This window comes from Hoplias malabaricus, chromosome 3 (assembly GCF_029633855.1).
Source record: "Hoplias malabaricus isolate fHopMal1 chromosome 3, fHopMal1.hap1, whole genome shotgun sequence".
Classification (NCBI taxonomy): Eukaryota; Metazoa; Chordata; class Actinopteri; order Characiformes; family Erythrinidae; genus Hoplias; species Hoplias malabaricus.
Genome location: NC_089802.1, coordinates 35,958,213 through 36,246,570, shown reverse-complemented (window position 1 = coordinate 36,246,570; position 288,358 = coordinate 35,958,213). Strand labels below are relative to the sequence as shown.

At 37.7% G+C, this 288,358-nt stretch overlaps 9 protein-coding genes across 13 annotated transcripts; 5 read left to right on the top strand and 4 right to left on the bottom strand.

The window, feature by feature from the left end:
* Nucleotides 1-3,075: 3,075 nt before the first annotated feature.
* On the top strand, nucleotides 3,076-13,560 carry pde6c (phosphodiesterase 6C, cGMP-specific, cone, alpha prime). Of its 2 annotated transcripts, none has more exons than XM_066666193.1 (22): nucleotides 3,076-3,543; nucleotides 4,358-4,510; nucleotides 4,885-4,974; nucleotides 5,090-5,230; nucleotides 5,321-5,395; nucleotides 6,135-6,199; nucleotides 6,312-6,378; nucleotides 6,557-6,604; nucleotides 7,400-7,549; nucleotides 7,642-7,785; nucleotides 7,880-7,945; nucleotides 8,578-8,724; nucleotides 9,846-9,953; nucleotides 10,891-11,000; nucleotides 11,098-11,185; nucleotides 11,281-11,381; nucleotides 11,459-11,566; nucleotides 11,959-12,022; nucleotides 12,149-12,223; nucleotides 12,962-13,045; nucleotides 13,155-13,305; nucleotides 13,520-13,560. In XM_066666193.1, exons 1-22 carry the CDS (start codon nucleotides 3,076-3,078, stop codon nucleotides 13,558-13,560), a joined length of 2,544 nt encoding a protein of 847 aa, XP_066522290.1. The 2 variants fall into 2 exon arrangements, with proteins under 2 accessions (XP_066522290.1, XP_066522289.1); XM_066666192.1 differs by having other exon boundaries at nucleotides 13,508-13,560.
* Nucleotides 13,561-15,970: 2,410 nt separating this feature from the next.
* fra10ac1 (FRA10A associated CGG repeat 1) lies at nucleotides 15,971-26,195 on the bottom strand. Its single transcript, XM_066666499.1, has 14 exons — nucleotides 26,141-26,195; nucleotides 24,999-25,078; nucleotides 24,783-24,875; nucleotides 24,501-24,546; nucleotides 24,002-24,078; nucleotides 23,809-23,892; nucleotides 23,644-23,728; nucleotides 23,521-23,566; nucleotides 20,904-21,017; nucleotides 20,318-20,360; nucleotides 20,045-20,169; nucleotides 19,529-19,573; nucleotides 16,903-16,987; nucleotides 15,971-16,768 (listed from the first exon to the last, which is right to left on the bottom strand). The coding sequence occupies exons 1-14, from the start codon at nucleotides 26,168-26,170 to the stop codon at nucleotides 16,726-16,728; spliced, it is 996 nt and encodes a 331-aa protein (XP_066522596.1). The 5' UTR covers nucleotides 26,171-26,195; the 3' UTR covers nucleotides 15,971-16,725.
* An 8,147-nt stretch (nucleotides 26,196-34,342) lies between these two features.
* Nucleotides 34,343-44,345, top strand: lgi1b (leucine-rich, glioma inactivated 1b). The gene is made up of 8 exons (XM_066664146.1): nucleotides 34,343-34,718; nucleotides 35,116-35,187; nucleotides 35,912-35,983; nucleotides 38,362-38,433; nucleotides 38,518-38,589; nucleotides 38,680-38,849; nucleotides 40,793-40,957; nucleotides 41,843-44,345. The coding sequence occupies exons 1-8, from the start codon at nucleotides 34,537-34,539 to the stop codon at nucleotides 42,658-42,660; spliced, it is 1,623 nt and encodes a 540-aa protein (XP_066520243.1). The 5' UTR covers nucleotides 34,343-34,536; the 3' UTR covers nucleotides 42,661-44,345.
* Nucleotides 44,346-49,024: 4,679 nt separating this feature from the next.
* Nucleotides 49,025-57,199, top strand: slc35g1 (solute carrier family 35 member G1). Of its 2 annotated transcripts, none has more exons than XM_066662593.1 (3): nucleotides 49,025-49,346; nucleotides 54,802-54,979; nucleotides 55,465-57,199. In XM_066662593.1, exons 1-3 carry the CDS (start codon nucleotides 49,052-49,054, stop codon nucleotides 56,210-56,212), a joined length of 1,221 nt encoding a protein of 406 aa, XP_066518690.1. In that variant the 5' UTR covers nucleotides 49,025-49,051; the 3' UTR covers nucleotides 56,213-57,199. The 2 variants fall into 2 exon arrangements, with proteins under 2 accessions (XP_066518690.1, XP_066518691.1); XM_066662594.1 differs by having other exon boundaries at nucleotides 54,805-54,979; nucleotides 55,465-57,196.
* An 8,737-nt stretch (nucleotides 57,200-65,936) lies between these two features.
* On the top strand, nucleotides 65,937-170,944 carry plce1 (phospholipase C, epsilon 1). 2 transcript variants are annotated; one of them, XM_066664982.1, is made up of 34 exons: nucleotides 65,937-66,121; nucleotides 74,488-75,316; nucleotides 76,705-77,187; nucleotides 95,226-95,460; nucleotides 113,223-113,530; nucleotides 117,798-117,943; nucleotides 118,544-118,802; nucleotides 119,410-119,627; nucleotides 126,667-127,318; nucleotides 127,481-127,669; nucleotides 127,866-127,983; nucleotides 137,188-137,395; nucleotides 137,744-137,866; nucleotides 137,952-138,088; nucleotides 139,586-139,824; nucleotides 141,407-141,468; nucleotides 141,658-141,823; nucleotides 143,188-143,295; nucleotides 143,386-143,502; nucleotides 143,654-143,812; nucleotides 145,357-145,480; nucleotides 148,346-148,455; nucleotides 148,831-148,948; nucleotides 151,294-151,425; nucleotides 152,817-153,110; nucleotides 153,550-153,713; nucleotides 154,656-154,917; nucleotides 156,766-156,884; nucleotides 157,865-157,993; nucleotides 160,077-160,268; nucleotides 160,652-160,813; nucleotides 162,856-163,065; nucleotides 167,223-167,429; nucleotides 169,087-170,944. In XM_066664982.1, the coding sequence occupies exons 2-33, from the start codon at nucleotides 74,651-74,653 to the stop codon at nucleotides 167,376-167,378; spliced, it is 6,765 nt and encodes a 2,254-aa protein (XP_066521079.1). In that variant the 5' UTR covers nucleotides 65,937-66,121; nucleotides 74,488-74,650; the 3' UTR covers nucleotides 167,379-167,429; nucleotides 169,087-170,944. The 2 variants fall into 2 exon arrangements, with proteins under 2 accessions (XP_066521079.1, XP_066521080.1); XM_066664983.1 differs by lacking the exons at nucleotides 74,488-75,316; nucleotides 76,705-77,187.
* A 1,122-nt stretch (nucleotides 170,945-172,066) lies between these two features.
* Nucleotides 172,067-187,652, bottom strand: noc3l (NOC3-like DNA replication regulator). The gene is made up of 21 exons (XM_066664925.1): nucleotides 187,521-187,652; nucleotides 185,262-185,472; nucleotides 184,325-184,451; nucleotides 183,613-183,770; nucleotides 183,445-183,513; nucleotides 183,137-183,267; nucleotides 181,231-181,392; nucleotides 180,981-181,074; nucleotides 180,343-180,518; nucleotides 179,454-179,582; nucleotides 178,259-178,390; nucleotides 177,602-177,682; nucleotides 177,385-177,485; nucleotides 176,709-176,781; nucleotides 176,037-176,100; nucleotides 175,883-175,954; nucleotides 174,666-174,847; nucleotides 173,261-173,389; nucleotides 172,970-173,067; nucleotides 172,730-172,814; nucleotides 172,067-172,359 (listed from the first exon to the last, which is right to left on the bottom strand). Exons 1-21 carry the CDS (start codon nucleotides 187,527-187,529, stop codon nucleotides 172,237-172,239), a joined length of 2,406 nt encoding a protein of 801 aa, XP_066521022.1. The 5' UTR covers nucleotides 187,530-187,652; the 3' UTR covers nucleotides 172,067-172,236.
* Nucleotides 187,653-188,250: 598 nt separating this feature from the next.
* tbc1d12b (TBC1 domain family, member 12b) lies at nucleotides 188,251-212,960 on the bottom strand. Of its 2 annotated transcripts, XM_066665725.1 has the most exons (15): nucleotides 212,636-212,960; nucleotides 210,575-211,437; nucleotides 207,457-207,568; nucleotides 204,364-204,420; nucleotides 200,959-201,071; nucleotides 199,461-199,543; nucleotides 198,364-198,481; nucleotides 196,379-196,485; nucleotides 196,044-196,124; nucleotides 195,362-195,459; nucleotides 194,956-195,027; nucleotides 194,301-194,429; nucleotides 194,099-194,208; nucleotides 192,772-193,030; nucleotides 188,251-190,432 (listed from the first exon to the last, which is right to left on the bottom strand). In XM_066665725.1, exons 2-15 carry the CDS (start codon nucleotides 211,336-211,338, stop codon nucleotides 190,352-190,354), a joined length of 2,184 nt encoding a protein of 727 aa, XP_066521822.1. In that variant the 5' UTR covers nucleotides 211,339-211,437; nucleotides 212,636-212,960; the 3' UTR covers nucleotides 188,251-190,351. The 2 variants fall into 2 exon arrangements, with proteins under 2 accessions (XP_066521822.1, XP_066521823.1); XM_066665726.1 differs by lacking the exon at nucleotides 204,364-204,420.
* A 2,063-nt stretch (nucleotides 212,961-215,023) lies between these two features.
* abi3b (ABI family, member 3b) lies at nucleotides 215,024-225,481 on the bottom strand. The gene is made up of 6 exons (XM_066663978.1): nucleotides 225,436-225,481; nucleotides 225,141-225,282; nucleotides 221,528-221,695; nucleotides 220,306-220,500; nucleotides 216,071-216,144; nucleotides 215,024-215,879 (listed from the first exon to the last, which is right to left on the bottom strand). Exons 2-6 carry the CDS (start codon nucleotides 225,267-225,269, stop codon nucleotides 215,024-215,026), a joined length of 1,422 nt encoding a protein of 473 aa, XP_066520075.1. The 5' UTR covers nucleotides 225,270-225,282; nucleotides 225,436-225,481.
* A 24,266-nt stretch (nucleotides 225,482-249,747) lies between these two features.
* ace (angiotensin I converting enzyme (peptidyl-dipeptidase A) 1) lies at nucleotides 249,748-287,085 on the top strand. Its single transcript, XM_066664129.1, has 25 exons — nucleotides 249,748-250,216; nucleotides 262,461-262,631; nucleotides 263,490-263,577; nucleotides 264,815-264,958; nucleotides 265,762-265,953; nucleotides 267,144-267,241; nucleotides 267,708-267,877; nucleotides 268,001-268,224; nucleotides 269,070-269,214; nucleotides 269,466-269,564; nucleotides 272,134-272,256; nucleotides 272,592-272,803; nucleotides 273,836-273,975; nucleotides 276,346-276,504; nucleotides 276,909-276,996; nucleotides 277,497-277,640; nucleotides 277,945-278,136; nucleotides 280,473-280,570; nucleotides 281,089-281,258; nucleotides 282,212-282,435; nucleotides 283,998-284,142; nucleotides 284,576-284,674; nucleotides 284,810-284,932; nucleotides 285,061-285,254; nucleotides 285,536-287,085. The coding sequence occupies exons 1-25, from the start codon at nucleotides 250,004-250,006 to the stop codon at nucleotides 285,733-285,735; spliced, it is 3,855 nt and encodes a 1,284-aa protein (XP_066520226.1). The 5' UTR covers nucleotides 249,748-250,003; the 3' UTR covers nucleotides 285,736-287,085.
* The last annotated feature ends 1,273 nt before the right edge of the window (nucleotides 287,086-288,358 follow it).

Here is a 288,358-nt window from a genome sequence, read left to right as displayed (position 1 = left end):
CTTCAACTTGTTTTAACTTATTAAGTGGTTGGGTGATAGAGAGCAAGGCAACTGGGCTTCTCCTGTGATATTGAAAGATAATCCTCTCTTAAGTACAAGTAGACATATATTTGTTTAGTTACAGTGGGATTATTAATAATTCCATTACAATCTGGAGACATATGAAAATCCAGCTTAAACTCAAATTTTTTTTTGACCATTGCTAGGAACCCATCTTTCATCCCAAATAAAGAGGATATTTTTAGTTCTCATGAACCATGTCACAGTGGGAGCATGGAACAAGGCATGGAATAAGTGTGGAGATGTGGGACTGTAGCTAAAAAAGGAATCACAGACTAAAGGAACAAACAACAAAAGGAGCTAAACATGATAAAAGAAAGTAACACCACTAAAGCATATACTGAAGAAATAAATGGACAAAACAACATAAACAGACAAAGACTAAGAGCAGTAGAATCAAAGCTTAACATAAACAGATACTATGACATCTAAGGAAACTAAGGCAAATATATTCATGACAGAAATGAAAACAATACAAAGAGCTAAAAACCTAACGAATAAACCACAAGAAAGTTTATGGGTGACTTGAAATTGTGTTTGGGGACCAATAACATGGAAGCATATATTGTGATTTTAGGGAGACGTATGCTAAGACCAAGGCAAAATTACCCAGAATGTCCATGGTTATTTCATCAAGACAATGTTATACATCATTCTGCATGTGCTACTACAGCGTGGCTTTGTAGCAGCATTGTACATGTACTCGACTACATGACTGCTATCACTTTGCTCATTATTGCTTGATACAAGGCTTCAGCTACTGTCCATGATTACATGTACTTGACTGGAATTACTGCCTTGTCATTTATTGATAATGTATGGCATATCATGTAGAGGAGAATCAGGTAATGGTGATCATGGACTGTTAAGAAGCAGGAGCCTCACCTCAAGCAAGAATGAGCAAAGGGAACAGGGTTTGTTATTAGTACAAAAGAGTCTGTGGGGCTCTTATTTTGAGCAACTTCGTTAGAAATGCCATGTCTCTAGAAAACAATTTCCCAGTAAAATTATGGCTCAAATTAGATATTAATGCAGGTCATATTTTTCCTCTGTACACGAAGATCTACGAGCTGCTTGTACCTTTTACTTTCAAAGAATTTAAATGTTCTGATTAAGGATTATTTGAACGTGAAAATATTTTGTGTATTTTGGCTACAATAAAATATATTTATAAATAAAAAAATATTCAAGGACTGAGATTCAGATGGTTAATATAGTGTTTAAACATTACTGCAAATATTTGTCTTACCATGAGTTATGTTGTTTAATCCAGTGGTTTTCAATCTTTTTCTGCAGTGCCCCCATTTTTTAGATGAGCATAATTTTGAGCCCCCAACTTTGACACATATTTTCCTTCCGGATGCCACTGGAACTTGTTTTGAACATTGTAATTTATATAAAACTGCAACTTATATACACTGGTTTTACAGATCATTTCGTAGAGTATAGCAAATAATAATTACCTCAATACTCCAATTGATATGATTATTATTAATGTCCCAAAAATCCCATTACATCTTCCCAACATATTTTTTACCTTTACATTATCTAAAACTCATTATTTGTCATTTCCTTGTACTGCTGATTTTTTATTTGTTGTACTCTCCAGTGTCAGTCAGAAGACGATGTGTTCCGTCGTATGAATCCTGGTTCTTCTCAAGTCACCCTTGGCTTGCTCAAAGGAGGCAGAACTCTATAAAGCTCAGATCTCTGTAAAGCTGCTTTGTGAAAACTCTTATGAAATAGACTTTATAAATAAAGATTTATTGATTGATTGATTGATTGAACAGTGAGAACATAATGCATTGGAATAATTTAATGCAGTTTTGAATATCATATTCAAATGAATAAAATAACACTCATGGCAAAAACTAAGTAAATTAATGTTGATGTAATAGATTTTATAAAAATCTCATCTGAAGGTTTTGCTAAAAATATAATTGTGCCTTTATTTAGAAGTCAGGGCTGTGGTTTACTTTAGTGATCAAACATATTTTTCTGGCTCCGCCCTATAAACACCAACGTGTGATCAATCAGCGGTGCCAAAACCCCGTCACAGAGGACATCCCAGTAATCACTTTTACTTAATCCTGGATTTGTTGAGCCAAGTATAAATGTTGCAAAGCTTTCTGTGGCCAGACAATCAGACTGAATACAGTGAGTGACCAATATATACTCAGTGTCTAAACTCATTGTTGTAAATGGATCCTCATCAACCGCTAAGAGTGAAAAATGGATAATTAAAGAAAGAAATTTTCTGGGAACTTCTCTCTCATCATTTTTACAAAGGTTTTTTTTAAGGATAGCAGTTATCCAAAGCTGACATTTTATTTTAAGTACTGACAGTGCTGCTACCAGTATGTTAATAATCAATACAATAAAAACATTCTAAATTTTTAAAAATGTTTTAAGCCACCACTTCCCACACCTCATTTTCCCTTGTGCGCCAGACTAAACTATGTCCACCTAATACTCATTTGTACAAAAGCAACAGTCCCAAAATCTGTAAAATTCTCTGCGTTCTCAAATGTAGTTCATCACTGCACACTCATTACATGTCATTCTCTATGTGGTTTATTAATGGGGCTAGTTTGTGATGAAATGTTTGTTGAATTAGTTAATAGTTTTATATTTTTTGCCACTTTGAGGCACTTCTTTTCTTCATAAAATAAAAGATTTTGGTTCTGACTAGACTGTCCAATGTAAAATAATCAGCATTGGGGATTTGCAGGTTAAGAAAGCTTAGGTGGGGGTTTAATGTCATGACGTCACTTTAATTAGCGCCACTTTGATCCCTTCAGCCCTGTAAGCCACTGTAGAGTCTGCCAGCAACAGAAGATCAGGAGTCTTTTCTATTCTTTGTGTTAGTGAGGTGGAAGATGCAGTTGACTTACCAACAGGGCCACTGAGTTCCCAGAGCTTGCTTTTTCTCACTTTCTCTTTTTATGTGGGTGATGCATTTCTAATTGGAATACCACCTGAACTCCCTGGAAGAGTACATACCTGTAAATCGTGATGGCAGACAAGGACAGTGTGGAAAAGTATTTGGAAAACAACCCACAATTTGCCAAAGAGTATTTTGACAAAAAGATCCGGGCTGAGGTCATCGCAGCTGCCTTCACAGAAAAGCTTGAAATAAAAGACACTTCCTCATACAAAGATGTGTCTCAGATCCAGGAAGCCAACATTATCTTCGACCTGGTGCAGGAAATGCATGCCGGGCAGCTAATGGAGAAGAGCATGCACAAAGTCTTGCAGAGGATATGCATGCTGATCAATGCTGACCGCTGCAGCTTTTTCATTGTCAGAGCTAGAAACGGAATCACAGAGTTGTCCACCTGTCTTTTTGATGTTACCCCTACATCCAAATTTGAGAGCAACCTGGTGAACCCCTCAGCTGAGATTGTCTTCCCCACTGACATCGGCATTGTTGGACAAATAGCCACCACCAAAAAAGGAGTTAACGTTCCAGATGTGAAGCAGGTGAGATCAAGCTGGTATCCATCAAGTTACACATTCAGCAATGTACATGTCCACATTTGAGTCCACATTTTTGCTGTCATGTTTTAAAAGTCTACTTAAAAATCTAGCACCACACAAGGTGGCAATGTTCCTGTGCAGTGTATTATATTTATTACTTACTCATTTGTAATTTAGAATTAAAACATAAATATAATTTTATCTAAAGATAGCACCACAGAGCTCTGTTCCTAGTTACAGAATTAGCTAAAGTTAATTCTATATATAGGAGGATCCATCAGATTTAAAATGGATTATACCCTTTTTGCCCTGTGACATAATGAAAGTAAAAACTGTTCTGACAGTGAAACAGTAACTCAATTTGATTAAGAACATTTAGAGCTACAACCAACACATAGGACAGATATAGAACTAGATTAGGGTGGATTAGACCAGATTAGCCTTAAATAGAAATAGTTAAAATTAAAAGATTCTCTTAGATGCATGAAAAAGTAATAGAGAAAAAAAAAAAAATATTTTAATGCAGATGGTAAACTATAGTGAGTATATTTACTCACTAGAAAATTGCAGTTTAAGTCTTTAAATATGGAGACATTTAAGTTCATATTAAATAAATGCAGTTCAGTTAAGATATCTTATTGAGTGACATTAAAAAGTTATCTCCCAATAACGAATACTCAATAGTTCAATAGTGAAATACATTTATATTCCCTTAATAACGGTATTATTATAATTGTCTTTTGATAATTACCATGGCATAAACAATTCAATGAATTTGAACTGATGCTCAGTTGATGCTTTTATCTGTTTTTCCAAGAACTCCAAGTTCAGTGACTTTGTGGACAAACAAACAGGATACACCACCAAAAACATGCTAGCTGCTGCCATAGTAAGCGGAAAGGATCCACTGGGAGTTGTCATGGCATTAAACAAAGTTGGAGGCACAGAATTCACTAAAGCTGATGAGAATGTAAGTGTAAACAGGTTGGACCCTCTGTTTCCAGAAACAATGCATTACAAAACCCCTGACCAAGAGCAATGTATTGTTTGCCTTTAGTATAAATTCCTTAATATTAACAAAAAACACAGCCTCCACAACCTCATGAAGTGATTTTAATTCATTAAACAGTCATTGCTTGTAGAACAACTTTCTTTTGTAGAATTAGATTTGTAGAAATCTTAGTTTGGAACAGTGTGGATTTCTAATAGTTATTCTACAACGTGGCAGCTCTTCAAGCACTTATTCCAGTACAAATACCCACTGTTTATTGTTAGAATATTATGTCTTTCATAAAGGCCCAGTGTAGCAAAATTGGAATAACACGAATGTTGTTTTCCTCCAAGCTTTTCAACAAGTACTTGGAGTTTGGCACAGTCATCGCTCTTCAGCATTACACCAATTATATGTGGAATGTGGAATCCAGGAGAAGTCAGGTAATTACAAATAAGATAAAAAAAAGACAAAAGCAAATTAACCCACTGTGAAACTCTTGAGTAAAAAAGTGAGAGGCCACAAAATAACTACTTCCTTGTTCGTCTAACTGCACAGGTGCTTCTGTGGTCTGCTAGCAAAGTGTTTGAAGAACTGACGGACATTGAGAGACAGTTCCACAAAGCTCTGTACACTGTGAGAACCTACCTTCAGTGTGAGAGGTATTCTGTTGGACTACTGGACATGACCAAAGAGAAGGTCAAGTACCATTGACTCTATATACAGATTTTTGAAAAGCATCATCCTACTGAAGATGGAATCTTAACATTTTACATTCTTTTGGTTTAGGAATTCTATGATGAATGGCCTATTAAACTGGGTGATGTGGAACCATATAAAGGTCCTAAGACACCGGATGGCAGAGTGAGTGTCTTTGTTCATTCATTCATTCATTCATTGTCTGTAACCCTTATCCAGTTCAGGGTCAAGGTGGGTCCAGAGCCTACATGGAATCACTGGGCACAAGGCAGGAACACACCTTGGAGGGGGCACATATTCACCCACACACTCACACCTATGGACACTTTTGAGTCACCAATCCAACGTGTACTAACGTGTGTTTTTGGACTGTGGGAGGAAACTGGAGAACCTGGAGGAAACCCATGCAGACACAGGGAGAACACACCACACTCCTCACAGACAGTCACCCGGAGGAAACCCACGCAGACACAGGGAGAACACACCACACTCCTCACAGACAGTCACCCGGAGGAAACCCACGCAGACACAGGGAGAACACACCACAGTCCTCACACACAGTCACCCGGAGGAAACCCACGCAGACACAGGGAGAACACACCACACTCCTCACAGACAGTCACCCGGAGGAAACCCACGCAGACACAGGGAGAACACACCACACTCCTCACAGACAGTCACCCGGAGGAAACCCACGTAGACACAGGGAGAACACACCACACTCCTCATCCGGAGCCAGATTTGAACCCACAACCCCAGATCCCTGGAGCTGTGTGACAGCGACACTACCTGCAGCGCCATCGTGCCGCCCTGTTTTTGATTAGTTTTAATATTATTTTTTCACCCAATTCATGATCTCTGAAAATTTATATGCAACAAACACATATTTGCTTATTTTTCACAGGAGATCAACTTTTACAAAATTATTGATTATCTTCTTGAAGGCAAAGAGGAGATCAAAGTCATACCGTAAGTATTTGTATTAATAATTCCCACCTGCTGCCAGTCTATTGAGTAATCCACGAATCACCTTTAGTTTTATTATGTCACTAAGTTAATTTATGTTTGTGCCTTTTTTCAGAGCACCTCCTGCAGATCACTGGGCAATGGTTAGTGGTCTCCCAACGTATGTGGCTGAAAACGGCTTTGTAAGTTCTTCTCTATTCAGCAACACTGCATCACACACTCTGCTCACACACAATTTTGTTTTTACATAAGAATCTGCATCTCTCAGATTTCATAACCTATTGTACTTTAGTGTATCATGTGAAAAGGAAGGTTCTGTATTTAGCAAACAGTAAACAACCCCTTTTTGATTTTTTGCAGATTTGTAACATGATGAACGTTGCTGCTGATGAGTACTTCACATTCCAGGTGGAGTTTGCCTGAGATCCATATATTTAGATGTATTCCTTCATTCATTGTCTGTAACTACATATCCAGTTCAGGGTCAGGAGCCAACTCAGAACCAGATACTTAAGTTATATTCTTTTGGAACCACTTAACTAAACTTTGTACTAAATCACTACTAATATGTCATTTAGTTTATTAGGTTACACTTAATATACACTGAGTGAACTTGTCATATTTAATTTTTATCCTTCTTCTAATACAACTGAAACATATTTCTCTGAGCTGCCTGCCTCAACTGTAAAACACATTAAAATGAGCTTAAATTATTAATAAAATATAAAATAAAAGTCACTAATATAAACAAACAATAAGACCATGTAAAAATAATCACCAATAAAAATTATGCATTAACACAAAATGCACCAATATACAGTATAACACGTTAAAATACTTGTAAATGATAAGAATTACTAATACAAACGTAAGAATATAAATATATTTAAGCTTTCTTACAGAGTTTCAGAAATAACCTGACATGTACACTTTGTATTTATTAAGTAATTACATATTAGCCATGATTTAGTACAAATTAGTGGTTCCAAAATAGTACACTTAAAGGACACCAAACTCCTCACAGACAATCTCCCAAAATCAGGGTTCAAACCCACAACCCCAGGACCCTGGAGATATTTGACAGTGACATTACATGTTGTGCCACTGTGAGGCACACATTTAGATAGACATTCTCCAAAAAAAGAAAACACTAAAGAATGTGTCATCATCAATTTAATTAATGGCATTTTTTCCCCACTCCAGAAAGAAGCTGTGGATGAGACAGGCTTTGTTATTAAGAATGTTTTGTCTCTTCCCATTGTGAACAAAAAAGAGGAAATTGTGGGCGTTGCCACATTCTTTAATAGAAGAGATGGGAAGCCATTTGAGGAGCAGGATGAGCAGATCACAGAGGTAAGATGTTACTGCTTTTGATGCTGCATTTTATCTGATTCTATACAATTTTATAAAAATGTTTTGTGGATCTGCTGAACTCTTGTTTGCAGGCACTCACACAATTCCTGGGCTGGTCAGTGCTCAACTGTGACACCTATGACAAACTGAACAAAACTGAGTGGAAGAGAGAAATTGCACAGGAGATGGTGATATACCAAACCAGAGCCTCTCTCGCAGAGGTCCAGGAAATTCTGGTGAGATTCTGCTTGGTGAATATTCTGCTCTGAAATAGCTGTGTTTCTGCTTCTACTGCATGTTTTTTTTTTTCTTTTTTTTTGTGCTTTGTAGAACACAAGAGAGAAGTTTGGCAAAGAACCAGATGAATGTGATCAGAAAGAGATGTACAAATTATTGGTAAACCCTTTCTTGTTTCTCACAAAATGTCTAACTCTGTTCTTCTCAAAATGAAACATGGTGTAAATGTATTTATAACCATAAGCTCATAAAAGCTCATTAAATTGTTACACAGTTATGTGTAAAAACTCATTATTTTCTTGTTTGTTTGGAGCTAAATATCTCCAAGACTAGGAACAGTTCCCTCATAGAGCAACGCAGACCAGCCATTTAGGAACACAGTACATAAGAACATAAAACTTTGTAGTGGAGCAAAATTTACAAGAGAGACACAAAGCACATGGCATAGCTGCACACATGTTATATGAATACTTTCAGACATTATCCCAAGAACTTCTTTATTAGCTACAGTGACCATATACATTCAGGGTCTATTATTCTCTTCATACAGGGAGAGCTGAGTCACATACATGCACACGCTACCTGAGGAACTCTTAGAGAAACCGTGCCCATTTTTTAAAGAGACAAACCACAAACATCTGTTAAATAAAATTGTGTGTTTTCACATTAATGCATTATTGTGTTTCAACAATTTCCTCACTGAGCATGTTAGCAGGTATTTGCAGTAACCTTTGATCATATGTGTTATTTGCATAATGTCTGATTTACATAATATATATGTCCATGTTTAGAGAACAAACATACCTGAAGCCAAGGATGTTGATCTGCTAGAATTCCACTTCAGTGACTTTCCTCTTTCCGAATTTGACCTCATCAAATGTGGTATTCGCTGTTTCTTTGAACTCGGAGTAGTGGAGAAGTTCAAAGTGCCAGCAGAGGTCAGATATGTTTATGAATTCTTTTAAATAATGTATTAGGTGTATAAATAAGTTTAATGCTTTTTTTCCCAGATTAAACATTTATCTGTGAGAAATCTATAATACATTTAATCATCAACATATCCTCTATTATCGATCACCTTCCGTCTCCTATCAGGCAGCTTATGAATTCTAGAGATGAAGTTTTGTCTTTTGATGCAATGAATTCCTCATCCATTTTTATATTTCTTCAAATATTTTAAATTGGAAAACTGATGCTTTCGACTGATTTCTTGGTTGAATCACAGCGATTGTTGTTTGTAGAGATGAACATTAACAGTTTCACCTAGATCCAGAAATTCATAAAATAGCTCACCTTTCATATTCTGTTCATATCTCCAGGATCTGCCAGTGTTTTTTTTTTTCGTTTTAACAGGAAAGATTTCTCTGTAGTTTGTTGTATAGATTCAAACACATGGTCATCCTTATTCTTCTGATGCAATTCATGTGACATCCATTTCCTTTCCATCTGAATCTTTGTTGAGTTACTTCAAGTTGTTTACCAAGTCCTGTTTTTGTTTGACATGAACTTTCATCAAGAATTTATTCATTCATTAATTCATTATCTGTAAGCGCTTATCCAGTTCAGGGTCACGGGGAGAACACACCAACTCCTCACAGACAGGAGCTGGAGCTGTGTGACTGCGACACTGCCTGCTGCGCCACCGTACTATGTTCACTATTGCTTACTCTGAGATCACCAACTTTAAATAGATAAAATTTTTGGATACAGTATAATAGTCACATGGTGAATGCAGTGATGAATAAATACTTTCTAACTTGCCATTTTCAAACTTTTCATTTTTAAGTAATTTTTCATTTTTAAGTAGTTTGAACACTATGTAAGAGTTACAAATAATAAAATAAAATAACAAAAAAGCAGTAGAATGTTTGAATTTCAAATTACAATTATACATCACACAAAAACATTTTAAAACTTATTTGTACACCTAACATTCTGCTTGTCATTAATATTCATAATATATCATGCAGCCACATGCCCCCTACCCTCGGGTTTGTTTCTATTTTATGCATCTCATCAATCAGCGAAATGTTGTTCTGTTCCATAAATGTTCCATTAGATTCTGACCAGATGGATGTATACAGTGAGGAAGGGATACAGAGACATCACTTACCACAACTGGAGACATGGCTTCAATGTGGGACAGACCATGTTCTGTTTACTGCAGGTGAGTTAAAGCGGGTCCGTTTTAATATGAAATAGGATCTGCAGTAGTTTCACTGTGGAGTTTATTGGGTTCCATTTTATTTTATTGGGTTTATTGTTTATTTTCAGATTCACATTAGTAAACAGTACTAAAACAGTCCTAAAAAAGCAGCACTGGGGGGCAGCCATGACCTAAAGTTTTGAGAACGGGCTTGGTACCGGAAGGTTATCTGTTTGATCCCCATGACATTCAGGAACATCCATGTCTGAAGTGCCCTTGAGCAAGGCACCTAACCCCCAAAATGTTCTCCTGCTCTGGATGTGTGTGTTTGTGTGTTCATCGGCCCTAATCACTAGTGTGAGTGTGTGTCAACTGCCACGGATGGGTGAAATGCAGTGGACAAATTTTGTTATGCGGTTGTTAAAATGATCATAAACTATGTAACTTTCACTTAAAATCCTACCTTCTGCATAATATATATATATATATCATGTGGATCTCCCCATTAGCTTTCAAAGCTTACTTTGAGACAAAACTGGTAGTTTTTTTGGCAAAATTGATGCTGCTTATGTTGATTATTGGTGTGCTGATGGCCTTTGGCCATCCAGTGAATGTAAGCCATCTGAAATGTGAACAGTTATCATCTCAGGTTTTTTAGCAAGGCTAAGAAAATCAGTAAACATAATATCACAGTGACCTGGTCATTAGTTCAAACATTTGTTTGTACATTCACATGTTTGAGGAGATCAAGCCTTGACCTTCACCTCAAACACATGGTTTTCCCACTGTGTGCAAGTTCAGGCAGGATCAAAATGTGAAGGTATTCCCAGGAAAGATTTGCAAATATATGCTGAAACAACAGCTGGACTTTGCACCCTTTTGTATACAGCGTCGTTATTTTTTCCCCCTAAAAGTGTATTTGCATTAAAATAACTTTCTTTTCTCCCTCCATAAACAGACTGGAAGGCTGAGGAAATATTACTCAGATCTTGATGCGTTTGCAATGGTGGCAGCGGCTTTTTGTCATGATATTGACCACAGAGGAACCAATAATCTCTACCAGACCAAGTGTGTAATTAGTGATTATTCTGCTCATATTACATTAGTTACAAATGTCATGGGTTTTATCCTAGTCTTACTTTTTATATTTCCATTTCCATTGCAGGAGTGCATCACCTTTGGCAAAGCTTCATGGCTCCTCAATCTTAGAAAGACATCATCTGGAGTATAGCAAGAATCTCATGGGAGAAGAGGTTCATAATCTCACAAAATATTTCCTATTTATAAACTGTATTTATTTTTAAAGTATAATCTACTTGACCATTTTGTTTCTTTTGAACCTGTGTAGAACCTAAACATTTTCCAGAGTCTACAAAAACGCCAGTTTGAAACTGTACAGCATTTACACGATGTATGCATCATTGCCACGGACTTAGCCTTGTATTTCAAGTAAGTGCTGATCTACTGACTTTGTCAGTTTGTTTAGAAAATCACTGGGTGATCTAAACACTTTCTTTCTCTCACAGGAAAAGAACAATGTTCCAGAAGATTGTTGATGCTACAGAACCAATGACAGATGAAAAAGAAGCCATCAACTATGTGTCTAACAATCCTATAAGAAAGGAAATCATCATGTAATTAATATGTACTTTGTATTAGAATAGTCACACCTAAAAGAAAAAGGGAAATGAAAACCTGCACTCGTTACTGGCCTTTATTTTTTATTATCTATCAGATATTTGAATAATCTTATGCTTTAATATGAATTATACAACTTCCAAAGAAATAATATATTGTAGTTGATTATCACATTCCCTGGTAGGCTCTGGAACCACCGCGACCCTGAATTGGATAAGCGGTTACAGATAATGAATGAATGAATGAATGATTATCACATTACTGTAAAAGATTAATTACGCATCAGCTCTTCTCTGTTTTTGATTAATCAGATGAGGAACACAACTCCAATCTGCTCGTTTGATTAATTAATAATTAGCAACTACAAATAATTTCCTGCTGTGTCCAGGGCAATGATGATGACCGGCTGTGACCTGTCTGCCATCACAAAACCATGGGAAGTTCAAAGCAAGGTATACATTCCTCTGTCACTAATGCTAATGAAGATGATGATTTGAAATCTACAGCATAGTTTTTCATTAATATAGTAGTCTGTGGAGTGTGGAGCTATAGTGTTTTATTCTCTCTGTCTATTTGAGGTGGCTCTGATGGTAGCAGCTGAATTCTGGGAGCAGGGTGACCTGGAGAGGTCCGTCCTTGAACAAGAGCCTATTGTAAGTGTTTGTAATTAAACAATTATTTTCATCATTATTTATATGACACATTTATATAAAATATATTGTTGTGAAAAACTCTTTTAATTATTAATATATAATATCAGAATATATATAGTGCAGATAAATCAAAAATAGACAAACACATTATATGGTTTAAAAGAACATAGGTAGAGAATATTTCAAAATTAGAGAACAACTTAGATTTTCTGAGGTTTCTGAAGTTATCTTTATATGGATGAAATTTGAAACTGAGCTCTGGTCAAAATCAAAGAACACTTGTTGAAGCCCAAGGTGTGATGCTTTCAGCCATCACAAGAAAAGCATGTCATTCCAAGAGCATGATTTCTAGAATATTAAAGGTTTACAGTGACTGTAATTGCAAAGCCCCCCACAAAATGCTGGACATCCACTTAAGACAAATGCACAAGAGAACTAGATGTTATCTTTAAAATGCTGGTTGAGGTGACTCCCTAATATGCCAAAGGTTGTAGATCACTGTGGGTATCTAGAAAAGAGTTAATTAAGGGTAACAATCATTCAAGCAATCATTCAAAATAGGATAGGCAGTAAAACTAAAATTTGGGAAAATGTTAGTTGATCTTTCAGTTTAATCTCTAATGTAGAATTACAGTTCAATTTTAATTGTGCATTGCAGTATTTCATAATTTAACTTCATATTGGATGGGAACTTCAAAATTAATACATGTGTGATGTTTATAATGAAACTTTTCACAGCCAATGATGGACAGGAACAAGTCAGATGAGCTTCCCAAAATGCAGTGTGGTTTCATCGATTTTGTCTGCTCATTCGTCTATAAGGTAAACTGAAAACCTTCTGCTCGTGAGAGGCCCACTGACTGTTTGTTTGGACTGGAATTGACTTTTCAGTGTTTGCTGTAACTGTGACTTTGACTGTTTTCTTATTCAGGAATTTTCGCGGTTCCACAAGGAAATCACCCCAATGTTTGATGGTCTGAACAATAACAGAGCTCACTGGAAAGAACTGGCCGACGTTTATCAGGCTAAACTAGATGCCATCGCCAACGAGAAGAAAAAACTGGAGGAAGCGGAGAAAAAAGGTCATTAAAACTCAATTTAATCTGATCCACACTCTGCTATATATTACCATGCTAACAGCATACAAATGACCTATAGTTAAATAAGATTATATACATTATTACTGCAAGTAATATTGTACATGCTGAAAGGAAATAAACTGAAACACAACACTAGTACAGCTCTTTTTCTAACATTTTGACCCTTTTCTCTGTCTTTTGGTTTGGGGAACTGAAGATGGAGAAGGAGGAAAGTCGAAAACCTGCACCATATTTTAAAGAAAACCATTGGACTGTTTGATTGGTCAGATGACAGCTACAGATGACAGCAGGTGGAAGGGGCTCCTTTGTGGACCAAGATACTCTCACGAGATTACATTTTTTCCCTTATCTCTTCAAGCTCCATCAGTCTTTGGTGGAATGATTCACTGTGCACGTCTTCTCTTGAGGGAAATTGTGTCATCACAGAACATCATCAAAACAATGCAAAAAAGCATGGATTTCTGCTTTTCAATATATATATATATATATATATATATATATATATATATATATATATATATATATATATATATATATATATATCATTAGTTTTTAGGAACATTGGAAATATTTCATCATGTTCACCTGGTGGGTGAAACAGGAGATGATTAACGCACGATTATTTAGTTGATACGAGTCAGTGTTTGAAGCTAAATATTTCCTATCAATGTGGTTCACATCCATAATACCCGAGACTAGTGTTTAAACTTTCATCTATTCACACTGGGAGCAACACAGTGAAAGCAATTTAGAAGGATCAACTGTATTAACTAATATATTTATTTTCATTTTAAAAATAAGTTAAAAATTAATTTTGACATAATGGCACAACAGTTCCAGACACACAGCTCCAGGATCCTGGGGTTGTGGGTTCAGTCCCCACCTCAGGTCACTGTCTGTAAGGAGTTTACTGTTTTCTGTTCGTGTCTGCAGGGGCTTTCCTCCCACAATACAAAAGTGCACATTGGTTTGGTTTGGATTGGATATACAAAAGTGTCCATAGTTGTGAGTGACTAAATGAGCGTGCAATGCCTGTGAATGACTGGTGCCCTAACCAGGACATGTTCTTGCCCTGTGCCCAGTGATTCCAGTTAGACTCCGGACCCAATGTGTCCCTGAACAGAATGAGGCAGTTACTGGGAATGAATGAATGGTCAAAATGACTTTTAAATATTTTTTTAAATACACTTCTCATTTACATAGAGATACAGATTAGATACCAGCAGTTTTTACCTCATCTAGGTACAATCTATTATCAGAAACATTTATAAAAAGCAAAAATGTTAAGACAACACCATGAATATCGATAATGTGCAGGTGACAGTAATAAGCTCATCTCGAATCATAGACCTAACTTTTTGCACAAAATACATAGAATTATCAAGATTATACATTTTTGAAACAATTACGTATAAACCTTTTTTTTCTTTTTAGATGACATGAAAGAGAAAATGCTAAACCAGAGAAACAGAGTCTAGAATCATTGTTGACCGCATTTGTTTTCGACATTGCAGCACTCATTGAGACTCTCACACTCACTGCAGTGTTTGACGTTCCACTGTTTAACAAGATTTAAATGTATATGGAGAATAGTTTAAAAATTTTTAAATGTTTCATTTAATCATGGCCTACATATTAAATAGAAAGTAAATTTACAGTAGTGTATTATGTGTGGATTTAATGAGAAATTGCAAGAATGTGTGGTGAAATACACCAATTAGCCAAAACATTAAAATCACCTTGTTTCTCCATTTGATCACCCACCAACCCTACACATGCACATTGTAGTTCTAGTTAGAGTTCTTCTTAGATTGTTAGACTTCCTTCACTTCAGTGGTTAGTACCAACACAAGACCAATAGCAGGTATTATTTCAGTGGTGGATAATGGTCAGCACTACCATAACACTGATGTAGTATATGTTTTGTTAGAATGAATGAAGCAGAATCAGCATTGCTGATTGAGATTTTAAACCAACTTGCTGACCACTGTATCAGGCACACCTACAGGAGCTGCTAAAATGAACAATGACTTTATAAACAAGGAGGTAATATTAATGTTTTGCCTGATCAGTGTAAATCAACTTTTAAAACCAAAAACAAAATCAAAATTAACTGAATATGTAAGTGACTGAGTTGTTGACCTTGGTGTTAATCTGAAGCTCCAGATAGTATAAAATTGACCCTGGAGGCACATCAAAACATACCAAGGTTTAAAACTTTTACATAAAATTCCCTTCATTTTATTTAATGTTTTGTTACTACAATAAATCTATCTGCAGTAGAGCTGGAATAATAACAGCCCTTATACAGTAATACTTATTTACAATGTGAAGTTAAAACACTTTCCCTAGAGTGATGCCCTTTTAACTTTCAAAAAAACAAAAAACAAACAAAAAAAAAAAAGACCAAAAAGACAAAAAATAAAAACATCAAACAGTAAGGTCTGTGACCAGAGCAAAGACATCTCATCAAGCTGACAGTTTGTACACATACTTTTATGGTTGTATATTCAAGACACTGTGACATAAACATATATATATATATATATATATATATATATATATATATATATATATATATATATATATATATATCATCCTCATGGAAAACTGTAGAATTCACAACCAATGTCCTATTATGTAACAAATTCTTTTGCTTATATGATGCTGTAAATGATATCTTGAAAACTAATAAATGCATTGTTCAATGCCTCGTGTTATGAAAATTTACTGTTATTTATAGCTGACTTTTCATGCTGAACGTTGCCATTTCTCTCAGGCTCTTTAGAGGACACTGAGAACTAGGTGGACCTTTAAGGGCTGGCCAGCACCATAGCTTCTCGCTCATATGGGGAGGGATTAATTATTCAAGCTGGATCAGCCTATGCTAAAGAGGCTCAGGGAACGGGTTCACAGCCAAGTCGAGAAGCAGATTGTTTCGGTTGAAATCTGGAGCTTCTTCATCCTACAGCTTGATTCATTAAGTAGGGCAATGGCCAGATTGACTTTGAGTTTAGACACAGCTCCTTCAAGAGAGGCACAACAATGCTTTTTAAATTTTTTAATTATTTTAAGATTGCAAAATGAATTGCACATAAACACACTAAACTGTGTTTGTTCTATCCATCCAACCACAGAATTCAGGATTTGTGTTCAGAGTTCAATTTGGTGTTTTTAATTCACTTGAGCAGTCACTGTTTTTTCTTCTACGTGAAATCTTTCTTTCCTATGCAAGTAGAAAGTGATCCAAAATCTGTAGAAACCGAATTCCAAGTTACACAAACACAACATAAGAACATGAAACTGCGAATGATATAGGAAGCGTTTTATTCAAACCATCCCCATCTTCGGACAAGCAATGAATTCCATACAACAAGTACTGTATGTGCTCTACTGGACAAATCAGAGAAACATGTCCTCAAAATATTCATCAAACTCCTCCTCCCTGTAACAAAAACAGAAAACAGCATGCTTGATTATGTTTGCTTTTAAAATGGACCACTCACAGAACACTTTCTTCATATATATGCAAGCTGTATGTGGCACTAAACCATAAAATGTAATTAAGAATAGTCTCACCGTGACTTCTCTGCTGCAGATGGAGCTGGACCTTTCCAGTGCTCAGACTCCAAGGGGCCTTTATCATTACCTTCACACTGTGAGTCTAAAGGACAAGGAGTTGAAAAAAAAGGTTTAACAAGCCTTCCGGCCACCAACCACCCCAAGGAAATATCTAAAACAAAACCTACTGGTGTTGTGAAAAGAATAAAAAGCCTAACCAATTTCAGTTAGTCCAGAAGGCTATTAGTCTGGTAATATAGATTTCTCAGGAATATATAAAAACAATATGGATTTCTATGTAGATTACAGTAATCCCTCGCTACTTTGCGGGTTTTTTCAAGGGGGCTTATGGCCGCTATATCGCAGACTAGGTGCCAAAAAATATCATTTTCTTATGGTGTGTAAATTAAAAGTATATTTTTTTAATTATTTACATGTATTAGACTAGGTCTGTAGGTGACAAAATATATCATTTACAAGTATTTCTTCCGTACAGTACATGTATTGTTCATGTCCACATCCGAGTGAAATTTACTTACGCTAAATCACAGCTTAGGAATTACACTATTAAAGAAACTGGTAGGATATCACATGTAGTTCCAGCTGAAAAACATTATAGAATGACTGTCTAATGCAAAGGGTGGGTTGTTAACAGCACAGGGAGGGGTTTAAAAGTCCAAATACTCTTAATAAATTGTTTTTTACGAGGAATCACTTTACTATATTTTGTTAAGCTATACACAAAAGAAGGGCTGCTGGGGGAAGACCTAGGATAACCCGATTGTTGAAGGAGAATCATGAAAAGACACATCTGGTCTTTGCTCGAACCTATCTAGACAAAACACTGTCCTTCTGGGAAAATGATATTTGACTGATGAAACCAAAATAAGAGCCCTTTGGCACTGCAGAAAAATGAAGCTTATTAGAAAAAGAACAACCTACTGTCATATATGGTGGAGCTAAAGATGCTGAGAAGCTGCTGTGCTACCTCTGATACTGAAGGTGTTGGAACCATTAATGAAATCAAGAAATCAGGCGGTTTTAGGATAAAACGTTCTGTACAGTGTCAGAAGGCTAAGTCTGAGCCTTCAGCAAGACAATGACAAAAACACATATCCAGAAGCACAAAGGAATGCTTAAAAAGAACAAAATGAACAGTTCTGAAATGGACGACAGTGAGTTCTGGTCTAAAATAAAAAGGAAAGTTGTTAATGGTAAAAGAAATTCAAGCATTCAAGAGCTGTAACAAATTTCTCATGATGAGTGGAATAAACTGCCAACAGAAGGGTGCAGGAAGCTTATAGACAGTTACAAAAATATCTGGAGGCTGTTGTTCTTGCCAATGGTTGTGCAACTTAGTATTAGTGCAGGCTCATTATAAAATGGCCAAGCATATTTCTTCTTATGTGGGAAAAAAATCCTATAAAAGAAATAATCCTGTTGTTGCACAAATGCAAAAAAAAGCCATTATATTTAAATAGTTTTACAATTAAAAAAGTTGTTAAATTTATGCTTATTTCTAAAAGTAATATAAATTACACACCTGAAAATGTAAATGAACTTGCCCTCTGTATTTGTGTGAATTGTTTCGTATTATTAACCATCACACCTATTTAGATCTTAGAAGCTGGGAATCAAAATCTGAAGTTTTTTGTAAATAAGGTAATCTGGTTCTTCAGGGCCCAAAATAATCCATTCATTAATTAATTCATTCATTGTCTGTAACCCTAGTAATCTAGTTTAGGGTGGTGGTGGGTCAGGAGCCTACCTGGAATCAGTGGGTGCAAGGTAGGAGCGCCAGTCCTTCACAAGACGACACACATTCACTCACACACTCACACCTACGGACACTTTTGAGTCGCCAATCCACCTACCAACGTGTGCTTTTGGACTGTGGGAGGAAACCGGAGCACTCGGAGGAAACCAAACAGAACATACCAAACAGTCTCCTGGAACAGGGCTTGAACCCACAATCCCAGGACCCAAGAGCTGGGTGGTCCTAAAATGAGTAAAGCCAGCGTAAGCTTTACCCTGAACAGTCATAAGGCTTATATGACTCCGCCCTTCAAGTTCCTGCAATCTCACGCTAGAGCTAGCAATCACTACTAGCCTAACACAAGACACCAGCACCTACTCTGCTGCTCACAAGGCTCGCCCCATGTAAAACCAGCACCTACTCCATTGCTCACACAAGCCTCACGCTATGTAAAACCAAGTACTTCACTGAGCACATGAGGCTTGCACTGACTGAAACCAGCATTTGTTTTGCTGACCATGCTGGCTTTCTCCTGAAGTGCTCTATTTATCTTCTTTATTTATCACTATCTCCTGAAGTGCTCTATTTAGGGAGCAGTAATTGGAATAGAGAGTAACTCAGACTGCTCAGGGTCCACAATATAAATGTACAAATACTTTCTTATGAATAACTTCCCATAATGTAATATATGTCTTCACCCCTCTCAATGTTCAATGTGTGGTGCTCAAATGGGTGAAGCTTATGTAAGCTTTACCCTGAACACTCAACACTCAATAAAATACCCCACAGATGTTTAGTTTAAGAGGGTGGCAGGTTCATGCAATGCATAAAATGCATTAAACAGTGGCTTGAGAAGAAGGGATGGGGGGGGAAATGGTGATTTCAAACCTCTGTCAGACTCCAGAGAATCTTCTGAACTTGAAGACGAGGATTCTGTTGACAGAAGAACAAAAAAGTGTCTCACAATGACTGCTATTGCACAACTGCTTCAAATGTGGACATAATGCACAGATATGTTAGAAGTAGCCAGCTCAAGTGAACTTCATTCCATCAACTGTTCCTTTAATGTTCATAGATAAGTGAAACATATTTTGAGCGATGTGTATGCATGTAGATAATGATCACACAAAATGATGGAAAGCACCACAAGCCCAGACTAGTGCTGGAATGCTTTTTAGATGTTGTTTTTCTGAAACAAGTTTAAGGTTCTTGTATGAATCTGCCTACCATCAAGAGTGCTTTGCCCCAGAGCAAAGTATGTGATGCAACCTGTTCGGTGTAAAATATCGTTCACATCCTTTATAACCCCAATACAACTGCATTTATTCTCTACCGAGAATAAATGTTTAAAAGCTTAGTAGCAAGTGTAGACCATTGAGAAGTGGAAACAAACAACAGTCTTACCTTTATCTTTGGTATTGTATTTGTGTTTATGTTTCTTAGAATGTGATGATGACTTGAACTTCTTTGCTTGTGGCTTATCAGTACTCTTTTTCGATCTGCTTTTTTTGGATTTAACCTCTTTCCTTCTGGAAGACAAAGAGAGTATAAAGCATATGTCAAACTCAAAAATACTACAGTGGCAAATGAAAGGCAAATGGACGAGTGAACAATATTCATTTTACATCACAGAACATGGTGTTAAACTTTTAAAACAACAATAACACATCTCCTTACTTGTGATGATAGTTCAGCTTAAATGAGCATTCTGGACAAAGACCTACAGCACAGAGCAAATGAGTGAGAGTTGAACCAACATTTACACAGGAAAAAAATCAATGTAAAAAATTGGCACACTGGCAAAACACTGGTGAAAGTCTTGCTCAAAATAATGTTTTGTCTCTCCTGGACAATTTAATTTATTTAACACATATTTTTGCACTTTCTATTTTTGTCATATTGTCTGTATCAGTGGAAAATATGATAAAAATTATGTTGTCGGGAAAATTGTACTTCTACCCAAAGGCACTAGATTATATAAACACTTAAGTACTTATCGAGGAACAATAAAAAATATAATCACTGGAAATAAACAAAATAAACATCACTAGAAACTAATGAGCGTAAATTTGTAAAGACAAAATTATGTAAGTTCTGTTCATTATTCATTACTCTCAGTTTTGCCCACAAGTAAGATCTGTATAAGTCAGTGAGCGAATTGTCATTCTTTGAGTCTGCTAATTAGATTAGCTGTGCTCAAGAGGCAATGAGGAGAGAAAGAAGAGATTAACAGGAGTGGAGCTCAGATGAATGTCTGCCTTACGCAGTTTGACCAAAGCGTTCCTCTTCTCGCCCTGCTCCACGTACGCAAAGTTCACTTCCCAACTCTTCAGCCCTTCCAGATTCTCACAGCGTTTATTTCCACATAGGAACTGGCCTGCACATATTACAGTCACCCAATCAATCAATCAATCAATCAATCAATTAATCAATCAAACACCAGAGACAGAGATGGAATTACACCTGATGGAAGAACAAAAACAACTAAGAATAAAACAAACAAAGGAGGATAATGATAGTTTAAATTTGTTTAAAATGTATACAAACAAATAAATAAAAAAGTATAAAGCATGAAAGAAAGAAAGATGGAACCAACAATTTGTCATTGAGATACCAGAACCTAAATATTTATTTCCCGGAAAAGAGCTGTAAAATAAGCCTAGGTATTTTAGCTACAAGACAATGCTAACACTAAGAACGTGGTCTGCTGTATTTGTGTGGATCATGTGATGGTGGAGAGAGAGAGAGAGAGAGAGGTCTCCAATAAGTTCTGCCCTTGCTCGGTCCTTTCCCCCAGGTCCGGCAGCTCGCTGGTGTTATCTTCTGTTGGATTAAAAGGGATCCTCCAGATTGCTGCTGTGGGAATGTGCGTCATCAGAGAGCTACTCTGAAGGCTTTCCTCACCACACGCTGTCTGGGTGAGATTTAGGACTCACCTCACCCGTGTCCGCACAAAACCAGAGAACGGACAATTTCTTTTCAGATAAAGCCTGTCTGCAGAAATTGATTTTGTTTCTTGCTGACTAGCACATGATGCTAACTCTACTTTTATGTGTTTTGTGACCTTTAGATCAAAGGTATACAGGTTTGGGCATGGCTGAACAGAACCTGTGGTTCAGAAAGACCTGTCTGTCAAGTCTGAAAAATGGAAAGTGATTTAACACATGGTTTGTTAAATCCAAGAAGAGTGTTTATTTTAGTTTTCACACTGTATCTAAATTTTGATCTGACTAATTCCAAGCCAACGTGAGATTTGGGCAGGACCTTGATTATCAGTGACACCCCGTGCCATTCTCAGCCGTCAAAGAGCGCTGAGGGAATGAGTGTGACTTAGCCGTTATCCTCAACTTGCCACACGGATTAAAGTGGTGGCCAATTACCTCGTCTCCGCCATGACGTACATCTGACTCGGAGGCTCCTGCGATAAAAGCTCACGTGAGCCACATTCAAACCTTTAAAGAAGCTACTTTGGGGTAATGCAAAACAAGTCAGCATAAATCTTCTGTAAGCCACAACTCTTTTCTTCACATTTTGAGTGTTGTCTCAAGTGCCAAAACTGATCATAAAAAACATATTAGAATGTGTTGTGCTGAGTCATGTCCCCAGTCGTGTCTCCCTGATTTACAGTGGAGCTGAGGGAGCAGCTTTACAAGCAGGAGATAGTTGATGGCAGATGATGTGAAACTGTCAACAGGTTTCTAACAAAGCCACCAGTCAAGTAAGCTAAACAGCCTAAAATTTTGGTTTATTCATTCATTCATTCATTCATTTAAAATACTTTAAGACAAACAGTTACATGGTTGGTTTGTGTAGTTTATAACACCAAGTCTTTATATGCAGACGAAAGTGGTTCAATTCTTATCCTGTTACCAAACCAATGTATCAAATGTAAAACCAATGGGTCCTTTGGAAAAAACTCCTAAATTCCTAATAATACCTTCATCCACCAATGTGGAATGGTTCCATTTTAAGTTTTTAAAGAAATTTAGAAATAATGTAATTTAACATGCTTATGAAAAGCAGATTCTGCAAATGCAAAAAAAATGGTTATATACAAAACAATATATCAAGCCACATAGCTATAATAGCTATAGTACATTTTGTACAAGCGTTTAGCCATAAAAATATTCCCCCATCTCGCATAGACTAGCATAGTCTACCGGCATCTAGTGGCGAAGATTTTCAGTACAATGATGAATGACAATGACAGTAGTATTTATGCTGTTTCTTTCCCCATCTGCTGGCAGGTTTGGGGTGCGCTCACTTATAAAAGCATGATGATTTCTTTGCCCAAAGCAAGTACTATGTAGAGTTGTAGTCAAATGCTGTATGCGAAATAGACATCTTTTTTTTGGAGACACTCGTCAGTGGGGGTAGTTTTACAAAATCTAGAAGGTAAATATAAAAAAGGTAATATAAAAGATAAAGGACAGAAACAGCACCAGAAATTCCTCCACTGCAACCAGAGCAGCCCCAGTACAGAGAGAAGACATTAGGATGTTTACATCTTACATCTTGGGACATCACGTTGTTGATTGTGAATATTGTGAAAATGTGAATATGTCAAAATCTGTATATCATCGGCTATAACAATACAGTTTTGACAGTTATTAGTATTGCCCTAGAATATCTATGTGATTGCATCCTTAATTCTGGAAAACATAAAATTCATTATAATTCAATATAATTCAATAAATTATATTAAATAATTATTTAAAGTTCCTTTCATTTACATATCAATATGAATGGAGACTCCCTGCCATAAAGTTGTTATCCTTCTTGCGCTGCTTTGGGTGACATGAAGAAAAACAAAAATAGAATTAAACTGCAACCATCTGAAAGCTGCTCAGATAAGAACAAACAAACAAATAGGCACTGACCTTTCCCTGAAATTACTTCTTTTTCTATTCGCCATCTGAATCCAAACTACAGAGGAGAAAACCGAAGTGTTATAAAAGCTTTATAAATCAGTGAGAGAAGGCACAACTAAGAAAGGCACAAACCTTGTTTTCTTTGTACCTGCTGAGGTCAGCAATGCAGTACTCCTTAAATAGTTTATCATAATACTTCTTTGCAAGCTCTTTTTCCCTGCAAACAATTCAAACTTAGACCTGTCAAGTGCAGTAAAAAATGACTACCACAAATAATTTTTTAAAATGAATCCTTACAATGTCATATCTTCCTCATCCTCATCTCTCCAGATAAAGTGGTGGTTTTCTTTCACCACGTCCAGATCAGTTCTATCTGAATTCCTGCATGCAGTTCAGGAAAATAATTCAGGAGAATTCAGGAAAAGATTCAATCTGATTCAGAAACATCTCACATCACGTTTCTGTTGGGATGGTTAAAAGATGTGCTCACATGGTTCTTCTGAAGTCTTCAAGCTTTCCTCCATAGTACAGGATGTAGTCACTAACAAACTTCTTATGTCTGTCAAACTGAAGATGTGGAAATCAAGGCTTAAACCTGATCAGCATCGTGGAAGGAAATATACTGTCTAGACAAAATATGAAAACATTCACATAACTGTAAGCAATAATATGTATAAAGCAAAACTGACCCTAAATCTAACCTGGGGTTATTCATTTAAAATTTTAACAGAAATTTTTGTTTTAAATTATGATGTCTGTAAAGCTGATTTGTGATAACATCAGGTTTACTACTTGCTTTAAAAGTGCTATACAAATAAACAAGACAGCACCACATATTTAAAACAGACAATGACGTTTTTTGGAGTTGTGTGAACATATTATGGGTTTTATATGAGGCAAGAGTCTGTGAAAATATATAAATAAACATAACATTAACCTGAGAGATACTAAGAACTTTTTTTAAATCTCACTGCTATTTGCAAGGATACAGCATTCATAGATATGAGATGATGACGTCTGTTCTTGGCCTCTTCTCTGTGAAAGCATATTAAAAAAAATGTAACATTACTTAAATCATGTTCAGCAACAAATATTTAGGATGTGTATGTTTACAATGTGTATTAAAGATTACTTAAACAAAGATCATGTTGTGTGAGGCAAACAAATGATATTTGTGACACCTAATATGTTTTGGGTACTGAGAAGTTGTGGTAATGAGAAACATTGGGAATTCTCTAAATTTATTTACATAGACATTATACTGCCTGTACCTGTCCCATTCTTCAACAGCTACATTTCTGTGTGCAACTTTGGTGTGTTTTCCTTTCTGAAATGCTTTCTGCATTAGCTCGTCTTGATGTTTCCTTTAAAACAAAAAATACGTTTCAGTGTATATTTTTTCCAATGACACATTAATTATTTGTTAGTTATGAGGACAGTCTGGACAGTGTGCACATGAAAAATAAAACCCCCAGAGAGTTTCCTACCTTTTCTGTCCATGTTGTGATGACACCCCTCCAACTTCATCATCACTGAAATCTGAGTCATATCCACCACCTCCATGCACCTACAAATTCATACTATTTAAATATATAAAGACTAGTGCAAGAGCAGTGCAACAAGGCCATTTCTTAAGGACAATGTGTGAACTCCCCCATACACACATTTCAGTATGAAAATATTATGCATAATAATTCATAACATTCATTCATTCATACATTGTCTGTAACCACTTATCCAATTCAGGATCGCAGTGGGTCCGGCTTCACAGGATGACACACACTCACACATTCACTCACACCTACAGATAATTTTGAGTCGCCAATCAACCTACCAACGTGTGATTTTGGACAGTAAGAGGAAACCAGAACAACCGCAGGATACGGAGAGAACATACCAAACTCCTCACAGACAGTCACACAAGCTCAAATTTCCTGAAGCCGTGTGACTGAACAGCACTGAATGTGACACTAAATCAGTTCAACTTGAAGATCTAACCCTAGAGGTGGGAAATGTGGCATGAATATTGTTTGCACCTTTGTTTATAGCTTAGGCTATCTCCATTCATGTCAAATGTTTAATTTAACGTGAAGTCCAGTGTATGCCCTCAGGATCACTTTTTCACATATGAAGAAATACGCACAATTTGTGATTAAAAGTATTGTGTCACTAATACTTTATACACTAACAGTGTTACTGACAATTGGAAAAACAAACAAGCTAATCGGTGCCGATAAAAAGGAAGTCGATTTCACTGCTCAATAAAACCTAGGGAAAACAATGAACACTTACACACTTTAAATTGAAAGCAACCCGAAAGACTTCAGCCGAGGAAAAAAGTTTAAACTGCCAAATACACACAGCGATATTTTATACTATAATTTCGCAACGATGAATGGATTCAGACAGACGTGTTTCTTAAAACGTTCATATTCATTTGTTTTTATTCATTAATTCTAAGGTTAATATAGAATGTTCCCACAGCCACGGCATACAAACTGCAGTTTACTTAAAGGTTAAGAATGTAATCAACGGCACATTCCTGTTGCAAAAAGTTCGCACATAATTTAATTAATTAATAATGTTATTCAGGATAACAATATCAGTTTAAATGATTAACTGCCATCACCTTAACAAGATTCAGTCCACTCGGATCCATAGCTTTGTGTTTACGCGCCGTCGGAGTGACACATTGGCGCGCAGTGATGACGCAACATAAAAACGCTGCAGAAATGCAAGTATATGGATTTTTAAAAATGGCCATAAATGTACAAAAATTAATGCACAAATAAAAGATTCTTGTCATCATAATAAACACTGCATATTTAATTAAGTGTTTTGAATTGATTTCTGCCCCCTGCTGGGCGTGTTCCCGCCTTGCGCCCAGTGTTTTCGGGCAGGTTCCAGACCCACCGCCACACTGAACTGTATAAGCGGTTACATACAATTTCTGAATGTCCATATTTCTGCATGTGTTTATTTCTGTATTTTAACATTTGTTCATTTATTTATTTATTTATTTATTTATTTATTTATTTACTTACTTACTTATGTATTTTCACTGAGCCTATATTTACAGTGGGTGGCTGGTTGTAACCTAACTCGAAAGCAGGGTTGGTCAGCTTATAATAGGTCCCAGTGGCTCCTGTGTCTGGACATCCCATCCAATTACTAGACGCAGTAGAAATTCATACAAACATAGCTACACATATAAATAAATAAATGAAGAATGAAGATAAAAATGTTCTTTGGACCGTTCTCAGAGTATTTAAAATTTACCAACTTATGAGAAAATAACAAAAAGTTCCAAAATACACCCTCCCTCTTCGGGGGAGGCGTGTCCGTTACGGGAGAGTCGCAGACACCAGTCGAGTGAAGTTCAAAGCAAATCAAAGTATTTATTTAACAATACTGGATCCAGGAGAACTAATACATTGAGAACAGTGTGATACCCCTCCCAAGTGAAGCTCTGACCTCCCATGATCTGACTCCAACAGTTATACCCCAGATGACGTATAGCCTGGTGGTGAGGCGTTTTCTGGCTGATTAGCGTATATTAATATGCATAATTTCACGTGTTAGTACTCAGCTCTTCACGTGCAATATTCAGGTGCCTGTTGTGACCCTGAAGACATTCATTATCTGGCCAGGCTGACAATGGGCCTCTCTTCCCAGCCCTCTTTTCCCGAGAAACTAAAATTTAGGGAGTCAGAAATGCACTTCAAGGCCACAAACAGAAGCTACAGATCAGCGCCTCCGTGACCAACACTATCATGTCAGTGTGTTACAATCCTGGAGTGCACATCTGTTCAAGGTTAGACATTAAGAATTAAAAATGTGTAAATATCAAGTTATCATGCCATATAGTGAAGTTAGCTTATAATATGTCTTTAGGAGTAATTATCATAAGAGTTAGTAGTGCAGAATCAAGCAAAAATGTTTAACTACATGTGTAAGTAATATATAATGTAAATGCTGGTTAGTCATTCATATAAATGCATATAAGGTACAGGATTTCACACAATGAGTATGTAGTTATAAATGCTAATTTAACTAATCATCATTTAAGGATATTTGTCAACAAACACAAAGTAATAAAATTGTTTCCCACGACAAGAAACAACTACATTAAGAAATTATTAAATAAATCAATACATGTAGAAACGTGTTAAAACGTGAATAAATGTAGGAATACATACATAGTATAGAAATGAAGAAATAAATGTAAAATTATGGAAATACATAAATTATAAATGTACAGAAATGAAAATGCAGAACTTAGTTCAAGACATTAACTAATTATGCACATCTTTATGACAAATATTTATTGATTGATCCATCCATCCATCCATCCATCCATTATCTGTAACCGCTTATCCAATTCATGGTCGCGGTGAGCCTATGTGGAATCATTTAGCGCAAGGAGGGAATACACCCTGGAGGGGACGGCAGACCTTCACAGTGCAACACACACACTCACACCCGTCACTTTTGAGTCGCCAATCAACCTACCAACGTGTGTTTTTTGGACTGTGGAAGGAAACCGGAGGACCCTGAGGAATCCCACGCTCTCTCTCTCTCTCTCTCTCTCTCTCTCTCTCTCTCTCTCTCTCTCTCTCTCTCTCTCTCTCTTCTCTCTCTCTCTCTCTCTTTCCCCTGAGAGCACAGGAGGGGGCATCTTTGTCTAAATTGACACACGTTTTATGTTTCAGAAAATACACCTGGATATTATTAATATCTGAAAACAGATATAAAGTAACTCTTGCAATGTTTGTTTTATATACAGTAAAGACTTGGTTTCAGTATTGTACCTTCATCTTGTTTGTTTACATGAGGCGGAACCAGTCAAAATATTGCTGGTTTTAACAATGGTGACACAGAGAGAGGAGAGTTTGATCTGGAATACAGATATATTAACATCTTACAGGCATCAAGCATCAATGTTATAAACCAGTGATAAACAGGCAGAGAATTGACAAACAGCTCTGAAATGTTCAGTCTGACCTTAAACAAAGTATTACAGATTAAGTCTAAAATTTAAAGACAGTGTAAAAATAATCACTTTCCAACACCACTTGAACGTTCATTAGCAGACTGATGATAAATATTTCAGTAAACAATATATAACCCTCTATGCTAAGGAGGACTAGAATGCTCAATATTTAATAAATATATATTTATATAACTAGTATTTAACTAATATTCATTCATTTATTCATTCATTCATTGTCTGTAACCGCTTATCCAGTTCAGGGTTGCGGTGGGTCCAGAATCACTGGGCACAAAAGCGGGAATACACCCTGGAGGGGGCGCCAGTCCTTCACAGGGCGACACATACTATTTAACTAATAAATAATATATACAAATATATGTTTTTCTGTACCTACATTATATAAATTTGGGAAATAACTAAATATATTTATATCTAAACTTTAAGGAGGATTTAATTAAACACACCTGAAGCAAGGTTTGAACTCATAATTTAATTAAATGATACAATAATACAATGAAATATTTAAATGGATTATTTAATCTTTTTGATATTTAACTCTTAACTCTTTGCATTTATTTATTGGCTATTACTGTAAAGTGTCACAAAGGACAAAGTTGAGAGGAATATATGCAATATATATAAGAACAAGGCGATGCAGAAATAGATTTTTAAAATGTTAATGCAAATCAAAGTAAAAAAAAAAAAGAAAAAATAAACAGTAAAATACACTCCCTCATAAAGGAAAATTATGCTGGTAGAATAAAAAGCAGGGTGGTGCTGCAGGTAATGTCTCTCTGTCACACAGTTCCAGGTTCCTGAGGTTGTGGGTTTGTGGCTTCTCCTTCACAGATTTAAATTGAGCCATTTTAACACCTGGTTTGAACCAACTTGAAACTTCTATTCTTCTTTATCCCTCTCCACATAACTGAATTACTCTGCCTTCTCTGTGTGTGCTGTTTATGAACAACTTCTCTGAGAGCTGTTTATGAACAACAAACAGCTTGAGTAAGTAGAGATTTGCATCAGTGTATTCAGAAAAGCCATACTTAAAAGTAACATTCAAAACCAACTTTTTATATGATTCTTATGTTTCTTCACCATTTGCTAGTTCTCCAGTCTGCTTGTAATTAGAAACCATTTTAATATGTTTGCAAAGCCCCAGTGGCAGTAAATGGTTTATAAATAACAAAGGATCTTGGCCCAGTGTTTCTTGAGCGGTGGTTCTAGAATAGCTTTTTTTTAGAATAGCTACAAGTACAACATTGCAGCAAAATGCCTTCCGTCTGTCCACTCATATTAACAGGGGTTAGGTGTGGGAAACAGAAGCAACAGCAGCAGGTGCCCGCGCCATCGTACAGCTGGATTACAACACGGAAGTGGTGGTAAAAAAAAAGGTCACAGACTCTGCCTTAAGAAACACAGGGGGGGCAAGATTCAGTCTGTGAGAACATCCGCAGAATGGAGAAGCGATCACTTGTCCTTGAGCCCAGCAGTTCAAGACGGGATGGTGCAGATCTCCATAGCAACCGTTCATCCGGAGGAGTTTGACTATCAGCAGCTCAAAGCCGCTGATAATAGGCAGCCAAAATAGATAAAATTCAGCTTGTTAGAATCAGAGACCTGAAACTGATTTGAGCTAATAGTCCCTCTGATTCACAGTTGCATTTTTGCACTGGTCTTCCAAACGTTCGATCTTGGAGTTCAAAGCCGTTAGTTGCTCCTTGATAGAATCCAAGCTTCTACTCACAGTCCCAGTCTGTGTGCCAATGGCTCTGCCCATCCCATCAATCATGTTGGTCAGTTTCCTTGGACTGTTTACAATGGACTCAACTCTTTTAATTTCCTGATAAACCAGGGCACTGCCTAATCCAATCAGCAGAAAGCCCACGATCATAAATCCAAATAGGTATACATCTTCAATGTCCTCGATGGAAAGAGGCACCAGACACACCACACGCCACCTCTCCCATCCATCCATGGCATATCCAGCCGGTGTCGTTCCATCAGGGCAGGCCTGAGAAGATGGTGTCAGTAGCGTTGAAAGACCAGTTGATCAATTCCATTTCTAATTTTAATTTGAAGAGCAGTGATAAGAGAGTCTCTAAGGGTAGACAAGACAAGATCAGGAGAAGCCAAGCAGGAAAGATAAGGAGTGGAGAGGAAGAAAATGCAACCGCCTCCAATGAGAGCAAGAGAGAAGAAACTGGTCCAGAAGTACCACTGACCTGAACGTTGAAATGTTCTCCCTGCTCAGTCTCTCTCTCTCTCTCTCTCTCTCTCTCTCTCTCTCTCTCTCATTACTGCTCCATTTTCTCTAGGGGTAGGTGTATCTCAATTCTTGTTGGAAAAGAGGGGTGGGGCCAAGGGGAGGGATATATACCCCTTGAAATAGTATCTTGTGATTCACTGGCAAGCAATCAACGAAAGCCAAACTGTCAGTATTTTCACCTTTTAAAAACTATGATACAATGGTCATGATCTTAGTTGAATGTAGTTTCAGTGCAATATGTCCCTTTACTTCATAACAAGCATAAAACGTTGCTAGAAATTTACTGGTGTTTCAACATTTCCAGTTTCACCTCAAATGATGATGCAGCTACATTCTAGTGCCTATGAATACTGGAGCATTTAAGCTGGAACTGGGCATTTCCATCCTAACATCACAGAAAGTTAGGAGTTTGTGATAATGCATGATTGTGAAATGCTTTTCATGTCGTTGTGAAGGGAATTTTTAAATGTGTGTGTTTCTTTAATAAACATGTGCTTATTGAACTCAGTAGTAATCACTAATGATTATTAGTAATCATTGATAATTAGTAAAGGTCTTTGTTTTATATAAAGATGAACTGTTTTATTAAATGTATGTTGCATTATACTGTTTTTCGTAGTGTTTCACCAGCTGAGTTTTTAGTAGAGAAGGAATGTGATGGGCGTGCAGCTTGAAAGATATCAAGGACATTTTTTATTTCAAACACGGGATGTAGCTGGTTCTTAGAAATTTGATTCTTCCTTCCTGATACGTGGCTACAGCTAAGAAAGAAGGTTTTTTGTACTCTGTCTCAGTGCGCTATATTTAAGTCAAGCTCTTGTCTAAATTGCTGCAGACCGAGATCAGAACACCACTGAAGCGTGGCTCTTTTTTGATGACGTATCAGGCTCTTGGAAGATTGTTCCATTTTGTAAGTGAAGATTTTAGCCACTACACCTTGTAACTCAGTTCCAAGGACCAAAACAACACTCAAAAGCCAGGGGTAGGAGTAAAATTAAGAAATCGGATTCTTGCACAGAAATCTTGCACAGGATCTTGCACAGAAAAGAGTGGTCTTACCACATCCATCACTTGTCTTCTCCAACAGCCATCCTATGTAGTATGTGGCATAAACGTCACATTGATATCATATTTCTGTAATCTTAAAATTTGACTATTCTTCATATATAGTCTTCACTATAGTCTTCATAGTTCAGTAGTCCCAAAAGGCTTGTGGTCTCCTCTTTCCTGCCAGATGTGTACTGGTGGAATATCATTCATTCATTCATTATCTGTAACCGCTTATCCAATTTAGGGTCACGGTGGGTCCAGAGCCTACCTGAAATCATTGGGCGCAAGGCGAGAACACACACTGGAGGGGGCGCCAGTCCTTCACAGGGCAACACACACACTCACACACACACATTCACTCACACACTCACACCTATGGACACTTTTGATTCGCCAATCCACCTACCAACATGTGTTTTTGGACTGTGGGAGGAAACCGGAGCACCCGGAGGAAACCCACGCGGACACAGAGAGAACATACCAACTTCTCACAGACAGTCACCCAGAGCGGGAATCGAACCCACAACCTCCAGGTCCCTGTGCCGTGCCGCCCACTGTTTGCCCACGGTGGCACCACCGTGCCGCCCACTGGTGGAATTTATCCAGGCCAAATAGAATGGCCAGGCACTACTTTAGAAACTGTGCATAACCCCTTGAAGATGGTATGAGTTCTTGGATGTGGTCCACCCTGGGTTTATAATATGTACTTCACCAAGTACCATCTGTACTTCAGAAGCAGAAGTTGTCAGATAGCTTATTCTTAACTTGCCAGATGGCTTCTTCACAAACACCATGCTGCTGATCCACTCTGTCCTCTTTCCACTTGTGTTATTATTCCTTCATCATGCAGGCTTGCAAGTTCATGTTTCAAGGTTTTCATCAAGAAAAACTGGAACTCAAAGTTTTGGTAGTTGTACTGATGTCTACTTCAAAAAAGTGATACTTCCCTTCAAAGCAGACACCCACCTTGAAATACGTCAACATTTTACCATTCTGTGTCTCATGTCCCATGATGCGTATGTCATCAAGTCCATCCCCATGCACTGGCCTCCTGCCCAGCATTGGGAGCTGAGGATTTCTCCTCTACCACCATAACGTCTAGGAGACACAGCTGTGTTTGATGAGTTTCTTCATTTTATTCTACATTTGTACAGGGGTTTCAGTAAACTGTTGCTGTACATCAAGCTCAAACTGCACATTTTAATTGTTCATCATGTACAGACAAATCCTGCAATTTATATGCTCACATTGTATGAAAATAGTCATAATGACAGACATGCTGCAATGTGGGCACCTGCACTGCAGGTGAAATGCAGCTCCTAGGTATATCTACATATAAGCACTAAATTCAGCAGAACAGTTACATGATTGACTGATCATTGGATTAGGAACAGCTACCTTGTGTCTACAGTTATTGTCCATTATATCAGCATCACTGACCATACAGGAGAATTTTGCAGTTTTACATTTACAGAGAGTAGTCTACCCATTGCTTTGCATACTTCATCCCCATTTCACTGTGCTCTTCAGCACTCAGGACCCCCACAGTGCAGGTGTGATGTGGTGGTGGATCATTCTCAGCGCTGCAGTGACACTGACGTGGTGGTGGTGTGTTAGTGTGTGTTGTGCTGGTGTAGAGTGGATCAGACACAGCAGTGCTGCTGGAGTTTTTAAACCCTGTGTCCACTCTATGAGACACTCCTCCCTCGTTGGTCCACCTTGTAGATGTAAAGTCAGAGACAGTAGCTCATCTGTCACTGCACAGTGTGTGTTGCTCGTCCTCTAGTCCTTCATCAGTGACACAAGATGTTTTTGTTCGGTGGACTATTCGCAGTCCAACAGTGACTCTGGCAGCCCTGCTAGCAGTGTCTGGTGTCTGATCCATTCAGAACACATTTTAACATATCACCACAAAGTCAGGGTAACTGCAGTGCTGAGAGTAATCTATAACTCCAATCATGCTCTGTGGAGATCCTGACCATTGAGGAAGAAGGTGAAAACAGGTGAAATACAGTCTGTAATCGTGGAACTGCAAAGGTCATCCTGTAATGGTCAGTGGAGCTGACAAAATGCAACGTAGGTCTAATTCAGTTATCGTTTAGTGTAGAAAATATTGGGAAAGTGCAAAGATTTGATAAAATGTGCCATATTGTGCACTGAATTTGCACAAAAATCGTTCCTCTTTGACATGAAATGACTTAAAAAAAATCAGTTCGCGATACAGCTCAAACTTTGAGACCCGTCCGCTCTCTTTATGGTGTAGCAACTTCAAGTAATAAAAAAATAAAAAGGTAGTGGTAGAAACGTACATTTTTTTAACAGTTTGTGTGGATAGCATGTATTTAATAAGGAAGAAAACACACATTATGTAAGAAAATAACACCCGCGTACGTCTGAACAATAGATGAGAGCAGGTGCGTTTCATCCTCATAAATATTCTAATGGATCCTCATTATTTATTCATGAGCTGCCACAGAAACAGAAGCAGTCTGATGTCTGTGTGTGCAGTGTATTGAAACTGTTCTTTAGTGAAAAGAAGATGTGCGTTGGTGATTTTTGCATAAACAAACTGTATCTTAACTCCAAATTATAAAGTCTTTAATTTGTGATTTTGAGCTGATTGCTCTCACGGAGTGTTACCGGATCCAGCCATAGTCCTGACGCTGTTTCTCCGATCGAACCCGACCCGGGCTGCGAGGCTAAGAGGCGCGGGATGGCGCTCCATGTCCGGTTTCTGCCCGCGGTTCTGTGTCTCGCTGTGAGTTTGGTGCTGCTCGCGGAAAGCCGCAGGGGGAAAGCGCGTTGTCCGCAGAGCTGCTCCTGTTCCAAAGACAACGTTCTGTGTGAGAACCTCCGCTCCACGCCTCACAGCTTCCCTCCTGACATCGTCTCTCTGTGAGTCACTTTTACGCAACACAACAATCATAAACAATGTTTATGACATTTATAACATATTAACACGTCATAATATACGCCACAATCATTAAACACAAAATATTCATATCACAATAACAATTATACAACGCATTCATGTGCGTTCATTAGAGTTTTGTTAAAAATAAAAATAATAGAATAATTTTTATTATGTCAAAGAGTTTAGAAATGAATCTTAATCCAGAGTATAATTTGAGTAACCATTTTACATCTAGATGTAGATGATTAAATATCTTGCAAAAAAAGTTAATTCAAAGTGTCGTTTTTTTCAGTTCATTGAAAGTATTTCTGGGGTTGGGGTGATAAATAAATGTGTTACTTTTTCAAATTGTTTTGTATTTTAATGTTATTTTTACAGATCTTTTGTGAAGTCTGGATTCAGTCAAATTGCTGCAGGAAGTTTCATACACACTCCCTCTATTCAGCTGCTGTGAGTGTGTATTCATTATCCCTGTTGTTTGCTAAAAGACTGGGTGTTCTGAGCAATTAATGCCCATTCCCCTCCTTCCAATGTTTGTCCTTCAGTTTGTGGGCCATTCTGCTCCGTGTCCAATTCCCTAAAGTGCTTACGGCAAGTGTGGAAATTATTCAGTGCAGATGCTCAATGGAGAGACTATGGCCTTATCCTGAGGATGACAAAACACTGAAGGGTTTCTTTACACCAGACAACAGAAGCTCAGGATTGGGCCAAGTATTGGGACAAAAAAATATTCAAGCACATTTAGTTCATTACTTAACCACTGGTGCGCACAACAGTGGCTCTCAGGTCTGGAATTGGATCCTGATTTCAAGATCAGTCCCAAATGGAAGATCAATTACATCATAAACCCTGTCACCAGTGTGAGTGCTTATGTGATCTAATTTTGCAATTTTTACTTCTCCTGCATTCCACATTGTAATAATCATACCATATCAGCCAGCGTCTCTTAATGAACAGAAGACTGTTCCTAAATTCTCATGTAAATGATTGTTACTTTGGTATTTGAAATAATACAATTTGCTGTGTTTATCACAGATCAAGAAACACATTTATATTGAGACCAATCAAATACTTTAAACCAGCCATATCATTGACAAAGTGTATTTAAAAAAGCCATATTATAAATTATGACGTACGCATAACTTTTAAATTGAAACTATAACTTTGTTTACAGCTTGTTTACTGCAAACTCATTTGACTCTATTGATGAAGATGCTTTCCAGGGACTTCCACATCTGGAATATCTGTGAGTGGTATTGACCTTTATTCCTCTTCGTGTACAGGAATGGCAGTTCTAGACCATTTGAAATTTGGGTGGTAATGCACTACTTAAATGTGCATTGAGGGCACTTTTTGGAAAATTTTGGAAAACATTGGATGTTCAATACAGTTCAGCAGTTTTCAGTTATATATTTACTATACTCTTACAAACTGATTGGCACATTATCACTGTTCAAGGCTTTTTCATTTTGTCTTTTTTCTGTTACACGTTCAATTTCTACATCAACCGTATTCAATATTTTTGTGCTTGCAAACAGATCAACAAACTCATCCAGGTTTAAGGCATTTGCCATCTTTGATTTAGTACTCAGCACAGACAAACTACTTGGTTTCTCATCTGCCTTTTGGACCCAATGTTTAGGGCAGAGAAGCTCTCCTTGCAAGCAGTTATTTAACTGGGATTTGCACAAGTTAAAAAGCTCAAAACATCTTTGATTGACAGCTCTACAAAGCTAGAGGATCTTGGCCCACCGCTGTGTATTATCTTTGGTAAATTTCTACTGAACTTATGTAGTTCAGGTCTTAAGCCCTTAGTGTTGGACTCATTTGATTTATTTAATGCAAACAGTGCATCCCTTTGAGGAAGTCTCTTTGTGGGTTTTGGGGTTAGGATTAGAGCTGCCGGCTTTTGAGTTGAGCTTGGAGTGAGACACGTAAGTGGGATGAGGGGTGAAGGGGTGCAGAAAATGGACATGATTTGATTAGAAGACCCATTGCTGTTAATGTACAGAGAACATTAAATGATCACATATCAGTCTATTAATGCCCAGTCACACAGACTTAATGTAACATTCACATTGACTTTTAAAAACATTACTTTCTGCATTAGCCTTTGGCAAAGATCACCTTAATTACAAATGAGCTAATAAATGAAAAACATAAAATGTTGTTCTGTTAACTTAAGTTTCTCATTACTTTCATTACTCATTCTCAATTTTGTCAAACGTGGTTGCATAGTTTTCCAAGTTAAATGTGGCTTAGTGAAAAACGTAATAGAACACAAAACCTATGGAAAAATATGTTTAAGGCATTTGAACATCTCCATGTGTTAATCAATCACAGAGACAGTGGATAACCTCCTTAAAGTACTAAGACCCAAAGCAGGAATCAGTCTTCCTCTGGTCCATAACAAGACTCTCCATACAATTCCTCTGCTGGCCGGAGTGTGGAGCGCATTAACTTATTAAAAAAACAAAAAACAAAAACAAACAAACAAAAAACACTTTTGAGCAATATATAATACACCATGCTTGTGTACCAAAAACAGTTTTTTACAACGATTTGAACCCATGTTTTCTAACTGTGTAAAAAGTAAAACCAATTACCCAAGCCATAGTTTATTTGCATTTTAAAAGTAAACCAAGATTTGTAATTGCCATTGAGAACTTCAGTGTCCATGAGTATTTTTCCTCAGTGGATTTGTATTCTTGTCATATAATTTTCATCTCATGCATAGTGGTTTTCTTAACTCACGGTTTTTGAGTGGGCTCTGAAGAAACAGACGGTTTCATTTAAAATGTGTGGGGAATAGCAAGTGTGGCGTGGGAATAGAGCTAATTGGAGACAATACATGAGTGTTGGTAGCCCTGAGTTTCTGTATGAGGACAGCCTGTTCAGCTCAGGGAGTATCTGATCTAAAATAGGGTAGAAAATGTGTTTTACTTTGGTTTGCAACTTTGTTGCTGTGCGTTTACAAAATTGCCATCACTCAAACCTCATTTAATGGGGTTGGGGGATGGGGGGTATGCTTGTTGTAATTTGGGCGCTAGTCTCCCATTGCCAGGCTCAATGGAGAGTCCAGTGCCTTTCATCATTTAACGTGGCTAAGAACCGACTACTACTGCAGAAAAGGAGATTTGACTGACACACAAAAGAACCAATTACAAGTCTGCTATTTCGGCATGACATGTAGAAGGAAGTGATTCACATCGGACCAACGCCAGTACAAAACCGTGTGTTAACTTGGACGTACAGAGAGCCGATCAAAATGCGTCTGGCAGAATCCTGACAGTGTGGCCAGGTTTGTGCACTGAAAGTATCAGACATCTGTGGCTGAGACTGTATGGGAATTGATTCAGGCTACTATTTTTTGACTGTCTTTTTTCCTTCACTCAGACTGGGACTCTATCCAGCTCCACATACTTTCAAACCCAAGATTTTCTCTTTCTTTATTTTATTGGATTACCTTGTTTCTAATCTCTTCATTAACATTTGCTTTATATTTAATAACTAACATTTTTTATGGAAATGAATAAAATGAAATGTGTTCTTTAAATTTACAAAGTGTTGTAGCCACTCAAAATGTTTTTTTTAAGTTAATGTAACCGCAGCACTTGATTTCAGGTTTATTGAAAACAACAAAATTGAATCAATATCACCCCAGGCTTTCAGAGGTTTAAAATCTCTCCTACACCTGTGAGTATGTCCGTTTGTTATTTACAAATTATTGATATTCCTATAACTTTCAATACACTAAGGATCTTGTTTGTACTTTATTAGGAGCCTGGCATATAATAATCTTGAGACGTTGCCCAGAGATGTTTTTAACGGGATGAATGCCTTAACAAAAGTGTAGGTTTTTCATATTTCACAAATTCTGACAACCATTGCAAAGGCAGTACAATGTTCCAAGATCAATGTTTTAACACACTGTTCTAACAGGGATCTCAGAGGGAATATGTTCCACTGTGACTGTAAACTAAAGTGGTTGATTGAATGGATGTATTCCACTAATGCAACAGTGGATCCAATCTACTGCAATGGACCTGCACTACTTAAGGGGAGGAAGATCAATGACCTGATGCCTCAGTCATTTAATTGTATAACGGCAGGTGAGGAGACGTTTTTTTTAATTCCTGGTATTTCTTTTAAAACTTCACACAGATTTTTTTTAGTACAAACTACCTTTTTTACTCAATGAAACTCATTCACATGAAAGTTGCATTGATCACAAAGATCACAATGTGCAAAGCGCACATTGATTGAATATAGTTCTACTGGGAAATTACCTTTACAGAGACATCCCAACCACTTTGCCTTGGACTGGTAGGAAGCAATGGGCTTGTTTGGTACCGTGCTTCAGCAACTTTTACATGAAGAAATAGCAGCATAGCAATGGTACTCTTCAAAACATGAGGCTGTTTAACCTTTTGATGCGTAAGAAGTTGGAGATGTGGACCCTTTTACTCTTTTAAACCAATGGAAATTATGACATGAATGGCAGTAACAAATATATTTGTCAAAATCTGTAACCCATTCTGATTGGCTGAAGATTAATTGAAGTGACATTGCTATGTAAATCTGTGTACTCTGTATACTCTTGTGAGCCATTCTGTGCTCCCACATGGATTTTCATTGCAATGTCACTTCCATAAATCCTAAGCCAATCAGAATGGGTTACAGATTTTGACAAATATATGTGTTACTAGCATATACCTGTCCTCAATTTTATTGGTTTAGAAGAGTGCAGTAAACATGCCCACACCTACAGGCTTTTCATTATCAATAGAATCAACAGCCTCAGGGTTTTTGAGGAGTGTCACACCTTGACACTTTCTGCTTGTTTTCCTCCTTCCATGTGGCTCTGTTTGTTGTTTTCCTTCTCCTCACATGGCTTTGTTTATGTTCACTTTCTCCGCCTTTGTCCCGCCTATGTTCCGCCTTCTTTTCCCCTCGTTATCCGTGTCAGGTGTGTCTAGTTAAGTTCGTTTATTTAAGCCCTCTTCCCTCACTTCCTGGGATCGGTCATTTTGGTTTGTTCATTCTCTTTGTTTGTTTCATGGTTTCATTGTGTTTGTTTCACGCTCACGTTTCTTCATAGTGTTTCTCGTCTGTGGTTTCTCGTTCCTCGTTCATTCTCTTACTCCTTTCGTGACCCTTTAGTTCGTTTGTGTTTTGTAATGTGTGATCTCTAGCTTGCCCTGTTTCCTGCTCGTTAATGTTATTTCGTGTTTCTCGTCTAGTTCGTTTGTTTTGTTATTTCTTTATTAAAAATCCGTGTTATAGCGAGTGTGTCCGCCTCCCTGAATCTACTCTTCACACCACCCTGACAAGGAGTAGCTGTACTATGCTGCGATTTCCCCATGTAGTTAGCAGCTGTTGGAGAACAGTATCAACAACCCATTGCTTCCTACCTGTCCAAAGCAAAGGGGTTGGGATGTGTGAGAACAAGCATCTGAGCATGAATAGCAAATATCTGGGTGTGAAAATATAAAGTCTGTGACTGCTTCATGAATAGTGCTCTCACATTTTGGCACTATAATAAGGCACTTTCAGCCACCAAAACATAGCTGATAGATTATGTTACGGTTCTCTGTTTTGATCTTGCATTTAACCATGTGCTCTTCTTTCCCTGCATGTCTCCCTTAGCCACACTCCGTACCTTGAGCTGCTAAGCAGTCGTGTATCTTATTGCCTCCTATCATTTATGCCCTTCATTCACAGCCCTTTGTATAGTACTTGTGTCAAGTTTTTTTCTCACTCTTTAAACTCTTGGTTTCTAGTGCATATTTTAGTGATCATTGTTTGTGTAATAAATGTTGTCCACCTCAGCATATGTTTCTGGATCTCTCCAACTATTGTGACAGGACACCAAAAACACACTGTGCTTGCCTTTCATAACACCTCAATATAACTGAATTTCCTGCATAAAAGCAGGGTCAGGGTGTGCATTAATAATATGTTAAGATGTCAGTTGTGGTTGGGAAACCCTGCTGTAGGAGATGCAATTAAACTGTTTTCTTTTGGCTTTAGCATGTCCATCTTTTTGTTGCAGAATTTGCTTCCATGAGGACACTAAAGTTTGAGTCAATTTCTGTGGAGGCCTTCACCTTTGTGAATGATCAGTATGCTGTGTTTGCACAGCCCTTTGCAGGAATGTGCAGTTTCATGGAGTGGGATCATGTCAACATGGAGTTTAGAGCCTTTGATAACATAGAAGGTAAGTGTCGCCACATCCACACAGAGCTAAAGTACTGGGTTAGCTGACTGTAGACAGGAAGCCTTTGTGGGCCTGATGTACTTAGACTTTTTATTTTATATATAAAAATGTATAAAATTTTGTATTGTAAATTGTGTAGGTATTTCTTAAAATTGCTACACAGCAAAACAAAATCACATTTATGAACTCTGTTCCTGGAATAATACAGAGCACTGCATATGTTGTCACTGTTGATTTCTCTCCTTTTCAACAGTTAGAAATTCAGCAGGAAGAGTCAGGAAACTGGAGCATAGCACTGACTAGAGTTTATTTACACATACAATTACATGAGTACAGCTGGGTCGCAATCTGTCTGGATGTTATGAGCTGCATTTTGTTTCTGATTTCCACTTGCCTTCGCACACTTCCACTGAACACTCGAAAGTGTGCAGCACTTGTCACACAAGTGGCCACTCACTGTATAAGTGGTGGAGGGAGTCATTAGGAGTGAGTTTTTCGTAACATATATTTGTTGTTCTCTGCAACAAATATAAACAAATATGCATCTCACTGAATTGACTTTGACTCTGTGAAGATTTCAAAGACGGATTACATTAAAGAGTGAAGTTGATCACATTAAAAATGGGAGTCATTTCTATATAAATAATAAAGTAAGAGGGGGGGTAAGGGTGATGATGAAGATGAGAATGCAGGGTTAGAGAAGGGTGGGGTGATTGGTATCACCTTGAGGGCAGGAGATGAAACTATACAAGAGTGTTGTTAAGACCTTAAGATTTGTTTCTCTATATATTTTTTGACCGATTCTTTTCCTGATATGGATTCAAATTATTTTGGTTACTTAATTTAGTTTGGACATTTTGATTCATTTTTGTATTCTTGTTGCAGGCATATCAATAGTAGTCTGCAAGCCAATGGTCATCAACAATCAGCTCTTCATCATCGTTGCTCAGTTGTTCGGAGGCTCACATATCTACAAGTGGGATGTCTCAGCCAACAAATTCATCAAAATCCAGGACATAGATATCCTGAAGATCCGCAAGCCCAATGACATTGAGACATTCCGGATAGGTGGTGAGTCTTTCTTTGTTATTGCTGACAGCTCCAAGGCGGGGTCCACCACAGTGTACAAGTGGAATGGCAATGGCTTCTACTCACACCAATCGCTGCACCCCTGGTATCGGGACACAGATGTGGAGCACCTGGAAATTGGCAGTAGGTCTCATTTGATCCTGTCCAGCAGCTCCCAGCGGCCCGTTGTCTACCAGTGGAGCAAAAGTCAGAAGCAGTTTGACCGGCAGACAGACATCCCTGACATGGAGGACGTTTACGCCGTGAAGCATTTCAAGAACAAAAACGAGCTGTACATCTGCCTCACCCGCTTTATTGGTGACTCAAAGGTGATGAAATGGGATGGTGGCATGTTCATTGAAGTGCAGGCCATGCCTTCTCGAGGCTGCATGGTCTTTCAGCCATTTTCCATTGGCAGCTGGCAGTATGCCATCCTGGGCAGTGACTATTCGCTCACCCAGGTCTATCAGTGGGACTCAAAGCAGAACCACTTTGTTCTTTTCCAAGAGCTAAACATTCAGGCACCTAGAGCTTTTTCTCTGATGTTCATCGACAACAGACAATTCCTGCTGGCCTCCAGCTTCAAAGGGAAGACTCAGATTTATGAACACTTGATGATCGACCTAAGTAATTAATGTGCATGCTGCACAGCCCACCAGTCTGACATGTATTGTTATTGTTGGTTTCAAAAGGGACAAGTCAAAATGCCCACATATGCATAGAAGAGGGCCAGTCATTTTTTGCCAATTGCCATCATAATTGATTTAAAGTATTGTGTATGTAGAATTTGAAGAACACAATTGTACAGAACATGTAATATTAGCTGAAGCACATATTTTCTTTGATATTTGCTTTACTTTCTCAGTCATCTGATTATTTGTTATTGATGTTTATTATTAGTTTACTGTGTAATTTTATCTAATAACAGTAATTAAATATGAGAGACATAAACTGATCAACTATAACATTATGACCACCATTTTTCTACACTCTCAATCCATTCTTCCAGCTCCACTGACCACACAGGAGTACTTTAGCAGTTCTAGTTACAGACTGTAGTCTAGCTGTTGTTCTGCATATTTTCTTTTCTCTCCTTACACCCTTTTCTTCAACTTTTAGAAGCCCCAAAGAACCACGGCAGCAGATATGACATGGCTGGTGAATCATTATCAGCATTGCAGTGACACTGACATGGTGGTGTTGTGTCAGTGTTTGCTGTATTATTATATGTGTATCAGACACAGCGGTGCTATTGGAGTTTTTGATAAACTCACTAGGTGTCACTGCTGGACTGAAATTAATCCACTAATGAAAAATATACAGCAATAAGCATCCTCTGGTCAGACTAATTATTCGAGGAAGACCAACACAAACTTTGCAGCAACACATGAGCCACCGTCTCTGATTTTAAATCGACAATGTAGGTGTGTAGTAGACTGGATACATTGTTTAAAAATTCCAGCAGCAATGTTGTGTGTGTGCGATCTACTTGTACCAACGAAACACACACTAACACACAACATCAGTATCACTGAAGTGCTGAGAATGATCAACCACCCAAATCATACCTGCTCTGTGGTGGTCCTATAGGGGCCTTAACCACTGAAGAAAAGGGTCAAAGGGAACAAACAAATTATGCAGATGAACATATGGAAAATCTCTAAAACACAAAGTGCTCCTGTATCAGTGATGCTGAGAAAATGGATAGTGCGTATAGAACACAGAGACTATTATAATGTTATAGCTGATGGGTGGTACTTGCTGGTGATCTTGCTTTTCCACTTATATATACAACTTATATTCAGGTCTCTTTTTTAAAAAAAAGGTAATGGTGTCATTAATGTGAAGCACTTGTGGAGAATTTTGTGAATTTTGTTCTGTGCCATGTATGGCCCTTTTTAGATTTTTAGTTGGTGGTGCCACTCTGCGGCAGTCTGATTTGTAAAGACAAAGCCGGAATCAAGAAGTCGTTTTGTGTTCACAAATGCAGTGCAACAGTTTATGACGCCTCCAAAACCTTGTTTCATGGCGCATCGTAAGTGGATTTGTTAATTAGCAGTGTATTGATGTAAAATGTGATGTTTTATTTTGTTTTGTGGGTGACATAATTGTAGCTAGGATATATTTGTTAGCTTATTTAGACGTTGTTGCTGTAATACTTGCTACTTTCAGTAAAATATTTTCTGACAACTGCACTGTCAACATGTCAGTTTTTGTTTGTTACAGTTTTACAAGATCACTATACAAGTAAATACCAGAAACAGAATCCTGGACGTATTTAAGTAGATACTTGAGCTGACTGGATAGCCAAGATCACGGACAGAGCAGTAAAAAGACTAACACTAAATGATCATAATGCAGAACATCATCCCACGTCAACCAGCTATTAACGCGCATCTCACCTCATCTTGGCAAGAAGCCACAGCAGTGAAAAGAGTATCATCATTATCAAGAGAGAAAATGAGGACCCTCAGTCTCTATTGACTCGTTCAAGTAGATCTGCCTGTTTTAAAGTCACTCAGATGCCTGAAAAATGGCCAACATATATCTAGCATGTTTGATATCGGTACTGTGGTCTCCACTGGTTCTGTTCTGTATTTAAGTCCTTCATAATCATTTGACTGTACTGGTCATTGTTTCTCAAGTGCCTTCAGACAGAAGAGTATTCAGACAAATTCAACAAGACATTTGTATATTTGGCCATAAGATGTCCACATCATCATCCAGTAAACGAGTGAAACGAAACGATGGTGCTGTTTCACTTCATGTTACATACTGAAGATAAAAAATGTTCTTTGGACCATTCTCAGAGTATTTAAAATTTACCAACTCATGAGAAAATAACAAAAATGTCCAAAATACACCCTCCCTCTTCGGGGGAGGCGTGTCCGTTACGAGAGAGTCGCAGACAAAAAGTAATAAAACAAACAAAAAGTAATAAAAAAAATTTCTACAACAGTACTCAGCTCAGTTCTGCTTTTTTTGCTTTTCCACTAGGCAAATCTGGTATCTGACAATTGGAACCAGTACCTTTTCAAGTGAGCAGAGTACAGACTAATGATGGCAAGTATACACTATAGAGCACTTGGCCAGAGAGGCTTGTCAATCACCACAAAATGCAGACATTCAACTTTGTAAAGTCTCCATGTTTGCATGGTGTTTTTTTGAAATGTGTAATGGCTGATGGACTGACGGAGGCAGACACAAATGCAACACTACAGAATTTATCAAAATCAAATAAAACAGAGGAGAACTAGGCAAAAGTAAACAGTACAAGAGACTAGAATACAAGAACAAAACACAAGAAAACAAACATAACTAAGGCAAGGAAGCTAAGATAAGTACACAGAGAAACAACTAAAACAAGAAACAGGATGATACACAAAGACCTAAAACTGAGGTAAACAAACAATATATACAAAGACCTAGGAACTGGAACAGAATCAGCAAGAACTGACTGAAAAAGAGACAAATGAATACGCATTGAAACTACTAGGCACTTTGAACACATGGCCTAAACAGACAGCTCAGAACACAGATAAGGAATGTCTACCAACTACAACAATGCTGAAACAAGAGGCTTATATACAAAAACACAGACAAGAAACACCTGGGAAGGATAACGAGAGGGCGGGGCAATAAAGGAGACACTGATTACAAGGCAGGGCTAGGGCGGAGCTAAGGGGAAGACTGGGACAAAAACAAAATCAGAGTCATGTGCTACTAGATGAGTAGATAACAAGCAATTTAAAAACACCTTTAGTGGACTCCAGCATGCTCTATCTACATGTTTCACAATCCTTATCCCCTGAAGTGCAGAGGTTTCAGAGCAGGCCCCTGGAAGAACACAAACAATTTCTGAAGGATCAGTCTGTATGCTTCAGATTCTTTTCATTCACTGACAAAAGTGTGAAATTGTCACTGTCACATATAAGCTCTCCATCCAGGACCTGCAACTTGGAGATCTAAGACAAAGCAACCAATCAGAAAGTTACCTCGAGGTGTACAGAGGTGTGTGGAGAGGGAGCCAGTGCAAGACTCATCAGTGTTTAACAGACAGGCACCGTGATGACTCTGAGAGAATCTATGTTATAGTTGATGAGTACAGCGATAGGAGTTCAGCGTCTTCCTCATCCACAAGCAGAGACCCTGAGAGTGCATAAAGCATAAGGAGACAATCGGGCTGCAAAATGCCCTTTTACCCAAAAATTGGACCTTGCCTGGGTCATTGTTGGGAGCGTCTGTCTCAGGGGCTGCAAAAACCTGCAGAGTTGAGCGCTCAACTACTCAAGACTATGGATTTAGAGAATAGATGCCCAAGATATATTCAGTCAAGTACTGATTGAGGAAAGTTTTGGTCGCATTATTGAATTTGAATAATAAATATTTCACTGTCATTGCCAGATATGGAGAACCTAGGTCATGAACTTGCCCTATCCATAAATGATAAGAGGTTCTTCCATATTATGGAAAGTCAATGTCATTAGGACCTGGGTTGCACATTTGCCATTTTTGCCTAGGTGTCTTAAACAACCAGAAACTTATAATTGTTTCATCTCTCTCTCTCTGAGAGACCATAAAGGTGTTTCCACACGTCTTGGAATTCACGGAGAATATTTTCAACAACAAGCATGCAATGTTAGCTCTTCCTTTACAGGAGGGTCAAGAAATCTAGAATCTCCGGAGGAAACCCACGCAGACACAGGGAGAACACACCACACTCCTCACAGACAGTCACCCGGAGGAAACCCACGCAGACACAGGGAGAACACACCACACTCCTCACAGACAATGACCCGGAGCGGGAATTGAACCCACAACCTCCAGGTCCCTGGAGCTGTGTGACTGCGACACTACCTGCTGTGCCACTGTGCCGCCGTGAACAGGACTTGATTACATTGATTATATATGTTCTATGTGGGTCAAAGACATTCAGAATTGGAACATAGAAGCAAATGTATTTGTGTTCCAATTACTGCTGAGCAGAAACCCTTCACCCAGTGAGGAGTTCTGTCCACAGTGAACAGCATTTACAAACCTACACCCCACCTCAGCTTCCTCGCCCCAGTGACACTACAGGGAAGGTCAATGCATAAAAGCTGAAGATTGGGACTCATCTCTTCCAAAAGACAGGAAATTAGAGTGGAGCATATTGAGAGACTCATTTCAGGACCTCCAACAGCTCACAAGGCCAACAGCATACTCGTCTTTCTCAATTACAAATGCACAGCAGCACATGGAGTTCTGCATTTTGCTGATGCATCAGCGAAGGCATTCACATGAGTAATGTATTTGAGTGCAACCCACAAGGCGGGTCACATAGAATTCAGCTTTGATATTTTTTTTTTTTTTTTTTTTATAATATATATTTTTTTATTGAAGGATTAATACAAAACAGAACAAATTATAGAAAAATACAGTGCCCCAGCTTTGACACTGGTAAGGTGAAGTTTGCATGACAGTCAGTTCTCTCTATCCCTCAATGACAACAGTGTGAAGCAGTGCTGGCAAGTGAGATAACTGATGTGATGGAAGAGGTAGACCAAATTTTTTAAATAGTAATATGTACTAAACCCAATAAAGTGGTCATTGAATACATTCATAATCAGACAGTAAGATTTTACATCTTAGAACAACAGGGTGCATCAGTCTTCAGATCCTGATCAGTGGCAGAACGTTTCCATGAGTCTTAACCCAGTCGACTCTGGGTCTACATCTGGACCAGCATCCCTTTGGGGCAGTATGGCATGGCTCACAAAACCAGTCTTTCTCCATAAGCCATCCTTGCTTATATTAGAACCTCTGGAGAGCTATAACCTTGTTGACCCAATGTCATATTAAGAGATATGCCCACTAGTTATGGTTAACACCACTGATCTTTCCAAGGGCATTTTGAGCACTATGGGTGGTGTACGGGAGCGAATAATTGGATTTGCTAACAATTTCGGGCACAGCAACACACACACACACACAAAAACACACACACACAAACGCACACACACACAAACACATAAATACATGCATATAGCAAGAGCTATTCGGTATTATGTCATAACTACATAAATCATCTAGTTAACTTAATATTTCCAGATTATTGAGTCTATAGAAACAACCTTTGTGTCTTTTACTAGTGTCTCCATCCTTTTTCACTTTTAAGTTTCGCTCTTGTTACACCCTCCCCACAAACAAAAGCCATTGTTAATATATAATGGAGCTCAAGGACAGTCCTAAAGAAGTAGAAAAGTGCTAGTCAGGTGTACACAGAAAGTAATTGATGTAGCTGTGGTGACAGATAAAATAAACAGCCTAAAAGGAAAGAATGTTGTATCAAATTACTTATTACCTTTCAGTGATTTTTTTTGTCACGCCACATAATGGAAAATGCAGCTGCTACTTTGGGAGAAATGTTGAATTACCCTTTCTTATCTGCTGAAAACTTATTTTAAAAAACACATCTGACACGTGCTTAACAGTTTGTGTATAGGTCATATCCTCAGAATAACGTTGTGTTATTATGTTGATAACAGATTAATTAATTTTCCTGATGTGATACAGTAACCCCTACTCTGATGTCCTGAATTCCAGCAGCTCAGTATTCAATGTGGAAAAATACTATATATTCATATATATTTTCATCTTATTTTATCAAAATACTCATTTAAAATATATGAATTTATTGAGTGCCATCACCTTTAAAGCTCGCCCCCTTAATTGTAGCGCTACAAAGAGCTCAATGGACAATGGACTAAATGGACAGTGAATGTACATACAAGGTAAGTTCGTTAACTATAAACTTGAACTCACACGAACGTGTGAATCGGTTCGAAATGATCTAGTAACTGACTCGGTTCAAAAGAACGAATTCATTCGCGAGTACGTATTAAGACGGGGATACAGCTTCATTTCTCAGCTGAAGTTAATAATTGAGCTCATTGATGAACGGGTATTTGGTGTCGGTTCAGGGAACGGCGCGACAGAGCGCATTAATGACGGTAGGCGCGCTTGGTGCAACTTTATCCTCTTTTAATGGGTGATCTTAGGACTGGGCCTGTGAGTGAGGCGGCTTCTGGTGCTGACCCAGTTCTGTCGGTTGTCCCTTGTAGAGAAGGAAGAGAGCGGGATGAGCTGGACGAGGCGGCCGTGGTGCTTGGTCATGAAGCCGACGTGGTCTTTCGAGTGTCCGAGGACGGAGAAGGAGACCTCGGGTATCGACCCCGATTGAAACCTAGGCCTGCCGGCTTTTTGAGCGGAAGATTATCGCCGCTGCGTTCCTGTTGCTCTGGAGCCATCGCAGAGGACAAGGAACAAACACCACAGAAAGGTAAAGGACGAATGCAGTGAGCTTTGGTTATAGTCCGAATGTTTGGTCAGTACTGAGAGACACCTGAAACGTGTTAATACAGATTTCGTATTTTGCAATAAACGTCAAATCTCTGGCTGCGTCAACAATACATTGACTTACAAGGTGTTCCCACGACTATAGATAATGACTGTAACCTCGGCGTATCGAATATTGTTAGTTTTTTGTCATTTGCTTTAAAAATGTTACATCATAGGACAGAGTGGTTCGGTGGGTTTCATTTCACTTCTCGGTGTAATTTTCCGTTCTACTTTAACTGTTACTTTCTGACACGCGCACACACACACACACACACACACTGTCCTAATGTAATTACATCACTGTTTAAGACTTAGCTGAAGCTATAAACGCTAATGATTCGCAGTCTCTTGACTCGGCTCTTCCGATACTACGAATGAAGGTAATGTAAAGGGAGTGTTCACATAATCATGCTTCCTGCGCAAATTATAGTTAAACGTCATGGACTAATAGTGAAAATGTAATAGACAAATAAATAGTTAAAAATGATGTTCTCACCTGTAAATACAAAAGATACAATTGAAATGGTTTAAAACACTATTTGTATGAAATATTTTCGTTTATGATTCTTTTAATTTTGCAAAAGGATTTAAAGTGACATTAAAATAAATTTCCAACTATATGGAAAACAGCAGTGTGAAAAATTCTAAAGGGGCATTGAAGAGCCCCTGTTAGGCCAAAACAAATAGACTACACGTCATAAATGGAGACCTATTTAACTTGACCCAAGCTGATTTCATACTTTGTAATGAATGAAAACATGGCATTTTCAGCAATGGTGCACACAGTGAATGAAACTCAAATTCCACAGGGATTATACATGTTGGGCCAGAACAAATACCCATTGTAAATAAAGGTCTGCTCATCCTACTAAGATGTAATTTGATACAATAAAGAATATGACTAGGTAATGGTGACGGCCAAGGGCTGGGTGAGGTTGGGACTTGTGAGGGACTATTCCTTGAACTGTTTTGGGGTTGTTTGGGGTTTATTATTGTGTGGGTGAGAGGTATGGTTGTGTGTGTTGATGTGTGGCGACTGACATGGGCAGAGCATTATCAACCTACAGGAATCTTTCAGTGATAGTGGATAATGTCTCCAAGTTAAATCATACACCAAGCCCAAAATACTGTTCTGTTCACTATGCCCTTGGGATGTAGATAATAAAAGAATGGCTCCCCCCCGGCCTAAGTCAATTTTACCGCACTGTACTGAAATCAGTGGGGAGTGAAAGGGAGGTAAAGTGATTTCCTACCCTCCTCCAAAAGTTACATAGTGCACTTTCTGCAGTGCAGAGACCAGAGCTGCAACTACAGATCAGTGGAGCATCACCATGACTTTGAAGTTGTAATTTTAAGGTAAAAATATTGTGTAGTGTTCTTTTAAGTGTTAAAACAGAGTTAGTGATATTAACTTTGGTTGATAAACCTGTTAAATCATTAACAGTTGAATTCTTTATGTTCAGTGGACCTCAGTGTTTAGGTTCTCCTCCATATTGCTTCCATGTGGCAGAGTGAATGGGGCTGAATCGTGTGACTACATGGGTGGGGAAAACACAGTGAAGATGATGCTAACGGAATTAACAAAATATGAACCGTATAAAAATTTGATATAATCAAATTGGGCAAGATTAGGATTTAAAATTCCCTACAATTGTCTAGTGCTTTGTCCTCAAACTTGGGATGTTTTGCAAGAGAATTCATTGTAATTAAATTCAGGATATGGGCATACAGGTGATGTGGTGCAACGTTGATCTTTAACTTGAGTTTCTTTTGCCTCAAATAGGTGAGCTGTATGTGTTTTCTAGACTAAAGAATATATAGCAACGTAATCATCCATGTTTATGGATGTCCTCTTGCCTTCTGACAGCTAAGGCGTTACCTATTTCAGCTACAGCATACTCTTTGGTAACTTTGTGTATGTTTTATATTTCCAGTGGTCCCAGCGCTTGATAAAGGCATCTAAGCCATCATTTTCCACTAACAGTGGCTGAGAATCCTGAATAATCACATCACAGTAAGGCTTTGTCCAGCTACTTTTGTCTTGGCCCTGTTTAAAAAATAAATAAATAAATGAACAAACCAACAAACAAAAAATCCAATTTTAATTAAAATTAATACATTAAAATAAACAAGCCCTTGAATTTAGATTAAATTTCTCAAAACAATTTACTCTTAATAGTTACATTAAGCAAAATGAACTCCTTTCATAAACATAAAAATATCTTTGATTGCACTAATTCAAATCAAACATTTTGCTGAGTTTGTTTCAATTGAATGGAAAATCGATTAATGCCAATTGGTGAACTCACAAGATTGCCACTGGTGTGTGGTGTGGATGTACTTTTGTTTCACAAGGTGTCTCAGCATTGAGAATGTGTTATTAATAAATGCAAATTATTGAGAACGGTGCTGACACTGCAAGTAGATAACATTTATGCTGAAATGGGTATTAAATTTAATGAACACTCACTCTTGCCCTTTGACCCCCACCACACATTTATCTCCATTCCAAAAGTACAAGGAAGTACTTGGGGGGGGGGGGGGGGGGGGGGTGTTTAACTATTAACTTTGTGATTTAAAGTTTTTTTGATAGACACGATATACGGGGTGGGCCATTTTATATGGATACACCTTAATGAAATGGGAATGATTGGTGATATTAACTTCCTGTTCGGCACATTAGTATATGGGAGGGTGGGGGTTTCAAATGGGTGGTGACCATGGTGGCCATTTTGGATCCAACCTTTTTCCCCAACGGGAAGAGGGTCATGTGACACAACGAACTTATTGGGAATTTCACAAGAAAAACAATGGTGTGCTTGGTTTTAACGAAACTTTATTCTTTCATGAATTATTTACAAGTTTCTGACCACTTAAAATACATTCAAAATGCTGCCCATTGTGTTGGATTGTCAATGCAACCCTCTTCTCCCACTCTTCACACACTGATAGCAACACTGCAAGAGAAATGCTAGCACAGGCTTCCAGTATCTGTAGTTTCAGGTGCTGCACATCTTGATGCTATGGTGTGGTATGGAGTACAAAGATACTGGGGCCATTCTTCATCAATGGAAACCTCAAGGCCACTGGATATGCTGAATTACTACATGATGATGTGTTTCCCTCTTTATGCACTGAAGCTGGCACGTTCCCTGAATTTTTCTAGCAAGATGGTGCACCACCACATTGTGTGTCAGGTCCGAGCATTCCTAGATGAACAGTTTCCTGAAAAGTGGATTGGTCGTTGTGGGCCAGTTGAATGGCCCCCAAGGTCTCACAATCTGACCCTCTTAGACTTTTATCTTTGGGGTCATCTGAAGGCAATTGTCTATGCTGTGAAGATATGAGATGTGCAGCACCTGAAATTACGGATACTGGAAGCCTGTGCTAGCATTTCTCCTGCTGTGTTGCTATCGGTGTGTGAAGAGTGGGAGAAGAGGGTTGAATCGACAATCCAACACAATGGGCAGCACTTTGAACACATTTTATAAGTTGCCAGAAACTAGTAAATAACTCATGAAAGAATAAAGTTGCATTAAACCAAGCACACTATTGTTTTTCTTGTGAAAATCCCAATAGGTTTGTGTCACATGACCCTCTTCCCATTGAAAAAACAAAAGTTGGATCCAAAATATCCGACTTCAAAATGGCCGCCATGGTTACCACCCATCTTAGTTTCCCCCATCCCATATACTAATGTACCACAAACAGGAAGTTAATATCACCAACAATTCCCATTTTATTAATCCATATAAATGGCCCACCCTGTATATTACCATATAAGATACAAATATAATACCATTGATTTGACCTTACACTGAGCTAAAAAAAAAAAAAGTATTCGTTATTTAAAAACTTTATTCTTAAATGATGTTGCATAAAATTGTACAACTTTATTTATTTATTTTAAATCGCTAGCCCTAGTTCCCTAGAGGTTTGTTTATAGGTCGTTTATGATTCAAATGGCAATCAGGATTAAATGGTGATTAAATGTCTCTTAAACAGTGAGTTATGGAATAGCACCAATTTTTAACAAACCCCAGCCATTTACTGTGGTTTAAAGCTCAATGTCATAGTCACATGATCTTAATGACTTAAATAGGAACTCCGGTACACTACGTCGAAACACTAAGTGTTGGCAAAGTGACAAGCTTTGAAGCCTCAGGCTCCTCACGGATCAGATTACTTTTTTATAAAAAGCTTTTGGTCTTCTGTTCCACATGAAAACTACATTTTGAGTCACTGAAAATTGAATTTTCCAAAATGCTCTCCAAGCTGGAGACTTCTGAAAATGTTGTTGTCACAGTTCTCGAAGTGTGTATGCTGGTCTCTGGCTGAAATTCAAATGCCTCCTCACCCTCTCTATAGTGAATTACATCAGTCATAAACTACACTGTACACATACAGACATAAATGATGTGTATTAGAATTATATAAAGCACTGTTAAGATCTAGATTCAGTAATTTCAGGACTTGATGCAATGGGACATTTTAAAAAAATATAGAGGGGAAAATCTCAGTTTTTAAATATAAACTGATCTGTGTGGATGGGGCCTCAGTGTTGAATGTCCCATCACAAGCTTTTGCAAAAGACAGTGTTTGCTGTAGTTTTGTTTTGAAGTAATACAGACATGAAAAGCCATAGCAAATTATCCACTAATTGTTAGTGTTCTGAATGACCCAGCAGTTTGTAAACTAAAACCCTGTCATAGTAATTAAGTTGAATAAAGGGATTTAGGCAATCTGAAGTAGGCCTTTTTGTCTGTCGTGAAAATGAAAAATAGTCGGTTCATTTAAGTATGGAGGAAACTGTAGGTTTTACAATGAAACCCTAGTGATTTCTGATGTTAAGGTGCAAATGAACTGAAAATGATGGAAAAATGTAGCTCCATCTAAGCCCTGATCAGTAAGACCTCTTATTTTTCCAGGCCTCATGTGGTCAGTCCAAGGGATACTGGCACAATTTGGCCCTTGCTCAGTCTTGGCAGGCTCGTGACCTTGGGGTTTTGAGCAAAAATTCCACTCACCAACAGGTAGTAAAATGTCATATGGTACTGAATCAAGGCTTGAATCATTTGCTGTCTTTTGTTTTTATGAGAATCACTTCACTGGAAAAGGCCATTTCACTAAAACACAACAACACTGCATGCTGCCTCCCACCTTTTCTTTCCATTTCATCTGTGATTCAAAATTCACACCCAACAAGGCCAAATCCAGCAGTGTCACATTTTCTGTTTTATTAGAGATGAATGTTAAATGCTACTCTAATGCACAAATAAAACGCGTATATTTTCAGTGTACATTAAACATAATCAAGAAAAGAAATAAGATCAAGTGATACATTAGACTATGAAATCTGAAAAATTGTTTTTATTTATTTACCCCCCCCCTCCCAGCAGAGAAGAAATCACAATGTCCTGGTCAAGGTCTCATGTATGCTCTTCTGGCCTCTGTCTTCTTCTCATTCGCGGCTCTTCTGGTAAAGAAAATCGATGGCATGCATGCTGTGGAAATCAGTGCAATACGATGTTTTTTCCAGATGCTGTTTGTTGTGCCAGCTATGATCTATTACAGGTAAGTATAGTCAGTTCTGGTGAAAATTGACTAGGAACTGTTTACATTCATAATCCTTATTTGTAAAAGGAGATTGTGTGTATTATTTAACCAGGAACAACATTTAAGAACAAATTCTTAGGTACAGTAGCAGATTCCGTCTCACATAAAATATATATATATATAATGTATATGTATGAGAGATCTATCCAGGATAATGTAGCCAGAATTTGTACTGGTCCTGTACCAACTGAATATTTTCATTAAATATTAGAGTCAAAAATATGAATCATATTCTAAACCTAGTCTGACTGTGTAAGAGTCTGAAATATAATTGCACGATGTCTTTTGCTTTGGCCTTGGTCAGGAAAGCATAAACGTTGCCTAAAAATGGCTTCAGTTGATGGCTGACCAGATTTCTGCCCCTAAATAAGTTGTCATGTATTAACTGTTTATTTATTCTTCTTTGTTTTTTTTTTTTGTTTTTTTTAAATGCACATGTTTAGAACAGGGTTCCTTGGGCCACACGGCATGCGACTGTACCTGCTCCTGAGAGGCTTGCTCGGCTCAAACGCGATGATACTTTTGTATTATGCCGTAATCCAAATGCCTCTGGCGGACGCCACTGTGATCACTTTCAGTAACCCAGTGTTCACAGCTCTGCTAGCCTGGGTATTCCTGAACGAGCGGTGTACTGTGTGGGACGTTGTATTCACAATTTTCACACTGACAGGAGTCATCCTCATTGCCAGACCACCGTTCCTGTTTGGAGGTGAGCTGACAGGAATTGAGGGAAACTACTCAAACCACATCAAGGGCACAGTAGCCGCTTTTGCTGGAGCCATCGGAGCAGCATGCACCATGGTCATCCTGAGGAAAATGGGGAAAAACGTTCACTATTGCCTGTCCATTTGGTACTACGCAGTGCTAGGCCTCATTGAGTGCACTGTGGCCCTGTTCATTCTGGATGAGTGGACAGTGCCGTCCTGCAGCTGTGACCGGTGGAGCCTAGTGGCCATTGGACTTCTGGGTATAGCGGGGCAGATGTTCCTCACCAAAGCTCTGCAGATTGAGAACGCTGGACCTGTGGCTCTGATGAGGACCATGGATGTGGTTCTGGCATTCATCCTGCAGTTCTTCTTCCTCAACCTAACTCCAACCTGGTGGAGCCTTGGGGGGGCGCTTTGTGTGATCAGTAGCACTAGTGGAGTGGTGCTCAGGAAGTGGTATAACAGCAGCAGACAGAAAACATAAGCAGAAATGAAAGTTTCTCAAACATCAGAATATTGTAGTTTAATTTTTAAACAGTAGAAATGTATCAGTTAGCTCTTGGTAATAATTTTGCACCAAAGAACTCAGGCCTGTCATAGCCATAGAAAGTTCAAGTTGATATAGATGACATAAATAGATAAAGTTTGCATAATTCATTGTAATGCTTCATTATTTATAAGAACAATAACAATATAATTTTGTAGTGAGTCTCTCATGTGTATGTCTGTGTAGATAATATATAGACACACAGGGTGGGACATTTATATGGATACACCTTAATAAAATGGGAATGGTTGGTGATATTAACTTCCTGTTTTTGGCACATTAGTATATGGGAGGGGGGAAACTTTTCAAGATGGGTGGTGGCCATTTTGAAGTCGGATATTTTGGATCCAACTTCTGTTTTTTCAGTGGGAAGAGGGTCATGTGACACGTCAAACTTGAAGCCGTGGGGGGGGGGGCTAGAAATAATTCCTATTTGGAGAAATGACTTTAAAAAAAAAAAAGTCATAATTAACACCCCTGTATTTAATACTTGAACAATGCACTTTTGCCAACAAAATAGCACTTGGTTATGTATCCTATAAGGTCTTATTAAGCTGGAGAATACGGAACAGGGCATTTCAGACCATTTGCCTTTACAAAAATCTTATATTTTTTTTTAAACTTTTTTTTTTAGTCAATCACTTAAAGCACTTTGAATCTTTTTATATTTGATTTGTTTGAAAATGCTATTTAAATAAAGTTTGATCGTCCTAGTACTTCTCTTGTACACTCTTTTGAGCACCTGTTTTTCTGTGGGGTTTAGATCACAGGGGAATGAGATGGGCATAGCAGAAGCTTGATTCTTGTATTCAATAAATCCATTTTGTGTTGTTCTGGATGTATGTTTTGTATCATTGTCTTTCTGAAAAATCCAGTAGGGACCCTTTTTTTCCTCCCACCTTTTTGAACAGCCAGACATTTTGAGGTAATGTTCTAGTAATTCATGGACTATATGATGCCATAACGAGTTTCCTGGACCCTATAAAGGGGCGAATAAAGCATATATCAAACCAAATATCACATCATTTACAATACCATCTCAGAGAAAATGGTAGTGTAGAGGAATATTGTTGTCAGTAAATGTACATTTTCTAAAGGTACAACAGTGGTTGTGAAGTCCAGTTATGTTCCCCAAAAGACACAGCATTTTCTTTTTCAAGGGGAGAGGTGAATATTTCTAAGATTTCATTATAGAACTGTAAAATAACAGTCCTGGAAATAAAATTATACAATGTTATAGAAAATGGTCAAATTAACCTAAGTTACTACATATTTACCCTTGAAGGTACCACCACAGTGACAGTTTTTCTGAGGGGCACGAGTGATTTTTACACCTGAACGTATGGACCAAGGTTTGCATTGCACTTTATACTATTGGTGGCATAGTAGTGCAGCAGGGAGTGTCGCAGTCACACAGCTGGCATTGTTTGTGATTTGTTTTCTCATGTGTATCTGTAATTTTCTTTAGCCCTAGCTGTTCAAGTTCTCTTCTGGTGTTAGTGTATGTCTTGGTTCTTCTGTGATCTTTACTGTTTTTGTTGTTTTCTGGATAGTGTATATTTCCTTGTTTCTTTCTGTGTTATTCTCTAGTGTAGTTCTTCATGGTTGTCTTCCTTTTGTAGCCTCCTTCTAGTATCTTATTTAGTTATTCCTGTTGAATCCTACACCTCAACACTAAGGTTACTGTGTCCATTTATGAGCTGATCAGCAACCATCTTTCCTTAACAACTACGGCTAATCATTGAGCCCAGCCCATGAGTACCCAAACCTCAGTCCCTCCCAGGGGTCACCAGGTAGGCACCTCCTCTAATTGGAATTTTGCTGAATTAGGCCCACAACACCTCCAGAATGTTCAACAGTGAAGTCTGGCGTCCCAGATCCAACCACCTCCAAGCCAGCTTTACAGTCCTACCTTACCTTTTACCATCAACAACCATAAATCCACACTGGCCTCCATGGTGACTAAGGCTGTACCTAGCCGCATTGACACTGTTAATACATGCTCAGTGCCACCAGATCCATGTTAACTTTGTGCTATGTCACCAACAATCACAACAGCATCTCTACAATGTATTTCCCCAATAAATCTGTGCTCTCATTATCCACAACCTCTGACTAGACCTTTCAACTTTCTGATCACTCCTTCACAGCTGCCCTTAATTTCCAGCCCAATGCGGAACTGCACAAGCAGAGATGTGGCCGACTTGGCTACAAATCCTCTGACATCTATCTCCACCGGTCTTACCTGTGCCTGTCGCCCGCATTCCCTCACCTAAGCCGCCAAGTCTACGTACTTCCTGTCAGCGTCTCCCTTTCGAATGCTTCATCTACTGCATCCTCAAATGGAACCATTAACTCTATTAAATAAATTATTAGTTTACTTTCAGAGTAGAGCACCATGCCTGGCCTCAGTGTGGTTAACACAATGCACTCTGGGACCTGCAGCTTTTTTTCCTACATCCACCAACAATTTCCAGTCTCGTGCTTCACCCTATCTACCAAAATTTGTAGCCTGCACATATTCTTGAAAATATTCCCCCTAACACACAAACCTAACTATTTTATTACTACAGCCACCAGTCAATTCATTAAATGCTAGATATTTACTGTCCAACAAACATGCTTAAAACCCTTAGCGCTTGATTATGTCTCCATGTCTACTGTCCCAGGAACAGGCTAACTACAAGCTGATTTTTACAAATTAATTTTTTTTTTTTTACTTTTAAGATGTTTATCATTTATGTATATGTTTTAAACAGACACATGACAAAATAAGTTGCATATATATTTTTTCCTATTACGTAACTATGCATCCAATTGCCTTTAGAGTGCAAATCCTGACATTTAGTTCCTGTGCCAGTCCCTGTAATAGTGCTTGTTATTAAGGAAATTGGATAATTAACCTAGTATGAAAGAAAAACTGATGAATGCAGCTATAGTTTTTGACTAGGTAAATAAGTGTAATAGTTATTATTATTATTATTATTAATATGTGGTTAGGTGGGGAGATTGTCACCTTGTCACGAGGAGGGCATGGAGAATGAGGAGGCAAAAGCTAATACACATTCACATTGAACGACCAGACAGGATTGAACACACTGAGCTTATATAGGCTTAAGGATCTATGAGCTGGTCACATGACATGATTGATTTTACTCTTGCTGGAAGCACTGTTGCTTAATGAGGAGGTCGATCTCTTCTATTCTCTCTTTGGCAAAATTTGTAATACTGTGGCGAGCAGGTTGTGTTGAAATCACACAGTTCCAGGGACCTGGAGGTTGTGGGTTCGAGTCCCGCTCCGAGTTAACTGTCTGTGAGGAGTGTGGTGTGTTCTTTCTGTGTCTGTGTGGGTTTCCTCCAGGTGCTCTGGTTTCATCACACGATAGGTGGATTGGCGACTCAAAAGTGTCCATATGTGTGAGTGTGTGTCACCCTGTGAAGGACTGGTGCCCCCTCCAGGGTGTATTCCTGCCTTGCCCCCAATGATTCCAGGTAGGCTCTGCACCTACCGCAATCCTGAATTGGAAAAGCGGTTACAGATAATGAATGAAGAAAATTAAGTCTGGTAGTTTAGGGACATTATTCTCAAAATATTATGATTTCAGAATTTCTGACTTTGTTTCTCAAAATATTTTTACTTAATTCCCAACATTTTTAAACTCTAAGAACTGCAAAGAATTACTCAGACTACATAACAGCAAAACACAGAGAAACAGACCGCTGTTATTATGGAGTGAATTTTGTGTCAAAAGGTCTAAAAAAACAAAAATAAATCTGCAAGCAATATTACTAAAATATTCCTAGTTATTTGATACTGATGTTTGTTTGCATTTTGTCAGGGGTCGCCTTAATTATTTTTGTTTTTTTTCCAGTCAGGTCTTTTGCTTCTGGAATCTCTCTTTGCGTCTGCTTAGTTTTTATTTTTTTGCTTCTGAGTTTTGAAAAAAAAAAAATAATCACGTGTGGGAGGGTCTTAGAGGAAGGCGTTAACCTTGACTTTACATTGGTCACTGATTTGGCGCTCTGAAACCGCCCCTGGGACCTAGACACGCCCACCCCGCCAGCTTTGAAGTGTTTTCAAACATGGCGGAATGAGCTATCCCATAGGGCTTAAAGTACTCCGTCACTTAGAGGGACTTCCGTCACAGCCGCCCTCGCTCAGTTTTGTCAGGCTGTTGATAGTGGACGAGTTTCTATCAGTTTAGTGTGTGTTTAAAATCTTTCGCATATCTGAATAACAGATTATTACAATCAGCGGACATTTGCGACACCTGCTGGTAGAAACGAGAATACATCTTTGAAATGCAGGAGAAATCACACGAGTTCATGACGGATAAGAATTATTTCAAGAATTTCGGGATCCTAGTTTATAAAAATGACAATTCTGGGGAAAAGTCATAAAGGGAGGATGTCTAGAATTCTATCCATCGCAAACAGCTGTTTTCTTTGGGTCGCTGCATGACTGGTGCTTGGGGCTTCCAGTGAGACATCGTTGCCCCTACTCGTCCCCCACATCTGGAGTCATAACGACTACACCTGTAGAAACAGCTGTAACATGTATCATATGTAGAAAATCTTCGGACTCATGGATTTCATACAAAAAAGCAAAACAGTTTTTGCAATTATAGCAAGAATTAAAGTGAAGACATTAATGCTGCTGCAGTTAGCATTGTTTAGCAGTATTATATTATTGTCTGATTTTGTAATAAGATGAAATAAAAACATGGACTGAAAATGTATGTGCACAGTTGAATGTTTGTCAAGACACTTTTATTTAATTGATTAAAACATCATCCAAACCACATATAGTCTTAGAAAAACTGTTCAAAAGCATATAATTCCCATAAAAAACTATTGGTAGACAAGAATTTAAATAAAGTGTAGGTCTTTTAACAACTTGAGGGGTGGTTTGGTAAACTGAATTTTAGACAGGACAAGACATTTTTATTTATTTACCACATTTAAAAGACAATAAGTGTGAGCCAAAGTGCTGTACGGTAAAACAACCAACTTAATAACAAATTATAAATTGAGACAAGGTGAGATTTCCTGTTCTAAAATAGAACTAATAAGGCATAATTAAAATAAATAAAACTGATGAAACAAGCAAACAGGACCACACTCTCTCTATGAGGATTCAAATGCCAAGGCAAATGAACAAGTTTTTTTAATTTTGTCTTAAACATTTCTGATGTGAGAGAGGACTTTATGAACAATGGAAGATTGTATAATAGTTTTTGTGCAGCAACAGAAAATGCCCAATCACCCTTAAACCCCAGCTGAGAACGTGGAACAGCTAAAAGCAACTGATTTGAAGAACGCAATGATATGTTGTATGGCCTGGAGACTGTGCCACTGACAAAAACACAGGAGAGGGAGCTTGAGGTGGCAGAGATGAAGATGCTGAGGTTTTCATTACAAATGTCGAGGATGGATAGAATTAGGAACAAGTTGATTAGGGGGACAGTGAGGGTAAGATGTTTTGGGGACAAAGTTAGGGAGGCAAGATTAAGATGGTTTGGGCATGTGCAGAGGAGAGGTGAAAGTTATATTGGAAGAAGAGTACTGATTATGGAAGCAGGAGGAAGAGAGGAAGGCCAAAGAGGAGGTTTATGGATGTGCTGAAGGAGGACATGCAGGTGATGGGTGTGAATGAAGGGGACGTTCGTGACAGGGCAAGATGGAGAAGGATGATACGCTGTGGCGACCCCTAACGGGAACAGCCAAAAGAAAAAAAGAAGAAGAAGAATGACTGAGAAGAGGAGTGAACACAGATCATGTCAAATATATAGCTAGGTGCCACACCACGTGATGTCTTAATGTGTGTGAACATTCACAGACAATGGCTCCAGTGCCATTGGCTCCTTATACAATCTGTGAGGATATCAAGCAAGCCAATATACCCTGGTCTAAATGGAAGATATATTTGCATATCATCAGCATAGCAATGATAGGGGATATTGCATTTCTGACAGATGGACCCAAGTGGGAGCAGGTATAATAAAAACAGAATGGGGCCTAATATGGAACCTTGAGGAACGCCATAGGTAATATTTGCTACAAAGGAGAAGAATTTTCCCATTTTGACACAGAAGGTCCTGTTTTACTAATAAGAAGCAAACCACTTCAATGCAGAACCCTGGATGCCAACACAGTACTTTAAAACGGCCCAACAGGATAGTATGATCAACAGTATCAAAGGCCGCACTAAGATCTAAAAGATGTAAGATGGCACACTTCAGATCATTAAACACTTTAGCATTAAAAAGTAGCAAGACATAGTAGCATTTTTAACGTAGATATTGCAGTTCATATGTTCATATTTCTTCTGTACATCAGTGTCCTCTCTATTCAGTTGGCTAGAAGTTTAAAAACTTGCGTTAGCGAAGTGTGCCCGATATTCCTGGTTGTGCTTAATGTAGCTATTATACCCTCTAGATAAAGGGTTGCCAAATTCCTGTGTTACTGAATCCATACAAGGACACATTTATTAACACACAATATATACTATCAATATATAGTATAGAAGTTTTCTAGGATATTATATTAATTTCATTGGCCAACTGTTTATTTATGGAGGACAAAACATATATCAATAAATAAATGAACAAATAAATAATGAAATAAACAAATAAATAGATATATATCAAGATTTGTACCTTTGTACATGACCATTGTCACTGGATGGAGAGAATTCACTGATTTAATGAATAAATATGAGCATCTGCAATATCTACAAAGTATTTTGCAATTAATTATAACGTATCAACTTTTTCATGCTAAAATTCAGTTTACTTGCTGCTGTGTACTCATTCCGCCATGTTTGAAAACGCTTGAAAGCTGGCAGGGTGGGCGTGGCTAGGTCCCAGAGGCTGTTTCAGAGCGCCCAACCGGTGACCAATGGAGATTCAAGGTTAACGTCTTCCTCTAAGACTGGAATAATAATAATAATAATAATAATAATAATAATAATAATAATAAAACCCCCCACCCAAAAAAATTAATTAATAATAATAATAATAATAATAATGCAAAGACTGGCAAATTTCAAACTAAAATCAGTATCAAATAACTGCAAATAGTAACTTGTAACCAAGTATCTTTTAAAAATACAAATTTGATCTATTATCTCACCGCGGCCCTGAAATGGATAAGCGGGAAAGATGATGAGATGAGATGAGATGAGATATGTTTTCTTCTGTTTTGCATTTACAACATATATTTTCTACTCTTTGCTTGCATATGTATTTTTGCTTTTGTAGAATTATTGACACAAAATTTACTCCATAGTATTACAGCTGTCTTTTGAAGAGCAATCATTTTCTCCAATGATTCTTCCTCACTTCATGAGAAAGAGTGTCATTATACTGACACCTAGTGACTGAATGTGTCAAAGATTTTGAAATAATCTATGCTAAATTTAGCTGACGATGAGCCACCAAAAACAATATATTTCAATACAAACCAATCCCAAATACACAGATCCTAGAGTGTGAGTAAGAGATGCAGTGGTTCATCAGAGAGACAACCAAAAACACGCATAGCCTCTCACTCAACAAACAACCAATACACATAACAAACAGCAACAACAATTATTACAACAAAACAACAACAGATAGCCCCCAAATACCCCATCATTGTTGCACACGGGGAGCTACAGTACAATCTGGGCCCTCTAAAATGAGTCCCAGCCCTACCCAGTGACGGGCAGTCTTCACAATATGTGAATAAATCTGCTGCATTAACCATTTAGCTAAAATATGCTTAAGATATCTGTCATTTATTTGGAGATCTTTTAAAGGACTTTTGACTAGGCATAAATAAAAGATGCTAGTGGACTTCAGAAGATCCAGCCCTTCTCTGCAGCCAATCTTTATTGAGGGGGCTTGATGTGGAAGTGCTCAAGTCCTACAAATATCTCTGCGTTCATCTAGATGACAAGCTGAACTTGTCAGTCAGTACTGACACCCTATACAGGAAGAGACAGAGCAGGCTCTAATTCCTGAGAAGGTTTGGGTTCTTCAGGATTTGCCAGAAACTCCTGCAGATGTTCTAACAGTGTGGTAGCCAGTGTCCTCTTCTGTGCAGTAGTATTTTGGGGAAGCAGTTTTAAGAGGAGGGATGCCAGGCGACTTGACAGACTAGTGAGGAAAGCTGGTTCTGTGCTGGGAACAGAATTGGAGTCCCTACCATCATTGGCAGAGAGAAGGGCCCTCAGTAAACTGCTGACCATCATGGACAATGTTGACCACCCTCTGCACACTGCCATCATCAGGCAGAGGAGCTCATTCAGTGGTAGACTGCTGTTCCAGTCCTGTTCCACAGAGAAATTCAGAAAGCTGTTTGTCCCTTTGGCCATAAGACTGTTCAACTCATCTCAGCACAGCAAATAATAATCCTGTGACTCCGAACACCTAAATAGATATAACCCTGTATATATTTGCTGTTTTTTGCACTTCTGACATTACAACTGCATTACTGTTCTGTACTGTACTGGTTTACACTGTTTACATTGATTAATTGCACTACTTTTATCACATTGTGAGATTTTTCTATATCTATTAATATTTTTTATATTTTATATTGGGCGACACAGTGGTGCAGCAGGTAGTGTCGCAGTCACACAGCTCCAGGGGACCTGGAGGTTGCGGGTTTGAGTCCCTCTCTGGGTGACTGTTTGTGAGGAGTGTGGTGTGTTTTCCCTGTGTCTGCGTGGGTTTCCTCCGGGTGACTGTCTGTGAGGAGTGTGGTGTGTTTTCCCTGTGTCTTCCTGGGTTTCCTCTGGGTGACTGTCTGTGAGGAGTTTGGTATGTTCTCCCTGTGTCTGAAAGGGTTTCCTCTGGGTGAATGTCTGTGAGGAGTGTGGTGTGTTCCCCCTGTGTCTGCATGTGTTTCCTCCCACATGTTGGGAGGTGGATTGGTGACTCAAAAGTGTCCATAGGTGTGAGTTGTTGCCCTGTGAAGGACTGGTCCCCACTCCAAGGTGTGTTCCTGCCTTGTGCCCAAGGATTCCGGGTGGGCTCCTAAATGGATGCCTTGAATTTCCCTCTGGGATCAGCAAAATATTTTTTTCTATCTATCTAAATGCAATTTTAGATATCCCTAACTTTGTTTTATTGCTTGCATTCAAGATATCTACATATTAATCTGCACTAGTTAAATTATAGTTCAAAATATCCAAAAAATAAAATCCCAAATAAAATAACTGTGGGATATCTTTAATTGGAATTATACTGAACTAATGGTAGGTGGCGCTAAAGGCAGTGTAGTTGTCACAGCTCCAGTGTCCTGGGGTTGTAGGTTTGAGCCCGTCTCTGTTGTTTAGGAGTTTGATGTGCTCTCCCGTGTCTGCAGAGTTGCAGATATCTTGAATTATAGCTTCCGTAAAATACAATGGCAAAATGTAATTAGAAATATCTCATATTGGCATCCCACTTAGTTAGAATATGGTTAGAGATATCTTAATTTAATAACATGTTTAGACATAAAAGTATAGTAAATCCAGAATATATGTCTGGTTACACAAATTAATGTTAAAACGGCGTGCCATAGGCTCCACACATTCCAGCATTGTGACGTGTCCCCCCCTCCTCTCTCTCCCCCTCACTCTCACACTCTTTCTTTCTCTCTCTCAGAGAGAGAGAGAGAGAGAGAAAACTCGTCTCTTTCACAGACAAGCACGGACAGATACGGTACAATGGTCCTCTCTCTCCACACCTTTTTTTTTGTTCACTAATCGATACTTCACCAACATTGCGACTGAATGTCGTGTGTTGTGCTGATATCGCAGTTTTTTGGGAAAATCCGTGAGTTGAAGGTGCGATGAGCGGACGGGACCCACTCGTGGTATGTTTTTTTAACGTTTTTATCGTAAAAATATTTTGGTGAAATCCGGCGCTGTGAAGAAATCTAAGTCTAAACAGAACCAAACGCATAAAGTTAGTTGCTGTTAACAGTAGACACAAGTTCGAAAAAAAGCATTAGTCAAAGATGCTTTTTAGAAAGTCGTCTTGTTTTTCCCAACATTTGAGTTGAGGTGAATTAATCAGTTGGGCTTGTCTTATTCCCATTTTGTCTTTGTTTACATGTGAGTTTGTGTTGTTCCCTAAAAAGTAAAGGTGTATGGATTAGAAACAATTATGCAGCCTTTTCAGTTCTAAATACCAAGTCACTCACTACTTAGTGCACTAGATGAATTAACTGATGTTGTTAACTACACCAACATATTGCAAATTTTCCAATAAGGAATTGTGCACACGAGTCTAAACCACATATGACCACCTCTTAAAAAGCAAACCAACAATTACAACAAACGAACATTTTGCACAGCTTGTGTGCAGGGGCCAGTAGTCCACTTCGTAGGGAGTGTGGAACCAACATTGACGGTACCCAGTGAGAAAGCTTGATTTAGAGCTTTTCCGAATATTCAGTGTCTAAGTTAAATGTACACCGTTGTACACCAAACACAATTCTGTAAATGAATGTAAGAAATGCTAGATAGAAAGGTTTAGACTGAAAGGTTATTGTAGAACAATTTGTCTAGAGATTTCAAGTTCAAAATCTACATTGAAAACCCTCTAATAATAAACAAAATACTGAATCCCAATCACATTTTACTCATCAAATGTACTCATATATTTCATGCATAATGAGTTAAAACGTCAGTTTTTCACCCTGATTTCATTCAGAATGTTTTTTGTTGATCTGAGGTAGACACTGTTCTTTTGCTTGTCAAAGTACATTTTTGTACTCACTGGCTGTTGTTTCCACTGTTGAAAGCATTTATATTTGGGTTTTCGTAATATTTAGCGCTTTTTTTTTCGTATTTTATGCAACATAAATATCAACACAGGCAGGACATTGTTGTTGAAGTGCATATAATGTAAGTGAAATGCAGACAAATATTTTATGTTTGGTGACTGTATGTCCATACGTCAAAGATATATCTGTGTGTGTGATTGTTACCTTTGCCATCAAACCACCTTCATGAAAGGGGCACATTGTGTCCTGTGGCCTTATTAAAAATAAAGAGTTGTGAAATTTTGTTCCGTGAAAGAGACACACCTAGCCTTTGTGGACAAACTAGAAACTCTGTATATGCCACACCCACAATCATAAAACCAGAAAACTTTCAGATTTAAAATACATGAATTTATAAACACGTTTTTTTAGATTGGTGACAACATACTGTTTTAAGGTCCCAAATAGTACAAGTCCCTGACTATCAGTTAGGTATTTTTTTTTATTACACTGACCTGGATCAGCCCAATTGCTGACACAGTTTTGTCATGATATATTTCTAAGGTGGCCTCTTCTGGACTTAATGAAGCCCTGCTGCAGTTAATTATCCTTTATTTCTGCTGTTTCCAGTGTGTGTGTGTGTGTGTGTGTGTGTGTGTGTGGGTGGGTGGGTGGGTGGGTGTGTGCGTGCGTGCCTGTGTGTGTGTTATTTCAGTGGGGGGCTCAGAAGCGGGAGAAATTCCCGTAATTCCCAAGCATTACAATGGCCTCCACACACACACATACACCCATTAACCATTACATTATGACCATCTCCTTGTTTTTGCACTCACTTGACATACTTTTATCTCCATAGACCATACAGGAGTGCTTTGTAGTTCTGCATTTACAGAGTAGTGCTTCTGGTGCTCTGTATACTTATGACAAACCTTTTTACCATGTTCTTCGATAGTAAGGACTCCTTCTAGACCATCACAGAGAAGGTTTTGTTTGGGTTGTGGCTCACTGTCTGCACTGACGTGCACTGGATCCACTAACTGTCCAATTGATTAAGCTCACTTACCTTGTTGGTCCACCTCATAGGTGTAAAGTCAGAGACAGTAGCTCATCTGTTGCTGTGTAGTTTATGCTGGTCATCCTTTAGTCTTTCATCAGTGGTCACAGGATGCTGTTAGCAGGATACTTGTGGTTGGGGGACTATTCTCAATAAAGCAGTGACACAGAGGCGTTTAACAATCCAGCAGCACTGTTGTCTGATCCAGTCTTCTGAGCACAACACACACAAACACATCACCACTAGATCAGTGTAGTTCTGAGATTGATCCACCAGCCAAATCACACATGCTCTGTGGTGGCGAAAAGGATTTTAGAGTTGTTTTCCCCCAAAATCTGAGTATCTCCAGTCACAGTACTTGACTTGTTTATGCAAGGGCAAAAAATGCGGTTAAATGGACACAACCAGCGCAGAGAAATGAGAGTAATGGACGAAACAATTATGAAGAATATACAGCTGAACAAAAAAAAAACTTCTTCTGTTGATTCTTCTTGCTGTTCCCTTGCATTGGGTTGAACAGTGGCTCATCACAGTCCTTGCTGTCTGTCTACTTAGCAGCACATTAAAATACACTAGGAAAATAACAGCTTGGATATAAGAACAACACCTTAGAAACTCCATTGTATACCATAACAACAATGTGGCAACCACCTGAGATACCATAGCAATAGCTTAGAATCTAGAATTTAGCAATACCTTACCAACCACTTGGGATACCATAGAAATCACTTATCGTTACCTTACCTAGAGTTGGAATACCATAGCAACCACTTAGTGAAACCATAGCAATTGTCTAGCAACCCCTACGCGACAACAAGGAAGCAACAATAGCAACAACCTGGTGAAACCATGGGCACAACAGGTAGTGTTGCTGTCACACAGCTCTAGGGATCTGGGGTTATGGGTTCGAGTCCCGCTCCAGGTGACTATCTGTGAGGAGTTCTCCCCGTGTCCACGTGGGTTTCCTCAGGGTGCTCTGGTTTCCTCCCACGGTACAAAAACACATGTTGGTAGGTGGATTGTTTACTCAAAATAAGGACACAGTAAGGACTGGTGTTTCTGCCTTGTGCCCAGTGATTCCGGGTGGTCTCCGGACATACCACACCGCTGAACTGGATAAGGTTACAGACAATGAATGACCATTTTAATCACATAACTACTTATCTGTACCTTAGCAACCACTTTTTATACCATAGCAGCTGCCCAGCAACAGCTCAACAACAACCTGGAATAACAGAGCAACAGCCTAGTGACACTATAGCAACTGCTTATCCACACCTTAACAACCACTTGGAATACCATAGAAATCACCTAGCAATCACCTAACAGCCACAAAACGTAGCAAGCATCTGGGATACAATATCATTTGCCTAACGACACTTTAGCAATCACCTGGTTTACCATAGCAACTAGCTAGCAACAACTTACTAACACCTTAACACCTTAGCAACTCTACCTGGAATAATCTTACAAATTTCTGGCAGCACCATAGCAACCACATTTACACACATTAGGAACCACCTGAAGTACCATAGCAGCCACTTTATAAACACATGGGATACTATAGCAACTGCCTACCATCCACTTAGATACACCTTAGCAACCATTTGGGCTACCATAGGAACTGCCTAGCAACCATAATCAATCAGATGTATTTTTCTGTTTTGCTTTGCAAGAACTGGTATTTCCTTCCAAAAGATATTTATGCCTCTCAAATTGGTCTTTTTAAACAGAAACCTGGACCTTTTTGTCATTTAAATGCTGCAACAGAATAAAGGCACACTTTGCCAGACAATAACATACAAATGCATAGAAAAGAAATTTGACTGTCATGCAAAAGGACATCACGTGTCTGCTATTTTGGCGTTATGTGTGGAAGGAGTCAATCTTTGTTTGTCTGACCAGTGCCAGAACAATTACAAAACAATACATGGAAGTGCGTATAGTGTGGACAGATATCCAATCAGAATGCAACCGGCAGAATCCTGACATTGATGGCAGCTTAACGCACTGAAGGTATCAGATTCAGACGAGGCTGAGACTAAAGCCAGCTTAACTAGTTTAATAGAGTGTGTTTGTGAGAGGATTTGATAGTGTGTGTGCTTATGAGGAAGAGAGAGAGAGAGAGACTACATTAAAATTTTGGCCTGAAGGGTGCCACATAAATGCCATTCATTCATTCACATTCTGTAACTGCTTTATCCTATTGCTGTTTTGGTGGGTCCAGAGCTTACTTATAATTACTTGGCACAAGGCAGCAACACACCCTGTATGGGGCACCAGTCCATCACAGGGCATCACACACTATCACATTCACTCACAACCACCAGTATACCTACCAACATGTTTTCTGTGCACTATGTGAGGAAACACATGAAGACACTGGGAGAACACACAAATTCCTCACAGACAGTTACCTGAGGCGAGGATCAAACCCACAGCCTCAGGACCTTGGAGCTGTGTGATAGTGGCACTAACAGTTGCACCTGTTTCACTACCTGTGCCTCCCTCGTACTCAGCAGTAATAATAAATAAACATTATATTCATATAGCACTTTTCAAGAACTCAATGATGCTTACAACTGTCAATACATAGAACACTGCAAGATATACAAAACATATGACATTATAATCAGTGTAGTATTAGTGGAGTTGTGATGCAATAAACAAGGACAAAAGAAATTAATGTTATGGATTTTGGGTCTTTGAATAGTTATGCTGTATAACAGTGGATAACTTTTTTTACCCAATTTTAAACAACTGAAGATGCTTGCAAGCTTCCAAACACTGCATATTTATTTCAAATGTAGTAATGTTTTCGTTTTAGTTTAGTTTGTAGTGTTTAGCCTTTACTGGTTATTGTTATTGTTCCTCAAAACATTCTCACATACTTTTTTGATCATGTGCAGCCTTCTACATTATGGTAGATTTAGCTGTCAGATCAGTTGTGTTTGTCAATAACGTTATGTAACTCTCAGCTGATGTGTCTGTGAGTTAATGTGTCACAGGCACAATGAACTGTTATCATAATTGTGGGAGTGTAAGTTCAGTGTGTTCATGCAGCTGTGGGAGTGTTGAAGGGAAACACAAGAATTGCTTCATTGGTTCTTTGCTGAAAAGGAGCCGAAGAGGATTCTTCCATAAAAGCATGAGGAAGAATAATACAGGTTAAATTAAATGTTTGTTTACTTTTGTTGACAGAAGTATCAGATATATTCCATTTAGTCTCATCTGAGTTCTAAAGCTTTCCAAAGTGTCTTATGTACTATTTTAATATAAACTTTTTTTGTCTTTAGTTATTGTGTCATGCTTAGGGTAAACAACACAAGAATCAAACCAAACAGCCCTGTTCAGGATAACTGGTTTAAGCACTTTTTCTTTAAATGAGTATGAGCCACAGCTCAGTTCAGCACTTAGTTCTCAGTCTTATCTGTTCATGTTATCACCACAATTAATCAGTACACATATTCTTCGCTGCTAATTGTGTTTGTTTTGCTTGCTTTAACCTCATCTTTGTGCTATCATAAAAATGTCTGGTGCTGTGATAGAAGACAATCATATCATGACAAGTGTCTGCACTGTATATAAGATGTCGCACAAAACTCATGTTTGCGGACTACAAAATACCATCTGGGTTATTTTATTTCACTGATAGTCTGTTGGTAGGATCTACAGATTGGCAAGTTAATTTATATAGCACCCTTCATACACTGTGGGCTGTTAAAGTACTTTACAAATGTGACAATACAGATGTAATGTGGGAGAAAAGATAAGAAGGATATGATTAAAACAAACTGAAAGAAACATTTTAAAAGCACATTTTAGCACCTCGGAATTGCTTGCATACAGATTGTTAGGTTACAATTATAGTACAAAAAAAGAAAAGACTTCACTGAGTGATCACTGGATTAGGAACACTCTTGCATCTACTCTTGTTAGTTTTATCAGTTCCACTGACCATACAGGAGCACTTTGTAGTTATACAATTACAGATTGCAGTTATTCTGTTTTTCCGCTTACTTTATGCCTTATATTTCACATTGCATAGGTGGAATATGATGCATGATTAGGACTCCACATGACTAAAACAGATTTGATTAGGTGACACAGATTTTTTAGTGCATAATTTGAGCTGGATTATGCCAGAATTTGGTCCAGCACAGTCTCTCAAATTTGAAGCGCATGCGTTCCAGAACCTATTTATGTGGTATTGGCGAGTGAACTGGAGAGTCAAACTCCATAGCAGAACCAATCGCAATCTCAATTTCAGCTAGGGGAGGGACAACAGGGGATCAAACTCAAAGGCAGAACCAACCAGAATCTTCATTTCAGGTAGGGCGGAACTTCTCCATACAGTTGTTCAGCTCCCAGTATGAGTTCTGATTCAGTGAGAACTGATGCAGCTCTTTAATCCGGTAAAAGCTCTTACTGAGACTAACGAACAAATATGAATAAACTTGTACACAGTTGTTCCACACTGTGTGGACTTTACCAAATGTCAGTCAGTGGGTTTACTTTTTTTCTTCCAATGCGTTCCGTCTCCTTCACACATTGCACTTGATAAATCACACCAGTCTCTGTGTTCTCTTACCTCATGATTTACATATCAAGCACTGGTTGTGGTGGTGTTAGTGTTTGTTATGCTGGTACAAGTGGATCAGACCCAGCAGTGCTGCTAGAAATTTTAAACTGCTCAGTGTCACTGCTGGATAGTCCACCAACCAAAAGTATCCAGCCAACAGTCTTGTGGGCTGTGTCCTGTGTCCTCTGATGAAGGACTAGGTAACGACCAACAAAACTCTGCAGCAATAGATGTGTGTCTAACAGACACTGACATACAACCACCACATCAATGTCACTGCAGCGCTGAGAATGATCCACCACCCATCTCATACCTGCTCTATTGTGGTGCTGTGGCGGATCTGAAGATTGAAGAACATGGTGAGATAGGGATAAGAAAGTATGCATTGAAACTGATGGACTACATTCTGTAATTGTAGAACTACATGTTGCTCCTCTATGGTCAGTGAAGCTGATAAAATGGACAAGGTCCAGTTAGGAGACCATTACAGTAATCAATCCTGCTGGAGATAAAGGAGTGGATTAATTTCTCCAGGTCTACATTTAGCGAATAAACCTGTAATCTTGTCGATGTTCTTATGATGATAAAATGCTGATCTAGTAACTGGACTACTTAAACCGAGTGCATTCGTACCCCAAGGTTACAAGCTAGTCTTAGACTTCGGACTCTTGAATCCAGATACACATAATCTGTGCCTTTCATGGCTTTTCCCTAAAAGAATAAACTGCATTTGATATAACCATCATTGAAATCTTTATTCATCTGCTGAAAATTGTGTCATATACAGTTAGTTATTTGCTCAAGGCATTGACACAGTGAATTAATGGGACCATCATCTGCATAGCTATGGTAGGACAGCCCATATGGTTGTAGAATCTCATATTAAGTATAAGTTAATTAGGAGTGGACCAAGAATCGAACCCTGGGGGATACCACACGTCACTGGCATGTTATTATTTGCTGGTTCACCAAAGTTGTTCCTGCCTTGTTGGTATGAACTGAAACACTTTCTGACTTGAGAGTTTGCATGTCCAACACCTCCTGCACTGTTTGCATGTCTGTCTATAAGAATTCTTTGGTCAGTGGTGTCTAAGGTTTAAACGAATGTCATAACCTTGAATAGCGCTGTCTCAGTACTATGATTTGGCCTCGAAACCTGGGTGGAATGTGTCTAGGCAGCAGTGTATGTGGAAAAAGCTGGTGTTTAGTGTAAATATAATTTTCCTCAATGATTTTTTATAAAATATAGAAGTTTTTATGAGGCGTCACATCTGCAGTTTCTGATGAGTTAGAAAAAACTAATTAAAATTAACTAATTAAAAAATAATTATATTTTACATAACGTTTTCTAGGTTAGAGAATTATGGCTGTATATGTGTGAGAAATGTTAGTTTATATAAACCTGGCTGAATAAAACCAAATTCAAATTATGAAGCTCTCACATTTCCAAAACACATACATTTTGTAATGTGATGTTGTGTTTGTTTTATTTATTTTTTTAATGCTGTGTATTCGAATGTTGATGTTCTTGACTGACTGTGATGTCTTTGGATTGAACTATAACTCTGATATAGTTATTCTCATTAGATAGTTATATAGAATCTATATCTAACTCTGATACAGATTCTATATAACTATTATATATAACAAAACTCTTTGTCTATCTTCAGAGATGTAGTGATACTTAGATTAAATGTGTCACAACTTTCCTAAATACAAAATGGGTCTAATAAATCGAGTATAAAACAAGTCACAACAAAGTTCATGTTGAATGTTCATTCCTTAAATTTAGTATAATAAATAATGTTTGTGTTTCTTTTTCCCCCACTCTCCTAGATTTTTGAGGTGTTGATGTGAGAAGTTTGAGTAGAGACAGCTGGCAGTACACAAGCAGGGACATCTGCTTACCATTCGACCATCACTGTTCGTCATCCCTCTTTATTTTGGACAGTTTGGTTAAGACACTCCTCCAAGCTTTTTTTGTCAAGAGCTGTTGGATATGAGGGTCTGTGTTGAAGGACAGGCAGATAATGACCTTCTTAGCATCACCATGACCACAGATAATGTCAATGCGTTTCTAGGTGTTAAAGCAGTGTCATCATTATCTGTAAAATACAGAAGCAAGCTGCTCTCTGGTTCTGAGTTGCCTGAAAGAAGCAGCTCGGAGCCGCAGCTTGCCTGTTTGTGTTCTTGTTGTTCATTACCAGTTAAGGATCATCAGGCCTTTAATGATAATAAAAAGTTTCACACAGACTTGAACACACGCTCCAAGAGTTTGGACTGTCTGGGATGTGTGTACGGGGACATGAGTGAGGAGTACTCTCAGTTGTATGTAAAATGTAGGGCAGCGGAAACAAAGGGAATCTGCAAGGAGACTGAACCTCTAGCTAGGGTTTGGGGAACTGTGTTTCAGCAGTGCCAGGACAGAGGTGGGAGAACAGAGGGGTTTTCTTCTGAAGTGACTCACCTTGTGGAATGGGATCAAAGCTCGAGCTGCTCGGCTGGCACTCTGTCCAAGCTCGAAGCTGACGTGATGGACTTTCGGGAGGAGGACCGTCTTGGCTGTGGCCTCAGCTCCAGGAGGAGCAGCCTGCCCAATTCAAGTCGAGCACATCTCCCCTGGGACAAAACTGCCAAAGCAGTAACAACAGTGATGGAAAGAATGGTAGGACTGCAATATATTATTTTGTTTTCTGTGAATGCTGAAGTTGATATAAGAAGTGAGCTTTATGGCTTTGGGTTGCTGAGTGCTACTGAGTTAATCCCAAATATTCAGTGTGAAGAAAATCAGTGCATTCATTAGGTGCATCATAAACCCCGTTTGGATTGGATTAGTTTTTCAGGGGATGTCTGTAATAAAAATTATACGTGCCTCCTCTGTGACAAAAGTCTCAGATCTGGTTGGAAATTAGAAACTATATAAGCAGTCAGTTTCGATTTAGGGAAAGGATCTGGTTACGATGGAGTTCTAGTTAGACGTTAGAAGAAGACTGTCCTGAAAATCTTTGGCTGGTACAATGTCAATTTCAAATGAAATCAGTGAAATACATTTAGATCAACCGTATTTATAGCCCTTTATTGTCCATGGAGTCCTGGGGGAATTTCTTTTATAGGGAGTCCTATCTTGTATTGTTTTTGTCCGAATGGACCATGTCTATGTTTTTCCCCCAATGCTCTCAGCGAATATTAGAGGTTGAGCCTCTGAGCAGGCATTTCCATAGATACACCCAGGAAATATTTTCAGAGCAGCGAAAACAACATGAAAATAGAAGATCCACAGAACCAGTTTCTTGGTGTAGGTGTTAAAAGTTCTCCAGACTTCCCACAGGGGAACATTATCAGAAGAAGAAAAAAAAATCTAATCAAATCTGTAAGATGGCTGATAAAAGGAGCAATTATAATGGCAGATGCATATGACATATTACTATATGCCTCACTCATGATTAGGGTTGGAAAGGGGTGGAAAATTTCCAGTAAATTACCAGTAACTTTTAATGGGAAATGTTCAGTGCTATTACTGTCAATAAAAATATGAACCTCGTCAAAACTTACCTGTCTTCACGTAGTCCTTTGGTCCAAATATTTGCTTGCAGTAGTGGTGAGTGTCAGGTTTCTAGAAATTATCTGGACATATGCTGTACATGTGATGGGGGAATGAACAGTGCAGGAGGTGTGGTCTTAGTAACCCTTCAGTTTGTAATGTTCCATGTACATGGGATTGATTAGCAGCTGTGCTATTCAACTGTTTTGGTATCATATCTAATTATTTTGGCCTAGACTATACTTCAGTATATTTTTTACTAACTATATGTAGGTTTCTCACCTTTACCTTAGAATATTCCCATTTTATTCCCATTAATTCCCATTATTGCCCCTTAATTCCCATGGTAAATTTCCCAACATTGTAAATTCCCGTTGTGAGCCCTACTCGTGATCACATGGCAGTGCAAAATAAATTTAACCCATGATAGAGTAAAAATATGGGAATGGTTTGCAACTGAACTGAAAATCTCAAATAATGCATGGTTGTTTTTTCACCCCAATATCATTTAGGACCATCAGCTGCATCTGAGGTGTGACCGCTGCCACAGATGTGGCTTCTCCAGCCTGGAAAGGTTAAACCTGAGATCCAGGACGAAATGCCCTCTGGAATGTTGCTCACATGCACTTTGTCAGAACACTGGAACTTCCAGAGCCTCCAGACTTCATCGTACCCAACAGCAGAACAGCAATAGTGAAGGATCTGTGTCTGACAGTGAATTTCTGCAGAAGAAAAAGGAGCGATCCACCATGCTTGTTCGGAGGTTCCTGAAGAACAATCAGAAAGTCACCAAGATTGTGTGTCCCGGCACCAGAGCATTTGGCAGATTGTTGCTGAGTGGACAGATCTCAGACAGATGGCAGACTGTTAACAGGAGGATGTCTCACCTGAGAAAGATGACTTCCTTTACAGATCAGTATAGTAGAACACTTCACACTGTCCAGCTGCAGGTCTCCAGGGCTCTCCTTATTTATCCAGGCATCAGACTGGCACAGGTAAGATTGTTTCTGCTTTTAGTAAAGCTGCTTGCCATATGATTTGTCCTGTGTGGTCAGAGGGTTATCTGGATGATTTATTATGAATGGGCCCCTCATTTAGCCTGCTGAAAATTCCAGCACTTAGTACTGGATTACCTTGGAATGTTTGTGTTTGGGAATATTGCACTTTCAATATTTGTTGTCATTCAAAATCGAGTTTTCAAGGTAAAATCATTCAATTTTAAGAACAATGAAGCACTCTGCTCTTTCATCAGAGAGACTTCAGCCATTTTCTTTAGCTTTCATGACAGAATAAACTGTTTGACCATAAAATTAAAACCACATCTTTGTTTCTACACATATTGTGCATTATGTATCCTACAAATAGGATCCTTCATCTAACAACTAGTTTGCTGTGGCCATTTATGATCATATCAGCCATCAGCTACACCTTACATTTAAGGTTAGTCATTTAAGGTTGCTCAACACACCCACTGCATCGCTAGCTCTTCTTAGGGGTCATCAGGTAGGCACGACCCCTCATCAGAGTTTTGCTGAATTAAGCCCATAACACCTCCAGAAGGCTCAATAGTGAAGTTTGGCATCCCAGACCCATCCTCCAAGCTAGCTGTATGGCCCTTTACCATACGCTTAATTGTAAATCCATACCAACCTCCCTGTAGTACCAATTTCTGTGTGAGCTTTGTGATATATCACCAGTAACCACAATAAAACAAAATGGCACCCCACTCACTTGTCCACGTCCATGTCACATCCATGTCCTCCACATACCTAAAACACACCTCAACCATTCAACATTTACTGTGTATTTTTTCCAAACCGGTCTGTGCTGTTATTTGTCTTGACTTTTTGATGAAAAAAAAAAAACAACTAAAACAGCTCACTTGGCTTATAAAACATAGGTCAGTGATGTTAAATGGCTTTGTCTGACACATCATTAAGAGAAGATCCAACCGATTAGAGTTATGTCAGTAGAAATGATCTCTTTTTGCATTATATATGCAAAAGTGCAGTTGCCATTTTAACGCAGATTAACTTCAGTTTTGAACTTAATAATTTCATGCATTATTCTAATGATAAATGTTCTCTGAAAAATGGTCACTGTAAGAAAGCCAATGTGTGTGGAATAGTTGGAGGCCAACATTACATCATGGATGTCTGTTTTCAATTGATTTTTTTTTTTTTTGCCTCAATGCCTTCAGCTTGAACATGAAGCATTTTAGAAACTTGGCCGTGTTATTTAAGGAGCTGCAGTTCCAATGCCTCTACCCTTAAAGCAGTGGAAAAATTTCTCCCTAATTTGACAAACTGCCACAGTTGGTTTGTTTTTGACCTGAATGGTAGATCACAGGTTTTAGTGCAGTGGAACTTATGAGGAGAAAGCTGTCCAGTTTTGCAGTAGTTTTCTAGATGTGTCCTTGTCCCAACGGCCTTGCAAAATGCCCTGCTTGTTGTACATTGTTTGGATTGTTCCAGTGCTGTCTGTGGGTCGAGACAATGGGGCTTTCTGTGAAAGTGCTATGGCACTGTTCTAGTTAAACACATTAACCTTTTATTGCTCACTTATAGTAAATATGGAATTATTTTTCTATGTTCCACTGAAATTAATGTGGAGTTTTTAGATCAATACTAAGCCAGGTTGGATCTGCTGAATTGGTAATTGTCACAGCTGGTTAAACATCTGCTTTCTGTGATTTTGTTTTTGTTTTTTTTGTTTGTTTTTTTTGAGTGGAGTTCTGATGCAGAGAGAAAGAGCAGCTCTGTTCCTTCAGGCTGATCTAAAACCCTTTGAGATTTGAAGTCCAGTAGTAAAGGTGCACACAAGCCAGCATACTTTCCATGTGAGCCCCCTTGTTTCCAGTCCACAGTCAGTTTAATGGCTGTTGAATTGCACAGGCTGCTATTCCATAATGCTGCTCTTTGTGTGTTCCCCTTGCAACAATACAGCATCTGCTTTTTCTTATGGTTCATGTTTATTATGTGAATAAGTCTACAGTTAATTAACCCAGTCAGAAAATCCATATGACACATTATTGCTGTCCAATGAGTTATGTGTATCCCAATTACGTATTGTGGATTTTTTGGTTTACTACATCATTTGAACAAAGCAGCTGTCCATGATGAATTAACTAGCAGAAATGCTCCAAAATTATTTAGAATAAAATCATTTTACATTTGATTCCATTGAAAGTTAAAAAGGCTGTTTCCTTCTTCTGTAAAGTTGCTATTTTTGTAGATACATATTTGTTATTGGACAGTAATGATATTTAACTGTTCATCAACGATTATTTCAAGTTGCTCCTTGGAAAAACATAATCCCCAGGTAGCTCTTATCTTACATTTTATTAAACCACCAAATTTGCAAATACCCTTCAGATTCTCTGTCTCTGTCTGTTTGTGAATTTTTTTATAGTACTACTTACAAGCTGATGGTGTTAAAAAGCAGCTTTAAAGACCTTCCAAATTAAACAAAAAACGAAACAAATAACTCCATGTATGGAAACCTAAAGTGATAGTGGCAAGGAAACCTCCTTGAAAGCTGGAGGAAGAAACCTTGGGAAGAACCAAGACCCAAAGGGCTGGTAAAGACCCACTCCCCTCTGGTCAAATAATACTAAACAAAGGAATAACTGAAAGTTGCATAGGTAGAAGCAACCTTGGAGTCTTCATGAGTTCTGGAAGCCTTTAAAACAATTCTATGCTAAATTAATTCCCTCATATATCCAAATATTCATGCATTGGGATGACATGCTGCAGATATGAAGCTGCAAGTGTGGAATTGAGTGGAGGTGTGGAATAGTCAGAAAAATTCTCAGAAAAATCAGTATAATTCTGAGAATAAAGTCAGAATATTTCACTACGCGTATAATGGTACAGAAACAACCATAGTGTAATTGAGGAATGCAATGTGTTGTTGACGTCCTAATATGGTATTGATTTCAGGAATAAATACTCAGTCCTCTGGCACATCAGGACCAGATTAGTTATTAGAATTTGAATTTGAATGCTAAATCTGTGCCAGAACCCGTTTATTAGGCATGTGGTTTCACAGGATACAATTAATGGTCACAAATATGATCGATCCAGAGGGAGTGGAACTCCAGCTTGCCCACTGATGGGGTGGATGTGTTTAATAATTAATTCTGTTTGCTTCATTCACTGATCCTTTCACAACTCACTCTATCACACACAGACTGGGAGTATGTCTGTCTAAATATTATAATAGATGATAATCCAAGTATTTCTCTAAATATTCTGACTTTAATCTCGTACTCTATGCCCCTTAAAACAGAGATTTTTCAGGGGCACACAGACAATAAAGCCACAAATGTCAGTATGTTCTCCTTTTAAAAACTACAACATCCGTTGTATTATCTTAGTTTAATGTAGTTTTAAATTATGAAAAAATGTCTCAGAACATCCACAATGTGAGGATTTGGCAAATGTTTCATGGGCACAACCCATTTACTCAGCTCTACTGCTCATTCCACAAATGCATGTTCCTTACAAATGTGGCACCATTTAAAAGGGAAATTAAAATGCTTTCCAATGGTATAATATTTATTGCCAAGAATCATTGTTACAACAAAGAAATAATCTACCAAACACAAATTCCCTTACTTTTTGTGCTATGTTTACATTACAGTCCAGAAGGGGAAGATTTTAACCACTACACATTGTAACTCGCCCTGTGAAGGTTTGGTGCCCCCTCGAGGGTGTGTTCCTGCCTTACGCCCAATGATTCCGGGTAGGCCCTGGACCCACTGCAACCCTGAACTGGATAAGCGCTTACAGATAATGAATGAATGAATGAACGTTGTAACTCAGTTACCATTTGACTTGACTTGACTTGATTTGAAGATAAAGAAAAGCTACCTATATGTCCAAAAATACTACCTGTATATTTGTCCAATGATAGATCTGAATCAACTGTGATGCCAAGACTTTTAGCTGCTGACCCAGGTGCTACTGAGGAATGTTGTATTTAACTTTGTCTGACAGTTTGCTTCTTGTAATGTTTGGACCCAGAAGGTGAACCTCTGTTTTGTCAAAGTTCAGGAGTTTGCCAGTTTTTTTTCCCCTCTTCATCTAATGACTAACCTACACCTGGTTCTTTAATGTAGTGCCACTCCATCTCCTAATTATTCTGAGCTTATTTCTGTAATACATGCCAGAGCTGTGGCCTGTACTAAATTCTGCATTCGGTTTTAAATATGGTATATTCCTCTACGCTGAATGTTCACTGGATTAGGAACACCTACCTTATGTGTACAGGGATGGGGATATGGAGAGGGATAGTAAGAGTAAAAAAAAAAACAGAAGGAGTAAGAGGGTAACCCACATTCTTTGAAAAACACTGGGGCATTGAGAACAAATCTTTCATATACACTGAACGATCACTGGATTAGGAACATACTGTGTATCAACCCTCTTTGTCCATTTTATTAGCACTACTGACCATACAGGAGCACTTTGCCCATTTCACCCTGCCCCTCAATGGTCAGCACCGTCACAGAGCAGCTAAGATTTGGTTGGTGGATCATTCTCAGAGCTACAGTGACACTGATTTGGTGGTGGTGTGTTAGTGTATGTTGCTCTGGTATGAGTGGATCACACACAGCAGTGCTGCTTGAGTTTTTAAACACTTAATCAATGGACACAGGATGCTGGTTGCTGGTTATTTTTGATTGGTGGACTATTCTCAGTTCAGCAGTGACACAGATGGCTTTTAAAAAATTAACAGCACTGCTGTGTCTGATCCACTCGTACTGCAACACCTGCCCTGTGGTGGTCATGAGCTGTGAGTTTTGCTATTAATGCTTAAAGATCCAGATTCAATAGAGCATTAATTAAAGAAATGAAAAAAAAAGCAATGGAAGGGTCAAAAATAAAGCAGGTGCTTAAGATACATTCTTAGAAATGGCCTTGTGTAGGGATCACCAACTCAAACAACCAGTTTCCGTTCCGTTATTTCAGCTTTCATCAAAAGTGTTCGGGGATTAATTCATATTGTTTACAATTTGTAGGAATTTAACGATGAGCGGGGTTAAGGTTTTCATGATTTGAAAATTTAGCTTAATTTATATAGTATATTGCAGTGTGTTTGAGACAATCATGGAGCATCCAAATGTTCATTGGCGATACTAAACTAGACTGCTACAGCATCAACTTTGTGCTGAATCTGTCAGTGGTTTAACAAGATTTGATAAATGTGCAGGGCACAGGCTTCTAACAACTGTATTATTGTTAAAACAATAATGAGTGAGTGGCTTTTTGGTGTAATGCAGGAGCCAATGGAATTTTGAAGAATGTGAATAGCAAGAAAAGTTCAGCCATGGCTGACCATAAATTCCTTCTCTACTGAGGAAATTTCAGAAATGAGAATCACCTAAAAGTCTTTAACAAAACCTGATAGTCACCGTGAACCTTTAACAAAACTCACCCCTCCATATTGAAATATTCACTGATTACAGTGTGTTTAAAATCTCACTCCGGTCATTGGTTAAACCCCTAAAAACTCATCTCTGTTCATCAAAAGAACTTATATGTATAAGTCAATCCATGGACAAAAAAATCCTTAATGTATTGAAATGTAAAACTACACCTTTGCCTTGATTTAATACATGAGGTAACTGAGTAATATGCAATTAGTCCCTGGCACTTTCTGAACTGCTATCTATTGCAGGGACAGTTTTTTAACTTTTTGTGTGTATAAGCAATGAATGGATATGTTTTTCTTATTTGGTAATCTGACTTTTTTATATATAAAAAAAGGACTGTACTTTTGACATGGAAGAAATATAAAGGCTAAGCATTGCTGTTGAATTCTTATTCCAGGAAAAACATGTGATTTATGGAAAATAGTTTTTGAGGTTCTGGCAGCTCCGTCCTGTATTTACAGCTATGTGAACTGTGTTAAGCTGTCATAAAAGCCTCTTCATACAAAATGTTTTTTTTTTTTTGTACAAATACAAGGCATTTGATTTTTAAAATAGTGGAACCTTAACATTCACACCCTCAAAACTCTGAAGTAGAAGAGTAAGTTGTATTTTTTTTTATGGACACTAAAATTGTAGCATCCTTGGACCAAACAATATTTAATAGACATCATGAACAGAGGTTCCCAATGTAAAATGGCTTAAATGGGAAAACCCCTTTCCACAGTAATTATAATCATACACAAGATGAGATGTAAAATATCCCACCCCACTCTCTTCCTACCGGCAGCCACATAATTTCTATTGTTCCAATCCTACAGCTACACCCTAAGGTTGCTGTGGCATTTACGATCCGATCAGCATCAGCAGCCAGCTACCCTTAACATCTACGGTTACTCATTGAGCCCATCACATGAGTACCCAAACTACCCACTGCATCACTAGATCTTCACAGGGGTCATCAGGTAGGCACCACCCCTCATCAGTGTTTCACTGAATTAAGCCCACAACACCTCCAGAAGGCTCAACAGTGAAGTCTGGCGTTCCAGACCCACCCACCTCCAAGCCAGCTTTACTGTCCTACCTTACCTTTTACCATCAAGAACCATAAATCCACACTGGCCTCCCTGGTGACTAAGGCTGTACCTAGCCCCACTGGCACCGTTAATGCATGCTCAGTGACACCAGTTCCATGTGATCTTTACATGCTACATCACCAACCACCACAACAGCACCTCTACAATGCATTTCCCCAACTAGTCTGTGTTCTCCTTATCCACAACCACTGACCAGACCTTTCAGCTGTTTCTGATAACACCTTCACAGCTGCCCTTAGTTCAGGCCCCCGATGGCAAACTTCACAATCAGGTGTGTGGCAGACTTGGCTACCAATACTCTAACACCCATCTTCACCGATCTAACGTGTCTGCCAACCACTTTCCCTCACCTCAGCCGCCAAGTCCGTGAACAAATTAACACAGAATACAGAATCTTAATGAAATACCTGTTACAAGCTTAGGGCAAAATAACAAAAGGAACAAACACGCCAGCACCATTTTCTTCCTGTCTAAACAGCCCTGACTGGTACCTGTTCCTGTAACTGAGAATGAGTCACCCAAAATTCAGCCAGAGCTCACACACAGCACAAGCAAGGTACACAGAAGCTCTTTTTTTTAAATAGAGTTTTGTGATGTTTTTGGTACAAAATCAAGATGCTGTGTTTTTGAATGTAGGCAAACCACACACAAAAGGTCGCTTACATTTATGATTGTGAATTGTTAAAACTTGTACCACAGGCATTTACCTTTATGTTGAGGATATCCAGTGTACTGAGCTTCTAGCAATTTACTCCACCACCCTTTCCAGTCCTGTAACAGAAGCTCAGTGATAGTCAATGACCTTGTCCTTCAAACAAAAAGGTTTAAAATCCATGCAAACATAATTATGTTAAGAAAAAAACAGCCAAAATAAAAACGTGCTTTTTAATGTAAATGAAAAACCAACAAAACCAAATTTGCAGTATAACCAGTCAAAATATTATCTGTAGAAATTCTTATCTAGACACCTACCTTTGCTTTTATAATTAATTTGGAGGTTTGTATTTATATGCGTCAGTGAATCCAATATTACAAGTGAGTCTTTAAGTGCCAAATTGCACTGCAATTTCACAATGAATCTGAATGCTGTTTTAGCTGTTCTCCTGATACATGATTCACACAGCTAAGTCTCAGGGTAATAAAGTTGGATATTAGTGTTGCATATCATCTGTGTGGTGGCATGGTTCTGTAACTGGTTTGTCGGTGTTATACAGTTCCAGGTTTCCAGGCCTCAGGTCACTGTCTGTGAAGTGAGTTTGGTGTGTTCTGTGATGATTCCAATTTCCTCCCAGAGTCCAAATCATGGTGTTAAATCGGCTGTTCAAAAGTGTCCATAGGCGTGAATGTGTGAGTGTGTGGTGCCCTGTGATGAACTGCTGCACCATCCAGTTTGTTCCTGCCTTGTGCCCTATAACTTGGGGTAGACTCTGAACCCACTTTGACTTTAAGCAAGATGAAGCAGTTACAGAGAATGAATGAATAATAAATATTGTGTGGGGGAATGTGGATTTTTTTTCTTGTTCCTTTTTATACTGTTGCTGAATGACATCATAAACGACTCAATGCCAAGGCTGTCTTTGATGTAGAGCAGACCACTTTTGGGTTTGGGAAACGTTTAGAGATTTTGGGAAGATTCAAAACATGAGGAAATTATCTGAGGACTTACTGTTGAATCTATGTTGAAAAAGAAGTGGTTTTTGTGCTCCACAACCACTGCCACTAGGGGGCAATGTGACAAAACATTACATTTCAGAGAAGAAAGAGGTAGTGCTCTGAGAACATTGAAAATATTTGAAGTTTTGGAAGCATGTTCACTCTAAGAAAGACTTTAGCCAAATTACATTTAAAAAATGTGGTTAAAATATTTGGTAAGATATTTACACCAAATATTAAATAGTTTGAAGGATTTCGGGCGTCAAATTGCCTTGTTTCAGTGTGTTTGTCAAAGTCCGATTATTGGAGCAGATAATATATGGAATGATTAAATGCTCCAAATTACAGCTAAATAAACATTTGTTTTTCCTCTGATTTTTCTGCCATGCCATATTGTGAGAATGATTGTGTTGTTCCAGTGTTAGAACAGACAAGTTTCTTTAGCAGGAGGTTGATATCACAGCAGCAGAGAGAGGAGACTAATGAAGTTTGGACATGAACTGACATCACAAAGCTGTGGCTGAGATGAAGATATCTTGCAATGTGCCTCACTTTTGTCACTGTCATTATGTCTTTGTAAGAGGTTTCATGTTTGAGAAGTATTATTGCTGCTGTGTCCCCATTTAATCCTGGAGTATTGTTTTTTTTTGTCATTCTCTCAACACTCATTTCTTCTCATAGATTTTTGGAATAGGAGCATTGCAAACTCTTTGTTTAACATCCAAATTTCAAGTTGGTTTTGTATGGAATGTTTCTTCCTTTCAAACATTCAGCTGTTGTTGTGTGACACATTCTTAATATTGTATTTTCACTCATTAGTTTTCTGATAAGGATTTTTTGTTGTCATGATGAATGACAAAATTTATATCCTGGTGACGTGTGTAGAGTTATATGATTAATATACAATTTACATTTACATTTATTACTTCTAACCAGTTACAGATTGTTCCTCTGGGAAATGTAATGTTGATTGAATTTAATTCAGATTCTGAACACAATTGAGTAATTTGAATGCCATAAACCTTTAAGTGATGTATAAATGTTGCCTTATTTTCTGTCTGTGTCTTGAAGCTCAAAGCACAGGGTACTTTTTCGTACTTCTTTGTTGTTATAAAGAGGTCTTATAGCATTTTATAAGCTGTTCTGTACTTTGGATGGATATTGAGGTGAAAAGACTGCTTTGAGGCCAGAATTTAGACTGAAGATTAGTCGTGTAAGATTATATCTCTCTTGTGATTGCCTCATTGCCAAATAAGGGGAGACTGCCCAAAAGCTCCTCTAAAAACTTCCTGAAGTCCCTCCTATCGTTACTTTCTTTTTCTCTCTCTCTCGCTCTCTTGCTCTCTCACCCCCCCTCTCTTTCTCTGTCTGTCTCCCCCCTCTCTCGCTCTCTCTCTCTCTCTCTCGCTCTCTCTCTCTCTCTTTCCCCCCCCCCCCCCCCCATTTCCAAGGGGAATAAGGCAAAGACACTGAACATGTTCTCAGTGGTTTACTTGAGTATATTTCATCTCCACGTCAAAGCTCAGCTGCAGTAAGTAGATGTTATTTATTTTCAATTACGAAGAGCTCTTTATTTGAGTGAAGGTGTAGAATTGCTTCAATTACTTAAAACTTTCTTTACCGACATAAAGTGCTTCTTCAATAGTATTACTCACAGATACTGTACTGTTGCTTTGTCATTGAGAATGTTATTTGTGGTGTTTTGACTCAGGTTTGTAGATTGGATTGGTTCCGAATTCTCTTCTTTCTCGTGGATATTCATTGGGCAGAGAATGTAATGTTATGTAATGTTTTGTCATGTTTTGCATTTTTACCCAGTTTTGGCTGACTGATCATGTACTTCTAAGTTTGGAAGCGCACAAAAGCATTCTATTAATGCAACTAACTAGTGTTTGCATTTACTTTATAAAATTGGTCCTGCTGTAGAGTTTGTTGTGAAATGTCATCACAAAAAATGGATAAAACAAAGATATTCTGTAAGGTGCCTCCTTTATTTAAATAATAATAATAATTATAAAAAAATCCCCTCACACTCTCCCCTTAATGGGTTTTAGGTTTGAGTGTTCTCATTACTGCCTTGTCCAAGTTCAACATTTTGTATTCTCTTGTTCATCTTTCTCATTCTCTCATGGTCTTTTTGGAATGAGCATAGCACACACTCCACATGGGTTCAGTGATTTCATTAGATATTTGTTTCAGGTTTTATATCTGAGAGGGCATAACCAAGGTTTATTGTGAGTAAATTAACATGTCATGCTCTGGTTTGAGATTAGAATGACGCAGAGTTATGGAACAGATGTAAAAATTACGTATTGTCATTTCATGGTTACTTAGCATTAGCACTGCTGGTGGAATTTCGAAATAAAAAGGTCTTGCGCTTTGGTTTCTGCACTGTGTTTGGGTCTGTAGTGAACTTCTGGTGTTTGTGCCTTTGGTTAAAAATGGTACCATGTATGCGACATTGTAAGGGCTGTCAGCATCACCAGGTGCCAACTGCCATTGTAGTAAGGTCAGATCACACTGAGGGAAAGGCCAACAAACATGAATACACAAATCACACAGATTTGTTTGTTTTATGTGTTATACCAGTGTTTAATTGTTGTCTTTTAATTTCTACCTTTTCATATATTTTTTTTATATATTTTTTTTTTTTTCTTCTTAATATTCTATGGACAGCTGTATACAATATAATATTCTTATTTGGTTGTTTGTCCTGTCAGTGTACTCACTGAAATATAAAATTTATATTTTGAACACAGGCTGCTCTGACTGACTTTGTCGACTGAAATGGACAACCAAATTAGTTGGCAACTAATTTAATAATAGATTACTTGGTGATATCATTACGCGTATTTCTCACACTAACTCTGAGTTTAGCCCTTGGTGGAAAATCCGGTTTAACTGTAAAAATACTGTACAATGTGTAATTACTATTAAAACTATGGTTGGATTGCTCACGTACAGCGGAGGAGCACTACGTAATGTTTGTTTTGTTTTTGTTGCTCCGGAGCTCCTGAAAACTCAGTGAAAAGAAAACTAAATATGGGCAAGCTAATGCTGCTGCTCTTGTAATCACATGGTTTAGTCATTTTATTTAATTTTTAACAAAAAACAAGCTAGAAGTAAAAACTTGCCTCCCTGTTTAATGTTAAATGGTGCAGTAGATTACATTTCAATGCTTCTGTCCTCCTTAAATGGTTCTGTAATTAACGTATATTCAAATGTTTCCCCGCACATTAAATTGTGAAGAACCTCTAGATGTCTTTTGCCATAAAATTGTGCTCGATATCATTTTGCTGCTCCTAAGTTTCACCTTTAGATGGTTTTGCTTACAACAAATGTTTCCTTATGCTCTAGAACTTATTGGAAATAGTCAAGCCTTTTATTATCTCTTTGTTGCAAATGCATTTCCATGAAAATGACAAGGATTTTAAAGTTCTGATTAAAAATCAAACCTAATAAAAGGATTACTGAGTAAATTTCACATGATGACTTTTACCACTTTGCATAAGGCAAAGAGATCCAGACGTCTGTGTAGAATTTATTGTTTATTTAGGTCTGTTTCAGTTTTATTTAAAATTTATTTTTGACTGATTTATGTGTTATGTGCTTTTACAAGTGTTTAAACATCCAGTGTCTGTGTTAATCTTTGCACTTTAAAGAAAGAATTGCACTTGTCCAGTTTTGTTGTACAACTACAGTGACAATAAAGACATTCAAATTCAACAAATCAAAATGAATGATCATTCAAATATCAAAATAATAGTGATGTTTATCGATTAATTGCATTGTTCGTTCTTAAGGCAAAATCTTTTTGTAATGGACATTTCTATTTGAAAAGAAAGTATCAGTTTAAGATCAACTATAATTTTTTTCCCTCTGCGTCTCTGAGTAATTTACTGTGTAAAAGTTTCAGTGAGAGCTTTAACATCGGACACAGACTTTAACTGAGAAAATTTACAGTTCACACAGTTCAGCTTATGGCTCGTACAGGAGGTGTGTGTGTGTGTGTGCATGAGAGAGTGAAAGGAATGAGGAGCATGAGAGTTAGTTATGATCTTTAATTAATATTTCAGCATAAATAAAATGTAATTGAAGAGCAGGGTGAAATTGGGAAAGAAATTATGCAGTGCAACAGATGGACTTTAGTTTGTAATTGAAGAACAACAAAGTCCTCCTGCATGGTCAACAGAGGTGAGAGAATGGACGGTGAGTGTAGAAATTAGGAGGTGGTCATAATGTTATGGTTGACCGGAGTACATCGCTAGATAAAACCTCTGCGTCACTAGGCTATGAGAAAATGAGTGAATTATGGGTGAAGGTTGAGGCCATTATTAAAATATGAACAGCTGTAAGTGAAAGTATATAATCTCTGGGTCAGTCAATGCATAACTGCAATGTAAAACATTCAAAAACTTTAATCAGTTGTTGTAGAAATCTGTATGGAAAAATACAAATATTAACCTAAAGTGTATACTGAAGGTGACTGGTAAATAGTTCTGCAGTTATTCACATACTTTCTGCAGAAGACCCAGCCACGTGTTTACCAGATACCAGATTACCAGATCTATTTCAAGTACATGCTTCTAAAAGTTACAGGGAACAGTTCTAAAGTGTGTAAAAAATCATCCACATAGGCACAAAATAAGAAGCAAAGACGTTACTGTCAGAGGGCAGGAAAAACGCTTGATGGAGGAATCCCTTAGCCGACTTTAAATTGCAGACAGGCCTGAAGTGAGTGTTGGAATATTTTATTTATCCGGTTAATATTTATTATTTGCCTTTTATGTTTGTGTATCAGTACTCTTTGAACTCTTCAGCACATATATACAGCATTGCTGTGATAATACTGATAGCTGTAATTTATTTAATTTTAATGATATAATTATTAGTACTAAATTTTTTTTATTCATTGATTTTTTTTAATTTATCGTTACACTCATATAGTACCTTTCTAGATACCCAAGGATGCTTTACAATAAACACTACTCAGAACGCCATTCCATTCAACACTCAATCCACACACACACACACACACACACTGGCTATACAATGGTATACACACTATACAATTTCATGTCTGCATTTTACCATAATGTATTTTATTGAAAACAGAAAACTGCATCGAGATACGTAACTAAGTGACATTTCATTGTATGTTTAATGTTTCATATTTATTATTTAAAAATGGCATTGTTCATTACATGTAATTGAACTTCATTTAGTTAATTGATTAAACAAAAATGTAATCATTAGTTGCAGCTCTACATTAAACAAACTGAGTTTGTATTATCAATGTCACCAATAATCACAATTTAAATCAGTTACAATATTGATGAGAAAAATAACAATACGATGAATAATTTATCTGCAGTAGACACCTGAAGTGAAAATTCTAACAGCTCAGCGTTGGTGACCTGGCTCTCTGTGAAATTCAGCAGAAGATTATGAACTGAGCTCTGGCTGCTGTTTGTTTTTAAATCAGAGCTGAGCTGTTCCTTGACTGAAATTTTTCTGCAGCATTTCTGCTCTCAGCTTATTCTCCCCATGTGACTCTTACACAATTAAAGCTGCAAATGACTCATTTTAGAAGGGACCAGTGTTTTCTGGAAAGGAGACCTGACCGGAGTCGGACCAGGGTTTTTATTTTTTTCTTCTTTGTCTTGCTTTATTTTGCTTTTTAGGTGTTGATTTTGCAATTTGTGTGTGTGTGTGTTTAATATAAAATTTGGTTGCAATAATCTGTTATTACACACATGATGTGTCTAATTCTGTGTAAAACAATAGCCTAAATATTCATTAACAAAAGGTTTGTGATGTTCTTTCTTTCTTTATTTCTTTCTTTTAAATATCCACAATGTTGTCTGTTCTTGGCTGGTTATATTATTGGCTGGGCATATTTCTTCTCTTTCAGGTTTTAAACTTTTAAACACTTAATGAAGAAGACAGAAAGAAATACTGAAAGAAATCTCAGCTGTTATTGTTTAGTGTGAGTGGATTTAAAGTTCCCTAGTGATCAGCTGAATTGTGAGAACAGCTCTGAATTGTGGACCTTACATGATGTTTGCTGCTGGCCTCTGTTCACAGTGACAATAGTAGGTCATTTTTTGAACATTTGGTCATTTTCTTTTTGTTCTGAGCTGTTAGATTTGCTCATCATATCATTATAGTGAGATTTTTAACCGTGTATTGTAATATTTATATTTAGGTTATGTGAAGTTTAATATGAGGTTCTTGTGATGTTCCTCTGTGATTATTTGTTGAAGTTTGTGGCAGATGTTTGTTTATTTTTTCTTAAGTTTAAACAGAAAAGAAGTGAACGCTGCTCTCCTTTCTTGAGAAAACATCAAAAGAGACATTTTGCAATTATTTTGTGTAAATAAAACACAAAGGTTTTTGGTGGTCTGCCCCCGAGTTAAGTTTTAAAGATTACAGATTAATTTTTATGATCAGATTAAAGACTGTTGTTTGAACTTGGTTTCCTGATATCCTTTGAAACTCCAGCGACTGTTTGCAGTTTTAAATTTACAGAAAAAAAAAAAAAAAAGAATATGTAGGCCACATGAAGATTTTATTAGTGAGGATTTAGAGTTCTATAGAAGGTCAAATCAATTTCACATCTAATTATTTTCAGTGTATGTGCAGTACCAATAATAAAGACAACAGTTATATCTTTATATGTTGCTGCATCCGACTCTCTGGTTCACCTTAGTGGCTACTGATACTCTGTTTTAGAGTGGATATGGAACTCATATAAATATATAAAAAGATATACAATTAAAATGTACTTACTTATCTTAAATAGTAAATTACAAACACTTTCTTCTTGCAGTAGACTCTTGGAAGCCTCTAGATGCTAACTTCAAAAAGTTGAAAGTTCTGTTAGTAGGCTGTGGATTTTGTGGTTTAATTTATCCTTTGTAGTTTGCATGAAAATGTCTAACAATGACTTTGGGGAAGAGAAGTTATTGAACGCCATATGAGGTCATCAGCCAAGGATAAATTCTGTGACTCAGCTTGGATCCAGTATAAGCTACTGTAAAAGAACTGGTTGGAAGAAAGCGGTGAATGTCTTGTATGCATTTAGACACTGCAGTAATACTCTGATCTCTCTAGGCAAGCCTTTTAAATACAAAGCGTCCAAGAACATGCTTCTATTAATGTGCAAATTGTGAGTAATTGTTATGCAAAATAAGCCTTTAGCCACTGATTAATTACACCTGAGACAGAAAACATTCAGCGTTAGTTAACTGTTATATATATAGTATAAACTATAAACTATATAAAGTATATATATATATATATATATATATATATAATATTGAAATCTTAGGTTATATTTTTAGCTAGAAAGCCTGGTATTTGGAATTAATATAATCAAATCCCATCACATACCCATGGACACATTTGACTAGCCAAGTACACTGAACGATCACAGGATCATGAACCTCACCTACCTTGTATTCATTGTTCATTTTGGCAGCTCCACTGACCATACAGGAGCATTTTGTAGTTCTACAATTACAGACTTTAGTCCATACTCAGTGTTCAAAAACTCTAGCAGCACTCATCTCTCTGATCCACTCATACCAGCACAACACATTAGTGTCACTGTAACAAATCATACTAGATCTGTGGTTGTCCTTTTGGGGTCTTGACCACTGAAGAGCAAGGTAAAATGGGGATAAGAAAGTATGCAGACAAACAAGAGGATTACAATCTTGTTGTAGAACTACAGAGTGCTCAGTAGTAGTGCTGATAAATTGGACAAAGATGGTAGATATGAGGTTTGATCCTTATCCAGTGATCGTTCAGTGTATATGAAAGATTTGTCCTCAATGCTCCACCCTCCCTTCCTAATCCCCATCCCTGTTACTTTATTGACCCCGTTCATCTGCCTATCCCTGTTCCTAACTCTGCCTGTCAGTATCCTCTCTGCTGGTGTGATGATGTTCATCTCTGTCTCCTGATTTTACTGTGTTTATTGTTCTGGTTTACCTCTCCTCTGAGTTTTCTTTGCTTGTGCACATCTGACTGAGAGACTTTGGCCTTTTATCCATGCTCTCAGTACATGTCTATCTCTGTAGAGGATAAATCTGAGGTGTCTGTGAATGTTTGTTCAGAGTTTGGATAGAGTTGGGTGGAGAACGTGCAGTCAGAGGGATCTGGGCCCCCAGGGGCCCACTTGAAAATCTGACATCAGTAAATGAAGCTTAAGGAGCCAAACAGGAAACCCATCCCATTAACCAGAATTTTAGAGAAAAAAAAAAAACACGAGTTTCACATTCTGGTGATGCATACTCTTCAGAGATACTCTTAGAGAGACACATCTCATCAGACATGAATTTATTCCAAAATAAGTAGAGAATGAACACAAATCTGGATTACAACATTAACATACAGATCAGTGGAGTGCTTTAACCCTGGGAGAAGGCTGCAAAAATTCAGAATTGATTATATATAAGACCACAGCAGACAGGATGGAGAATACAGCAAAACTTAACCAGATTGTAGCAAATATAAGAAATCTCTAAAAAATGTGTTCAAATAAGTTCAAAATAACCAACATAGAATACACAGATATCTAGCCAAGGACCACAACTACCAGAAATATTAGGGTTCCCAGAATTTTATTTCAACATTATTTTCAATCATCATCTCTGAGGTCAGATTAAATACACTAACCCACCAAAAATACAACCTATATCCATGGGGAGACCCTGCTGATTATAAAGTAGAACATAAACCTGAGGCAGCTTTGGCTGTTGTTCGGTTTTTTTGTGTTTAAGCCAGTTTCCTAGCTAACATCACCAAACGGACGGTTTGTGGCAAGAAATGCCTGTTGTTTGGTCCGGCATTTTTTTTGTATAATGTTAACTGCAAATATCTAACATTACTGCAGCTTTAGGCCCTGTCCCAATGGATCTGTATATTTTGAAAAATGTATATTTTCCTCCCTCTGCTTTTGAAACTATCTCTGTCCAGGCGAATATAAAAAATACAATTATAATGCCAGTACAATAGGGGGGCATAGAGCAACCTCTTAAAGAGAGACATCAAAACACCATGAAGCATGAGAGAATTAGGGAATTTAACACGTATTTAACACTGTATTAAGATATTTCTGACAGGATAAAGTGCAACCAAGTGTTTTAAATCAGTGTCCCACTGGATGGTGTTTATTTTTTTATTTTATTTCTTTTTTATTTGAATTTTTTTGTAATGTTTTACAGCCCTCTGAGGACTATTGCAAGTTCTGTGACTGGCCGATGGGAATGAATACTGTAATGCTGTTAATTCCAGTAGCATATGCATCTTACAATTTTTCTTTTTCTTTCTTTCTTTCTTCAAGTAAACTAAAGCAATTTCTCCTCACAATTTTGAAAACAGTTGTGAGATATTTTTTTTTATTCTTTGTAATAAAAAGCTGTTTCTCCAGGGTTGTTGTGAAAGAGAGAAATGATCACCTAGTTGTTGACTTTCTAAGGACACTGTTGATAGTACTTCACATTGGTTGCTGTGGCAATAAGCTTTCTAATTCAAGCCACTCTTGGGTAAACCTTGAACAGGAAGCACCGTTCTCTGTAATATTGGAATAGTGGATGTTCCCTCCTGAGTATGCTTTGTCTCTTTGCTCTGCCTTTTTTTGCTTATGTGCCCCTTCATTATATTGTTATTTGTCTGCTATCTGTGATGTCTTCTTTTGATTTTTACTTCTAATTAGAATTTCAATCTGTATGACATTCATGTGGTATACAATGATTATTGTTGTGTATGGTTTACACAAATGTACAGTTTTTAACAGCTTGACTAAAGCCAACACTCTTTGTTTTCTGCCTGTGTTCAGCTCCAGGATGTCTCTGCTCTGAGCTTTGAGGTTTATCCTCTGCACTCCTCCAGGAAGCTGCTGGCGAGGACAGTAGCATGTACCAATTCCTGCTCGCTGTGGGCTGAGTACCGGTCCTCCTCACCAGCCGTGTCCAAGCTGAGTGGAGCACTGTTGGAGGCGACCGCAGCACTCGGGGCACGCAGCAGCCTTCCCAGCATCCCACTGGGCTCCACCAGCAGACCCATGCTGAAAGGTAAGCCCTGAGGTTTTTTGTCTTTCTGTAGTTTCCCAAGGTGTTCATATTAAAATCTTTTTAATGGTGTCAGTTCCAACTTTCAACAGAACTGTCTGGTTAATTTACAGAAATCTATGGCTACATCCACATTTACCAATCTGAGGTGACCCAAATCTGAATTTTTGTGCCATTAACATTAATGTGACACAGATGAGATTTGAGACCACATATAGTCCTTTATCAGATGGGCATGCAACATGAATGGACAGCTAGGATTTTATGCAGCTGTGTGCAAATGCTTAGTACTGTTGTCATCAGCAACTACCAGGCAGGTGCATATAGGCTGTGTCTCAAATGGCTCTGTGATTCCTACATAGAGTACTGAGCAGGTGAAAATAATACTGAATGTTAGAAAAAGGATCCATTCACCTGATTAGTAAAAATAAATGGATCTGTGTGAAAGATAGTGTGGACTTCCCTGGACTACAAGCTGTTATATAAGGACATGCATTGTGCACTACACATAGCTTAGGGAACTATTTGGGACAGAGCAGCATATATGTATCAGTGTGCACATTCATGCCATTTCAGTGATTGATTTGTTCATATTACAGTCAGGTAAATATTATTTATATTATGAATAGGAACAGTCAGGTTAGCCAGATCCAATCAGAGCAATAAACCTAATTGATCATGTTAAATGTCTGCTCCTACAGGTGTCATTCTGGGGTCCAAATATATAATACAAATTGCTGATCTTAATATTATTCTCACATCAGAATATACAAGTTATTACTAATCTTTCTAAAGGGAGATAAGGTGTGTGCCAAGGCCCTCTCCATTCCCCGCCTTTCACACACTTCAAACATCTTGGCCCTTTGATTTGTGCTGAAAAGAAAGAAGGTTGGAGGAAATGTGCTCCTCTTTTATGTTGTGCTTTAATGAGGCTGTATTCATTTGTTGGCAGCTCTGTCTCCTCTTCCTTGCCCTGCTGTCAGGTTTAACATCACACCCACCTGAGCGAGTTCCTGCCCTTGGTATTCTGAAACTCCACACATTTGTCACAGCAATATTCCTTAAATGTGGAGCTGTGGAGAATAAACTAAACTATGTTTTTAATCCTGCAACTAGTATTTTGATGTTCTGTAAATGGCTTTGGTTTGTGTAAAGAGATTTAACAATCTACCTTTGAAATCACCTGCATCTGTTTTTTATATTTATTTAGGAATATATATATATATATATAATTTTTTTTCCTCTCTTAATTTTTCCTAAATTTAGAAGTCACGGAACATCCCAATTTAAACTGTTGCTAAAATAAATGGAAGGGTATTTCACAATTTAAAAGTCTTCCATATAACTATAAGATTTTTTTTTATTTAAACAGAGCTGTGATAAAGATCAGTAATAATCAAAGTAGAAAAAAATCTTACAAAGGAATTTTAATAAATACAGCTTCCAGATTTTAGTAGGAAGTGTGTGTGCCCTTGTTTTTAATTAATTTAGCACATCATCAAATTTTCACACTGCTTTGTTTTTATTTTTTTATGACATTTTTTCCAGCATTGGTAGTGGAATTTTTAGTCATAACGTCTTTTTTTAATAGTCATCTTCCAGAGATTCTCGGTGGGATTCATATCAGGACTGTGGGCTGGCCTTCTCTGTATCAGTGTTCTCAACTTCAGGGAAATGCTTTACACATTTGGCAGTGTGACAAGATTAGATTAGTCATTGTGCAGAGTAAAGGTACAGAGCCTATGAAATGCAGTTAGCATGTATCCAGTGCAATATAGTATTGCACATATAAAGTGCAGGAAAGTACTTGTGGCAGGTAATGCTGTGGTTACAATATGTACAGTTAAGAATAGTGGAGCAGTAGTGTACAGTTGTAATTATACACAGGATAGGATGTAAACTATTCTATGCCAATTTGTTATCGCTTCACATAGGGGCCACCCCTCACTCCTTTTACCTGCAACTACAACATTTCCCATTAAACAGTTAAATCCTACCCCTAACTGCTGTGGTTGCTGTGGCCCTTTATAACAACTAACAATAAAGAAATGATATAGTGTCCCCCACTAAGGTTCCTGGGGACATTTATGATCTTATCAGCAACCAGCTACACCTTACAACTCCCAGTCCACCATTAGCCAAAACACAGACAACACCGCTATCTCTTCATGGGGTCATTGGGTAGGCACCTCCCCTCATCCGTGTTTCATTGATTTTAACCCATGAAAATATATACTAGTCATTCATATATACAGAGCGCTTGGAGAGAGTGCAAACATAGATTGTATGTACTGTAAAAGCAACATATGTAGTAAAAAAATAAGAGTGAAAAATAACTTTAAACAGTAGATTTATTTACACTTTATACAGTAAGTAACTGGGTGAGAACAATGCAATATTAGACTGTGCAAATATAAACTGTGAATTAATAATGAACGTAAATGTTTTAGTGCATAGTGCAACAATACCGTTAAAGCAGTAGGGTGGATTTCAGCAGGTTCACAGCCTCAAGGAAAAAGCTGTTTCTGAGCCTAGTAATGTGGGAGCTTTGTCCAGGCAGCGCTTTTGGTAAATGTTCTCAATGGTGGGTAACAGAGACAGTTTTCTCCACCTACTGAGATCATGAGTAAAAGTACATCAGTATCCTGCAAAACAGATGAACTTAAGTTAGGCTCATAGGAAGTAAAGATTCCCTTTTTCACTGTGACGGAGGTTTAGGGACCAGGTGAAATTGTTTGAGACATGAATGCCTTGGACACATGCTCCACTACTGCATTTTTGATGTAGATAGGGTGTATGCCTGACTCCTGTCAGTCCATAGTCCACAATGGTCTCCTTGGTTGTCTGAGCGTTAAGTACAAGGTTGTTGTCTTTGCACCATGCAACTGGGTTATGCACCTCATTCCTCATTGTCACCCCTGATCCGACCTATCAGCGTGGTGTCATCAGTAACTTGATTGAGTTAGAACCAGTCATGGGTGAACAGAGAATACAGAAGTGGGCTTAGCACACAGCCTTGTGGCATGCCGGTGATCATTGTGATGGTAGAAAAGAAGAATTTGTCTAATTCAACAGACTGAGGTCTGTTAGTGAGGAAGACCATTTGCAGAAAGATGTGCTGATTCTGAGCTGGTTAAGCTTGGAGAGCAACTTGGAGGGGATCACTGTGTTAAATGCTCATCTAAAGTCAATGATCAGCATTCTAACATATGTGTTTTGACAGTCCAAGTGAGTCAGAACAGTGTGAAGTGCTGTGGAAATAGCATCATCTGTTGGCGACAGGCAAATTGATGTGGGTCCAGAATGGCATTCATATAGGATTTCAAATGCGAAAACTTTTGAAGCTTTTAAGGAGGATTAAATGTTTTGACACTGACACAATGGTGGTGGGCTTGAAGAAGCCTCTAAGCACACAGCCAGGTACTCCATCAGGGCCAGGTGCAATTCCTGTATTCACCTTGCTCAGAATGTGACAGACATCTGTGTTGGAGAATCTAAGTGGCTGCTCATCAAGATGGTAAATCTGTCTTGAAGAGGGCTGGCTTATAGACCTTTGTCGAAGCTAGAATAAAAGTGGTTGAGGTTGTCAGGGAGTGAGGCACAGTGTTGGGTGGTTTGAAGTTGAAGTTGTTGAAGTTTAAAGTCAGTGACTGACTGTATGCCTTGCTACATATGGTGGGGTTGCAGCAGTTGCACCTTAATCTGCTGTTTGTAAGTGTTTAGATTTCACAAAATTCTAAAGTTCTGGCTGAGCTGTAAGCCTACTAGTCTCCAGATCTGAAGGCATCATCTCTTGCTTTGAACAGAAGGTGAACCCCTCTGTTCATCCAGGGTTTCTACTGCTGAAGAAAACATCCCCAAAACTATGACTTGTCCTCATCCAAATTTAACTGATTTCTTTACAAACTTTATTTGGTTTTTCCCTGTTCAATGTTGAGCATAGTGTTTACTTTCAGACCCAGGTTAATTGTGTAAAGTGTTCATTGGACTAGTTCTTTATCAGCAGTAGTGGTTCTCAAATATTTTAAACCAAGTACTACCCATTAAACCAAAACCTCCAAGTACCACCTATGAGTCTTACCAAAGAAATGTGTGCCCTGGTTCTTCCTCTGTTCGGGGGCAAAAGGGTCGTGCTGGAATGTTTTTGCATGTTTTTGTTGCTTTTTTTGCATGATTACACAAAATTATAAAAACAAATTTAATAAAAATTATAGCGCAAAACACATAACTAGGCCTAAACTGAATGATTTAATCACAAATAATGAGATCAGTTATGTGCTTTAATAAGCTATAGATGAATAAAGCACAGTGCATGGGGCAGGTACTCACAGCAGCTTTTGGTGCTTGTATCAGTAGGTAAAAGAGGCGTGGCGCTTTGTTTAACAGTGCTTTAGGACTCCGATGATGGAAAGAATGGCCATGTTGTTTTCTTTTATTTTTTCTTCAAATGTACAGAATTCTCTCTATGTTTGCCTCTGGAATTGGGCTCCAGAGTATTTCTCAGGCTTGATCTCGGCTTGTTTTTCTCATTTCTGCTTTGCCCTATTTGTAATAATGTCCAGATTGCTCATGTCTGTCTCTAGATGTTGCCTATACAGAGTAAGCAACTGAAACTGGGCTTTTTTACATGGATTTCTCTAAAAACTGGGCAATCACATTCCCTCCCTGGAAAAAAAATGGAATGCAGTTCCCCCTATTTCCTTACAGACTTAATAATATACATTGTATGTGTAGCACATTGTGTTTTTTTTTTTTATTATTTTTTCCCACACAAACGAATTCCATAGAAGCATAATTATGAAAACTGTGAAACATCATGTAATTTACACATGAAAGCTTTAGATTTGCAGTTCCTTAATTAAGTAGTAATTTTTTTTTATCATTTGGCCTAGTGATCGACCGATATGGGTTTTTTAATGGCCGATGCCGATTTTTAGACAGCAGTAGTGGCCGATGGCCAATATGTAAAGCCGATATTCCCATTCCTCAGGCAGTGAATAAACTAGAGGCATTATCATGATTTATTTTTACAGAAAACCCTTCAAATTTGAAAAAGAAACCATTTAGAGATCCTGAAATATATATGAAGTGGTCCAAAGTTTATGATAACCACAAAAAAATGTAGGAAAAAAAAGTTAGAAAAAAAAATAGTAGTGACTATAAACTGAAGAGTTCATGAGTCCCATTACTTTTTTCTCTATAAACTTGTGTCTCCAGGGGTCTACTTTCATCAGGTAAAATTTGGAGTTGATACCTCCTACTGATCTGAAGTTATTGAAGCTGGAGCAGACAGTGGACAGATGGCCTCTCCAAGTGTCTCTTTAGACCCCAAGCTCTCCATAAGGAAAATGATTACTTTTACTGCAAATATACAGTGTATATATCTTGTCTAGACCTAATGTCAACATCTTAGTGTTTTTCTTTACTTTCTATGAGAAACTAGTCTCCTGTCCCTCACCAAGTGGCCATTTACCCCTCACCAAACTGTAAAAACCCTTAGTTATGGTGTGTTATATTCTGATGTACTGAGTTTATTTCTGATGTACAGTGTTCCTTTAAATGTCTGACAGGTTAAAAGGCGAGAGCTGCACTCTGATTGGCTGTAGAGCAAGGCAACCTCCCCCACACCCCTGCTGCATTTAAATGTCCTCAGTGTGGGAAATGTAACTAGTAAAATACATCTAAGCTTTGAAACATGTTTATTGACTTGATTATTGTTTGTGGAGCTTGTGGCTGTCAAACAGAACCGTTTGAGTTTCTCTCGTGGTGTCTGGGTCTGGGTCTGTTAGACGCTGAAAACATATGCGCTCTGCTGCATGTTTGTCCCACCTCCTTGGGTGCACATTGCCATAACTCTGCTCCTGATTGGTCTACAGACTTGATTGACATGTCGTTGGAAAGCTGAGAGCCAGTAGGTAGAACACAGCAGTGCTCCACGGGGATCATATTTTAATTATTTTTTGAAAATGTGTACTATTTTTTCGAGATTTTTTTTTCGGCTAGTACTCTTGACACAAACAATAGGATTACTCACGACCGGTTTGATGGAGAAGTTTGACTCAGATTTAGTCTCGTTTTGAAGGGGACTGTCTAAGGTAAGCGCTGCTTTGCTAACTTTGTGTGTGAGCCTCTTGTGGGCTCTTCAGGCTTCGAGAAGCAGCGGTTTTGTCATTGATGTGGAAGAAACCTGAAGTTTGGAATATCTTATTTTTTTGGCTTTAATTCCTCAGTCCTACATTTTAGTGTATATCCTCGTGATCCTGAGAGTCTGACTGTTCAATTGGTGTAAGATATGTACACACTGACTCAAATAGGAAAAATCAGAAAATCTGTACTGTCACTAATATTTTTTCATAACAATTTCCAATAACAGCAAAAATACTTATTTATCAAGTGAGATTATAAATAAAATGATTAAATCAATGAAAATCAGTCACTTTAAGCTTTAATTTGGTACATTGACTGTTAACTTTGGACATGTAGTATTTGAGATATACTGATGGAAATAATGAGTGTTTTTTTTTATAGGCACCGCCGACCAGTGAGCGAAGTAAGAGGCTAAATAACGCTGGGTTTCTAGGTTACAACTATCAACTCAGTCGTTTATGATGCAGATTATTGAGTGTATGTTACAAAGAGCAGCCAGTAACAAATAGTGAGAGCTGAAGAAGGATTAAATAAATCATACCGTTTTCTCTGATGAGACAGCATGCAGCTATCGGTTATATCGGCTATAATATCGGCCTCTTGCGCTAATATATCGGCCGATGCCGATTATATAAAAAATGCCAAAAATCAATAATTTGGCCTACCACCTCTGTTTGTCAACATTCTGCTAAATAAGATGGTTCCATTCCTTCAAACATTTTTCCTAGTAATTTTTGGACCAAATTTTCTCTGGTCCTTGAGCTGGTTTTGTTCAGGATTTTGGTGCTATCCAGTGAATCAGCCCACATTTCCTCTCATTTTAATGGGGTCCAAGGTTGCCTCAATCCAGAGCTGCTGTCTGTTTTAAACAGGACAGTGCCAGAGCCAAAGATAAGTGTATATTATCAGGAAGGGGTCATGTCATGTATTCCATTGACCACAGTAATTCCCGGTGGAGTGGACTACACAGAGGATGTGGACATCTTAAATAAGATTTCAAACTGTAGGGAGTGAAGCGATCAGTTTAAATGGAACTTCATGGAAAGTAGTGAGGAATGGTTTATCGCTGAACAGGAAGTTGAAAGTAATTTATCCATTGCATTTTAATTTACTGAAAACAAAACCAAACATGGCAACAAAAGCCTTTCCAGCAATAGTGGCTAACATTACAAAAAATGCAGCTCTCTGCTTTACTCCAGAAAACCCTCCACTCCACCCTTATTCAGGCTCTCAATCATAAAAGTATCTGAATGAATGAAACTAAAACAGTCAAACAATACATTTCTTCTCTTTAATAACTTATGTACTTCCTCTGGAAACTAGACTCGCTGAATATCTTTCTATAAGAAATGCCCATTACGACCCATTTTTATTTTCAAGCTTTCTTGAACTGTGATCATGAGTCGTGTGTTTTGTGTCTGTCTGTTTTAATGCTTTTTTTGGTTGCTATTTTTGTCTTATTGACATATTTTATATGAAGCACTTTATCTTTGAAAAGATTGATTACTTACTTACCACAGAGTGTAGTGATGGCATAGTTAATTTTATCAGCTTTGCACCTCCAGTTGGACTACCTCCAAGAAGCACTGCTTAACCCGTGCATACACTGTGCCCTTAAGAGAGGTTAGCGAGAAAAGCCATGCTGTGAGCCACAATGTTCTGCAAGGACAGCAGCCTGGAGATTTTAAAGCAGATGTGTGTTTGATGTTGATACTGAATGAGTTCCTCAGCAGAACCCTCAACCCACCTACCTTGGGGTGAAGCTCAGAATATTCACAGACTATCACTGCTGAGGTAAAATTTTATTTGGGATGGCCTTATTCAAAGCCCATTATTGTTGGTGAAAATGCACCTACCTGGAACTGAATTGGTTACACACTGGTTGAATTGGGCAATCAGACACTCTCCTGCCCTGCTGTCTTGTAAGTGCAGGTGTCTTTGCTAGGTTACATGTGTATGTGGTGGAGTAATACTTGAATCTTTGGTCTGAGTGTCATTATCGTGAAGGGCCAGAGCTAACTGTGGTATATTTGTTTTCATTTGGCGCATTTAGTAGTGTGTGTACTACTACGAGGCTGTGTATATCTCCACTGGATCTCAGAATGCATTTGTATTGAACAGCTGAATAATGTGAGTGTCGTTAAGGCACAAAATGAGTTTCAATTGCATGTTTTGGTCAGACAAAAACATGGACACACTAAACAAAACTTTTTTGGATGCTTCAAACTTTGAGGCAGTATAAAAGACAGAAATGATATGCTTAGTGTAGTAAACATAAATATAAGCTAAAATTTAAACATATGTGATTCCCACTATGTTTTATCCCTAAGCACACTCTAGCATACTATGTAGGGTATCAGAAAATGGAAAAGCCAGTTCAGTACCTTTGCTCACTCTTGTTTTGAAATGGATTAAGCAGAAAATATAGTGATGAATTACCACAGAAATTCATTTGTAACTTGAGTTGTTTTAGTTTTGCAGCACGTTCTTTCTGTTGTCTAAAAAAACGTAGACACAAAATTCTGTATGACTGCTTTGTAAAAACACCAGTTATAAAAAGCACTCTAAAAATAAAATATAGGATGTTTTTAAATTGTTACATATGCTTCACCTACATCCTTTCCATTCTTCTTAAGATTGGCTTAAAATGGAATGAGCCATGGATATTATATGTAAGGGACAGTTGGAGGTGGGGGTGGGGAGGGTATGGGAGAGAGAGAAATGCATGGTGTGAGGTTGTATTCTCTGATCAGTCAGCAGCTGAGCTGGAGTTTAAGTGACACTTAAAGCATCTGGCTGGGTCCGCGCACCTGCCTCTCACTATGAGACACACACACTCATACACAGTGGAAGACCAGCTCAGCAGTAAGTCACCTTTTTTGTATTATTTATTTTTCTGAGCTGGTGCGGTTTTTGTATTGTGTGGATCTCCAGTGCTGTTGTAGAGTTTTACAGCATTTACCAGATGCTCCTATTCTTATAAATATGGCCTATATTGTCTGTGTAAAGGATATATTATGTATGATAGAATATAATCTTAACCAGCAAAAGGTCACTGCTGTCTAGAAAGTGAGACCGATTTTATTAGATTTGACTTATGTAACTTTCACGTTAGGGTAATGTCTGTCTTTCATATCTGTAATATAAGATTGTTCTTGAATAATTTTATACACGTTTAATGGAAGGTTTGTTGTCCAGCGGAAAATGCTAGAAGAATCCTGTTTAGCTGGAACAAAAACATAAGGTGAGATGTTTTGTCTACTGCTCACTAGCATCTGTTACAAATATGTTTCACAAAGGTACAACTGAAAATCACTGGAGGATTCCATGGTGATTACTGCCTGTTTATTTCTTTGGCCAGTTACACCTGGTTGGTACATAATCTGTCTTTATGTTTATTGCTTGGTGTATATTAGAGATGTTCTTTTCCACAGTGGACACAAACATGTGAAGCATCCAAAGACTGAAGAACAGGAATGGAATGCACTCACTCTCAGGAAAAGATATCCTATTATATTGGAGGCACTGTGGGAAAAGCAAGGCTTAAAATGCTTCTCATTTAATGTCACACATTTGCTTTGGTGCTAATGTCTTTTTCAGACAGTCAGAATGTACTCTTAGAAACTGCGGTGTGTTATGCAATGTTGCATGTGTGTTTTGTAGGTAGTAAATTCTTGCATGGATTGCAAACAGAATTGTAACAGAATCTTATTTTTTTTGTTATATTTATATATTTATTTAAAAAATATGATACAGTGAATAAAGTGGTTATGTGGACATTGCAATGTGTGAATTTATAAAGTGCCAGGGTTGTTGTGACATGTGAGAAATATCTTTATCAAGCAAAGAAGTTCTTTAAATATGTTCTGTGTAATGGCTGATGTGTCATGAAGATGTACAAGCTGGCAATTTAAATGCAGAAACCTTGTAGTAAATATCCATAAAATTGAATTAATTTACCACTGATTACAAAATTATAAATATCCATCTTAGTACCAGATTAAATAAAGTGTTATATAAATCTAAATTTCATACATAGATAGCAGGTAAAAACAATTAGAAAATCAAGCCCATAATGCTGTAACCTCCATGGATAAACAATGAGGCTAGAATGAGATCAAACTGGAGTTCATACTCTTGAAATATGGCTCTGTCAATGGATAAACCTTAAACATATATTAGTTCACTTTACCACAGGAAGTTCACCCAGACAGATTTAAGCAGGTTTATTACAAAAAGCCGGATCTCCACTGAGATGAACAGCAGCATCCCTAACACTAGGACACATGCATAAGAATCAAGTACTGCACATACATAAACATCAGCAGCTCGCTGCTTTAATGAAGCACTCATTTTCAGCCCATTCTTCTAACATCAAAAGCTGCTGTTTGCTGAAGGAGTGGAGCACAGCGCCAACTACATGACATGGCTAACAAATCCCAGCAAACCCAGGGCATCTGCATTATAGAGCAGGGCATGATGCAACATACATTTTCTAATGGTATTAACAGTAAATATTCAGCAGAATATTACAGAAAGGCTTGCTTCCCATAATTAAAACCACCAGTCCAGATTTAAATGTCGTAGGGAATATTTGATATGCTTTAATAAAGTACATTACAAACCCCAATTCCTAGAATTCTCAGCAAATATGTAAATAAAAACAATGCATTGATATGCTAATAATTTAAACCATTTATTTATACTGTTTTATATTTAAAACAGTACAAAGACAATATTTCAATGAATAAAACAAAAAAAAAATGTAGTTTTGAAAAATATGTGCTAGTTTTGAGTCTTGAATCTGTTTATTGAAAAAGCGTGGCGTATCATGATTAGGAGAAACAGATGACAACCAGACTGTTGAACAGCTCGGGAAGTGGGGTCCATGACTTCCCAAGATGACTGGTGGCTAGCCCTTAAACCGTTTTGGGGATTTATGTTTTAGTGACTGACTTGAGCAAAGATTTAATCACGACCTAACAAGGGTGTAGAGAACAGAACATGGTAGTGTTTCAGGCTTGGTGTGTGGTAGATTTGCCAGAGCGCCTATCGACCATCACCCAAATCTTCCTGACAGTGAATTGGCACTCTGGCAAATCTTCCATACAACTAGCCTGAAACACTACCATGTTCTGTTCTGTTCTCTACACCCTTGTTAGGTTGTGAATAAATAAAGAGTTCCCCCTCGTGGGTCGTTGCCCCACATTACCGTTACATTACCGTAACATAAAATCTGTTCCACCAACTGATAGTAGCCTAATGAAGTCCAAGCTGGCTGTAGTGTTCCCCTTGTTTGCTTTTTACAGCTGGTGTTATCACAAAGCCTTGAGCAAGCAAGTGGCAAATAAAAAAACTCTAAAGCATGAAATCATGTCAGGATGTCAAAGACTCAAAAGGGGAACCAATTGTCTTCTGATTGACACCAGAAGAAAAATGTATGAACAAATAAACAAGTAAACGAGGAGCTGTATTTAAACAGTATGAATGAAGACATACAGAGACGCTGAGTGTCAAGTAACCTATATCGCCATGTTTTGAATGTGCTAGTATTCTTAATATAATGGTATTAAACTGCAGTCCCATCTGTCAGTCAGTAGGCATGAAGGGCAGTGGTGGATGCAGATGGCTCAATAAGAGGGAAAAAAGAACCCCAAATCTTGAGGCTTTATTAGCAGACTAAGATTACTACAAGCCTACAATAAAAAAACATTTAGTCAAAGTTTGAAAGATACAGTATACATGTATTTATATTTATAACAGTTAGATGGAGGCCTACTGCAGGATGCACAAATCAGGCAAGTTTTACACCTCCTTTTTCCTGGTGTTCCGGCTGTCTCCATGGCGCTAAGAACCACAGGAGGAGCTGCTGTGTTTCCTGTGACAGTTGACATTGACCAGGCTTCTGAGGCTGGGTATTTATTTTGTTTACTTTCTTCCACTTCATCCGTTGTCCCTTTACAGCAGGGACAAAGAAGCAGAACCTCAGAAGCTACACTAGGGTATACGTCTCTCATAGCAAGGCAGTTAATATTTTAAATGGAAAAGATGGATTTCCCTCTCTCTTTGATCACTGAATAATTGAGGTGATGCAGTGTCTTAAGCCCTGTACGAGGATCAAATGAAAAGTTCTCAATAGAATTTTTTTTTCAGCCTACGCAGATGTTCTTACTTTTATACCAGTTGCAGACGACAACAATGTGATTCTGTTGTAATAGTGTTTCTGTTGTAATAGTGTTTCTGTTGTAATTACTTTGTGATAAAACTGCATTTATTGCTTGCGCTATACACTCAAATAGACCTTAATATAAGCTGACAATAATAATAATTTGGTATTTAAAATAGAAATTGTGGGAGGTAGAGAGAACCAGCAGTCAGTTTCCAAACAGAAACTGACTGGACTCTTCAAAAATCAGGAGTTTGGCTCAGTATGATATGTCACGTTTTGTCATCAAAAATCCTATCTTAATGTAACATATTTTTGGAAGTTCATTGATCTTATAAATAACTGTATTATTAACTGGACATTTCAAACAGATCTCTGTTCTAACTAGAATTTGTTTTATTTTTTTATAATCTGATTCTCTACTCCATTAAGCCATGAGAACCTTTGGGTTCTGTGTTTTACAGAAGGTTCAATGTGTGTGTCTTTTATTTGACATTCTATATCGGTAAGCCCTGAGATCCAGATAAAATTTCATAGAACCAGTAATCTTCAGTAATATAAGAATATACTAAATTCTTATATTACTGAAGATTGCTGGTTCTATGAAGTTTTATCTGATGTGCTAGATCAATGGTTCCTATGGGCCTGGAGCTGTCGCACAGGGAGCATAGCAAAGCATTGTAACGGAGCTCTGGAATGTTCATAGTAAAAATGAACATTACAGAGCTCCGTTATGAAAATGTTACTCGTTCCAAAATGATTATTACTAGTAAAAATGGACTTGTTGCTAGTAATAAATGCATTTGGAGAGCTCTACAACTCAATCCTTAACTGTCAAAGCACATTCAACACATGCTAAGTTCCACCAGCTAGCACACCCACTTCATCCTATCTGGCGCTTTCCTTAGACTACATTTCAGTTCAAAAGTCACTCATGGTGTCTAAAATTATTTATTTTTTAATTTTTTTTGTTTTATATAACTTTGCTTCTGAGCTGCTCTGTGTAGCAGCCTGTTGTTTAGCAGGTCAGAATGTTCCTCACCAGAGATCCTTCTAAACTGATACTCCATTGATACTGATACTGATACTCGCCCAGCACTCCCCTCACACAGACACCACCAGCCTTTTCCCACCTATGTCCCTGACATAAATATGTTTAAGATGCAAATATATAATGAACCCTCCATGAATAGAAAGCTTTAAAAGCTAATGATGACTAGTAAGAATCAGAATTGTAGATCTCTTAATCTATATTTTAGAGCTCCACAAAATAGAGATCTGTAAAACTATAATTGTTGATATCACAATTGAAATTATTACTAGTTTTATTTAAATATTTACTAATGTAAATATATTTACATATATCTACAATTTCATTTTTACTAGTACAAATGTAATTACTAGTAGAATGTAATTATTTCTAGTAAGAGTTGTAGTTTTAAATATCAATAATGTTATTCTTACTAGTCAAAACTGAATTGTAGATATCTAAAATTAAATTTTAGAGCTCTGAAACCTCAAATATTTCTAATGCATATTTTACTAGTAAAAACTTAGAGAGACCTTGAATTAGTATATTTACTAGTCAGAATTACATTGTAGATATCTGAAATTACATTTGTACTAGTAAAAATATAATTATGAATATGAGAGGTTGAAATTCAAATCAATGGAGAATTATGACTAGTCAGAATTTCATTATGGGTATATAGGTCTATATATTTACTAGTAAAAATGTCAGCTTTGAAATGCAGTAGAATATGTTTTATTTTTTTTTTGTGTGTGTTAATATATATATATAGGGTGCTCTGTGCTTCTACGTTGGTCGCCTAGGCAAAGTGCTTCTGGTGAGAATCACAGCCCCTTGCTCCAGCCTCTTTCACCTCACACTCTACTTCTGGAGACATAGTTTGAGTTTGAGGCATTGTTTTATTTACACACTTGATTATTTGTCAAACCAGTTTAATTTCATATATTAAAAACAACGTTATATATAGGCAAAATAAGAGAAGTTGTTCCAAAGCATGTTCTTCCCTTAAAACTCTTTTGGTACACAAGTATTTAAGTAATGTGCAAGTTATAAAATCTTTTTATATCTTGCTGGCTACTTTGGAGAACAGCAGAACTTGTTACATGTGGCATGGTCGGGAAATATCTTAATTTGACATATTTAGGAGGTGTTGAGGACTCGGGGTGTGTACACAATGCCTCTGCAGTTTTTACCTACAAGAATATGTGAAAAAATCAAAAGATCTTTTTTGTTTTGTTTTAATTTGTTTTGTTAAAACACTTATTTACTTTCAAATTAAATTAAAGTCATCATGTATTTCCTTTATAGCTCTTGAAATAAAACACGAAACATGTTTCTGTTCTGTTAACTAACTAATTATAATGTTTTGTTAGTTGCCTGCTCACTTGAGGTCACAGAGCTGGCATGACACGACCAGGAGAGAAATGGGTTTATTGCCTTGGAAATTCAAGCAGTATTTTACATTTAAGCAAGAAAAAGGAGAAACATTGGTCATTGCTTTCAGTGTGCCGAGACGTCTTAAAGTGTTGTTTTGTTTTTTGTTTTTTAAAATGTGTTTGTTTGACACTGGGTGCTTAGTTTTTTGTTGCAATTTTTAACATCAAACAAAACGTCTTTTATAAAAAAGAATGTGTTCTATTCACAGTTCCCAATTGTCCACCCTTTTGTACCTAAATTGTGTAACAGTGTATATTTCACCCTTCAGATCCACTTTAAATGGTGCTATAAATAATAACATAATAACATAAAATAATAACAGTAACTAACAAAACAGAATATTTTAGATGTATCTTAAACTTTTCACTCATAAATAAAAATAGTTATGGGAATAATATTAATATCTTTACCAATAAATTATTTGTATATCGGTTGTGTTTATATACTCTTTAATAATCTTTAATCCTTTACAGCTAATGTTGTATACATCCAAGAAATCTCTAATGCATTCATCTAGTAACCGCTAGTCTAACGGTTAATAAGCCAGCTACAAAGATTTTATGAGGGAGGGTATCACCTGGGACTGTGTACAAGTTGTATGGCTGGAGGCTACTAAGAGTGATGTATTTTATAGTTTTCTACTGAGGCATAAAATCCACAAGACAATTAAATGCTGAATATGAATATATTGTTTAAGTATACAAACAGAAACACCACGTAAAGTAATTCACAATAACCCCCCCCCCACCAATCCACACACAGAGCCACCAAACAGACAACACAGACAACTCCCAAATAACCAGTCAACAAACAACCAAGTTACCTCCCTACTGACCCCAAAAGGATGGGAGGAGGAACTGTATCCAAAATTGTCTAGAGTCTAGATTACTGGTAACCAGATTGGTTACAAGTTGCTACATTAGAAGAACACAACAAAATATTCTTCTTTAATATGCAGGGTGTAATTGCTGCATTCACAGTAATGTAATGGAATATGTTACAAAATACATTTTAGGGCATATATTTTGTATTATATAACAGAATACATTTTGAAAGGGGCAATTGTTGCGATAACTGCTAAGTTGACTTGTTCACTGGACAAATTAAGAACGAGCCATTTAGACTATTGGCACATCGCACTGTGCAAATTAATCAGGAATCTAACTTGACAGTGTCATCTAACGTAGAAGAATTTTATTTCTGTGGTCACCTCATGTAGAAATACCACCAGTAACCACTAAAGCTTTCTCTTTATCTACATACTGTACAGTATTGTGGAGAGCTTTTTCCTGGAGTTCATTATAAAGGTCTTCTTTAATAAACCTTTAAAGAAAAAAATACTTTGCCTCTACAGCGAATCAACAATCAACTGTGGTCATAAACAAATAAACTGTCATTGAGTCGCCCTCACAGATATATTGAAGAGAGACCAGCTTTATCACTATGTATATAAAATTCTATACATTTTTCACTCTTCAGTCTTCAGGTGCAGGAGTTCCAGAATTAAGAGTATTGTGAAGTTTATGGAAATCGTGCTGACTGGATCGCTAGCTGCTGTCTCAACAAGGCTCTGGCTGCTCAGGGTATTCGTACAGGGTGCCCTACTCACTATATACTTCACTCCATAGTGAGCAATATAGGGAATAGTGTAGGGGGCCATTTGGATCCCTCCCGGAACCCACTGAGAATGTACTGAAGGCCCTGCAGCTTAAAAAGGAGCCTAAAAAATGAGATGAGAATTCTTGAAATTGCCCAAAAAAGAGGCAGGACTGTATGGAAGTAAACTTAATGCGGATAGGGCTGTAAGGCAGTGTTAGAGGCAGGACAACACTTCGGACAGAGCTTGGATAATACAGAGCCATGGGTTTTTACTGTAGTAGAATGAAAGAAAAAAAATGTCCTCTCTTTCCATTTTGATGGTGTGTCTCCTTATTGCCCTGGATCATTAACTTATAAACTGCTTAATATAGAAACTTCATTTAAACTTTGTTGCATATGTCTTGTAAATGGCATGATAGCTATGATTTTCTCAACACTTTCATGTGTTCCCATATACATATAAAAAGCCACTGTGGCATCATCAGCAAGTTCAACTGGTTTGAAATAGCTTGAACAAGTTTCTTCTCTCTCTGTCCCACGCAGTAACTGTAATACTTGAGTCTCCAAAACGTCTGTCTGCCTGTCTGTCGGTTGATCTCTCTGTCGCAACCCTTTAGCATCTACTTGGAAAACAACAGCAATGACATAGGAGCCATCTGGGACACCATAGCAACCATATATCAACTCTTTATTAACCACTTGGGATGCCATAGTGATGGCCTAGCAACACATTAGCAACTACCTGGAATTTGGTAGCAACTGCCTACCAACTACTTAGCGCCACCATAGCAAACACCTGGGATACCTTAGCAACTGCCTAGCAATACATTATCCACCATATTGGATACAACAGCAACAGCCTAGTGACATAACAACAACCTTGTAGATTCTGTCTTTTGCTTTATCTGATGTTCTAGAGCAATAAACCTTGAAAAGCCTGGTTCCTTTGTATGTTTTGTCTGATGTTTCTGATTAATCAGCCATGGGAATTGTGTGGCCACTGTAATTAATGATGTTTCTAGGTTCTTTGCATATAGTTTTATTGGATGTCATAGAGCATTAAATCTGTGAACCTAACTGAAGATTTTGGGTTCAGTGGGTTGTTTTATGCAAAGTTCTAGATAAAGAACGTTCTCAGAATCCATGTCTTCGTATCTAGTTATAGCTTGTGGCTTCTGTGTGTTTTTGTCTGATGTTATAGATCAGTATTCCCCGAGAACCTGTGTTTCTTTCTGGTCTTACTGATGCTTGTGTATTCTGTGTTTTCTCTGATGCTTTGGATGAATCTTGAGTACCTGTGTATTCTCAGTTGTAACCGAAGCCTCTGGATTTTCTCTCTCTCTCTCTTTCTCTTTCTCCTTCTCTCACTCTCTCTCTCTCTCTCAGAGATCTGCAGCTCGATGGCAGGTTCTAGCCCTATCTCTCCAGGAGTGATTGTGAGTAAAGATCTCACTGAACTGCGGCATCTGATCCAGTTTCCGGAAGAAATCGCAAGCATCCTGACAGAGCAAGAGCAGCAGCTCTATCGCCAAGTTTTTCCGCTAGACTATCTCTGCTTTCTCACTCAGGACCTGAGTGAATCAGAGAGACAACGACAACACCCCCACCTCCGAGCAACTCTGTCTGCCCCCACCATCTCCAGTCGCAGCCACAAACACAACACAGTGGAGGACCTTGTCACTCGCTTCAACGAGGTCAGGAAAATTTTGATTCTGAACCTGAACTTTTCAGTTTGTGATTAAAGGAATTAATTCATAAATAATGCTGGTGCTTTAAGACATAAATACAGTCCGTTGGAGGCACTTGACCATATAAAATTACTGGCTTCTAAGGCCTATATTTATACAATGTATGTGCTTCCTCTCATAGTAAGTGAATTTCATAAATTGAAATTACGGTCAATGTTTTGCCATTATTTTTATATATGATTGGCAATGTATGAGGATTCATTAAAACACAGCTCTACTCTACCCTTTATAAACATGTGGAGACTCTAGATATTTTTAGTCACTTGTTCATGTATAAATTCATAAATAAATAATTGCTGTGCAAAGAAAAACATGTAATTCTACAAAATTTGTTGAAGGAAAAAACATATCTTTCAGTGAAGGTCAATGAAAACGCTTTTATTCCAAGTAATTATGAAGCAATTCTTTTGGTCCATTCATTATGAAATTTTCACACAGCAGCTGTCCTTCAAATTGTGTGAAAAATTCATGATGATTATGGCGTCAATATAGGTTCTAAAGTTCTAAGAACCAAAAAACAGAATCCATAGCCAATAAATTACATTTTGTAGTTGAGACAACTGTTATTAATATTGAGAGTTATAAAAACAGGGTTGTAAACAGAATATTTCTGTATATAACAGTTTATTTTAAGATTAATATTCTCGAATAATCCGTTTTCGTTTTTATTCCACCGTTTCTCAGTTGCGCTTCTCTCAGTCTCTCAGTCTTCTCTCACTTTCACCTCCAGAAGTTTCTCACTTTTGACTTTTGACGGTGTTGGGATCTAGACAGTCATTGGCTGCTAAAGTTAAGCCCTGCCCACCCAGCAGATTCTGCACACCCTGACCCTGATTGCAAAATGACTCTAAGCTTCTATGAGGAACTGTGCATTACTAAAAGACATAATCGTTAATAAATATTTGATATGTTACCTGTATTTGCCGGTCGGTCTTTTTCCAGTCAAGGTAAGATTGCCGCGCTCTCGCTGACGTAGCGGGGTGTGCAGAATCAGCTGACGTGCAGGTGTGTGACTTTGTGATGAACTGGCATCTTATCCACGGTGTTTTTCCTGCCTTGCACACAGTAGTAGGAGACTACTTATTAGTCCGGCGGGACAAAGGCGGGACTAGAATAATAACAAACATAGCCATGTGCTAAAAGAGCACATGACCGGGGAAAACAGACATGACGAGACGAGGGCGTGACACAAGGAAATAACAGAATGGGCTCAGGAATACTTCTAGAAAGCATTGTCAGTGAACACAATCCACCGTGCCATCCGCCGTTGCCAGCTGAAACTCTACAGTGCAAAGAGGAAGCCATTTCTAAGCAAGCTCCACAAGCTCAAAATGGAAGACTGTTCTGTGGTCAGATGAATCACGATTTGAAGTTCTTTATGTAACACTGGGACGCCATGTCATCCGGACCAGAGAGGACAAGGATAACCCAAGTTGTTATCAACGCTCCGTTCAGAAGCCTGCATCACTGATGGTATGGGGTTGCATGAGTGCTTGTGGCATGGGCAGCTTGCATGTCTGGAAAGGCACCATTAATGCAGAGAACTATGTTCAGGTTCTAGAACAACGTATGCTCCCATCTAGATGTCATCTCTTTTAGGGAAGACCCTGCATTTTTCAACAAGATAATGCCAGACCACATTCTGCAGCAATCACAACATCATAGCTACGTAGGAGAAGGATCCGGGTACTGAAATGGCAGCCTGCAGTCCAGATCTTTCATCTATAGAGAACATTTGGCGCATCATAAAGAGGAAGGTGCGACAAAGAAGGCCCAAGACGATTGAACAGTTAGAGGCCTGTATTAGACATGAACGGGAGAGCATTCCTATTTCTAAACTTGAGAAACTGGTCTCCTCTGTCCCCAGACAGCTGAGTGTTGTAAGAAGAAGGGGGGATGCCACACAGTGGTAAAAAATGGCCTTGTCCCAACTTTTTGTGGATTTGTTGACGCCATGAAATTTTGAATCAACATATTTTTCCCTTAAAATTATACATTCTCTCAGTTTAAACTTTTGATCTGTGAATTGTGTTCTATTCTGAATAAAATATTAGATGTTGGCACCTCATCACATCATTGCATTCAGTTTTTATTCACAATTTGTTTAGTGTCCCAACTTTTTTGGAATCCGGTTTGTAGTTGTAATTCAACCTTATATAACATACTTATAACATACTTGGATTAGGAGAGTGACCTTCACTCGTCACTGGGTGGTACATATTTGACCTTGAACACATTTTGATATATTTAATTTTTAATTGTATTTAATTATTTGTAATATCCTAAATTTGGGTATTATGCATTGCATTTAGCAATGTTTAAATAGAAATCACATGCCAGAAATATGATAAATAATGCCTCATAAAATCACCATGCTCTCATCAGAGCTCCCTAAAAATGTTCTTGGCATGGTCTTTATATTAATATTACGTTTTTTCTACATTACCACGACAACACACACCTTGAGACAGAACGTTTTTTTTATACTTTTTATTTTGAATTATGTTTGTGATTTTACAGATCTTTAGGGCTTCCTGAGGTTTTGATATCTGTAATCAATTTATCAGTCCTCTTCATCGATACCCAACATAATTGTGCATGTACGGAGACTTGAGATTATAGAGCCATATATCTCCAAAAATCCTGATGAGGATCAGAATTTGGGTTTACTCTGTTCGAGCCACAGAATGACTGTGAGCTCTGGAGCCAGCACAGGCAGCGAAATGAGCTCTGGTTTTACTCAGTGTGAGCCTTGTGTGAGCAGCCAAGTAGGCACTGGCTTTACTCAGCAGGAGCCTAGTGTGAGCAGTGGAGTAGGCACAAATTTTACTCATGGTGGGTCTCATGTGAGCCTAGGAATTATTGCCAGTTCAAGCAAGAGATTGCTCAGACTCAGAATATCTGTATGATTCGTATAATGCAAACAAGTGTTTTTTTAGCAGAAATAACAAAAAAACCCATAATAAGTTATTGTATAGGTTCCATATAAGTCAGAGTTATTTCGTGAATGATTATGGGCACATTCATTTAAAAAACACACACATGACATATAATGGATTCCTATAAGCAAACTATAAAACTTGAAGCATAAAAAAATAATGTACGACATCCTTTTCATGCAGGTTTTAAGTAATATTTTACATTACAACATATATGATACTGTACATGTACAACTCAGTGGTCGCCAACCAGTCGATCGCGATTGACAGTTGGATCCCCAAGACCATGCAAGTCGATTGTGATAAATCATGGCCACCTCAGTTATGGCATTTAAGTTACTATAGCTGTCATTCTGTATCCGCTGTGGTTCGTGAGCTACTTAAGCAGAGACATATAAAGCTTTGGTCACACAGGGTTTTTGTCCGCATATACTGACTGCTCTGTCTGTGCCCTCTCCAAGCTGACACTGCAGCATCGCTGACGGTTTCAGTTTCAAAATGTAAAATATTACATACATTTTTCATGATTACAGATTAAAACCCAGCGAGAGTCACACTATACTCCAGTGTTCTGTCGAGTTGTGCTACCCTGTGGAAATGTGCGACTATAGTGTCTTTACTTTTATAGGTACAGCTGCCTGAATAAAAGGTAGGGTATTTGGGTAAGCTTAAAGGAGTATATCAGAAAATGCTGCCAATAGAAAGAGATATGCACAGCCTAAATTCCCTTATGAAGGCAAAGATAAGGTAATTAAAGGCAATTTCAGTGAATACATTGATTATAAATGTATAATTTTTTTAACATTGGTTTCAGCATGTACAGTTTTGGAGCGCTGAAGCAAATAACAGTAAGCTAAGATTATATAATGCACTGGAGTAAAAAAAATGAGAGAATTCCCATGAAAAACACATGAAAACATTAAAAATTGTGGGTCTGAGCATGTGCAGAGCTGCTGTAGGATAGTTATTACTAGGTAGCACAACATGTCAGAGCACATGTAGCTCTTACAGACAGCCTTAGGCACTAAGTATCCCTACAGCCAACACTCAGCTGTACACTAATGAAATAAGTAAACAGTTTAATTTTTATGTTATTGGAGTTTTTTTGTATTGGTATTGGAGTATTGGAGTGCTATTGTCACTTTCCAAAGCAAGTGCACCGAACCATTATTTATACCATTTTTATATAGATTTAAATATTTATCATTTATTATTTATGTATTTTATTTGACCCTTATAAACAGCCTTTTTTTGGTGTGTGTGTGTTTACACAGGTGAGCTCTTGGGTGACTTGGCTGATCCTGGCTGCAGGCTCTATGGATGAAAAGAGGGAGGTGTTCTCATACCTCGTTCATGTGGCCAAGTGCTGCTGGAACATGGGCAACTACAATGCAGTAATGGAGTTCCTGGCAGGTCTGAGGTACAACTAGAGGGTGCTTTGGCTTAGAACAGGCGAAAGAACAATACCATCAATTATTCTTCTCTGCATTCTTTGGTTTGATTATCAAAGTAAATCTGCAATGCAAAATACAAGGTTTCAGCCCTTAGTTTTCTTTCACAGAAAGAAAAAATGAAAGGGCTTACAAATCAGAAACAAGATACATAGATATATTTAGCTTAGATGTTTTCATCATTTAATCCCCATTTAACCAAATAAACCTTCCAAACCCACCTATCCCAGTTTTCAGTTTCACCCAACTCATCTTCCCTCCTCCACCCTGTCAATTGACATTGTCTTACCAGACAAAATTCACAAGTAGGCAATAAAAAAAAAAAAGACTTGGTCTCTTTTAATAACTGTTGTCCTTTTGAAACGTCAGACTGATTGATCTCAGAGAAATCAGAGGGACCATATAAAAAAAAAGAGGCAATGCAGGGCAAAACAGAGCTTGCTGACACATAAGCTGTAAGCAAACAAATGAACATGAGCGAATTATGGAACATTCCATGGGTTCTCAGCTAGGCTTTCACATGGTAACAATGTTGAGAAATAAAATTTGACACATTGTTATCCCCTCAGATCTCGTAAAGTCCTAAAGATGTGGCAGTTCATGGACCAGGCAGACATCGAGACTATGCGGAGTTTAAAGGATGCCATGGCCCAGCATGAGTCCTCCTCAGAGTATAGGAAAGTGGTGAACCGGGCTCTCCACATCCCTGGGTGCAAAGTGGTGCCCTTCTGTGGTGTTTTCCTGAAGGAACTCAGTGAAGCGCTGGACGGTGCGGCCAGTCTTATTGGCCTTCATCCTGCATTCGATTATCAAGAGGACTCCATAGAGGTGAGGCCAGAGTCTGACAGCAGGAGTGTAAACCCCTTTTCACATATGCATCAAGAAATGTTTTAGAGTTTACCCAGAGGAGCTGGATGTATTAATTCAAACACTCACAACATTTGTCCTCGACTTTAGGTGGATTTTATACTCCTATCACCACAGTAAAAGCCCCATGCAAATTCTGAATCAGTGCATGTGTGAACAGCGCTGCTAATGTCCCGGAGAGTTCTCTGTATCTTGCACACACACACAACACAGGCACCACCCCATGCCTAAAGCACGCAGAGCACTTCCCCTTGACACTTGAATCTGATACGCTGCAGATACTCAGCTGGGCTTAATTCACCTATCAGAGTTGTGTGTGTTTACCGGAAGTAGTTTTACCATAGCGGGAGCTCTTGTTTTACTAACTGAAATAAAAGGATAAAAGAAGTCAAAACAGCACATAGAAGGTCTGCCAAAGAGGGACATTAGGAGGTCAGTTCTCCCTGTAAATGTTCTCCTCCCAGTATGTGGTGCTGCAGGTACATTGGAGCTAATTATCTTTATCATGCACTGATGATAATGACTGGAAATCAGATTTAATCTGTATTAATCACTTTTAAAACCACAGTTTGTATCTGACTACAATGGTCAGCAGCACTTCCTGCAGAGGGTGGGACCTGACGGACTACACAGTTCAGAGAAGGAAGCCACTGTCAGCAACATCCTACAGACCATTCGCAGCTGTAATCGCAGCCTGGAGCCTGAGGAACCAGAGGAGAACCCTCGAGAACCCACCATCACCCTCCACAAGGGCTCAAAAAAAGACCAGGAAAAGAACAGGAAACAGTGAGTCTTGTCTTGTCTAAAGCATTTGCGCAAAGAATTAACATCAAGGGGTACTGAGTGTTGTTTCTATCATCTGGAGATCACTTGTAATAAATCACTTGTTAAAACAGGTGTTGTAACTGTTTAGAGGAATCAACCTAACAAAGGGAACCCATCCCCCTCGGGTCAACACCAGAGCAAAAAAAACAAACTAATGGTATAATAAATAATTATGGAGTTATAATGAGAGTACTGTAGTCTATTGCATCATGTTATTAATATGTTATAAGCTGTGTTCAAATTCAGCATGAGGAATGTGAAGAATAAAAATGTGATACAATTAGCTAAACATACATTTATTTCCAATGTCCCCTCGACATTTAACCCATTTGTTGCAGTGCACACACTCACCCACCCAAACACACACACATGTGCACACTCATCCGGAAGGGCAGACAGAAATCTCCAGCGCCCAGAGAGCAGCTGGGATTAGGTGCCATGCTCAAGTAAGTAAGTTAAATGAGCAGTTCTAATAAAAAAAAAAATTCTCAGTCAGTTTGTCGGAAACACCCTGGCAAATGCAGATGGTTCTAATTCATGATGCTAAATCCACACTGCAGTGAAGCAACGCCTTTTTTCGGGCTGCCCCCCATTGTTTTTTGTGGAGACCGGCAACAGTTCCTCACAGAACACTCAAGGAACAATTGAGATGCGAAAGAGGAAAAGTGAGCAGCAAAATGGTTAGTTTTCTCCAAGTTCTTGCAAATGAAATGCAAGTTTCGCTGGTTGCTGGCTAATCATCCACAAGCTGAAGTATGAGAAAACTGAGGAAAGGCTGACAACCAATATTTCAGGCTTCTCTGTCCTCGAAGCAAAAGCAAAGCATGAATGACAGTGGCTGGAAATATTTGTGCTAATAGTGGGCTATTAAAACTTGTTTAATTCTTTTAATGCATGTAAAAAAAAAAATCAGCTATTTGCTGGGTGTTTAAGCTACTCGCATGATGCCTTATGTGTATTCATACAGACCATGTACAAATCACTGTTTGAAGCTTATAAAAAGCCCCATAATTCTCAGAAGGAGTCGGGTTGCTCACATTACTTGAATGCTTAAATACATTCAATGTTAAAGCATGAATTCATCAGGAATTATGTAAATTGCGTGTGGCACAGTGGCTTGGTGATTAGCACACATTCACCTCCCAGCACTGGGACCTTGAGTTCAAGTTATATCTGGGTAGAGTTTCTATGTTATCCCGTGTCTGTGTGGGTTTCCTCTGGGGTCTCCTGTTTCTACCCACAGTCCAAAAACATGGAAGTTAGGTGAATTGGCATTCCTAATATCTGTCCTGGTATGAGTGAATGAGTGTGTAAGTGAATGAATGTCTGTATGTGTGGGAATGAATGAGTGAATGTGTGTGTGCCCAGATATGGATAGGTGCTGTATCCTGGGTGAAGCCCTAGTGCCTAATGCAGTCCTCCAGGTGGATGATTATTCCTGGTTGAGAGTAAACTGTGCGCGTTGACTGCTGCTTCTCACCTGTGTGTGTGTGTGTGTGTGTGTGTGTGGATTGAGTGTTGAATGGAATGGCGTCCTGTGCCTCCAATGAAGACAATTTCCAGTGAGGCCGATGCTGCACTACACCATCACACAGCCTCCACTCTATCTGTGTGGCAATCAGCATAGCGTTCTCTGCGTCTTCTCCACACTTTGACCCTACGATCCAACTGCCATAGGCAGAATCTGGACACGTTCCTCCACATGTTCAGGTTCCAGTGCACCTGTTGCTGACACCTGCACAAATGGGCCTGACGGTGAAGGGCAGTCATGGTAGGCCTCCTGGCAGCCCAATGAGACAGGAGATTGGATGCGTGCAGCCTGTTCAGGATTGTCTGGGCAGAGGGCAGTCGGCCATATCGTCCTGCTGACCTTTACTGCAAATCTGTAGAAGACAGACTACAGTACCTAAGTGCTGCCAGGGTGAGGAAACCTTCTTGGGGTGTTATCTTCTTGGGATGCCCACATCGCGGCCTGTCTATGACATCCTCCGTTATATGGAACTTGGCCTTCAATTTGGAGATGGTACTAGGGCTCACTATAATAATGCTGAAATTTGGTTTTACAGAAATGCTCATCCCACAAATGCATGTTCCTTACAAATGTGGCACCATTTAAAAGGGAAATTAACAGGCCAAGAATCATTGGTACAACAAAGAAATAATCTACCAAACACAAATTTCCTTACTTTTTGTGCTAAGCTTATATATATTGATTTTTAAACTGATTCACACTCTGTGTTGATGAACCCCTATATCTACACCTTTTATCTAATAGGAATCAAACTACTATTTCTAACTTTGTGTGATTTATATGAAAAGGATCTTTCTTGAAAAATTGTTTAATAACTCTAGGCAGCCTGCACCTTGGTATATAATAGGAAAGAAGTTCACTCAGGTAATACTGGGTGAGGCCACAAGATTATCTTACTTTCTCTGCAACTTCTAGATCTCAACTACTGTGAGTGGCATAACCAAAATCACCATTTCTATTGTCTTGCTTAAACACACAGTAAATCGGTATGATACTGGCCCGATATCAGGTCCTATACACCATGGTTTAGCCCTTTTGTATTTTTTTCTCCAAATACCATATTGAAATTGTTATTATGCACATAATACTACAAATGTGAGAGTTCTTTTTCACAGTGTTCACAGAGGCACCATGCTTTTCTTCAGTTTGGAAACATCCCTCTTGCAAGTTTAAAGAAAGTGAATTATTGTTGCTGCATTTTAGTGTTTAATGTTCCTCGAATGGAATGTCAGTTCTAACCTCATGCCACTTGGCTAGGTGTTAGAAGGCTCTCCATACATACGTCAGGTAATGGGTATACCTGTTATAGTGCTCCTCCAATCATGTCAGATAATGCAAGTACGTGTTATAGGGCTCAACCCGTTTTGGCTTGTCGGGCAACAGATGACAAGAAACTGCTGGCTGCTATGGTTGTTTTGCAAGATTATGCACTTAGCTCAGCAGCTGATCGGAGTTAGGAAAGAAGTTAACACCAGACTGCAATCCAGGTTGGCTGCTTTGTAAGCCAAAGTTAGCTGCAGCCCCACCATCGAGGAGAATACTAGGAAAGGGTGAGTACACAATATGAAAACCATGGTTATCAATAAGAATATGTAGGAGTCTGTGTGAGTTGTCCATCTGTACATTTTATTTTTCTAAAAAAAATATATATATATATATATATATATATATATATATATATATATATATATATATATATATATATATATATATATATATATATATACCAGTTTATCACAGTTTATACATATATTTTAGTCACATAATTATGATCAAGGGCACATGTTATTAATGCATATCATTCCTTATTTATTTTTATCATATTTATCATATCATATTTATTATTACATATTGATACCCTCTATTTTCTCAAGGGCTTTCAGTGCTGCGTGCAAGTGTAATTATTTTATTATTAAAGGAAAAAAAGTCTTATGCTTCTGAGAACATAAAAAATTATAAGGTTCTGTTTTTAATTTAATTGTATGAATTAGAAATGGAAAACTAGTTAACAGAATATATAGAGGACATACTAATAAAGAAATAAATGTATTTATTATTTTTATTATTGTATTGTATTATGTATTATTATTTATTATTATATTTATTAAAAATTATAAAAAATGTTTGTTGAGCTTAAAATTATTTAAGTGAAATTTAAATGTCCAGTCAATATGAGTATGAGCAACAGCAGTAGCTAACATTATCGTTTTTATTTTTCTTGGTTACAATAGTTTTTGTCATCATTGTGTTTACAGCTGCTGGATGCCAGTCTGAAAATGCTCAGTCAAGATTAAAGTGAATTCTGGTAAGGCATCACAAGTGATCTGATATCTGAGGAAGAGGACAGCACTGAATGAATGCCTCTGTGAATTGTGTGGCCTCTGAACTGGCATGGCCAGGAGCTCACCAACCTGTGTGCCAAGCTTCAAACAAGCTTTCAAAATTACAGCGACACATCACAGGCGCGTCTGCAGGTTGGACTGTGTTCTGACAGACTGCAGCCGAGTATGTAAGATCCAGAGGTGGCACAAAGACATTTATCATTGTAATATTTATCATTATGTCCTGTAGAGTTTAAATAAAGATTTTACTTATAAACAACATGATTGAAATGTTTTTTTTACCTTCCCAAATATGGTTATTTTTATTCCATGCCATTGATTATTGTCTATCCCCATGAGAATAAAATGACAAAGCTTTTTTTATGTAAGGTATAAGTGTAATGCAAAATTCAAACATTCTCCTGTATTTTTTCTTCTTTTTTTTTTATCTTTGTACTTGTTTAGTATTAAATTTTGATTTTATACAGCAAAATATTACATAAAGTTTTAGGAAAAACAAGTGCATTGATATGTTCTTATCTTGGGGATAATATTGTATCCAGATTACTTGTGATTTTTGGTTTATGCGATTTAAAAATGTAGAATCAGTGTTGGTGATCATGAACGGAATGTATTAGAGGAGCAATATGTAATATTTTTACCTTCAAAATCCATTGTGATGCTTCACTGACCTGTAACAGGGAGAATGTGGCCTCTGTCATTGCTACAGACACTGCAGTATATAACTTTTGGAAGAGAGTAGGTGTTTCGGAGAAGTCAGGAAAGACCATAATGACGCTATTCCCAGCTTATCTCTAGCTGTGAACACCTCAGTCTAACACCCCTGAGCTCATAAATCTAGCAATGACTGGACACATTTATTGTGAGCAGTGGACGAAGCATTAGATTCCGATACTCTTGTTCAATATCCCAGCTAGTAATTACACTGAGCATTTCAGAAACCTATCATGTCCTTCTGCTCTCTCACCTCTGGTATCCTACATCTGTTCTCCATTCAGGTGGGTTAGCTTGAAACTCCCTGTAATTGTCCTTCAGAAAGCCCAATCACCCCTAAACATTAAGCCTTTCCACTAGATCAGAATGTTACCCTTCCATGGATGTGAAAACCTCTCAAATATGTTTTAAATTTTGCAGTTCTCCTGACATGTTTTCAGTATTGAAAAAAATGTGGGCAATATCCTAAGCCATCTGGCTTGTCTTTTCCGGAGGGGAATAGTTAGATTTCTGTTTCTTGCTATTTTGAGCTGAGTCACCTGAACACAAGACCGGTTTTGCCATAGACGGTTGTATTTATCTCTACTGGATATTTCTAGATTATTCTAGGGATGCAGTAACATTCAAACATGCATTCAAAATATAAAAATAAAATGTTTCCTCAAAATTTGCTAGCGCTCTAGTCAGTCCTGTGTGCTGGAAACTGTTCTAATGTGTTAACAAAATCGTAGTAGCATTAAACAAGTAAAAAAAAAAATCATGGCTGAGAAATGGCAAAAAGTAACAGCCCTCTAAAAATTGAAAATCATAAAAAGAGTTGAGGATATTGCTTTGCTCCTGCTCCATAGGTGGGTAATATTGGCTTATTTTTTCTGATTCAAATTAAGCAGGAACCCACTTTAAATTAGGGAGAGTGCAAACTGCAGGAAAGTAAACACAGAACAAAAGTGCTACAAAACTAAACAACTTGAGTTACAAACAGGTTTCTGTGGTAATTCAAACCATGAACAAAAACCTTCAGACAATTTAAAGTTCAACCACGTATAAACAAGAGATTTTTTCTCTCCTCAAATATACCGTTTCACATTAAAAGACACTGAGCTTCTGAATGTAAACAAACCAGAGAGAACTGCAGTTTTCAACAACTGAACTACCGTTGAATTTCTATTCTTAGCTAACAGCGTAGGACACTTTTGCTCCTGATAAACACCTAAATTTAGCTACTGGTGTCCTTAAAGTAGTAGCTAGCTTTAGCTGTCATAACTTGCCCCACTTTGAGGGCTCTACACTCTCCCTGAGACACCCAAGGCTGATGGCATTGAATCCTGCCCTGATTAAACCTCAGATGTGCTAGTCTGAAAATGTTTTACCTTCCACTGGTCCACTGAGGGCAAAATTGGAGGTCCACTGGCATTTTGCACAGCGTTTTTGGGGCGAACCACTGGTGATTAAACAGAACATTTACTAATCTTTCCTTCATTAGGTTCTTTTATTACTCTTTAAAATGTATTAGATTAGTAAATATTATTAATCCAGCACTGTGTTAACACTTTCAGCATAATCATTTTAAATCAGGTATACTCATTATAATCTCTGTCTGGGGAGATTAAAAATTATTTATATCCTGTACAGGACAGTAATCTGAGTGGTCCGATGGTGGACCACTGTTCTCTCTGGTTTGTTTGTATGTGGCTGAAGTTTAAATTGTCTAAGTTTTTATTTACCTTTTGAACTACCACAGAAACTCATTTATAACTAGGATTAGTTTTGTAGCACTTTCGGTATGTGTTTACTTTTCTGCAGTTAGCGCTCTCCTGAATTTAGAGTAGGTTCCTACCTAAATATTTTAAACAATAAGTCAATATTACCACCTATTCAGAACATTTGAAGTTCTCTCTGTTGTCTAAAAAACAGAGCTTTGAGGAAAAAGCCTAGCATACTGGATGTTTTTTTTTTTTTGCCATTTACTGGGTCTTTATAAACACATTAGACTTGTTTTGAGCTTGCAAGGATACACGAGAGCTGGCAAGTGATAAGGAAAAATCATCTGAATTTTATAAAATTTATTTTTTGATTACAGTTATGAATGTCACCTTTAAGTCTTACCACCAGCTTTTATTGAAGGGTTTTGGTTAAAAATATTCTCCAGCATGTGTAGAAAATAATTCTGCGGAACTAAGCTGTAAGAGTAATTTGTGGATGATTAATATGTGATAAGAACAAAGCAGAGAAGATAACAACAGCAGGAAAGAGCACCACCTGGAGTCCAGGAATTTCAGCACAGCAGTCTCCAAACAACAAATTTGAACAATATTAGAATGACAAATATTATATATATATTGACTTGATTAAAAGAATATTCACTTTTTAAGAGAGATATTTAAGTTTTGATTCATCCTCTTCTTCTTTGTAGATTTCTCCTTGGTGACCTGTCAGACTGTGAAGGAGATTTATTGGAGTCGTCTCGTGAGGTGGCTTTCCAGAGTCCAGAAGAATCTCCTGGAGCATTTAGCCATGGCTTGGAGCTGGTCCCCTGGTATGTCCACTCTCTCCCAGCAGATGTTCATCAGTTCCTACTGCAAGGGGCCACAGTCATCCACTTTGAATCAGAGAGCCGCCAAAGTGCCCGTTGTGTCCTGCGTCTGCAACCAGACAACTGCACTCTGACCTGGGCCAAGTCCCCAAGCAGCAGCATCCAACTGGGGGGCCGGGGTAAGGGCTCCCAAGAGCCCAGCCCCCACACCTCTGCAGTGTGCGGACTGACCGAGGGTCTCTTGGACCTGTGGGTCTTGAAGGCTGTGTTCATGGGTCACCCTGCTGTTGATGTCAACTTTGTCTCTCTACAGCACAAACTCTGCAGCATGAATCCAGAACAGAATACTGTTACACTGTTATACGGAACACACACCACAGACAATAGGCTGCTGCACTTTGTCGCTCCCACCCATACGGCCAGTGTTCTGAACCAGGGTCTTCAGGAACTGCTCAGTGCCATCAGGAAGATCAGAATGTTCCCAGACCAGAGACTGCAGTGGCTGCGCAGGCAGTACATCAACCTTTACCAGGTACATGACAAGCATAAGCCATGCTATCCAGTGCTTCTACTACACATAATATCCCAGCCACCTAGTGGTGTGGATTCATCAAAAAAATGTCTACCACATTTTTTAAATATGTCCACCTCTCTCTCTCTCTGTCTATAATATATATTATTATTTTTTTAATAGGAGGATGGTAGATTTGAGGGTCCAACTTTAGCTCAGGTGATTGAGTTATTTGGTGGGCGGAGGTGGGGTATGAGTGCTGGCGGTTCTGGTTCCATGACTAAGAATACAGAGAAGACCTCTGCTCAGAAGAACACACCACTCACCATGAGCTCCACCACCAAGAAGAAGAAGAAAAAAGCACTTGTCAGGGTGAGTAGGAATTTAGCATGCTTCACTCAGACCCTAGTGATGCTCCAGTTGGGGCTCTAGTATGAGTCTCCAGTGGGATTTCACAGGGGGTTTATTTTGAGACTTCATTGATATTCTAGTATATTTTAGTATACTTGTGTATTTGAAGCTTGTAAAATGTGATGTTGAGATGAAATAATATCTTTGTTGTGGACAGGGAGACAGTGGGGATGGTACTGATGATGAGATGATTTTATGCAAATCTAAAAGCTGTAAGGAGACTCTGGGCAGGAGGTCGTCAGATTCTGTAGATTGTGTGGAGCAGGAAGAGAATGGTGAGTCATCTTTATAAATATTGCTCAGTTGTCACATGGATAAACTTTTTCTATATTTACTTGTTAAATCCATTTTTTTCCTTGTGTTTCTCTTTTTTTAAAAATTGGATCATGCTGCAATGGTCATAATTTGGATCTGAACTGATCTCTTAAACCAGTGGTTTCCAAATTTTTCTGCATTCCCCCCATTTATAGATGAGTATATTGTTGAGTGCTCCACTCCAACACAAATGTACATGCATTTTACTTCCCCACTATACAAGCTCTGTTATAAACATTGTAGTTCATACAAAACTTTAACTTTTTAGAATTACAAGCGAAATCCATATTGTATCATTTGCTGTCCTATTTTATGGTTTCTGACCGCCTGAGGGCGGTTAACCTTGTGGATGTTCCCATGGGAATGCCTACTGGACAGTGTAAGAATATCAACAGAGTCACTTTTTCCTCTCGTGCTCTGGACCGTTCACAGCTCACAGAGTTTCAGTTTTTTCCTGCCCTCATGAGCTGTTCTTTTCTACATCTAATTCACCTGCTTCAGCTTTAACTTCGACAGGCCTACGCTTCTGCCCAGGCTGGTGAGTATTGCGGTTCCTTGAGCATTGTGCATTTTACCTGCACTTGTCTCAGTTTCCAGCACTTTTGGATTCACGTTGGACAAGGAACGGTTCTACACTGGCCTGCTCTTCTGCCTCCTGCTCATGCTGTTGCCTCTGTACACATAACGTACTGTCTGCCTGTGGACGCGTCGAAGAAAAGAGCAGGGAAACTTCTTACACGCTTGGAGTATGTGGAGGATTTACTTGCTAAGCTACAGGCACAGCAGCCACAGGCCACGCACCGGCCTCTCGCTGACGTTCCTTCCCTTGGAAGTGGCTCTCCTCCACCCCATAGTATGGGGTTTTTGGATGATGACATGCTTTCCAAGGCTGCTACCAATACTTTGTTCACATCCAAAAGCGGTGTCGGTGAAGCTCTTGCTTCCGCCTCCCCACTGGTTTCGGGCTCTTTCTTTGGCCGTTTCATTCCAGCTCTATTGTGGATTTACGACAGAGCACTGGACAATGGCTTTTCTCTTCCAGCAATGGGAAATGGACTCCTCACCTCAGCTAGAGAATATGCCTCAGATCTGTGGGTTCTTTCAACACTAACTTCAGGGTATCAACTCCAGCTCAGGAATTGACTCCCCTGAATCATGCGCTTGACCCAGACGTGTGTAAAAAGTTCACTTCATTCTGCCACTTTACAGGAGGAAGTATACTCTCTTCTGTTAGGAAGGTCTGCATTGTTTCAGGGCCTATTTTCCAGTGCAGAGAAGCAATGGCAGCCTTCATCCAATTCTGCATTTGTGGGCTTTGAATCGCCTTCTCAAACGACGCCCAATCAAAATGCTCCAAGCAGTGGATGTGATTCAAGTCATTCAGCTGCAAGAATGGTTCACCACTCTTGGATGCATAGTTCCACGTTTCTGCGCATCAGCATTTTCTCAGATTTGTGCTTCTGAATCGTATGTACCAATTCCGAGTCCTCCTGTTCAGCTTATCTCTGGCTGCCTGGGTTTAATCCATGCATGCATGCAGGCGGCTTCGTCCCTCTTAATGTAGACGGAAATCAAAATCTTACCATACCTGGACAATTGGCTGATTTGTTCTCACCCACGGGAGCGTACACTCAGAGATGTCAGCGCGCTATGGCTCCATGACAAGCTTTGGGTCTTTCTGTCAATGTAGAGAAAAATCAATGCATTCACTACATTGGCATGATCTTGAATGCTCAGTCAATGACAGCGGCACTGTCTCCCCAGCGTTTGACAAACATTCTGAGTTTAATCACCCAAGTTTGTGTCAGCTGCTATGTGCACTACAGCCTGCTTTTGCACCTGCTAGGAATGTTTACATTGGCTGCATGCATTCTACCACTCAGCTTGTTAGAATTGCGCCCATTTCTGATTTGGGTAAATCAGCTGGGGCTTGATCCTATTCGTTACAAGGGCACGCTGGTGTTGATAGATCAAATGTGTAAGAAGGCGCTCATTTTGTGGAGGTGCCGTTCTTTTTCTCATAGCATGGCTGCCGCTGGGCACCATAGTCATGCGCCAGGAGGTGATTACCACCGATGCTTCTCTCACAGGCTGGGGTGCAGTATCACGGTGTTCCCTCTGTGCACAGGACCGCATAAACCTCCTTGAGTTACGTGCTGTTTTTCTGACGCTACAGCACTTCCTGCCGCATCTCCGTTGGCGGCATGTTCTTTTTCGTTCAGTTTGTGGTATACAACTTCAATCACCAGGGCAGCACTCGCTCCCTGTCTGCCCTGCATTTGACATGCCGCATTCACACTTGAGGCTGGTGTCACTGCGGGCAGTTCATCTGCCCTGGACTCTCAACCAGGTGCTGGATTCTTTGTCAAGACAGATGCTGGACCTGGACGAGTGGCAGCTGCATCCAGAGGTGGTGCATCAGATCTGGTTGTGCATCAGATTTATGCTGTGGCTGCAGTGGACCTCTTTGCCAGCATAACCACCAATCACAGCCTGAAGTTTTTCTCGCACAGATGGACAAAGAGTGATGTGGACAGATACCCTAGTGCACAATTGGCCCTGCTGCCTTCTGTATGCTATTCCTCAGATTCATCTCCTTTTGAGCATTCTTCTCTGGATCTGCCAGTCCGCACACATGTTATGCTAGTAACTCCACAGTGGCCTGGCAAACCATGGTTTGCTCTGCTTGACTCTCTCCTTTTGTGTGTGGCCGCTGGGTCGACAGATGTTTCAATGACAGAGTTGTCATTTTTTAGTGAGATACATTGTGGAGAGTGAAAGAGCACCGCCTACACATTTTGTGGAGAAATCTCTGGAAACTATTCTCTGAATGGTACAGGGCTTTGTAGGTGTCTCCTGTCACTTGCGATAGCTGGTATTGGATAGTGAGCTCTTCATCTACTCTGAAAGTCTGTGTTGCTGCCATCTCTGCCCACCATGTGGGGATAAATGGGTTATGTCTGGGGGCCCATAGACTGAGGTGCAGTTTTCTTAAATTTGCTCATCGCAACAGACCTTTCAGGGCTTCTCGTAGCCCACAGTGGGATTTGCACTCTGTGTTAAAGTATCTACTCTGACCCCTAGTTGAGCCTTTTTCCCATGGGGATGTTAAGTGGGTTTTCCTTAAGACTGCCTTTTTGTTGCCAATTGTTTCAATGAAATGCATCAGTGAATAACATGCACTTTCCCTTAGTGTTACTTGTTTGCACTTTTTTGTGGCCAAATCCTGTTTATGTTCCTTCCTAAATTCCTGACACCAGTCTTTAGAGTTGTCCACGCTTATGAACGACACCTCTAATAAACCGTCTGTTCTGTGCCCTGTCCATGAACTGCGACAGTACATTTCAGTTACAGAGTCCATTTGTCTGTTTTGGAGGCTGCTTTCTTGGCTTTTACTTCGGCCTATACAGCGTCTGGTATGGTGCTTCCTGGCATGGCTCAATGTCACTCTACTAGAAGTGTCTCCACATACTAAGCTTTGCTTTGTGGGGTCCTTTTTGCTGATGTCTGTTTGGTGCTGACATTGTCATTAACCAGTACCTTTGCAAGGTTTTATAGGCTTAATGTAGCTGCACCTTCAGACTTAAGGTCCTCTGTACTGACAGCCACAGGTCTACCATAGGATGCACTGTCCTAGGTTGGTATGCATAATCCACAAGGTTAACTGCCCTCTGGCAGTCAGGAAACATGAAATAGAATGCTAGTTATGAATGTAACTGTGGTTCTATGAACCAGCTCGCAGTTGGCTGAGGTGTTGTCAGAGGACTATCATACATGTGTGATGGCCCTTATAGGGGCTGGGTCACATGTGACTCTGTTGATATTCTTACTTGGCCGAGTAGGTGTGCCCATTGGAATATACACAAAGTTAACCACCCTCTGGCGGTCATCCAGAATTCATAAAATCACAGTTGCCTTCATAACTAGTGTTTTCTTTACAGATTCACCATAAGTGGGCAATAATTTGGTAATATTTTGTGTTTACCAATAAATTAAATGTAAATAGTCTAATTGTTACTAAATAAAAATTTGTAATATTTGGTTATTATTTAAAACATAGTTCTGAAATAATTAAGCAGTAATACACGAAAGGGAGTGCTATAATATGAGACATTGGCACTGGGGTGCTGCAGGCAGAGTGCAGAAAATCAGTACACCAGTGCCATTATCACATGTTATAGCACAGACTAGTATTATTGTGATTATACCATAATTTGTTATTGGCATTTATTATAAGGTTCGTACAATAATGGTACTCCTGGAACGTCTCTCAGCCTCACAGGGTCGGAATTAACTGTGGTATAATGTGAATTATAAAATGGACTGTTCCGGTCCTAAAATCTAATTGGCTGAGCCACGTTTGAAGCTGTTGTAAAATACACAATATACACACACCTATGAGCGCCTCACAACATCTGAATTCCATATTAATGCACCACTGTAAACCTTGTTAGTGAGCTAGTGTGCAGCATATAAAAATGGAAACTTTCAATATATTGGGAAAGTTAACAGTGGAAAAATGATGTGAAGAAATTTTCTAGATTAATATAAGCAGCAGTCTTACTCATTGAGTGGATTATTTGTTTAGTATGAAACTTTTCAAGTTACACTGTTTACCTACCAGAGATTACATCACTGAAGGAATGGTTATTACTAATACTACTCACATATGTGCTTTATGAATTGAAAACTGAAGTTCACTGTCACTGTTTTATTCAGTTATCCAAGAAAAGCATGAAATCAGGAGACAATACAGTGCTCAATTAAGCCAATGCTACTCAGCCGGTTTCTTGAGCTAAAGGCTAAAAACACAGGCTAGCCCTATACATCCTGCAGCTTTTCCTTATCTGGCCTACGGCTTAGTGTCCGTATCGATGAGTATGCAGAATTATAAATTGGGCTTAAGAGTCCATTCAGAAACAGGACAGAAATGTGGGTATTTCTACTCAACTATAAAACCCCAAATATACATGAAAATATTTTGTTTAATGGAGTGGATATGTATCGGCCTACTTGTATATACATATACAAACAACTATAATAAAATGGAATTAAAAAAATCTCACACTTTAAATTAGCTTGAAGTACCAAATCAATTATCTAAACAGGCAGGAGACAACAGACAAGACATGTACCTAATTAGTATCAAATGTTCAAAATGTTCTGCTCTCCAGGCTGTTTGTGTGCTCAAAACCAGTCTAATGTTTTTACAAAGCCCCAGTGTCTGTAAATTAGTACTAACTGTCTGAAGTTTGTAAACAACAAAGAGAACACTAAACGATGAAGAGCACGAGCCGAAATGAGGATTGCTCTATTCCTGCTTTTAATCACTTAAGATGGAAAGGTCTCCAAACTTGGTAGATGGCTAAATGCATTACCGAAAGGGCTACAGAACAAAACAACTATAGTTACAGTGAATTACAGTAAATTAAAACTTACAAACAAGTTCAACTTCATCATTGTACAAGCACCTGTCATTTTTTCTCCCCTCAAACACACTGTTCCACATTAAAAGATGTTGAGCTTAGATCTGTCTCTCCCCACAGTCGTAAACGTTCCCTTTAAGGACGTACTTACTTTTTTTGTTTCAGGAAATACAGTCCATCTTTTATACAATGTGTATGGGAAGGGAGTTTGTTTTTTCCAGTTCATAAAAATAAGCCATTGTAACAATTGGGGTGTGTTGCAAGGGCCAAAGGACATGGAAGTAATTTCAGAAATGTATTTATTATTAACACTGAGAAATACACAGAGCAGGAATAAAAAATTAAAGAAATTAACAAACCAAGCAAAGACTAATGTTAGATAAAACACTGGCCAAAGGAATTACTAAAGGCAGAGATAAACAAAGACAATAACAATTGACAGCATTAGACTATAAACTAGAACAGACACAGCATAAACTATGTACTAATCCTCGCAGAGATAAATAAACTCATATATAGAACATACACAACAGGAGTTTGGCTACTGGTTAAACAGACAAGTAATAAATACTAAAACTATACACTGAACATGCTAGAGATGGGGTGACAGAGGACTAAAAGGTTAACAGATTTAAGAGAACTTTACTAAGGGACCTAAATACAAAGGAAATATTAACAAAAGTCACAGGGATACTAAGAACTAAGACTCTAGAGACAGAAACAGGCACACTACTAAACACAAAGAAGACTACAGACAAATTTACAAATAGGACTAAGCTAAACAAAGGAAGATACAAGCACTAAAACTCAAAAAAACACAGAATAAACCTAAAACAAGAAAGACTAAGACAAGACTAAGAAAGTACAGCTCTTCAGAATTGCGACAATCTGAAATAGCAGACAATCAGGAAACTAGGGCACTGGCGATAAAATGAAGCACAAAATAAGACACAGCAGGAACCTAATCGAGACACAAGACACAATACGAGGAAAAGATAATTACATGACCAGGGGAACACAAGGGCAGGAAGATCAAGGAAGACAATCGCGAAAATGAACAGAACTAAAAACAGAACTGAGTACATGTTACAGCCGAATATGGAGTTCCAATATGTTTGCACTAAAAGACAGGTCCAGAATATATGACGTAATTTGGCTGGGGCTTGAAGGCATTTGTCACAGTTAGGGTCTACATTACTATAAATTCTAGAAAGTTTAGCTTAGATCCTGTATATTCAATGCATGAGTTTACATTGTATTACCCCATGTAAGGAGATGTACAATCATGTGCTAATATTGCTTGCCAAGTCTCCCCAGATAAATCTTGTCCTAGGCCTTCAGCCCATAGTGTTTAACCATAGAGTGAGATGGCTGAAAAGCAAGAAGACTTGTAAAGATTATAGATACAACACCTTTGAAAGTTGTAGGAAAAGATTAAAAGAATATATTCAAAGGTGACTGATGTGGTAAACATGGAAAGTAAATTTTTTTTTCTTTGTGGACTTGAAGATAAAAAAATGGGATAATAGGGAAGCTTGTATTCAGCAGAGAGTTGCTGTAAAGAGACAAAAGATCCTTCTGCAAATAAATTTGTTACTGATTTGATACCATGGTCATGCCAGATCTTTAAAGACTCAATCTTGTAGAGAAAAAGGAAATTGTGTATTAGCATGAGGTGGTGTAGATAACGGGAGAGACTGTATAACAAAATAATTACTTTTGGTACACAAAATGACTCAATACATACTTTAACTGTAGAGTTTATAATAGCAAGCTAGACTTTTAGTTTAACTGATGCATTCAGGCCTTTTACATTGCAACTTGTAAATGTAGTAGACCCCCAGAACTAAGTGACTGTTTGTGACTAGCCACAGTCCTCAGTCATCTGCTGCCGTCGCGTCTGTTGCGCAGACCTAACCCCAGTCTGGGAGAGTGGACAGACGATAAAATCTTTTCACTGCAATGTTGTACTTGTATAACTTTGTATGTGACAATAAATTGAATCTAATCTAATCTAAGCTAATAGTCACATTTAAACAATATCTAGGTATGTTTTTTTTCCATGGAGTTCCCCCTGTGTAATTCATGTTTGTACTGAAATCAGTGAGGAGGTACTAAGTATAAGTAGATCGACCAAGCCGGCACTTCTAGGAAGATATTAACGTGTTCAAATGACTGGTGATTTGTAACTCGAGTTGTTTAGTTTTGTAGCACTTTCAGTATGTGTTTACTTTCATGCAGTTAACAGACGCCAAAATTTGGAGACATTTCCACCTATAGTAATCTATAACAGCAAAAAGATGTCAATAGTTCCCACCTATGGACCAATAGCAATATCCTCATCTATGTTTGTGCTTTTCAATGTTTGAAGTTTTCTCCGTTGTAAACTCCAGATGGCGTTTATCTGCCATGAACACAGAGAGAATAAGCCTAGCATACTGGATGGAGACACTTTTTTTTAATAGCCATTTACTGACATCAAGGTTCATAAACACATTAGACAGGTTGATGAAACAGGATGGATTAAACATGTTGGTCAAATGGTTAAACTAAGACAAAGGTCAATATCTTGTAAGATCTGAGGTGTAATATTGCAGATTGATTTGGTTCACAATTTGGCAAGTACCAGGTCAATGTTACTCTTTCTATGTGTAACAAATGATTATTAATTATTTTTAATATGCTTTAGTATATTATTAATTGTTAATATACAGATTGCAAAACACTTATAAAGTGTAGTAGTCTTCTAAAGTGGTACCAAGATATGTTAGGTAGTAAAACTGTCAACAAATAATTGCTGTGAACTACTACTGCACAGTGGAGAGCAGAAATCATGTTAAGGTTTTAAAAGATTTTATAATAAGTAAGGAAAAACCACAAATTGGTGCATAATAATACAGCTTTTCTGTGGAGTAGTAGCTCCAGCACAGTTCATGCAGCAGGAGATCAGTAATGTCTTTTTGGATTGGGAAGAAAAGCTCTCCCATGGCACTCTTTGACCCAGTGCAGCTGTTTCAGTCTACTGTTGAATGTGATTTTGTTGTGTGCAGAGTTTGATGCATTATCTATGATAGCAAGCAGCTTATTGAATGTCAGTTATATCTGTCGCAAATTCCAATGTCCAGTTTGACTCTTACAACAGAGCCAGCATTCTTGATCATTGAATTTTAAGTAAGACATCAAAGAATTTTGTCAGTTCAGTGTGTAATATGATGCACACATGAAATATGTGCACCAATTTTCTGGTTACAATAATCAACAATAAAACAATACAAACAATAACATGGCAATTCAAAAGCAATTAACCCCAAATATGTCTATTTTCTAGATAACATTAACTGTTCATCAAGGACAACACAATAATAACGCTCTCATTTACCGTCATAACGATCTGCCAGTATTGCAGCCCATGTTGTAATGGAGAGTTATTGCATTATCCTGGATGAACCGTTAATAATAACTATAGAGTAAATATTTTAAGGTTTGTTGTTTTTGAAGTATTTGAAGTAAAGGAAACAGGAATATGGTGCACATTATGTGTGCGGCTGTTTTAACTACAGGTCTGACTTGCTTTTCATGCGAGGACAGTTCTATATCATGAGTGCAAGGAGGTTTTGTCTTTACACAAATTGGTTTTCCCTGCCCCTATAGTCTGCTAAATCTGTGCCTTTCTGTCTGTGCTTTAATGGTTATATTTTTATTATATCATACAGTCATTTGTGTTTTGTGCATCTGCAGGGGACTTAACTTCCTTTGGAAACTCTGGCTCGCTCTCCTTATCCAGCACCCAATCCCCCGGACCTTCCTCCATCTATGCCTCTGCCTCTTCTTCCTCTGTCTCTTCATCTTTCTCCTCTTCCTCTTGTTCCTCTGCTACAAGCAACACCACCCCAACTCGCCCGCACTCCTCGCCCATCCTTGCCTCCAATTTCAAAAACCAAACTGGGTAAGTGAACTCAGTAACAGATCTGTGCATTTGTTTTAGCCCAGTGTTTGACGTTTAATTTGTATTCACTAGTTATTATACTTTTAATTCTATAGAAATCTCCAAGTACAAAAATGAAGAATAATAAAATATGATTTTAAGGGAAAAGCTGTAATAAATAATAAATACAATAGTATACAATTTTAATAGTAATGTTTAATAATGCTTTGATAATATGAGATTTTGGATTATTTAAAAAAAATTTGGTGATGTTTTAGTGAAATTTTAAGAATGTCAACAAAGTATTTCTTTGTTCAGTTGTAGTAAAAAACTCTCTCCATATATCCTCTCCCCCTTCCCCTCCTCCAGGACATGGAGCAGTAGGAGTTGGCATGGTCGAGGTAAAGGCTGTTTCCAGGGGTTTCAGAACCTCACGCTCTCAGACAGTGTCTTGAGCTTCATTGAGTTTGTGGAGCTTTTCAAGGCTTTCAGGTGCTGATCTGGTTCTTCCGGTACTGAACAAGCCCTTGTCTGACTAGTCCACTTAATGTGTGTTAACACTTCATATCTCCTGCAGTATTCGCAGTCGTAAGGACCTGAAGGAACTATTTGACACCTATGCTGTTCCTTGCAGCCGCTCAGGCCTAGACTCTGTTCCTCTGTACACCACACTGAGGATTGATGACAAGGTTATCGGACTACAGCCTGATCTCGGTCTGTGCTATTTTTCACTTTGTGTTCTTATTGTACATTTCTTTATTAATCTGCTTAATTGTGAACTTGTGTCTTGGGGATGCACAGCAGTACAACAGAACAGTACTGGGATCTTAACCTTATACCCTCTTGTTGCACTAAATGCAACATGCTGCTCTAAATGTAGCTGTGCAGCAGTCTGCAGCGATATCAGAGGATCAATGTACTTTATGTAAATTTAATGTGTCTGTCATACACTGTCGTATATTATCACCCACTCCTAACTCCTTTTGTCATATATTCTGCAGCTTATTTTTGAACCTTCCAGTTCCACCTTAAACAGCACCTGACATTACTGCAACATTTAAGGTGGAACTGGAAATTAACTAGCTACCAACAGAGACATCAGTATACTACTACTACTGATGTTTAATGCTTGTTATAACGAAAAGGGTCATAATACATAAAAACTACATTACACTAAGATAATACAATTGTAATCAATTATAATACAATTACTATTGTAATGAATTGTATTGAAAACAGGCCCCCTATCCCTATGCAAAACAGAGAAATGATTCAGACAAATTCTGAATATTGTTAATAGTGGTGTGTAGAAGCAGATAGGCCAGGATCAGTTAAATTTTGTTTTATAATGTAGTTAATCTTCAGAGTTTGTGTTGCTTAGGTCGGGATATAAATCATTGTACAAAATATGGGTTGCTTGGAGAAAAGTTTGAAAAACACTGCTAGACTTACAATGTATTAAATGTCATTTCAAATAATAAAGAACCCACTGGTGGTGTAATGGATCACAGATTTGTGATGCATGCAAAGCCTCTGTGAAAACAAACTGAGCTGTGAGTGAATAGAGCACATAGATAAAACCGTTATGAATTGTAAATTTGTGCCACGAGCAATGGCGTTATCGAGCACGGCACTCACTCTGGTGTCAGTGGAGAACAGATTTCTATCTGTGTGAGACATGGGGTCTCATAGAGACACAGGCTGAAGGTCAAAAGGAGAAATCTAGCAGTAAATTCACCTCAGAGCACTGAACTCCACTATTTTAATGTGTAACATAATGAAAGAAAATGAAATGGAGCTGTCACTCCTCTGAGCTGCTACTTCACAAATAGACCATGTCAAAATAAAGTCACTAACACAAACGAAGCAGTAACACAAAATACTGCAGTGTCAACCCTGGACTTTGGGGCCCTGGGGGCCAATTGGGACTCAAGGAACTGCTGTACTTGCACGTCTCTGACCCTTTCTCTGATCTGGTTTGTTTGGGACTCTCTTTGGTGTGGTTTGATGCATGTTCACTGTGATGTTGGGGAATATGAACTGAAAATATCACACTCTATGTCAACTTGTTACTGAGAGTACAAGACTCATAACAGTACATTCCCCTATGTCTGTAACATAAATCTATACCAAAGTAAACATTTACAACAAAGTCCATTGTTTGAACTTTATTTATGCTGAATCTGAAAATAAGTTTTTACCCCTCAACAGACCTCCTGACCCGTAATGGCTCGGACCTTGGACTGTTTATCCGAACTCGTCAGCAGATGTCTGAAAACCAGAGGCAGATTTTGGATGCCATTGCTGCGGCTAGCATCATGAGCAACGGTACGGGTGTGGAGAATGCCTCACTCGGGGTCCAGGGCCTTGCCATCCCACAGCTCAATGATTTCCTTGTCAACTGCCAACAAGAATTTCTCACCTACGATGAGATACTCAGCATCATACAGGTCAGACTAACAGCTTTTCTTAGAACTAACTTTTCTTAGAAGGCATCTCAAGACTTTATATCTGTATTGTATCATGCTACAATTTTCTTTAAAATGTTTAAATTTAATATGAACCTTATGAAGAAGTGTCTTGTGTGATCCCTTATGATCCCTTTTATACGAGTATGTACAGCAAAGTTGGTGCATTATTAAAAACGTGATTCTACACCATAGGAATTTAGTATAAAAGTTAACTGGAATAGTCAAGTATAGTCGTGTTTCCACTGTATGCTATCGACTCCGTTTGACTCAACTGGGCTCAGCACGGTTCGACACGCTTTTCTCCCCCACAAAATGTATCTGGTGACATTGTAAAACCCATTCTCTGACAGAAATTACAGGCTTAGAAAACCACAACGGCAGCTGTAACATTAGGCACTGTTTACTTGCCCTTTATTTGCTTGTGGATTTTGTTTTTTTGAAATGAACAGTTTTTCATTGGCCACGAATCCAAGATGCATTTGAAACTCTGCAGTAAAACATGGCATAATTTTACAACCTATCATTGAGTCAGATAAAACAAATGTGGTCACTTCTGTAACTTCAGTAGGTGAGAGGTAGGTGAGCCATAAAGCTATGCTTACAGATCACCAATAAATCGATTCCCCATACCCTCTGTGACTGGGTGAGGAGGTCTGCATTCCTGGAGGAGCTCAGAATCATGTTGGGAGGAGCCCATTGAGGTGGTTCAGGCATCTAATTCATGAGTTACAGTCACATGACTTTTTTATTTATTTTTTTTGTGGGTGAAGTATTAGGGACTGATTGTCACAGAAGCAGACTACGTTTTTGTGTCAGGGCAGTAAAGACGGTAAAGACCGTTACATTTTAATCATAGGATCTAATGGGAAACTGTTAGCACGTTAGATTCCAATTTAGGAGGGGAAGTATGGCGCTATTTAGGATGCAGCCAGAGCTCCTATAAAGACTGACACAGATGAACAGTGTTCTTTTTACAAATGTGATGTGGATAAAATGGGTTAGGGATCCATACTTATATTTATTTTATTTTAGCATCTAAATGATGTCTAAAATTATTGACAGAAAAAATTTAAACATCACAGTTTTTTTTTAGTCATGTGTTTGAATAATGAGTAGGTCCTTAATATGGCAGCTACTCTACATAATGACATCACCATCCCATACTATGGATTGGGTTGCCTTCTGGATGCCTCCTGCTGGAGGTATAATATAAAGGCCCATGGGGTGACCCAGGGCTTACTGGAGGGATTATATATCTCTTGGCAAGCCTTGGAACGCCTGGGATCCGTCAAGAGGAGCTAGAGGAAGCTGCAGGGACAGATACACTTGGGCTTCATTGTTCCCACTGTTGCCTCAGCAACCCTGGAATGGATTAAGCAGCCAAGAATGTCATGATGATGATTATTCATTTTGTGAGGGGTTAATGCTGAAGCGTATGATGCTTAAATTTAAATTCCCTTCTCATGTAACAGCTCACAAAATAAATTACTAAAAAACAACCATCAAGAAAAAAAATGCTCTGATGTATTTACCAATTTAGTTTATTTCCATTTTACTTCAGAAATTCGAGCCCTCCTCCAGTATGCGCCAGATGGGTTGGATGTCCTTTGAAGGCTTCGCCAGGTTGGTTTTTCAGATTTTGAAATGCTGTGCACACAACTGATGATTCCTATACCCAGACATGACAGGCAGAACCTTAAGCTTATGCTTAACATTACATTGATATTATAGGCTTTTAACACAGAAAAAATCAGTTGTAAAATATTTTAAACAATTGTACAAAACATATTTTGCTCAAACTTTCTGTTCCAGGTTTCTGATGGACAAAGAAAATTTTGCCTCCAAGAATGAGGAGTCTCAGGTGAACCTGGATGAGCTGCAGTTTCCTCTGTCTTATTATTATATTGAATCCTCACACAACACATACCTCACTGGCCACCAGCTCAAAGGGGAGTCCTCTGTGGAACTCTACAGTCAGGTATGCACACAAACATACAGAGAGAGTGAGATTGTGTCAGGTGGATCAGATATGCTGCATTCAATTTGTTTAAATTATGTTATACAGTCCTATATTTGACTGTAAATAAACAATAAGACAATATTTCAAATGTTGAAACTGGGAAAGTTTATTGTTTTTAAATTTTATTTTGGCCCATTTTGAATTTGATGCCTGCAACACACTGCAAAATGTTTGGATGGTGAGCCAAAGCTGGGAAGGTTTTATAATGCTACAAAAAAAAAGGAGGTTGGCAGTAGGTCAGAGGCAGTCTTTCAGAAATAAAGATCGACATGAGTAAACATTGAAATAACTCAAGTGTAAAGTTTCTCAACTTAAAAATAGTAAAGAAATTGGATATCTTCTTAGTAAAGAGTCCAGGAGCTAAATTAGTCCAGACCTGTCATCCACTGAAAACCAACTGATGCATTATGAAATACAAAATGAAATGCTGTAACGTAGAACCTGAGCTGTTTGAGCCGCATAAATCCTGTAAGAAGCAAGAATCAAAAAAATTTTACTTTCAAAAATACATCCACTGGTCTCCTCAGTTTCCAAAAGCTTAGATTGTTGTTAAAAGAGATGCAGCACAGTGCCACAACATTTTTTGGAAAGTGTTGCTGACATCAAAATGAAAATGTTCACATTTTTTTTCAAAAAACTATACACTTTCTCAGTTTTGACATTTACTTATTGTCTTTGTACTTTTTAAAGTAAATATAGTCTTTAAATAAGTTTCACATCTTTAATTTTAGTTTTCATTTACATGTTACATGTGATTTGTCATGAAAGTGTTTTGCAGCTGTTAAAAGTGACGTTCATGATTGTAATTAAAAAAAAAAAAAAAAACATATTAGAAGATTCAGACATTTCCTTAACATTTGCTATATCTCCATAGTGTTTGCGGGCTGGAAACCTGTCTACATTATGTTTACAAAGCCGATATCAGTAAATGAGTAAAAAACGAGGTTTGATAAAACATGCTAGGCTTCATCTTTCTCTGTTCATGGAAGAAAAACAGCAAAGAGCCCTCCATACATTGAAAATCCTGAAAAGAGATGAGGAATATTGCTTTATTCAAACTCCAAAACTGCATGAAAGTAAAGATCGAAAGTGCTGCAAGTTTCTGTGGTGATTCAAACAGTGAATAAAAACAAGTTAAATTTCAGCCATGTATGAACATGTCGTTTTTCTCCTCAAAAACTGCACCTTAAAAGATGCTGAGCTTCTGAATGTAAACAAACCAGAGAGAACTGGTACGCCACAAACGTAGATGTTTCCTTTAATGATCTCTTTAAGAAAACACCTACACTAAACTTGTGCTGATCTAATGGCTTGTTTTACAGGTGCTATTGCAGGGCTGTAGGAGTGTGGAGCTTGATTGTTGGGATGGAGATGATGGAATGCCTGTTATTTATCATGGACACACACTTACCACGAAAATACCCTTCCAGGTCAGAAAGTCAAATTGTTAAGCCAAAAAACATCTTTTTTATAGTTCATTTCTTATGGTCTTTCTCATGGACCTCTTTGTACTCCTATAGGACGTAGTGGAGGCAATTAATCGAACAGCATTTGTAAACTCTGAGATGCCTGTGATCCTGTCCATTGAGAATCACTGTTCTCTGATTCAGCAGCGAAAAATGGCTGACATTTTCAAGGTGTGTCCTCTTTGCCTGCTTTGTGGAATTGCGGGAATGCTCTTGCTTTTCTATTTTTATCTTTGTCTCTGTCTTAACTGCTGTGATAAGGACTGTCCAGGGTCAGAAAATTCCTGCAGAATGACCTCAGTTGCTTGTTCTTGGCTCAAAGGCTGTGTTTGGAGAGAAGCTGGTGACCAAGTTCCTGTTCGAGAGTGATTTCTCAGACGATCCGCTGCTGCCATCACCTCTGCAGCTGAGGGGCAAAATCCTCCTCAAAAACAAGAAGCTCAAAGCCCATCAGGCTCCTGTGGATATTCTGAAACAGAAGGTGGGGTGTTTATTCACATACATACATTCCTGTGCAAATAAATATGGGAAAACTTTAATCTTTGATGTTTTTACCACAAATATTTTATAGAATATTGTAAAAAGTTTTGCAGAAAGTTTTTTATTCTTGTTGTTTATTAAAGAGGAACAACCAGATCTTACTACTTCTCCTTTAAAAAAAAATTCTGCAAACATTTTAATTTATAAAGGGATGATCATGAAAGGGACATTCTGACTCAGTTACTTTAACTGATTAATTCTTTATTAAAAGATTAATAGGGCAGCACAGTGGCGCAGCTGGTAGTGTCGCAGTCACACAGCTCCAGGGACCTGGAGGTTGTGAGTTTGAGTCCCCCTCCAGGTGACTGTCTGTGAGGAGTGTGGTGTGTTCTCCCTTTGTCTGCGTGGGTTTCCTCTGGGTGACTGTCTGTGAGGAGTGTGGTGTGTTCTCCCTGTGTCTGCGTGGGTTTCCTCTGGGTGACTGTCTGTGAGGAGTGTGGTGTGTTCTCCCTGTGTCTGCGTGGGTTTCCTCTGGGTGACTGTCTGTGAGGAATGTGGTGTGTTCTCCCTTTGTCTGTGTGGGTTTCCTCTGGATGCTCCCGTTTCCTCGGGAAAATGGGTGAACAAGATATAAATCAAGTCAAATATTTCTGTGGAAGTAGGTTAGCTCAGTTTATTCTGTCGTTTCACGTAATCCCAGACAGACACTGATGTTGGGATCAAGGCTTTGTGGGTGCCATATCAGATGCCTCCCTGATGGTGTGCATGATGGATAAGTTGATGGATAAGATGGCCTGCATTTTTCTGCATTAAGGACACCATAAATCCTGACAAAATCTCCCACTCTATTTGCTGAAAAGCAGCCCCAAAAAGGAAACCTGCTTTCAGAATTTGGCTCCTCAGTCCAGAACACCAGCTGCCATTTTGCTGGACCCCAGTTCCAATTTTTATTTATGCATAGTTAAGTCACTTGGCCTTGCTTTCGCATTGAAGGTATAGCTTTTTCCTGCATTTTTTCCATTAAGGCCATCTGTCTAAGGTCCTTGATGTTGCCTGTTTCTATGCGCTTTTTCAAAAGAACAGCACATCTTGAAACCCCGGTCTGCACTGAAATCTTTTTTCTGGGAGTTGTCCTTGCAGCTTGTTACTGTGCTCAGTTTTGCCATGTTGTATGAGGTTTGTAGCAAAGTTTCTCTGTTCCTCACCCAGATTTAAGCCAACAAATGAAAAACGATGAGTATTATTACCTGTTTGATTATGGTCAAATATACAGCTGAAAATAATCCTACAATATCCCTGACTTTGTGCAAGTTTACATAGACAGATTGATGCTTCGTTGAAGTTAAAGTTTATCTATTAACACATGCATTTTTAAAAAGCTTTCTTACTTTGCAGCATTTTTCCCAACACCTGACAATTTTGTTTTTTGCACAGTACTGTAAACAATGTAGGATTGTAAATCATTTAAATAATGCGAGATATTTTTATGGGGAGCTGTAGTCTTTCTCCTAATTCTTTCTATTTTAATTGTCATTTATTTTAAAGGCACTACAGTTGGCACACATGCAGGCTCAGGCCAGCAGTGGCTCACATGGTTGTCTTGGTAACCATGATGAGGAAGAGGAGGAGGAAGATGAATATGACTATGACTATGAGTCATTGTCTGATGGTAAGTATGATCTTCACTACTGAAAAATAAAGGTGCAAAGCAGCTCATAATCATGTCATGTAAATCTTTTAGTAGCATCTCTATCTCTCTCTCACACACACACACACACACACACACACTTAACAATCACTGGATTGAGAAAACCTACCTTGTATCTATTATCATTGTCCATCATCTCCACTGACCATAAAGGAGCACTTTGTACTACAGACTGTAGTCCATTCTTCATACATTCTTATCTTCATTTCACCCTGCTCTTCAATGGTCAGGACCACTACAGGTGGATCATTCTCAGCATTGCCGTGACACTGATGCTTGCTTTCTTATCCCCATTTCATCCTCCCCTACAGGACCCCCCACAGAGCAGTTATGATTTGGGTGGTAGGTCATTCTCAGTGCTGCAGTGACACAGATGTGGTGGTGATGTGTAACTGTGTGTTGTGCTGGTGAGAGAGGGTCAGACATTGCAGGGCTGCTAAAGTTTTTAAAGCACTCAGTGTCACTGCTGGACTGACAATAGTCCACCAACCAAAAATATATCGCCAACACATGGGGGAATAAGTAAGTATTCAGAGAAACAGGTGGAGAGCAACATGTAATTGTAGAACTACAAAAAGCTCCTGTATGGTCAGTGGTTGATCATATATATATATATATATATATATATATATATATATATATATATATATATAGTGGTGGACAGTAATAAAGTTACTGTACTTGAGTATTTTTTGTGTGCCTATAATTTACTGGAGTATTTTATATTGGGAGACTTTTTACTTTAACTTCACTACATTTCAAAATCAAATCTCTTACTCTTTACTCCACTACATTATGAAAATCTGTCACTACTTTTGTCTCATGCGTGTATAAAAAAATGTAAATTTGAAAAAAACAAAAGGACTGCATAATCACACCATTAAGTTACAGCGCACACTTTGTGGATTGGCCTAGACAGAGCTGTCCAGTTCATTGTCAATGCAGCAGAATCCTAACTTGCCTCAGCACCCTTGTTGTCATGCATCGTTTTGTGAATTTATACAAACTCTTTCTATGTTTTGGCGAGTTTATGAACAAAGGCCTTCAATGCTTAAGTTATTTATTTGTTATTATTAAAATTAAACTTACATTTCACAGCAGTTGGGTTCTACATAATGGACAAATTTGCCTTCGGTGTTTTATGCTTTAATAAATAACAGTGTCAGACTAATTAATGTCATTGTATTAAAATATTGGTGTAACGAGTGCCTTTGAAGTATTATTTCCTAAAAAGTTTTGAATAATCAAGAGTCTTACAAAACTTATCATATGGAATTAGAGCCATAATAAATCATGATACATTTACTTTTGATACTTAAATACATTTGAATCAAATGGAGAACTTATACTGGATTTTACCTTGGTTATCTGTACTTTAACTCAAGTACATGATGATATGTGTGTGTGTGTGTGTATGGCTGTGTAAGAGATAATGTGTTAAATAAAGAACACTGCCTTTTATTTCACTCACCTTTATTGCTATGTACCTCTGCTTTTTTCCCCCTTTGTTCTTCTGTCATAGCTGATCTCCTCAATGCTTACACCACATCTTATTTTCAGGAAGGTAAAACCAGTGTGTTTCTGTAATTGTGTGTGCCTGCGGGCAATGTGTTTGTTGGTACCTGTAGTGTATACTTATGGGGGGTGCGTATGTTTATGAGCAGTGTGGTCTGTATGCTGGAAGCTTGTGTAGTTTAAGTGTTGTTGTATTCACCAAAAGAACATCTGCTATTTATTTATTTATTTTATTTTATTATTATTATTATTATTTTATTTATTTATTTATTTATTTGCAGTATCCTGAATATAGCAGCATTTGTTTTTTGGGGACTATACAGAATTCATTTTTGGAATCACCACAGAACTTTGTAAACTACCTTGTAAACAAAAAAAAAAAAAAAAAAAAAAGCAGATTTGTATTATCATTGCTTCTGTACATTTACACGGTTTGTACCTTTGGTGACCAATAATATATCTCAACATTATCAAAGAGTAAAAGGTAACTAAATATCTTTAAAAAAAAAAAAAAAAAAACTTTTTCATTCACAACATAACTTTTTCGCTTTTAATTCTAAGAATATTGCTTGGAATAAATGGGGACTTAATCATTCCTTTTTTTTTTTGGGACGTTCAAAAAGATAGAAATGAATATATTTGGACATTTTGAAAAGTACTCCCTGTTTTCTTTAAGGCTATAGCCATGTTAGGATAATATAAAGACGGTTTGTGTGGTGTGTAAACATTAAGTTGCCCCCTCCCCTTCGACTCAGTTCACAGTGTTTTCAAAATGATGTGACCTTGCCTGCAGCACTGGCTCATCAGAGGGAAAATACAAAGACATCTGGTTTCTCAGGCCCTGATGTTCCCTTGCTCAAAATGAAAATTGTATTTTTTGCCTTTTTTCATTTAATGCAGCATAAAGAGTAAGAATGAAAGATTAATTGATCTTGTACTGAATTTACAACCTTAAATATGCACAATTTTCAAATCTCGGTTTTGTTTCAAAATTGTGTAGTGATGAACAGCTTGAATACAAATTATTTTCAGCAATGTTGTGCCAACCTGGTGGACTTACTTTGGCTAAAGTTTTAAACATGGAACATGGAAAGTACAACAAAAATGCACAAGATTAGGCATTATTATACACAGGAATTCAAGTTTTCCCTCAGTTCTGAATTTGTTTGTTGAAAATATTGTTGACAACCAACAAAAAACTTCATTATGCATTAAAATCATCTTGGAAAGCAAAGTATCCCCAAGCTTTTGAGTATCAGTGGATGTGTTTGATTTAACTATGCTAACAGGTTGTGTTTTTGCTCCATAAAGATAACATTCTGGATGACAAACCAGAGGGAAGGTTATCGAGTGAGAAACTTCCATACGAGTTTAACGACGAGATGCCGAAGAGGTTTAAGAAAGCAGGGAGCAAAGGAAAGGTAGATATCAGTCTGTCTCTCTCTCTCTCTCTCTCTCCATATCCACATTAGAAACACCATATTTCATACACTGGACACACACAAAAAAGGAAACTGGTAATAAAATATATTTATGTTTTACAAAAATTAGATATACATAACTGGGTTAAAATGCAAATTAAAATAAAATAATGAAACTGAAGTTGGTTTTATGTTAGTCAAATTTTTATAAAAAAAATTATATTCCATCTTAAATTGTGCAGCAGTTATGGAGGGGGAGAAATTCGATTTAAACTGAAAGAGATTTTTGGACCATTTTTTGGACTGAATGTTTTCATTTGCTGAAATTATGGCATATTCTTAATACATTGTAATGTAGAGAATGTGTTTGTGTAGATGTTTGACATGGAGCTGGGCGAGGAGTTCTACCTGCCACAGAATGAGAAGGAGAGCAGACAGATTGCCCAGGAACTGTCCGACCTTGTCATTTACTGCCAGGCTGTCAAATTCCCAGGTGAGATAGAGCTTCCTTACATCTGCATTTCAAAAGAAATACATTCACATTCATGACATTAGGTAGAAGGTGAGTTCCTCTTGGGATATCACAGTGACAGGTAGTGTTGGAATCACACAGCTCCAGGCTCACTGTCTGTGAAGAGTGTGGGTTCAGGTTACTGTCTGTAAGTAATTTGGTGTGTTCTCCCTCCGTGTTGGGGTGGGTTTCCTCTGGGTGCTCCAGTTTCTTTCCACAGTCCAAAAACAGATTTGTTAGTTTGACTGACCATGCTAAATTGTCCATTACTATAAGTGCCTGTTGCACTGCAATGGACTGGTAGGTGTCGTACCCATTGGGACCCTGAACTGGATAAACGGTTAGACAATAAATAAAAGGATGAATGAATACCTGTTAAAATGAATGAAAAGAGGCAGCTGTGGTTGGCTCACATTTGAAGCAAGAATGACACTTGGTTTTTTCGTCTCTAAAATGTGAATTTTAAGTGTTTATATCTCCTGAAAAAATTAATACCCTGTACTTTGACTGTTCAAATGAAAAATGAAATATGTAAAACCTGCTTATTTGTTGTTATGGTGTACTGGTAAACACCCAAAGACAGTATTTAGAATGGACTTAATGGCAGGGGCTGGCTAGCTGCTGTACAACTTTGAACTGTCGCATTTCCCAATTTAGAGAACAGCACGAATAGCAAATGTTGAAATCAGTTTGTAAACTCTGAAATTAGTTTAAAGGGTTTTGTCAGTTTCACTAAACTGAACTAAACTATTTAGTTCCTACTTAACCCTGTAATAGGCTTTATTCGTGAGTTAGTTGGTGTCCCCATGAGGTGATATAGCTGGGCTGAGCTGATTGACATTAGACACATCTATTCCTACAATTCTAATAGCTATTGTGTGATTTTGAAAACTTAGCGAAAGATTCTCAGGGAAAAGTATGTTTATTTCAGTACGTAGCTGATTTTCATTATTGAGTTAGAGCTGCTACATGACATTAGCATTCTAAACATTTGAAATGGAATTAAAAGTCATGAAACTTAATGCTTAAATTAAAGGGGAAATAAGGGTCAAAATTAGATCAAAGGATCAAATTGGATTAGAATTAGATTCTAAATTTTCTAAAATTTCTAACACAACACAGACTCATACTCAGTCTGTCTAAACATCCCTGTACACAATGGATGGTTCCAGTGCCTGTTCTTATGAAAGTGAATAAGCCAGAGCTCACATTCAGCATGACGATCCAGGAATAAACAAGCGAGCACAATAACAGTGATTTTTGCATAATTAAACACATTATACAATGCCTGGGTGCCAGAGCCAGTATTTTAAAACCTGTGTAGTAGGGTAGAAAAAGATAATGGACACAGCCTGAGTTTGAGAAACACAGCTCTATGTATGTTAAATGTTTCTCACAGTCTTAATACAGCAAGATGCATTGATTCCTGGGGATTATATATACAGTAAATGGTGTAAACCAATGAAACAAACAGCAGGTTATGGGATCTATAATTGGAAGTAAATGTCCTTCTCAAAGAGATGAGCATCACTTGATCTTTTTTATTTTAATATACGGAACATTTTAAGTACATATAAAAAATAAATAGCATTGTTTACATAATCAAAAAAAACTAGTATTAATGTGTTATAAAACTGTCTAAAAAGAGTGCTGAAAATTATTTTTGGGATTACTACTCAGGATGAATTTTATATTGAGACTATAATCCAGGTGCCCTGTATTTATTATGAGTCTGATCAACTCATACTTAAATAACCCACTCTTACCTGCATTGTAGTGGCCCTGTGGAAGTCCTGACGATTGGGAAACGGGGAAAAGTGCAAATAAATTATGCAGAACACAAGTCTATTCTTCATGTCCTTGTTTTTGAGAAGCAGCCATTGTATCCCACATACTTTGTTGTCAATGGACTGCCTCTATAAGAGTCTACTGCTAAAGAATTGACTCTTTGGTAGTCAATTCCCTGTCACAGTTTATTAGGTGAGCAGATTTGAAGTTGTGTTGTCATGTTTGAAAAAAATATCCTACTAGTTCAAATTTTTATCTACAGGTTCTCACATTGAAAATAAAATGTTATATTTCACTTCCGGTAACAACAATTGCTTTCCGTAAAGCAGAGAGGGGTTCACATATTTGGTAAGCACACCCCACCTGTAACACTCTCAACAATGCATTTACATTAATCTTTAACATGATTACAAAAGTCATTCTGCATAATATATATCTGCCAAACCCCATAAAAGTAAAAATAAAAAAAAATGTAAATTTGTTTGGCTGGAGGTCCTGACATTGTGAACAACTTATCATTGTCTGTGTGTGTGAACTAGGCCTCTCCACACTCTCTCCGTCGTGTTCTGGGAGGGGAAAAGACAGAAAGAGTCGGAAGTCCATCTTTGGTGCCGGTCCAGGCCGAGGGAGCCCTGGGGAGCCTGTGACGCTGGTCCGTGGCCCAGGGAAAGGTGTGTTTGACCTGAATCACACAGGAAAAAGAACACCCACTTAGAGCACCCCTGGGAAAAGTCTGCTTAAATTTCCACTTTTTTTTTTTTTTAAACTGTCCATTGCAAGCACATAAAAATACCTCTTCTCCATGACATTTTTCCACTCTGTGCCTTTAGGCAGAAGAACCGCACATACAGGAATGTAAACACTGATTTTAAGAATAATTTGACTGCATGTGCCTCAGAAACTGTCATCCAGAACAGAATCCACCACTGACAACTCCAACTATTTTCCTGTTGTGCCTCAATTAATGATTTTACAGGAATAATTTAGCATTACTCAACCTAAATTTTGTGTGCTGCATCAGTATGTTGTTGCTGTTTAGTTTTTTTTCCTGTCTAGACAGTTTTAAACACCCTGTTTAAACACTGAAGGATCACAGGATTTGGAACCACCTAAAAACATTGTCCATTTTATCAGCTCTACTTTGCGCTTGTAGTCCGCAGGTTGTTCAGCTTTCACTCACTGCCCACTCTTAAACACAGCTAACACATTGGTCCACTTTCTAATGTAAAGTCAGAGATGGTAGCTCATCTGTTGGTGAACAGTTTGTGTTAGTCGTCCTCTAGTTCAGTGGGCATAAGACGCTGTATGCAGTGACACTGAAGGCTTTAAAAACTTTTTCAACAAATATATCTGATGTATATTTCAATGTAGCCTACACAGCTTGGAAGATTGGAGTCTATGGTCAGTGGAGCTTATAAAATGGACAGTGAGTGTAGATACAAGGTAGGTGATCCTAATTTTGGGCCAGTTTTGCAAACTCCATTGGTATGCATAATCCTAAGTCTCCCCTTAGGCTTAGCCCAGCATTCATAAATTGCTAGTGATGCCTCTGATTTAGTCTGCTAAATGCTGTAACTGTAATTAGCCAGCAAGCTAACTAGCACTCACTCCAATCTTCCAAGCTATGAAGGCTACTAATGTACATCAGATATATTTGTTTTCCTTAACTCCGAAAATGAGAAAGCTCAAGATGTGCTTTTAGTTTAACATTTAACAAGTGATACAGAGTAGTGACTAATTTAACTACGACAAAATAAATCACAAAAGGACCTCTTAAGAAAAATGTAATGAATATTGTAGAATTTTTATTTGTGTGTTCTAGATTAATGGATAGATAGAATTTTGATCCTGAGGGAATGTGCATACAAAAAATATCAGATTTAGAAAGAACAGATTCAGATTCAATGTTGCCACAGGCTTTAATGCCACAGACATAGACCAGGGTTGAATTTATTCCAGTCCGGTGTAGGCCTGAGAGAATATAACTAATAAAAGAAAGAAAGAAAGGGTATAAGCATTAAAAGGCAATGTCACATACTAATCTGTCTGAATATTCCTGTAGCTGGTGTGGATGGTGTCAAGGTAAATTTGGAGGATCAGATGTCTCCTTCCCCTCCCTTGGTCCCATCACTCAGCACCATCATTCGCACGCCCAAGTGTTACCATGTTTCCTCAGTCAACGAGAATGCTGCCAAACGCCTGTGTCGCAGATACTCAGCCAAACTCATCCAGCACACAGCTGGACAGCTGCTAAGGACCTATCCTGCAGCCACACGCATTGACTCCTCCAACCCCAACCCGCTAACCTTCTGGCTCCATGGCATCCAGCTTGTTGCTCTTAACTACCAAACAGATGGTGAGCTGGCTATGCCATTCCATTAACATATATTCTTATAGCTCTTTTACACTGGTCACGAGGCAAATGTAATGTTTGCTGTGTTAATATAGTTTCTGAGAAACACTAAAATCAATGCCGTTCTGTCTTCTTCCAAATTAAATTAGCTGTCGTATTTTAGGGTAGGTTAGGAATATAAAATTATGCACAGAAGCATCTTTTCTGTTTTTTTTTTTTTGTTTGTTTGTTTTTTACCATAAATGCGCATTAGAAATTCTGTCCATCTGCTGTGACATTTTGTCCATATGACTGTTGTTTACTTTTGAGGTTCTGTGTGTATTCACTGAAAACAGAACTAAAATATAGCATTGGATCTGTATAACTCCTGATTTGGTGTGGACCAAGAGAACTGAACTACAACTATTAACTTGCCGTGTGTGTGTGTGTATGCTGTGTGTAGACCTGCCCATGCAGTTGAACTCTGCGATGTTTGAGGCAAATGGTCACTGTGGCTATGTTCTTAAGCCTCCGGTTTTGTGGGAACGCTCCTGTCCACTTTACCAGCAATTCAGCCCTCTGGACCGTGATCTGGAACATATGACCCCCACTATCTACACACTTACCGTAAGAACACACAAATACGCACAATTACTTTACACCTCCAGGCCAGCAACTGCCAAATTAGTTTTGTAGCTGTGAATGAATATTAGATTTTAAGGAATCATTGAATGGTAAATTTAAAATTTACTGGATGAAATTGATTAGACAAATTAGTCATTCATTGACAAAAACATGGAAGAAATCTTTTTTAAACATTCCATTTAGTATTTAATAAAATTAATTAATTAATTCATTCATTCATTATCTGTAACCGCTTATCCAAGTCAGGGTCGCGGTGGGTCTAGAGCCTACCTGGAATCATTGGGTGCAAGGCGGGAATACACCCTGGAGGGGGCGCCAGTCCTTCACAGGGCAACACAGACACACACACACATTCACTCACACACTCACACCTACGGACATTTTGGAGTCACCAATCCACCTACCAACATGTGTTTTTGGACTGTGGGAGGAAACCGGAGCACCCAGAGGAAACCCACGCGCACACGGGGAGAACACACCAACTCCTCACAGACAGTCACCCAGAGCGGGAATCGAACCCACAACCTCCAGGCCCCTGGAACTGTGTGACTGCGACACTACCTGCTGCGCCACCGTGCCGCCCTTTAATGAAATTATTTCAGAATATTTTGAATTCTATACTTTTCTACCCTTAGAATTTCTTTGCATATTTTAGAGAGCAATGAGCAGTGAGAATTACATATATCAACATAACAAATGCTTTATAATTGTGACAAATAGTTCATTTCTAGTGAACAGACACTATGTTTTATATTTAAATGATCTAGTTTAAGCATATCCTTGACAGTAAACACTTTTCATATTGTTTTTAAGGGAATAAAAAATAAAACACACTGTGTATTTTAGCAATAGTATAGCAGTAGGCTCATCTTTTATCCCCAATACTAACCACCCCTCCCCACACGTCCACCCTTCCTCTTCCAGGTGCTTTCTGGGCAGAACGTGTGTCCAGGAAATAGCAGCAGCAGCCCGTGTGTGGAGCTGGAGATTCTTGGTCTGCCAGTGGATGCTATGCACTTCCGCACCAAACCCATCCACCGCAACACTCTGAACCCGATGTGGAACGAACACTTCTCCTTCTCTATACACCTTGAGGACCTGACCTTCCTTCGGTTTGCTGTGGTGGAAAACAACAGCTCTCAGATTACGGCCCAAAGAATTCTGCCTCTCAGAGCCCTCAAGCTTGGTCAGAATCAACACCGTTCAGCACACTTACCCAGTTTACTATTATTTAGAACTGTCAAAATCTAGAGAAGATTTCTAAATTAGAAGAATACACTTCAGTAAAACACAGACGCTGCACAGGCCCGTCTATCATCTGACCTAAGGCTAGATGATTAATAATTTTCATATTGAAATATTATTTTGAAAGTATATGTAATGGAATGTCCCAAGCCCCTGGTGTTGTATTACAGAACATCAATTTTTGAATGGCATGAACATTTGTTGTGCTAAGTTTAAATATACATTGATGGGTTTGTGGGCTGCAGAATTGTAGAGTTTACAGGCTCTGTACTCACAGCATTTCTGAACTGTAGAAGTGGATACAGGCAATAAATGAATCAATGAAATTTTCTGATTGATTTTTGCCAAGTAACTTGTTTCTGAAAAGTTTCTGATTCAAATTTTTTGTTTGAATTATGCAGTTACATTTGCATATTTTTTCACATTGCATCCATTTTTTTAGCAGCTTTTTCCTTAATTTTCCCCATATTAATTTCAATAGAATAGAACGGGGTACAAATGTTTGTGCAACTTTAATATGTTACGATGATACTAGTAATATTTTAACAACAAAACAACATACTTCATAGTGACCACTTGGGACCATAGCAACTCCTGTGTAGAACCCTCTTCGTTTGTAAGGTGTTAAGTGAAGGAAATGTTCTTGATAGAGTTGAAGCTAAAGTAGGACACAAATAATAAGCATTGCTTATGAGAAATATTATAATAAAATACTTTGTCTTTGTTGGAAAAAGAACCTATGTTATGTAATTCGAATTATGCGTTTTTCTATGTTATGAGTGATGACGCCTGTAATGAGGAAGTGTTTTCGTGTCACTGTCGCATAGTGTTTAGTGTTTGGTAATTACCCATACACTCATAAAATGCGAAAATATGCAACTATGTCATGAACTTCAGTCTCCTATATATGTGACTATATCATGAGTAAATGTGAGACTTGGTTGTAGCAACAGCATTGCAACTATCTGAAATACTTTAGCAACTCCCACAGCAAATACTTCAGAACCAAAGCAACCAACAAACAAATTAGCAACTCCAGAATGCACTTAGCAAAGCAAAGCAACCACCTGGGGCACATTAGCAAACACCTGGTTTACCATAAGAACCAACATAGCAACCACCTGAAATATTATAAGAACTGCTTTAGCAACCACCAGGAACACCTTAGCAACCACCAAAATTACTTTATCTACCATCTAAGCAAACACGATATAACCACATTAGCAACACAATCACACCTAGTTAGCAACATTTTAGCAGCCACCTGGGTCATCTTAGCAACAACTTGAAATTTCATATAAACTATATGCCATAGCAACCTTCATATGTATCACATGGAACACTTTAGCAGCAACTTGGATACAACAGCAAAAGCCTAGGAATACGCTATCAAATATTTGGCATATTATAATAAAAACCCAGTAACACGATCGGTTAAAATCTATCTAGCAACACCTTAGCAGCCACATGGGATACCATATCCACACCTTAGCAATCACCCAAAATACCATAGTAACATGTTATCCTCTGTTTCACCTTTGACTGTGGGCCTGGCGTTGTGATTTGAGATGCTCAGGGGTGGGGGCGTATAATTCTAATGTGCCTGTCCTCTATGCAACAGCAGTGTGAATTCTGAACAGGTTATTTTATCTATTGTTGATTATGACAAACTATTAAAAAAACACAGTACTCCAGAACCCCAAATTAATATGCACATGCACTGAAAAAATAGTTGTTTTTTTGTATAATTTTCTTCTTTACTTTCTTTTTTTTTTGCTTGTTACTCCAGGTTACAGACATCTGCATCTGAGGAACCAGCACAATGAACCTCTGGAGGTGTCCAGTCTGTTGCTGTTCACTCATAGGAAGGAGGAGTATCCAGTTGGAGGACCTCGACCTGCTGCCGTGGTGAGAGATCTCTACTCATCTGATTTTTGTAATATGTAGGTTTCATGAAGCCGTATGAATGAACACCTACAGTAAGGAGTTAACCAGTTTTCTTCTAACCTTAAATTTAGTCATTTGGGTCAGCTGAGGCATGCTTAGTGTTTGGAAGCTTGCTTCTTGAGCTACAAGGCTTAGTTTGAAATGTTCTGCATGAGTAAAGCTCAGTTTAGCTGCAGTGGCAATTGTCCAGGAAACTGGAAGCACTCTTAGAAAAACATGTTGGGAATACTTCTGATGTTTTTACAGCTTAAGAATGCTACACATCCCAAAATCCCCTCCGTTCCAGCACAGCATCTCAATGTAAACAGGAAACCCTAAAGATCTGAAGAACACTACTGGGTTTTCCTTAAAATTAACTAATGGTTTTCTGGTTTAAATATGTATTTTATTTGTTTGTTTTTTATTTTATTTATTTATTTATTTTTTGTAGAATTTGACCAATTATAGAAGTAAATCCATATATCTCCAAAAACAAACAAATTAAAAAATAATAAAAATATCATTTGTAGATCAACTGCATACTTACATGTCTTCTCTGTAAATGATATGTGCCTGAATTTTCACATTAAAAAAACCTTTAGACTTAGAAGGTTTTGCATTGTTTATTGCATTAAAAATAATTTGATATAGTTTTTAATTTTACTCCAAGTTCACATATATAGACATTTTGGATTCTTATGTTCAAATGTAAACTGAAATTCACAGGTATTGTGTGTAATAGCCTATTGTTGAATGTGATTTGTAAGAGCTGTACTATATGTATCCTTATAAGAATTGTAGGTAAGAATGCATGTAAGTATTTTTTTAGGCTATTTTTTAATTTCTTTTAATTGTTCAACAGTCAATTATTAGTACATGTAAACAAACCCTTTACTAAAAAAACTGATCACAAATCCGCTGTAATTTAGTTAGTTATAAATGTGTTTTTGGTATTCTTTCAGTTATTCAGTTCAGTCGAGAGGCGAGCAATGATCCAGCACAAAGTGACTGTTCATGGTGCTCCAGGTCCAGAACCGTTCACTGTGGTCAGCATCAATGAACACACCACGGCAAAACAGCTGCTAGACACAGTGAGTCTCTACCAGATAAGACAAGATAAGTCAATACATGGGTTTGAGTCATTGCAATGCAGTTAAGTTTCAGTTTTATTGTCCTGTGTGCACAGAAATATGGAGTAAGGTTGTATTCTTTCCATTACCCTGCATAAACAAAAAATACCACACAACTTACAGGTATGAAGGTGTTATGAGTAACTGCAATGTGAGTCAGAATTGGAGCTGTGAGTTTTTTAGTCCCATGTCATAAAGTCCCATTTTAGTCCCATGTTATAAGTTCAAACACATATGGACACACACACACACACACCATTTTGTTGAAAAGGTGTTCAACTATATAAATAGAGAAGCAATAGAATGAGATGTTCTGCAGCAGTTGCACATGGTGTCTATAGAAAGTACACATACCCCTTTTTAATAAGTACTTTTTTTTCTTAAAGCCTAACCTCATGACCTCCAAAGCAACAATTTTCCATCTTTATTTATTTATGCTGGCTAACAACATCCAAGTAACTAGAAAAAGCAAACCAAATTTATAAAGCAATTGAAACATGAAAATATTGGAAAAATGATAAGCCTCCTGATTTAATGCTTTGTAGAGGCACCTTTTGCTATAATTACAGCAGGCACTCTTTATAGATATGTCCCTACCACTTAACACACATAGTTTTGGGAATATTTGGCCATTCTTCCTTGCAAGTTTGTTCAAGTTCTGTCAAATTCCTTTGTGACCTGCAACGCTATGCTCTCTTTAAGTCCATCCATAGATTTTCTGTTGAATTTATTTCAAGACTCTATCTTCTAGAATTAAGCCAATGTTTTGTTTGTTTGGCAGTGTGTTTTGTGTGGTGTCATGCTGGAGGGTGAACCTATAAGTATCTACTAGTTGCACTTTTAGTTCTGTGCTGTGTTTGCTTTTTGCCAAACATACTGCTTGGTTCTGTCTTAGTCTCATTTGTCCATAAAACATGTTGCCACATGGCATTAGAGTCTTAGTGCTTTTAGGTGATATAGCATGGCATTTTTCAGAAATTGCTTCTTTCCTTGCTGTCCTGCCATACAGGCCAGCATTGTGTAAAGATTTTGAGATTGTCATGTGCACTAAATGACCAGTCTCTGGCATGCAGACTCAAAGGTGTCATTGGCCTCTTCCCTGATCAGTACCGTTTTGGCTGTTTTATCCAGTTTGGTTAGACAATTTGAACTTGGCAAAGTTTTGGTGGTAATCACAGGGATTGTTAAAGCCAATGAAATCTTTATGTATCTTTCTCCTAACTGTCTACCTTCTCGTGTGTCTTTCTGCTAACTGCCTTTCCACAACTTTATCACAGAGCCCTTTTGAAAGCACCTTTCCAGCTATTGTGACTTTTTGTGTTATGCACTACTAGTAATGGAATCCTCAAAAAGCAGCTGTTTTTACTGAAATAAATAAAACCACTGGTGGGCCCATAAGTCTGTGTTATCTGGAAAATGATGATTGTGTCTGAGCAAGATTATAATGGTTTCTCTAATGGGCTGAATATTTATCTAAACCAGATATAATTGAATTATTGAATAATAAATATTTATTAGAATATTCAAATATTATTTTCATTTTAGTTATGATGTGTCAATACAGTTGGAATACTTAACTTATTTTCATTTTTATGGTATTGTGTGACAAAAGGCAAGGATTTCTTTAGGGCATAACCGTTTTCTATAGGCCCTGTAAGCCTAGGCTGACCATGCCCAGTGTGGTCTACAGTATTGGGCTGTGGAGCTGTGAAACTCTTCTCTGAAGTGGTGATGCTCTGTTCAATAACTTTGGGATGAGTTGGAGTGGTATTTGTGTTCCAAAACTAACAATTTATATCAGTAACTTATCTCAAAGTTCATATGGCTGAATGCCATCAAATACTTAATGCAATGTTTCAATGTCTAGTCCAAATACTTCTCAGAAGATCAGAGACTATTACTGCAGAGCAACAAACTCCTGACTAATATCCTTTATTTCAGAAGAAACACTGGAGAAGTTGTCCACAAAAGTTTGGCCATATAGAGCTGTTTCTGTAGAGGTTTGGACCTGAGGTTCTGGGTTTTTTTTCCTCATTCCCACCAGCTGGTTCCAGAGTCCTCAGACAATTACTTCCTGATGGAGGAGAAGATGTTCCTGTCGAAGGAAAAAAGTGACATAAAGAAAACACATCAGCAGCGCCCCCTAGCGTCTGAGGAGAATATTGTTCAAATACTTCAGAGCTGGCAGCCAGAAGATGGCTACATTGGTAGAATATATTTAAAACCAAAGGAGGAGGTAAACAGCTTAAGTTTCATTTAGTGGAATCTTTAATGATACTCTTTCTAAAACTATTACGTGTACACGATTATTAATGTAGTGTTGAAGTAATTTTTAATGACCATATTCTTTAGGCTAATTATGATACATTGCCATACATTGCTTATATTATCAGGGGAACTTTACAGTGATTGTCATTCAATAAAATAATTAAATGATAACCTTTACATAGCCTAGCACCAGGACTTGGTACAAAGCCATGTTTAAGACATGAATCAGTGTTAACCAAATAAGAAACATCCTGTTTCAAATGACTTTTCGGATGCTTTTTGAGCCCCCTGGTGGATCTTTAAATATTTTAGAAATGTGCATTGGAATAAATAATGTTCTTGTTTTGACAGGACTTGAATAAGGGGAACATATCGATGGAGGGAGCAGAAGAGGTGAACAGTGGGGTAGAGGAGGACATGTTCTTTGTGCAAGTTCATGATGTTTCTCCAGAGCAGCCTCACACAGTTATTAAAGCCCCATGCTACAGCACTGCACAGGACATCATCCAACAGGTCAGATCCCGAGGTATCTGAGGAATGGTACTGAAAATGCAAAAGCGCTTAGCCCTTTGATTTTATTTGAACTGCTTCAGCAGGGTATGTTAAGTAGTCTAACACCATGATCTTCCTGTTAATGCAAACCATGCGAGGTTTAATTGAAACATTCAACAGGACTTGTTTTTTAAATTGTTAGTTATCTTGAAGCTTTATTTTTCTGACAACAGTATAAAGACTATCAAAAAAATTGGGACAAAGGCAGGGGAAAAAGTTACAGGTTATTTACAGAATACTTACACTGTTGAGCGCTTTGTAGTTCTAAAATTAGTAGACTAAACCATAGACATTCCACCCATAAATGGAGATTCTGGAGAGCCTTCAATGTGTTAAGCTGATTGGCTATCTGTACATCCATGTTAAAGCACTTCCATGTGTCATTTTGTACGGGCTCTGGTACAGGTCTGACAATAAAAGTTTGCATCCTTTTAAACATCATGCCAAAATAACAGACTTATGATTAGTCCTTTTGCATGCGAGTCAAATCTCTCTTCATGTCGGCGGTTCATGGCCACATGGCAAAAGGCACAAGCCTCTCCCTAGAGCGTCTGCCAATGCAAGACTATGCAATTACAACCTGTAATCAACCTGTTCCTCTGCATACATGCTTATCCCAATTTTACCATGCTCTTCAGTGGTCAGGACCTCCACAGGACCACCACAGAACCGGTATGATATAGGTGGTAGATCATTCTGATCAGTCACATTCTGTGTTCCCTTCTAGATACAATTCTTGCTTGGATGCTAAGTATTCATTTCCAAGCCATGAAACATGCCAGCAATCCCTGTTCCTCCTGTAGACTAGGATTCTTGCCACTGCTGCTGACCTGTATGATTTTATGCTTCAATATACCTGCAAATTCACACTGTGGTTTTTGCAATCAATATTTTTTTGCCATTCATTAACATCTGCTTTGCGACCCATTTTCCACACAGCATATGAGACATTCACTGCACTCCACTACCTCTTCGCAATCTATGAATCTTGCACACAACCTGCAGCTTTTTATAGTCTGTTAATATTTATGCAACCAAATCTGCAATTTACTACCCCCTTAAACAAGCAAAGTAACACATTTTTGTCTGGGAAGCTTAAATATTTTATTATGTTAAATCAAGTGTGTATTTGTAAAAATCAGGGAAAGAAGAATCAGACGATATTGACCATGGACTGTGTCATACAAGAATGACAAAAATTCCATTTGGATCCCTGTTCCCAAACCAATATAACTAATAATTAACAGGAAAGGCTGTAATAACACATTGGTAAACCTTCCTCTGCCACTTTCTATGAGTTTGTTATATCAGTAACTTATCTCACAGTTCATATGGCTGAATGCCATCAAATACTTAATGCAATGTTCCAAAGTCTAGTCCAAATACTTCTCAGAAGATCAGAGACTATTACTGCAGAGGAACAAACTCCTGACTAATACCCTTTATTTCAGAAGAAACACTGGAGTTGTCCATAAAAGTTTGGCCATATAGAGCTGTTTCTGTAGAAGTTTGGACCGGAGGTTCTGGTTCAGAGTGGCTCCAGTTTGAAATGTTTTTTATTTATTTTTTTTTAATTAACAGGAAAGGCTGTAATAACACATTTGTAAACCTTACTCTGCCACTTTCTATGAGTATGTTGCAAGCATGACATTAAAAATTGATGTAATGTTAAAATAGTATTATTACTAGTTATCATTGATTGTAATTATTAGAAGGCTGTGAAGAGTTTTGTGTGTTCTCACCTTGTCTGTGTGGGTTTCCTCCAGGTGCTCTGGTTCAGTATACAGACAATTGATGAATTAATATTAGGAGTGTATTTTGTAGTTGTTTACAAAAAAATTATCGATTGATTTTTCTTCATATTCTTAATTACAGAAAAATACTGATTAGTCTTTTACTAGTCTTTATTTTTTATGTTGCTTTGTATTCTTTATCGAAATTCATTGTAACCTCAGCCTGAGTGATGAGACGTTGTGTACTCTCTTTCCTTTGTTTGATCACAGACACTGAGTAAGGCCAAGTACTCTCTGAGTATCCTGAGTAATCCCAACCCCAGTGACTACGTCCTTATTGAGGAGGTGAGTCGAGAAGCTGGGAAGAAGGTGTCCTCAGCTAAACACTGCCAGCGTGTGTTGCTAGACCACGAGTGTGTATTCCAGGCAAAGAACAGGTGGAAAGGATCAGGAAAATTCCTCCTCAGACTCAAAGAGCAGGTAAGAAGCAAGTACTCTGCATACTCAGTTGAAACTAAATTTAGCAATGTAACAGGCAGTGTTGCTTTCTCAACATTTCCCTGATAAGCCTTGTCAGGGCAATAACGATGTAGTCTAAGAGACAGTTACTAATGAGCTACCAAATCTATTTCAGGATTGTTACACAGTGGTCTAAGGTGAAGTCACATACCAGCTAGGCATGACTTTTTCATCCTATGTTTGGGAGCTGTAGATCACCATCTGAACATATTCAGTAGTGATGGGTGGTATACCAGTTCATTCAGTAAATTCTCATATAAAGTCAGCCCTCTACATATGAATATGTTCTGTTCCAAGAGTTCTTTGCAAGTTCTGTTTCTTCTTGTCAAATTTAGCTTAGGTATTCAGCTTTGTAGTTTTACATCTGGCATATATCAAGAGGACATGACCTGCTTGACTGCATCCTGACAACTGTAAAATTCAGTGGAAGAGGGATAATGCTATAGGCTTGTTTTTGAGGGGTTGGCCTAGGGCCCTTATTTCCAGTGAACTTCACTATGCCAAGACATTTTGGACAATTGTATATTTCCAACTTGTGGGAACAATTTAGGGAAGGTTCATTTCTGTTCCAGCATGAACGGCAAGTTCCATAACGGCATAGCTTTGTGTAGTTGGGTGTAGAATAATTTAACTGGACTTTACAGAGCTCTGAACTCTACCCCATCACACCTTTAGGACAAACTAGAATGATAATGGTTTGAACGAATGGTTGAAAATTTTTAAAATAATGAAGCTGTTATAGCTGCTAAGGGGGCACCAACTGCATATTAATGCCTTTTGGATTTATGGAATGGGATGTCTTAAAAGCTTCTGTAGGTGTCCAATTACTTTTGTCCATATAGTATATGTGACAGACAGCAGTGAAGTCTATGTGTGTAATGGTACACAAAAGTCACAGTTCTGTGCAGACAAGAGTATGGACCTCACAGATCGGTATGATTTCAATACAACTAAGTAAAAGAAAAGGGGAAAAAAAAAAAAAAAGATGTTCGGGACTGCAACCTTGTCTGCTTCCCAAGTCATGTCTGACCCAAACGGTACCAGACCACACCATCCAGCTAGCGGAGCTTACTGCATGTACATGACAGTGGAGTCAGGGAAGACCAGGGAACGTGGAATGTTATGATGAACAGCAGCTGGTGTGACAGTGTCCATGGTGTTGCCTTTGGTGTGTTCCTCCAAACCTTACTGCCTTTTAAGACTGATTCTATTTTCTGCCAGTAGGGGCCAAAAAAAGTTTGCTCGTTCTAATTTTCTGTTATTCAGACATACATTTAAAGGAGCAATCTGTAATACTGACACCAAGCGTTTAAGACCTCTGCCTCCTCCCCCTCTTCCCCCTCTTCCCCAGACATGAGGCTCACCCAGGTTGCCAGTCTGAGGAAAACTGAACGAACAAGCAAGAGATGAGTTTAATTTTGGATCGTAATAGCTAAGAAGAATGTGCCATAATCAACATATTTACACAGAAAAGTGTTCATAGTTTCACTAAAACATCTACCTATGCAAGAAAAAGACACAAAAGTGAACAAGTATTTCCCTGATTTACAAGCCTTTACTGTCCAAATCCACATTAAATATTTAGACTAAACAAGGCTGGTGTTAGTTATCAATTTTCCTTTCCATCGTAAATGTCATTTAGGAGCCAGAACTTTGCTTCTTATTCACAATTTTCGTAGTCAAACATTTAATCCCACCTTATATACCTGTCCGTTTACAACTCTTATTGGCGTTATTCACCATCTTACTGAATTATTGAATTGAATTTAGCAATTTTAAAATTTTAAAACAACTGTTATACTAGTTTATCAGTTTTAATCACACCAACCAATTGTATGTCACTAAATATTTACCTAAGTTAAAGTCAACAATGGAAATAGCCCCTGCTGTTTTGCCTGCATTTACAAGAATTTACTGTCTAAACCACCTTAAAATTTTAGACTAGTCAAGACTCGTGTTATTTTCCTTTCAGGCAGATCTTTGATTCTTATTAATAATTTTTGTATTTAAGTATTTAGTTTGACATGAAACAGGCCCATTTAAAAGTCTTATTTGCATTATTCTCCAGCTTCTTATTTCTCATTTCCACCTTAAACAGCTATGGGAAGCTAAAGCTAGTGCTATGTTTTATAAAGAAAACTCATTTTGAAACACTTCTTATTTCCCATTTATTATTTCCCACAGTCCTGACACCTTTCAAATGTCGCTATGTCGCCTCATTTTCTTTATATGAAACACACAACCTATGGCTTTTACTCCTTTTAATTTATGTATTGGCATCTGTACTTTTATATTTATTTTCAGAAATGATGTTACCTGTTCAGGATAAAATTGGTCTGTTCTGTAGCGAGTGCTGCTTCTTCTAAACTTCCTCCACCTTTTAAACACAAGGCCAATATTTCCTCTCATTTTACTCCATCTCTGGTCATGGAGATTTTTAGAAGGGAAATGGGGCTTTTTGGGTCTGGTAAAAAATAACGTTAACTCTTTTCACCTGGTCATTTCATGGCTGAAAGACACTATGTTTACAGACCTGGCAGTGGTGGGTTTGAACTGTAAAAAGATTGGACAGAGGGCGGGATCACAGGCAGGACCTCTGAGGGCGAGTTAACAGGAGCTCTGCTCCGGACTGGGCACTTCTCAAAGAAAATATACAGCTTCAGCAATGCTATGAGAAGCAGCAGTGTTTTAGCTTTGACTGTTTCCTTAGTCTATGAGCACACCTTGGACATTTTATGACTATGTACAGTAAATTTCTTACAGATTGCTCTTTTAAGGTTGGTAACAGAACAAAATATATAGCTGGTATAAATATAAATTTGACACATAAATATACAGCATACACACTTGCATCAAAAAATGTAACCTGACAACCTAACCAGTGTAACATGAAAGCTCCTGCAATACATAAACAAAGAACATTTAGACAGGCTATTAATCAAAAATTAAAATGTATAACATTCCAAAATAAAAAAAATATCTAGCAATAATTTAACTTTATTTCAAGATAATTGCTAAATAATATTTTGATACATATTTATTTTGAAATGTTATTTATTTAAATATTTGATTAATAGCCTGTCTAAATGCATTGTTCTTTATTTGAAATTATTTTATTTGAACTTCTTTAATATATATATATATATATATATATATACTAAATATATACTAAATATATATAAAATCTACAGAGGTGCTATAATAAGTATAAATATAAATAAAAATACAGAATTTAAAATAAACACTTAAAACAGCTGTGTTGCAAAGTATCTTTTACCGAAGAATTAATATTCAACAGAAATTGTGAACAACCTTTTAAATTTACCAGCTTTATGTGGAAAATCGTATATCCGTGTGTTTAATTATATCCTACTCCACATTGTAATTGGAAATCACTCCGAATCTAACTAAAAGACTTTTTTTATGTCACAATAAAAGTGATGAGAAAATCAATCTAATGGCTCTGGAATTCAATACAGTGCAAGGATTTATTTTTGTGTGGCTTATGTGCTCAGCGCTTGTAGGTATAATAAGTCAACAAGGTGTGGCGTTTGTATAGTGAAAGTGCAAGTGTGTTATTAATCCTATTTTGAGGGATTCCCCACAGCTAATCAAATGCATTAACCCCTCCTGCATGAGCTAAGTGGTAGAGTCCATTATGAAGCTTTCAATAGAGAAGCAGAGTATGAATACGGAAAAGTAATTTTCCCTTTTTAGCTTAGTTTTTCCACTATTCAATTTGAGAAATTTCAAACACGAATTTCAAAATGATAAGCATTTCAAGGACCGCAATGCCTAACCTCTATATTAATATATCACATGCCCCGCCAGGGACAACACTGGACCATTTGCTACACCCTGTTTAAGGACTGTTTGGAAAATAAAAAAATGGTGGAAAAGGCTCTTTTTCCAACCAAAATATTTGTTTGTGGGGTTAGTTTCTGGTTTTCCTCCAGCCTTTGTTTGCTGGCTATGTGTATATTGCTTATTTTATTGAGCTATTGATGTACACTGTAATGTCAAACAGTGGATGGACAAACAGCACTGTACAAATCAAATTTGAATTGAGCCGAATGGAATTTAGTGTGTATATATAATGTGGGTGTGTTTATTTGCAGATTGCCCGTGATGATAAGCGTAAGGGTGTGTCTTTTGCGAGTGAGCTGCGGAAGCTAACGGGTCGTAGCCGCAGTGTGGCCGTCAACGAGACGAACAGTAAGGATGAACGCAGCATGTGGCCGACTGTGCTGCCTCCATTCGAATCCTTCGACTGAACGCATGCTTGAAACAGTGTGTGTATGTGTGCAGTGCAGATTCCCAGACAGGTACTAACCCTCTCTGAATAAACCTAAACAAATATTCAGGCAAGAGACAGCAGTAAATAGTAAATAACATACATGACAATATTTATTTTACAGCTATCGGTTGTCTTATGATAATCTTACTAGTGTTGTTGTATTAGAACTTTTGTATTTTGTACTTAAAAATGAAAAAAACCTATCTCTTGAACGATGTTAGATTTAAGGTTTTAATTTCAGTGTTAACATCATGCACGGTTTCAGTTTAATATAAAACATGCTGTGAGCAAAACATAACACATTCTCAATTAGAAATGAACAAAAAATGCCAAAAGAGAAGACTATTATTCCAATAATTTCTGCAATTAATGCAATTTATGCAAGATTCTGCAAATTTTGTATCACCAAAAATCCTGGACATGTACTGACATTGTCAGAAAAAAGATATAATGGCAATTTCTGCCTGCAGTGTCTTGCTTTAAAGAATAATGTCATAAAATAATAACAGAGGAACCAAGCCCAAGTTTGTGACACTGGAGACTGATTAACAGCATGAGTAATGTATCCAGCACCAGTGAGGAAATACACTGTCTGCTCAAACAGAATGAAAAAACATTACTGCTGTTGCTTATTTACTTACTTTATAATTACTTTACTTTATTGATCCCACATCGGGGAAATTCACTTGTTACAGCGGCACACGATCTTAAGCATTTCTCAAGTAATGGGAAAAAACAGTAGGCATTCAAATGTAGGCATTCTTTTAGAATTTTCTTTTTCTTCTTTTCACTGGTAAAGACGCGGCTTTCCTCTCAATCATTCCCGCAGTTTCACAGTCCTTTAAACAGTGTGGACGCTAGTCAAGTCCCTGAAAAAAGACGCCTTGTTGGTACGACAGGGTCACAAATCATTTTCTTGAAAAGGAACGGAGGGGAGAATTTATGTATAAATAAACCGACACATTTTATGATGTAGGCCGAAATTGAGCTTCCCCTCCTTGAAAGACCAGCATCCGCCACTGGTCATGAAGCACATTCTGCACTGGCCAATCGTTGTTTAGAACAATCTCCCCGTCATTTTCTCTATTAGCCGTAATGTCGTTAAATTCAGCCGACTGTGATTTCACAGGTTTGTTTATCTGCTAGAATGTGAGATTTGTTCACATGTCAGTTAGTAGATACATTTAAAGTGCATTTTGAATATCGTGGTTAAGTGCTAAGCTTTCTGTTAATGTGAGCTATAAGACAGTAAGAGGACTTTAACAAAGTACATTAGAACACTTAAATCCTCTCTCCTTAAATCTTAAAATTTACATCTGGAGATTCTTAATTACATGCCCGTAGGTGGTGAAATGAGACACAGGCATACTGCCATGTTTACACTTTATTATAAGCCCTAAGGAGGCCACTCATTACGCCCATCTGTTCTCCAGGCTGTAGATAACACATGCTTGGATTAATGTGGTTAAACATGACAGATTTCTAAATTCTTTTTCGTCTGAAACCAATTCTACCCCTCATTAATTTAATTTTGAGAAGAATTTATAAATGTAGAATTAACACCTTTGTTTAGTCTCAGAAATAAAATGTTTGTCAGGGTTTATGCCTCTGCTGCAGCTACAGGAAAATAGTGAAGGGTGCTAATCAGTGCAATAAAATGAGTGAACTAATATTTCTCTCTCTAGGGTCTTTGGGACCTGGCGTCTGAGCGATGGTCAGTACAAAGTCGTCCTTGACAAGAAAGGTGTTGCCTTTACTTGGACCTTTCCCGATGTTAACCTGGAAACTGCACAGATGACCCCCGGATACAGCAGCACAATGCGACATGAATCCCAAAAGCCTCAAAGCTCCACAGATGCTGGACACCATACATTCAATAATTAGCATTTAAATTCAAGCTCAGCTGCCTCAAATTCACCAGTCTACATGCTGGAGTTGTTCAGAGGTGTATGGAGATACAGCTTTTGAATAAAATATAAAACAAGACATTCATTATCCTAAAGGAAACTGCTGGAAAAGTTTGTCTTGGGTTTTGAGGTCAGAGTGACTTACTTTTAGCTGTTCTTATTTTGTAAGTTTGTACTTTTTTCTTTTCAGAGTACTGTAATTAAACAAATTAATGAACTTATTTGTGCTTTACACATTACTGTAGCTATTAATATTATTATTATTGTTGTAAATTAAATGTTTTTCTTTGACTCATACTGTTTACTTGTTTATTTGGTATTTATTTAGTTTTTATTTTTTAAATATTATTCTCTTTGCCATGAAATTTAAAACAAAGCACTAACTTCCTAGTGTTTTTTAAAGGAATACCATAATGTTATGAATTCACAAATGATTAATTTGCTTCTCCAAATTCAATCAGGTTATAAGAAATCAATAAGCCTTAAATTTGCATAATTTACATGTTAATGTACAATATTCCTTCACCACATGGAATTTATTTGCATTTACATTTTTGTGATCAATATTGAAGACTGAGTTAAACCAGGGTTTTTCTTAAGATGTTGACAATTTTCCTTTAACTTGCTTTGTCCCTGAGGTTTAACTGTGTTTTCATGTAATTGGGGCATCTTTAAGGCACTATCCTGTAATGTTTCCCATTTTATTTTGTTTTTTGTAAAATATTTTTGCATGTTGCACAATTGTTTTGACTGAAGCACTCACAATTAAACATTGTTTTGAAATGTGTAAAATATTTTTGATTTAAATATGAAACTTTGACTACCTCTTTTCACCTCCGGAGCCTTTGGGAAATGCTGAAAAGTTCCTTGCTGTATTGACTGCTTATGAGGTTCTACAATAATGTAAATTGGAACCGTTGTAACATGAAGGTTGGACATCTTTTTAACCTTTTAAAAACAAGACATTCTCTTTTCTTTGGTTGTAACAGTGTACTTAGCCACACAACTCTTTATATTATTTATTCAACAAACATAGCCCAGGTTGGCTTTATATGTTTTGTACATAAAACAATGCTTTATATACATCAGTTCACAACTTAAATTATTTTGGAAAATGTAACCCCAGACTCTTCATTCTGTATCTGTGTACATTATTTTTATTTTTTATATCTTAATATTCTCAGAAACACTATATTGGCATTTTAATCACTGACTTGAAAGATTAAAGAAGGTCCCATATTTTTGTTTTGCTCTATCATATTAGTAAATGTTAATTATTCATCTGTACTGTATTTAAAAATGTACCTATATTTGTTTTTAAGTGAATTATTGACCTGATGTGCAAAGTAAGTAGACTGTTGTGCATTTTAGTTTAGTATTTTTTTTTAGCACTTCTTTTGCATTTCTCTGACTTTAAATCTGATGAATGAATGAATGAATGTGATTACTGTGGAAGATTAATGTACTTTTTCAACAATAAAATTCTTTGATTCTTGAAAAAGCTTTATTTGTCTTTTGATTTTCCAAAAAATTTGACTAAAGAGCGCACCCCCTCAGCATGACCTGCTGTGTGAAGATCATGACCTAAGTGAACTATATCAGCTCGGCTCAGGCAGTATAACGATAATACCATATATCGCAGTATTCAAAAATGTGGACGGTATCTTAAAATAAGGGCGGTATTTATGGCATGTGCTGTGTTGAATTAATGTTCTTCGTCTTTAAGAATATGGCCCAACATTTTTGTGCATTTAAGTGAGCCATAGGGAGGGGGCGCTGTGGGAGCTCACTGACTGGAGATATGACCATGAGAAAAGCAGTTGTGAGTGGACCGCTGAGCTTGGGTTAAGAGAACGAAAACTCAGAACTCTACAAGTGTGAATCTTTATCCTCTAATTATGTGTGTTTTGTACAACGGACTTTTAGAGCCACGGTGTTGAAAAAAAGTCAAGAATATAGTCCGAAAATTTAGAGAAACACTGTTTGGGTTATTATTTTCTATAAAATGTAGACAAATAGACTCCCAGTCTGTGCTCCATGAGTGAGTGAAAGAAGCTTTCAGTGAACTGAACACAATTATTTATTAAACACATCCACAGACATGACGACTAACCCATGTCAGTGCAGCCCCTGACTGCGATGCATAAGGCTTTAGTTTATTGTACGAGTCCGAGTCGTAACGCGATGGAGCCTCGTGGGGGCGCCGGAGTTCCATTCGCTCTGGATATATCATTTTCGTGATCATTAATTGTATCATGTGAAACTACATGCCCTCTTTTGAATAAATGGGTTCTTGCAACGATTGAGGGTTTAAATACTAATCACAATATGGTCGTCCGGAGTGTTTTTCCTGAAATCTGTACCATAGTATGACTTAAGCAACACAATTACGGCATGTGTGTGTCCCATTATACGTGCAGCCAATTATTCCGAGATTATTCTCAGAATTTTGACTTTTTTCTTGGAATCTTATTTATTTTTCAATGCCGTGGCCCTCCAACTCCGTCATAGTTTTTAGTGTCCATTAGCTGGCCAGCTCTGCTTCTAAACAACGTAGGACCAGAGTTCACTTATTTTATTTTTCTTCCTCCACATGTGTTATCGTCAACACGTGTGTGTGTGTGTACTGTCGGGCTGTGATATAAACCCCACACACTCCCAACGATACCGTGATAAAATTAAGACTGTATCAATATAAAAAACAATGTGGATACCACCCATCCCTGAGATCAACTCTCATTTTCAGGCTCATGCACGATTTTGATACTAGCCTTTTATTCAGCATGTTTTACTGATCTCAAATCTTATTTACAAGATTTTTTTAATTATCATTAAACACTGTGTCTTTTAAAAGAGCAGACGATGAAAATATGAACATATATTTAACAGATGGATTTAAAAAAAAAAAATAAAAAATCATCTCCCATTTCACTTCTGTTTAAGATGTGCAGTGAAGTCAAGTGAGTCTATGTCATCATTGGACTGAAGAACTGCATCAATCTGTTCTTTCAAACTTGAATCCAAGAAGGCTATCCCAGTTGTGAAATGTTCCTGAAACAGAAAAAAGTTGAGTATTTATTCCCACCATCGCTGCAATCAACATCTTCCCTTTAAGGGATGCTTACAACGCTGTTACAATTACACCAGCAACTGTGTTGACAACTAGGCAACATTTTTGTGTACCAATGTCTGTACTTGACAGACTTGTAAGGGTACTGACCGAATAAACTTTGTTTTCTTCTGCATATGACAATAAAAACTCTTGAATTTTGCTCCTGAAGTCATCACCGCTACTACCACATTCACCATCACCCCCAACATGACCACAATCACAAACAACTTCAAATGTATCCATCAGATTAAACAATTCACACAGCTGAATTTGTCCCTTATTCCAAAATGGGGTATTGGTTACCTTTACCTTTTTTTTGGACCGTGGTCCTTCCACTGGAGGATTAAATGTCATGTCTTTAACACAGTAATCTTCAAACAGCTGTTCAGGTGTTCTGAAAAAAAAACATTGCTTTGAATAATGTTACGTTCAACAAACTCTGATATTATTTAATATTTTCTTTCATGATTTCTGCAAATCCAGCTTTGTACAAGGATCAAACAATGTCTTGCTTAAAAGAAGTAGGCAGGGAGAGTGCTTTTTCTTTACCTTCTGCTCAGCTCTACTGCAAGAGCCCCTGAGCCTTCACTGGGAGCCCCAGCCAGGAGATGAGCACTATACCTCCTAACCATGGGGTGGTAGTGTCTCTGTAAAAGCACGGGCGGTAGGGGAAGTTTATACACAAAATAGTTTTTTAAACAAGAATATGTATTTTACATTAATTTGTGTAACATTTATAAAAAGCTACTTTAGAAAAAGTTACTTTCAGTTCTTTAAAAGTAGGCAAATTTGCTTTTATTTTTTTATATTTTGTCTATAGTTTAAATATGGTTCCCTTACCTTGAGTGTGTGCAGCTCCCACAGACAGGTGTTCTGTGGATTGCAGTATTCTGGCTCATCCAGCTCCGGCAAATACACACCACTTCCCTGCATCTCATTATCCAACAGAATGTCACACTTGGGGAAAGTCTAAAAACATGTCCAAACAGATAAATATGTTCAGAAAAAAACACTGTAAAGTAAAGAAGCAATTTATCATATTCTACACTGAATTAAGAGACAGATAATATACTGACACCTAGTGGCCTGGGTGTTTAAACTTGGCATTAAACCTACTTTAAAAAGGGCTGCCCCCTTGTGGAATACCTGCTTCATGCAGCGTAGACTGGTTCGTTCAGGGACAACAAAGCAAAATGATTCTTCAAATTCTACTGTAAAAAGTGACTGCTCTTTTAAGCTGCACCAAGATAAATCTGTTTTGATAAATTTTGTTGTGATATGAATCAAACAAAGGCAGAACTACTGATCTTCATGTGATATAATAAGTATATTTTAAAAGCAAAATATCATTCAGCACAGCGTGTAAACAGAATGGAATGAATACATGAGACATGCAGGATCCACCACCAATAACTGGTCAGCCACAAACTTTGTCCAATAATCAGCGTGGCGTCAGGCTGTGATTTCAGACAAACTACAATAAGAGTATGTCAGAAACAAAGGCACGGTAACAAACTGCATACCCAATGCCACCCTATCAGTAATAAAACAGGAACTTCCTGTGACACTAGCTGACATAATACTGCCAATAGGATTAGTGTGCATGTGGGTAAACATCATTTTAAGGAGCATTCTGAGCTGTTAAAGAGGGACATTCTAGAATTATTTTAACATACTTTAAGTTGATCTTGTAAATATTCCTCAGTGGGCCACTTCCCATAAATAGAATGGGCACTCTTGCCCACCTCCTATCAAATACCACATGAATTATTAAGGCCTGTGTGCCAGTGAAAACACCTGAAAACACCCAAAGTAGTGGGCAGTCATCCCAGTGCCTGGGGAGCAATTAGGGGTTAGGTGTCTTGCTCAAGGGCAACCTCTACATTGGATGTTAAGGGAGGAGACAGTGCTGTTCCTTCACTCCCCAGCCCACACATTTCCTGTTGGGTGACCTTTCAATTAAAATTCACCTTCTCTAAACTACATTTTTTCACAAATTTTTTCAAGTACATTTTTTTTACTGCCTGTGTTACATTGTTGTTTATATACGTTGTTTATATCTATAAACAGTCGAGCTAAAGAAAGAAAATAGTGGGAGTATTTTCTCTGTATTTTACCTAGCTAAGTATAGGTTTAAGAGACTAAACAAAAAATCACTGATTCTTGTGTTTATTGCATTTAAAAAAAAATAAATACATACAGTAACATAAAACAAATCATGATGTGTTTGAAAGCCATAACTCACATGCATCACTGTCCTGTTTGCTGCCAGAATGCCCACACATGAGTCTGGCATCACATGCATTGAGAGTAAACTCAGCCTCTTAACGAATGCCAGCGCTCTGTGTAGAGTGACCTGCTTCCTCCTTTTGGTCAGCATCACATCCAAACATTTCAACACAATCAGTGTGTCCGCATTCACCGAACCTAACCACAAATAAAAGCACAGAACTGCCATCAACTTCACATTTTTAGTCTTCAGTGAAAATGTAATGAACTGCCTTATTCTACTCTACAGGACTGAATACATGTCTAAAATTAATTGGTGCAATTACTATATAAACGCATCATAAGTGAACACGTTGTTACTTCTGTATTAGGAAGAAATAGAAGCTTATTAAGACAAACATCTAAACTGATCATTTAAGACGGAAATGGTTGTTTATAACTGTAAAAATGTGATATTATATACAGTACAATACACGTTTATAAGCCCTGCATGTTAACCCAGCTTTTCAGTAATACAAGGTAATAAAAATATACAGATCTTATTTCTGGAAAATTCATTTAACTGACAAATGTACAAACAGTAGATCTGCAATGTTTTCACCCAGCAACTTAATTGCATCTTGTAAATACAAATAAATTTACTTTGATTGGAATAGAGGATACTAATCGCTGCATTTTTGGCTCCTCACTGTTACTAGATTTTTTTTTCTTCACAATCCACCATATGAGAAAGATCTGAAGTGCAGACAGACAAGTCACGCACATGAATTCTGTCTATTCTAGTGAGGTCTGGAATATAAGCCTCCTTATTGATGATACCATCACACATTTGCAATTCACATACCCCCAATACCCCATTAGCTTTCTTCTATATGAATGACCCAAAAACTACATTTTTGTTTATATTGCTATTTTTCTGGAAATTGGTTGGCATTAAACTTCAAAAACAACATATATTTTACTGAAAAATGAACACAAAATCAGAACTGATCTGATCTTTCTTTTAATTGAACAGAAAAATACACAACATAATCACAAATAAGGGATTTTTCAAATGATATTCCTCACCACCAAGTGTGGTGATTCACTAATATTCTCCAGGGTAGTATTTTAGGTTGAAATTTGCTGATAATTCTTTCCCCCTTTGTTCTAGCCGATCTAGAGAAAATCCAAGAACTCCATTCCCTGCAAAAACCCTTCAGTTCCTGAAGAATTTTTGTAAATTGAGCTCACCTGCATGCAGAATGAGGAGTGTTTTGTATAAATGTGTGTAGAAGTTGAGCGGGTCGATATTGAGGACATCACCTGTGGGAAACGCAGCAAGGTTAAAGACTAAAAAATAACTGAAAAATAGATGAGGCCAAAAAAAAAAAAAAAGAGCTCTGACCATGTCCAGAAAGAATGTGGAAGGCTGTGAGAACACAGTGGAGAGATTCTCTGTGAGAAAGATCCTACAAACAGGGCAGAGACAGAACAAAAACTATTCATTAATTCATTGTCTGTAACTGCTTTTCCAGTTCAGGGTCACAGTGGGTCCGGAGCCTACCCGGAATCACTGGGCGCAAGGCACAAAAACTAGTTTGTTTCTCATTTATCATATCAGGGCTGTGTACAAATGCCAGATTTTTTACAGCTCTCAAGAAAACTTGCTCAAAATGTTACACAATTGTTTTTGCTAATTCCGCACATTTAAAAGGACCAATATGAAAAAGCATCAAGACACACTGCTTAAACTACACGCTCTTTCTGTTATTAATCAAACTACATATTCCAAGATTTATAGATTTATGTGAGAAACATAACTTTGACATTGTTTACCAAAGTATACTGTGGGGAAAACTGACCTCCTATTATATATATATATATATATAGTGTGTGTATGTATGTGTGTGTGTTATCACTATATATATGTAAATGGTTATGTAACCCTAAACCATTAAAATGGTTTAGGGTTACATAACATTCAAAGCACCAATTTGTGGTCACTATCCACAGGCTGGAAAACATTGTCAGAAAGAAATTAAAGAATAAACTCTTGTATATTTGGGTAAATACTTACACCAGATGTAACAAGGCCATGTAGAACATTCAACAGATCATCAAAGAACTCCAAATTTATCAGATGAGCAAACCTTAGAGGAGTGACAAAAAACATTTTAGAAAACATTTTAAATGGCAAAACTTTATTATGGTAAAGGCATTTCTAAGTAAGGCTAGGGCACTGATCTAACTAACATCAGGAATTACTGAAATACATCTGTTTACATAATGTGCAGCAGTGTGGCTGTAATCTGGCACCAGGGAACTGTGTTAACTTGTGAGAAAGGTGTATAATATATGCCTTTCAAGTTCAGGGAATGTGCTGCTATAAAATATAGTGAACAAAATTAATCTATGTATCACTTTTGAATTTCAGTTCCATTATGTTTCTAATGAGCCCTCTGGCAAATAAGTATTATTATTATTATAGTAACACAGCAGTGAAGCAGTGAATTACACTTTATGCCACTATTATCATTATTTGATTGTGACATGTGTCATTTTATCATGATTAGGCAAAGCAATGTGGGGGACTTGAATTGCTGTATTAATCAAGTAATAAAAATACGTTTTGAATAATCAATAAATTAGTTGTTGGACTAATCAACTATATATTTATTGACAACAAATAGTTTGGGTGAAGCCCTACCATCAGAAAAGAAGAGTTCTGAAAAATAATATCATTATCTTCTTACTTTGCAAGACCTTCTAAAACAGAGGGAAGCAAGACTGACTTCTGGGCTTTCTTCAGTATTCTAAAGTAAATAAGAAACACTATGTTAAGTGTCTCCGTGTTCTAGAGGGAAAAACAAAAACACAAAAGCAGTTCAGCATCATTTTAAAATGAAAAAGAAATGGCAGATATTAGAGCTTAATTTTAATTTGAACTGTTAACTTTGTCTTCGTCTTTACCAGTTTGATTTTCTTATCCTTGTTCTCTGATGCTTCGGCTTCAAGCAGCTCCTTCTGTAGCTTCTCCTCAGCTTTCTTCCACTGTGGAGGAAGTCAAATAATCAAATTTAATATATACAGAACCTATTACACAAGCAACTGACACTTTATAGACACAGTTCACAGTATAGAACAGTTCCCTGTGGTCTTAATGAAACATCTATGAAATGCTTTGATCAAAATACCACAAGGATCAAACAATACAGCACCATTTGCATCCTGTGTACTCTGAGTCTTGTGCAGAAGGACTGCTCCTCCATTCACCTTGTGCTCTCACATAAAGACATGTCCAGCACTATGACTGGAAATACTTAGACAACAATGAGAATTAACCACTGCTCCCAAGTTTATCCCATGTTTTTGGGTAAGGCAGTCAAAAAAAAAAAAAAAAACACTAACTGGGTTGTCTTGTTTCATGGTTTGTGTGTTAGCAGGCACTCCAGATACACAAATGAATGTGCAAACGCACTGACAAAGAGATTTGTTTTTTCATAACGTCCATTTTAAGGCAATAAGATGAAATAAAACAAAGTGAAGAGCAAATCAATTGTTAACAGTTTTTACAAGTGAGAATCACATGTAAAGAAAAAAGAAAAAAGAAAAAAAAATCCCGCTGACCTTGCGCTGCATCCTGGACAGATTTTTCTTTTTGTCTTTGAAGTTCATAAACTGCTGCTTGGGAGCCAGATGTTCTGTGTCTTTCTTCACTTCCACTTCTTTTATTCTCAAATGAAGCAAGGATTTGAGAAGCTGCAGAACACAAACAGAGTTATGTTCCACCAGATTAAGCTATTTAACACAGTTCTGTGTTGGAGAGGATAGAAACCAAAGCTGAGTTTAGAAGCTGCATAACAAAACCAAGGCTCCAACCGAGATAGGAGATGTCTCTCTGAAATCACTTACATTTACAGTGCAGCAAAACAACATATAAAAGATTGTGGGACCATATGTAATGATGTGATAGACACCACTTGCTGTCACATTAAATAAAGACAGCTTAATAAATGTGGCAGTTCAAAGCTATTTTGTATCTTATGTTTATCATTTATGTTTAATATTTTTTTTTAAAAAGGGTGTTGTTCTTTCATTGGAATGCTAGAATTTTATTTTTTATGTTGTGTATTTATAGATGAAGATCCTACCCAGTCACAGGCTGACAACAGTTCTGCACAATAACTGGAGTTTTCCCAAGAAAACTAAGACTTCTGCCAAGAAGACTAAGACTGATCTTGAAATAACAGCTGTAAATCATCCTACTACAAAGAGGAACTGTAAGCATTAGTATCCAATCCACACAAGCAAGAAATGTGTTGAGATCCCAGAGTCCTTCCTCCCTGCCCATCCTCCTTTTCCTACTTCTGTCTCATTGTTCTGCAACTTCCCATATGTAACAATGCCACCCATGCTATTTCACACAGCTGCTCCAGACCTCCTCCTTTTCATCACTTTCAGCATAAACAACTCATTATCAATTGGTCATGTGCCACCCACCTTCAAGTCTGCCAGAGGGTCCCCATTTTGAAAAAGCCAACTGTAGACAGCTTGGACATCAATATATATAGACTGATCGATCATCTATCTATCTAGCTATCTATCTATCCATCTATCTCCCTCTCTCTTTTCTGAATAATCAGTGATGTATTTTGTAAGTCACTCTGGATAAGTGTCTGGTAAATGCCTTAAAATGTAAATTAATACAAATATTATAAATAAAAAGTGCAAGTGTACAGAGGTAATTTAAAAAGGAGCTACAATATAAACAGAATTGTATAAACATCTACATGGGTTATTTACATGACAGCTACAGGCTTACCTCTGGTTTCACATTGTAATTTCTGCTCTTGATGAGCCCAGATATGACCTTGACTGTGGCAAGTGAAGCTTGACCAAATTTGTCCTGTTTCAGCAGCTTCTTGACTGCCTCGCAGCACATCTGCGATACCTGTCCCCACACACAGAATAAACCGATCACGCCTTTAAACAGATGAAGTCTTATTTCGAGATCAGACTACACAAATTTAGCCAGATTTTGGCACGATTTTGTCATATCCGACAAACTTCCAGTGTTCCAGTGAGAGTCAGGGACGAGTAACGGTCCTGTAGTGTGACATGATCAAAGATCAGCAGTGTGGCGTCTGAATCGTGTCAAATGTGTAGTGTTGCCAGTCTCCCGAAGAAGACATGGCACGAATTTATAGCGCTAATCTAACATAGTGAACGTCACGAAAGACCAAAATATTGTGTAGTCTGATCAAGGCATAAGAGACCCCAGCATCGTCCTATCAAATTGCATCAATAACTTAAATCAGACAACATTTGTTAATGAAAGTGTAAGAAAAGACAAGTCATGTTACACATTAGAAGCCTATAGTTATTATCTATATATTATCTTACTAGATCATTTATTTTAATGTAATTACATGCTTTAATAGTTGCCAGACATGTGGATCAGCGAACTACAATTCTCTAGCTATGATATTTTAGCCGAATAATATACACATATTTATAATATTAAAAATTATAATGTATAAAACTCTTAAACATTCAACTATAACAGATCATCTTTGTATTTTCAACAGAATAAAAACAGAGAACATATATTAACCAAAAATCACAATAATACTTCTGTATGTGTTGAAAATAGCAGTGACTTTAAAGTGAATTAAAGTCTTTTAATGATGATGTTCAAATATTCCACTTGCCTTTTTGTCAGGTTCGTTCATCAGAGACACCACCACTACGGTAATGTTGTTATGGAAGTTAAAGTGCGGCAGGGCCACCAAGAGTTCACACAGACACCTGATGGCTACGTCGGCCAAGCCTCTATAACAGCTCAGAGACACTGACTGGCTGCCCTTCTGCTTCTTCTGCTTCCAGTCTAGCACAGAAACAGTGGGTTATTTTTGGTGTTTATGGTTAGTTAGTTAATGCCGGTGATGCAAATATGTAAAAATAAATGAATACGCATGTAAAAATACATAAATGTAATAAACAAATATAACAAATATTAAATGAATAGACATGAGGTTCAACAAATGCTGAAATGCTGATGATGAAAAAGTGTAAACTGAATCATTAGCTTATTTTACCCAGCTAATATACAATCCTTTCACTTCTCAATTTAGACAATGTAGAGACAAAACTACAGAAGGAAAATCAGCCTTCCACACATTTCAAGAACAACTGTTTATCAGTAAACACATTTTTAAATGTTTGACCTCATTTAATTATTTTTTTTGAAAGTGCAAAGTGAGCCACACATTAATTCAAAACTATTCCACAAATGAACCCCTTTGATGTATATACGTCTATTTTTTGTATATGTATAGTAATGATTTACCTCTGACAGTCTGTTCCAAATTCTCCAAGTAGAATTTATACTGACTTACAAGCCCTTCTTCAAACTCCCTTAACTGCTGTGTTTCCTTTTTAACCTGAAGGGGGAAGAGAGGAGGATAGATCAAATGAAAAGTTCTGGACAGAAGTTTATAAATTCATAAAGATAGGAGCCTGGTCTTGTTTGTGTAGAAACAACTACATAATATTGAACAAACCTTAATGTAAAGATAATCATATAAAGTGAAACTTACCTTTACACTCTTCTCTGCTTCAGTGAGAGGACGGATTCTGTAGGAAGGCACAATATCTTTGAAGATCTCCGTCAGCGAGACCATGACCAGCTTGCGAACTGTAACTGCCACGCAGGGGTCCTTCTCCAACAGCATGGTCCGTAGCTCCTTTAGCTTCTTAATCTGACAAAAATATAAGCAATTTTTAGTTACCATATAAAGTAGGATTAGTTTGATTATTAGATTTCTTTCTGAATTCAGCTCTGAAATCAGGTGTGTAGCCATAGTAATTAGGAGGGTATCCAGTTTATCACTGATAACTTAGACAGGAATGACAGATATTTTGGTCAGTATCAATACCCACAATACTGATGACAAAAAATGTGTAGACAAATAGTTTCGGCTGTATTCCCTCTCCTAAAACTTAATAGTTCTTAATAGTGAACAGGCACTTCCCCGGGATTCCAGTCTACTACTTTGTTCCTCATGGTCTCAAGCAATTTTTGACTCATGTCTGAAATGCTTTTTTTTGTCCTTGGAAAATGTATAATTTAAATCCCTTAAAGCTTATTTATGCAGTCTAATTATTTCCTATAAAGCAATTAGCAACAGATTACACAAAATTAACCAACAGATATCACCAATTAGGCTTAATTCTGTTGACCCATCTGCTTTATTGAAGCATCAGCTCAATCTGCACATTGAGTTTGATCTACTTACTACAGCTGATGCAGAGTAACTGTGGTTAAGCATGTACGGTTATTACAACAAGCATGGAGATAAACAAATCTAAACTTCTGGCTCACTGGTTAAAATAAGATATTGCATCCTGGTTAGTTCTTCAAGTTAGGGTTTCTATGGGCATGAATTTTGACTAAAGCTTTGGCAACTGGAGGAAGTTCTCACAAATATAATTTCACCACATCAAAACTTTTTGTTAAAGTATGCCATCTTTAGGCTCAGTATTTGTAAAAATATGTTTCCCCAAATGTATTTTCTCTGCCGTTCATGAGATCCATTTTAATTTAGTTTTTTTTTTAATGCTCCATTGCAATTGCATCTGCATTTTGAGATACTTTCTATCTATCTATCTTTACACTTATATAGCGCCTTTCTAGACACCCAAGGACACCTGACAATCCACACTGCTCAGAACACTCAATCCACACGCACAAACTGGTGAGAAGCACACAGCGTACTCTCGACCAGGAACGACCGTCCACCTGGAGGACTGCATCGGGCACTAGGATTTCACCCAGGACAGAGTGCCAATCCATATCTGGGCACACACATTCACTCACACAAACAGACAGTCTTTCACATACACATTCATTCATTCACACACCAGGACATTTGTTAGAGAAGACAATTCACCTACCCTCCATGTTTTTGGACTGTGGGAGGAAACCAGAGACCCCGGAGGAAACCCACGCAGACAATGGGAGAACATGACACTCCACCCAGATGGGACTTGAACCCAAGATCCCAGTGCTGAGAGGCAAACATGCTAACCACTAAGCCACCGTGCCACCCACTTTGATACAGAGGCCAAGATTATAATTTTTAATGCTTTCATTTTTACCAAATCTTGCTATGAGTCAATCCCTCTTCTGTATGTCTTAGGCAGTGGCATTCTCAAGTTGCAAACCTGCTTCCTTTGGAAAACGTGACCTACAATTTGCATCATCACACTGACACATTTAGGAAACTCTGGAATCCCTTGAAAATCTTAAGATCCACTGTATGTGGCCAATTGTGTGAGACATATAAAAAACAAACAAACATAACTGATTTAAATAAATATATTGTGATTAATAATAATAAAAAAAATAAGCAGGGAGCTTGTACAACTAACCCACATCAATCAGAGCTTTTGGTCTGTTCTTTGCTGCTGTGAATAAAAGAACAAAGTGAACTTGAGTCTTACGTTGGAATTTGGATCTTCCAAAATGGCTGACCCCAAATTAGCAATATGCAGTTTCCTCTCAGCCAGTTTTATAGAACGAAGCTTCATCTGTTCTTCAGGTGTTAAAGAAAGGAATCTCTCAGCTTCCTCTACTGAAAAGACAAACACACAAGGTCAATAAACGCTCTGTAAGACTGTTTATTTAAACACTATACCGTATAACATTAATTTACTGAACAAAATTTGGTGACAAATTGGGTGACTGCCAAATAAGCCATGTTTAAATTCTTTTACCAGAAATTATTTGTTTATTTATGCTAAACACCCACCTTGCCTTGACTCTTCTTCATTGTCATCCTTTGTTTCCTCTTCTTCCTCCTCATCTGCTTTAGCCACAACTATAACAACAGGAACACAAATTAACATTACAGGACGAAATCTTCTACAATCTACAATCACACAAACATAAACACGCACTTATATTTGCACACACACACCTGGCTTTTCCATGGTCTGTGGGATAAGGCCACTCTTGTCTTTGATCGGCAATAAATGAATAAGATCTTTCTCTTCTTCCTGCTTCATTTTTCTAGGCATTTTCTCATATTTTTCCAAAGGTTGATCGCCTTTCCGTTTCTTGGTATGAACAGGAGCACTGGAGAATTAAAAACAAACAAACAAACAAATATAAATACATACAAACTATTAGCTGGTAAATCAATAACAAGAACTCCAGCTTATTCAGCTTTATATAAAACCTGAAGTATTTTGTTTTTAATTTACCTGCTAACGAGTTAATAGTTTTTAAATGAGCAATCAATAATTATCCCAAATGAATCTTTCTCTTTGTGAAACAGACTTTATCCTGACACCTATTGACCAGGATATGAGTCTGTGTACTAAGGCTATTTTAAAATATAGCCAGCCCCATATGGATATCTGTGCTCTGGAGAAATAACTGGTTCAGCCTGCGAGTCGCACTTCATAGCAAATTTAAAAAATAAATAAAAGTAAAACAATAATAATTTTCACAATGTGCATGAGTTTCATGTTTCTTTCATTCATAACAAAATAAATATATATATATTTTCTGATATTCAAACAAACTTTGCTCATTCTTAAAAATAATCTAATCTCATAAAATACTCACTGCTAATCTAATTCTCTCAATACAACACAATCCACATCCCAACAACAGGCCATTCCTACCAAGAGGAGAGATCTCTGGTGATGAAAGAAGCTTTCTGAGCCATTTCTCTCATCTGCATCATGTCATCTTCATCAATCATATCAGTGGGTAGAGACTCCAAAAACTCTTCCTCATCTTCTTCCTCTTCTGCCCAAAACAAAAAAAAATGATACATAGAAGAATCACTAGGAACAAAATTGCACAACCTACTGCTATTGTAGAATTTTTTATTTGATTAAATTCATGCAGCCAATTATACCTGCATATTTTCTATTTAAAATATTTAAATTATGTGGCCTATAGAGCTTTTCTAGGAGGTGGTGCACACAGTGAAACCTTACAAATATTCATGTCTCTAACTACTCAATGTTCCCTACACAGCACACTTAATTACAACTTCTACACGTGCAAATACACATCTATATTCTAATTTCAAATATATAGTTATACAAAATACTACTGAATATGAATAACTTTCTATAAAATGTGTTTGATTGCAGTTGTAGCTTATGTTTGTCCCCTACAAAGTGCACTGTAGAAGGAATAGGGAGAGATACATTATGTTTATAAAGAGACTGTCCTTATTTTTACACAGGGACAAGTTTAAAAACATTTCTCAAACTGAACAGTAGTGCAATCCCGATGTAAAAAATACAAATTTTTAATAAAAATTAACTTAAACAGAATATCTTGATCAGTACGTTTTGAGAAAACCAGGGAAGGCCAAATGTAAACAAGCTGCAAAAGATATTAAAATAATATTAACACAAATCTAACATCTAATAATGTCTAATCGTTGTCAATTATATTTAATATATTATTGTATATAGGTAGATTGCTATTATATTTCTGGTTTCTATATATTTCTCTGTGTAATACCTTACATACTGCTATGTGAAACATGTAAAATCCCTCCAAGGACTAATATAGTTCATCTTGTCTATAAAGGCGCTTTACCAGGCTTCTTCTTGTATCGCTCGAGAGGTTTAAGAGTCTGATGAGACACATCGCTGATGGCCTGCCGGAGTTTCCTTTGCTCTTTTCGTTGTTTCTTTGCACTGCTTTGCTGCTTAAACTGACGATTCTTCAGTTTGTTTTCAAGCTTCACATTGCTGGTTTTCAGCAGCTTGCGGAAGCTGGGCTTCTTCTTTTTGTGCCTTTTTGAAGCCTGGTAAAAACAAAAACAAACAAAAGCATCTTTCACCACTTAACATCGACAAAAAAGTAAAAAAAAAAAATCTATTACTACAGGAAAAAGAATTTCAACTTAAATTGAACACAACCAATCTTAAGACTTTTATTTTGTCATGACGCGAATGAGGTGCTACGCTCAGCCTCAGACCCTCCAATGCTGTTTCTCAATACCAAGCTCACAAAGAATGGACTTGTGTTCTCCAGAGGAACACTCTTGAGAAGTCACTTCAAAAGAGCAAATTCGTGATGCAGCAGTGCATGATGGGATTTTCAGGTAGTTCTATTTAGCAAGTCAGGAAGTGATGCATACTCATTATTTTGGGCTGATCAAGAACAACATCCAGGTACTTTAAACATTCTTTCCATTTGCATTTTTGAGTATGGGAACTAGGCCCATCATGATAGACATTTATGTTTGTGTTTGATATATTGTCCCGGACATGACTGGAACTGAAATACTAAAGTTCACATATCATAAATAAATAAAATAATATAAACACAGCCCCAGAACAGAGGCGCCAGAGAAAGCCAGAGAAAAGAACAAAGCAAAGTGGTTAAAATATTGGTGACGTTAATTCTTATGTAAACAAACACACAAGTAAGCACAATGGGTGATATTGAGGTGAGCAATAATTATTGACAAATGTCCACATATTGTTTGATAAGTTGAAAAAAATGTATTATTTGTGACAGGCCTAACTTTTGCAGTGGAAGAACAACACACAAGAACACACTGAGAAACAGTAGAGTACAAAACATTACATGGAAGTGCACAGGAAAGTTCTGGAAGTCAATCAGAAGGCAACTATCAGAATCCTGAAAGTATGGCCTGGTTTACTCTAAAGAAGTCAGAATATTTGTCAACATTTGAGTATAGAGTCTGTGGCTCGGAATATACAACACACACTGAGATAAATACATACAACCCCTAACTAGAAAAAATATAAGTCACTGCTGGACTAAGAATAGTCCACCAACAGAAAATATCCTGCTGTGTCCTGTGTTCAGTGGAGGAAATCGTGCAGGAACGAATGAGCCACTGTCTCTGACTTTACATCTAGTGGACCAACTAGATAGGTGTGTGTGTGTGTGTGTGTGTGTGTGTAACAGAATGGACAGATACATCCATGATGGTCGTGTGGGGGTCCTTACCTTAAAGGGGCAGGGTGAAATGCAGATAAGGAATCATGCCGAGAAACAGGTGGACTACTGTGGACTAGTCTGTAATTGTAGAACTAAAAGTGCTCCTGTAAGGTCAGTGGAGCTGATAAATGGACCATGAGTGTAGATACAACTCACACCTTGGTCAAGCACTATAAAATGTAGTTACTAAATGACAGCTAAAACTTCAGTGTGCCACAAGGAAGCCTTAAGTTAACAATGTCCTGGAATGCTGTTGACACTTCTGTATTTGGATGCATGAAGGATGGACTACTGCAATAGTGGGAATGTGTACTGTTGTCAGACAATGCCATGCCCTCTGAACAAAATAAGAAAGTAACTATCCAGTCTGTTACAAGCAACAAAGCCAAAAATCAGTGTCTGTTACTGTGTGGGTGTGGGATAATGTCCAACATAACACTTGTGTGATAGTATTATTAAAGAAAAAAGTACAAATCCTGATTAAATAAACAACGAAGAAGCCGTGTGTGCACTCATTAAAACTAAGGAAAGAATCTGTGGTGAATTTTCTAGCAAATTAAAACTACATTTGCACAAATTAAAATATTTGTTTCATCACTTATCTTCTGTCTCAATTTAATGTTGATTTTTTGTGTTGATACTTTTGAGTAAAAGTATCAGGAACTAAATGCAAACTTCAGTAAAATGTACGAATTTACACCGTTGCCCAAACGTGAATAGCTCAAAAAACAAAAGCCCAAAAAACTAGAAATAAAAGCGTTCATTAATAAACATATTTTCAGGCGACATCAGTGTTGTGTTGAAACCAGTGCTAACAGTTAGCTCCGTGGTAGAGAGCTACACAACAAAATAAACACTTGTTTTAAAAGCGTCACTCACCGATTTCATTGTGAAGATCTGATCTGCTCTTTATAGATGTAAACTGGATTTAGCTAAAGCTGTTTTTATAGTTCTGATGAGTTGTTGCGGTACCACTCGTACACACACGTGTTTCACCACAAGCTGCACACTACACACACCTTTAGCACTCCCCCTAGGGGCCTGGAGGTAATACAAAATACACCATATACCAAAACTTACCATAACGTGGATGGAAATGTGAAGCATACTTCAGGCTATGCATTAAATTTTTCTCCTGTTAAAAGCATCACATAGCATTCACTCACAATATTTTTGCGTATGACTGAGACTGAAATTTACATATGGTAGAATAAATAAAATAAAGGTTCCTGTGGCTAAATAAGCCACCAGCTCAGAAACCTGTCTCTCATCAAAATTATTTAAGGGTGTGGTATTTTTTCTTTCATGGTATATGAAATTGTGCAGCACTTTATTATATATACACAATATTTCTCAATTATCCAAGCACTTTTTTTCCTCACTCATTTAAACCATGTTCCAATTTGCTAGTGAAATAATGTGCAGTGTTTCAGAAATTAGTACAGAACATTTAATACCAAATATGACCATCAGTCACCTTGTCACATTAGTTTGCCTTTAAAATAAAATCTATACAGCAGTGTGTATATATATATATATATATATATATATATATAAAACTTACATTTTATCTAATTATACCATAAATAAACAATTTATATAAAAAGGGCAGATGTCCATTTTCTTGTTTATTTACATGTATTCATATTAGTGGTATTTCACACATATTTACAGTTTCTCCTTGCCTCCAGGTATGAAAACTTTACAATAAAAGAAATGGAGTGAGTAGAAAAGAAGTTCAGAATTTCATACAGCCTATATATATATATATATATATATATATATATTTTTTTTTTTAATCATTTCTCAACAATGCAACACTTTCCATTTCCCCCCCGGAGTGAAAGTTCAGTTCCACAAAAAACAAACAAAAAATTTGGTCAAACATTGGACAGAGAACAAATCAAATTAGACAGAATAGTGTGCCACTATTACATTAAAAGTGATTTTTCATTTAACAAATGTGTTTGTCCAATTTAAAGGAACAGAGGTTAAATAAAATAAAACAGAAAAAAAGTATCCATTACCTCATTGAACATGGGAAATGCACTTTTAGTTTCATAAATCAATATTACGTAAACTAACACTGTCATTGTCAGTAGCATAAAATTACTAATATATTATAAAACAACAAACGATAAACAAATGCTCTGTTTGTGACTTACTGTCTATGTCTATTTTTTTTATTCAGATGCCGCAGATAGAGGTTAAAAACACAGGAATATTTATTTACATTTATGGATATTTTACATTTATTTTAATGAAAAATCCACTACTGCAGCATGCAAAAGAAAAAACTCTTAACTCAAATAAAAAGTGAATAATTCTCACTCGAATACAAAGTGTAATACAGACTGCTGTCAGGTTAATTGCACATTAAAGACAAAAATAGGTAAGTTTACAAAAATATTTCTGTACAATAATGCACAATAATATTTTTACCTTCTTTTTTCAGAATCATGCCCTAAGTTAAGACTAAGTTTGAATTAAGAGCTAATATACTTCATGAGCATCACAGTTTCAAGTAAATTAATTAAATTAATTAACATTAAAAGACAAAAGAAAGCTGCTGTGCAGCTGTTGATAACTTCTTTAAGATTTAAATAGCGGCCTAATGCACCAGCTTTAATTATGTAATATTTCTAAACAACTAATGCTCCAAAATGAAAATAACCTGCTGCTGATGTGTACAGTACATTAGAATGCTGGTGAAACATTTGACTCTTCTTTTGCCACAGGTTTGTATGCACTGTGCACCAAGAACCTAAGACGGAGGTATTCAAACATTGGGGTATTGCAGAGAGTGGGGTGTCTGTTTGCATTTGTGCAGAAAATAGAAGCACTTATCATGTGCTGCTTTTAATTTTATTGTGTTTTGTTGGCCAGCTAATAATAGACAATATATATTTTCTGGACAGATGGATTGATTTATCTCAATTTCGTTATACAACTGCTGCTGTAATTGGCATATTGACAGGTTTATTTCAGTTGTGGTTGCCAGGGGCCCAAGATCTCAAAAAACCTTATGATGAGCCTCCAGAGAAAATAAGTTTGAATACCTCTGTTCTAAGATCTGTTTTCACTAACAGTTGAATTGCATTTCTAGAATAATATTGTGTTACTCACTTATACTCTTATACCAATAGAGATAATTACCCTTCACTCAGGAAAACAGTAAAAACACCAGCCCACATTTAAAACACAATTGCAACAGCAGCAACTGGGAAAAGTTTATGTTTTCTTTCTAAACACAGAGAAACGTTTCTACATTTTTTCCCTCTGGTGATCAACCAAATTGCCAAAGTCCAAACAAAAATAGGAATCTCCAGTTTTGTGAATTTTTGGTTTACTTAATCTTTTGAACACAGCAGCTCTCCTACACATTGTGTGGAATAAAATCCTTTTACATTTACTTCTATTGCAAGTTAAGAAGGTATTTTCCTCCTCCTGTAAATTTACTATTTTGGGAGATATATGTTTTTAATTGGAGAGTGACGATATGTTAAAGAGATTAAGCTGAAAAAAAAATGCTGGTGTAAAGGCCATCATTTACCACAGATTTACTTCTGTTTCCTTCTGTAATACTGCCAATAGTTTCAGAGAAAAATGTCAGTTCCCATTTTAAATTCAGTCCACAAAATGACAAATTTCATTCAAAACCCAGCACTAGTCTCATTTAAAATATTTAAAGAAGAAATATAATAAAAAGGTCAGAGAGAACGAGTCGAGCTTTTCAAGCAAGGGCTGCTGCCTTTTTCCATTTCTTTGTCCTTCATTAGTGCACTAAATACCTAAAAAAAAAAAAAAAAAAAAAGACAATTCAGCGAATAAATTAATGACAAAATAATTTTAAAAAGTTGTGTTATACATGTATATAACAAACAGGCATATTTTTAGACAAAATAAATTAACCTCTACATTTATGAAAAAAAAAGTTGTGACATTTTGTAAAACGCAATAAAAATGTGTGAAAATATATATATATATAAAATAATCAAGAAAACCTGTTTCCGAATATTACATAAAAAACAAGGGAATATAAAAGGTGCAAGCAAAGATGTGTCATGGATCACAACATGGTGCCAAACTCTCAAACAGTTCTAAAAGAATATTTCTTTTTTCTCATCTCTATGTGTTAAGATACCACCGATGTAGAGGTGTGTAATGGGATTTTAGAAACACATGCTGACATCACTGTGACTGGCTACATTCACACAGCAGGGAAAAGCGGCTAAAATCTGATTTTGTGATCAAATCTGATTTATTATTTTCTGCTGTTCACATTTTCTATATATTGTGACCTATGTCTGAGAGATCATGCTCAAACTGACCTGCATGCTCAAAAGGACTGTGGAAATGTCTGTCAGTTTCATACAAAGCACTTCTGTTTTTGAAATGAAGGAATCGGACTGGACTGTGCAGCACTGAAAGTGAAACTGGCCCAAATCTGATTTTAAAAGTCAGATTCAATGAGATTTGTGCTGTTCACACAGCCACACAAACGACAAATCTGTGTCAAAAATGTCGTATTTGGGTTAATTTTACCTGCTGTGTCAATGGTTATTTCAGTAAGAAAACCCCAGCCCTATTGTGCACATGCTTCTATAGCATGGCTGCTAAGATTCAGACTGGGTATGCTTGACTCTTCAGCATGCTTTCCAGAACTGTCTTTTATGGCATATTATGAAAAGAAAAGTCAGATATTGGCATCCACACATTGTTGAGCAGCTGGAATCCTGTATCTAGCAAGACTTGGAAAAAATTCCTCTTAAGTAAATGTTCAAGAGAACTGACAAATCACAGATTCTAAATTTATTGCATTTTACAATAAATTCTATTTTGGAAACAGAGTATGTACCAGTCAAAACAAGTCTTAGAAGTAAACATTCAAATATAGTACATGAAAATAAACTATGCATTTCCTGAAGGAAACTCCAGTGTTTGCAAAGCAAAAAATAAAATAAGTAATTGCTAGTGGTTGAAATAGGTTGGTAGACAGTTGCTATGTTATCCCAGGTGATTGCTAAGTTTTAACTTAGCAGTTGCAAAGTGGTTGCTAATGTGATGCTAAGTGGTTGCTATGGTATTCCCGGTGGTTCAAAATGTATTGCTAGGCAGTTCCTATGATACCCCAGGTGGTTCCAAAAGGGTTGCTTGGCAGTTGCTACAGTATACCAGGTAGTTATAAGTGGTTGCTGTAGTTTACCAAGTGGTTGCTGAGTTGTTGCTTAGTGGTCGCTAGGCAGTGGCTATGTTATCCCAGGTGATTGCTACATTCTAACTTAGCAGTTGCTAAGTGGCTGCTAATGTGATGCTAAGTGGCTGCTATGGTATTCCAGGTGGTTCCAATAGGGTCGCTACGCAGTTGCTACAGTATAGCAGGTAGATATAAGCATTTGCTGTAGTTTACCAAGTGGTTGCTGAGTTGTTGCTTCGGCGGTTGCTATAGTATTTCAAGTGTTTTCACTTTATGGCTAAGGTGTTGCTAGGCAGTTGCTGGCTATCCCTGATGGCTGCAAAGTTGTTGCTCTGTGGTTTTTAGGCAGTTGCTATGATGTAGCTTGCCAGTTCTATGTGTTCCCAAGTGCTTGCTAAGGTTGTGATTGCTAGGTGGTTTATATGATGTGGCTGGGTGATTGCTATTGTATTCAAAGTGGTTGCTATTTTATCACTAGGCACTTGCTATGGTATCATGGTTGTTATGTAGTTTCAAGGCAATTGCTATGGTATCTCAAGTGGTTTCTAGGATGTCACTAGGTTTTTTGAGGAGATATCCTGGGATCTCAAATGCTTTCATAGAATCAGAGCCTGAGTTTAGGTGTGATCCCATACAATGGCGCCAGATGTTCATTAGTGTCTCCCCGCTACTGCACTTGGAAATTTGGATCAACACAAACCACAGTTTGCCCCACCAACACCCATTCCAGTAACCATCCAAGCTTTACCTTGGAGGAAGCAGGTAAAAGACCTTAGTATTTCCTGCTGTGAAGCTCTGTGTGACTGAGGACCAGAAAGATCTGTTTCCATGTTTGTGGTAAGAAAGAAAAATTTAGATTTAGAATTTTATATTTTGTTGAGCTACCTGGAATATCCTGGTAATATGCCCTGTGAAGCTGACTGAAGAACAAACCTGTGTCCACTTGCGGTTTCCACTGGTCATCTGTGTGCAGGAGATGCAATTAAAGAGCTTGTCCACAGAGACATCATCGGGAAGGCGAGTGAGGAACTGAGCGATGAGAATGAAGTCCATCCTCAGCAGAACCTCCTCATACAGACGCAAAATTCCCAGCCCGGTCCGGAACAGGAACTCCTCTCCATCCCGACAGAATACATCCCACACACGACACGCAATGTCCAGTGGTAAAGATTTACTGTAAAGTGTGAAGATCCTACACACACACACACACACACACACACAGACACATTTTATTTATTCATTTCCATATGCAGAAAACTTATCTCCCTCATATAACACTGCAGGACAAGGTAAATCCCTATAAAAGTTGCAAAAAGATATTTTTAATACCAAACAAGAAGCAGAAGATATACTCTGATAAGGCCCATCAGCTAACAGGTTTACAGAGATGTTACAGATGAAGAAAAACAGGAAGCAGCAACTTTTTTCAAATTCCTATATAGACTTCCTACAACAGTGAAAATGCAGCTGTATTTTGCCAACATTAAGAGTCTGTGCACATGTGCAAAACGGACTCAAACTACAAATATGATCTTCTGTTTAAATCCTCTCTCTCAATGGCAGTAATTTGTGACTGATTCTTTATAATTTTTACTCTTCTAAAATAAAAAACCCATTTCCAGAGAAGTTACGTTGCTATGCAAAATGTAAATAAGTCAGAATTAAATAATGTGCAAATCATTTAATATGATTATATTTAATTGAAAAATCATACAAAGACGATATTTTAGATTTTGAAACTGAGAATTGTTATGTATTTATTTGTTTGTTTATTTAAATGTACACATCGAAATAAACACACTGGTGAACATATGGAAGATGTTGCACGCATCAAACCCTAAATGGGCAAAAAAAAAAAATTAATTAAAACTTTCTCAGTTTCAACTAAAAGTTGTCTTTTTATTGCGTAGTATTTTCAATGAAACCTATGGTATAAATCATTTGCACAACATTGCATTTTGTTTTAATTTACATTTTGAAAATCAATAATGCACAAAAAGATGCAGCATAAAAGTGAATAACGTTACTTTCTTTACATTTACATTAATACAAACACTTATTACACTGCTAATTCACTCTTATTTCATGGCATTTCCTTTTCTTGCAAAACTTTCACATTGTATATATTTTAAAGCTTATAAATGTTCTCTTCTGAGTGAGGAAATTTAGCAAATTTGAAGTCAACAAACTTCTCACACACACACAAGTTTACAAACAAAACACAACAGACTAAAACCTTCATAAAAAATGTATCACTTACCAGTCAATCAGATACAGGTCTGGGCTGAGGCTGTAGCTCTGGAAGTGACTGAAAAGTTTTGGGAGGTTTTCTTCAAAAAACACCTCAAATGCTGCAAAGTACTTTTGCATCTGTAGAGAAGAATACAATAGTGTACTAAAGAGAAGAACAGCTGTCAAATCCAAAAAGGTAAATAAAAAAAGGGGTGTTCTATAGCTCATACCAGTTCATGGTCCACTCTGAAGAAAGATATCTGGCATGGTTTGTTGAGGAGGTTGGCAAAGGCAATGAAGGCATCAGCTTCCTCCAGATTCAGGATCAACACTGCTGCTATAAAGGACATGCCCTGGACCTAAAATCAGTGGAGTGGATTACATTACAGTGAATTAACCCTAGCGTTTACATTATTTTCCTCATGTAATTCCAAGGTTACTTGGAATAACTTGGGGTTGGAAGTGTCTAAACCTAGAATAGCAATCAGTTGTAGGAGTTGACAGTTGTAGTAGTAACAAAAGTAAAACAGAAGTAAATTTTGTTTTTTGGAGCTCACCCTAGTGTAAATAATTTTTACAGCACTGTAATACAAATCAATGGAGAAGCAGTGGTTTCCTGCACTGCTCCAAAGGTTACATAGTGCAGTTTCTGAGCCTAGAGTAGCAACAGCAGCAGCTCTATTCTCTCTATTACAGGTCAGTGAAGCATCACAATGACTTTGAGGATTTCATTTAAAAGGTAAAAATATCACTTAGTGTTCCTTTAAACAACCATATATACGACTGATACAACTCTTGTCCAGTCAGCAGTGTGTGTGTGTATTACTTTTCCATTGTGTTTATTCTACTATATTTAGGCAAATGACCTAGACAAAGAATACTCACATATCCCACATCTGGCCGATAACAAGTGTAGGCCCCGAGCACGCTATGAAGAAGTTCATGATACGGTCCTCCCTGACACACAACATATAACCACATGGCTTGCAATCATTATATAGACTGATATTTGTGTTAAATGTGTTATCAGTGTAAACTTTGTCTTGTTGTCTTCTAATTAAAATGTTTAAATTAGAAATTAAACTGTTGGAAGTAAGCCAATTTTAGAGAAATTCACCTATTTAAGGCTACTGTATTTCACTCGCAAAGATCAAACAAATGTATTTTTCATTAGTGTGTTTAGAATTTATGATTATCATTTATGATTAGATTATGATATCCTTTAGCAAAGTTAACTGTATTTGGCAAATTTGATATTTCATAGTAGAATACACATGCAAAATGTATGTACCTTCTGAAAAATGAAGAGAGAGGGAAAGGTGCGGGAAATGTCCAGTTTGATCAGGTCCAGGCTAGATTCTCTGTCTGCTATTGATGCTCCACTGTCTCCTGTGGTATTAGAGTTTTTTATTATATATTATTTCACTTTTAGACAGATATTATAGTCCATTTTATCACATTAAAGCCCACGTCTACAATTGTAGAGAACTGTAGTTCTCTCTGGTTTGCTGATGTTCAGAAGCTCAGCGACTTTTAAGGTGGAACGGTATGTTTGAGGAGAAAAGCGACTGTTTGTACATGGCTGAAGTTTACATACATTTTTATTCACCCTTTGAATTACCAATGAAACTCGTTTGTAACTTGAGTTGTTTAGATTTGTAGAATTTTCAATATGCCTTTACTTTGATGAAGTTAGCAGTCTCCCAAATTTAGTGCTGGATCCTACCTAAATAATTTGAAACAGCATATCTGACCGAGTCACTATGTTTTTTGAATATAATCGTTAAATTTGCCTTTAAGGCTTTGTCATTCATTGCACTGATTGACCACTGCATGGCAAAACTCTCTTCTTATATTCATAAAGCTAAGAACAACTCCTGCCACATGTCTCCTCAGATATAAATGAACACTGAAATGAAAATTGTACAGCAATAGCACTGTAAAGCAGCAGTAATAATTGTGTTGACACGCACCCTCGGCCTCAATCTCACAGCCCGTCTCTCTGAAAGTCTTCCAGCGCTCTTTTGCCCGGGAAAGAAAGATCTCATACAACTCTACAGAGAGAAAGAGAGAGAGAGATGTTACAACAGAACAACAGGGAGACAGACAATAAATAATTACAGCTGGTTGGATTTTTCATATTTAAAAAACTGGACTTAAATCTCATTGCAGACTGACAAAATAATGACTGCAATAACTATACAAACTAATGATTTGTTTAATTCCGAACATGTTTGTGGTTTGTCAACTAATAACTTTAAGCTATGAAAACAACATTTTACAAAAACAATAATGAAACAAATAATACCCAAAGTAATGTTGAGCTCGTTTCCTATGGCTAGACTCCACACTTTTCCACGGACATTTGGAGGAAGGCCTTGCCACCACAGATCTCTAACCCTGCGAGTACCACGCCTTGTAAGGGGAAAACAGGAGGGAGATTAACACATTTAAATGAGACAAATAAAATGTTAAACTGCATTACAAAAATCCTTCATGTGCAGGATAAGGCTAATCTAAGGACATCAGTGGATATGAAAACTCTAAATTTGCATAAAACGTATAATTTTTTTAAAATGAAAATTCAATACTATAAATGGACTACGATGTTATGGCATAAACCATATGAAATTATATGATAAGTCAGATATATGATAAAAAAGATGAACCGGTAGCGTTAAAAATACTTGTTTTAAAAAAAATAAAACACCATTTTTAGCCAAGGGCTTAGTTCCCACATTGATTTACCAATGACATTACTTTATGACATTTATGATCATTTATGACATGAGGTAATAACATTTTCATTCATTCATTATCTGTAAGCGCTTATCCAGTTCAGGGTCGCGGTGGGTCCAGAGCCTACCTGGAATCATTGGGCGCAAGGCGGGAATACACCATGGAGGGGGCGCCAGTCCTTCACAGGGCAAAACACACTCACACATTCACATCTACAGACACTTTTGAGTCACCAATCCACCTACCAACGTGTGTTTTTGGACTGTGGGAGGAAACCGGAGCACCCGGAGGAAACCCACGCAGACACGAGGAGAACATACCAACTCCTCACAGACAGTCACCCGGAGGAAACCCACGCAGACACAGGGAGAACGCACCACACTCCTCACAGACAGTTACCCGGAGGAAACCCACGCAGACACAAGGAGAACACACCACACTCTTCACAGACAATCACCCGGTGGAAACCCACGCAGACACAGGGAGAACGCACCGTACTCCTCACAGACAGTCACCCGGAGGAAACCCACGCAGACACAGGGAGAACACACCACACTCCTCACAGACAGTCACCCGGAGCGGGACATGAACCCACAACCTCCAGGTCCCTGGAGCTGTGTGACTGCGTAACTACCTGCTGCGCCACCGTGCCACTAAGGACATTTTGTCAATTGAAAAATTGTTTGTTTTATAGCATATTAAATCAGAAGAACATTTAGCAAAAGCCGAAATTACAGTGAAGTCTATGAGGCCATGTAACACATGGTTCAGTATGATCTTGACTGAGACATCTCTTGGTCCAAACAAAGTAGGTGTGAAAGAACCCAAAGAGCCCCAGAAGGCCTCCAGCATGATTCTGAACTGGCGATCCTTCTCTTCAGTGTGTAAGTAACTTGATGGCTAAATAATGTTTTTACAAGTGAATGACTGGAGTAGGGATGATTTGTTGTGAATATTATGAGCTCCTTTGTGCTCATCTGCTCAGCAAGAGGGAGTGGCATGGCTGAAGAGAAGTGCATGGATGAATACAAAGCATGTTATTCTCCCAGTGGTTCTCACAGTGGTCCTGGTGAACCAATGCTCTGCACATTTTAGAGATTCCTCTGCTCCCAATACACCTGACGCAACTACTGAGCTAGTTAACAACCTCGTTGGTCTGAGATGCTGGTTCTCTTATGTGACATTTATTGGCAGAATATCAGATATAGCATATTGAAACAGGACTAATCCTATTTTAAATCCAGTTAAACAGGATGTATTCTGATTTTGAGAGTGTTGTAGCAGCAACTCTCATCATCTGAGATATCTGTGAGACAGCTTTATCCTGACCACTACCACACAAAACAAACCTGTCTTTTGCCAATGCTAAACAGACCTCATTTGATTTAATGTGAGCAACATAGCAGCAACTTTTTCACAATCTGAGACTCCTGTCTGAGAAATGTTTATCTTGACCACTGCCACACAAAGAACCAGTTTTGTTTGGCAGTATTTTAATTCTCACACTGGTGAGTTCAGATTTCAAAAGTATTTTGGGGAATGAGTGATACTCACACGTTATCCCAGTTGGGCAGGATTTCTGTGTTCCAGATGACCATGGCATTAGAGATACTCTCCTCTTGTTTGAAGCGCTCCTTCATCTGTTGCTTCTTCTTCTGAGCCTCCTTCAGCTCTAGAGGGGGGATTAAAAAAAAAAAACAGCAGGCAGTTACCAGTCTCAAAAATGCTGAAGCACAGTACAATCTAAAACACTTTCCCAAGAAAATAGAAATGCTAACAATAATGTAAATATAGTTATATAATTAAATTATATACAGACTGTCAAGTCAAAATATTATGACTACCCCTTTGTATCTACACTCACTGTCCATTCTCTCAGTTCCACTAACAATACAGAAGAACTGTGTAGTTGTACAATTACAGACTGTAGTCCATCTGCTGCTCTGCATACATTTTTAGCCCCCTTTCACCTTGTTCTTCAATGGTCAGGACCCCCAAAGAGCAGGTATGATGTAGGTGGTGGCTCATTCTCTTCTTTCAACTCTGTTAGACACACCTATCTTGTTGGTTCACTTTGTAGATGTAAAGTCAGAGACAGTAGCTGCACAGTGTGTGTCTGTCGTCCTCTAGTCCTACATCAGTGACACAGGATGCTGCCGTTTTTGGTTGGTGGACTATTCTCAGTTCAGCAGTAACACAGGGGAATTTAAAAACTCCAGCAGCACACACACTAACACACAGAAATCATGTCAGTCTCACTGCAGAGCTGAAAATGAATCACCACCCAAATCTGCTCTGTGGTGGTCCTGTGGGGTCCTGACCATTGAAGAACAGGATAAAAGGGGGTAAACAAAATATTCAGAGAAACAGATAGACTACAGTCTGTAATTGTAAAACTGCACAGTGCTTCTATTTATTTGTTTATTTTAATTGGTTTAATGTTGCATGTAAATGGCAATCTTCTGTGCTTTAAAAATTAAATGATTTATATTGTTTAGATTAAAGATCTAAGAGCATTTTAATTACAGTCCATTAAGTCTTTTAACTGAAAGTTTAGGACATGATGCCAGAGCTTCACAAAAAAAGGTCATGGGGGAAATCTCACAAACCACACAGACATGAGCTTTGAGACATGAGTGTCCAGTCTCTACCTCTCTTCTTGGCCTCAGTTACCATCTCATCATATTCCTGTCTGTGGCGCTGGGCTTCTTCCTCAGGCTTCGCAGGAAGGTTACTGAGAATACAAAGAAAAACACAAGTATTAAAAAGGTAGAAAAGACAATTCATTTTAACTTTGAAAACATGTTAATTTTCAGGGAGACATTAAAAATACTGAGTGAGTGACACACATCTGACAGGAGACAGAACTAGACAGTACATAAACTAATTACGTTTTTAAAAATTAATTAATATAACAAGGTCATTGTCTTTTATTTTGCATTATTTTTGGGTCTGTGTACCTTTAGTCATTCTTTTTTTTTTCAAAACCATTATTTAAAAAAAAAAAAAAAAAAAAAACAGAAAAAAACTGAGCATTCTTCATTGTGTTTTATTATTGTTTGGGGAAAAATAAGAAAGGGCTTTGCCTAAGAGTTTCACTAACTGATCACAAATCAAAAAAACAGAAATGGAATAACGGTGTCATATTTTATTTATCCAAATGTGCAATTTCATGGAAATAAACCTGCAGCATGCATATATGACGACAGAAGCAAAGAACACAGACATTACATGAGCATTGGTGCAAGCAGCCATAGTCCTGTAAGCATTATGGGTAAAATTTTTATGGCTATTTTTTCTTTAAACATTTATCTTGAAAACTATGTTACAAAAAGAGACCAATTGGATTTTTTATTGAATAATTTGCTTAAGAATGGGATGTGCATTTGACTGTTTCTGCTGTATCCACTCATAATGTGATAGCCCTGGAGATATAACCATTAGTAACAGCACGTACAGATATGACGACAACAAAAATGCAAACAAACATTACAACTAAAAAAAATATTCCTGTAGTTCCAGTGGTTTGTGTTTTTTGTTTTCCCCCCAAAGTGAGTAGTGTAAACCATTAACCAGACTTCCAGTGAAGGATTGTAAAAAGTAAAAAAAAAAATAAATAAATAATAAAAAAAAATTCAGCTGAACTTTAAAGTTCAGTTCAATGTTTGATACTACGTTGTGAACAAAAAAAAAAACTATTACACTTTTGAACTGCACTTTTTATAACCATCCAATCAAATCTCGATAGATGAAACAAATATCCCAGCCAGTATTAAATTTTGACAGTTTATACTGGACTTGGAGAAAATAGGTTATTCTGTTAAATAATATATTTTGTACACCCAAGTATATTGTTCACTGGGATGGCTCACCACCCAAACCCTAGTTCCAAATGTCACACATACACATGCTTATTAAATATTAAACATTTATATAAAACCAACAAATAAGTTAGAGAACTACACTGAAATATTCAGGATTAGTATAATAGCCTCCTAGAATGCAAGAATAGAGAATGTTACAACTGTTTTTAGTTTTAAGGATAATTTATTGATTCCAAATGAAATTGCAAAAGTTTGTGTAGCATTAAAAATGTATTACATCATTAGAGGCCAGTGTGTAATATTAGTACTAAAATATAATACTCACGATGGTCTGTCCTCTAATATGAGTGCAGTAGTGGACAGAGGCTCAAACTCCAGGTTTTTCCTTCGTCCTTGAGAAGTCTGTGATGGGCTTTGACCTCTTTTGGTCTCATATTCCTGAAGATAAACAAAGTAATGAAGCCATTTAACGTGTGTAACTTCAACTATATTTTTAGCAATGGAAAAAGCATTGGAAACATGGAACTAATAGTGAGAGGTAAAGTGATTGTAATGGATTTAGGAAGAATATATGGTGAATGCAAGCATATAGGAAAAAAATAAAAGGAAAACAAGTTCAGTTGCCACACCTACAGAAAAAAAACATGGTTCACAAGAGCTGGATGATCACAGAGATGAGTATGTGAGCCAAAATTTTATTTATTTTAATCATTTTCCCCAGTTTTGTCCCTTCTCCTTAGTTATTAGCTAAGACTCCTCAAGTTATGCCTAAAATCTGAAAAAAGTATTTGATTGTGCAAAATTCATTCTAAGAATTATAATTATGTGATTCAAATGCCATTTTTATCTTGAATCTCCAGCATCTCCACATGGCAGCTGTCTGTTATATTCTAGATATTACGTGTGTGCCATTTAATTAAAAATTGTGTAAAACATTAGCCGTAGTCTGAATTATATTACTTTGTGTTAACATGCAATCTTTTATGTTGCATCCTAATGAATCTTTCTCAAATTTAATCAGTTTGTTCTAGGTAATCTTGAAATAACTACACTCGATGTGAAAAACATGTGCATAGGCCAATTATATGATAAACATTACTTGGTCATAATTGACAAGGAATTCAGAGATGTGAAGATTTTGTAATTATTGTCAATTCAGTAAGAATTCCTTTGTCCTGTCAAAATGTTGTAAATAATCTGTGATGTCATCACTTCAGGAAAGTTCGAGGCTGAAAAACCTCTGGAAACCTCCAGTTATGTTTGAGAATGAGGGAGAGATTCTCATCCCTCAGGACCAATCAGGTCTTTAACACTCCTCTAAGCCATTGGTAACCACACCTGGCTTAAACTGCTGGCGCTCAAGCATTTGGCTAAAGAGTGAAGAAGGCAGAAATATGGTAAGAGGATGCAAGGCAAAGAAAAGAAAGATTTCCCTGGGAAAACTTGGACTTCCATCCTGGATGTTCAGCACTTCAGAAATGGAATGAAAATGGAGAATTAGAGATTCAAAAGACGCAGATCCAGCAATGGAGAATGCCACAGGCAACTTGGAAGAAGCCCTGGGAAGAAGAATAGCGGATGATCGCTGCAGCAACAAGACCATGCCAATGGCTCTAGAAAGCTCTACGTTCATTCATGTTCCATTTGTGAAGTCCTCTGCTCACACTGTTCCAACACAATCTCCAGGGAGAACGTAAGGTCACATGGTTCATTTCATCACACAAAGGGTGGTGTTGAGTGCATTTCTGGGATAAAATATAGTTCCCTTTTAGAAATTATGATAGTTATCTTAGACTAATTCTCTCATGTCATTAATCACTCTCCTCCCTCATGTATCGCTGTAGTCCATTTTTAATATAAATATTGAATAATATGAATTATTACATTTAATAAACTAGCTGTGTTGATAAAAACAATTCTTGGATATTTTTCCGTTTCGAGTCCCGCTCCAGGTGACTGTCTGTGAGGAGTGTGGTGTTTTCTCCCTGTGTCTGCGTGGGTTTCCTCCGGGTGACTGTCTGTGAGGAGTGTGTTGTGTTCTCCCTGTGTCTGAGTGGGTTTCCTCCGGGTGACTGTCTATGAGGAGTGTGTTGTGTTCTCCCTGTGTCTGAGTGGGTTTCCTCCAGGTGACTGTCTATGAGGAGTGTGGTGTGTTCTCCCTGTGTCTGCAGGTGTGAGTAAATGTGCGAGTGTGACGCCATGTGAAGGCACGGCGCCCCCTCCAGGGTGTGTTCCCGCCTTGCGCCCAGTGATACCGGGTGGTCTCCGGACCTAACGCGACCCTGAATTGGATAAGCGGTTTCAGACAATAAATGAACGATTGATAATTAGAACTAATTCCACTACAGTCACAAACAAAAGACTTAACTGCTATCTATTTTACATAATCCAGTCAAGGCCAAAAATAGTTGCACCTATGAGCATTTATGAAAATACACCACTTCTCCCAGAAAATTGTTGCAGGTTCAAATGCTTTGGTGTTCACATTGTCTCACATCTACCATGTAAGACATTCTCCTTCTCAGCTCTATGAGAATGTGGCTTTTTTTTTTTTTTACTTATGAATACGGTTCTTTTCAAGGTTAACCAGACCAACAAGTGTTAATGATATAAACATTTTGAGAATAAATACTGGGTTGATTAGTATTTTGTTTGTTTGTCCTAAATAAGTAGATGGATGATAACCCCAGTGAGGAATATCCTGTGGCCATGCAGAACAGCCACTTACCCATACACCATTAGTGAATGAACCAACTGAGCTGGCCATATTGTTTATGAGGTTTTGTTATGTAAGCATGCCATCTCAAAGCAATATTCAGCAAAGTGTGGTGAAGAAACAGCAAAGAGCTGAGGTGGTGATGGACTAAGACAAGCAGATGTGCTAATATGAGATAAAGTCTATTTGATGATCAAAAAACAACACTTACCAAATTATATGTAACAATAATTACATATACACAAAAAATTGTCACTCAAAATGCAGTCAATTTTTGGGTTTGAAGCTCAGAGGCTCCCAAACAATGGAAGATTATACCAATCTTAAATTAATTATCAGTCTGTCTAAATAATCGTATGCTTGACACTACACATACTCTCATTTATAAACTGAAATAGCACAGAAAATATTTGCATAATCTGAATTATGAACCAGATAATTAAGTCTCTTTGAGATCACGATGCAAGTGTGTAATAACTGAAGCATTTAGATTTTATACAGATTCATTCAGTTTCCTCTAAAATAAAAAAGAAAAAAGAAAAGGTACTTTAGATAATGTGCCTCAGCTGATCGACTTCATTTTTAGCCACAGTCAAATTGTCTAAATCGGTAGTTTCGTTTTTATACTTTATATTTGTATTTATAAATTCTTGTCACGGTTAAACAGACATCCTTTTTAACGACCTACTCTTCTGCTTCAGTTTGATGGCTGTGTTCTGTATGCAGAATGTGGTGTATTTAAGTGGAAAAAGTTGTGTTGTATCGACTGTAAAATTTCATTTTCAGTGATATTATAAATCATTTGTATAAGCAGCAAACTATTCAAACAATTTAATCCAATTTAAGCCTTGATATTTTCATTCAAATGTTTTGTCTTTTTTCCAAAACAGAAATTTCTTGTGGCATCACAAAAAAGAAATGATTCATGGAAGGCAATGCTGCAGTGCTCCATGCTTGAACACACATACACGCACACACAACACAAAAGTTAGTGTGAAAGGAACAGAAGCCTACCCCTGCACTTAAGAGATTGGGTGTTGATACAGAGGTGAGATTGCCTGGGTTATTCTCCTGAAGGAAGAAAGAAAACAGAGTGTACTCATTTAAAGCTTAAAAAGAGGAACAAAAGGTTAAAAATAATATAGAGAAACTGTGTCTCTGGAGAAATTCTGGGTAGCATCTGTGTCAAATGTACATGCTTTGAAAACACCGAACAATTCTCTCTCTCTCTCTCTGTGCATGTTTTATCATCAGGTGCAGCCGTACCATGTAGGATATATATATATATATATATATATATATATGTCAAAATAGTGGCAAAATATTCAAAATGAGAAAATGTTGTGATACAGACTTTCCATTAGAACCACCATACATTATTTTACTGCTATCATTACCAGAAGACGAGTAGTTAATAATCAGATACTTTTACTGAGAGTTCTTCTGATTGCTAAGGAAATGATCATAGATTCCTGGCTGAAACCACAGCCCCAATGAAAAAAAACAATTAAGGATGCTTATTACAAGGAAAATATAACTGCAAGTTTAATTGAATAGTCCCCAGTTATTTCACATATGTCAATTGATGGTGTTTAAGTGATAGTTTACTTGAAATAATTATAAATGCTTGGACTGTTTTATAAGATATTTTAATGCGGTTTCTTACTGAATGTATTGTTGTAAATTTGTATTATCCTTTATTTTTGTATGCTTTGTTTACATAACAAAAATCATGGTTTATCAGTTTACTTTACAGATACACTGGAGTGTTTTTATTTTTATTATTATCCCTTCAACTGCACTGCTAAGTGCAGAGAGATGATTACTGGGATATAAAGGTCTTTTTCAGAGAGTGTATAAGGTTAGCTCAGTTTATGGTCATCTAAGTCTTTGTCTACCACTCTCACAGCCAAGATCTGGGCTTGAGGATTACTTAATAGGACTGGAAAACATTTGGCCAGTGCTAATAAAGCTTCTTACCTCTTTATCCTGCAGAGTCCTAATGTCTCTAAGGCCTTGTTCAGACATGGCACACAAATCAGATATTGTGGAATATTTGAACACACTATGTTTATTTTGTCATTGGGAGGCAGAGGTTCTTGTCATCCTGCCACCGACGTAGTAATGCCTACGATGAAATCCAACAAATATAACTAAATTCTGAAGACAAACCAAGTTTGACACTTTTAACTTGGAGCAATGTGGAACTGTGGTCAAAAACCAGATTTAGAACAAACAAATCCTATCTGCTCTGTAGGAACATTGTGGATGTGTAAACACAAAACGCCTGAAGATAAGTGCTAAAGCAAAGATAGTGAGGACTGGCTACAGGTGTTGGCACCGGCACTGGGAAAATATCTATAAAAACAAAACTTATAATTGCTTACACAGGCTGGCACAACCAGCCAAAAAACACAAATGAAAAAAATCTGACGCCTTAAGACACGTTTAGACAGAGGTTCTTAGCTGTTCTCAGCAACTATAGGACTAAACATTCGAGTAAAATTCAAACTCAATAAACATGAATTTCATGCATTAAAGGGAACGGCTACATTTGTGGTGAACTGTAGTTCTGTCCGGTTTGTTTATGTTCAGAAGCTCCATGTCTTTTAAGGTGGAGCAGTATATTTGAGTTGTTTGTACATGGCTGAAATTTAAGTTGCCTGTTAGTTTTTTATTCACTGTTTGAATTACCACAGAAACTTATCTCTTCCATACCACAGTCAACTGAGAGCATTTGCTAACAAAGTCATTTTGATGGCACCCGCGTTCTTCCAAATGGAAAATGCCCTCGTCCTCCAACGGCCATTGCTGGTGCATTCTGAAGAAGCTCCCCTCTATTCTACATCTGACTTACTGGGAAATGTTCAATGTTCAGGGGTGACTGGCCACCCTTAAGTCCTTGTCTGAAGTTCACCAAGTTTCAAGACCCACATTTGTCTTCTAATTTTTCAGAGGAAGTCAGATCCCTCCTGTACAGAGGGCCACAGAGATGTAACATCAGAAGTTCTTAGTTAGCTTATTTTGCTTTTTCAAAAATGAACTGTAGATTGAAGTTGATTTTAGACCACTGGGTGCTCAACCACGACTTAAATGTTCTATCATTACGGATGTTTCACATAGCAGTCACCCTTCGCATGATGTGCAAAGTGGAGTGTTTCACATTGGTGAATGTCATGGATTATGAATTCCATGTTCATTTTGCACTACAACATGGACATTGGTTTTCGACTATTCTCAGTCCAGCAGTGACAGCACTGCTGTGCCCAATCCACTTGTACCAGCACAGCACACATTAACACACTACTACCACATCAGTGTCAATGCAGTGCCAAGGATGATCCACCCAATAAAACCATAAGTGCTCAGTGGTGGTCCTGTAGGGTTGTGACAATTGAAGAATAAGGAGGTAGGGAGCTAACAAATTATGTAGCGCAACAAAGAACTACAAAGTGCTCCTATACAGTCACTGGACAGAAAATGGACAGTGATAAACCATGCAGAAACAAGTAGTACAGGAGCAGTAGTGTACAAACAAGGAGGTGGTCATAATGGTATGGCTGATCTGTGTGTGTCTGTGTGTATTATATTGATAGTGAGAGAGAATATGAGAGTTCAGAATGGAAGAAAAAAAATATTTTGTATTGTATAAATTTTGCATATCACTATAACATAGGCTCTTTAAGTCTACAGAAAGGTCCTAGCCAGGTATTGCTCCATTCTCAGCTGAGATGGACTGCACTTTTTTTTTAAATTGTTATTCTACAGTATTGGTTTAAGTTATTAAAATTTACTTTACAATAAACATTTTTCCAAAGGCACAGTGAAAAAAAAAAAAAAAACAGAACCGAGCTGTTTTCAGAGGCGAAAACCACCAAACAATAATTTTCTGACTTATTCTCATTCCAAATGTGAACTCATTGAAATTGAAAACTAAAGACCAATGTAAAACTGAAACTAAAGACCAATGTATCCAACATGTACAAGATTGGGGAAAAAAAAAAAAAAAAAACATTAATGCATGGTGTGAGTAAGTGTTTTGCATTCCTTCTGGATTACTTCAGTGCTCCAGTTTGGCTGTGGTCTACAATTTGAGTGTGGTCAGACCTGCTGGATAGTCTTGCAGTCTTTTGGAGGACTTTCTCTCAGCGGCACTTTCCCAAAAAGCTTCCAGCCAGGCGCACTCTGGGATTCCTTCTGCCTCCTGGAGAACAGGCCCCTATTAAGCACACAGTTCAAGAGCATCTGTCAAACTCCACATAGCTGTTAATTAAATTGGCATTTTGTCCTGCTGTTAATCTCATTATTGTTTTTCTAAAAGAATCGGTTGGATGAGATAACACCACTATGCCCATGTATAGTGTGCAATCTGCAGGCGGTTTTAGCTATTACTGGTTGAAGATACTACCTGTAGTCTTAAAATAATTAAATGTTTAGCATCTGGCATCCCCCTCAGGAATTGCTCTTTATAAATTGTACAGTTTATTGTCCCCTTAACACTAAAAATAATTTTAAACCCCAGGTTGGAAGAACATATTCAGTGTAGAGGTGCACTTGAGTGCAAGCTCAAAGTATCTGGTCTTGCTGATTAAAAACCTCAAAAACAGGAAAAACAGGCCTAGAATATTATTCTGCATGATCTCAAACCTTAAGAAGGATCAGGCAGGTACTGAACCCCAGATACCAACTATCTACAAAAATTATGATTTTTATGGACTTTTCCATTAATAAATAAATAAATCAAAACAAACAAACAAACAAAAAAACTATTACTTACTCCAACCTGTCTGTTGGCTCATATAAAACAAAACATTTACATAAGAGAGGTTAGGTTCACTTATAAAAGTGAATAAATCCAAAAATAAATATTACACCAGTAAGGAAATCTGATATTCTCTGCCCACAGAAAATGGTTGTAAGAGCACGTAACACAATCCAAAAGTGTCAATTACATTAAATTGACTCTTCAGAGTAAATTTGTTCTTCATTTCTCATCTATGTATTAGAACTTAGTGTGTACCCCAAGTAGTCTAGAGATGCCCCTGCTTTTTTCTAACCTGGCATTTATATCTAAGATTTTAGAAAAAGCTGTGGCTCAACAGCTCTGTTCATATCTACACAGAAATCAAATTAATTCCAGTCTGGATTTAGTCCATATCATAGCACAGAGACAGTACTTGTTTAAATAACAATGATAGTTTTCTTGCTTCTGATCTTTGCTGGTGCTACTAGATCCAAGTTCAGCTTTTGGTACTATAGACCATGCTATCCTCTTAGATAGATAAGAAAGCATGGTTGGGATCACAGGAACAGTCATGAAATCCCCTTCTTTTGAACTCTAACAAAACTGATGTTCTCATTATGGGTTCAAAATCTGCAAGATTTTTGTCAGAATTAGTGTCAAACTTATTTGTGAGAATTATTGTTAAATACAGCAGATTACACTGTAACACCTGGGTCAGCAGCTAAAAATCTAGGCACCATAATCAATCAGTATCTATCATTGGGCTAACACATGGGTAACACTACTAGGACAGCGCTTCTTCATCTACATAGTATTGCTAATTTTAGTAATCCCTAAATAATGCAGTAATATTAGTGCATGCCATTATTACTTCAAGGTATTTAAACACACTGTTGTCAGGATGCTCCAGCTGAAACGAAGTAAACCTCAGCTAGTTCAAATGACTGCAGCTAGGGTCCTGAATTAAACCAAATAATTTGATCATAACAGCCATACACTGGTTTACATTTATATTTCATATTGATTATAGAATTCATCTTATTAGCATATGAAGCCCTTCATAGTCCAACCTACATATAATATATATATATATATATAAAAAGGCCACTATCTCTGAAATAAACTTCCAATTACTGTTCAGGACTCAGACGCAGCCTCAATTGTTAATTCTAGGCTGAAACTTCTTTAATGTAGCTTTAACATTAATTAACCTTGAGATAAAGCTTGTAAATCCAGGTTTCACTGTCACAGAATTGTGGTAAAGTCAGATATTGGTGCTGTTGTCCTACCGCTCCCACTCAATTACTCAGGTTTGAAGAAGGTGTCTCCTAATTAAAGGTAGAGAATATGTGCCCTTGAGGGTAACACCACAGTGACAACAAAATGTACCACCGCACTGATTTTCTCTGACCAACAAAAGACATTTTTATCCAATGCAAACCCATCATAAAATTAGTGACATCCTTTGTAGACTTTGTGCAGATATGTTCGCCGCACAAATTTAAAAAATGCCATTTATATTTGTAATATTCTGACTTTTCTACACTGCTCTTACCTAATACATAAATGTTAAAATGCCTTTTTGCTTATTTATGCTTAAAAACAGCTGCTCATTTGTCTTTGTCAGTTTAAACTCCATGGAAGTCCTGCTCCACCTCACCACCACTTTAAAAGGTTTGTTTTTAAGGTCTGTTAATCCTAGCATTTTCTGAGACAACATAAAAGATTGGAGAAACAAGGTTTTTTCTGAAAATAATATGCCGTACCTTCAATAGCTTCCATCTAACTGCAATAAATATGCATGACTATAACATGAGATCATTTGTTAGAAAACACTAACACATATTGTAGGACTGAGGAAACTATTTACTAATATGAATTGATTTAAACAACTGTTTTAATATCTTTTTAAGTATATTAATTATGGGTTTGTTTCCTCTTTTTTTGCAGTGCACTAGGTAGGATTTTATAGCATTCAACCACATAAATAGTAGTGAGGTCAAGTACTGATGTCAGATGATTAGTTCCAGATCACAAAGATGACTACAACACATCCCAAAGGCATCAAAATCATCCATTACTCTGAAGAATGCAGTTCTCATGCCATAGGGCATTTTATTCCCAAAAGCCTACAAGTATTATTGACAGTAGGCTCAGGTGCACTCCATTCTACTGATCATTAGTTCACTAAAGAGATTTTACATATTCTGTTTGTAAAACACCGATTACAAACTTTAGGACATACAGTGTATGAATAATAATATAAATGTATGAAGTGATTTAATTCCCTTTCCTTGAAGGATGGCCCATTTGGGAGATTTCCATTGTCAAATACATCTGCTAAATACTCAGTTAAATTAGCTGTGTTTAAACTGATATTGTACCAGTGTCTGGCCTTCTAGGACCCAAACTGGAAACCCCAAGGTGTTGCAATATACATGAACTTTCAGAGATGAAAACAAGGGTCAGCTGAGCTCCTACCTGCCAAATATTTCAGAGATGCCTTGTTTCATTTGTCTCATAGACAGATCTGAATCTGCCACAGCCAAGGTTCCAGGCATGTTATCTGGGGCACTCTGACGCCGGCTTATTTCATAGGTGTTTCTAGAGTTCAAGCTCACGTCCATGAAGATCAAGTTGTCATTGGGTTGTTGTTGATCTGGATCAGGACAGGAGTCTGAGTGCTTATTATCTGGAACAATTTCTGAAGTTCCATTTCTGGAAGCCATTTCAAATTCCTGACCTCCACTGCCAGCTTCTCTTTGAACTGGACTGGATGGGGTCTTTTTGGACATTCTAGATTCTCTGTCCTGAACAATGACTCCAGTTTCCGGAGTGTTGTGATCCAACCGAAATTTCGAAGGACGTGAAGGACAGAGCATAATGCTAGGAGCACAATCAGAGCTGGATGACAATTCACCATTAGTGTAGCTGTCATTTTCAGAACTACAAGGTTTAGGCTGATCATCAAATCTGGAGACTGTACAAGATACATATTCTACATTTCCATTTGGAAGCTTTACTGAAGATGGACCTGGACAATCCTCGGACTGTGCACAAGTCTCATAATTGGAAACCTGACTGTGTCTCTTCTCTTCTCCAGTCGGACAGCCCTTTCCTTTCTTTCCATCTGGAGCTGCAACCTGAGGGCCCGGTCCATCCATTTCCTCTCGTTTAATAGGATCATCAGCAGTGTAGGGCTGTCTCCGTTTCTCTCTCTTGCCTCCTACAGTCGACTCCACCATCAGCCTCCTCAAAGAACCAGCAGTCCATCAAAGGAATGTCATAACCTAACACAGGGTCCAGGACCAGGTACAAGTGTACTTCACAGCAAGGTTAGTGACCTAAAAAGAAATCAATCACACGAGTAAACCCACAAATATCACACTGTATCCATGCCTTCCTTGAGGATGAGTGCTGTAATTTCTGGGTGATTAACATACTCTAATTTGAACTCGAATTGTTACCAGAAGTACCAGCATCACAGTTTTAATCTTTATTCCCCAATGACCTGAACCAAGCATTAGATACAGCACCAAAATTAAACTATTTATTCCCCCAAGTACCAGACATAAAAGAAATAAGAACTAATTATTTGATTAAAAAGTCCTTCCTAAATGGTATTCGGTCTGTTATAAAGAAGGACTGAAAGATTAAATATATTACTATCACAATCTGCAAGAATGCACTCTTCAAATCATTCAATCTTTCTGGAAAATACCTACAGATTTTTTCACAGACTACATCTTCAACAATTTTGGAAATTTAAGTAATAAAACATAAATAAAAAAAAAAACAATAAAACAGCTGTTATAATGAGGAGGTGTAATAGAGCAATCAGAAACAATAAAAAAATATTTCACAGCTGAAATATTACTGTTAGATATTATACCCCATGTTGTTTAGTTTTCCACTAATACATTACACAGCAGTGTATCAGTGTAACATCCATGCTCGTTATGCACATTCAGTGCTTGTTCTGATTTAACAGCTTTAACAAAGCCAAAACAAAATTATTAAGTAACCTAGTTGTTAATGAGTTGATTTCTACAAAATAAGAAATTGCTTCTGGTCAAATCACCTCATGACAATACAATTTAGCTCTCTGCCAATGGAATAAGACATTTTGGCTAGAAACAATCTCCTATTTCCTAGGAATCAATTCACGTGATATATTGCATTACACTTTCCACATCAGTGGGGAATAATATATTTAATTTACGGTAACCGTGTTTATGGGCAGTTTAAATATTCTGGGTAGTACTGACGCGTGAAGGTGCATTACAAAATGTGTAAATACTGTATTATCAGTAAATACATACGAGGTAAATGACATTTACATAATGACTACAACTTGGTTTCATAATACCTATTATTATTTTTATTACTAGAAAAAACATTTAAACAAATACAACTATCTATAATAATCATATACTATTCCAAATGTTTCCAAATGAGTAACACTGGCAAAATACTGATTCGATTCTAAACATTTAAATTAATAAGACATCATGTTTCGCCGAGAACAAAAACAGAACTTACCTAATGGCTCCCAGACAGCGGCCGCAGTTTAATTAAATCCACTTTTTCAAAAGATATAGAATAAGGATGACGTCTGGAACATGTAAAAAGACAGAGGACGTAACCAGGCTCCAAAACTCTTCACCATACCCAAACCGTTCCTCTTTCACTTCCACAACGAAAACCGCATAAAACCCATTGAATCGTCGATTATAGCTTATTATCCTGACATATCTTCAGCAAACCGACTAAATAAACCAGGCATTGTATTTGGCGAAAACAATGCCGCTTCAAAAAGCAGTGTTAACGTAAAACCCTTAAAAATTCTAAACACCGGTGCAGCGGCCGCCATCTTAAAACGCCAATGACGTATTTTCGGCTGAATAAGGAAAAGAGCACGCGCCATCTGCTGGACACACGGGGTACCGCAGCTCGCTCGTTTTCTGTTTACGTTCTCTCTCTCTCTGTCTCTCTCTCTCTCTCTCTCTCTCTCTCTCTCTCTCTCTCTCTCTCGGTATGTAATTACCGAAATATAATTTCTTTTACAGTTAATATATACTTATTAAATGATATACGATGGGGCAAGTTTGTCCTGCTGAAAATAGTTTAGCCGATGTTTGTTTTGGAAATGAGTTTCATGCGTGTATTATTATTATTATTGTTGTTGTTGTTGTTGTTGTTGTTTTTGTTAAATTTATTTTTTAATTAATTTGTTGAATGTATAGTTATGGTAATTCTGTACTGTCTTATTTAGAATGGGGCAAAATTGTTTGTGGCATTGCTCTGTAAGATACATAGACTGTATGTGATGTGAACATCGCCGCATACAGGGCATTCTTGGAATTACTGGCTGAAATTACTACCTGTAGTCTTAGAACTACAATACTTTGTCGCCCCCCTCAGGAATTGCTCTCAGAAATGTTAATCTTTATTGTCCCCTAAAACTGAAAGGAAATGTACAACCCTACACACAGATAAACGTGAAATCAAATTAAATTAGCCTTCACATGAATGATTTCCAGAATTAGGGACCCTACGTTACAAATATAACAACTGTGAGAAAAGTAATGAAAGAAGGGCTCTCTGGAAATTGATCCAGTGCAAAGATTGTATTTAATACTTTATAATGAAATTAAGTAAAAACATTGAAAATATATGTACACATTTGATTATTTTTCAAGCCACGTTTATTTCAGAGATTAAAACAGCCTTAAAATCACATAGAGGCAAACAATTAAAAAGCTGCATTTTCTTCCCTTAAAACATCATTGGTAAATGGCTATTTAAATAAAGTGTAAATAAAACCTTTTTACAAGTTCATGCCTGTTTAGGGGTTGCATGTTGTGAAAATATCCTAATGTGACTTGTTCAGCAAGCACTGAGGGCCCAGGGCATGTACACACTGCCTCTGCATCTCTTACCTGAAAACCTATAGGGATCTGTGGAAAAAGTTTCAGTCAGAAGATTAATTTTATTTATTTGTTTGTTTATTTTTGCTTTAAACCCTGGTAAAAGCTGATTACTTTATTAATTATAGTCTAATTCTTCCAAAACAACCATCTTGGCATATTTTTCTACGAATAGCATGTTTCAGTGTATAAGCCAGTGTACCAGTGGTGTACTGTCATCAAGCAGTTCTTCAGTTAAATGGATTTTTCTGAAAATGTTTCCAAATGTTTTGAAATTGTAATATTTATAAATGTAAAATTATATTAGGGTTTAACTTTCATTGGGATTAAATAAATGTGTCCTTGCTTTAAAAATTTACCTAAAATATGTTTACAAGAAATTTTAATATATTTGGCTTGTCCTCCACCCAGACATTTACTAGTGCTTCTAATAATAAACAATACAATGAATCCTTGTATTATCCCAAAACTGTTTATAATATATGACCTTTATGTGTCTTATATTCACATATTAGTGTAACAATGGATTAAGTGGAAAAAAGATGATGATTTTGATATTCTGCAATTTTTCTTAATCACTCCATGTAATCACTCAATGTCTTTTAAAAAGCAATACACATTTTACATTTAAGTAAATCCTTTGCAATTGTCATTGAAACCACATGTCAATACAACGATTCAATTAATTATGATGTAAATACTACTCATCATTGGATCATCCTAGCCATAATAGCATATATGATAGCATAATGTATCCAAGCTCCTGTTGTTGCTGGGTTAAACCAGCTTTATATTACAACTGGTGAATATGAGAAATGGTCTGCATCTTGTTTACTGAACGATTGTCACAATTTCTCATTAGAATGAGTGGAATTTCTAGTTTCTCCTTTGGATAATTACAATTTATTGTTGTCAAACTTGCCATATTTTGCCATAAACAACAGTATTAGTAGAATGGATTTTGTGAGCCTAATATCTTTAAAAAGTCTGCTTTTGACACTCAAAATGGTGGAGGTGGAGGAATATAACCTTTTCCAGGCGGGGGTGGGGGAGGTGGAGGAGGAATCATAGACGTGTTCTGGAGAGGTGGAGGAGGTGGGGGAATCATAGAAGTGTTTAGGGGAGGAGGTGGAGGAATCATAGAAGTGTTTAGGGGAGGTGGTGGAGGTGGAGGAATCATAGAAGTGTTTAGGGGAGGAGGTGGAGGTGGAGGTGGAGGAATCATAGAAGTGTTTAGGGGAGGAGGTGGAGGTGGAGGAATCATAGAAGTGTTTAGGGGAGGAGGTGGAGGTGGAGGAATCATAGAAGTGTTTAGAGGAGGTGGTGGAGGTGGAGGTATTGATGAACCCTTAAATGCAGAGCTGGGTGTAGATGGAGCCGGAGGTGGTGGTGGTCCTCCTACAGAAATATCAGATCTAGGTGGTGGAGGAGGTGGAGGAACATGACCCCTGTTCCCCAGTGGAACTATGTAGGCATCTTGTGGAGATGGAGGAGGTGGAGATGGCAATGATGAGCCTCCAACAGCACAACCTGGAGGTGGAAGACTAGGAGGTGGAGGTGGAGGAGTCATTAACTCAAACTGTGGAGATGGAGGTGGTGGCAAAAATGAGTTTCTGAAAGTAGGACTGGGTGGAGGAGGAGGTACTGAGGTAGGTAGAGAAAGAGGAGTTGGTAGAGAGAAGTTGCTGTCATCGCTTAGGGAAGGTGATGGACATGAAGCTGCTGAGGTGAAACTCAGAGGGCGAGTCGGGGAGGAAACGGGGATAGCTGAAGGTGGAGGCTGCGGAGTAGTACATGTTCTAAAGCTTGTCCAGTTTGGAATTGATGGAGGAGGAACAGCAATACCTGAAGTAGGTCTGAGAGAGATATACACAAATGAGAAAGAGACAGAGAGGAAGTCAGCTTTTTTTTAATCATCAAAATGTTGATCCATGATACATCCCTCACTCAAAAAGGAGAAGACCTTTCATGGAAGCTAAATTTATTCACAAGCTTCAAAACATCACCTTTTATTAATCTCAGTCTGAAATATTTATTTTGAACACACCCGTGCATGTGTCCTCCTTCCTGGGTCTTTGATGATAGGGCAGATCCATCTGCTTGAGGCTGATTCTTCGGTGCCTGAGGATCAGAATCATATTAAAGTTACAGTCTGGTTTCTGAAATTGATTTATGTAACTCACAAGAGTGCTAATGCTTAAGAAGAATTCTGAATGCAGGAAATGCTGTATATTTAAATCATAATCTAAATTGTACTATGGATAGTACAGAATGCACAGAGAATTGCAGAGTTAGAGAATGAATATTTATCCTGCAGATATCTCAGGTATCACTGAAAAACTTAATTATCTATCAATAATTTCTTACTCAGTTCATTGTAACAAAATGATATTCTAATTAGTACTGTCAATGTTAATGCATTAACACTTTAATCTATACATTTTAACACATTCATTTTGTTAATGCAAATTAGTCATATTACCAAATTTGGCCACAACGTCCTCCCGTAATTAATTCATTTTACAGAGTCTAGTGACATATTAGTGGTTTTCTTAGGCAATGCAAACACAGTACTGCTAGTGCTAAAGTCAAAAGGTAGATTATGTTTATGTTGAAGCTAGAATATGATGTTTTATTGTCTGAGCTGTGGGCCTCACAGAGTTTCTTCTCAAGAACAGCTACACTGATCCCTCAATGCAGAAGGGTGGCATCCCTGGAGATCCAGGTTGCTTAGAGCACACTGTTGTAGTCACACAGCTCATCAGAGAAGCCCATGAAAACACACAGATTGGTTGAACTTGCACTACACCGCCACCATGTCCCCAGTGCGATCAAGGACCTGATCCTGGATTATTACAACAACTTCAGGCTAAGGCTCACTTCTGGGGAAGTAACATCAGATTGGTATCAGCTGGAAAAAGGGATAATAACTGGGTGTACTATTTCAGTTATTTTCTTTGCTCTGGCAATGAGCATAGTGGTCAAGTCAGCTGAGGTGCAATACAGAGGCCCTCTTACCAGGTCTGGCGTGTGGTAGCCCCCTATATGAGCATTCATGGATGAACTCACTGTTACAACAACATCAATCCCAGGAGGGCCTTGAAAGATTGCCAGCAGGGCAGGATGAGCTTCAAACCTTCCAAATCGAGATCTTTGGTGCTAAAAAGGGGGAAGGAGTTGATAAATTCCTTTTCTCCTTGGTTAGAACAGCCATCCTCTCCATCAGTGAGTAGCCAGTGAAGAGTCTGAGGAAGCTGTTTGACGCATCTCTGAGTTGGCTCATCAAGGTCGACAAGTCAGGCCTGCTGGGCAGATTCAAGGCATGGATCTACCAGCACTCCATCCTACCACATATACTGTGGCCTCTGCTGGTTTACTCAGTCCCAGTGTCAACAGTGGAGTCCCTGATGAGAAACATCACTAGCTTTCTCCATAAATGGTTGACCTGGCCTAGGCTTTTTCCCGAAGACCCAAGTGGGCAGGGCCAGAGGGAAGAAGAGACACCAGCTAATCCAGGAATAGGTCCGATCAGGAGTGGAGCAAGAGTGAGCGGAACAGTGGGACTCAGGCAGCAGGGCGCATGGACAAAGTGGAAGGGGACCCTACAGAGCAAAGTCACCTGGGCAATTATTACGTAGACAGACTTCCATCACATCTGTTTCCTAGTCCAGGCTGTATATGATGCCCTACCAAACCCAGCCAACCTCCATGTATGGGGCAAGAGTGAGACACCAGCGTGCCAGCTATGCTCTAGAAGGGGATCCCTACAACACCTGCTGAGTAGCTCTCCAAAGGCCCTTGCAGAAGGTCACTACTGCTGGCACCATGACCAAGTGCTGAAGGCGGTGGCAGAAAGCATATGTAATGCCATCATTGCAAACGCCATATTGCCCCAAAGACAAGAATTGCCTTCGTCAAAGCTGGAGAGAAACCCTGTGAACAGCGAAGAACAAAGTGAGGTCTCCTTCACACAGCCTCTGACTGGCAGCTGCAAGCCGACCTGGGGAAGCAGCTGAAGTTTCCCGAGCATATTGCTTTATACCATAACTCCAGCCAGACATAATCATCATCTCTGAGGCAACTAAACAGTTGACTGTGCTCAAACTCACCTGGGAAGAGTGGATGGACGAGGCAAATGAAAGAAAATGCGCAAAGTACTAGGAGCTGGTGGAGAAGTGCCAGGAAGAGGGCTGGAGGACTCTTTATGAGCCAATAGAGGTTGGTTTTAGAGGTTTTGCAGGAAAATCGCTCTGCAAAGCCCTTAACCAACTAACAGGAGAGGCTAGGGAGAGGGCCATTCGATCCGCAGAGAAAGCCACAAGGTGGCTGTGGATAAGGAGGGCTGAACCATGAGGGTTTGCTGCTGGGATGCAAGGTGGGGTCTGATCGACCTCAGCTAGGTCACCTGGTCACATGTGTCTGATAGTGAAAGACCCGGTAACCCCAGGTTACATCACTGATGATGCATCCCAGTGCATCCAGAAGATGTATCTTGCACACACAACCCAGCTCTAAACACACTCATAATGTGGCATTATAAACTACTGTACCTATTTTAACAAATTCTTTATAGAATTATACAAATTCTTTACTAAATTATAGTCTTAAAGACTTTACTGGTCTATGTTTTTACACTGCTTTGTTTTGCTCTAGTGTCAACCAGAAGATTCACCTTTTGAGATTTGCCACCATCCATCAGCTTGCTCACTTGGAGCTACGGCCCTTGACAAAGTCAATCAATGATGCTATAAATAGTTTCAGCCAATTCCCACTGACCCTTTTATAAACCCCATTTCCAGAACTGTTGGGATGCTGGGCAAACTGTAAATAAAAGCAGAATTCAATAATGTGCAAATTATTCAAACCCAATACGTAATAGAAAATATTAAAAACACTATGTTTCAAATGCTGAAACTGAGAAATTTCATTGTTTTTGAAAAATATACGGCCATTTGGGATTTGATGCCAGTAATACTTTCCAAAAGTTGTGATAGGGCAACATAAGGCTGGTAAAGTTGTGTAACACTACGGAAAAAAAAACTGGCAACATGTCAGTGACATGAATAAGTTTGAAAGGTATGTGAAGAGGCGGCACGGTGGCGCAGCAGGTAGTGTCGCAGTCACACAGCTCCAGGGGCCTGGAGGTTGTGGGTTCGATTCCCACTCCGCTGACTGTCTGTGAGGAGTTGGTGTGTTCTCCCTGTGTCCGTGTGGGTTTCCTCCGGGTGCTCCGGTTTCCTCCCACAGTCACACGTTGCAGGTGGATTGGCGACTCGAAAGTGTCCGTAGGTGTGAGTGAATGTGTGTGTGTCTGTGTTGCCCTGTGAAGGACTGGCGTCCCCTCCAGGGTGTATTCCTGCCTTGCACCCGATGATTCCAGGTAGGCTCTGCACACCCCGCGACCCTAAATTGGATAAGCGGTTACAGATAATGGATGGATGGATGGTATGTGAAGAGGTGATGCCACACAGATGTGTTGTCTTTGTGCTATAGTCAGTTAATTTTAGGGCTTAAATGACTTGCACATCATTGTATTTTATAGTTATTTTGTACAGCATCCCAATTTTTTTGTAAATGGAGCTTGATTCTCACCTATCTGCTGGTAGCCTAAGAGAATTAGAAGAAATGTCCAAAGTACCTTTACCAGAGCAAACTTAGCACAGACTGAAATAAACCATTTTACAGTGTAACTGTAACTTTTTTTTTTTTACTTCCGTAACCACAGTTCTTTCCTGATTTTTCTGCCTAAATATTAGTTGTCTCCAATTCACTGAACCTCTCTGGATCGCACACATTTACCCTAAATATGTTAGGCCAGTATACTGCTTTTTTTAAAACTGCCTCTGATGTAACTACACTGAAGAGTTTAATAGGTCAAAGGACAGTGCAAACTTTCCAATACTTTCACATCTGCTGAGAGACCCCTGTGATAGCTAGCCCGTCCAAACCACCCAGAGACAGAGGCCAAATATGCTCTCTAGGACTCCCAGCTTTGGAAATCTGAGGCATCACCTGAATCCTGTTGAACTTTTTTAAGCATAAAAATGTTTCTTGTTGTTTTTGAATTCACAGTATTATTGTGTCATTGTATGACTGCGGTTAAATAATAAAGAAAATCTCTTAAGTACATATATGTTACTAAACGTAACTAGTTTCTGCACCTGCAGTATTTTATTTTAAGTAGTATAGCAAATCAACTGTATTTCTGATGACTAAACCTAATTGCAACAAAATTAAATGACAGAATTTTGTTAAATTATAAACAGAACTAAATTTTCATACAGTTTTGGTGCCGTCCCAGTGTCCGTGTCCTACTGTGTCCAAACTGGTGTAGGTTATTGGGACACGCTCATACTCAGTGATAGGGTCTTCCAGAGTCGCTGGTGGAACCATCTTCTGAACGCGAGTAATTTTACAAGGTGTGGTCAACACTCCGATCTCCTCCCGTGCCACTTTCTCCTTGTATGTGTTTACTGTCTGAAAAAGATCATTAAACAGTCCATTGTCCAAATGATTAGAAGTATTTACTATGAAGTTAGAATCATGCTATTAGGAGTTCAAATTTAAATATTATAAATATATTACATCAGTATTAGCATAAAACGTTTTAGGGGTGCTTTCCCAGACAAGAATTAAGCTTAGCCCTGGGCAATATCCTCCTTTCAATGGTAACTCCCAATCCAAAAAGCTGCTTAGTTCAGGACTAGGCTTAATCCCTGTTTGGAAAACCATCCCATAATGTTAAAAAAATCCATGAAAACTGTGTATGTCAATATCATGCCTGAATGTTACACTGACAAAGTAAATTGCTAGAAAAAGTGAATAACATCTGTTTCACATTACCCTGCTACATGTCTGATCTAATCTACTATTTTAATTATGAAGTTATTGTCAGAATTATACTCACCCTGATTCTAAACTATTGTTGTCTTATTCCCAGATAGCAAAGAATATTTGGGCCAAATGTGGCACATCTTCAGTGGTCCTATGGCCCACATTTGGCCTGGAATTACAGCATTGACTCAGGGTGAGTCTGGCTACCCCAGCTCACTGACAGGTCCAGTTTATATGGGCCAGTTGTCGATATTAGGCCCACATATGGCCCAGACAACATGACAATTGGCCCATATCAGGCCCACACAACATTTGGCAGTGAGCTGGACGTAACATACGTGAAACAGATTTGGCCAAAATGTGTCTGCTCTCTGGGCATTATTATTATATTACAACTATTATTTACATTTACATATTATTATTACATTTCTCCTCATCTAAAAAATTGTCTTGTTCCATTAACAAATTGCTTCTTTCGATTTCTTCAGCCAAGAAAATTAATCAGCCAGTGGAATTAGACACTGATAAGTTATAATTTATTTATTTATATATTTTTTTCCCAGTGTGGTATGATGATGTTGAGTGTTAGATTGCCTCAAATAAAGCTACTCTGTAGTTGTGAACAAAGTGTACAACTTTAAATATCTTCAAAATTCAAGAGGATTCTCACCATGGTTAAGATACTGACTGAGGACTCCATACGTTTCAGTTGAATGGTCTGAGCATCTAGCAATCTTAGCACACTTGAAGCAAGAGAGTTGATCTGGTAAGCAATGCTGGCCAGGGCCTGAGTGGTAAGAGATTTAGACTCCTCGACTGCTTTTCTGGGGTCCTCTGCCTACAGAATAATACAACAGTAGAATTGTGATTTCACACTACAAGAAATCATATCAAGTTTAATATTTTGTCTTAGAGATTTGAGATACTCTTTTTTCTAGTCCAGAGAAAATGTCATCTACAGAAAGTGTCTTATTCAACTTTTAGGCCTGTATATATATTTATAATTAGACAGAAAGGTACACTCCTGTGTAAAAGTTTTAGACAGATGTGTGGGGAAATGCTGCAAAGAATGATTTCAAAAATAGAAATGTTAATAGTTCAGTTGTTGCCAATTAAAATGCAAACAAAATTAAAAAGAGGATTATTGTCAGGTGTATGATTAAGCAATTATACCTAACAGCTGCGTATACAAACAGCTGCATAGGAGGCTTAAAACCTCCTGGGTGAGGATCGGCTAAACTCTGCTATGAAGGTGAGGTTGTGGAGGACAGTTTCATGTCATAGGTCATAAACTATGGTAAGGCTGAGCACAGCAACATGAGCCAAAGTCTCTCCCAGGCAAATATTTCAATGCACACCTGCATACATATTTTGCACAGTACTGTAATTTGACTTGTTGTTTTAAGAAATAATGCAGAATGCAGAATAATGCTTCTTACACTGATCAGCCGTAATAAAAACACCACCTCCTTGATTCTGCACTCACTGAGAGAATCAGCTCCACAGACCTTTAAAGATCAATTTGTAGTTCTACAATTTACAAACAGTAGTACCTGTTTTAGCCTCCAATTCTCCCTGTTCTTCAATGATCTAAATTCACACATTATCACCACATATCTTTGCTTAATGGGCTTGAGGGACATAAAGCCCTTCCAGCACTGGGCTGTTCTGAACCAAAACTGTGTTCTCCGGAATGATCGAGTTCCACTCAGAACCATTTCATTCAGAATATGGAAAAGTTGGAGTGGTGTATGTGATCCAGTACTATCATCCCTATCTGCACCTGATGCTGCTAATGCTATTGAGAGGAATAACGTCAAATTCTCCTAATTCTATCTTGCAATATCAACACTCTCTGAAAACCTGGCACTATGGTGGTACCCTCAAGGGGACATTTTTGTACCTTTAATTAGAAAACATAATTATACAATATTCTATTATAATCGTAGACTTTAACATTGTGTTGATTTCATACACCTAATTCCATTTTAATCGTCATTATATTTTACATGGTTCTATAATGAAAGACAACACAAAACACCTTCAAAGATTTCCTAAGCCTTTAAAATTTCACCTTAGTCTATTTCAGTAGGTTGACTGATGTCCAGAAGGCAGTTATTGACACCCTCCTGCTGTATCCAAGCATATTAATGAAAATTTGAGTGTGGTAAAAACAGGTCCATAAGTATAAGACAATACATAACTATTGACAAGAAAAGGCCATTCAAAGATTTGGGGGAGATTCACAAGGAGTGGACTGCTGCTGGAGTCAGTGCTTCAAGAGCCACCACACACAGACGCATCCAGGATATGGGCTACAACTGCTGCATTCCTTGTGTTAAGCCCCTCATGGCCCAGAGACAAGGCCAGAAGAGTCTTACTTGGGCCCAGGAGAAAAAGGACTGAACTGTTGCTCCAAAGTGTTCCAAAGTCTTGTTTTCAGGTGAAAGTAAATTTTGTGTTTCATTTGGAAATCAAGATCCCAGAGTCTGAAGGAAGGAGTGGAGAGGCACACAGTCCAATCTGCTTGAGTCTAGTGTGAAGTTTCCACAATCAGTGATGGTTTGGGGAGCCGTGTCATTTGCTGGTGTTGGTCCACTGTGTTATATCAAGTCCAAAATCAATGCAGCCGTTTACCAGGAAATAATGGGGCTCTTCATGATTACCTCTACTGACACTCTTAATGGAGATGTGGATTTCATTTTTTTCCCAGCAGGACTTGGCACCTGTCCACACTGCCAAAATGACCAATACCTGGTTTAATAACCACAGTAACACTGTGCTTGATTGGTCAGCAAACTCACCTGACCTCAGCCCCATACAGAATCTATGGGGTATTGTCAAGAGGAAGATGAGAGACAACAGACCCAACAATGAAGACAAGCTAAAGGCTGCTCTTAAAGCAACCTGGGCTTCCATAACACCTCAGCAGTGCCACAGGCTGATCACCTCCATGCCACGCCGCATTGATGCAGTAATTCATGGTAAAGGAGCCCCAACCAGGTATTGCGTGAATATGCTGTACATACTTTTCAATAGGCCAGCATTTCTGCATTAAAAATAATTTTTTAATTGGTCTTATAGAATATTCAAATTTTCTGAGATAATTACTTTTGGGTTTTGATTGGCTGCAAGCCATGATCATCAACATTCAAAGAAATAAATATCTGAAATAGATCACAGACAATGAATGAATGAATGTTTGTGATGAATCTATATAATATTTCACCTTTTAAGTTGAATTATTGATATAAAATACATCAAACCTTTTGATGATATTCTAATTTACAGACATGCTCCTGTACACATGACCATATAATAATTATGAAAATATTCAATAAAGCCTATGAAAATAAATAACCTGAGACAGCAATTGCTCAAAGAGGCTAGGCTAGAGCAGACCTGATGTGCTCGGGCATGTTTAAATATCTGTACAAGTCAGGGTTGCCAAGTTTAGTGCTATCCTAGCTTTTTATTTAAGTTGGGAGGCATTAGTTTTATCAACATTACTTAAGAAAACTATCAAAATTATCATCCAATCTTCCTCAAAATAAAACCACTTTAATGTAAATGTATTCATTCATTGATTAATTTTTTTTAATTACTTCATCATATTCATGGTCAGAGTGGGTCTGGAGCCTATTGGGCACCTGGCAAGAACATACCCAGGACAAGACACCAATCCATCAACGGGCATCACATACATAATCACTCACTCTTCTGTTTACAATTATGCAAGGCCAACCCACCTATAAACCTGTGTTTTTGAATTTTGGAAGGAAGCTCCCATGACTGTAGAAACCCACAAACACATTGGGAGCATTCACCAAACTCCTTACAGAAATTGGGAAAATATATTTGTTGAGGCATCACTCATTAAACACGGTTGCTAGAGAATTTTTTAAATGTGGTACAATTATAGTAAAATATACGTCCATTCTGTTTCTTCAGTCCATGTTGAGACACACACAAATATTAGGTTTAAGCCCATTTATGATTGTAATAGTTTAAATAATATATCGGAGATTTTTGTTGTATCTGGCAACCGCTGTACAAACAGGCACGGGCCACACGAAAGTGGGCGACGGGCTAAAAAATATGTCTGGAGGCTTGAAATAGGCTGTTTTTTTCTCATGAAACCTATTAATATGCAAAATTCTTATAGATTTTTTGCCCTGCAATAAAGCAACTGAAAAAAAAACATCAGAAAACAAAACAAAATAAAAAACGAGACTTTCTTACTAAAAAAAAAAAATAAGAAAAATCACACAAAAACATCTTACGTTTAGGTAGTTTTTTTCGCAGTAGTCAGCCACTTTGTAGAGGTTGCTGTGGTTGTCGAGTAGCGCTTTCCTGGCCTCTGGGGCTCCTTCAAAAACCTTCTGGATGTCCTCTGTTGTGTTGTCCTTCATTGTAGAACCGTCACTTTTTAAAAACGAGGTGTATATGTGTCTTAAAGCTGAGTTTGTGTCCGTTTTCCAAAGACAAGTAAACGAGACTCAAACAGGAAGGCAGCCTAACGCTGGAAATAATACGACAGACAAGTTTGTACATGCTTAAGACTGAAAGAAGACATACTTATGTAACTGCTGGTAGAGAAAAAGCAGCAGATCTTCAGAGTAGATGGCCTCGGAGGACTGCTCAAAATACGCTCTGCCTCGAGGAGATTTTACAAAAATATATTCCTCAAGAGAATGCAGATAAAAAGTAGATATTATGAGACACTACAATATATATATATATGAGCACTTTATATTAAATATACAAAAATCTAAAAAATATACAATATTAAGAGTTAAATGTAGTATTTTACTTTATTTCAGCATAACAAAACTAGTCTTGTAGGCTATTTACGTATGGGTATGGGTAAAGTCCTATTCAACAACTTTTAGTGTTGACATTTAGTGTCACTGAAACACGTGAGGAAATAATCTTCATTTTTCTTAATTTCTGTTTTGATGTAATTTAATTTGCATTTGGATCACTTCATTTATGTTTTGATTTTTTGGCTTTTACCTCTCACATTTGAGCCAAAAGGATTCAAATCAGAATTGGAACTTTAATTCTCATGTTAAAGCCCCTGGGAACTCATTTTGAAATTCATTTTCTGTGTACTTCTAAACTTGGGTGATATGTGAAACATCCAGCAAATATTAAGTAAATAACACAGAACAGAAATATGATCAGTCTCTCCTCAAACATGACCAGTGTTTGATGCACCTTGACGGGCTCCTCTCGATCTGAAGGATAGTGATTCAGTTTCGAGCTCCTTACACAATCGCGGAGATTATGCACAGCAACAAGTAGGAGAAAACTCATTTTGGTCTGTCTTGTCCGTAATCACGTTCTTCCTGTCATTATCTGAAGCTCATGACCTTAGGAGAGGGTAGGGACATAGATTGACCAGTAAATGGAGAGCTTTGCTTCATAGCTCAGCTCCCACTTTACCACGACGGGTTAAAGTCCCCCAGTAAACCGGAGTGTGTGCAATTGAAATTCTATTCAAGAATTTAAAATAAATAATTTTCCCCCTCAGGGTTTATTTAAGAAAAAAAACCTGACCTAAATGAATAAATGATTATTCAAACATCAGAATAAACCAGATTACTTGATTATTAAAATGGACAGTTGTAATTGACTACATGAGTTGATTGATTAATTGCCATTCTTAACTTATTTACGTTTAGTGATTTAGGGAGAATGAAATGACAACAGTCATTTTTAATGCTACACATCAGTTGTCATAAAATGACGAAAGCATGTTTTATTTTTGCATTTATAGACACATCCATGCCTTGCGCACACAACAGGTACTTTTTTTTTAATCTCGTCCCTTAAAAAAAATGATTAGGCCACATTATTGGGTATCTTTTGTAAAATGACAACCGCAGCCCCTGAAAAAAACGCGACTGCCCTGTCTGGCGCCTGTGTGCTACAATGGTAAGCAAACAGTTTTCTGTTCTCCAGTGATAGAGAGCTGTCAGTCACGCAGGTCATTAGTATATTTGACTACACCCACCCTGTTCTCAGAGAGCTCTAAGGAGTATTTTGGTCATTTTGTGTTTTTTATTTAAACTTTGCTGAACATGCCACAACGTAAATAAAAAGATTCGGAGAATAAAGTCAGAATTCAGACAATATTCTCTGAATAATTCTGAGAAAAAATCTCGGAATAATTGAGTGAAAGAGGTCTGTATAATTTTGAGAATATTCATTCATTCATTATCTGTAACCATTATCCAGTTCAGGGTTGCAGTGGGTCCAGAGCCTACCTGGAATCATCGGGCGCAAGGCGGGAATACACCCTGGAGGGGGCGCCAGTCCTTCACAGGGCAACACACACACACACACACACTTTTGAGTCGCCAATCCACCTACCATCGTGTGTTTTTGGACTATGGGAGGAAACCAGAGCACCCGGAGAAAACCCACGCAAAAAAACACACCACATTATTTTCTTAAATAAACCCCGAGGGGGAAAAATATTATTTATTTTAAATTCTTGAATAGAATTTCAATGAACACACCACACTCCTCACAGACAGTCACCCGAAGGAAACCCACGCAGACACAGAGAGAACACACCTCACTCCTCACAGACAGTAACCCGGAGGAAACCCACGCAGACACAGGGAGAACACACCACACTCCTCACAGACAGTCACCCGGAGGAAACCCACGCAGACACAGGGAGAACACACCACACTCCTCACAGACAGTCACCCGGAGGAAACCCACGCAGACACAGGGAGAACACACCACACTCCTCACAGACAGTCACCCGGAGGAAACCCACGCAGACACAGGGAGAACACACCACACTCCTCACAGACAGTGACCCGGAGGAAACCCACGCAGACACAGGGAGAACACACCACACTCCTCACAGACAGTCACCCGGAGGAAACCCACGCAGACACAGGGAGAACACACCACACTCCTCACAGACAGTCACCCGGAGGAAACCCACGCAGACACAGGGAGAACACACCACACTCCTCACAGACAGTCACCCGGAGGAAACCCACGCAGACACAGGGAGAACACACCACACTCCTCACAGACAGTGACCCGGAGGAAACCCACGCGGGCACAGGTAGAACACACCACACTCCTCACAGACTGTCATCCGGAGCGGGAATTGAACCCACAACCTCCAGGTCCCTGGAGTGACACTAACTGCTGCGTCAACGTGCCACCATTTCGAGAATATAACCAGAATATTTAGAGAAACACTGTTTGGGTTATTATTTTCTATAAAATGTAGACAAACTGACTCACAGTCAGTGCGCTATGAGTGAGTTGTGAAAGAAGCAGTCAGTGAAGTGAACAGAATTATTTATTAAACGCATTCACACGACATGACGACCGTCAATGCAGCCCCTGACTGCGATGCATAAGGCTTTAGTTTATTGTACGAGTCCGAGTCGTAACGCGATGGAGCCTCGTGGGGGCGCCAAAGTTCCACTCGCTCTGGATCCATCATTTTCATGATCATTAATTGTATCGTGAAACTACACGCAATGTGTTCGTGCACCGATTCAGGGTTTAAACACTAATCACACTGTGGTCCTGATGTGCAAGAGAACTGAGTGTTTATTCCTGAAATCTATACCACAGTATGACTTAAGCAACACACTGCATTCCACAGTTACACTGTGGTTGTGTCTGCTCCATTATACGCAGCGAATTCAGGTGTGCACTAAGTAGTTATCCGAATAGTCTTCTGTTTAAACAAAAAATGACGAACAACGATGTGGGAGACGCATGCCGTTCAACCAGAAAGGGATATGTCTATTTAAAAGTATCCCCGAAGAATAAATTAATATAATATCAGAGCTATCAACAGTGTACACAATAATCTGCGCATGCGCAGTCCACATCAGCCAGCAGCCCAAATCTGGTAGCGACACTCCCCCGAACGGTATGGACTCCAATTCCCAGGAGCCCTCAGGGAATCGCATGATAATTCCGTCATCACGGAATTTAAATTCACATATATGCATATTTAATCTTATTGAAGTTGGCTTTTACCTCATTAATATTGCATTTCTTACCAGAGTTACACCTCCATTTTAAAGGTTTTATTATTATGATTATTGTTGATTGGTTTGTTGCAGATGATTAGGTCATGAATGTATGAATTTGTTTTTAATCTAATACCCATCTAGAGGCAGAAACAACAAAAACAACTCAGAAAATCCATATTTGTAGCAACTTTACAAAGTTACAATAGTCTATTGGAGTGTAGTTATAAGCTGTGTCCAGAAGAGGACAGCCTTGAACAAAACATTACACCTTTGAAAACATTTTACTGTTTATTCCTCTGGAACTAATGCCTAAAAATTTCAGACCTGAGATCTGTGTGCTTTAAAATGCTGGCAATAATTTGTAATCTCAGGCTTTTTAAGTTTTCATCTTCGTTGGTGGGGACAGCACAGTGGGGCAACAGGTAGTGTCACTGTTTCTGTGTCCTGAGGTTGTGGGTTTGAGCCCCACTCCGGGTGAATTCGGTGTGTTCTCTGTGTAGGTTTCCTCCCACAGTCCTAAAACACATGTTGATTGGTTGACAGATTTGTGTATCACCCTGTAAAGTACTGGCACCCCCTCCAGGGTGTGACCCATCTTGTGCCCAGTAATTCTATAGAGATAGATAGTGAAGTGTCCGTAGGTGCAAGTGTGTGAGTAAATGTGTGAGTGTGTGTTGCCCTGTGAAGGACTGGTGCCCTCTCCAGGGTGTGTTCCTGCCTTGCGCCCAATGATTCCAGGTAGGCTCTGGACCCACCGCGACCCTAAATTGGATAAGCGCTTACAGATAATGGATGGATGGATATTTTTGGTTAAATTTCATTTGCATTTGTATCATTTATTTAATTCATGTTTTTATCTGCTTTAAAGCATCATCAGCTTTTATTTATATCTTTTTCATTCATTCATTGTCTGTAAATGCTTATCCAGTTCAGGTTCAGGGTATATTCAAGTCTTACTCCAGCAAAATGATACAAATCAGAACAACCTTCATTTCTCAAGATGACAGATAGGTAGTAGGAAGCCTTTTTCTGAGCCCCATGCCATAAAGTGGGGTCTAACCAGTCACAGTCTGCGCAAAGTCTCTGGTCTGGTCCTGAAGCTAATGTATGGACTCCATTTTCTAGGAGCCCTCAGAGTATCATCTAATAGCTCTCCAACTAACTATTGGCACAACTGTCCACATTCCATGTCATAGATTCCAGAAGTTCACATATGTTTGTGATTATTGTTTATTTTAGCAGTCAGTCGGGTTGTGATTTAATGCCATAATTTCCATTTATGTACTGAGTTTTGTTACATGTTTGTCTGTATTACTGTGTATGGACTTTGCTACCTTTTTGACATGGCTTTGTGTGTTAACCTTTGGCTTTGTGTGTTAAAAAAAATGATTGCTTTGTTGCAGATAATTACGTCAAATATGAATTTGATTTTAATGTAGTTTATAAATTTTATATTTTCTATAGACAGAAGCACATAGAACAACTAAGAAAATAAAACCCAATCTTGTACCAACTATGCTGTGTCCAGGAGTGGCATGCCACATTTGAAAAGATTTTAAAGTTTGTACTTATTAAGTTAAACTGATGCCTAAAAATGTTAGACCTTACATCTTTGTGTGTTAAAGTACTGGAGAGGTTTGGTAATGTTAGGCTTTTTAAGTGTTATTCATGTTTGAATCATAAACATATATGATTACTCCCTTAATTATAGCAGACTACGGGACAAACATATAAGACCTAAGGTCCCTAGGGACTCTTCCACTCAAGGACTAGCAAAGGCAGAACCTTCTTATCTTCAGAGACCAGCCTATTTCATGTATTTTGAGAGTGGTTTGCCTTTAAGTGAAGTTTGCAGGCTGAAGTAGACTATTTCTAATTGAAAAAAACATGATCTTTTCACATCAAATGATCTGAAATCTAGTAAATATATATATATATATATATATATATATATATATATATATATATTCCGAGGTTATAAGAATATAAGTAAGATTATTCAGCTAATATCTAGATATTTTTTTTAGTTGTATTAAATTATAAGTTCAATAATCTTCTTGATTTCACTTAATTATAGATCACTGTTGCTGTACATAACCTTCAGTGAACTAGTCAGATCATCAAAAGACACAATCTCTTACCGATAACAGAAAGTTGTCTTTATCTGAGCAGTGATTTAAAGCTGTCTTTCCAAAAGCCTTGACAATTAAGTGCTTCCTAATTACCTTGCTCTAACTTTATCTGTTAATAATCACATTGATTATAATCCTCTTACATAAACCCGGATTAAGCCACTGGAAAACAATGATTTAATGTAGCAATATGTTACTTAAATGGACACCTTTGGACCCAGTAGCACTGACTGAAGAGAAAATATGAATTAAGTCATAACATTACAGAACGCTTAGGTATCTTTTATACATTATGCTTCATAAAAATGAAAATATTTAAGAAATTAAATAAATGCTTAATGCATTGCCTGCCTTATGCCTAGATAATTTATCATAAAATTGAATTTTATTTAATATAGATGAGCATTCTGCATGCTCTATTGTCCAAATTGCACTTTATGGGTCATAGCTTGTGTTATTAGTTATGAATTATATTATTATTATAAATGTTAATGGGCGGCATGGTGGCGCAGCAGGTAGTGTCGCAGTCACACAGCTCCAGGGACCTGGAGGTTGTGGGATTGATTCCCACTCCGGGTGACTGTCTGTGAGGAGTGTGGTGTGTTCTCCCTGTGTCTGCGTGGGTTTCCTCCGCGTGACTGTCTGTGAGGAGTCTGGTGTGTTCTCCCTGTGTCTGCGTGGGTTTCCTCCGGTTGACTGTCTGTGAGGAGTTGGTGTGTTCTCCCTGTGTCCGCATGGGTTTCCTCCAGGTGCGCCGGTTTCCTCCCACAGTCCAAAAAACACACATTGGTAGGTGGATTGGCGACTCAAAAGTGTCCGTAGGTGTGAGTGTATGAGTGTGTGTGTTGCCCTGTGAAGGACTGGCGCCCCCTCCAGGGTGTATTCCTGCCTTGTGCCAAATGATTCCAGGTAGGCTCTGGACCCACCGCAACCCTGAGCTGGATAAGTGGTTACAGATAATGAATAAATGAATGAATAAATGTTAGTGAGGTCATGTGGTGGAGTTACACAGTTATATCTTATTGCCTTCACAGATGTACAAGACACCCATGCCAAATGCATTAATGTCCCCCACACCATCACTGATGCTAGCTTTAGAACAGTGAGCGTATAGCAAGTTGGATGGTGCCTCTCTCCGTTAGCCCGGAGGATGCCACATTCATGATTTCCAAAAAATAATTTAGAATTTTAATTATTTCGGATCACGGGACCCTTTTCTATTTCACCTCAGTCAAGTGTAAATTGATTATTTCAGGCCAAACACATTCTCTTTATAATAAAATAACATAGGTTAACATTAGAAAGCCCAAAGCTATGAATTTTTTCATGAGGCAAAATATCCACAAAACCCCTGATATGAAGAATTTTGTGCCTATCGTTTTGAATAGAAGGAACAATATATAAATAGCCCCCACCCACCTAATTAGGGGTTGACAGACACCAAATGGAGGGTGAGATTTCTTTGGAGACAGAAAAGCAAAGGGGCGGAGTCTCCCACGGCTGTGAGCACACCGGCGAGTGTTCTGATTGGGTGCGGGTGTCACGTGATATTGAGAGAGGTTCTGGGTAATTCAGTCCTTAGGAGAAATTGAGACATTTCACTCTTTCTTTGAGTATATATTTATTTCTATTTATCTCTGTTTCTCTCATATAATTCATGACGTGAATTTCTAGCCTTGCGTGGTTTTAATGTTGAATAGTAATTTAATCAAACTCCAAACTGCTCAAGATTGAAAAAAAATCAGCTGTGTTAGTGGTAATTCTTCCGTTCTATATTGGTTTTTACAGATCATTCTGGTTCAACAAAGGTGACGGTATCTGTTTTGGGGTCATTTTCCCAAGCATTACATTCTTTAATATCCTTTGTCACTCCATGCAGTCTTAGTGGGGATAAAAAAAAATCATGTTCTATTATAAAATCTGTGAATTTGTGTAATGGACATCAACACCACCATCCCTCCAGAAAATGACACACATAACTGGAAGCAAACCTGGCCTAGATTGAAGATGCTGTCCTGGGCAGTTGTTGTCTCAATGGACATTTTTCACAGAATGTTTCTGACACAAACTGCAATATTTTCAAGAAGTCCATCCCTTTGGGATGAGAAAAGGATGTAAACACAGTGAGTAATCAGGGCCTTTGCTCGCTTAATGACCTAAGTAGTTTATCAAAACAGAAAAAGTATGTGGAGTTCTGCTCATTTTTGACAACAGGAAAATCAGGGTGAGAAGGTATAAGTGACAACATTTGCTGTTGCCATGGAAAAGGCAAAATATCCCTTGAAAAGCACATTATTGAAACATAACTTAATAATAATGGATATTTTGACTATCCCCAACCCCCCAAATACAAACCTATTTAAGTCCCTGTTCCCCAATGCAGAATTCCATTAAAGCATGAGAATTAGATTACCAAACAAGCAATTTTCTCTCTCTCTCTCTCTCTCTCTCTCTCTCTCTCTCTCTCTCTCTCTCTCTCTCTCTGTGCGTGCGTGCATGAGTGCATAGCAGGTACCCTCAGAGAGGTACATTCATTAGCTGAAGACAATGGATCAAAGTTCAAAACTGCCAGATAATGAATTTATAGTTTTATTTTTGAACACCAAGTAAAGGTTCCCAAGATTTTTTTTTTCAGAACCTACACAGTCAGTTTCATGTTCCTAAGAATGTGCTTGACTTGAAATGTTGGTTTCTATTAAAAAAAAAAAAAAGTCCTGATGTGAAAGTCTCTTACTGTGTTCCATTAGAACAACTATACACAGCTACCACTAGAAACCTGGAATGCAATGCATCTTCCAATGAGGAGGTAGTTTCTTTCTTTCTTTGGTGAAAAGAATAAAAACATTTAACCTTGTGTGCGTTTCATAACCTTTTTGGATCTGATTCTGCAATAATAGAACTGATAGTTTCAGATTTAACACACTTTAAAATGCTCCTCACATAAACACACACACACACACACACAAACTGAAAAATTCTGAAAGACATTCTATAGTGATTAAATGTGGTGAGGTTTTAAAAGCAGTGATCCACTGGACACCGTGTTTAACACATTTTCCTGTGCTTCACTTAAAGCTAGTGCATTCTGTGATATTCAGTTTGTGAATGAGTTGGTTTAACTTTTTCCATATCTCTCCTCTTGGAAGTCCATATTATTTGAGGTTATTATCCAATACCAAGTTTTAATAAATTATTATTTTAAATAATGTGTGTGTTGCCCTGTGAAGGACTGGTGCCCCCTCCAGGGTGTGATCCTGCTTTGCGCCCAATGATTCCAGGTAGGCTCTGGACCCACTGCGACCCTGAACTGGATAAGGGATACAGATAATGAATGAATGAATGAATGTGTGCTGTTGATTTAACTAATTCATGCAATCAAGGAGAATCTTGATAGAATCTGAAGTACTACTTTTCTACTTTATAGAAAAATATTTAATATTATAATCAAATATTTTTTATTTGATTTATAATATATGTTGTATTTACTGTTAATATATATAACTTTATACAAGCACCATGCACCACGCTTACTGAGAAGGCATTAGTTATATATATAAATAAATCGTTATGTCAGGAAGGGCATCCGGCGTAAAAATTATGCCAAATCAATAATGCGGATCACAAAAAAATGTTGAGGATGATCCGCTGTGGCGACCCCCAAACGGGAATCGCCGAAAGATAAAGAAGAAGAGGAAGATCTTAGGTGCCTAAGAGTTCTGCACATTACTGTATATGTTTTTACACTGTTGTTCAGTGCTTGTCTTTAAAGTCACAGTGAAGAGGTTTTTGCTCTGGGAATTTATAGGAAGTCTTGCTGCCTCTAATGGGTATTTAATGGCAGGAAATTTGTCTTTTTCTGGCACGAGACGACAGGGAGGAAGTCTGCCGACCTGCTCACAAGTAGACAAATGCTATTATTATTTCCTGGTTTGGACCAGGAGAACCGTATTTGTAATCAAAACTTACATTATGAAAGCAATGAACCTGCATCAGTTCTTATATTTTATACATATAATTTGTTATATACCTGCTAAAAAAATTTAGGAAACAGATGAGTGTCAATCTCTCATTGGTGAAATTATTTAAATTATTGAATACTAATTAAGAAATTATTAATATATATATATATATATATATATATATATCGATAAATATATATTTTATCGTCGCATAAAATTCTATCTATGAAACACAAAATCATGTATTAATGAATGTAACTGTATTTGTACAAATTGCAGACTGAGACAGATTGGGATGTGTTCATTTGTGAACAGTGAAACATATTTGTGTTTAATTTGTGGATTAATATTTACGCATTTGTAAAGTGTTTTGAGACTAATCTCTTTCCACACCCATGTTTTATCTCTACAACTTGTGAAAAAAAGCTTTCTGAAATAGCTGATAACTGCTTCTGCATGTATTTATGATTAGAAACTGCTTGTCCCCTATTATCTCTTTAATGATGAGGTGATTATCAGAAAGTAATATGGCACTGCTAGTCAATAAATGTGTAATCATTAAGCCTGTCTGAGTCCATCAGTAAATGATGATAGCAGTGAGGACCTTTGATATTTAAATGTATGAGCTGTTATCAGTTACAGCTGATAGCATCAGCAGCAGCTTTAACTTTATAACCGCCACATTATCATCATCATTTTGCTTAATTCATTTCAGGGTCGTGGTTAACAGTCACATGTTCAGCATAAAAAATCCTGGAAGTGATCTGGCATGTGAGTACTTTCTGTCAGCAAGTTTACATCATTTTATGATCTATTACAGAGAACATGTCAGCAATCTTTTTTCTTACTCAAACATTTGCAAACAGTTTATTATGCACATTAGTTAAGTTGCATTTATAGAAGTGTGTTCTCCATAAACATTTTACCTTGTTTCATACAAATCTGAGCACATGTAAAACCTGGTTTGGATGAAATTTGAATGTGGTGATCAGATACCAATAAGGTTCTTTTGTGAAGTGAAAATTTTAAATCAGGTCAAAATCTGTAATATTGATTGTTATGAGACTGGTTTAAGAGTTCTGGAACATGATTTAAACATAGTTTGTAGGCTCTAGTACTTGTATTTAGCACTACTTTTTGAAACAAGTCAAACTATCTGTCAATGCAAAAGACCCAGTGCAAAATAATATTTAAAAACATAATTTATTCATTCATTCCTTCATTGTCTAACCACTTATCCAATTCAGATTTGCAAAGGGTCTGGAGACTACTGGGAATCACTGGGCGCAAGGCAGAAACACACCATGGATGGGGCACCAGTGCATTGCAGGGCAACACACACACACACACACACACACATTTATGGACAATCTAACATGGTCAATCAACCTACCAACATGTGTTTTTGAACTGTGGGAGGAAACCAGAGTACCCAGTGGAAACCCATGAAAACACAGACTCCTCACAGAAAAGATAGGGCCCAAATTTGCAGTCCGAGGACCCTGGAGCTGTTTGACAGTTGCGCCAATGTGCTGCCACAGACAAAAGTCAATAATGTGTAAATTATATTCAATAGAATATTGTACAAATATAACTTTTTAAATGATGAAACCGAGAAAGTTATTTTTTTTGTTTGTATGAATTTATTCCCAACATTTATTATACAATATAAAATGTTGGGAAAGTTTACCATTATGTTACACCTCTGTTTTTCACAACAGATTCTGTAAACGTTTGAGAACTGAGGAGACCAACTACTTGTGTTTTGGTTTCATAACGCACAAATTAGTGGGTGACAGGCCTGGACTTGTTTAGCTTTGAGACTCTTTTACTAAGAAGTCATGCTGTTGTAATTTATGCGGAATGTACTGCATGAATTCCCTGCAAAGGAATTCTCTGGATAGATACATACATATTTCAGTATGAATGTGTAGCATGTAGCATGTACAAGTCACCCATGCCATATGCACTAGTACACCCTACTACTATAACAGATATTGGCTTCCTGTTTATGTTTAATTTCTTCTTGTAATTTTTTTGTTTTAAACAGCAAATGTGGACACAGACAATAGATTTGGGAAGTATTTCTGAACCCATGCAATGATTTTTACTACATAGACCTGTCTGTTTTTAATGCAGTGCCACCTGAGAGCCACAGCCAGCCAGTATTGGTTTTGGGCCTTGTCTCTTGTAAATAAAGATTTCAGCAGATCATCTGAAGAATTTAATGATATTATGTACCATAGATGATAAAATACACATATTATTTACTACTTTAGGCTGATAAACATCCATGAATTGTTGCATCACATGGCCATGCAGTCCATTCAATAAAATAACAGTTTCAATGTACAAGTATAATTCAATAAATTACAGTATCATCAAAGAATTAATTTATTTCAGTTATTCAATTCAAAAAGTGAAACTCTCATTATATAGATTCATTAAAACCAGAGTGATCTATTTAAAGCGTTTATTTCTTTTAATGTTGATGATTGTGGTTTACAGCCAATGAAAACCTCAAAGTAATTCTCTCAGAAAATTAGAATATAATATAGGATCAATTCAAAAAGATTTTTAATACAGAAATGTTGGCCTACTAAAAAGTATGTATAGTATATGCACTCAGTATTTGGTCGTGGCTCCTTTCGCATCAATTACTGTATCAAAGCGGTATGGTATGGAGTCGATCAGTCTGTGGCACTACTGAGTATTTCCTAGTAGATGGCTGTGCTGACTATGGACTTAATATAACACAGTGGACCAACACCAGCAGATGACATGGCTCCCCAAACCATCAGTGATTGTGCAAACTTCACACTAGACTCAAGCAGCTTGGATTGTGAGCCTCTCCACTCTTCCTCCAGACTCTGGGATCTTGATTTCCAAATGAAATGCAAAATTTACTTTCATTTGAAAACAACACTTTGGACCACTGAGCAACAGCCCAGTCCTTTTTCTCCTGGGCCCAGGTAAGACTCTTCTGGCATTGTCTCTGGGCCATGAATGGCTTGACAACAGTTGTAGCCAGGAAAGCACTGTGACTTAAAAAAAAAACTTCCCTGGCATATGGGAATGTGGAATGTGTATACCAACTGTGCAACTATTTAAAACCCTGTACCTTACCAACATTAAATATTTCAATAAAGTGTCATTTATTTACACTGTTAAAAAAGAATACTCGACCACTCCATCAGAGTAATGAATCTAACATAGGCAATTCTTTCATTTCTGTACATTGTCCTTAACCACCTACATAAAAACTACATGAAAAACACATTTTTCTAGGCCAAAACTTAACTTAGCCTTGGCCTAGCCTATTACTCACCCCACAAACAATAATTGTATAGTAATGAAATTAGAATAATGCCCGCTGACTTACTGTTATTGTTGATGAATGGTGGTTTAAAAAGTGTTCTCACATTTAAGACTATTTAGTTTACGATGAAAGACATAAAAGTACTAACCTAGGCTTATTTTGTTATCCTGTCAGTGTACACACTGCCTTATATATAGCCGCTAGTGCTAAGAGTGTTGTTAGCTTTTTTCACCTGTGTTTACACTGCAAACTAATTTGGCCTTAGAACATTTTTACTTTAAAATTACTTTATTGGCGTTTTATCATTTTATCAGATTTACCAAAGGGTTGGTTTGCTTTACCCTACTCATTACATAGTCTAAGTGTTCTGAAAGCAGTCCAGCTTACCGCAGGTTCTACCACATGTTCCAGTTCACAGTGAGTACTAGAACTGCTGTCGCCACCACCTCCACAACTGTCATCAGCCATGGGAGCTGATGAAAGGTCCTGTAATTTTGGCCCACTTGGTAGCATTTGCTTGAAGAGTAAGGTTTTTTTTTCCCCTCATAGTTTCTTTGGGCTTCCTTTGCATTTTCTCTCCATCTCAGAAGATCCTAACAGATAACGTTATGCTCATCTTATATTGCACAGCACATTCGCACACAAAGCCAAAAGAAGCAGGTGATATGATTGGGCCAGTTCTGTGTCAGTAAAATAACCAATGGGCTGCAGACCAGCGTGTTTCAAGGGCCTGTGATTAGGAAACAAACTCTTTTGCTGACTCACTCTTTTTTTTTTTTGCTGAATGCACTACGCTGGCAGGATCAATATAAAAGGGGTTGGTGTTTAACTATTTGATTGGGCCAGTGTCCATCGGACTGCTGATCTACTGGTTTTATGGGCCGGTCAGACATAAATAAAAAAACACTGTTAACTTGTTGGCCCAAATAGCACGTCGTCCCACCAGGAAAATGCCCAGTATGCAGGTGGCCAGTCCTTCCCTGGTTGTAGCCCATGTCCTGGATACATATGTGTGGTGGTTCTTGAAGCACTGACTCCAGCAGCAGTCCACTCCTTGTGAATCCTCCCCAAATTTTGGAATATACTTATCTTGACAATCCTTTCAAGGCCATGGTTATACTTGTTGCTTTTGCACCTTTTTCGACCACACATTTTTCTTCCAATCAACTTTCCATTAATAAGCTTGGATACAACAGGAGAGTATCAATTCAGCCTTCTTCCTCATGATTGTGTAGCCTACTGAACCAGACTAAGACACCATTTTAAAGGAAACATTTGCAGGTTTTTTGCTGATTATTTTCTGAGATAATGAATTTTAGATTTCCATTGGCTTGTAAGCCATAATCATCAACATGAAAAGAAATAAACACTTGAAATAGATCACTCTGTGTAATGAATCTATATAATATATTAGTTTCACATTTTCAACAGTATTTCTGAAATAAATTAACTTTATGATGATGTTCTCACTGAGCTTGGATAAAGTCAATGTCTGTATTTTTTTATTATTATTATTATTTCATTTCATTTTATTTATTACATTTTTTTGTGGGCAGGTCATAGAAGCTCATGAGTCACTGACAATAGCCTTTTATCACACTGCTGCAACATGACGTGACACTCACTGGGTCATCAAATTATATGTTACATGGTCAACGGCCCATCTTACATTGCTTCTGAAATAACTGTTATTATTTCAGGAGTGCTCCTCTTCACTGCAATAACAGCCCCTATTCTTTTGGGAAGTGTTTGCACAAGATATTGGAGCATTGCTTTAAAGATATGAGATCCCAACATATCCCAAAATGATTTAATGGAGATCCATTACTCCACAAACTAAAGCACAGTTCTAATGCTAGGGGACTCTATTCCTGACTCATGTGCTGCATATTGTTTGGTCAGTGCTTTGATGTAGAGATTTTAAAAACTAAGTGCCACAATGAGGTAATCTTAAAGAAGCTGAATTCCCTCATTAACAGTGGTTTCCATGCACTTTGTACAATGATCCCTCCCCAAACCCCCACCCCAGGGTGAGTAATGGATGACAGAATGTATAAAAAGACTGTAGTTCTGTTCCTATTTATAGTGCAACTTAGGGTTACGCAAAGCGGGGGCTTCGAGCTATTGTGGGGGGCCCAACAAAGCAAATGAATAAGATCCAAAATGCATGTCACTTGTACTAATTCCACAGAACTGTGATTTGTTGCCTTATTTTGTTTTGTTCAATGAATTTCGGTGGAGTCTGAAATCAAAAAGCATGTAATATGTGTGCGTCAAAAATATTCTCTAAGGGGGTGGGGTGGGGGTTTCACTGCAGAAAATGTTTGGGAACCACTTGTGCAACTTGACTATGATTTGTTTCCTGGCTTGTTCTGACACAAATTCTTAGTATTACACTGTACATACACCAAATTACACACAGGAACCATAATGTTTATTCCACTAGATTGCTTTAAATAGTTCGGAAAAATAGAAAGGCCTGAAAAATGTACATTATAAAGAGCCCCTCACTGCTGTGGTTTGCATTCAGGGAATGAGTTTAGAAGTGGTCGCAACAGTGGGTAAGCACCACTAAGCTTTCCCATAAAAATGACTTGCACAATTCCACTGGGATTGCATAACTTTCTCATGAAATAGGAATGAATTTTCAACTACGATCAATGACAATTCCCAACACGCTCCATGCATTGTCCTTCTGCTCCTCATCAGTTTGTGAGACTTGTAGTGCTCACTTTTGGCTGGCTGTGACAATTGTGTAATACATTTTCCCTTCTCAAATCCCCACCCCACCAAGTCGTGGGAGGAAATTGCTTCAGATCCCATCACAGTCTGCCTCACATTAAATTCCTGTGTTATCACGACTCTACAGGACTCAATAGAGTCATGCAATTCCATGGGTCTGTGCAATTCCATCATCTTTCATTATCTTTTTTTGGGCTTGATATCTTTCCACTCTGCTGCCCACAATTCAGCCTGGCCCATTTCATTACTGATTCCTATAGATGATAGTAGGACAACACAAAGCATAACACTCAATGCTTCAGCAAAGCGACCAGCTTTGTTTGTGGACAATTACAAACACTTTTCACCCTCCTACATCAGGAAAAAGGTACAAAAGCATTCAGGCTTCACATTCACGCTGCTTCCCCCAAGCTATCAGACTCCTGAATAAACCAGGACTAAACACAAACACACTTCTCCTAAAACATGCAATTTTTGTCACTTATTAATTATATATACTTGCTTCTAAATGAAGGACTGGAATTGTCAATCATATTGTTAACTTTTGTTTTCCCACTAAACCATACCCCCCCCCCCCACCCCAAAAAAAAAACAGGCATGTACAAAATATTTTCTTTAAATAAATTGCTGTTTATTTGATTGTAAAGGTCTCCGCAGTTTAAACTACTTTAAATAATTTTATTAAATTAATCAACTAACATATTTTATGGGATAAGATTTATAATGGAATAGGGTCCCTTTTGTTCACCGGGGCTCACTGAATCTGCATCTGTGAATAGGAACTAATTTCAGTCTACGAATAAGGAGCTAATTTCAGCGTCGTTCCTATTCCAGCAGTAACAATGAGGGCTTAAAAAACTCTAGTACTGCTGTGTCTGATCCAATCAACACGAATGTTGTGGGTGGTTGCGTTCCAACATGCAGTTTCTCCAGGTAAACTGTGCATGTGTGAAAGGGGCATGAGAGAAACAGGTCAGTGCTGAAACACTGAGGAACTTATAGCTCTTCGGATATGCTAGCATGTGTCATGGAGAAACTACTTCCTCAACACATCTGTGATGACATAAAATCTGACAGATTTTTAAAAAAACAAACAAATAAAACAATAAAACAGGTAATTTCATAGAAGAATAACAATAACATTAACAAATGATTAATTAAGTGTAAGACAAGTATAGGAGTGCCAAATAACAATGTGCAGCAAATGTTTTACCATAAATGTATATTGTAATATAATGAGGACGAGACTGTGTTTTAGACTAATGTCTTCACTTAATATCACATTGCAATTAATGATCAATTTTAAATAGTACAGCAGTTTTTTAAGAAAGGCTACTGACTTTTCCATCCATCCATCCATTATCTGTAACCGCTTATCCAATTTAGGGTCGCGGGGGGTCCAGAGCCTACCTGGAATCATTGGGCGCAAGGCGGGAAAACACCCTGGAGGGGACGCCAGGCTACTGACTTTTCCTTTTCTTTTAAAATGACAGGCAAGTAACTCCAGATGGCAATTGGCTTAATAAATGTCTGACAACAAATATGTTGTATCTGATTGACTGCAGCTGAAAAGGAATTTCAAGTACATAATGGTCTCCCTCCCTCGCATACCTGACCCCATGTTCCTTATTTTCGATTTCAGAAAGTTGGAATCCCTAATTCTGACCATTAAAGAGCAGGGTAAAATGAGGATAAGAAATGTGTGTATTTCAGTTTGTAATTTGAGAAATAAAAAGTGCTCCTTTATGGTCAGTGGGGCTGATAAAATGGACAATGAATGTAGATACAAGGTTGATGTTCCTCATTTTTATTGTTATTGTAATCGTCTTGCAGTGTTGCACATGCTTGCACACGTGCACTTTATGTGACCTTGTGTACCTTGTATAGGTGAGGTGTTTTATGTAGCACCTCCTAGAGGAATGTTGTTTCATTTCACTGTCTACTGTACAGTGTTGCAGTGGCAATACAAGCCAGTTGAATTGACTTGACTTGAAGAATACTTTAACCTTTGGAAGGTAGTACTGGTCAAAAATAATTAAAATGTATTTCAGGGAAATATTCTGTGGAAGTCTGTGTCTTAGTGTTTAAATTAACAACAGTCAAACAAGATGAGTATGCTCTGAAGTCAATTGTAGGATCAACACAAGAACAAAAGATATTCAGTAGCAGAACATAGTCAACAGGGATTAGAAAATAGGCCCATATTTTTTACACTAAAGTATACAGACACATCAGATTTTGAAAGTGAGGCATTTTACCATTTCATGAAAAAATATTATCTCAAGTTGGGACTACATTAAAACATTTCGGACAGGGACAACAAAAGGAAAAGTAAGTACAAAAAAAAAATCAAAAATAAACAAAAAAAAAAAACACCCAATTTGGGGCAATTTGCAACTAAGTCTGACTCTCTAAGAAAGAAAGATGGTTAGAAGTTTACCAATTTGTAAATTTCAGTTTCAGAAAAATGTTCCTCAATGTACAATTGCAAAGACTTTGAATATCCCACCATCTACAGTACATATCATCATCAAAAGATTCAGAGAAATCCCTGTGCGCAAAGGACAAAGCCAACGATTTTGAAATGATCTTTGGGCCTTCAGGCAGCACTGCATTAAAATCAGGTATGATTCTGTACTGGAAATCACTGTATGGGCTCAGTAACATTTCCAGACATCATCCTCTGTGAGCACAGTTCGCCATGCTGTAATATGTATCCATATGTCAACACTATCCACAAAGGTTTTCATTTTGTCATTAAAATGGACAAAATAAAAAACTGTAATCAAAATTTGAAATTCTTTTTAGACAAAAACAATAACGTGTTCTATGGACTCAAAGGAAAAGGAATCTTCTAGCTGTTTTCGGCATTGAGTTTCAAGCCTTCATCTCTGATGATATGGGGTTGCATTAGGGCCCTTTGCATGGGCTGCTTACACATCTGGGAAGACGCTCTCAATGCTGAACAATATATAGATGGCTTAGAACAACCTATGCTCCCATACACAACGTGTTTTTCAGGGAAAGCCTTGCATAAAACAGCAAGACAATGCTGATCCACATATTGCATCCATCACAGTAGCATGGTTTCACAGAAGAAGAGTCTGGGTGCTGAAATGGCCTCCTGCAACCAGACACGTTCACGAATAGAAAACATTTGGTGCATCACAAATTAAAAAAAAAAACAGCAAAGAAGAGCAGTTTGAGCAGTTAGAATCCTACATCTGACACAAATGGGAAAACATTCCTGTCCCAAAACTACAATTAATTTCCTCTCTTCCCAGATGTTTACAGACTGTTGTTAAAAGAAGATTTAAAAGAAAAAAGGAGATTTGTTACTAAATGAGTTAATATTTTTCATGAAATGGTAAAATGTCTCTCTTTTAACATCTCATATGTGTTCTATGTTCTACTGTAATAAAAAATGGGACTGTGAGATTTGCAAATCAATGCATTCTGTTTTATTTAAATTTAATAATAATAATAATAATAATAATAATACATTTAATTTATATAAAGCTTTTCAAGAACCCAAAGCACTTACAAAAGTCGACACAGCAGCAGAATTTGAGGTTAATAGTCACAGTCAATAGATATTGATGTACTCCCCAGCCGTCGCCAGAAGCAGCACCAGAAATACTAATCTGCAGAAGCTAGTGCAGGTGTTAGCAAGCTGCTATCCACAAAGCAGAGGCAAAACGGGACAAACACCCTCAGTAAACAACAGTGACAGAACAGCAACCGCAGGCTTCTCCAATCTATAGTTCCAACCAAGTGAAACAGCAAAGACAGGCAGGCAGTTGCGGAACAGCAACAATGGAGATGACTCAAAGATAGCAAACAGCTAACCTCTGGGCTGTAACAGAGAAACCAGCCCACTCAGGTACCCACACAGACAAGAGGCAGTCACCAGACTCTAGAGTGCTCTGGCATTACGCAGCATCTTTTCTTGTTTTCTTGCTCGGGATTGTATAAAAGTGAAACTTATTTGTGTATAAAATATATAGTGTATCTCCATTTTTGTCGATAGTTTATTACATCATTTAAACACAACAAAGTCCTTCACCTCATGTGAAAATTTCATGATGAATGAACCAATAGAAATGCTCCAAAATACTTGGAAGAGAATCTCTTTACATTGACTTCTGTTGAAAGATAGGATTTCCTTCTACTGTAAGGTAATACTTTGGGATATACATGTTTTTAATTGGACAACGAAGATAAAAGTGAATCCATGCTTAAGGTGAAAACTGATCTTTCATTTTTGTGACTGGTTTTGACGCAACATTGAGGAATCCTCTTTGGCAAGAACAAGGATTAAAGCCCCTGGGAACTCAATTTGAAATTTTTATATATTTTTCTGTATAATTATAAACTTGGGTGTTATGTGAAACATTCAGCAAATTTTAAATAAAAAAACATAAATATAATAAATACACTCCTCAGACCTCTCTGAGAACGGTATGGGTGTGGTCCAGTGTCGCTACTTGATTTGTGCGACCGGCCCGATTTGGATGACATATGCACAGACCTTTACACATGTAGCTCATAGCAGCAAAGATAAAAGAAGCTTTATATAAAAGAGTGAGTATCTTTAAAAACACATAAACATCATTTAGCCTTCCCTCACTGTCCTTTACAGATTTAAACAACTGGAATACCTGCAAAATGTGTTTATTTACAACTGACGATATCCGTGTTGAGGTATAGTCTTCTGTTTAAACAAAACCTGACAAATAACCCCCATTCACAAGGCAACAAATTGGCAAGCATCCAGGTATTTTATATGGAAGGATGTTATTTGTAGCCACGATTCAGCAGCAAGCAACACGGTGACATGGGGGACAAATCAAGTTGAGATTGAATTGACAAGAAGTTGAGTTATGACGTAGAGAAGCGACCTTCCACATTATTAGCTGCAAGAAATTCTTTGAACCACCCACTTGACACACCCACAAGAGACAAACTTGGGGCAACATAAGCGACTTGTCACCTGCTAGTGTAAATGCACGGTAATGATGTGGGACACTCATAATGTTCAATCAAAAAGGGTTGTGTCTCTTGTCATGGAATTGATCAACTAATAAGAAATGAGACTGAAAGTGGTCTTTGAGTAACTTTTATTGAGAGCAGCTAAAAGCATCACTATCCCTCTGCCCCGCTCTGCCTTATCAAAAGGAAAAAAAAACATTGTTTTATACCCACACACACACACAAGCACTTCATCATCATACAAGGAGTTATTTTGTAACTGAGCCACCTCTAAGGGAAGAAAGAGATAACAGTTTTGTGCAGAAACAAAGTTCTAGGAACCAGCTACATCTCGTACTCCTTAAAACAGAAAAAAACGTCCTTGATCGCCTTGGATGCAGGAGTGTAACTCTTTCAAGCTGCACTCCTATGTGCTCCCATCAAATTCCTTTTCTACTACAGAATAATGCAATATACATTTCATAAAACAGCTCGTCTTTATATAACAAAGACCTTTACTAATCATCAGTGATTACTACTAATTACTACTAAATACTAGTGATTCAACGAGCACATGTTTTCCCTTCACAGTCTTTACAATTATGCTCAAAGAAGAAACTAGTAAAATATCTGAGCTACCAGCAAAATGTACACTGATGTACAATGATGTCCTGCGCAGACCAAATTGGGCCGCAGCGCAAAGCTCATAGTGACATCCAGTATACAGGGTTTGTATGATCATGAAAATAACAATATGCAGGCCTGGAAAGTTTTGGAAAAACAAATAACCCCAAAAGGTTTTGGAAAAGTCATTGGGTGGGGGTGTAACGAGATCTATTAAAACAAGATGATATTTCTTGTCAGGCTTGAACTGTCTCACAGGAGAAAAAAAAGAGTTGGGTGGTATGAGGGATCTGGCAACACAGTAGCAATGGCAGCGGGTGTGACAGCTCATCAATCAGAGCAGCTCTCAGTAGAAGATGTATAGCTAATGCATTATCTTGTCAGTTACAGAGGATATTTTCTAGTAGAAGCCAGTGTAATGTCAGAGTTGGAGGAAATTCGCATAGAAGATACCAAGTCATATGTATGGCTGCATTTTGGGTTCCCAGTGGAAAAAATAAATGGTGACAGACAAGACACAAACTGTTTGTAAGCACGTTGAGAAGAGCCAGCTGAGGTGGTTCCGGCATCTGGTCCGGAAACCTTCCGGACACCTTCCTGATGAGGTATTTCAGGCATGTCCAACAGGGAAGACCTAGAACACGCTGGAGGGACTATATGTCTTGACTGGCCTGGGAACGCCTCAGTATCCCCCTGGAGGAACTGGAAGAACTGGCTAGGGAGAGGGAGGTCTGGGTTTCTTTACTCTGACTGCTCCCCCCACGACTCGGACCCGGATAAGAGGTGGACAATGGATGGATGGACTTGTTCAACCAGTCTGCTGAATTTGCGTTTTTTGACTTTGTCAAATAAATCTCTATTTTTCCTTCTTTTCTTTTTGTGTTCAATGTCAAGTGAAATTAATGGTCACTTTTATTATCATTTCATTCTATTTCAACACAATTTTTCAAATTGTCTCCCAGTTATTTATGTTAATTACTTATGTAAATGGAGCTCTCTGGGTTTCACACTTTTAATTCTGTAAAACACTGCATCATGTGTCTTCATTATTCATAACCGCTTCTACAATTCAGTGTCGCGGGGGGTCCAGAGCCTACCTGGAATCATTAGGCGCAAGGTGGGAATACACCCTGGAGGGGGCGCCAGTCCTTCACAGGGCAACACAGAGACACACACATTCACTCACACACACGGACACTTTTGAGTAACAAATCCATCTACCAACACATGTTTTTGGACTGTGGGAAGAAACCGGAGCACCCAGAGGAAACCCACGCAGACACAGGGAGAACACACCACACTCCTCACAGACAGTCACTCGGAGCGGGACTTGAACCCACAACCTCCAGGTCCCCGGAGCTGTGTGACTGTGCCACTGCAAGGCATTGTGCCACAAAATGTATTATTATTATTATTATTATTAATATGACTCACTATACTTAAACACGCACCTTGTTGTTAGCTGATCTTAATGTTTTGTAAGTCATAAGGTCTGTCCCAAAATCTAGTGAGCTGCCTCGGTAGGCACTGACAGCATTCTCACGGTCGTCTGTCCTCATGAGGCAGGTCAGTGAGGTGCTGTAGTTAGAGAGCAATTGCGTCACGGCTTGTTCCCGTCCACCGCACGCAACCGTTGTGTTTTTACCCCAGCGGCTAGCGTCGCCTCAGCTTTTCAGCCTGGTGGATTCTAATATTCATGTATTCAGGTCTGTTTTAATGACTTTTGCTCTGGCAGAAGTTCGAAAATGACGGGAGTTGTTCTTGCGTTGCAGCGCCGTTCTTGCGGCGCTGCCTTAAAATTCAGCCAAATTAAGATACACTAGCAGTTAGCATAATGAGGTGTATCTAGGTATTGGGACAGACTATGTGTCGGGGGCGCGCACACTGTGAGGTGAAATGTTCTCTAGTTGGACAGCCCACTAGGTTTTTGGACAGACCCATAGAGTTCCAGTCTTGATGCCTTCCTGGGAGGACCGCTGTGGGTCTATGTGCTTTTATAAACCTCCCTGTACCTTGCTCGGTGAATAGCGGGTTTGTTCACTAAGATGGCTCCTAAGTTTGAGTTTACCAGTCTCTCTGACTCCACGAGGAGATGTGGCTATGGTAGCCTTGTGATTGGTCAGGGAAATACTGACATAAGCGTTACCCCCATCAGGACTGCCCTTTCTACATCCAGAGGTGAGCAGTACTGGTCATTTTTGAGGAGAGATTTAACATATTTCTGTTTTTTGTTTTTTATTTAACCTTTGCCGAATGTTTCACATAACACCCAGGTTTAGCAATATACAAAAAAAAAGAATAGAAAATCTAAAGGAGTTAGCAGGGGCTTTAAAATAGCATCATAAAGAAGACCTTTGCACTGTTAAGGACAGGCTGACTTTGGAGACATTGATGAAAGATTTAACTGTCCTTTCTCTGTGTATTTTTTTTTTTAGTTTGTTTGGTTAATATGGATAAAATCAAGACTTTTTAAAGGTTTTTCCTTAGGAGAAGCATCATTGAAATATCTGAAACCCTGCTGTGTAGAAGGCTGTTAATGCTCTCACCAAATGGCTTTAGGGGAGAAAAGCACATTAAGCTCTCCTTCTTCTCGACTTTATTGCTCCTGCTGTTTGGTTTCCTTCAACACTGATTCTCAATCTACACCTTAAACTCTCTCTCTCTCTCTCTCTCTCTCTCTCTCTCTCTCTACTCCAGGCAGCAACAGAATGAGCAGGCTCACAGATCTGTCTGCAGTGATTGAAGACCACAGCAGTGATCTATATAGCTCATTCCCGATCTGCAATGGAATTATCATCAGTGAAAGATTCTGTGGTTTTTAGTGATGGATTTTTTCAGGCTCAAAAGCTCTCCACATTTCTCAAAACACTGCTCATGCTGAACAGAAAGGTCAGAGTAAGAAATGTAGGTGCAGTGAAAGAAATAGTAGACAGGTAAAGGGAGCTTGTTAAGAGGCGGTGGGGGGAAATGTGGTGGGGGCAGAGGAAGAAAGAAGGAGGGGTAAGAAGGAGGAGGGGAGGGAAAAAGGAGGAGAATGAGACTACTGGTTGAACACATTAGGGGCTTTTGAGGGGAAGGCTGCTGCTGGAGAGTGTGGGCTGGGTTATTACAGCACTTAAAAGGCACTAGCTGTGTGTCTGAATAACGGACAGAGGGTTAGGAGAGAGGGTGAGAGAGTGTTTGTGTGTGTGTGTGTGTGAGAGAGAGAATCTCTGGACAGGAACATCCAGCCATGAGTGCATAATATAATATAATATACACAATTCTTTGGAGGGCTACTCACAGCAACAAGGTTTATTTATAGATTGCCCTCTTCTTTGGAGTTCCTATTCATTTCTCTCGCCTGGTGTTTGGAAGCCAGACTGGACCATGCGCTGGGCTGTTTTGATTCTGGCCCTGGTTGAGGTCAGCATAGGTTTGAGACCTGAGTGGATGCCTGGGAAGAATTACAATCCTACAGAGGCAGGAGCTGAGCTGTTTGTAAGCCACTACAACGCCACAGCAGAACAAGTCTTATACTTCAGCACAGAGGCCAGCTGGAACTACAACACCAACCTCACAGACTACAACTCCCAGCAACAGGTAAGTGTACACCTCACATCCAGCCTCACAAGCTTTCCACTCCATACCTGAAGGATACCTGCAGATATTCAAGCTGAAAACTTATGCTGGCATTTGTCATGCTTTCTCAGTTAGTACAGCTTAGGGTACTAATAAATATATTAGAATGTTCTCAATTCACATTAGTATATTGAATATTTCACATTATAGGATTTTTTACTGTAGGTTTCTGGCAGGTTAGCTTGGCAGATAATGGCAGTGATAAAAATAACACGGTCTGCGGAGAAGGAATGAATGTGTGTAATCCTGTGGCTATTACATCATGACGGTTTTGGAAGGTTTAGTGGAACTTTACCATCACATGAGCTATGGAGTTATTTCTGTAAAAAGCTCTCCTATAAAAAAGATAATTGCTCCTAGGACTAAAGTCTAGAAATACCATGAGCTTTAAGATCCTGGACATGTGCAGTTAGATGAATAATAGCACAACACCTATTAAGTGAAAACATCACAAATCTAGTCCATATATGTAATATTCCTCATATCATAAGATTTCCTGGAAAAGAAATTCTGTGTAATAAACAATTTAATTGGATACACAGCTAGAAATAAATATAATAATCTTACAATATTACTCATAATGAGAAATGTTAAATAGACTTGGTTTAAGATGATTATGATTTCAAAGACATTGCTTTTAATGCACTGCAGAAAACCAATAGGTTAAACGTCTGTTTTTTGTGTACATTGTGTTAATGTGCACATTGGCATGAAAAGAACATGTGTTGGTCAGCGTGGCATGGTGATGCAACAGCTAGTGTTGCTGTAACACAGCTCCAGGGTCCAGGGGTTATGGGTTCGAGCCCCGCTCTGGGTGAAGTTTGGCATGTTCTCTCCTTGTCCGTGTGAGTTTCCTCCCGGTGATCCGCTGTCTTCCCACGGTCCAAAAACACATGTTGGTAGATAGGTTGCCCACTCAAAACCATACTCCAATCAATAGCAGACCCAGTGCATGAACTGCAGATGGAGAATATGAAGTGATTTTATACACATGGACTTTGATCCCACGCTCTCATAATGTCTGTGGTTTGTGCTGTTTAATGGTGCTCAAAAATATTTCAAGTGATAAATCAGTGAAAAATGGCAGCAACATGGCTTGTGAGCTGCCTTCTGCGTTCAGGATAAGAATGAATGCAGCGTCCTGTTCAGAAGCTTCTTGTTTGAATTTAGTTATGATTCTGGTAATTTGTAAAATTTGGTAAAATGTCTGCATGGGTTTCCTCTGAGTGCTCTAGCTCCCTCACACGATCCAAAAAAAAACAAAAAACACGTTGGTAAGTTGATTGGATCCTCAAAAGTGTCCATAGGTGTGAATGTGTGTGTCACCTTGTGAAGGACTGGCGTCCCCTCCAGTGTGTTTTCCTGCCTTGCACCCAAAGATTTGGGTAGGCTACAGACCCACCGCGACCCTGAACAGAATACAGACAATGAATAATTATAAAAAAATAATATTTTGTTTGAGCAAGCACAACAGGTAGTATCGCAGTCACACAGCTCCAGGGAACTGGAGGTTGTGGGTTCAAGTCCCGCTCTGAGTGACTGTCTCTGAAGAGTTTGGTGTGTTCTCCCCATGGGTTTCCTCCGGGTGACTGTCTGTGAGGTGCGTGGTGTGTTCTCTCTGTGTCTGCGTGGGTTTCCTCTGGGTGACTGTCTGTGAGGAGTGTGGTGTGTTCTCTCTGTGTCTGCGTGGGTTTCCTCTGGGTCACTGTCTGCAAGGAGTGTGGTGTGTTCTCTCTGTGTCTGCGTGGGTTTCCTCCGGGTGACTGTCTGTGAGGTGCGTGGTGTGTTCTCTCTGTGTCTGCGTGGGTTTCCTCCGGGTGACTGTCTGTGAGGAGTGTGGTGTGTTCTCCCTGTGTCTGCGTGGGTTTCCTCTGGGTGACTGTGAGTAGTGTGGTGTGTTCTCTCTGTGTCTGTGTGGATTTCCTCCCACAGTCCAAAAACACACGTTGGTAGGTGGATTGGTGACTCAAAAGTGTCTGTATGAATGTGTGAAAGTGTGTTTGTTTCTGGCGCTCCCTCCAGGGTGTATTCCTGCCTTGCGCCCAATGCAGGTAGGCTCTGGACCCACCAGATGAATCAATGAACGAATCAATGAATGACAGCCCAGCCTGAAAAGGAAGCATCAGATGTATGTACAACCCCAATTAATAAAATAAAATAAAAACAAAATACGATGATTTGCAAATCCTTTTCAACCTGTATTCAAATTAATACACAACAAAGACAAGATTAATGTTCAAATGGATAATTTTTTTTTATTTTTATTTTTTTGCAAATATTCACTAATTTTGAATTTGAGGCCTGCAACACATCCTAAAAGAGTTGGGACAGGGGCATGTTTACTGTGTTACATCACCATTACAATCATCGCATTCTGTTTTTATTTATGTTTTACACAACGTACCAACTTCATTAGAATTGGGGTTTTAATGGCTATTAATAAAACACTAAAAAAATTTAACAACGGCACCAAACATTAAAATATTCATTCATTCATTCATTCATTATCTGTAACCGTTTATCCAATTCAGGGTCGTGGTGAACATTAAAATAATGGTGGTGCAGCAGGTAGTGTCGCAGTCACACAGCTCCAGGGACCTGGAGGTTGTGGGTTCGATTCCCGCTCAGGGTGACTGTCTTTGAGGAGTTGGTGTGTTCTCCCCGTGTCCGCGGTGGGTTTCCTCCGGGTGCTCCGGTTTCCTCCCACAGTCCAAAAACACACGTTGCAGGTGGATTGGCAACTCAAAAGTGTCCGTATGTGTGAGTGTGTGAGTGAATGTGTGTGTCTGTGTTGCCCTGTGAAGGACTGGCGCCCCCTCCAAGATGTATTCCCGCCTTGCGCCCAATGATTCCAGGTAGGCTCTGGACCCACCGTGACCCTGAACTGGATAAGTGGTTACAGATAATGAATGAATGTATAAATAATTAAAAATAATAAATAAATACCACCAGCATTATTAAAAAAAGATCTGTGCCATGAAATAGCAAGCCAATTCCAAAAGTTACTTTAGAATTATTGGAAGATAAATCGTTTACCTTTATGAACTGACAATGTTCCGTTAAGTAAGATTTGAACTTTGATAGGGCTGTGATTCCAACCATGTTTTCTAGCCTTTCTAGGAGAATATTGTGGTCTATGGTATTGAAAATTGCACTGACGTCAATTAGCACCAACCGGAATATGTGGCATTGATCAGAGACGAGAAGACCATTTGTTATTTTAACAAGAGCTGTCTCAGTGCTATGATGTGGCTTGAATCCAGACTGGAATTTTTCATATGTATGGTTCTTATGTAGATATGAATCAAGTTGTTGGGCCACAGCTTTTTCTAGAATTTTAGTTATAAATGGTAGGTTTAACTATATACTTTACGTTTATAGGGATCTGAATTCAGGATGGTAGTGAATGATTTCAGACACTATCCCATGAGAGTTTTTAGCAAACAATGCAGTGGATTATGGGTAATCTGCAGTTTGCTTTTGTACATGGATTGTGCACTACTTTTGTGGTGCATTTTAGGATTTTAGAAGTGCACTGAAATCTGTCCACTATGTTTTTGGACACTTCTAACAAAATGGCAGAACCCCAATATAGTGCACTATATAGAGACACAGAGTTAGTTTATTTACTTTTTTTTTTTTAGGTTAAAGAAACTCTGGTAGCTTAGACACATTATAAAGTTCAGTTATTAACTTTTGTGTGCGTGTTAACTGAATACATTTTAGTCAGATAGTGACAGGAAATTAGTTTAAAGTGGCACTCTGAACAACACTCTGGCTCTATTCACAAATGTGCTAAAACAAAACTAACCTAAATTATTGCAGACACATCAGGGGTTGAATATTTTTATGCATTTTTTATGCATTTATTATTTAAAAGTCTATTTGCAAGGCTTTTAAAGTGGCAGCGAGCCCTTACACAAATCTGCTTATCTACACCATTGGAGCAGAGAACATCATAACACACATGGGTGGAAAGCCCTGGGGGATGGGGAGGGAACTACATCCTGAGAAAAACAGGAAGGTTTTTTTTGCCTATAATCATTGTAACTTTATAATTTTAAATAATGAATAGTAAAATCTTAGTAAAAAGTTTTTTTACTCACAGTAGTTTGGTACTAGTTCCGCTGCCATCTCAAGAATTGGATATTGTATACAATACAAACTTATTTTGAACAAGTACCACCTGTTATCAAACCAAAAGCTCCAAGTACAACCTTATATCGAAGGCCATTGGGCTCAAAAGATGATGACATCTGCACGTTAACATGTAATTAAAATTTTGCACATTAACACGTAACATTTTGTCACGATAACAGCACCAAAAAGACATGTTTACATGGTTCTTAAGGTTTTTGCCAATGGGAGGCATTAAATCTGGTCATACTTATTCATAATAGGCCTTACATCACACATTGTAGCTGGCAATAAAACATAAATACTCTGTGAACATAGCTCCTATATTTCATCTTAATTATTCATAACATAGCTAAGTGCTGACCTATGGCTACGCTGAGCCCTATATGAGCTATGTGAAGACAGCAACACCAGTGAGCTAATTCATTTTTTAAAATGTATTTATGTATATCTACTTCTATATATGCACACATATGCAAACATGAGAGGTTAAATCTCATTGAAAATTGAACAAAAAACAAAACAAAACAAAAACAATTGCCTTTTTTTCAGCAGTGAATTCTGTAGTTATCTTTTCCAGTCTGGGGTTTATGCATCGTATCATACACCATATGTGTATGTGATAAGTGTGAGTAATGCTTTATGCTTAAAATAATATAAACTTTAAATTGTTCAACAATATAAGGTATTTGTTTATACAAAATCTCCCAAAAGACATTGTTAAACACTGGATTTTTTTCATTATTTGGTAGGTTAAGGCTTTATGTTGTTTCAGCAATAACGCCATGCACCAATAGGTGGCAGTAAAGCATCATGATTCCCCACAGCTAAAATATCTAAAAACACAAACTTAACGTGTTAACACGCTAAAAAATAGTGTTAACCTGTTCTAAACGCGTTAACATATACAGTACGTGTTAACACGGAAGGTCCAACATGTTCTGAGGCCAACGGACTTCCATTACCTTATACCCCTTTACACATGCACCATAATCCAAAAATGTTCTGGTCGCGGTGGGTCCGGAGCACACCCGGACTCATTGCGCGCAAAGCAGGAGCACACCTTGTAGGAGGCGCGAGTCACACATACACACACATATATTCACTAACACCTATGGACACATTTGTGTCGCCAATCCACCTACCAACGTGTGTTTTTGGACAGTGGGAGGAAACCCACGCGGACACAGGGAGAACACACCACACTCCTCACAGACAGTCACCCGGAGGAAACCCACGCGGACACAGGGAGAACACACCACACTCCTCACAGACAGTCACCCGGAGGAAACCCACGCGGACACAGGGAGAACACACCACACTCCTCACAGACAGTCACCAGCAGCAGGACTTGAATCCACAACCTCCAGGTCCCTGGAGTTGTGCTGACTGTGACACAACCTGCTGCGCCACTGTGCTGCTCTACACCCTGTTAAACATTATGTAATTTACATGAAAAAAAATTCATTTTTTCAGTTATTAATACCTTAATTATAGTACATTTTTCGAGGTCAGCTGGCATACCACAGTGTAAGATCACACAACTATACCCACATATAATGTGCCGTCTACAAGCCATTCTTTTTATTACTGTTTCAACATACTATCTGTAGCCTTAAACCAACAAGAATAAAAGACATATGTTATTTAACAATTAGATAAACAAACAGAAGAACTGTAATCTGTTACATTATAAAAACAATGTATGTCCTTTATGGGGGTGGCATGGTGGTGCAACAGGTAATGGCGCTTTCACACAGCTCCAGGGTCCTAGCTTTGTGGGTTTGAGCCCCACCCCCTTCAGGTGACTGCCTGAAAGGAGTTTGGTGTGTTCTCCCCATGACTGCTTGGGTTTTTTCAGGGTTCCTGTTTCCTCCCATAGTTCAAAAACTCACACTGCTTGGTGGATTGGATATTCAAAATTGCCCGTATTGTGTGAACGAACATGTGACTGCATCCAGTAATTCCAGATAGGTTTGTGACCCACCGACACTGGCCCTGAACGGGAAGAGTGGTTAGAGACCATGAATGAATGTGCTTTATGAAGTTTGACTTGTTTTGTATCCAGTGACTCCTAAATGGTTCTGACTGCATCGTGTGAGAGTTCAGCTAAAGACAAAAATTCATCCATCATCATAGCAGAGCGGTAAATAGGTTTACACTTCATCTCACATGAAAATCGACCTCTTGTCCTTGCATGAAAAAGGCCTAAATAGGAGCAGCCATTATTGATTGACTGAAATCACCCACTTCCATAGCAGCTTGTCATGCATGCACATTATGTCGAATTGATTGGTTGTGTTGTGGATGCATATCGCCTGTGAACCAGTGACTTATTTTTGAAAGTGTTTTCTCACTTTTGGATCCATATTCATAACTAAGAATTCATATCCATAATAATTAAATTTGTATGCTTAACTCTTTGGCTAGTGTGAGCAGCATGAAGTGTTAAACAGAGCCTCCTGCTGCAGTGAGTTAAAAATCTTTTGATATTACATAAGAATGGCAAGAATTTTTGAAAAAAATCAAAGACATGAACCACGTCAAACTTTATAAGGAAAACATAACCAGATACTGTAGGTTTATTTAGTTTATACTAGATACTTAGCCTTCATTCCAGCAAATACAATAGAGTCATTTTCCATCTCCTTATCCTAAGCCTACTCTGGCTTGACAGCTACTATACACATGAGTTATTAGCATATTATGTATATATTATACAAAACAAAAGTGATATTGCTTCTAGCTTGCTCTTATTAAGAGTTGTTGCATTTAATCGTTATTCTTTATCAGCTGGAGACAGGTTTCTTATGAACAGATTTAGGATAAAATTCAAGAACTATTGTTGTGAAAGATGTGATCCCTTCCTGACCTCCTACGACACACCCTAGAAAACTGGGCCAATGAATTTAAACAAAAATAAAATGAACAAAAAGGTACACAGCAAGCTCAGCTGAAGCCAAGCCTCGCCCCTTATGTGAAATTATTGTTGCAGTCAAATCAAACAAGGTGATCAAAGCCCTGATAGAAGGCATAAGACTCTCAAACTGGCAGAAAACTGCTGTGTCAAAATAACAAAACCCAAAACACACATTCCACAGAAATCTCACTCCTCACATCACACAGGGACAAGAACTGGTTAGTTATAGTATATACAGCCAGATATATTTCATTTCTCATTAGTTTCTCATTAATATCTCAGTAATTCCTCCTAATATCTTTGCAACCTCTCTTTAAAATCTATGTAGTTTCATTATTATCTATATAATTTCCTTTTCCTTTTAATACCTCTGAAGATTTTTACCTCTCTGATTTCTCATAGACACTGTTAGAATCAGATGGAGAGACCATGGAAAGTTTAACTGAAGTCTCCTCTTGTTCAGAGCCCAGCTTTACAATCTCACACCGCTCACACGAGCCCTGTCCACTACTGCATTAAGCAACCTGAAATTTTAATGCACAAGGAAAAACCTATACATAAATTCTATTAAAACATTCTGCCTAGTTCTCAGGGCCCAAGCTCATACACTAAAATGGAAAGGTATAAAAATATATAAAAAGAAAATTAATAAAAATAAATTAAAATATATATTAAAAATTAAACATAATATGCTGACAATGCAGTGATGTATAAATTATTCCCACTTCTTGTTATTTTGACTGAAGAAAATAACAAATTTTCATTTTTAAGACTATGCAACAGCTACCTTCAAATGATAATGATAATACAGCGGGAAATTATTTGAAGTAAAACTATACATTACAAATAAAAAAGGCTTTTGAAATTATTTATACACCTAATAAATGTAAATGTGTTTGAATTTACAAAATAGTATTCCTCAGAGAAAAAAATAGAAATATATTGTTTATTTTTTGTCATTTTACATTCTTATTCTTATTGCATTTTATGAAAAAACATATACATTTTCCAGAAATGGAGTACATTTTTTCTTTATTAGAAAGTTGTATTGGAGTATTTTATTTGTTTATGATTAACTTATAAATAAATATTACTATTAATAACTATTTATTTTTTATTTGTTTTACCTTATTCCATTTGACTCTAAAAAGATTGTCTCTCAGGATAAATACAGTTAACAAAAGACACTGTTTTGCAGTGGCAATTAGTACCAGATCAAACAGAAGAGCTGGCTGGAATCAGCCAGTCAAGAGGCCTTTTGATTAACCTTCAATTAAATTCTATAATTAAATAAATCACTCAGAAATACCACCAGAAAGAACAATAGGATTGCAAAAACCTGCATAAGCTGAAATGGAATTAGACCAAAACATATTTAAATAATGCACAATCATTATAGACCCACTTCCTCCCAAACACCAGGAGGAAACTAGTGGGTCATAATTGCTAAAACATTGACTTAATTATTGAATATGGAACTGCATAAATTAGAAGAATAATAAAGTTTAATGTAAAAATACTATAATTAATAAATAATGGAATTGTGAAGCTGGTTCTCTCTGAGACAGTTGGCCTGTGTGCCCAGTGAGGCCTGAGAACTGAAAAAGCCTATTGTGGTTAATAAGAATTCTGGTAAACATTACACATACACATTATGTGAACAAAGACTCTTACATAAAGAGTCTTATTATTAAAGTACCTGCCAGATCCAAAGGCAGGGGTTTGAGACAGGAGTTTTAAAACTATTATCAGTTTGCCTTATAAGCAGATAGGGCAACTGTGAAAAAGGTCCAGCTCAAGGTCTGAGACCTGAAGCCTGAGATTGTTATTTTGTAAAACGGATAAATATTCAGTAACCTAAAAAAAATCATGTCGTTTGGAAATAATAATTAAGGGGTGTATTTGGGAGGACAGGGAGTTGCCAGGTGTTAATCAAGAGATTGTCAAAGGCTGTGAGGATGTGAAGAACAGGAACATAATTAACGGGAAGAAAAAGGAGTATCGGAAAGAGCACACAAACCTTCTTTTGAACCTAATAGTGTCCAGTAAACAATGTCTGAAGAGCTAACTGGAAACAGAAGTCCTTATATGTACATGGGGAATAGGGTACCTTTTGGTAATAATGGGATCCAATCACCCCTAAATACTGTATAAAAATAAGAGCTTCATGAATGCGTTTTGTAACTCTTTCTAGACTTACTTGGGTTAATGTAGCTATACCTTAATCTGTTTAAATAAAGAATGGGACATGTTCTCTTTTAACCTGAAATTTTTTATAGAAGTTGTTGCAAAGACCAAGCTAAGTCAGGCTTTAAATGAGAACGTGTTTTTGACTAGACGAAAACCATGCGGACACAGGGAGAACACACCAAACTCCTCATAGACAGTTCAAGTTTATTAAATACCACATGCAAATAGTGAAAACATAAAATATTCCGATAAATATAATTCAAATAAGCACGGTGGCACAACAGGGAGCATTGCAGTCACACAGCTCCAGAAACCTGGGGGTTCTGGGTTCAAGTCCCACTCCGGGTGACTGTCTGTGTGTAGTGTGGTGTGTTCTCCCTGTGTCTGCGTGGGTTTCCTCCGGGTGACTGTCTGTGAGGAGTGTGGTGTGTTCTCTCTGTGTCTGCGTGGGTTTCCTCCGGGTGACTGTCTGTGAGGAGTGTGGTGTGTTCTCTCTGTGTCTGTGTGGGTTTCCTCCGGATGACTGTCTGTGAGGAGTGTGTTGTGTTCTCCCTGTGTCTGCGTGGGTTTCCTCCCACACTCCAAAAAACACACCTTGATATGTGGATTGGCGACTCAAAAGTGTCCTTGGGGCTTAGATGCCTTGCTTAAGGGCCCATAAGCATTAATGAATTTTTCCTGCCATCTTGCCTCAAACTCAAGCTCCTTCCCACCCCCAAACTTTGGGGTCAGACAAGAAATTGATAGACAAATTCCCAAGAAATGGAGTTAGGTTTGTAGTGTTTTGGCTTTATGGGGTAAATAGGATGTTAACCTTTTCAATGTGAGGAGTGTGTGGAGAGCCAAAAAGAAATCAATAGCACCAGCCCCCCAGTGGCTGGAAACCCCCATGGTCAGTTTTTCATCAGTGTCAGGCAGGATGGGTGGAAAGTCAATTACTCTGAACAAGAGTAAAGGTTGGAGTTAGTTTACTTTTAGCTGTAAAGAGTTTATTGAATTTTTAGCAATTTCAGAGTGAGGCAGGCGTGGAGAGCCGGAGGAAAACCAGCATCCTAGTTTATTAAATTTCCCCATGACATTGAACCTCTAAATCCACCTTTGGCCAAAGGGAAATATTAATTACCAAAAGCTAAACTAAAAAAGTAAGTTTTGAGTCTAGATTTAAAGATGATTACTGTGTCTGTGTCCCGAGTATTAAATGCTGATAGATCTAGGCTAATATGTTATATTTTTCTGATTTTAGTAAGCTGGGAATGTTAAGAAGGTGCAGAAAAGCAGTTCTAGTGATATTACCTATGTGTTGATCAAATGATAGATGTGAATCAGTTATTATGCCAATATTTGTAGGTTTTAGACTAAAAAGGGAAATCAGGTTTGGCTGATATGTACCAATGTGTAAGTTCTAATTGATTGTGTAATGTTAATGATATGGTTGTATATATATATAATATATATACAACCATATATATATAATTAGGCTGAATGTCACAACACTAGAACCAAAATCCCAAGAAACAAAATATCAGACTTTATGGTAAATCTCAGTGATTTCAGCCACAATTAATATTTGTTTTAAGCATATGTATTAAAATTAGAAAACGTTATCTGCCTATATAAGAAATGAAATCATTTTACTGGATACATTTATTTTAAACATTTAAAACTGTCTAGTATTTAGATGAACAATAAAATAATATTGTTACAACAATATCAGAATGAGGACTGTATCATTTTTTGAGTTATAGACAAATTCACTCACCAAGAGGTTTTTTATTTTAAACAGTGTGAATGTCTTTAACTAAAACATATTTATAAATAAGGTGATAGATAAAAGGATGCTAGTTTTGGGCATTATAATGGAAACTTACGAGGGATAATAACAAAGTGGACAGTGTGGTAGAGAGAGGTGAGAGTTAATGTTTATGGACTGTCACATTTTTCACGTTAATCAGTCGAGATAAACCCAGTTACTACCAGAAATGCTTTTGGGTCAGAGAGGGTGTTTTGCCCTAGCAGGGGATCATAGTTATGCATTTACAGACTCAGAATTAAAGGTCACATGGGGAACATAACATAAATTGTCTAAAGATTTTTGGACCCCCATTTCAATGAGTGAATTCAGCTAGTTTTAAGGTTCAACAATTGTAAAGACTTTGTGTAATCAATCGTATAATCCCTACAGAATAACATTGTCAAACATAATAGGTTGTACATAAGTAAACAGTCATCATGCTCAATTCCAAGCACCTTCTAGAGTGTTATAAAGCCCTCCTTTGGCTGTGGAGTAGTGGAAGTGTTTTCTCTGGAAGGATGAAGCTCCATCCTATAACTCAGGGACCAGTTGAATAGGTGTCTGTGTTCCAGAACTACACATCCCATGTTCAAAAACATTGGGATAATGCAGCAAAATGTAAATAATTATTTTTTTAATTAATTGCTGTGCAAATTATTTAAACCATGTATTTAACAGAAAATAGTACAAAGACAACATTTTAAATATTAAAACTAAGAAAGATCTGTGTTTTTTTGGAAAATGAATTTGATGCAATATGTTTAAAAAAAGTTGGGACAAAATTTGTCTTGTTTATAACAGTGTCTCATCAATTGTTTTTAAAACAACACTGTAAACTTTTGAGAACTGAGGAGACCAATTGCTGTAGTTGTGAAAATGAAACATTTTCCTTTTGCTTGTTACAGTATTTTGAACTGCTCAACAGTTATGTATAAACAGAGCTGTAAGCTATAACAAGCCGGATGGTCCCTCTTTCAAAGTGTCCATGTGTGTGAGTGAATTTGTAAATATATGAGTGTGTGTGCAAGGGCTAAGAGGTTACTGATTTACAATTAAAAAAACACACAAAAATGCTTGAAATCTTCTCAAACTGTAAAAACACAGTCAATATATTCAAGTGAAATAGAAAAATTTGCATTATTGCAATGTTTACAATGTTTGTGCAGGTAAATGCATCTATGGAGGAGCAGGAATTTACTGAAGCTTGGGGAAACAAAGCTAAAGAAACATTTCCTGGCGCTCTCATGGACACCTTTACCAATCCAGATCTGAAGAAAATCATTGAAAAAATAAAGATTCTAGGACCTGCCAACCTCCCAGCACAAGAAAGAGAGAAGGTAGGTCTACTCTGGTTTAATCAAAACCAGTGAAGTGTAGTAAAAGAAAATGTGAGTAAAAGTACAAGTTTCCAAGTGCATACTGCCTAAAGTTTTAATAAAATTGACTGTGTCAGCAACATCACTAGAGATGAATGATTAAGGGGCTAAGCTTTAACCAAGGAGGTCTAGGGTAATTGCCTCATAGCAGCCAGTCTTTGATGAGGTGCGGATTAAGCAAAGACCCAAGTAGCTGCTGCCTTTACAAAATAAAAAAGAATAGAATATCCATCTACAGGTAGAAAAACAAAACTGAGTTGTGAACAACAACTTATTATATACAGGTACCTGTTAAACATACAGTCATAATGTCAGGAAAGAACATAAGCATCAATTCAGTCTACCCTAAATACTGCAGTGTTTAATGCCTTAACATTTTAACTAGCTTTTTCAGCAGGCTTACTTTACATTCATCAGTAATCAGGTTTCCTCTGCTAGCATAATGCTATTTCAACTAGTGCATCAGTGGCTTTTCCATCTGGTGAATTAAAGATAACAGGCAATCAATTTCTGTCTTAATGTTATTTTGGTCTTGAAATGACACTCACTGTCAGGAAACACAGTACACCTTCTCGCATAGGGTTGCGGTATAGCACCCCTAAAACAGGTCTACCGATGTCCATGGTCCATGCTGGCTGGGCTTGAATATTGAAATAGTATTTTAACATTCTAAATTGTGTAGTTTTTAGTGATCACTCATGAGTGTAGTTATAAAATAACAAAGTGCAAGGATTTGTTCCAACAGAGACAGCATTTATATAGCATTACACTGTCAAATAGTATATATTTGTGATGTCTTTCCTCCACCTCTCTTTTTAGTATAATACCATTCTAAGTAATATGGATCAGATCTATTCCACGGCAAAAGTGTGTCCGAATGAAGAGGAGTGCTGGGATCTGGAACCTAGTCAGTAACTTTCCTTACACCTACCACAGTGTTCACTTAATACACGCAATATAAATACAGCACATTGTTTAAACCTTTTCCAGTATTCATCCATTTCATATGACTTGATCGCAAAATCTTTTTCTTTTAAAAACATTAGGTTTCAGCACATTTTTGGCATTATACACCTTTTTTTCTTCAATAGATCTTTCTTAATATTTGGTTGCACCTCATCTGTAGTTGATGTAAATATTTTCTATTCTGTCACAGTTTTAAACACAATTTCTCCTGCTTTTCCTCATCTTTCAGTTTTTCCTTTTCCTCTGAGTTGGCCTTTGCTGGGGGTATAGGCTTGTAGCTTGCACGGAGAGGGCTCTTCAGAGTTTTTTATTTGGAATTGAAACTCCATGTGATTTTTACAAGCCTGTTTTTTAATTGTGTAAAAAAAGAAGTTGCAAAAGCAAAGGAATTTACTTCACAAAAAATTTAAATACTTTAAGAACATTCTGCATGAGATATGGTTTCATTTTACTTTTTATTTTTTTATTTCCTTTTTAAACACACAAAAACAGAAACCAATATTCAATCTGAATACTTCAAAATAAAAGCCACAAACTCTTAGACGTCATGTGCTCTGTCCTTAGGCTTATTAACAGTGAAGGTGAAGTGACGTGTACTTACATTTTGTTATTTTTAGCAAAGTAATTGAGCCATTTTAAAAATAAGTGCACAGAAGTAATGTTCCTTGCAGTGTGAATCAATTATTTAAAAAAAAAATTCGCTCTGGCTTTTTCAACAAAACATTAAAATCATTTCCATATAATTTTTCATCATTTCTTAGTTTTCTGTCGATGCTGTCAATACTACTTTGCCCATGAACTTATGTCTATAAAAAGACATTAAGGGTGAGGTGTAGTCTGGATGCATTCTATATGTATCTTATGTCTTATTTAAACTGATGCATCACACTAAATGTGGAGGTCAGTGTGGAAAAATGAAGAATGTAAACGTGAGATGAAACTTCAAACAGCAAATGGATTTATAGAATTTTCACTTTAAGTTTGAGACCAGAATTCCCATAAATGGGGAAACTGCAATTAAAATCATTTTGAGATTGATATCTTTCATTGTTGTTATGTTATATTACTGTGGCTTTCCTTATGCTCTTATTTATATGTGATTTGTTATGGTCTGCTTTTTCCCCCATGTGATTTGCTATGGGCTTTCTAAATTTATTCTACCTGTTCATTGTTTGCAGAGCTGAAGGAAATTCTGGCTAAGTCTCGGAGTTATAAGAAGCTGCTATATGCATGGGAGGGCTGGCACAACAAATCTGGAGTTCCACTCAGGGATCTTTACCCAGATTTCGTCCAGCTTAGTAACAAGGCCTCCACAATGGATGGTAACATGTTATTCTATGAGAGAGAGAGAGAGAGAGAGAGAGAGAGAGAGAGAGAGAGAGAGAGAGAGAGAGAGAGAGAGAGAGAGAGAGAGAGAGAGAGAGAGAGAGAGAGAGAGAGAGAGAGAGAGAGAGAGAGAGAGAGAGAGAGAGAGAGAGAGAGAGAGAGAGAGAGAGAGAGAGAGAGAGAGAGAGAGTGAGAGAGTGTTATTATATAAACTTTTTAAAAATAAATAAGTGTGTTCAAATTCCATCTCTAAAGTGCCCATAGGTGTTTGTCAATGTGGGATGCCCTGTGAGGGAGAGGTTGCTCATCCAGTATGTGTTCCTGCCTATTCTGCACCCAATGATTCCAGATAGGCTGTGGATGTGCTGCAACCCAGTTGCAAAGCCTGTTGTAAAGCTGTTACAAAAAATGAATGAATGACTAGATATAAGGTGTTTTCTATGGGATCTTATTTTGAAGTTAGAAAACACAGAGAGCCAGAGAAATCCAAAGAAGTATAGAAGAAGAAATGTAAAACATTTTTTATTGCTAAGTTGAACTCTATGTAAAAACATAAGGGTTTTCTTAAACATGAATGCAGACTACTCCTTATTATTAACCATATTGTATTGAAATAACGTTTAAACTTTTGTTCTTGAATTATTACTTACTGAAAACTCATTGGAACAAGCACCTTGTTCGAACATGCTGTTTAAACATAGGATTTATACAGTGCATTGGATTTTAATTCTGACTTCAAGAGTAGTAGCCATTTCTTTAGACACGTTGTAATAAAGCAGTAAACTAATATGTCTTCCAGGTTTTGAAGACACTGGTGCCTACTGGCGTTCCTGGTACGAATCCCCAACTTTTGAAAAGGATTTAGAGAATCTCTACCAACAAATTCTGCCTCTTTATCAGAACCTGCATGCCTTTGTCCGACGCAAACTCTACAACTTCTATGGCCCCAGATATGTCAACCTTAAAGGACCAATCCCTGCCCATCTGCTTGGTCAGTATCTGCTCTAGAAACAGTGCATTATGTGTCAATTTTTTTTTAACCCTATGAACCTGATACCAATAAGCTGAGGGTAACTTTATAACTCAGGAATGCTTAACTTAGAAACATGATTCACCAAGGGCATTTCCACATGTTGTACAAGGGTACACATTTCCATATCCCTCTGCTTGCAAATCAGCCTTAGGGGAACAACAAAGCTGTGAACAACCTGTAAACACTACAGTCTGCCATGGACAAGAAATGAAGAACAAATTAACACTATAGAAATGTGTATTAATTCCATTCATTTTGTTTATGTGCACTTTATTGAATAAATGAAAAACATAAATCTCAGTTTTGCCACCATTTGCCAAAGCTGCATCCATGTTTCTGCCTCTGGCAAACACATTGGATATACTGTAAGTGATTCACTGTAAGTGAACCAGGCACGTGCCCCAGTAAATTTGGTCTAATGTGATTCATATTTCACCAAATCATCAGGACATCTATCCAGCTGTGACAGGATTATACATTTCTGACAAAACATCATTGACATATTGATTTCAGAAGCCCCAAAAGAAGAATAAAATCACACTTCAGAACTTGATGTAAAAGTTTTAACAGACAAACATGATGCACACTCAGCAGAATTTTATGTATTAAATACATAACCCACCTACATAAATCACTCTAAATTACTCTGTCATAATCACACAGCTTTGGAAGCCAGCTAAGGATTAAGCTTATTCTTTTGTTAACAGGATAACATCTATGTGTAGCCAAGGTGTAATGTGTCTAAAATTCAAAAAATTAGTTATTTCTAAATTAAAAATCCGTTAAGTAGCAATCAGACCCTGAAATATAATTATACATTATCAGATGAAATAATATATGAAATATTTGATCAAATGTCTTTTATAATATCCTTTGTCAGATATTGGAGGAAAATGTAAATAGTTTTTTTTTTTTTAGAAAAAATCACAAGAATCACAAGAAAAATGACCTGATAATGGAATATGTTTTGCAGATTTTAGCACTCAAACAATTATAAATTCATTAAGATAAGATATGTTATAATGTTCTTGCACATAATCTCATTTTGAGAAATATGTGATATATTGTCTAAATTAAAAATAAAATGAATATCAATACAAAATTATATTTGCATTTATATAAAATTGGTTTATCTTGATTCTCTACAGGGAACATGTGGTCTCAAACCTGGAACAACATCTACGATATGATGATCCCTTTTCCTAATAAGCCAGATGTGGATGTGAGCAATACAATGATTGCAAAAGTAAGTCAGTGGTGGCCGTTGTTCTTTAAAAGAGCAGTAAGAAATTTTTACCAGCCAGAAAATGAAACCAATATTTATGCAAGTGTTCATTTACAGTTTTTACATTTGTTTCTATGAAGCACTACTTACATAAAATGAAGAAGCGATTTGCTTTGTAGTCCTGTGCCCATAGAGCAAGCCCCACCTTATGGGAATGTGGCAGGAGGCGAGGGGTGTGGATTTTAGGCAACTACCTCTCCGTATATAGATATAGAACTTTTATAGATCAGTATAGATCTTCGTGTACTTCATGAACCTGATTAATGCCTTAAGATATATACTTCACTTTAAATTTTCATTTAGACCTATTTAATCTTTATTATATTTGATCAAATTTATTTCTCTTCTCTTTCTCTTCTCTGTTTGAATAAAAAAATTTGTTGGCCAAACTTTATATCTTTGATACATATTTTTCATATTGTCACAGGGCTACAATGCCACGTACATGTTTGAAGTTGCTGAGGAGTTCTTTACATCCCTCGGCCTTAAAGAGATGCCTCTAAGATTCTGGGAAAAATCAATGCTGGAGAAACCTACAGATCGAGAGGTGGTGTGTCATGCCTCTGCCTGGGACTTTTACAACAGAGAAGACTTCAGGTAAAACAGAGATAGTGAGGAGATTCTGTCTCATATCAACGCAGCTGGATTATTCAAGCTGGTCAGAATAAACTGTGAGACGCTAGAAATTAGAAAACATTTATAAAATTTTGTTTGTGACAGGATCAAACAGTGTACTACAGTGACTATGGAGCAGCTGTTCACTGTTCACCATGAGATGGGACATGTGGAGTATTACCTGCAGTATAAAGACCAACCCGTCAGTTTCAGACGAGGAGCTAACCCTGGGTTTCATGAAGCTATTGGAGATGTTCTATCTCTCTCTGTCTCTACACCCAAACACTTGAACACCATCGGCCTTCTGGACACGCTGATTGACGATTACGGTAACTATTCAAATCTAATCAGTTAAATCTAAAAAGTAGCTAACAATTTATATAAACTCTAGCAATGAATATTAATGAGTATAACATTTTCATATTTTATTCTATTTATATGAACTCTATGAAGAATTCAAATGCTTTATACATTAAACACTGTATTAGGAACACCTATCTTGTATCTACGTTCATTGTCCATTTTATCAGCTCCGCTGACCATACTGGACCACTTTATAATTCTAAATTACAGAGTGTAGTCCACCTGTTTTTCTATATCATTATCCAAATATCACCTCACTCTTCAATGTTCAGGACACCCACAGAGCAGGTATGACTTGGGCAGCAGCGAAACTGCAGCGACACTGATGTCATGGTGGTGATGTGTTAGGGCGTGTTGTGCTGGTACAAGTGGATCAGTAACAGCAGTGTAGCTTGAGTTTTTAAAGCTCTGTGTCACTAATGGATTGAGAATAGTCCAAAAACCAAAAACATCCAGCAAGAAGCATCTTGTGGTGAGTATCATATTTCCATTGATGGAACACTAAGACACCACCACCTGTGGTTTGCTCTGTGGGGTTCCTGTGTGGGTCCTGACCATTGAAGAGTAGAGTGAAATAGGGACTTTAGTAATTGTAGAACTACAAAGTGTTCCTGTTTGGTCGTTGGAGCTGACAATGAGTGTAAATACAAAGTAGGTGTTCCTAATACAGTGATCGTTCAGTGTGAGAACCAGTTTATGCTGCAGAGGGTGGATGCGCACAGGGGGTGGCCATGTTTAAAATAGGTTTCGTTTAGAACAATATCTTCAGGCCACTAGGTGCCAATAAATTCTTTCTGGGATTTTGTTTTAGAGACTGACATCAATTACCTATTAAAGATGGCACTGGAGAAGATAGCCTTCCTTCCTTTTGGTTATCTTATTGATCAGTGGCGCTGGGGTGTGTTCAGTGGACAAACACCCCCTGAACGCTACAATGCAGAGTGGTGGTACCTCAGGTAAGTTATTCTGGGCTTTATGTTCATTCTGATTATCAGATAATTAAGAATGAGACTCGATAATAAATACATGCTCTGTTAGGATCAGAATATGTGTACAGTTTCCTAAAAACATTCCCCAGATAATCAGAATATATATATATATATATATATATATATATATATATAAGTAAACATTAAGCAACATATTTGCAGGAATAACATGGATGGATTAATTGATATTAGGCATGTCTTATTTCTGTACACTACAGAACCAAATACCAAGGCATCTGTCCACCAGTCAAACGAACAGAGGAGCACTTTGATCCGGGAGCAAAATACCATATACCTGGAAACACTCCCTACATCAGGTGAGTTTATAATCTAGTACCAGATCCATCTTTACTGTATTTAAAGGTCATTTATATAACAAAAAAGTAGCAAAATGTTTATTTAATTAAATAATTCATTAATAAATATATGTATATATAGTTGTTTTATAAATTGCAACTATCATGAGATTAAGAAGCACATTATTTTGTAGCTCTTGAATAATCAGGTTTATGCTCCATAAAAACTCCTCCACCTGGTCGAGGCCATGTTTAAATTTCATACATATCCTGATTTAGAAATAGGTTCAGGGCCAAGGGGAGGTTTAGTTTAAGGTATTGGCTTGATGACAGATATGTTATGTAGTGGAAATAACTGCATGGGCTAAGAAACCTTATCCAAAACCATTGGCTGTGAACACAGATTGTGGCTGTATCCAGTATTGTAAGATAAAACTTACAAATGTGAGCAAGAAACTATCTAAAAACAGGGTCCAGAAACTACTAGAATTAGAAATTAAAGACTGGATGACACGCAAATTTCCCCTCGAATTCAGATACAACTGTGGTCAATTACTTCAGAATGCTGCAGCAACAGTTCTCACTAGAGATAATTTGTTCATATTACCAAGATTTTTACATCTCTACACTGGCTACCTATAAAACACTCCTCTTGGTCTTCCAAAGGGTTTGGTTTCAGGGCCTCTAGTGCACTACTGTGTATGAGTGAGAGTGTGTATGTATGTGTGTGTGTGTGTATTCTCTATGGGAAGGGTTAAATGTGCTAGACCCATTTGTTTTTGTACACATTGCTCACGAGACAATAGTCTACCCTCAGAAACAATGTAGGAGAAAAACAACTGTGGATTTCTCTTCCTGTTATTGATTGGGACTCGTTGACACATATTCTCAATCTTCAAATCTAGGCTGAAAACGAACCTCAAACTTTTGCTTAATCACACATTACAGGCTGCTGTTTTTCTACTGGTGTTATAGTTGATTTTATATACTGCCAATGTCCTGTGTTAGCTGTTATTTACTACCTTCTTTATACGTTTGTAAGCTAGTTTTCTGTAAACTCTAATCTCCGCTCTTTCTCCCAAAATTTTTTTGTCTGTTTTTTGCTCAGTATTCTAGCTTGGCCACTTGGCAAGTTTCATGTAGGGTGAAATTTCCTTTTTGTCATGACCATAATAACCTCTCTTGTTTTGCCCTCTGCTGTTTCTCTTTCTCTTGTCTCCCTCCTGTTCATTGATGCTCTGCCCCAATGCAAATTTTCAACATTTGATGCATCCTGTTCTAGACACGGGCCTAGATTCTTCCACATCACTTTGCACAGCTGTGACTGTTTAGCCTGTTTAGCCCACATGGAATATTCACTATGGAGTCAAAAAAGACAACAACAATAATAATAACTTCACAAATGTAGAAAACATATTTTTAATGTATATAATTTTAAATGTGTAAAAAAGACTTGTATTTATAAATCAAATGTTGTGAATGTGTGAATCAGTACCTCTCAATTGGCTTAAAATGTGCCAAACATTTCTGAGGTTCCAAATTGGACAGTGGGAGTTTTTGAATGTGGTGGAAAAAAAATCCATACATTCGCCGTCTCTGCTGCATATGTGAATCTCTTTTTGCAGCTGCGGATTTATGACCCTGTTTTGACGGCCAATTGATTGACCAATAGGAAAGCTTTAGCTGGACCAATCAGATCGCGAGGTTTGTTCACTGATTTGTTGCTATCACCAATAGCGCTTTTCCACCAAAAGAAGTCTGATTCTTGAATTAGTTTCGTTCCTGATTCTCAAACTTGGTTCTTTCCAGTGAATCGCCGCGGTTCACAGCGTCAGAGCCAAAGATAAACTGTTAGAGTCATGATAGGCTCATTTATACTTTGTTTACCGTGGAGTCTGACCAGAGTGAGATATAATACTGTGTAAATGTTGCCGAGTTCAGAGCCGTCCTGCTGAGTTTGAGAACAGCGTAGAAACGTAACCAAGAGGCACTGACCAACGCGCATGGAATTGCACTTAACAGCACCAGTATTCCTGGTTCCCCTTTAAACATGCAGAAACATGGCGGTTCACTGGAAAGAACCAAAATGAGATTTGCACACGCAGCAGAAAAGATGAATGTATGGATTTTTTCCACCACATTCAAAAACTCCCACTGTCGCATTTGGAACCTCAGAAATGTTCGCTCTTGCACCTTTTACATTTTAAGCCGTTTGATTTACAAATGCAAATCTTTTTTACACATTTATTATTAAAATTATTTCTATACATTACAAATATTTTTTTCCACATTTGTGGATTTAAATTATTATTATTTTTGTTGTTGTTTTAAATTTGTGCACTCCAATACATTTGTGGATTTTAATTTTACGTGTATGTAGTTGCTCAAACAGAGTTACAAATTCTGTTACATTTGTGAGTATAAGGTAGATTTTCCTTGCCACTGTTGCGCTTGCTCATAAGATGCTTGGATATCTCACTGTAAAGTTGCATTGTTATAAGATTCAATGTGAAAAGCACTATATGAATAAAGGTTATTGATTGACATGTTATATTACTAAATAAGCCCTGTCTTCCTTATTATCATGAAGGTATTTTGTGAGCTTCATTCTTCAGTTCCAGTTCCATCAGAAACTTTGTGAAGTGGCTGGACATACTGGACCTTTGCACAAATGTGACATCTACAGATCAACTCAAGCAGGGGCTGTGTTGGAGTATGTATACAATCAGAGCAACACAGCTGTCAATATCAATATCTGTATCTGAAAAGACACTGTATATTTCTGTTTAAAATGCAATGCAATATCTCAGATTAAATGGAACCATGTCAAACCTTTACAACTTAAATATATCTATAATTTCTCATGATGACACTAGTTTAAAAGTTTTAAGTGATTTTTCTAGAGAATGTGTCTAGTTCCATTAGTAGACTATTATTTTTTAAAGAAATGTTTTATAAATTGAATTATTTGAAACAATCAAGTTGTGCTTGGATGCCTGATTTAAATGTTGCTTTGATTTTTTTTGTTTCCTTGTTTATTTTTAATAGGAGAGTATTGCGTGCTGGTTCTTCTAAACCCTGGACAGAGGTGTTGCAAGACTCTTTGGGCACAGACCGAATGAACGCCAGTGCCCTAATGGAGTATTTTCAGCCTGTAATTGAGTGGTTGGGGAAAGAGAACAACAAGACAGAAGAAACTCTGGGCTGGCCTGACTTTGACTGGACACCTCCAGTGCCTGAGGGATACCCTGAGGATGCTGGTAAGAAAAAGAATCTGAAAGAATTTTCCTTGGCTTTGTTGGACCCATCCTGATTTTTTTTAACTGGATTCTCTCCAGCAAGCTGGTCTGTGCTCACACCAGACATGTTGGGAAACAAGTCTGTATTATTCAGAGCTGCTCTCTGTAATTACTAGGACAGAAGCAGATACACAAAACAATGCAAAGTTCTCTCTGTTTAAGTTAAAATTGAGTATTGTGGAGTATCGCTCCAGAACCATGCTGAGAGCTGGTCTCGACTCGAGTTAAACACAGTCACAGAAGCCACATAGACATAACAATTTACTGTTTTTTAATTTATTTTACAAATCAGAAAGCAGGGTCCACTGCTCCATAACATGTTGCTCTATTCAAAATAAGGTGCGCAAACAGAAATGAACAGAGAGTCCCTGTTGAGTGAAAAAGTCCAGGTGTCGTTGCTAGGTTACATGTAATTTGTGGAGTGATATCTGAAGTGCTCTGGTCAGAGTGCACTCCTGAAACGTCTCTCAACCAATCACATTGCAGGGTTGGAACAAACTGTGGTATAATTTTAATTAAACTTTCAAATATTCTCCAGCTTCTGTGTCATTTTATGGTTACATAGTATTTACAATGACTTTATTTTTAGGTGGTTTGAAAATGGCAAGCATGAATCCAAATGTATGTGTGAGTTTTAGTTTAGATTATTTGAAGCTGGTGATTTGATGTTATTGATCATGAATACAGGATATTAATATTTAATTGTTAGATTATTATTTTTTAAAATATAATTACAATTGTCATTTTCAATACAATGCAATCGTTATCAAAAAGGGAACAAAATGTATGCTTTACAAAAAAACATTTAAAACCTTTGTATGCCTACTACCTGCTATACACAACAAACATTTCAATAAATAAAATAAAAAAAGTAATTGTGTTTTTAAATATTTCTATGTTCTGTTCTTTCTATCAACGATATTGACCCAACCTTCCTTATGACTGTTACAAAGTAATATTTTTTAATAATGCATGCCTATTTCTCTCTCACAGTTAATAAATTTACTGATGAAACTCAAGCAAAGAAGTTTTTGGCTGAATACAACTCCACAGCAGAGACAGTGTGGAATGCTTACACAGAGGCGTCATGGGCTTATAACACTGACATCAATGAGAAAAATAAGCAGATAATGGTAAGGTTCAAGTGAATTCATAAATACACTTCATTGGATACTATTTATTCACCATCTCTTGACACTTCTTTCATTTACCTTTCAGGCATTACAATATTTAATCATTTTAAGTAATTAATTTCTTATTTCCAGAAAAAAAGCAGAAAACATGTATTTAACAAACAAATTCAGGCATGGCCCTGAGACCAGTCCCCAACATACTGCCAAGAATTCTGCAGTCTGAAAGTATAAGTAACGAAAGGCTCATGTCAGCAACCAGCACCCCATACTCCTAAAGTACCTCCCACAGAATATATCAAGGAACACTGCCCTCTTCAAATCTACAAAACACAAGAAGTGCTCCGGTACCAAGGACATTGAGTCGCAAACTTGTGTTCAAACATGTTGTTATTTATGGACACAGAAGTCAAAAAATATCCCAACACTCAGGTTTAGATCTGGCAGGCTGTTCCCCTCAGTCACTCTTATCCAGGCTTTCGTCATGATAATGGAAGTCAAAATAATGCAAATCATTCCTCGAATCATCTCCAGGAATTCCAAGAAGGCTGACTATTCTGAAATGCTGTCGGATGCATAAGCACCAACAGTCAAAGTTTTTCTCTCTGGGGGCCAAAGATGCATTGTAGTGACCCTCTCGCCTACCATGATAAATTCCAAAGTTACGGCTGCCTGCCAGGGACTTAGGACCTCTCACACTGTGCAACTCCTTAATAGAACAGAGACCATCCCCCATTGAGGAGTCTGGTTCCAAAGCCAGATCTATTCATAGAGGTATAGCTGATATCTGTCAAACTCCTGCACCAGCTCCAGCTCCATTTCCAACAGTGAGGTTACATTTTATCCGCCACCAGCCAGTTTCTGTTGTCAAGATCCATTCCGCCAGGGGCACATTTGCCCCCGCCCTTTGCCTCACAGGCATTGCACTGCAACTTTAATCTTGATCTTGTTCCAGTAACTCTTTCCAGGGCAGTTTACATACTGTGCTTTCAACTGTGCTTTTCATATTGGTGTCTTTTGGATTGTATATGTCTGGATCTTCACTCCCAACCAACTTGGGAGACCCAACTATGAAAGAAATGTACAACTGCATGCACTGTTAAACAAAGAAAGAAAAGAAAGACAGAGGTAGAAAAGGCTTCCAACAAAAAGAGGCTGGATAAAGCCAGAGGGTAAACCAGAATAAGCATCCATGTAGCTTTCCAACATTCGAGGTGACTGAGGATGTAAAAAGGCTTGGGAAGTGCATTAGACACATAATTACCAGAGTTGTGAATGGGGGATAATATTAGGTGGATTTTTGAATAAGACCTGAGGTAGGGGTAGTATTTGCAAACGTCACCTTAGGCATCTCACTCCTTGTAGCTCACTCTCTTTGTTAGACTCATTAACTCATTTGTTAGACTCATTTGTTAGACTATTGAGCTGTTCAATGCTTCACTAAAGGGGAGAGGAGAGTTGGACTTCTCTGCATAGTCTGTCTGTCCATCCAACACCACCACCACCTCCACCTCCTCCATATTGCACATGTGTACCTAACTGGACAATAGACAGGTCAACCACTGGACAAGTCAACCAACTCATCTATCTCATGTGTACCTTAATCTGACAGCTACAATAGTAGGTGTATACTTAATACAGGTACATTGCACTAAATTGCCTTGCACTATTTTATTTAATATATTTATTTCTAATTCTGAAACTGCACTGTTATTGCACTGTACTTATATTGCACATTCCATACCCATTGCATTATCCACACCTTTTCAACTTTTAAATCATATGCTGCACTAAAGAGATCATCCCCAGCTGCTCACAGTATCACAGATTCTTGCCAGGCTATGTTTGATTACTCTGACGATTGATTGACTGATTATTCTTAAGCACACTGTCAACTTCTTGGGTATTTGAAAATTTTTTTTTTTTTTTTTTAAACTCTATTAGTCCATTGCTGTTTAGTGATTCGTGTATGTGATGTATGTAAGTCTGTAAGCTACTGAGACCTTGAATTTCCCCTGGGGATCAATAAAGTATCTATCTATCTATCTATCTATCTATCTATCTATCTATCTCTGCCATTATTGTGTTTTAAGTGGGTGGTTGGGGGTGCTATTTTGATTTTATTTTATTTTTTAAATTCTTGGTTTTTACAAAATCACCTATTTCAGCTCTAATTTCACTTTGACTTCCCTTGTGCAAGTGGACTGTCTTATTTCTACAGAAATATCAACAGAAAAATATCTTGATAAATCAATAAATTGTATATTTAATGATTGTTTTTATTGGAAATGAAGAGTTATCCATTAATAATAAGCCAATTATTAAGAATACTTTGGGCATTACTCATTTGACAATGGTATTTTTTATCTCCAGCTGGATAAAAATCTGGAGATGGCCAACCACACAAAGACCTATGGAAAAGAGGCTCGTAAATATGACACAGCTGACTTCCAGGACCCATCAGTGAAGAGGATTCTGAAAAAACTGAGTGACTTGGAAAGGGCTGTGCTTCCTGATGCTGAACTGATAGAGGTTAGAGAACAAGATTATGGTGGACTGATTTTATTCCTTGATATATACCTAAATATTTGTAATATAATTGCAAGATACTGTAATATGTTAGATTGTTTTAAAGGTAACATAAATGTAACCTGAGCTTTTTGCTTAATACTTGTAGTCTAATGGCTCGGACTGACAAGCTGTTAGTGTACTTTATGCTATGATAATGAAATATACTGTTATATCTTCACTGTTGGGACAATACTTTGTATGTCCATTTCTCTGGTATAATGGTTTACAACAACTTACAACGATATTTACATTGGTCCATCATTACATTTTAGAACAGTTTAAAGTGTAACAGTATTTTTAACATATTTAAAACAAATATATGAAAACAGATTAAAAGATAATCCTGCCTTTTTTCCTCTTCACAGTACAATAACTTGTTGGCTTCTATGGAGACTACCTACAGTGTGGCTAAAGTGTGTAAAAATGATAGCAAATGTTTACCTCTTGATCCAGGTCAGTTCACTACTAGGAAATACATTTACTGGCATTATGTGACCATACATTCTTAAGGTATTTGGGGCATCCTGGTACCTCTAAAACCACATTTTTGGTATCCCTAAAATATTACCTTATATGACACATACAAAAAAGAGTGTGAATATTTGTAACGTTATTTTAATGGACGTATTCCTCATAAGTTAAAATATTTTTCTGTTACCTGAAGCCTGTAGTGACCAGTTGCATTTACACTTATATATGTAAGACGTGTGATAAAATGTGATATGTTTAAGGGAAAAAACAACGCTGACTTATGTAACATTAGGTCAGAACATCACAATGAAAATTATTCTGCCCCACTTGATTAATCATTTAATAGTTTTATCTGTTTTTTTATGGTGTTAACAGAGTTTACTGACTAGTTTTTAAGAGTAAGGCAAACTGAAGCAATTTCAACAGGTTTGGAGTTTTCTCATTCTTACTGTGGCATGTTTGTTTGTGTTTATCTTCCTCAGACCTGAATAAAATAATGTCTGAGTCCAGAGACTATGACGAGCTGCTGTTTGCATGGGAGGGCTGGCGTAATGCTTCAGGAAGACCACTGCGCCAGAACTATGAGAGATATGTGGAGCTTGCTAACTTGGCAGCTCGCAGCAATGGTAAGCTTTGCAGAATTTAAGCTTCCTTTGTGGGAACAGTACTACTGTAACACTCAACACAAACATGAAACTAGGTTGGGCTTTTGAATAACATTTGGAAAATACTTGCTTCAATAATTTCTGCAGACTTTTTGTTAATTCAGCAGTTTTTTTAATTTATAGTTTGCACATTGGAAAAGTAAAATAAATTTTATAGACAAGAAAATTTAAATATTCTTTTTCTAAATGTATTCTAACAATATAATCATTCTATATCTAGACAGTTTTACTAATGCTTTTCTGAATTTTACTCACTCATTAACAGGTCATGCTGATAATGGTGCTTTCTGGCGCTCCTTATATGAGACTCCAACATTTGAGGAGGACTTGGAGGCTTTATGGAAAGATCTACAGCCACTTTACCTCAACCTCCATGCTTATGTCCGTCGTGCTCTTTTCAAAAAGTATGGAGAAAAGCACATTAATCTCAAAGGCCCAATCCCAGCACATTTACTGGGTGAGTATTACACATTGAGATCATTCAGTCTAACATTGCTGATGGCAGAGAAGCCAGAGGTTTCTCAGGATTCATGCTTAAATATGTCTTCACATTTAAAGATGACAATAAAACATAAATAAGAATTCAAAATGAGATCAGTTTTATTTAGTCTTGCCAAACAAGACACAACTGTGTTTAAAAAAAAATGTTGTGGTCACATGTGCCTCCATATTCATAAGAGAAGGAAAAAGGAAATATTTGGAAGTGATTAAGTGTTTGGAAGTCATTCAATACACATTTCATAAATAGTAACAAATTTAATAAATAAATGGTAAATTAGTTATCTTTAGGAGAACATGTCTAGCTTGATTGCATAAAATATAGAAACAAGAGCAAAGAGATACTAGACCACCATTAATCAAACAGCCATTTTCACAGAGGTTTTTCTGGCATTTCAAAAACAGGAAAGGTCAAAATACTTGACCTTTGGTACTTCATAGCAACGTCTTTGTTTACAATAATAACAAACTATATAAATAGTTTATCTTGTCTGTTCTGACAGTGTATGTATAATCATGGAAAGCCTGTTATTTTCATACAAAGTTACAAAGTTACAAGTGAAGCACTGTGTTGAGACGCCATTAAAGCAACTCGTTTACCAGAAAGCAACAAGATAACATTTTAATGTTTAAGTTTTTGAATATTTCTAAAACCAACCACCTTAATATTTTATCAACCAAGTAATCTATACTTGATAAAGGAACAGGGCATTGCTGGGAACTCAGTATTTATTACTGAGTTACATTTCTATAATGGCCCGACAGGTAAAAGGATGCTGTAACATATTCACAGTCTTGTTTATTTTGAGTAACACCTCGCTCTAGTGTTCTTTAATAATCCGAGGGCCAAACGGTTCCAAATTTAGTTCATGATATGGCTGAACTAACAATAGACGGAGTAGTGGCGCCACTTTAAGTTCTCTCTGTGAAATACGGCTGAATTAACAGTTTCTACTCACGCATGCACTTTTCAACATTAGGTATCAGTCAGTCAGGAAGTGCATATGCCTTGTAAGCGCTTGATAAATCTTTCAGTTATTAAAATTGCAGAATTATTATTAGATTTTTATATTTCTGGCGGATTCTAAAATACATACCAGGACTATTTTCTGTTATTTTATTATCTTTTTCTTATTCTATTAATTTGCTTATTTTTTGGTAAATGTACATATAATTTTATCAATAAGTTATTTCATACTGACATACTTTGAGTTTGGCCTTTGGAAGGCAGTTATGATTTAATATTTTGAATATTTGTTTTTATGTAAATATATGTTTTCATTTTTTATGCACATTAATATTCCACTGCTGTGCATCACCCCTTGATGTGTTGTGGTGCGTCCAAAAATTTAATTGGCAGGAATTGATGTGCTTTAAAAAATAAAAAGGGTAACTGTGTGTGTGTGTCTGTGTGCACTGTACATTTAGAGCTTTGGTTTGGTTTTTTTTTATGTTTTCACAGATATGCAAATACTATCCCCACCCCCCCATCCCAACACAAACACACCCACAGAGCGTTGAGTGTTTCCACATGACTGAAGATAGAATGTAGTGAAATTCAAAGCCCAGCAGGTCACAGAGGAAAATGTTATCACTCAAAGGATTTTATTCTTAGGATTTATAGATTCTCCTAAAGCTCCCCAGGACAAAATCCTTAGACTATTAAAGGATACAAATGATAAAATTATTTACAGTATCAAAACTGAGAAGTGTTGATGAGAAATGGTCCAGGTCTTACTTTAGTCATCTTCAGATAAAGTGTTATGTTTTCAGCAAATCTGAGCTCAGTGTGAGATATTATTAAGATCTTCCCAAAACCCAGAAGATGCATGTCATTCCTGGGCTCTTTTACTCAATAAAAATACACTCACAGATCAAATCAAGTTTAAAAGCTCAGTTTACCATATAGTACCACTATATACTCCATCTGTTTCTTTGCATACTTTGTTATCCCCATTTTTCACCCTGTTAATCGATTGGTCAGGATCTCCACAGAGTATTATTTGGCTATTGGCTCATTCTCAGCACTGCAGTGACAGTGCAGTGGTGGTGGTGTGTAAATGTGTGTTGTGCTGTTACAAGTTGATCTGACACATCATTTGCTGCACCAGAGCAGCAGGAGACTTTATCTAATATCTCTACAGCCCCTTCATCTGATCTTAGCGTTATCCAGGAGAAATTATAGATACATTAAGGAGAAAGTAAAAAAGGTATTAAGGAGAAACTACAGGAGAGAACTGAGATTGGAGCCAATCAACTCCAAATATTTATTTCTTAATCTCTTGCTTGTCTCAGGAAACATGTGGGCTCAGACATGGTCAGGAATCATGGACCTGGCCATGCCATTCCCTGGTGCTGCTCCAGTGGACGTCACTCAAGCCATGATAAATAATGTAAGTACAGACGTTACCCCACACATCCAAACAAAATGTATATTTTAATTACTGCAATCACCCTAGAGAAACATGGAATGCTCTGGAACAACTCTGCATCAGTCTAAGGTCACCGTGCATCAAGCATCTGCTAGAGGGATTCAAACAGCATAGGACTAATCAACCTGCAGCAGATTAACTACCCTTGCACTGTGAAGTGATAAGTTGTTTCTTTAAACAAGTCTGTCACACAAGTTATTTAAGCAGATGCTGGTGAAGGCTACTACATTTTGGGCTATTCTTAACAGTTGGGATAAAAGTGCTATAGAATTCCAACAGACTTCTGACCTCTGAACGGAGAATGGGCCAATGTCATTTTTTTCTGATGTTCATGAGGATTTCGGGCAAATCTTAAAGTTCAATGACTGCTTTTTAATTCACAAAGATAAATAATTTCATAATAAAATGTACTTCTCTGAGAATCAGAATGTACTTCATCTTTCTAATGTCAGTTGGTGTTTCGGTGTGGTTCCTCTTAGGGATGGGATGCACTGCGGATGTTTAAGGAGTCTGACAATTTCTTTACATCTCTTGGCCTTGAGCCCATGCCTGCTGAATTCTGGAATATGTCAATGCTGGAGAAACCCGCAGACCGAGAAGTGGTGTGTCACGCCTCTGCATGGGACTTCTACAACCGCAAAGATTTCAGGTGAGCTTTGCACAAAGAAAAATAAAAAACTCAGGTGCTTAATGATTGGGCTATGGGACAAAGGGATAAGGAGGTGGATGCAGGTGCAATGTGGAGTTTAATAACATACACAATGAGAAAACAAGACTGACCTAATCCCAAACAGAAATATACAAAAAACTAAGGACTAAACAGACAGAGGAGAACCTTGAAACTAACACAGGACAAAGACAGAGAATAAACAATAAACAAGACTAAGCAAAGAACAGGTCAAACTAAGATATACACAGAAAAGACAAAGACTATGGAACAAGGATTTTTATTTTTATATTTATAAATGGCAGCCAGCATTTTCTAATTAAATAAGAAAAAATTAGTGACCAGAAATAAAGAAAAAAGCTTTTCTTCTGACAGGCATGCTTACAGAACTGAATCAAAAGACAAGTAGTGATCGATAAACACAGAAACAGAACACACACTTTCGTTACACAGCTTGGATGAGTTATACTCATTGGTCCACTCTAACAATTATATTTAGATAACAATAAATTAAATACTATTAAAAATTTTTTAGTCATTTGTAACTAGGGGTGTGAATAGACATTAATGTGAAGAAATTGTGCCCCATCATTTTAGCAATGCAGAATAGTAAATAAATATTGCATATAAATAAACATAAATGGATTATTTTTATTATATGTATTTCTCCCCTCTGTAAATCATGTCTGATTTCTGTGGCCCAGAGCACTGAAGACTTAATTAAAAATTCTTGATTAATGAGTAACACTTCCACTGAAGTTGAAATCAGAGCATTAGGAGAGGGAAAACAGTGATCACTGATGAGCTCTGGGCCAGAAAGGAAACATTTTGAATCTTTTAAATAGTCTTCGGTCTTGTTTGTATACGGAGTGTTTTGCAACATGCCAAAGTCATGCACTGCATTATGTCATATGTAAATTTTTCTGTCCCTTCAGAATTAAGCAGTGCACAGTGGTAAACATGGATGATCTCATTACTGTGCACCATGAGATGGGCCACGTGCAGTACTTCCTGCAGTACAAGGATCAGCCCATTTCCTTCCGGGATGGCGCCAATCCAGGGTTCCATGAGGCCATCGGAGATGTCCTGGCTTTGTCTGTGTCTACTCCGAAACATCTTAACAGTATTGGCTTGCTGGACAAAGTGGAGAACAGCTATGGTGAGTTCATATACACATCAGCTGAGTGAATGTGTGAGAGAATGAAAAAGGACTGTGATACAGATTTATTTGGTATATAATATTGCAACCTGGGTGGGTTGTACAGCATAGTGTTTAATTCTGCTGCTTTCTGTGCAGAAAATTAGGGTTTGATTCCCTTGATTTGGTACAAAAATCACACTCCTCCGTTAAGAGAAATTTGATTTGAAATCAGTATTAGAATCACCTTTAAATAAAGACCTTCCACATTGTGGCCATCTTGGTCAAGTTGACAGGAGAGACTTTTAAGGTTTAAATAAATTTTTATTGATCTATTTTTTTCATCCATCCATTCATCCATCACGTAAAGTTTATAGCATTATTCGAAAATCATTTTTAATATGTACCCTCATATCAACCATGAATTCAAAGAGAGTAAAATACCATTCCCTGAATTTTCATCTAAAACATGCATTTGGATTGATGATAAGGCTTTGTTTTACATAGTTTGACGTTAACAACAATGTGCATTTTCACACAATTGCTGTGTCATGTCAGCAAAATCTGGAATTATGTTTTGGGAATGTTAACCACAGTGAACTATGAAGAAATTCTCTAAAAAAAAACATTTACAGCAGTGTCTGCCATATTTCACTAACTGAGACATGGAAGCAAGTCACCTTTATAGCATTATATGTCTCTCTAAAACCCCTATGTATAATATGCCACCACATCAATGGTACTTTCTCACCTACACAAGTCACCTTAGGCACTAATGCACCCCACACCAGGACAGATGCTGGCAAATTTTGCTAATAACAATCTGGGTGGTCTTTGAATTTCCTGAATTTTCTAATATGTATGGCAGATGGGGAAAGATCCGTGATGATGAACCATGATGCAAATATTGAGACTTAGATGGATGCCTTTTAATACCCTTCATATTCCCCTGCATATTTTGGAACTTTTCAAAACTTATCCATCCATCTAATCCATTACCTGTAGCTGCTTATCCAATTCAGGGTCACGGTGGGTCCAGAGCCTACCTGGAATCATTGAACACAAGGCAGGAATACACCCTGGAGGGGGTGCCAGTCCTTCACAGGGCAACACACACACACACACACACACATTCACTCACACTCTCACACAACTACGGATACTTTTGAGTCGCCAATCCACCACGTGTGTTTTTGGAGCGTGGGAGGAAACTGGAGAACACACCACACTCCTCACAGACAGTCACCCGGAGGAAACCCACACAGACACAGGGAGAACACACCACACTCCTCACAGACAGTCACCCGGAGGAAACCCACGCAGACACAGGGAGAACACACCACACTCCTCACAGACACCCGGAGGAAACCCACCCAAACACAGCGAGAACACACCACACTCCTCACAGACAGTCACCCGGAGGAAACCCACCCAAACACAGGGAGAACACACCACACTCCTCACAGACAGTCACACGGAGGATTGTACATTGTTTTATTCCTTTCTGCGTTATATTGCAAACATTCAGAATAGTGTTAGAAATGTAAACCATGTGATAAATTCTGATGGTAATGTTTCCACAGAGAGCACCATTAATTTCCTGATGAGTATCGCTTTGGATAAAATTGCTTTCCTGCCGTTCGGTTACCTAATGGATCAGTGGCGCTGGAAAGTGTTTGACGGAAGGATTCCAAGCCAAGATTATAATAAAGAGTGGTGGAACCTCAGGTAGAACTTCCTTCAGCTTATCATAATTTTTCCTTTCTTTTTTTAATATAGAGGAATATATTTTCTTTGTCAGGTTTATTTCGTGTCAAAATATTATGTTAACATTTGTAACATGCTGTCCTGTGAAAAATTATAATAATCTTGATGATAACTGAATGTCAGCACTCAGCCTCTCATTACCCAGATATTCATTATGAGCTTTTAAACAATAAATGTAAAAAATAATACATTTATATCATTCATACATTGATGAACATGAAGCTTAAAGATGCTAAAATATATCCAAAGCATTAACACGTAACTCACAAACACATTAAACCAGAAATATTCCTATGAGAATAATTTAATATTTAAACAAGGTGAGGTGAGATATAATATGTACAACAATAGTGCCTTTAGTCTGACTGTCTTGGTTCATTATTATTATTTTCAGGCTGAAGTATCAGGGTCTGTGTTCTCCTGTCGCTCGAACAGAAGATGACTTTGATCCAGGAGCAAAGTTCCATATCCCTGCCAACGTTCCCTATGTCAGGTAAAACACTTTTTAAACATAATCCAACAAGAAAACTGACCTGATTTCATTTTGCCTGGTTCATTCAGTTAACAACTCTCCAAATAATTAAAACCAGAATCGAGTCTAATGTTGGGTTTGTATGGTCTCTCTCAGGTATTTTGTCAGCTTTGTGATCCAGTTCCAGTTCCATAAAGCTCTATGTGAAGCTGCAGGTCAAACTGGACCGCTGCACTCCTGTGACATCTATAAGTCCAAAGAAGCAGGAAAACTGTTGGGGTCAGTACACGACTTATCATCCAGTTAGACAGTAATTTATATAATTAAAAGACAAGTAAGTCAATAAAACCATTAAAAATTAGCAATGAGTATTTCCGTGTCAGCTCTGTCACTCTCTATTTCTACAGTAATGCGATGAAGCTGGGTTTCAGTAAGCCGTGGCCTGAGGCAATGGCTATGATCACTGGTCAGCCGAAAATGTCTGTCAAGCCACTGATGGAGTATTTCCAACCTCTGGTGGCTTGGATGGAGCAGGAGAACAAGAAGAATGGAGATGTTCTGGGATGGCCTGAGTACAGTTGGAAACCATCCGCACCTGAGAGTGAGTGTCACGTGTGTTTTGTTTTTTGAAGAGTCCAGCAGAGGAAGTTTGTGCTTTACTCTAAAGTTCAGCATTACGTGGCTGGAGTTATTTATTTTGGCCCAAAGCTTGTTGGATGTTTCCTTACTGTTGGGACAGGATTTTGTCATCTTGTATCATTGTAATATAATTACATCAGTAAAATAAAACATTCAATATTTTCACTTGATTTAAAATGTCTTATAAAACATCCAGTGAGTGTTTCAACTGACTGTGTATTGCCTTTTTTTATTATTTTGAAGCGATTGTCCAGGTGGAGAAAACAAATGAGTCTGTGAACTTTCTGGGTTTGACTGTGGATAAAGCTGGAGCTACAGCTGGACAGTGGATCCTTTTGGTTCTAGGCATCATTCTCCTGCTCTCTACCATCTTCTTGGCCTATAAATACAGAAAGTCTAGGCGCCTACAGAACAAATCCATTTCTCAAATGGAGCTCAAATAGATGTCTCCAAAGCAAAATTTAGCTGTAAACTCAAATGCCCATGTGATGTTTTTTTTTATTTTAATTTTTATTAACAAATTGCCAAAATTACAAATCCACCTCTTTTTGAATGTTTGCATATGGGTCATTATCTGTATGAAAAGGATGAAAAGGTGCTGTTTGCTGTCCATAGGATAATATTAATAAAAATGACAGCCAAATTTTGCCAAACAATTTATCACATAGGTTTCTGATTGGGCAAATGCTTTAATAACATATACTTTATGAAGCATTTTGAGCGTTTTCTAACATTTTCAGTGACAGGACCCATTTATTCCCATTTATGTCCTGATCATCTCCATTAAAGGAACACTATGTAGTATTTTTACCTTAAAATTACAGCTCCAAAATCATTGTGAGGTTTCACTGACCTGTATTGGAGAGAATAGAACCTGCGTCTTTGCTAATTTAGGCTCAGCATTGCAGAAACTGCAATATGTAACATTTAGAGGAGGGTAGGAAGCCATCCCCTTCCCTCCACTTTGATTACCTTGATTACTGATACTCTGCTGTGAAAGTGAATTACATTGAGCAGCTGTAAGTGAAGCCACGATGCAACAATTCCAAATCTTACAGTGTTCCTTTTAAGTATATTGTGGGTTAAATACTAAATTCACATTTTCCCACAGCCATAAAGACTGCTATAAAATATTGCTGAATAACAGGACACAACATTGACATTAAAATGTTGATCTTAAATTACTTTCCATTGATCCATAAAAGGGTGGACATGAGGTTCATTCAAAAAATATAAAGTGTTTTAGCTTGATTTGAATGTTTCTTGAGTTGTCTCAATTAATCCGAAGAATTTTGGAAAAAAAACAAAACAATGTAAATATACATTATGAAGCCTTCTTTACTGATACTGACCCATTATTATTTATAAATTTTGGTCAAATTTGTTTGACTATGCAATGAAGACTGACTGTTTTAATTTATTTGTAAAAAAACAAAAACAAAAACAAAAAAAACTCAATATATGGCAGTTGTGTAATGATTCCAGATGTTTGTTTGTAAAGTCTTAACTGTATTTTTTAGTTTGATTTTATAGGTAAATACTTTACCTTTATGGAATAAAAACAAATAAATATTTACATTTTCTTGTGTCTGTAGTAAAGAGCCCTTCCACTGGTTTTCAGCATAATGTTTGTTATTTCTACTTTCATAAAATATAAATTACTTATAAAATGTTCATATATTTCATAATCATATAAATATTCAATACTCTAATCAGTGCATTCAGAATCTTATGCACTCATTTTTGTTTAGTGCACTTAGTTCCATTTATATTTCAGAGTATTTTTAAATAAAACTATTACTTATTTTAGTGAGCAAAGGAATCTAGTTACTCAGTTACCTTGGAGTATTAAAGAACATTTCCAACTTTTCCTTACAATTTATTCTATATGCATTTCCATAATCCTATACAAAGCACGGTATATGTGTAATATGCTCAATATAAAATTGATGTCTACCAAAATAGATGTAAAAATGACATTTGTTTTACGTAAAAAACATTTTAATATCTAGATTTATATGGGGGAAAAAAAAACACCCCATCATCATTTCAACTTTGAATAAGCATTCTCACACTATGAATGACCCATTTACTGCTAAATGAATGTCCCGATTCCTGCTCCGGATCTAATGTCCATAGTGGTTTTTAATTGGAAAGGTATGGCAGCACGATAAAACAAAAAACATTCATACACCGGACAAAAACATGGTCTAAAATTTGTGTTCTTGGCATGATCTGAGAAAAACAGCTTGTCTGTGTTTAAATTTCACAATGAACGGACCAATAGAAATGGTCCAAAAGTGCTTGGAATAGTATTTCTTTTTAATTGGTGATATATAGGATATTTTCCCTCTATTTATAATATACCATTTGGAGGTACATGGTTTTTGAACAAAATCTACCTACAACATAATCAGCAAACTGTTTATAATAAACGGCCAAAGAGATGAAATCCATTAATATTGTAAATCTTTTCTTTCGATTGCTGCTTGTACTGTGTTTAGCTATGTATCATATTGCAATGCAGTAAATGACATCTAAGCAAGGGAAGTCTTCTCAACTTATGATATTTCTCATCAGAAGTTTATCAATATAATCATTTTCAAGGAACACTAGGTACTACTTTTTACTACTTTTAATTTTTGTACTTTAAAATTACAGCTTCAAAGTCATTGTAATTCCTCAATGAGCTGTAATAGAGAGAATATATTCTCTGACATTGATACGCCAAGCTCAGCACTGCTGAAACTGCACTACGTAACGTGTAGGAGGAAACGAATCCACCCTGTCCCTCCTACTCCTCTTTTGATTTTAGGAGAGTGCAGAATACAAAACATTTCCTTGTGTTCCTTGAAAACATGCAAAACATTGTCACAATAATGCATTGTTATATAGAGTCATCGTTTTTCATTTTAGAAATTAACTTAAAATTATAAATATTTAGTATTTAACAAAAATGTTAGATTAAATTGACCAGATTTGAGATCACTGTTCACTTGATAATAAATTTCCCTTTGTGAAATAACAGTGTGAACAACAATGCCATGGACTGCATACTCCATTTAA

What these genes read in the sequence shown, in the direction of transcription:
- pde6c (XM_066666192.1), top strand. Translation starts at nt 3,076, where the DNA reads ATGGCAGACAAGGACAGTGTGGAAAAGTATTTGGAAAACAACCCACAA. An exon ending in ACGTTCCAGATGTGAAGCAG is followed by an intron (nt 3,544 to 4,357) that starts GTGAGATCAAGC and finishes TGTTTTTCCAAG; the next exon opens with AACTCCAAGTTCAGTGACTT. An exon ending in TGGAATCCAGGAGAAGTCAG is followed by an intron (nt 4,975 to 5,089) that starts GTAATTACAAAT and finishes CTAACTGCACAG; the next exon opens with GTGCTTCTGTGGTCTGCTAG.
- fra10ac1 (XM_066666499.1), bottom strand. Translation starts at nt 26,170, where the DNA reads ATGGATCCGAGTGGACTGAATCTTGTTAAG. An exon ending in GTGGACTGAATCTTGTTAAG is followed by an intron (nt 25,079 to 26,140) that starts GTGATGGCAGTT and finishes ATGAATTTGTAG; the next exon opens with GTGCATGGAGGTGGTGGATA. An exon ending in TCACAACATGGACAGAAAAG is followed by an intron (nt 24,876 to 24,998) that starts GTAGGAAACTCT and finishes TTTGTTTTAAAG; the next exon opens with GAAACATCAAGACGAGCTAA.
- lgi1b (XM_066664146.1), top strand. Translation starts at nt 34,537, where the DNA reads ATGGCGCTCCATGTCCGGTTTCTGCCCGCGGTTCTGTGTCTCGCTGTG. An exon ending in CCTCCTGACATCGTCTCTCT is followed by an intron (nt 34,719 to 35,115) that starts GTGAGTCACTTT and finishes TTATTTTTACAG; the next exon opens with ATCTTTTGTGAAGTCTGGAT. An exon ending in ATTTAATTGTATAACGGCAG is followed by an intron (nt 38,850 to 40,792) that starts GTGAGGAGACGT and finishes TTTTTGTTGCAG; the next exon opens with AATTTGCTTCCATGAGGACA.
- slc35g1 (XM_066662593.1), top strand. Translation starts at nt 49,052, where the DNA reads ATGGGTGATCTTAGGACTGGGCCTGTGAGTGAGGCGGCTTCTGGTGCT. An exon ending in GGAACAAACACCACAGAAAG is followed by an intron (nt 49,347 to 54,801) that starts GTAAAGGACGAA and finishes CCCCCCTCCCAG; the next exon opens with CAGAGAAGAAATCACAATGT. An exon ending in CCAGCTATGATCTATTACAG is followed by an intron (nt 54,980 to 55,464) that starts GTAAGTATAGTC and finishes GCACATGTTTAG; the next exon opens with AACAGGGTTCCTTGGGCCAC.
- plce1 (XM_066664982.1), top strand. Translation starts at nt 74,651, where the DNA reads ATGAGGGTCTGTGTTGAAGGACAGGCAGATAATGACCTTCTTAGCATC. An exon ending in TGGATATTCTGAAACAGAAG is followed by an intron (nt 143,813 to 145,356) that starts GTGGGGTGTTTA and finishes TTTATTTTAAAG; the next exon opens with GCACTACAGTTGGCACACAT. An exon ending in ATTTAAAACCAAAGGAGGAG is followed by an intron (nt 160,269 to 160,651) that starts GTAAACAGCTTA and finishes TTGTTTTGACAG; the next exon opens with GACTTGAATAAGGGGAACAT.
- noc3l (XM_066664925.1), bottom strand. An exon ending in GTTTTAGAAGGTCTTGCAAA is followed by an intron (nt 176,782 to 177,384) that starts GTAAGAAGATAA and finishes CACTCCTCTAAG; the next exon opens with GTTTGCTCATCTGATAAATT. An exon ending in GGGAGCTGCACACACTCAAG is followed by an intron (nt 173,068 to 173,260) that starts GTAAGGGAACCA and finishes GTGCTTTTACAG; the next exon opens with AGACACTACCACCCCATGGT.
- tbc1d12b (XM_066665725.1), bottom strand. Translation starts at nt 211,338, where the DNA reads ATGGTGGAGTCGACTGTAGGAGGCAAGAGAGAGAAACGGAGACAGCCC. An exon ending in ATCTCTGAAATATTTGGCAG is followed by an intron (nt 207,569 to 210,574) that starts GTAGGAGCTCAG and finishes TGTGCTTAATAG; the next exon opens with GGGCCTGTTCTCCAGGAGGC. An exon ending in TCAGAGTGGACCATGAACTG is followed by an intron (nt 194,209 to 194,300) that starts GTATGAGCTATA and finishes TCTTCTCTACAG; the next exon opens with ATGCAAAAGTACTTTGCAGC.
- abi3b (XM_066663978.1), bottom strand. Translation starts at nt 225,269, where the DNA reads ATGAAGGACAACACAACAGAGGACATCCAGAAGGTTTTTGAAGGAGCC. An exon ending in CAGTCAGTATCTTAACCATG is followed by an intron (nt 220,501 to 221,527) that starts GTGAGAATCCTC and finishes GATCTTTTTCAG; the next exon opens with ACAGTAAACACATACAAGGA. An exon ending in GAAGGAGGACACATGCACGG is followed by an intron (nt 215,880 to 216,070) that starts GTGTGTTCAAAA and finishes TATCTCTCTCAG; the next exon opens with ACCTACTTCAGGTATTGCTG.
- ace (XM_066664129.1), top strand. Translation starts at nt 250,004, where the DNA reads ATGCGCTGGGCTGTTTTGATTCTGGCCCTGGTTGAGGTCAGCATAGGT. An exon ending in ACTACAACTCCCAGCAACAG is followed by an intron (nt 250,217 to 262,460) that starts GTAAGTGTACAC and finishes ATGTTTGTGCAG; the next exon opens with GTAAATGCATCTATGGAGGA. An exon ending in CACGCTGATTGACGATTACG is followed by an intron (nt 268,225 to 269,069) that starts GTAACTATTCAA and finishes ATTTTGTTTTAG; the next exon opens with AGACTGACATCAATTACCTA.